The sequence below is a fragment of the Cydia pomonella genome, chromosome 26 (assembly GCF_033807575.1).
Source record: "Cydia pomonella isolate Wapato2018A chromosome 26, ilCydPomo1, whole genome shotgun sequence".
Classification (NCBI taxonomy): Eukaryota; Metazoa; Arthropoda; class Insecta; order Lepidoptera; family Tortricidae; genus Cydia; species Cydia pomonella.
The window spans coordinates 10129923-10418280 of record NC_084728.1 but is presented as its reverse complement, the minus strand read 5'-3'; the positions used below and the strand labels follow the sequence as shown (position 1 = coordinate 10418280).

General features: G+C 37.6%; 11 protein-coding genes, 1 long non-coding RNA gene and 1 other non-coding gene across 26 annotated transcripts in view; 8 read left to right on the top strand and 5 right to left on the bottom strand.

Moving 5' to 3' along the window:
- The window catches only part of LOC133532064 (protein prune homolog 2), a 37449-nt gene extending 32582 nt beyond the window's left edge, over window positions 1-4867 (top strand). For both annotated transcript variants that reach the window (XM_061870553.1, XM_061870554.1), the window contains exons 8-10: window positions 734-865; window positions 1859-1945; window positions 2656-4867. In XM_061870553.1, coding sequence (XP_061726537.1) covers window positions 734-865; window positions 1859-1945; window positions 2656-2776 — 340 coding nt within the window. In that variant the 3' untranslated portion in view covers window positions 2777-4867. The remainder of the gene's footprint in view (window positions 1-733; window positions 866-1858; window positions 1946-2655) is intronic.
- A 7035-nt stretch (window positions 4868-11902) lies between these two features.
- On the top strand, window positions 11903-11974 carry Trnat-cgu (transfer RNA threonine (anticodon CGU)). The gene has a single exon. It is a non-coding gene; the product is annotated as a tRNA-Thr (tRNA).
- A 3826-nt stretch (window positions 11975-15800) lies between these two features.
- Window positions 15801-27764, top strand: LOC133532065 (uncharacterized). Its single transcript, XM_061870555.1, has 8 exons — window positions 15801-15992; window positions 20279-20454; window positions 21052-21272; window positions 21674-21790; window positions 23895-24345; window positions 25099-25229; window positions 25706-25846; window positions 26492-27764. The coding sequence occupies exons 1-8, from the start codon at window positions 15949-15951 to the stop codon at window positions 26567-26569; spliced, it is 1359 nt and encodes a 452-aa protein (XP_061726539.1). The 5' UTR covers window positions 15801-15948; the 3' UTR covers window positions 26570-27764.
- A 2631-nt stretch (window positions 27765-30395) lies between these two features.
- LOC133532126 (protein quiver) lies at window positions 30396-56387 on the top strand. Of its 2 annotated transcripts, XM_061870658.1 has the most exons (6): window positions 30402-30735; window positions 33908-33982; window positions 39838-39897; window positions 41763-41810; window positions 49013-49159; window positions 49734-56387. In XM_061870658.1, exons 2-6 carry the CDS (start codon window positions 33958-33960, stop codon window positions 49925-49927), a joined length of 474 nt encoding a protein of 157 aa, XP_061726642.1. In that variant the 5' UTR covers window positions 30402-30735; window positions 33908-33957; the 3' UTR covers window positions 49928-56387. The 2 variants fall into 2 exon arrangements, with proteins under 2 accessions (XP_061726643.1, XP_061726642.1); XM_061870659.1 differs by lacking the exon at window positions 41763-41810 and having other exon boundaries at window positions 30396-30735.
- A 299-nt stretch (window positions 56388-56686) lies between these two features.
- On the bottom strand, window positions 56687-69920 carry LOC133532119 (aldo-keto reductase AKR2E4-like). 2 transcript variants are annotated; one of them, XM_061870646.1, is made up of 7 exons: window positions 69517-69920; window positions 65082-65174; window positions 63031-63210; window positions 60911-61027; window positions 59619-59786; window positions 58796-58987; window positions 56687-57552 (listed from the first exon to the last, which is right to left on the bottom strand). In XM_061870646.1, the coding sequence occupies exons 1-7, from the start codon at window positions 69550-69552 to the stop codon at window positions 57337-57339; spliced, it is 1002 nt and encodes a 333-aa protein (XP_061726630.1). In that variant the 5' UTR covers window positions 69553-69920; the 3' UTR covers window positions 56687-57336. The 2 variants fall into 2 exon arrangements, with proteins under 2 accessions (XP_061726630.1, XP_061726629.1); XM_061870645.1 differs by lacking the exon at window positions 69517-69920 and adding an exon at window positions 66778-66919.
- Window positions 69921-79229: 9309 nt separating this feature from the next.
- LOC133532111 (uncharacterized) lies at window positions 79230-102009 on the top strand. Of its 3 annotated transcripts, none has more exons than XM_061870630.1 (16): window positions 79230-79782; window positions 81813-81933; window positions 82360-82455; window positions 83116-83250; window positions 83775-83907; window positions 84711-84763; window positions 86026-86104; window positions 87026-87091; window positions 90054-90116; window positions 91994-92068; window positions 93968-94024; window positions 94718-94825; window positions 95350-95525; window positions 98047-98118; window positions 99268-99421; window positions 100506-102009. In XM_061870630.1, the coding sequence occupies exons 1-16, from the start codon at window positions 79704-79706 to the stop codon at window positions 100704-100706; spliced, it is 1668 nt and encodes a 555-aa protein (XP_061726614.1). In that variant the 5' UTR covers window positions 79230-79703; the 3' UTR covers window positions 100707-102009. The 3 variants fall into 3 exon arrangements, with proteins under 3 accessions (XP_061726614.1, XP_061726613.1, XP_061726612.1); XM_061870629.1 differs by having other exon boundaries at window positions 79237-79782; window positions 95365-95525; window positions 100475-102009; XM_061870628.1 differs by having other exon boundaries at window positions 79239-79782; window positions 100475-102009.
- Window positions 102010-105393: 3384 nt separating this feature from the next.
- On the bottom strand, window positions 105394-110092 carry LOC133532056 (LYR motif-containing protein 4B). Its single transcript, XM_061870547.1, has 3 exons — window positions 109921-110092; window positions 109404-109524; window positions 105394-107787 (listed from the first exon to the last, which is right to left on the bottom strand). Exons 1-3 carry the CDS (start codon window positions 110007-110009, stop codon window positions 107731-107733), a joined length of 267 nt encoding a protein of 88 aa, XP_061726531.1. The 5' UTR covers window positions 110010-110092; the 3' UTR covers window positions 105394-107730.
- Window positions 110093-116119: 6027 nt separating this feature from the next.
- Window positions 116120-178252, top strand: LOC133532112 (uncharacterized). Of its 2 annotated transcripts, XM_061870632.1 has the most exons (9): window positions 116120-116301; window positions 153860-153946; window positions 154832-154995; window positions 155869-156729; window positions 157531-157705; window positions 160194-160342; window positions 163635-163706; window positions 163761-163872; window positions 165475-178252. In XM_061870632.1, the coding sequence occupies exons 2-9, from the start codon at window positions 153861-153863 to the stop codon at window positions 165572-165574; spliced, it is 1719 nt and encodes a 572-aa protein (XP_061726616.1). In that variant the 5' UTR covers window positions 116120-116301; window position 153860; the 3' UTR covers window positions 165575-178252. The 2 variants fall into 2 exon arrangements, with proteins under 2 accessions (XP_061726616.1, XP_061726615.1); XM_061870631.1 differs by lacking the exons at window positions 163761-163872; window positions 165475-178252 and having other exon boundaries at window positions 163624-163702.
- Window positions 178253-179226: 974 nt separating this feature from the next.
- Window positions 179227-192762, bottom strand: LOC133532117 (uncharacterized). The gene is made up of 9 exons (XM_061870642.1): window positions 192327-192762; window positions 190153-190260; window positions 187461-187600; window positions 186494-186616; window positions 184779-184914; window positions 183648-183875; window positions 183096-183218; window positions 182565-182819; window positions 179227-179421 (listed from the first exon to the last, which is right to left on the bottom strand). The coding sequence occupies exons 1-9, from the start codon at window positions 192385-192387 to the stop codon at window positions 179333-179335; spliced, it is 1263 nt and encodes a 420-aa protein (XP_061726626.1). The 5' UTR covers window positions 192388-192762; the 3' UTR covers window positions 179227-179332.
- A 13774-nt stretch (window positions 192763-206536) lies between these two features.
- On the bottom strand, window positions 206537-240107 carry LOC133532109 (synaptic vesicle glycoprotein 2A-like). Of its 4 annotated transcripts, XM_061870619.1 has the most exons (13): window positions 239768-240107; window positions 234692-234837; window positions 231718-231851; window positions 230425-230572; window positions 229654-229816; window positions 227791-228009; window positions 225479-225599; window positions 222805-222930; window positions 216056-216148; window positions 211965-212245; window positions 210734-210966; window positions 209214-209373; window positions 206537-206686 (listed from the first exon to the last, which is right to left on the bottom strand). In XM_061870619.1, the coding sequence occupies exons 2-13, from the start codon at window positions 234807-234809 to the stop codon at window positions 206539-206541; spliced, it is 1944 nt and encodes a 647-aa protein (XP_061726603.1). In that variant the 5' UTR covers window positions 234810-234837; window positions 239768-240107; the 3' UTR covers window positions 206537-206538. The 4 variants fall into 4 exon arrangements, with proteins under 4 accessions (XP_061726603.1, XP_061726600.1, XP_061726601.1 ...); XM_061870616.1 differs by lacking the exons at window positions 234692-234837; window positions 239768-240107 and adding an exon at window positions 234409-234532; XM_061870617.1 differs by lacking the exons at window positions 234692-234837; window positions 239768-240107 and adding an exon at window positions 233971-234099.
- A 2039-nt stretch (window positions 240108-242146) lies between these two features.
- On the top strand, window positions 242147-261700 carry LOC133532113 (origin recognition complex subunit 4). 3 transcript variants are annotated; one of them, XM_061870634.1, is made up of 8 exons: window positions 242147-242770; window positions 246010-246135; window positions 248072-248291; window positions 248856-249053; window positions 251365-251585; window positions 257173-257381; window positions 260807-261117; window positions 261191-261700. In XM_061870634.1, the coding sequence occupies exons 1-7, from the start codon at window positions 242561-242563 to the stop codon at window positions 261069-261071; spliced, it is 1449 nt and encodes a 482-aa protein (XP_061726618.1). In that variant the 5' UTR covers window positions 242147-242560; the 3' UTR covers window positions 261072-261117; window positions 261191-261700. The 3 variants fall into 3 exon arrangements, with proteins under 3 accessions (XP_061726618.1, XP_061726620.1, XP_061726617.1); XM_061870636.1 differs by having other exon boundaries at window positions 251368-251585; window positions 260807-261700; XM_061870633.1 differs by having other exon boundaries at window positions 260807-261700.
- LOC133532121 (uncharacterized) lies at window positions 253665-256618 on the bottom strand. 2 transcript variants are annotated; one of them, XM_061870650.1, is made up of 3 exons: window positions 255536-256618; window positions 254295-254460; window positions 253719-253797 (listed from the first exon to the last, which is right to left on the bottom strand). In XM_061870650.1, exons 1-3 carry the CDS (start codon window positions 255690-255692, stop codon window positions 253752-253754), a joined length of 369 nt encoding a protein of 122 aa, XP_061726634.1. In that variant the 5' UTR covers window positions 255693-256618; the 3' UTR covers window positions 253719-253751. The 2 variants fall into 2 exon arrangements, with proteins under 2 accessions (XP_061726633.1, XP_061726634.1); XM_061870649.1 differs by having other exon boundaries at window positions 253665-254460.
- Window positions 261701-268502: 6802 nt separating the features above from the next.
- LOC133532106 (uncharacterized) lies at window positions 268503-270604 on the top strand. Of its 2 annotated transcripts, XR_009801646.1 has the most exons (3): window positions 268503-268917; window positions 269188-269362; window positions 269846-270604. It is a non-coding gene; the product is annotated as an uncharacterized LOC133532106 (long non-coding RNA). The 2 variants fall into 2 exon arrangements; XR_009801645.1 differs by having other exon boundaries at window positions 268503-269362.
- The last annotated feature ends 17754 nt before the right edge of the window (window positions 270605-288358 follow it).

Here is a 288358-nt window from a genome sequence, read left to right as displayed (position 1 = left end):
TTGCTTTTCAGACTTTTTTAACAAAAATATCTTGTATTCCAAACATCCCAATAGGACAAAAAATAAACATCTTCGTAGCTTCGATTATCTCATAATAATGGACACAAATCGCCTAAATAAATATTATCAAAGATAATTTGAAATAGAGGTGTATTGTCAAAAAAAACTTCGTAGCCACGTAAATTTACTGCCGTCTTTCGACACATGATTAAAACTTATAGAACGCCATTTGACTTTGATCCTTATTCTTTCACTGATATGTGTTAAATTTGTTAAATATCAAAAAGTGGCGCCATCTTACCGAGCACAACCTAATGGTTATGGCGCCATCGCTCGAATCGATGCTGCTCTACCTTTGGTCTATTAGATGGCGCCACTTTTTGATATTTAACAAATTTAACACATGCATGTATACACATTTATGAACTCGACTGTACTGGTACGCCTTATTAGGATACAGTCACGTCTAAAAATATCGATACGGACTAAGTGCCAAAAATATGTATACACGACCTTATTGCCCATATATTAACGTAGTGTATACATATTTTTGGCACTTTGTCCGTATCGATATTTTTAGACGTGACTGTACCGTAGCAAAAATACCAAATCAATTAACTTAATTTGTGGTAAATACTGTTTTTTTTTTATAGTTCAAAACTTGTAGCCAGGACCACCAGTAATATAAAGGATCTGGGGCCCTAGCTTTGCTAATATGATTAATTATTTTCAGATACGTAATATGGACGTTAGAACGACTAGTACCGGATAACTACATCTTGGTATACCTTTATGGCAGCGCGGGACCGAGGCGGCTGCCCACCATACATTGGTTGAGGGAATATTACAAGCTTGTAGACAGGCGGTAAGCAATAATAATCATATTTTATCTACAAACTGTGTAACTTTACATAATTAGTCATTAAAACACTGTGGTCCTTTTAAAAAACTCACATCGTTCGTTCCTCAAACTCACACTCGTATTTTAATGCCTTTCATTATGTAGCAGTCACATAAACTACTATAATAACATGACATTACAAGACAAGGCATGCGTTTTCGTGAATGGCACGATCTATATGAAAATATAAATTGTTTACAGTGTTTTTTATTAACCTGCAATATTTTAACGATATTAATGTATAGTTCATAGTGAGCAACTTTTACTATGGAAATAACACTGAAATCGCAGAAAAAAAAAATGCTGTCATAGAAAATATTTATATCAGACCAGTCACAATTATGAAACAGCCAATTTTTTTTTCGCGATTTCGGCCTCGGGCGAATTCGGACTCGGGCGAACTCGGACTCGGGCGAACTCGGCCTCGGGCGAACTCGGCCTCGGGCGAGGAGAACGCGCGCACCGCCTCGGTCGAGGCACGTCTACACTGGTCATATTGTGCGTGAGGAAGTTTCCTCGCGCGTATGCTAGCTCTATGTGGATCACTTTGTTGTCCGTCCGTCTGTCTGTCTGTCTGTCAAGACCCTTTTTGTCAGGAACGCGTGGAGCTGGAAGCCAGCCGATCAAGCTGGAATTTATACCAAATACTCAGGTCTACTGTCCCTTGGAGCTGTGAAAAATCAAACTTCTAAGCCAACGCAATCAAAAGATACAGCCGTTTATGCCGCAAATTTCCGCAAATTTTCGACACTCGCAAGGGAATCAAAACCTACAGGGTACTTCCCGTGAACTCAGAATCTTGAAATTTGGTACGAAGCAACGTCTTATAGCACAGATAAAGGAAAAATTGCGAAAACTGTAAATTTTGTACGGAACTCTCGGTGCGCGAGTCCGATTCGCACTTGGCTGCTTTTTTTCCTTTAATATAAAATTTTTGATGTATAAATTATTTGACAGGTTGCGAAAGAACTTGAAGCATCTATACCTGGTACATCCAACCTATGGACTGAAGATCTTCGTCGCATTCACTAAAGCCTTCGTCAGGTGAGTTCATGCTGTTCAACTACAGATACAGCGGCTAATGTGTTCAAAAACATCTCAACATGCACCCATGCTGCTTAGATTTGATCAACTGTGCGAAACAGAACCTTAGTTAAATTTCAATAAATGGTAAAGATCAAACGTTCATTTTCTACAGAAATATTGGTTCTCTGCCTTTTCGCCGAAAATTGTATTGCCGAATTTCACTTGCCAACCAACTTTTCGCAGAAATTTCATTTTGGCGAATTTCATAACCCAACTTTACATAATCCAACCTAACCTAAACTAACCTAGGACGCAATTTTCATTTCCTATCTATGTGGTTGAGAAATGAAATGGTTGCGAAATAATTATTTGGGAAAAGTTATTCTGTCAAATGAAATCTCTGCGAAAAGTTGGTTGGCAAGTGATATTCGGCAATACAATTTTCGGCGAAAAGGCGGGACACCGAAAGAAGGTAAGCGATATTGACGTCTTTTTATAAAATAAAAATAAAAAAAATTTGAAAAATAAATCACAGCAAGTAAGTTAGAATTATAAATCATATACGATTATTTACATTCTTTTACTTTCATAAGTAATATAAACTAATAAAAAAAGCGTTTTTTTATAATTTTCAATAAAAAAAACGAACCTTTTTTCTAAGTACTAACGAAGTATAAAAGTTAAACATTAAATACACTAAAAACTTCCTTATTTTATGACTTTTTCAGTTCAAAATTCTTCCGCAAACTGAGCTACGTTCGAAATCTAACAGAGCTAATGTCACTCGTCCCAGTCGAGCCCAACGCTATCCCTGAACTGGTGAAACAGTACGATGCAGGCAAGCGGTAGACTTTGGGAGAACTACAGTAGACTTTGGCAGAACTACAGTAGACTTTGGCAGAACTACAGTAGACTTTGGCAGAACCACAGTAGACTTTGGGAGAACTACAGTAGACTTTGGCAGAACCACAGTAGACTGGCAGAACTACAGTAGACTTTGGGAAACTAAAGTTATTTTTAAAATATCAGGGCAGAAATTTCCAACCACGAGATCGCGCAAAAATTGGTATAAAAAGGCTTGGAACTTCTGACCTGAGGTATAATTTTGCTGTTATTTTTGGACCCCAGGCAAAGGCATGTATGTATACATCGAAAGTTTACTTATTTAAATTTCGATATTTAATTTTTCACACCAATTTTATTCTTAAGAGGGAAGTCATAGTGTTTTGTTCCTGCCGGTAAGGTTGCCAAAGCTCAACGAGGGTGCGGAGTGTTAAGGTTGGCAACGCGCTTGTAACTCCTCTGGAGTCCTCCAACTTTTAATGCATAAAGTGTTAGAAATTTCACAGGTGCCGAGAAAATATCAAAATACTCCAAATTTTCTCTTAAATGTCCCATGACTGGTGCCGTTAACACATACGAAGAAAATTGTGTTATTTTTAATGAAATAATTAGTAATCTATTCATAGGCTACGGTAACTGCTTACCATCAGGCGGACCGTATGCTTGTTTGCAACCGACGTAGTAAAAAAAAAAAGAGGTATATTACGTGGCCGTCCATACAAAAAGAAAAAACGTTTTTCCACTTCAAAATATTTCCTATTCTCCATGTTTTTTGGTGTGTTATTGACACAATAAAAAACTAGGTATATAGGTTTTCCTTTTTCTCAAAATTTGCAATACAAAAAAATAATAATAAAAAGAAGCGAAGCCATCAAAATCAAAGTGATTTGTTAAGATTTATTGGAAAACGTTTTTTTCGTAGAAAAAGTACCGGTTTTTCGCAAAATCGCTAATCTATTCTTCCCTCTTAAAGAAAGAAATCTTTGATATTCGTATATTTCTGTACTTAATTTCATTTTTGGATTGCCATGTGTGCCGCCAGTGGAGTTCAACCTTTTGTCCATATTATAAAAAATAAAAAGTACATTATATTATAAACAGTGAAACTTGTATTTTTAGTGTAATTATAACTAGAAACAATTTGAAATTTTAATTTTAAGTTACGTTGTGTGATATCTTAAGGTGAAAATAAAAATATTTTGTTTTGAGAAACTTCAGTCATATGTAGTAGAGGTATATAGTTTAAGGAGAAGTTCGACAGGCGCAATAGATGGCGTCATATATTTTTTGGCAACATTTTTGTGTAAATGTTGCCAAAAATGTTGTTGTGTGAATTTCACCTTCCCATACAAACGGAGTATCGTTCTCATTTTCAAACTACATGCTGTATTGTAATGAAACTGCGCATACAATGAGGTATATCTATGTCTGTTATTAGTGTATATAACTCCAGCTTATAAAACAAATAAAAAAGAGCAAAAACAAGTTTTGTATGAAAAAGTTTAATTAGCTGTATTTTTTTTACTATGGTATCTGAAGCTACATAAACTAATTACAGACTTAGATATACCTTATCCTATTGTAAGTACAAAGTTTCAGAGCAATCTAGCTAGTCGTATTAAAATGAGAGCGTAAATACGTTTGTATGGAGACCCGAGCTTGCTGCGGACTCTAACAAACACATTTTTATAACTTAGACTTAATACCTCTGCTTCTAATAATAACTTTTAGAGAATCATAAGGTACAATCTTGCCGTTATTTGTTATTCTTCATATATTTATTTCTTGGAGGATTTAAAAACTCGAGACGCCTTGTCTGTAATTTTCTGTACAAAACAGTCTGCTGATTTTTGCTGCGGAGGGGCACACCAAACGTACAAATAGTCATGTCGGATAAACGTAAGTCCATACAATACATATGACCATTGGCCGAGCTTCTCGACAGAGGGGTAAGCTCTTAAAGGCGTCTCCAGTTGTTAAATCCTCCAAGATTAATTTAGATAAATTGTGCCATTTTTTCGAATATTAGAAAAAACGCATAGGTATTTTTTTTTTAATTTATTATTATAGAAAATTATGATTTGGCATTTAACGAATCATTCCTCGAAAGTATTATTTTTTGTAACGAATTTGACATTTAGTTTATAAAAAAATTTATATCAAGACATAGTTCGTGTCATGGACGATGACGCGCAGATTAGTCAAATCTAACCTTAAGTAATATGGTAATACGAGTCAAGACACGAGTCTTCATGAATGGCACGATCTATAAGTCTGCAAGAACTTTGATATCACACGCAGTCTGTTATTCGTCATAATGTCATAGAAGTTTGACGTTTAACCCTTATTAAATGCATGTTTTTTTTTGCCTCAAATTAATATATGTGTTATATAACTGTTTAGTGATTCTGCGGAAAAAAATCATTACAACATCGATTTTCACTGCTAAATCAGTGTGAGAATTTATATAGGCTAAATCATATTTATGTAAATATATAATTTTCAGTAAGATATATATGAAAAATCAATCATGTGTAAGTAATGCTCGTAATATCACAAATGAGATATCCCACGAACGCGTACTATGGCATAGGCTAGATTGACGCGCCGATTGAGTGGTCAGTTCAAGTCTATAGACAGTGCGCGTAATGTATAATGTCACTTGTGATAGTGTCATGTTTGTTTGCCAAGCCATCATTACTTTGTTATCTCGCTCGCACTCGTACTCAGTGCTCGCACGCTCTCGCTCTGCGATGCTTTCGGCTATCTTCGGATAGGTACATCCTAGAGTCACAAGAGTCCTGTAGATGCGCTGCGTAATGTAGGTGATAGCTGTAATGTGGCCATCTCCCGCGCCCGAGCGCTGTTCACGTTCGGGTTATGTTTCGAGTGATGAGTGATGTGATATCTCAGTGTAATATTACGTTTTCAAAAAAGTGATGTGATATCACATTACTTTTTGAACTGTTTCGCGCATGTCTACTAAAAATCACCAACATTTCCAGATTTTCCAAATTTTCCGCCATTTCGTCTTAAAACTAATGTATTTTTTTTAAACTAAACTACTGTGCAAATTTAAGTAAAACATCTGAAAGTGTATAAACTGACTAATTATTTTTATCTAATGATGCATAAAATTACGTTTTTCGTTGTGTAAACTGCATACATCACTATGCATTTAAGGGTTAAAATAATACTTGCACTGCGTGTGCTATCAAAATCGTTGCAGACTTGTCGTGGTCTGACTATCTGACATTCCATATCAGTAAATACGTATATGAATAATAAAATTAATGAATATTGGATAGTAAATAATTTTATGTACTTTTGCAATTGTACAAAATGTTAATGATAATTGTATAAAAACTGTATTCATAGCTCGGAAATCGGTTAAATTTCCAAACCGTTATGTACTTGGCGCAAAACCTTTTAATTTCGGTTTCGTTCGTAAAACTGTTATTTTTAAACGGGTTTTTAGGAGAACATTTCCACGAAGTTCTTGCCAGATTAACCGGTTCCGAACAATAAAAACCGGTTTCTTCCTATAGGTGTCTTTGTTTACGCGGCACACCACCAAGCCGGACGGCCGTCTCGTCGAATAGACCGGTTTATTAAGGTAACATTAAAGTTCTTAAAACGTTCGCGTTCTTATGAAAGTTCGGAATAAAACCGAAATAAACCGGTATTTACCGCTATTTTCAAAACCGGTTCCGAGTCTTGACTGTATTAAGTACTTGGTGACTATTAATTATTTTTATGAAAACATACAATAGGACCAATTAAAGCAATATTTAATAAATTCATAATAATACAATGTAAATTATACTTCACTACATATTAATCAAGAAATCATGCTATTCCTTTTTCTGCACAGCTTTAGAAAGAGATAAAAGCTCATATCTCAGTCTCGTATAACCTGTAGCGGCCCGCCATACAGTCGCCATCAGATATATCGGAGCGGCCGAACTGCTCAAAAATATCTGAACACGCACTCTAACGCCTCGACAATAGAGGCGTGCTCAGATATTTGTGAGCACCTCGGCCGCTCCGATATATTTGATGGCGACTGTACAAGTATCAATGAAATTAGATAATAGTATCGAATTTGTATTTTAAAATCGAATGAAACAAAACGCAACTGTTCCATTTAACCTTTTTGACGTCAATGACGGATATATCCGCACAGTGGGTCCAACGCCGAAGACGGATTAATCCGTCACGGACCACCGAGGCACATAAACCTACGTGCATATGCATAAAGTTCAATTTCAATCAATCAATTTTTCGTGTTATGGCTCCATCAAGGTGTTGATGATTCTGCCAATGTCGAGGTTGGATAAGACACGGCTATCAGTTTTGGCACTTCGGTGACGTGGCGTCCGAGTGACAGTTTTTGTGTTTGACACGGCGTCGAAAAGGTTAAAAATGGAGAAAAATCTGTTATGGAATCTCTTTAAAAAAGTTGTGATAGTCAGCTGTCAGCTGTAAATAATTATTCGAGATCTCTCCGGTGGCGCTAGGGTGGCACAAGGACATGACATGAACTTAGACTATATCATAATATAGAGGGACAACAAATAATCCGACCAAATTACGTAGGTTGTTTTTGGTATGTTGTCAGAAATGTTAAAACTTGTTTTTAATTTTGTCGCATTGCGAATATTCTGTCCCTCGGGTGCACGCGTATAGCACATCTATATAAATACACACAACACACCGAAATGTCATAGACTAGGTCTATGACATTTCGGTGTGTTGTGGCGCCACCTATTCAATGGTTTTTGATGGACACTTCATATATAGAGATTTTGAAACTTCTTATACACTGCATAGGTTAAGTAATGATTTAAATTTCATTGGACATAATTTGTACTACTATTAGTACAGTGGGTCGCTATAGGTTATGACACAATAGTTTTGTAAGTTTGTACTTTCCTGCCAATATTTTGAGCACAATAATTTCGCATATAAAACTTACTTCTCGTCTAGTACGTTCGGTGATACGGGTGGATCAACTTTTTTTTGTTGTTTTGTCCCGTAAGCCAGGCGACAATAGTAGCATAGTTTGTTAGAGGAAATGTTATTCACGGTGTTTTTTTTAACTCTGTTAACATCGGGGTAATAAGTACATTTATTTTAAGGAAACTGATTAGCATAGTTTTTTTTTTAATGTAATTAATAGCATTGTTATGACACGGATATTATATTTAAATCCACCAAACCATTGAACAATGACATATCATGCTATTTCCAATATCGATTGTCCGAGATAGTACTTGCGTTTAGTATAAACTCATACTAAGCACTAATCAATATGTAAACAAGCCCTAAGGCATGTGTTCACGCTCGTAGGCGCCTTATCAGATAGAAATAAATCATTATCTCCAAAATGGAGTTAATTAGAATACCTTTTTCTCTAAGAAACTTACTTAATTTAAGCTCAGCAATGCACCCCTGAAATTAACGGACTTAAAAAAAAAAACACCGTGTACTACGTTCTACTAATATGCTAACCCACAAAACTTTACGGGCCTGATTTAGTTAAATTATGTTTTATCTCTTTCTTACAAATACATAAATCAAAATGACAGATAAAGACAAACAATTCATAGCTAATTCAGGCCAGTAACACGTTCATGAATAACGCCATAAGTATGGAACTATGGAAAGGACTCATAACTGCCATATAAATGTATATTAATTATTTTTAATACCATTAAACTAGGATTGTAAAGCGACCCACTGATTACCAGTTCGCCGGACGATATCGGCCTGTTAGTTATTAACGATTGTCAGCTTTTGTGTATAACTGACAGGCCGATATCGTCCGGCGAACTGGTAATCAGTGGGTCCCGTAAGAGTGACCCAGGTGACCGTAACTTAGCGACAAGAAAAAGTTGAATTACCCAAATATAGATATTTTAATATAAAAGAAAGACGTACCTGTTATCTGGCCCTTACCTTTAATATATTTATATAAAATTATTAATTAAGATAATTTTAAATTACTACAACTTGGAATCTCCTTCCTGATATTTTACTACAAAAATACAAACTACTAATATTTAAAAAACGTTATTTCTTAGTTTAATCTGATATTTTTGTATACTAATGTTGTTGAAAGTATTAGTTCTCTCCTATGATTACGCGTAAATATTTTTATTAATTATATACTTTAAGAATATGCCATAAAAATAATAATTTAGCCATAATAATGTCTCATGAGAAAACGAGATCTACATTTCTAACAAAAATAGCGGGTATTCGTTTAGAAAACTGGAAGAAAACAATGTTGACGCAGAAAATAGTTATTTGTGTCCCAAGGGAGGAAAAGTAGGAAATTGCGTGCCGCGTTTATAATTGTTACCCGAGCCGAAGGCGAGGGTGGCAAACATGCGGGATGGAATGTCCTACGTTTCCTCCCGTGGTGCGTATACTATTTTTCTGCTCGACGGAGGCGGAAAGCGGCAACTTCGTTTAGCGCAGCAGGAGCAAAGTTGACGCTTTCCGCCGCAGAAAAAATATTTTTTCTATGGAGCAGGTCGTTTTAGTCGACCAACCCTCCATACTAAGTCCAAAAATTTTTCGCGTCAATAAAAGTTTCTTCTATTGTTTCCTAATCAAAGCACGACACCAAATATGCTCTTAAACGAATCCCCACTATTTCTGTTACATCTTGTATACAGGAGTTTGAATTTTGTACACACTTATATTAACTTCACTTAGGTAACTGGGTCAATTCTTTTCGTTGCCTTGTTTTATGCCCCCAAAAAATGTGACAGAGTGTAGCTTTTCGTATGAGATCAAATTTAATTTTTAATTTTCTCATGGTAAACGTAATCTACAGCTAAGAAGACATGCAATAGGGTATTTGACTGTATTTAAAATAAATTATTTTACATCATGCATGAAATAAAGCACCAGCAGATTAATAGAGAAACGTAGACAGCAGTTATTTTTAGACACAATTTCTATTTTAAAACCCGTACACAACTAATAAGAGTAGGTGATTTGATTGTGACGTCACATGCCAGTGTTCCATATAACTACTAGGGTAGCAAAATCGTTTTGACAGTTCGAAAAAAAAAACTGATTTTACTAGTAGTCAAATACTATGGAAGGTCTCTACTTTCCATAGTATTTGACTACTAGTAAAATCAGTTGTCTTGCCTCTGCAAGGAACAGAAACTCCTTAGGCAGAATTGTTGCAAAAGTGTCCAGCTGTCAGCTATAAATAATAGTTCCAAATCTCTCCAGAGTAGCGCTAGAGTAGCTAAGAACCTAGGCGTTATTGACGCAGTGAAGTGCGCTGTCTATGATTAGATTTTTTTCTCAAGTATCCTAGGTATTGTAGCGCCACCTATTTATGGTTTTTTGTCGGATACTTTTTGGTATATGGACATTTTGTTCCTTGCCTCTACCTTCCATATCAAATACCCTATAGCACTGGTCTTTTAATTTTGATAGAATACATAAATACAAGCGTGACAGAGTGGTTCAAAACAAGACAAGGAAAATAATTTCGACCCAATTGGTAGTTTTTTTATTTTATTTATTCATTTAGATTTTAGTGAACATTTAAATTATAAGCAAATATAACAACGAAATAGTCATAAATGTACAGAGGGCCTACCGCGAACCACGTTCGACGTGTTACCTCTCTATTGCATTTGTAAATTCGTAGCTAAGTGTGACAGGGAGGCAACACGTCGAACGTGGTTCGCGGTAGGCCCTCGGATAACTCGGATTACAAAATAATATGTACTGACTTGTAGTATTATAGAGTTCTGTACTATAATTCGTTTTTTTTTTACATTAGAAAAAAGATAAGCTATCTTGACGTGTATTTTTATTGAAAAACGCTTATTTAAATTTCCTCCCGCGGACGCTCCGGCTGTGGAATGAGCTCCCTTCCGAGGTTTTCCCGAGGGTCTACAGTTGAAGAGCTCCATTCTTCAAAAAAGGAGTGTACAGGTTTTTAAAGGGTCGGCAACGCGCATGTAACACCTCTAGAGTTGCAGGCGTCCATAGGCTGCGGTGACTGCTTACCATCAGGCGGGCCGTATGCTTGTTTGCCACGGTCGTGGTATAAAAAAAAATTAAATTAGCCACGGTAAATATGTAACAACTATAAATCATATACGATCATTTACATTATTATGCTTTCATAAGTAATAGTTACTGATTTTTAAAAACCGTTTTCGAATAAAAAGACATGTCAAGATTGCTTACCTTTTTTCTAATGCAAAAAAAAACTACGAAAACAAATCGCAGAGTGCACGAAGGGTCTTTGAGTCCATCTGAACTATAGTCTGTCAAGCCATTTCCGTCAGTAGAAAGAAGCGGCAAATTTAAAAAATGTAGGTACGAAGTTATCGTCCCAAAGAAAATTTGAATTTCGCGACTAATACAAGCTTTTATTTAACTTGCCCAGTAAGGCTATGATGGTCGGCTCTTTATCATTTGTCACCATGCCTGTCACGTTCTAACAGGTACGAAAGTGACGGGCATAGTGACAAGTGATAAAAATGGAACCATGATGTCAGCGCTGCGGTGGCAGTATGGTTCCATTTTTATTTATTTATTTTAAACTTTATTGCACAAAAGAAAAACTTAATGTACAAAAGGCGAACTTAATGCCATGAGGCATTCTCTACCAGTCAACCTTAGGGCAAAGCAGAGAAGATTGTAGGCGGTGCGCTTACACACTTCTTAGAACGTGACAGGCATGGTGACAAATGATAAAGAGCCGACTATCTTAGCCCTACTGTTAGTATGTAAGTTTGTTTCTGTGGGTCAAATCTTAGAAAGCTAAATTTGACCCACTTTACGATTTCCGATTGAGCTGAAAATTTGCATACATATGTAAGTCGGGTGATAATGCAATATTTTGGTACCATCAAGCTGATCTGATGATGGAGCCAGGAGGTGGCCATAGGAACTCTGTGATAAAACAACGCAACCTAATCGTGTTTGGGGTTTTTAGAATTAGCTCGATGAGTATTAGTTGCCTGTGGAAAGAAAAGTACAGTCAGCGATAAAAGCTTGTATGTATATTGTTGATTCTACTGACAAAGTTGTTTGACAGACTATATGCATCGACTTGGCGCAAATGTGTAACAATAACAATGTGGCCGGGTGGTCTAGTGGTCAGGAAGTTAGCCGCGTAAGCTAGAAACGCCGGTTCAATTCCGGCCTCGGTCTCCAGTGGCATGGACACTTTTTCTTTAGCTTAGGACTCTATCTCTGTAATCTCATTAGAAGTATTTTTGTACATAGTTTTATTTTGCATTTAAACGATTTATTTGATTTCTTTTGGTTTTTTTTTCTGACCTGATTGCCATAAAATAATAGGGCGCGTGCATAAACTGTAGGGGGCAGCACAGGAGACGTCAGATTTTTGGGGTGAGGTGTAAATGTGAAGTTTATTTTTCCTATGTAGCCCACAAGATGGCAGAACCTACTATGCACAAGAAAACGTACGAGAATTGTGGATGACAGCACTTGCTAAGGCGTGAAGTGTCAATGTACATGTTTATGTTTCCGATTCAGGTCACAAGATGGCATGGGATTCTGTAAAATAAGTATTTATCATCAGTTTTAAACACTGGCAACATTTTACCGTATACATAAGCCAGGGCGGCTACCGGGAAAATCGAAATTTGTCAATTGCGGGCATTTTTCTCTGTCACTCTGATTACGTCTTACGAAGAGTAAAAGAGAAAGATCCCCGCAATTTGCGAATTTCGGTTTTCGCGGTAGGCTCCCTGAGAGCTGCTTAAGTTTGATGTTTCATTGATTTTTCTTTGTTTTAAAATTAATGACGCCAGCATACATCCCATGACTGGAGCAAATAAAAACGTAGTTTTTTTTTGTTTATATTATTGAATCCAATTTCAGTATCTTGCATGAAATACATCGAACACATAAAGGACGGATAGAACATTAAACTTTTAATGCATAAAGTGTTAGAAATTTCACAGCTGCCGAGAAAATATCAAATATTCTCCAAATTTTCTCTTAAATGTCCCATGACTGGTGCCGTTAACATATACGAAGAAAATTGTGTTATTTTTAATAAAATAATTAGTAATCTATCCATAGGCTACGGCGACTGCTTACCATCAGGCAGGCCGTATGCTTGTTTGCAACCGACGTTTTATTAAAAAAAAATGTTCTTAGAGATTTTTTTAAATATATTTTTTAAATAATTATGTAATAAATATAATTTTGTTCAGGAGCCATAAATTTAAATGTAAGTACCTACTTACCGATGCAATACCTGCAATCACGCAAATAAAATATTTTTCGATATCACTCGTAGAAAATAGATTTAAATATAAGGAATATAGTGTTCAATGTCTATGTATGATATATTATAAGTGATGTATGATATATTATATAATTATATTGATATGTACAAATATTATGTATATGAAGGAATAGACCATGTCGGGTATTTTTTAAGACCTATAAATATAATTAGGAGTATATATCGTAGCCCTAAGGGATAAAATTGGCCACCCTTCAAAACCCTTATTGATATAATAAATTATTTTAAACGACATCCAAAGATTACCAGAAGCGGATTAATTTTGTACCCAATTTATTTGCTAGAATCATGGTTAGTAACACAGATTTTACATTGAAATATTGGTCCAGCACAAATCCGTCAACGTTTTTAATTTTTTTTTTTAATTTTTATGGGTGGGCAATGTTACCTATTAGGGCTATAATGTAATCTGAGTTTACACTTAAAAAAGATTATTTTAATTCGGAAACATTTTAAATAGAAATTTCTGAATATTTATACTCTTTAAAGTGCACCCACACACAAACTGAAATTATCAGGAGGTCCTGAATCTCTATGGCCTCGGAAGAATTTCATGTTTCACTCGGGGGCAAAGTTTGCTTAACCCTCGCAACGCCACAGAATAAATACTACCGTACAGAAATGACACTTCCTACAAAACCGAAGTTTGACAGCGATTCAGGGTCGAATTATGCTGTCCCTTTCTAATGTATGGCATTATCTCTTTCGGCCATTTAAGGCTGTCAAAATTCATTATCTGTGGTCGTGCACGTATAGAGACGTCAAGTAGTGCCAACCCTAACAATTGCTCGGAGCAATGCTGAACCGAGCGGAGCCGGAAAAAGCCGAAATGAGGAGTGTCGTCCCACTGGCAACGCTCAAGATGCCGTTTTTCGAACCACTTGCTACGCTCATGTTTCAATTTTGGAATCTTTCGCTTGCTCGGGTATCGATAACGGAATATAGGGTGTCGTGTTTCGGAGGTTGCGGCGCAAACTACCGAATCCGTTGAAAGAGCAGCCAATTCAACGGAGCCACGCCGTTTGACGCCTAAATACTGTTTAGTTTTAATTTTATAAAATGTGTATGTATGTTAGTCTGTAAGGTATTTGTAATATGGGCCATGTTGCCACAATTTTTTTTTTCATAAGTGTTAAAGAATGAAATCAATTCACAAATTATTTTCTGGCTGAAATTTAAAGTCCAAATTTGCCGTAATTAAAGCTGTCTCCATTAGATTTTGAGTGCGAAGATGGTGCACATGATGGTGGTGATTAAACTACAACTTTGCCCACTTGTGAAACAACTATTATTTAACGTATTAGGGTGTGAGGCGCAAAAAACTATATACTTAGTTGTTCTGTATTGTTTTCCTGTCCTGTATCTGTTTACTCTGTTAACAGTGTCCTAAAAAACGGTAGCCTACCTCATCAGGTACAGTCACGGACTTGAATTGTTGAGCCATCTAGGGTTCAAGCTAATTTGGTGGACAATACTAACGGTATGAAATGTCCAATGTAAACTGAACCCTAAATGGCTTAACTGACTGACTAAGAGATACACCACATAAACGATTAAGCATTATTATATTTTATGTTCTGAACGTGGACTTTGTACATGTAAACAATAAGAAATAATGAAAACGAGCACAATAAGAGGTAAGTAGAGAAATGCTTTAAATAAAGTAATTAAGAAATTGTGTAAATTTCGTTTTATTAAAATAGGATATTCCCGTGAGATTCAGACATGTTAAATAGATATTATACTTATTATAAATAAATAAATACAATAAAAAATACTATTTATTAAGGTATACACCCATTACATTCCAAATTAAGATTACAATTATTATTATGAATTATTAGATTATATTACACTAAACTAAGATTAAAAAGGTGTAAGTAGGTAGTAGTAGGTAAACCTTACTCCTACAATAGAATGTTTCATATACAGTCTTAACAATGCTCTACTCTACTCACTCTATACTTTGTCACAGCTACATTGTCTGTAGAAAAGGACACCGAATAAAAAAAAAGATATATTGCTGTAAGGCGGTGATCAATGCCACTGTGCAAGCGGGCAAGCAATACAATTACGCGCGTGGATCTTTCTTCAAATTCGCAAATTGCGGGGATCTTTCTCTTTTACTGTCACTAAGACGTAATTAGAGTGACAGAGAAAAATGCCCGCAATTGATGAATTTCGATTTTCCCGGTAGCCGCCCAGGTGGTGACTGGTGAGTCCATGTTCAAAATGTATCATGCTTATGGCTCAGTTTCATTGGTCGATAGGGCCGCGGGCGTGGTGCGGGAGATTTCAGTTTCATTAGTCGTTATATTACCTTACCGCCTGCGTGGAGCCACCCGCATGCTGTATATCGAAGGACTTTATATCGCCTGCGGGGAGTCCCCGCACGCTTTAAATCGACCAATGAAACTGAGCCATTACTTTAGTCACACTGGCCCACAAAGGTGAGGTGCCAAAGCCTTGCGCAGGCTGGGCTGTAAAAATCGCTGCCAGTGCCAACTTATCTTGGATTGACTTCTAGATTAATGAATGGCTCACATCTATTCTAAATGACAGATTGGCATAAGGGACTGATCAGGCTATAAAATACATGCAGATTTTACTATTCGTACTTGACCCTACTCAAACAGAGTTCATTACAAGGCAGTATGGCTTAGAGCTTTAGCCTGTCCAGATGGACGAAAAAAAAAATTATTTGTCAAAAGAAATGTCAATACTCAATAAATTGATTAAAAATGTTGCGTATTGTTCTAAATATATTGTAAATAATAAATTAAGTTTACATTTCTCTAGCTTTCTTTATCTGTTTATTACACACTCTATACTGCAATCGTGAGAAATGTCCGCCACAATGGAACCGGAGCAATACTGCACGGTACACAGGTTTGTTATTTGTTATTTTCTTAGTAGTTTTTATTCATAGACCAGGGACTGAAAAACCGCAAAAGACCGGTAACCTAAAATAAAGGTATCAATTGAATAGGTATCCAAAGCTAAGGGTACCCGAATAAAATCGCAAAAGACCGATACCTAAGATAAGGGTATCAATTGAATAGGTATCCAAAGCTAACGGTACCCGAATAAAATCGCACAAGACCGATACCTAAACTAAGGGTATCAATTGAAAAGCTATACAACTGTAACGGTACCCGAATAAAATCGCAAACGACCGATACCTACACAAAGGGTATCAATTGAATAGGTATCCAAAGCTAACGGTACCCGAATAAAATCGCACAAGACCGATACCTAAACTAAGGGTATCAATTGAAAAACTATACAACTGTAACGGTACCCGAATAAATAAAATGTAATAGGTACATTTTTCAAACGGTACCGCTACAGTTGAAAGGGTACCGTACGGTACCGTTTCAAGTAGACTTCCACTTTGGAATCCAAGATGGCGGCTGTGCACTCGTCATAAAAGTCGTCATGGATATCGTTTTGTAAGTTTTAGGGAGTGCAGATTTCGAAAATGGTGACCATTTTGGAATCAAACATGGCGGCCGTGCACTATGTCATTAAAGTCGTCATGGATATCGTTTTATAGGTTTTAGGGAGTGCAGATTTCGAAAATGATGACCATTTTGGAATCCAAGATGGCGGCCGTGCATTCTGTCATAAAAGTCGTCATGGATATCGTTTTATAGGTTTTAGGGAGTGCAGATTTCGAAAATGATGACCATTTTGGAATCCAAGATGGCGGCCGTGCACTCTGTCATAAAAGTCGTCATGGATATCGTTTTATAGGTTTTAGGGAGTGCAGATTTCGAAAATGATGACCATTTTGGAATCCAAGATGGCGGCCGTGCACTATGTCATAAAAGTCATCATGGATATCGTTTTATAGGTTTTAGGGAGTGCAGATTTCGAAAATGATGACCATTTTGGAATCCAAGATGGCGGCCGTGCACTCTGTCATAAAAGTCGTCATGGATATCGTTTTATAGGTTTTAGGGAGTGCAGATTTCGAAAATGATGACAATTTTGGAATCCAAGATGGCGGCCGTGCACTCTGTCATAAAAGTCGTCATGGATATCGTTTTATAGGTTTTAGGGAGTGCAGATTTCGAAAATGATGACCATTTTGGAATCCAAGATGGCGGCCGTGCACTAAATAAAAAATGGCGTGCGTTTTCTAAAAATTTGACCTCAGATACACAATAAAGGTCCTCTGGGATCCTCAGATATCGATTTTCATCTGAATCTGAGCTTAAATGCCAAAATTTAAAATGGCGTGCGTTTTCTTAAAATTTGACCGCGGAATCATAATAAAGGTCCTGTGGAATCCTCAGATATCGATTTTCATCTCAATCTGAGCTTAAATGCCGAAATCAAAAATGGCGTGCGTTTTCTAAAAATTTGACCTCAGATTCACAATAAAGGTCCTCTGGGATCCACAGATATCGATTTACATCTGAATCTGAGCATAAATGCCGAAATAAAAAATGGCGTGCGTTTTCTAAAAATTTGACCTCAGAATCATAATAAAGATCCTCTGGGATCCTCAGATATCGATTTTCATCTCAATCTGAGCTTAAATGCCGAAATTTAAAATGGCGTGCGTTTTCTAAAAATTTGACCTCAGAATCATAATAAAGATCCTCTGGGATCCTCAGATATCGATTTTCATCTCAATCTGAGCTTAAATGCCGAAATCAAAAATAGCGTGCGTTTTCTAAAAATTTGACCTCAGATTCACAATAAAGGAACTCTGGGATCCACAGATAATGATTTACATCTGAATCTGAGCATAAATGCCGAAATAAAAAATGGCGTGCGTTTTCTAAAAATTTGACCTCAGATTCACAATAAAGATCCTCTGGGATCCTCAGATATCGATTTTCATCTTAATCTGAGCTTAAATGCCGAAATTTAAAATGGCGTGCGTTTTCTAAAAATTTGACCTCAGAATCATAGTAAAGATCCTCTGGGATCCTCAGATATCGATTTTCATCTCAATCTGAGCTTAAATGCCGAAATCAAAAATAGCGTGCGTTTTCTACAAATTTGACCTCAGAATCATAATAAAGATCCTCTGGGATCCTCAAATATCGATTTTCATCTTAATCTGAGCTTAAATGCCAAAATTTAAAATAGCGTGCGTTTTCTAAAAATTTGACCTCGGAATCATAATAAAGGTCCTCTGGGATCCTCAGATATCGATTTTCATCTTAATCTGAGCTTAAATGCCAAAATTTAAAATGGCGTGCGTTTTCTAAAAATTTGACCTCGGAATCATAATAAAGGTCCTCTGGGATCCTCAGATATCGATTTTCATCTTAATCTGAGCTTAAATGCCAAAATTTAAAATGGCGTGCGTTTTCTAAAAATTTGACCTCGGAATCATAATAAAGGTCCTCTGGGATCCTCAGATATCGATTTTCATCTTAATCTGAGCTTAAATGCCGAAATTTAAAATGGCGTGCGTTTTCTTAAAATTTGACCTCGGAATCATAATAAAGGTCCTCTGTGATCCTCAGATATCGATTTTCATCTCAATCTGAGCTTAAATGCCGAAATCAAAAATGGCGTGCGTTTTCTAAAAATTTGACCTCAGATTCACAATAAAGGTCCTCTGGGATCCACAGATATCGATTTACATCTGAATCTGAGCATAAATGCCGAAATAAAAAATGGCGTGCGTTTTCTAAAAATTTGACCTCAGAATCATAATAAAGATCCTCTGGGATCCTCAGATATCGATTTTCATCTTAATCTAAGCTTAAATGCCCAAATCCAAGATGGCGGGCGATCATTCAAATTTGACCGGTTTGTATTGGGGTATCCGATCGCGTGGCAAGATACTTTTACTTAAGGGTACCGTTTGGACGGAAGCTTGTTTGGATACCCAAAGTATTGATATCGCTTCCGGAATGCTATTTTAACGGTCGGGTACCCTTTCAAAATTGTTTTAAAGTCTAAGGGTACCGTTTGGACGGAAGCTTGTTTGGATACCTAAAGTATTGATACCGCTTCCGTAAGGCTATTTCAACGGTCGGGTACCGTTTCAAAATTGTTTTAAAGGTACTTTTATTTAAGGGTACCGTTTGGACGGAAGCTTATTTGTATACCCAAAGCGTTGATATCGGTACCGAAATGCTAGTTTAACGGTCGGGTACCCTTTAAAAAGACCGGTCAAAACCGTTTTTAAGGGTACCTTTTCAGTCCCTGTCATAGACTTTATTATCCCTTGAATAGTATAGGAGAAGCTATTTTATCTAAAGACATTTGCCATACCAGTGGTAGTCATAGAAAGAAAATAGATATTGTCAAATAACAAGTACAAGAAAAGAAAATACTTCAATAACATAAAAGTTAGGTTAACTTTTATGTTAAGTATTGTATCTCTTGCTAGTACAGTGGATTTCGGATATAACGACGATGAAAGGACCACTGTAATTTCGTTGTTATATCTATTGTTATAGGCAAAAGCAAAGAAAAGAGATATAGACACATGAATAAATTTTACTCCGAAACATAGATCGTTTCGAATGAGTCTTCACGCTATCCCTACCTAGCTAATATCAACCTATAAACAAAAGGTCACCACAGTTGCTAAACATTTGTGGATGTAAACAAAAGATAAGAAAGTAAATATCTTTGTCCTTCGATGACCGGCTTGACTGGTCAGAATATCTGCATGGGATTTCTAAGAATTTGTTAAAAATGGTTCTTTAAAAACTGTCGCTACACCCAGATTTGGGGTTACACCCGAAGTCGATATATCCACATACTAAAGTGTGCTTTAAAGTCATGGGACTTGGATTTAACATCACTATATCTGAATGGTGCTACAATCAAGATCAGTGTCAGATGACAACCAAAACTCACTTATTACAAAAAAATAATTAAACAAAAATCAACCTTATTTTTGTAGTAATATGGTTCATTATGGCTATGGACTTGTGGTAATTAGTGAGTTTTGTTATCACCTGACGATATCAGAGCGACCAAGGTGTCACAAATATCTGAACATGCATCAATTTGCATAGATGTTTCGCAGTTATTATATACTTTTTTATTTTTAAGTGTAAATATATGTAATATAATTTTTATATTCAATTAGACCCATTGTAACCACAAAATATGTGTAAAAAACGTGAGAGTTTAAAGTTTTATATGTGATTTATTATAAAAAATAGTGCAACAACCCTATACTGTTACAGTTGTACCTGCGGTCCTCCTCCAAAGCGCCGTCGCATACGCAGAGTGAGCGTATTAGACTTGCTGAATGTGGACTTAGTCCGGAGCGCCATATTTGACTATGTGCCTTTGGGGGACCTGCTGCGCTCCGAGCGGGTTTGCCAGCGGTGGCGGAGTGCTGTACATCACTATTTGAGAGGTAATATGCATTAAATTGCTATTTTGGTTTGGACCCTGCAATTTAGTTACTTGGTAATACATCCACCCAGAGACAGGGAAAAGTGAAGAATAGACGAAGTTGTTACTGATATAGGGATAAATTATATATATTATAGCTATAAATTACAACAAACAAGCATACCGCCTGCCTGATCGTGAGCAGTCACAATAGCGTTCGTAACGTTCTCGACACTCCGCACCCTCTTTTGAGCTCTGGCAACCTTACTCACCAGCAGGAACACAACACTGAATAGGGTGTAGTGTTATTCGGCTGCGGTTTTCTGTAAGGTGGAGGTACTTCCCCAGTTGGGCTTCTAGATCTGGAATGACATTCGCTGTGCTGTGCCCTACCACACAAAGCGAGATGACATTTACAATGCCCATACCTCTCTTTTGGACGTAGTTTAAGGACGTACCCGGGTCCAAACGGACACTTCCTTTCTGACTTGTGTTTTAGCGACGTACGTATACAAATACGAGAGATCTTGCTCTATGATGGACTTTCCTGCAAATTTTACAAGCTGGTTTTGGTTTTCTCCACACTGACCTTACATCAGATACATTTTGAATGTTGCAGGCGCCCGCCGCATCCGCTCCAAGCTCCACATAACGTCCCCCTGGCACCCGCCGCCGCCCCGCCTGTGCCGCTGCCAGCGCCTGCTGCCGCTCGACGAGAGCCGCGAGCCCTGGTTCTCCAGCTCGCTGTACAAGTGGGGGATGGGGGTGGAGGCGGCGCCCTGCACGGCCGAGAGCTTCGGGGACATTGCGGGGCACTGCCCCAATATACGCGAGATTACGGTGAGTTGGCACGCAAAACAGATTGAGGTGTTACAAAATGGAAGTTTTAGTGTCGAAATTTTACAAATTGGGAAGTATTACACACAACGAAATCGTCACACAGTGGTAAGTTTTGTCACACAGTGTTGTAGTAAAGGTTCGCCACATAACGGAAAAACACGTTACCACATGAAAACGTCACAATATGGAAAGATTTGTCACACGGTGGAAAGTTTAATCAGAAAACGGAAACGCAGTACACCACATGTCACCAAGTGGAAAAGTTTGTCAAAAAATTGTTCTCAGTTTTCACAAAATGGAAAAGATGTCACAAAATTAGAGCATAGTTATGTAGATCCTCTATGCTTCATGCAAGCTCCACATACCCTCAACCTGGTCTTATTTGAACGGCCTTGTTTCAGTTTTACGGGTTTCCGGACCGGGAATTAGTAAGAGACAGCGTTAATATCGGAAGGCTGCGGAACCTGAAACGGGTCGCTTTCAGGAATCTCATCACGGAGGATGAGGACAGGGAACAGGTAATTATAACCCTTTACACACAGAAATATATTCGGACAAACAATTTTGTCCGTCGAAAATATACACCGTGTTTTTATGATTTCCGTTAATTTCAAGGGTGCATCCCTGCGCTTATATTAAGTAACTTTCTCAAAGACACCGGTATCCTAATTAACTTCATTTCGGAGATAATCAATAATTATTTTTTATATTATATAAGGCCCTTACGAGCGTGTACACTTGCCTTAGGGTCTGTCTACTTATTGATTAGTGTTTAGTACGACTTCATACATTTGCTACTAAACGTACGTACTATCTCGGACGATCGATGCTCGAAATGACATTGATATGTAACAGTTTTCAATTGTTTCAGTTTCACTTGTAGTTAAATGTAATTTGCCCGTGTTACAACAACGCGATATGCAAAATTTAATTGCAAATTATTTTTTATATTATTATATAATTTTTAAATGTTTTAAATGTAATTCATGTGTAAGTGTCTTGGTTCAGCACTGTATACTTGCATGTGGTTTTAAAATAAATAAATTACTTTTTATAAAAAAAAAAAAATTATGCCATTTAGTTTCCTTAAACGTACTTACCGTACCGATACCCCGAAATTAACGGGATTCCAATAAAAACACGGTGTATTACCCTTTGGACATAGAAATATACTCGGACAAACAATTTTGTTAGTCGAAAAAGGCGCGAAGAGTTTTTATGGAACAATAACTCTTCACGCCTACTTTTTTTTTAATACTACGTCGGTGGCAAACAAGCATACGGCCCGCATGATGGTAATCAGCCTCAGTAGCCTATCTCCTTCCTAGTGAGAGCCTGGGGGGTTAGGTTAGGTTAGCAGGCAGGCGTACATAGGCTACGAAGAGCAATACGGAGGCCGGCTCGTACAGTCAGCTACTTTGACTGCTACGAAGTATTTGACGCTGACTGTACCAGTGAGTTTTTCGGAACTTATGTACAGTCACGTCTGAAAATATCGATACGAAAAATGTGCCAAAAAAGTATGCATACACTACCTTAATATATGGGCAATAAAGTCTGTCATGTCATAATCTGTCAAACCATTTCCGTCAATAGAAAAATCGATAAATACCATACCTACTCATAGTGTTGTAAATAAGTAAAGAAATAAATAAATATTCTAGGACATTATAACACAAATTGACTAAGTCCCACAGTAAGCTCTATAAGGCTTGTGTTGAGGGTACTTAGACAACGATATATATAATATATAAATATTTATAAATACTTAAATACATAGAAAACACCCATGACTCAGGAACAAATATCCATGCTCATCACACGAATACATGCCCTTACCAGGATTTGAACCCGGGATCATCGGCTCCATAGGCAGGGTCACTATCCACTAGGCCAAACTGGTCGTCGACATTTTTAGGGTTCCGTAGCCAAATGGCAAAAAACGGAACCCTTATAGATTCGTCATGTCCGTCTGTTTGTCCGATTCTGTCACAGCCACTTTTTTCCTAAACTATAAAAGCTATACTGTTCAAACTTGGTAAGTAGATGTATTCTATGAACCGCATTAAGATTTTTACACAAAAATAGAAAAAAAAAAACAATAAATTTTGGGGGTTCCCCATACTTAGAACTGAAACTCAAAAAATCTTTTTTCATCAAACCCATACGTGTGGGGTATCTATGGATAGGTCTTTAATAATGATATTGAGGTTTCTAATATCATTTTTTTCTAAACTGAATAGTTTGCGCGAGAGACACTTCCAAAGTGAAAAAATGTGTCCCCCCCCCCTGTAACTTCTAAAATAACAGAATGAAAAATCAAAAAAAAATATATGATATACATTACCATGCAAACTTCCACCGAAAATTGGTTTGAACGAGATCTAGTAAGTAGTTTTTTTAATACGTCATAAATGGTACGGAACTCTCATGGGCGAGTCCGACTCGCACTTGGCCGCTTTTTATTGTTGTATAAAATCTACCGAGGATGCAGTATTGAGACAAACCTTCCTGGTTTAACGATACTTTTGTAATTATGTTTAGTATTCTGCTGTAATTACGTAAATAAATAAAATTAAAATTAATATTCTAAGCCGTCAATAATCGTGATTTGTATTTCAGGCCACCGACGAAGACGTCACAATCCTCCTACAAAGTAACCCAATCGAAGAACTTACTATAATTGGCAACGATCAAATCACTGGCGCGTTCCTAAAACACTTGAAAACAAATCTAACTTCACTACGTCTCAGAAACTGCCCTAACTTGGACTATAAACATTTACTATCGGTTATACATTATTTAAATCAAGTAACTGTATTAGATTTGTCAAGAAATTCCGCGGATATTTTAAAGAATGTCCATCTACTTCTTGATGTGATGCCAAAATTAGAACATTTGGAGCTATGTGGATATGAGAAGGTTGAATTGGACGGGCAGTTGAAAGTGCATGTTAGGTTGGAAAATTTGAAGCATTTGAATTTGAGGAGGAATAGGAATGTTAATGACGATTGGTTGGAAACTATAGCTAGAGGGAATAAGTTAATTACATTTGATGTGTCGTATTGTAAAGGTAAGTTTGTAGTCTATAATTTTCCTTTACGTTTTAGATTTATTTAATAAAAGATACTGCAATTGGTTTTAATGTTATTAAAAAATACAAAAAATGTTTTTTTGAAGTGAAGACTTGTTTAGCGGCGCTGTGCACTGTTTGTGATGGGGAAAAAATGTTAAACTCGCGTCAGGTCACGTGACCGACAGGTTCGACAGATTGAAAATTCGTAAGACGGACACGTGACCTGATCGAAAAACTGTTACAATGTAATTGAAGTCAGTAGACCGCAATAAATGAATATCGTATTTTACTACATAAATGATAGTACTTTTATACTGATAATTAAAGCAATTCGTGCAAAATTATTGCCTAACCATTCCAAATTTATATCAAAAAATGCAGAACGTTAATATTCAAGTTTTCACTTCTGCCGGCACTCCCGGATTGCAACCTCTGGTGTTGCAGGTGTCCATGGGCGGCGGTAATCGCTTACCATCAGGTGATCCGTCTGCTCGTTTGCCTCCTCTACCATAAAAAAAAAACCGTTGTTTTTTTTGCTCCAGTCATGGGCAGTATGACGCCAAACTTTATGGCTCTTGTTTATGGTAAAATGTTGCCAGTGTTTAAAAACTGATGAATTGATGATAAATACTTATTTTACTGTATTTGTCTATACCATCCCATTACTGGTTCCCCATTATAGGGGGGTGTTTATTATGTATAAAAACTTTGGACATTAATAAAAATGGCTAACAACACTTTTAATTCCAGGCGTAACAATGACAGGCTTAACCGAAGTGTGCGAGTCGTCGAAATCGATGAGCGAACTCGCTATAGCCGATAACGACGACATATCAGACGAGGACGTCGAGACCATCATACGGCTCCTTCCCTACCTCACGGTAAGTTGACGACAGCGTGTCGTGAAGTAAGATCGATGAGCTCGCTATAGGCGACAACGATGTGTCAGACGAGGACTTTGAGACCATCATACGGCTCCTTACGGTGAGGTACTGTTTTGGTTTTTCGTGTGATCGGACTGGGTGAGTGCCAACCTTACCGCGAGGTGCTATTTTTAGGGCAAAGTGTGTCACTTCTACTTCTAACCATACCTACGTAGAGATACTGTTTCTTGGGCGTGATCGAAGTGTGCGATTCCCAACCTGACGGCAAGATACTGGTCTTTTAGTACAACTGAGAATTATCTCTATTTGTCACCGTTTTGAACTTGTCGAGTAGACTAGGATGCCTTATTCAAAAGTTTAGAGAAATTACCAGTTTTTTTGATAAAAAACCCATTCGGTTAAATGAAAATCAGGCAAACATATTTCGAAGTTGCGATATGATTCCCTTGTTAAAAATAGATTTGTACACACAGATTCTTAACATCCAAAAATGCCGCGGCGTGACGTCCGATCTGGTGGTATACCTGGCCCGCATCATGCGGCGCCGCAACCGCTGGCGGCTGCCCGCACTGCGGTTGCGTTTGTACGGGACAGTTGTACCTGATGCCATGCCGGTAAGATTTATTAAAACAGACATACATACATATAATCACGCCTATTTCCCGGAGGAGTGGGCAGAGACCACGGATTTTCACTTGCTACGATCCTGACATACCTCTTTCGCTTCCTTCACTTTCATAACATATAACATACAGCTATGAGATATAAAATACAGCTCAATTAAGCTATAAGCACAAAAGAGCAATGAAGAGCGGACAGATAAGGAACTGCCGAGTTCACAAAATGGCCGCCGGGACAAGATGGCGGATCAACTGCCGCGGCGCAATAGTTCATGCGGTATCACCGCTCGTTATCTGCAGGACATTCATTGTGTCTTATTATAATATACAGGAATCGACAATCTGAATCTTAAAAACTCAACAATAGAGGCTATAGAACAGACTCTATCTCTATAACTACGTTTTTTTTTATTGAACACAAAGCAAGCTTACAGTTTCAGACCAAACTTATATGTTAGGAAAACTAAAATTATCATCAACAGTTAGGTAAAAATAACCATCAAAATAAATAAAATAAAATAAAACTAACTCTCGCTGTTTTACCCTCGTCTATTCTTATGTTGTAGCCAAAAAGATCTGTTCACTGCCGTTAATTATTTTATATTTTTTATTAATAGTGTATGTATGATCTTGTTTCAGATGGTATACTCGTTTATTCTGGACTTCGCGAAAGGCACGCAGCTCGATCCAAAACCTAGCCCGTACTTAGGTTTTTGATCCACTATATTAGTTCAAATATACAGGGTGAATTTCCAAACGTTAACCACATTGTGTTGGGATAATGAACATAATTCAGTCTACTAGTTCAAATATACAGGGTGAATTTGCAACCATTAACCACATTGTGTTGGGATAATTAACAAAATCACTCTACTAGTTTAAATATACAGGGTGAATTTGCAACCATTAACCACACTGTGTTGGGATAATTAACAAAATTCACTCTACTAGTTCAAATATACAGGGTGAATTTGCAACTATTAACCACACTGTGTTGGGATAATTAACAAAATTCAGTCTACTAGTTCAAATATACAGGGTGAATTTCCAACCGTTAACCACACTGTGCTAGGATAATGAACAAAATTCACTCTACTAGTTCAAATATACAGGGTGAATTTGCAACTATTAACCACACTGTGTTGGGATAATGAACAAAATCCACTACTACAATTGTGCAATCCCCTAAATGGTAAAAAAAATTGGCTGTCCCAAAGAAAATATTGATATCTAATCCGCCAATATGTATGAAATAGTAGTTTTGTTATGCAATTTTGGGCTGAGCCCATATATTTTTATTTTACAGATGAATTATTTACGTAAAACCATATTACGGAGTTACAACTAGTCATAAGTTACTGCATACTTTGTAGATTTAAATATTTATTTATTTAGGTACATATCATACTTTAACATGCTTATTACTTCGTCTAAAAACTTTCCCTTTGGGGTTGAATTCTTAAAAATCCTTTATTAACTCAACAGTATATATTTTGTAATGTACAGTATATATTTTGTAATGTAAAATAAATAAATGTATAATAAACGTTGTTTTTGTGTTTATACGGTGTAACATGAGGAAACCGAAAGATTTTAACAGTGTATTCCTGATCACAATTAGAGACTAAAATGTCGTATAAATTTTTCTGGTTTTCGCCTAGTTTCAGAGTAAAAAAAAATCTTATTGTAACTTAGTGCAAAACGCCTTTTTTGATGGCTATGATGCCATAATGGGGCGTAGTCTAAATATCCTTATTGATAGATGTCAAAAAGTGGCAAGTAACCTTTGCAAAAACTAAGTAAAAAAAAATCGTAAGTTCATTTTCAGCGCCAGTTTTACCATAACTTTTTATGTACAGAGAGAGGTAACCCCTGCATACAATCCGTGCCTCCGTACAAATACATTAAAAAATAAAAATTTTTTTTTTTTTTTTTGCCAAATTTACTTAAACTCATATAACATTTTTTGCTTCTTCTGGCATCAGAAGTGCGTGGTTAAAATCTTTTGGGTTCCTCGTGTTACACCGTGTATAGAGGGCAGGTGAATCAACAAACGTGAGAAATATCTCAAAACAACCACAGTGCTTGTTTTTTTATTGCGAGCCTTCTCAAAAAACTATTAAGTACATAAACGTGTACTAAAGTTGCGATGCCGCTAATAACCGTGACGTATTGGTATGATGGAAAGGGACAAACGATTATTAGCGGCATCGTAACTTTAGTACACGTTTATGAATAAGGGGGTAAGGGTATAAAAACAAATAAAAGGATAATGTAGTTTTAGATGTGACACAAGCATCATTGATTAATTTAAGACATATAATAATAATAATTACAGGCTGATTCTGTACGGAGCTAAGGACTGACCATAATCTGAGAATATACGAACATAAGAATGACCCTATTATATTTATATCCAAATGGACCCGGGTACGTCCTTAAACTACGTCCAAAAGAGAGGTATGGGCACTGTGAATGTCATCTCGCTTTGTGTGGTAGGGCACAGCCAGTGGATGTCATACCAGATCTAGAGCAGAGCCCAACTGGGGAAGTACCTCCACCTTACAGAAAACAGCAGCCAAATAACACTAGACCCTACTCATAGTGTTGTGTTCCTGCCAGTGAGTAAGGTTGCCAGAGCTCAACGAGGGGGGGGGGGGGGGCGCGAGTTTAGGGTCGGCAACGCGCATGTAACTCTGGAGTTGCAGGTGTACATAGGCTACGGAGACTGCTTACCATCAGGCGGACCGTATGCTTGTTTGCCACCGATGTAGTATAAAAAAATATATATTTAATTTTTATAAAAGTAAAAAAATGTTTTTTTTTTTTAATTAACTACTTATGCCATTTACGTTCCTTAAACGTACTTACCCATACCCTGGAGTTAACGAAATTGAATAAAAACACGGTGTATATACCTACTAAACAACTTTCGCTATCGGGCGCTAATCGTGAAAAATTGGCTATCCCAAAAAAATCGACATATTAGACGAAAGTTTTCAAACATATCAAAACAGTTAATTTTTTTTTTATTGATATGGTCTAAAGTATATTTAGTCTTCACATAATCACCCTGTATATCCTGAGGATACAAATTAAATTGTACTAATATATTCTTAAAATAGTGTTCAGTTATATGTGTAAATATTTTAGGTTACATCAGTAGTAATTTATCTTTAGTTAATTTAGAATTAACACATTAAATTATTTGAAGTAATACTTGTTGTTTTACCTCCAGCTTACTTTTAAGCGAAGACCCTTTGTAGACCGCGGGCCAGGAGCAAATTTCGTCAGTCGTCGGCTCCCGGCTGATACTTTGTCAGATGATAGTTTAGATGCTGTTTTAAACTAAAAAAACCGTCAGCCGGTTCAATCGCGGCGGAATGACCGTCAGCTGTATGTAAAAAATATGCGCAATGTCTAAATTTGTTGTGTGTTGATGGCTGTTCAGGCGTTTACGCCTGATGAAATGCTACATGCAAAGTTTTACGATTTGTTATTGCTGTCATAAAAGGTATAGCGCTTATTAATCTTATTTTTTACATATTCATACGGCCAGCTGATGTTCTTACCACCGCGATATAACCGGCTGACATTTTTTAAAATTAACAACAGCATCTGAACTATCATTTGACAAAAAACGGGGGGCGATGACATTTTTTTTTGTTTTACGCGTTTCGGTGGCTGCCATTCCTCAACCCACCAACGGAGCGGCAGCACCTAGCCGTTAACCACTACACGAGTTTTCAGCCGGGAGGCGATTGGTCATGGAAATTGTTCCTGGCTCGCGGTCGATTGGCTTGTGAGTTTTATCAAGTATACCGTACAGTCAAGGTATAAAATACAGATACGGCCAAAGTACCTACTAAAAAAATTACACACTACCTTAATTTATGGGCAATAAGGTCGTGTATACATATTTTTGGCACTTTATTCGCGTCGATGTTTAATATATTAACTGTATAAGCAAGTACATAGTTAAAAGAAATACATGAACTAAGAGATCCAGATAAAGAAATTTCTATTTTCGATGTTCGCGGCAGGCCCACCGGTGGTTTATTTTATTGTAGCGTATTAAGTGAGAGAGTTCAAAAAAAAAATTAAAAAATTATATCCGCGATGTCTGGTCAAATAAGAACCCATTCAAACCAATATAAGAATTAGAAAAAAAAAATTAGCGACGAATTGACAACCTGCTTTTTTAAATTCAGTCAAAATATAGTTGAAGTATCAGGTCCATCAAAGCCCATTATAAACCCACTGACGCTACTATCTCCTGAATATCAAAAACCAACAACTCCAGCAAGCTCATCTTTGTAGCGAAGTCATAGATAATTCACAAGAAGAATTCAAAACAATTTTGTTTACAGTCAAAATGAGGTACGTTTTTCCGCATAGCGGCAATCCGCCAGCCAATGACAGATCTTCATGAGTTGCCAGCCTAAAAAAATAACAGTAATATCATGTAAAATAAATTACTCAAAATATTTTTTGAGTGATATCTGCACTGTTTATAGTGCATACGTGTGTAAAAATACGTTTATTTATAGTTTTGACTGTTACTCGATAAATAATTTACCAATATGATTACAATATTTATTAATAAAAAAAGCGACATTTCTTCGAAAATGTTCACTGGCAACCTCGTCAGTTTGATAAATTGAGCGCGACGTGAACTCACGAATATTGTCCGCAATCCCTTAAAAATGGGCTCTAAATCGCTTTTAAACCCAAAAAACATGTTATAGAATGTATACAATAAATTATTTATAGCAAAATTATGTACGAGCCACGTTTATAACGTTCGTTTCATTGAATATTAACATAGCTAGTGTTTTTTTATGTTCACCGATGTTTTTCGGACTTTAAGATGTTACTGGCCGGTAAGAATCTGCAATTTTTATAAAAAGTAATAAAAAAAAACAAATTAAAAAAAGAAAATTCCTCAACCCGCCAAAATAGTGCTGTATTTTTGTGGTCTAAATCGGATTATATATTTTTTTAATGGTTTATTACTGCAGTGGCGTAAGGTATCGATCGGTAGACACAAAGTGTTGGTTAAATAATGTTTCTTGTGAAGGATATTGGTCCTATACTCGTTTTTATTGCAAGGACGACATTACCAGTGCTTTCGACTTAAAATCAATAATGTGCGCGCATTGAAACGCAGCACTACGCTAATGTTGCTTGATAGCGTATATCACTTTATTTCCATCTACTTCTATATTTAACTACTTATTATAACATTTCTTCATGTTTTATAATTTGTATATATGCATTTATATGTGTTTATGAACACATGACATAACCTTCTTTGTTCACATTAAATACTGTTAGGTAACAATCACAAAAAAAAACAAACACCTATTTTCGTATATATAACAAGATGACTAGATAAAAACGAGTGTAATCGTTAAAGAAAATATTCCGTCATAGTAATATAATTTATGGTCATTCTTGTTTTATGAACAAGTCGATAAAATTATGTCGTTTCGCGCCGTTAGCATGTCTAGACGAATATGCTCTCTATTTTATTATTATTTAAAAATAGTGATGTGACCAATATCAGCAATATCGATGTTTGTATTTTTTTTATTTTTTTATATTTATTTATGTAGCGCATTTTTGCCCGTTTAACAGTTTTACAATAGATACAGTATTTACGAGTAGTAATAAATAGGTACCATTTTTTTTATTAGTTATGTATTTCAGGGCGTTTCGAAAAAAATGCTGCTATCATCTCTCATTCAATGCATTTGGAACAAACTGTAAAAGATAAACGTCATATTTTCATATAAAGAAAGTCATTAGTCAGCACCAATTATTAAATCTATTATAAAATAGTTCTTATAATAGTCATGGTGTGTTTTCAAATTCATGAAACCAATAATAATTCATAATTCATGGTTGACTGGTAGAGAATGCCTTCTGGCATTAAGTCCGCCATTTGTACTCTTCATGTATTGTGCAATAAAGTTTAAATAAATAAAATAACTAATAAAATTAAATAAAAAATGAACACACGATACGCGATATACCTACTTCCCTCGATAAGCATTTAGTATATTTCAATTAAAGAGCAACATTAATATAATGATTAATAACGAAAGATCATGATCATATATCACTGCATTATCCATTTGAGCATTGATCATAAATCAATCAATAAGTATTGTAACATCTTCGGGAATCTCTATGAAATATGAATAATACTGTTGGAATGTTGGAATCTCAAAATCTAGCATTCTGTGTGAATTCGTGCTCATTTTGCCGCGTTGTACCTATTGGTACAGTCAGCATAAAATAGATAGTTGCAGCGAGACTGCCAGCAGCCAGTTGACCAAATGTATCGCAAAATGTTCTTGTTCCTACAGTAATAAAGGTTGAACTTCAAACTTCATATATGATTTATTCATATAGGACTACGCCAAGCTTTTTAGAATATTCCTTTACATATAAAGCCTGACCAGTAATATATGATCACGCGCCATATTGCGAAATTCATTAGAACTACATTTTTCATACTAAACTAAATTGGGCGCATAGCCAACATGCCAATCGTTAACGCTCCGTAGCGAACGAAACGCAACTGTCGCACTAATATGGAAGAATGATAGAGAGAGATGTCTACGTAACGCTACGGAGCGTTAATGATTGGCACGTTGGCTACGTGGCCTGAAGAATGACAATGAGAATAACAGCGCCCTCTTGACAATGATCATATATTTCTGGTTTTTACCTGGTTTATTTTTACCTGACTATATTTCTGGTTTTTTCTGGGCTTCACCTACATTGTTGCTACATATTTGGCTTTGCCTGTCATTATTTTCTGCTGTACCTAGTTAAAACTTTCATTAGGTGTGTGCCAGTATGTGGTGATCAAAAATTGTGGTTCAAAAATACTTTATTCTTTATTTAATTGTTACAGTAAGCTATTGCAAGTATAAATCGGTAGGTACATGACACCCTGTAAGGGCACACAATACTATTGTCCTTAAGACTAATATATATACCCACATTAACTAACTTATTTATTATTTAACTTATATTGAGAATACTAAAAACTCGTAAAAACTAGTGCCTACGCCAAATCTTGGGATTAGTTGTCAAGCGGACCCCAGGCTCCCATGAGCCGTGGCAAAATGCCGGGACAACGCGAGGAAGAAGAGATATTGAGAATACAACCCGTACCGTAACAGTGCGAGTTAAATTTATTTATTAAGTCAATGCCAGCATAGGAATCTCCTTAGTTGTGCTATACAGAGCCAAACAGAGCAGACAAAATTGTTCTCGAAAAAATTGCAAACTCGCGTCTATGGCACACGTTGCCAACTTGCCACTGCAAGTCATTGCAGCATGTTACGTATTTGGCATTGATTATTAGATGATTACGGATATTTCCAGTTATCAAAGCTTTCTGTTTCTAGAAAAATATGTAAGTATTCATTTATTGTGTAGTACCTACCAACAACCAGCTTTAAGGCTTTATTGGGACATGATACTTATGTCCAAGTCCAAATATTTAATATTTACCTAAGTAGGCGCGGTAAAACGAGCACGAAAGTACAAATGGTGATTACGGCCTGAGTGGCGTTCAGCGGAGCGGTTGACGTGGTGAGCAGCATGGCGACAAGCGGCAAAGAGCGCCCCGCCCGCTGCTCGTCTGACCGTCCACTCCAAAGACCTTTAATTCTAGCAGGATGTCTCATCAATTTCATTCGGTTGAAGCGCAAATTATGATCTTGAATGAATTCACATTGGAATTGCCGTTTCATTTTGCAAGTAGCTGAAAAGTGGTATTCCCGTAAAAGCTGCTGTTGAGCTCAAAAAAATCAAATCTGATGTCTTTCAAGGTCAAACTTGTTTTGCATTCGTCATTGACAGGTAAATTTGAGCCTCAATCAAATGTCATAGGCAGTAGACTGGACGCAAGCGCCGAGTCTGCTTGCGTTCAGTCCGCGCCCTAAAGGTCCGTAGTCCACTCTGATCGTACATAGATAGCGTGTATGTGTTATGTATAAGTGGTAATCGTTAATGGTGTACATGCTGTTGAAGCGGTGATGGCGCGCAGCTGAGTCCAGTTCGAGAGCACGCCAGCACGCAAGATGCGCTGGATATTTCCAGTACCAGGTCAGAATTGTTTTAATTATTTTATATTAAAATATACTCTCGCAAGACCTAATGTGAATTATTATGTGCACTATACTTCTCATGTCGAATGAGTAGCTCTATCGTAAAATGTTTGTAGACATTATACTTAGAAATGTAACATTTCATTAATGAAAATACAATAAAACATAATATGTCTTCAATTATTTTTAAAATTATGCCCAACCAAAGAGACTTGAAGGAACTATCATAAGGACCATCATTCGACACAAGAAGACATTACAATATAATTTTAAAATATCGTTCAATGAACAAAGGGTTGTTTTATTCCTTTAGTATATGAACAAAACAAATTAAACCTGATTTATCACAAAGTAATTTTTAACGTATGGTTGGTGTTATGGTTACGGGGGTATAGTTTTTGTTTAATTATTATTTTTGACGTATTTATTTATTAATTTGTTTTATTAGTTGTTTCGCGTATATTCATCGACGTTGTTTGTTCCATTACTTACCGTATACGTTTAGTGAGTTCTTTTATTGTGAAAAAAGTTATTTTTAAATATTTGTTTAATGTCAAAACTTCGATCATTAATGGACTATATTATACCTATTCTAAAACTTAGAGAACTAAAAGACTTAAGTATTTTTATTTTTATGATGCTGTCTTTATAATTTTTCTTTTAATGAATTACTCGCACTTGGCACTTATATTTTACAAGAAATAACTACGGATATTTTTTTTTTTACTTTTTGAACGTAAGGGGGTAAAGTTTTATTTTTTTCATAAAAAGATTTATGTGTATGTATATGTTTTAATAGTAAACTATCGATATCGATAGTGTCCCACTTTCGTCATATTTTAATGCTGTTAATGGGCTGTCATCGTGCCAAAACTGTGGCTCCCATTTTATTAAGTCCATTAAATGGGCCAAGTTTGAATTTAATTACTTTTTAATAGTATTAAGGACAAAGCTATTGACGTGGCCGAGTATATAGTGTGCCATATGTTTACATTTTCCTGTTCATTTATTGATTGTCTAAAGTAAAATCGTTACGATAGAAAAATATAATGTAAACAAATATGATAGAATTTCTTACTATTTGACATTTAACCTAAAAGGTTTCCGGTGGTGGTTTTCATAGAAATATTAAAAGTTAACTTATATTTTAACTAGTAATTGATATAAATAAAAGGTTTAAGTACATACACTGTTAATAAAATCATGATTGTCCACAAAGCATACGAGATTACGAAGAAAATTGGTTTCTTTATATTATTTGTAATTTTTATTGAATAAATTGAATATTGAATATTACTATCTGGTAATCGCTATCTGGTAAAACTAAATATATAAAATAAATACAATGTAATACATGTAGGAACTTATTTATTATTGTTAACTGATTTAAAACAGTGTTCTTCATTGAAATTTTTTTAACTTAATTTATGCATAATACATTCTCCAAATTTTAAAATTACCACAATTGATCTTCCATTAATTCCTATTATTTATCATAATACTCTTAAATATCAAACATTAAACAAAATCGTTACATTCATCACAACTGAAAGCCAAAACTAACACATAAGGATTTGATCACACACAAATCAATCGCCAATCAAAACGTCTGCATTGTTTACGCTAGTGTGGGCATTATATCGCGTAGTGACGAGAATAGATCGATATTGATACAATTTAGGCTGAGTATAAATAGATCGTCTGGAGATATGTCGACAATGTCGCGCTAAATTTGATTATCGAACAAGCAAAAAGTGAAAAACATAACCTGCCAACGTTCTTTCGTAAAATAACATATTTCATAGCTGCATACAATTATTTTTACCGTCTGCCAATGAAAGTAGAATTGTGCATTTCATTTTATTCTTCTTTGTCTGTCTTTCAATTAATTTCATTATTTCGTATTTTAAGTATGTCATAGTACATTACGATACAAGTGCGAAAAATAGGAAATTCGGAACGGGTGGCGATAAATTAAAACACGACCGAAGGGAGTGTTTTAAATCGACACAAGTTGCGAATTACCTATTCGCACATGTATCGTACAACGTTTTACAGTACATATGACCCTGTAAATTATCAACATAGTTACATAATGTGCTAATTTACGCACTAGTGCGGAAAAGTAGCACCATATGTACTGTAAATGTCTATTAAATTTGTTCTTTTTTCCCTACATAAATTCATTTATTTATTTATTTAACCTTTATTGCACAAAAGAAAATACAATAGTACAAAAGGCGGACTTAATGCTATAAGGTACATATTTCATTATGGAAATAATATCACTAACTTTCTATTTTAAGTTCTTCAAACATTTTTTTTATTATAAACTACGGTTGTATAATAAAATAAATTATAATCAGAACCAACTCCAGACGGCGTCGCGTAGTTATTATTAGGTATAATGTCACGTGATATTTTTGGGTCTAAAATTAGGTTGACCTGATTTAGTGTTAACGCGAACTTATCAAATTAATCTAATGGAATAGTTTTTTAATAAACTCGATTAGCCCTTCTATTTACATATGTTGCACTAGCCCAAATAAATATACTTTGTTATGTGAAACGTTCTTATTAGAATAACAAATAACCAACGAAGGAAGAAGACTATCCGTTCAGCTATTGTCACGATATTTCAAGGTTGAAATACCTAAACCTCGAAAAAAGTACAATAAAACACTTCTCTCCAACTCCTTCGTGCCAACATCTCATCTTCGATCTATCGCCCTAAGTTTACTATCGATATTCTTTCTTCATCGATTTCAAAAGCTTGAATGGATAGTTTAAATTATATCCTATAAAGTAACTGCAAGTGTATCACAGTTTCAAAATAATCAAAATAATGCCAATGCCGGGCAATAATGAACGACTAAATAAAGGAACATTATAGGTAAACAAAGCAATAAAGAACATTTTTATCACACTGCACCCTCTCCTTAGCAAATTTCTGTTGGCCCAGCAGTGGCTGACTGGTAAAGAATGCTTTAAAGCATTAAGTCCGCCTTTTGCACTTTTTACTTGTTTCCGTGCAATAAACTTTAAAATAAAGTAATAAAATACACTATCTATTCCGTCATGACGTCATATTCAGTCCAGTTCAAATATATTTATTTCTCTAAGATTATAAATCACTTAAACGATAAATAAACAACATTTTAGTAATAACATAAATTACAAGTAATCCTTAAACGAGCATAATATTTTCATTTAATAAAAATTTATGTCGGTATTTTTAAATTCAATTTCTATTACATATTTAAGTATAAACAAGAAAGGTTGTAATTGAAGACAAACAATAATTCATGCCCCATGCATACCCCGTTTTTTTAATGATTTTAATTTTTCTATCCTCAAAAGTGGTAGTAATTAACTTTTTATTTCGAAATACTAGGGTTCTATGATATATAATATTGCGGTACAATTATATGTAAACGACACTAATAGTGTGACACGGTAATTTAGTGCATAGTTACTCAGATTTCATTTTGGAGGAAAAACTCCACTACTTTCGAGGTTATAAAATTTCTAATATGAAAAAAAAAAATCTGGAAAGTCCTGTATGTGTCTATTTATAATGTGGCGTGTCGCAAGATTGTCGATATAAAACACTGCAAGTGGCGTGCAGAGCTTACATATTTTAATAATGCAATGCGAGGTTGAAACAGTAATAATGGGAAAGTCGATTCAAATTTGTGTTACTCAAGGAACTACACTCACTGTAGGTGTGCCAAACATACGTATTAATAAAACGCTACAAATGAAAGTTCTGTTTTTGAATTTCTGGTAAAAAATGATTTTATTAAATACATTCTGATTTTTTTTGTAGGAATTCCTTTGTTTTTTTTTTGTAGATGAAGTGTAAATATGTAGGATAATATGTCGGTCGCCACTATCACTGGTATTTGTTTAAATATTACTATTTAAAATAAATAAGTTTTATCTTTGCCACTCTCTGATAATAATGTTTTTTGACCTAATTGGCACCGGATAGTAAAAATTGATTATAAATTAAAAATATACTTACAAAGCATGATTAAATATTTTTCTATTTTAAAGGTGGATCTTCGAATGACCTCATTGAAGTCTGAGAGACAAGTTTTTGCTATTTTATTTAAGAGGCTTTAAGAGGCAACTCAAAATGAGTTGTTTATTCACATTGATTAGTAAAATGCTACATAACTAAAAATATTTGAGTCATACCAAACTAAATTAGCAGTGATTTTGATAGCCCAGTTTGTGCAAGTGTTAAGTAAACGTCATAATTTCATAGAAGTTTGACGTTATAATAACACTTGCACCACACATTCACGGTTTGGGCTGTTAAAATCGCTGCCAACTTATCTTGGCCGGACTCTAAATTATATTCGTTTTAACGAAATAGTTTCTTAATAGAGTTGGTGTGGTGAAAAAGTATGTAGCACTTGGCAGCAAAGATTGTTTGCCTCCCTTACTGCCTTGAAACCTTCGCAATGCATAAGATTCTACTTGAAATATCAATTTAGAAATTTTTCGCTTTATCAGGTCTTATAGCTACTTAAACAAAAATTTTGCTTCCTTGTGTATCCACTATCTATTTTTGATGGATGTAAATTGTCGAGAATCATACTAACATTAAATAAGTATTAAGTACGGTTTAATTCGTGTATTAGTCACTAGCGCATTAAACGCCACTTGCACCATCCCACTAACCCGAGGTTCACCGGTTAAACCTGGTCACCATGGTTACCAGTACAATTTGACACTCGATTATAACGTTTTAACTAGTTAACTCCGGGTTAGTGGAATAGTGCAAGTGGCGCTAAGAGTACTGAGAAGTACATACTTCACTTAGGCAGCACGTTTAGTGCTTGATTATGGACACTAAGACACTTGCACAATGCCACTAACCCGGATTTAAGAGGTTAAACTGTTAACCCAGTGCCAAATTGTACTGGTAACCATGGTAACTCCAAGTCTTAACTGGTTAACCCCTGGATAGTGCAATGGTGCAAGTGGCGCTAAGGCTACTAAGGCTCTTCGAAACTTGTCGCACGAGTGACCAAAAATACGTGATATAAATTAAATAAAAAATTACGTTTATAGCATATAGCTCGTTTTTATAAGCAGTAGAAAGACGCAAGCGAATAATATTTTTATAAAAAAAACTCTTTCGAAAAAGAAGTCACAGCAAATATGTAACAATTATAAATCATATGCGATTATTTATATGCATTTGTTTTCATAAGTGATACATTAACTTATTTTTAAAAAGTGTTATTCAATATTTTTTTTATAAAAAGACACTTGTCTCTCTTTTTCTAATGCAAAAAAAAACTTTAGCAATTACTTTAGATTAATTCATATGTTTAGGGGGTCTGTCGCGAATAAATTTAGTTTAAATGGTCGGCAACGCACATGTAAAACCTCTGGAGTTGCAGGCGTCCATAGGATACGGTGGCTGCTTACCATCAGGCGGGCCGTATGCTAGTTTGCCACCGTCGTGGTATAAAAAAATCCCAATAATAGCCTCAATGTTTTTTATATACTTTTCGTCGGGTTGTTACTAGTTACACAAATCTTGGTTTTGACACTAATTATCCGCGAACAAGACCAGTGTAACTGGCCTGGATACTTCGGTAATAAAAGTTAACAAAATTAATTCACTATTAACCCGCTAACAATTATCATTTAATATTATGTGTTCAAAACGCAAAAGTTTTAGACATAATAAAAAAAAACAACATGGCGAGAAATGGCAGTATTTACAAACAGTGTAACATGTTTACAGATAAACTTTAAATGTAGACTTAAAACTCTAAGAAAAAAATGTTTTTTTTTTATGAGTTACTTATGACTAATCCTCTTTTCCAGTTCTTCTGATGTCCTGGTTCGGAGTGGAGGAAGTAAAAGCGAACTCCTGCATCCGAACCGGTAATACCAAGCCCTGCCTGTTGTACGTGGATAGTATCGATAGTCAGTGTTGTGTTCGTAGCTGCAAACAACATCGACTGTGGTACCGCACTATGCGCTGAACCGAAAGTCTTCTACAGACTTTGCAACAAATCACATGCTGTTTTAAATTTATCTCTAATCGCATGCGATTTGTTGCAAGGTGAATAGGGGTCTCAACGCAGTTATCACATTGATGTGGATCTTCAAGCCGCTTTGGTGAGTGAGACAGCGCCATGCACGAATATAGCGATGTCCTGCTCTAACGGTGCGGCGTGCGGTCCTCATACAATATGAAGACCGCCTAATAGACGTAAAAGTACCAAAACATGACTTTGGTGCGGGTCGAGTTAAGAAAAGAATGGGTCTTCATACGTCTGATAATGGGTTAGAGCGAGAGAATGCACCAAGGTCGTGTTTCGGTACGTAGGTCTATTGATATCTAAAGGTTTTTGGCGTGGTAGTGGTGTGCTCTTTAGTGTTGCACTGAATTCAGGGTAAAATGGTTTGTGTGATTAGATAGTTATTTTATTTTAATAGGTGTTTTTCGAATTTATTCTTGTCTTTATGTGTTAAGTGTGTCTTCCCTAATAAATTTCCTTTCCATAATTTCATTATTTCTAATAAAATTGTGTTTTATGTTATACTTCTGTCACCTATATTGAAAATAAACATCTTCCTAAAAAAAAATTCTTAATGTCATGATTCCTAGGCAGCGACTAATAAAAAAACTTATCAATCCAATAAAACATTGAAAAACACCTATTTTTCTGACAAGTGTTGCCAGTGTATTATTAAAGAGCAATGTTGTAATTCTAAACATTTCTAGATGTGTTTGCAGCGCGGTTTGTCCACAGGAATGAATGTTGCCATGTTTCTACGAATGGGTAATTTTATGCATGCTCCAACTGTCAACTACCTTTTTTTGGGAATTGCCAGAATTGTAAAAAATAAATGGATGATACCTAGTTAATTGTTTTTTGTCACGTTATACTCAAGTACCTAAGTAAAAAATAATGTAAATAAAAAAAAAAGTACTCAATAACATCTATGAACAAAACTTTTGTTATGAAATAATTTACTTAGTTATATTACAATACAATACAATACAATACAAATCCTCTTTATTGCACAACCTCAGAACAAATGTACGTGGAAACTCATATAATACATGAAGATAGAGGTAAACAACAGACGGCCTTATCGCTACAGAGCGAATACTTAAGTTAATCACAATTTTTAGATAGCTTCAATAATCAGTTTTTTTTTTCTGTAAGTCCATAATTACCCCTATCGCATATTCGCCAGGGTCTTTGATAAATCATTTATTTTTTACAATTTCTGGCTTTTCCTAAACCTCGAAGGTATCCACGAACACTTACAAATATTACATATATATTAATTTCCTGTGAATAACTGAAGTCAATTTTTCAGGGATTTTTATTCACTACTTATACATCACTTGACCACGGTAGGTATGGTGACGAAACGTTTCGTGATTTTCTATCAATTTTGTCACAGTATTTAAATCCATAATATATTGTGTAGTGTTCTAAAAGAAAAAAATCCTCCGAAATCTCTTTACGGCATAATAGGTTAAACTATTTATAAAAAAAAAAGATTAAGTACATATAAATATTTATATTGGTATTGGCAAAAAATCGTACCACGAAATGTTACGTCAAAACAAATCTTAAATCTTCTAGTGTTGTTTTTATTTTCATAGCTTTAGAGCTCAGTCTACGGTATTTTTTTAATTCAGTTATTTACAGGACTCAGGGTTTCCTCACTTTTCAGTTTACTATTTACTATGTATTTTTTTAACTAATTGAAGCATGGATTTTCAGCGTTATGGGCTCTAAGCCTCAGTCCTCTGGCTTCGGCCGAATGTCAAAGTAAGTACTTATTTATATACGAAGCTTACCACAAGCTTGGCTTAAAAAAAGTTAACACTCGCTAGTAGAAAGCAAATAGCGGAAAAATAATAAATATTTGAATATTTTTATTGGATATATCTTGGAAAACAGCGAATATTCATATATTTAATTTAGACAACGACTTAAATGCCGTAGACTGAGTTGCCTTCTATATATATATTGTTTTTATTATATCTGCTTTTTTGTTTATAATATATTCCTGTATATTTATAGCTCTTCTACTCATTGTATTATTTATTGGGCGAATACATAACACACTAACAAACATTCGAACATATTTTATTTTCAAAAGGTAAGTGTTGTTGTTATGGGTTGTCAAGTTGTCATATTATGGAATGTGCATGTTGTCATCATTGTTTAGAATTTAGAATACAAAAAATATATTTTTAAAGGCTTTTAGAGTTATTGGCTTCTAATATTACATTTATCCATGGTAAAGCTATGATTGTAACTAAAATCCCCTTTTCATAAAATGACATGTTCTTCTATACAAAAGAAATCTTCATTACAATCCCCTAGAGTCTGTGCGGAAAGAGAACCAGAGTATCCCCTACAGGTATCCACAGTGTTATGAGCATATCATAAAATCATCCACACATCTTTAAAGTACATCTGCTCGTGCTTGTATGATATCAAAACAAATAACCGGCCAAGAGCATGTCGGGCCACGCTCAGTGAGGGTTCCGTAGTTACTCTTCCGTCACAATAAGCTAAACTGGAGCTTAAAGTGTAGTAAATGGTACCTTTCACCAGAGTTAAACAAATAGGCAAATTTGCATAATCAGTACCTAATTAAAGTAAGTCTTTTTACTATGAAGGGAAAACTTTTTGCGATAACTCAAAAATAGCTAAACTGATCATGTCCGCTATAGTTTTCATTTAATGTCTTTCTTAAGCTCTACTTCCACGATTTTTTTCATATTTTTTGGACCTATGGTTCAAAAGTTAGAGGGGGGGGGGGACACATTTTTTTTTTCGGAGCGATTATCTCCGAATATATTCACTTTATCAAAAAATGTTTCTTTAAAACCCCTATTAGTTTTGAAAGACCTTTCCAACGATATCCCACACTCTAGGGTTGAAGCGAAAAAAAAAATTCACCCCCACTTTACGTGTAGGGGAGGTACACTAAAAAAAATTAAATTTTTAGATTTTATTGTACGATTTTGTCGGCTTTATTTATTTATATATCCATGCCAAATTTCAGCTTTCTAGCACTAACGACCACGGAGCAAAGCCTCGGACAGACAGACAGACAGACGGACATGGCGAAACTATAAGGGTTCCGTTTTATGCCATTTGGCTACGGAACCCTAAAAAAGACTGCATATTTATCCTTGTACATTCAGGTAACAAAAATAGTGGGATTCATTTAAAAACATATTCGGTATCGTCTTCCGATTAGGATAAAGTAGAAGAAAACATTTTTGAGGCGAACATTTTTAGGCCTTTGTATAGAATGTGTGGGAAATCTCTTATGATAGAACTGTTACAAAAGTGTCCAGCTGTCAGCTATAAATAATAGTTCCAAATCTCTTCAGAGTTGCGCTATAGTAGCTAAGAACCTAGGCGTTATTGACGGAGTGAAGTGCGCTGTCTATGATTTGATTTTTTTGTTCAAGTACTTACGCTAGGTATTGTAGCGCCACCTATTTAAGGTTTTTTGATGACACTTTTTGGTATATGGAGATTTCTTTCCTTACCTCCACCTTCCATAGTATAGAGGATCGGGCGGCTTGGACGACCTGTCATATACATAGATTTTTTTTTCTACTTTTTCTAGTCGGGTCACGATACCGATTATGCCCTTAAGGTGGTTCGATTTCCATACAAAAAACAATTGCGTTTTATGAAGTGATAACACACTATTACTACATAAATATGTGCGCATCTATCTACTTTCGACTATTAGTTTGCGCTAAATTGATAGAAAAACTATATTTCATACAGAAATCACGCAAAAAACGTTATATTTTTCTATCAAAGTAACACCAAAATAACGTTTTTTGCGTGGTTTCTGTATGAAACATAGTTTTTCTATCAATTTAGCGCAAACTAATATTCGAAAGTAGATAGATGCGCACATATTTATGTAGTAATAGTGTGTAATGACTTCATAAAACGCAATCGTTTTTTGTATGGAAATCGAACCATCTTAAGCAGATCGCCACTATTTTTGTTGTACCCTGTATGATTGGTAAATTGTAATAATACCCGAAAAATGATACTTATACAAGGTGTTAAATCACAGCTAATTTTTCAAGCGCAACGAAGTTGGCGATGCAGCTTTTAGGTGTTTAGCTCTTCTACAGGGTGTTATTTAGTCACCTGCAATAATTTACGGGGTTAATATATTATTATAGGAACAACCCCGAAATCGCGGAAAAAAAGTGGCTTTTTCATACATTTTGACTGACCTTGACATTTACATAGGGTCGGCAACGCGCATGTAACACCTCTGGAGTTGCAAGCGTCCATAGGCTGCGGTGATTGCTTACCATCAGGCGGGCCGTATGCTTGTTTGCCACCGTCGTGGTATAAAAAAAAAACATTTTCTATGGGAGAGTAGAATTTTTTTTCACGATTTCTGGGTTGGTCGCATAGTAAAAGGTGCTCAGTATGACCTATATATTCACCCCGTATATTGTTGCAGGTGACTAAATAAACATCCTGTAAACAAACAATACTAAGAAAAAATAAAATAATAGTACTAGCTTTAATGCTAAATACTAGTAAAAGTTATTCTTTGGCTTAACAAATTATATTATGTAAAAAAAATGCCTAGAAAAAAATCTAAATGCTTTAATAACCATCCCCTTCTAAGGAAAAAAAAAAAACAATAAAATAGATAATAAGCCAGTATTTCAATTAATATACTTTACTTAAAACAGATCTTAGTTTTTTAAATAATCATTTTAATTTATTGTGTATTTCGATGAAATACATTATCGACCATTGACGTAAGATGTCATTAGAAGTATTATATCGATAATAATTCAATTAGCTACGTCACTATGGTATTGAATAGTATTCCTACGCTCCAAAACTCGAATATAGTATCAACCATACGCAACTGACATAAGACTCAAATTACAATGGTAGAACATGTAATATAGGATCTTTCTACGGTTACATCTTAGGCCGATTAGACGCCTGGGTTTAAACCAATTTACATCGATTCGCTAATCTCATTATAGCTGTCTCGTTCTAGATTTCTCGGTATAATTGCGTCTATTTTTGCAAATGCCTCAAGTTTTTATAGTTTAATTCCACTTAGAAAAAAATATACACAAAAAAGGTAAGGGCTTTTCTAAGCTGTCTGTTTTTGTCAAAGTACTTAGGCTCATAGTGTTGTGTTACCGGTGAGTAAGGTTGCCAGAGCTCAACGATGGTGCGGAGTGTTAGGGTCGGCAACGCGCTTATAACTCCTCTGGAGTTGCAGGCGTCCATAGGCTACGGAGACTGCTTAACATCAGGCGGGCCGTATGCTCGTTTGCCAGACATTAGAATAGAATAGAATAGAAATTACCGAGTCTGCTTCGTTTGTCCCGGCTTATTACCGCGGCTCATGGGAGCCTGGGGTCCGCTTGGCAACTAATCCCGAGAATCGCCGTAGGCACTAATTTTTACGAAAGTGACTGCCATCTGACCTTTCAACCCAGACGGTAAACTAGGCCTTATATGAATTTTTCGGAACTTATGTACGATATACGAGGAAACCAGACTAATCCCAATAAGCCTTAATAACTTATTGGGATTAGTCCGGTCTCCTCACGATGTTTTCCTTCACCAAAAAGCGACTCGTAAATATCAAATGATATATCGTATATAAGTTCCGAAAAACTCATTGGTACGAGCCGGGGCTTAAACCCGCGACCTCCGGATTGAAAGTCCCACGCTCTTACCGCTAGTCCACCAGCGCTTAAACATTAAATACCTAGTTTCTGCAAAAAAAAAACGCAATAAACACATACTTGTACATTAAATAGTGTGTTAATTAAAAACAAAAACCATGCACGTTCATTAAAACTGTAGCTCTACTTGGGTCAAGATTTAGGCTATTTTTAGCACCAGTTCTTGTGTCTCGTTTCGTTAGTATGTGAATGAGCGAGAAACAAACAATAACGCCGGCTTCTCTTGGCAACCACTTGCATGACCTTACCATAGACCTTTATGTATTAGACCTGCAGTTCAGTGAAAAACAGAACTATTTTATTACAGGCTTTTTTAAAGAAGAAGAAGAAGAAATGACATTTATTCCATAAAGCACACATACACAGGACAAGAAGATGAAAAAAATAAGATAGAAAGAACAACAAAACAAAAACAAAAAAAAAACAACAGATATAAAATTAAATTATGTACACATTAAAATCCGAAAATTACACACTTGGGTCCAGCAATGTGTGCAGTAGGGAAAAGGCCCTGTCTCAGCATATTGTTGCTATTCGCAAATGAGGCAAATTGCAACGCTGTTATTCTGCTTTAACTTGTCCTGTTAGTATGTATGGGACAAATCTTGCAAGTTAAATTTGACCCACTTCCCGGTTTCCGATGAAGCTGAAGATTTGCATACATGTGTAATTCGGGTGATAATTGATAATGCAATATTTGCGGGTGGTTTGACGACCGGTCTGGCCTAGTGGGTAGTGACCCTGCCTACGAAGCTGATGGTCCCGGGTTCAAATCCTGGTAAGGGCATGTATTCGTGTGATGAGCATGGATATTTGTTCCTGAGTTATGGGTGTTTTCTATGTATTTAAGTATTTATATATTATATATATCGTTGTCTAAGTACCCTCAACACAAGCCTTATTGAGCTTACTGTGGGACTTAGTCAATTTGTGTAATAAAGTCCTATAATATTTATTTATTTACTTATTTATTATTTTATTTATCAAGCTGATCTGATGATGGAGACAGGAGGTAGCCATAGCAACTCTGTGATAAAACAACGCAACATAATTGTGTTTGGGGTTTTCAGAATTGTCTCGATGAGTATTAGTTGCCTGTGGAAAAAAGTACAGTCAGCGATAAAAGCTTGTACCAAAAATGATTTTTTGTCAGCACTTATTCGTATGACATATAGATATCGTATGAATTGAAAAATAAATTATTATTATTATATATATTATATATATCGTTGTCTAAGTACCCACAACACAAGCCTTATTGAGCTTACTGTGGGACTTAGTCAATTTGTGTAATAATGTCCTATAATATAAAAAAAAAATTTGGCTGTCAATTCAATACTAACGGTATGAAATGTCCAATGTAAAGTGAACCCTAAATGGCTCAACAATCAAAGTCCGTGGCTGTACGAAAATGAAATACATTATTACAAGGGTTGCTTAGAATAAAAAATCATGGCAAAATTTTAAACTACGTCGGTGGCAAACAAGCATATGGCCCGCATGATGGTAAGCAGTCTCCGTAGACTATTAGAAAGAGTCTGCGAAAAGAGAAGAGTCGTAGAATGCATTGGTTTCCTTATATTCCACGACTCTTAAGGCTTATTAGGCAGACCTTAAAAGGACTTGATTTTGATTTGATTTTTTTTTGTTGTATTTTTTTAAATGTTGTTGCAATCAAAGACATCACTGAAAAAAGTAATGACACTTGGCGTAAAAAAATCAAAAATTAAAACTAAAGTTAAACAAACCGATTCATTATTACCATTGTAAGCTGGGGAAATGATAAACGCTATCATTAATTTCATAGTTTTTAAAATCGCTGAACAAATGTTGGTCAGTTTGAGAAGTATAGTCTACAGTTCATTTTTTTGCTCGTATAGGCCACACTCTGTATATGTATCCATTATGTATATATTTATTGTAAATAAAATGTATATTCCACAAAACTGACAAACAACTCGGGAGTCTAGTACACAAAGGTCGTTCGCTTATAGGTCGCTCGCGTGCCGAAGCCCGCTCAGCTTTGCCCTAGATTTAGCTAAACCTAGCATAAGGTTTCGTGGCAGCACGTCATTATGACAAGGTCGTTAATGGCTTGTGGACTTGCACGAACATTCGTGGTGGACACGAATGTTTCTTGTACCGTTAGCTTAGCGATATACGTACAGTGATGATATGATCTTTCCGGCCGATTTCGACCATGGCGACCACTTCGACTCCTAGTTAGCTCGGCGCTCATGCGCCCGAAGATGGCTGACATAGCCGATCTTCGAGTTGAACCCCCGTGCACATTGAGGACACAGTAAATAATATATTGTGCAACGAGGGGGGTGAGTGAAATTTTGCGAACGAGTTGGTAATATTCTCACCCCCGGATATAGTTTGTTGATGTATGTAGCATTTTTTGTAGATGGTATCAATTATGGTTACTAACAGAACTTTAGTGTATTCATTAAGTATGTAGTTTTGATAACACTCAATATTTATAATTATACCTACCTAAAATAGAACTTTGAAGTATTGGTAACACAGGCTAAAAATTAATATATTTATTTATAGATAGTGTAAGGTATTTTTCGAATAATCCGACGAGATAGTGTTGCATCGTTAGAAGATTATGACATGTAGATATCGATATTTTTAATGCCATTATGATTGGATTTATAGTAAAATAATCATTTCCACTAAGAATAAAAAACAATAAACAAAACGAATTGTTCATATTTATGTATTTCACGATATACATTTATGTGATATCTTAATTTCCGGCAGGCTTTAGGCATCCATAAAGGCGTTCTACTTCTTCAGAAGTTGAGGGCTTGATAAATAATGGAAATATCGTTTTTTATACCTAAAAACATACCACAAACAAATTCGTTCGTTCATCTTTTTGCGTCTTTATCACTCAAATAAGAAAGAGCGATAGAGAAGTAGATATCGATTTTCGATGTTTCCCGATAGTGGTGTATTCCTATTTGTTCCCGCCAGGCACATAAAAAATAGGTGCATATGAAATATTCCAATCAGTGCCCGCCTCATGGGCGGGGACAAATGGTAACACACCCGTTAAGCCCTGGGCACAATTAAATTAGGATTGCCAAGTGATAAAAAATAAATTGATGAAGGCCATTTACTTCTTCAAAAGTCGAGCCTTCTTAAACCATCACGCTTCGCCGTTTTGAGCATTCGATTCGCGTTAGGTCTCGTTTGACGACCTTGAAACTAAGTAATAAGTATAATTTCCAGCCCGCACGATCTACTGCTACGAGTGCGACAGCTGGACGGACCCGCGCTGCAAGGACCCGTTCAACTACACGGCGCTCCCGCGCGACCAGCCGCCGCTGCAGACCTGCAACGGCTGCTGCGTTAAGATGGTCCGCTACTCTAAGAGCCGTAAGTTCCCTGTTAATGTGTGTTTCCCAATAGTTATTACCAGTAATATAAATGCCTACTAAATGTAAAACACTAAAGTGAAAAAGTCCTGGCATAGAACCGCCGCATAACAAAATGGAAATCCATGAAAGAGGAATATGTTCAGCAGTGGACGTGAATATGCTGAGAAGAAAGTGGTTTGGTGGTAACTGGTGGTGGTGGAATTATTTTTATCAGTTATTTACACTGGAAACAGGTGAGAATAAAGTGACAGTTGTTACCACTGGTAACAACTTGGTGGTAACTAGTGGGAATAACCTGGCCGCGCCAGCCCCCGTCCTGCTTCTTCTCTTGTATCAGTTGTATCTTCCTCGTTTCCTCGCTGAGGGTCCTGAGATTAAAAAACGATTTTGCCCAAAAATGGGTATGGCACAAACGCATTCTCAGCCGACTACAGTGTTTATTTAAACATAAACTCAAGTGTTATCGATATCGATATTAAGCAATTTGTCCTCGCACTAATGAACCCAAAGCAAAATGGGCTATAATTATAAATATAAATCAGAATGATTGAACCATTTTAATTTATTTCCAGCCTACGAAGTGGTCCGGCGCACCTGCACATCCCAGCTACAAATCAACCTGTTCATGGTGGACCACGTTTGCATGATGGAAAGTACAGGCACGGGCCACATGTGTTTCTGCGAGGAGGACATGTGTAACGCGAGCGCCGGCGCGCGCGCAGCGGCGTGGTTGCTCGCGCTTGTGGTTGCATGTGCATGGAGGTGAAGCGTAGTGACGGGCGAGGTCGATTATCGATAAGCCTATTGGGTACTCGAATTTGAATGGTTATCGATAAAATCGTTAGCTTGGGTACTTGACATTTGACCATGATGGTCCGAGAGCTTGGAAATGTTCAGGTTTTGGCTAGATAATGAGTCGAAAAATTTAATTGTTATAGGGGTTTCGAAAATCGAGACGCCTATTAGGATGTATGATTTTTTTGAACCAGTCAGGTTCTAGATTCTTTATAAAAGTCGGTTGTGATGCTTTATTTGAAACTTACGAAGTTAACTTGTAAATGGCGCATTGGGTGTAGTAAAGCGCTCAAATTGATAAGTAACCGTAATTGAAAATTGAAACGTTTAAAATGATATCGAGCTATTTTGAAAGGTTAACGGTTACAACGAAAATCATTTAAAATGTAACCATTCGAGAACCAATAGGCACGGAATTTAAAACATCGATAAATACCTGCATTTGAATACTTTGAATCATAGTCAAAAATAACACTCAACTCAACTCAAGTTTACTACGATATCCAGTTACTTAACAGAAACAGAAAAAATATTTATAAACCTCAAATGCGCAAAAAGTGAAAATCGCATTAATGACACGACTAGAAAGTGCACGTATTTTTCGATGTCTCCGTAAATTTGAAAGAAGAAAAAACACTGGCTTGAGAAATGAAAATTGATCAGAATTTAAAATGTGGACTTAAATTGAGAGCTGTACCTTGTACATTAATCTTATCGATATCGATAACTTTACTGTGGAAGATGTGGTACAATTTTTGACTACAAAATTTAAAGCTATTTATTTTTTAATCGCAGGGGCACATTATAGCAATTTCGTCAGGTATCACAAAATTTAATTAACGTGACAAAAATATTTTTATTATGTCAAACCAGTGTTCCAACAACGATTGTTCGACTGAGCCCAAACTAGACTTTCGTCCAACGTAGTGTAGTCGAGCTTTTTCACATCACTATACGTCCCTCAGAACTCGTACCTGATATTTATGTACTGGTGTGGAAAACCTCCATCATTCGCTCTCACGATAACATTTTGCTCTAACCTAGGCGTAGTTACGAGAATTCCAAATGATTAGCTTGTAAATAGTGCGGCACGGACGTGCGTATCGATATCGATAAAGCTGACACACTCAATGCTTTCTTATTGGTCCAAATTTCTTAGACCAAGTTGAATTTGCTCATAGATGCACGTAAAATAGATGTGGGGCACTTTTAGATAGAAATTAAATTGTTTATAGACGAATTAGCTTGAACTGCCGTACAATACATAATGGAGTGTAATAGGATAGCTTGGTTACAGAGGGTTTGGATATTTTAAAACATTTTTACAACGATTGGCAGTCTGATTTTATTAAGGCTCTTGCACTTTAAAAATCTGCCAAGTTCTTTTACTTGTGGAAATTTAGTTAACCGTGTGAACTCTTCTCACCTATATAAAAAAAAAATGATAAAGGTCTGCAATACACCACTCTATTTTTATAGTGCAATTGAGTCCTTGCTTCTATCTAACGAAATTTTACTATAATGTATCAGTAAGCCACAATCAACGTCTTAAGATGTTTATCTTCTTTGTTCCCTAAAAATCTGTTTGGAAAAGGTAGAAAATTAAATTGCACTTAGATTTATTCTAAATTTTGGTTGTGTTTGTTTCTTTCATAGTTAGTGTTAAAAAAGGGGTAAGGCGCGAATATTTAAACTGATGATATAAGTAAAAAAGTACAGAGGAGACCAAAACGATCATGATCTATTAGAACAAGTTACCTATACATATATCTGCTCGTAAGTTACTTTTTTCAGTGGTTTTCAAACTATGGCCTGGTCTAGCCCGCGGAAAAGCGACACGGCCGAAAGGCCTGGCTATAAAAACTTTTGGTCCGCTATTTATCTAAGTGCACTGGCCCTTGGGTTCTAAACTTTGGAGACCCCTGACAATTATTCATGGTGGGCATGCTGCGTCATATACATAATATGATAACGGAAAGCCTTGTGGTTGAAATGACGACCTGTAAGTTAAATTCGGATGTTAGTTATTCCTTGGTGATTATAAAGGCAATTGAAAAAATTAACGAATTATAGATATTTTATTCCGCTTTTTTTGACGTTTCGTTTGACGGGCGTAGATATACGATGCTAGTGTTAGAAGAAGATGCAAACAAGGTGACCTCTTTAATAATAAATATAGTGCTAGAACTTGGCCGCGACACTCCCGTCCGGCCTTAGCTTAACTAATTTAGGAACATAAACACCAAATAATTTTTAATCGTTAAATAGCTAATAAATAATAATAATTTAGCGTTTGATAATGCGGCGATGATTTTTAGGTAGTTTTTATTTTAAACAAAGCACTAAATGTGCATAGAAGTGAGACATAAGGGCATTATAGTTATTTCATTAAAATTTGGGATCTACTCGTCGTTGGGTTGAATTATTTTTATTAAATTCAAACGAATGGCGAGACTTCCCCAAAGCACTGCTCTACAGTGAGATGTTTGTGAATAATAGCTTTATAAACCGTAGTTCCTTTTACTCAAATCGGAGCCACACTAGGTTATAGGCAATTTGATTTAATGCCATATCATCAGTAGGTTAGTTATCTAATTAAGGAATGCAAAGCCCTCACGAAAAACCGGTTATTCCGAAACCGATAAAAACTTAGTAATGGTTCAGCCTTAAATTCATACTACAAGAATGGAAAAAAAAATAAGTGTTACGCTTTAATACAATTAAAGAAAAAATCACTAGGCGATTCATTCTCATTGTACATGTAATTAATTGCAAAATATACTATACTTCCGGTAATACATGTCTAAAAAAAACCGGTTTAGAATACCGAAAAAACGATTGTTAAGTTTTCGTCGAAACGGATTTGCATTCCCTAGTTTTAATGTAAGTGCAAAGCATAATATAAGGAGATAAATATTGTATGTATATTAAAAATATAGTATGACTATATCTATGAATAGTTTACATAATCTTCCTTGTTAACTCTAGTTCTTAACTGACGTTTTTGAATTAAATAGATACTCCGATTATTTTAAATTTCTAGCTTTAGAGTAAGTTCGGTCTGACATGTCTCGACCCATCGCATGTGTCATAGATATACAAAATGTCGTCTAAGACTTGTTTAAAGAGTTTGGATACACCACAGCACAATAAAATCACCTTTTTCTGTCTTGTGGGCTGTCGGCCCAAGCCTCAGAGGACCTATTGGACCTCTAGGCGTCCAAGACATCAAAACTTGCCAAAATGTAATTATGATTTGTCAAAGTAAAGATTCAAAATAGAATGGAACGGGAGATCTTTTTATTGACCTCTGGGCGGATAAAGGATAAAATGGAGAGAAAAAATCCTCTTGTGATTAAAATACAAAAATTACACAAATAATACATCAAATAGTGACGGCCAAAGTAGGCAAGTAAATCGGAACACACCTTTGTTACCATCGACATAATGTGTACCGCTATATTTGGTAACTTTGGACATCACTATCCGTCGTAAATGGAGCATGTTGGAGCGTGTTGTGGAGCATCCAACTACCACCTTTACATACTCAGTTTCCATATTTGTTAATATTCAGGTATGTTCGGCAATTTAAATTGATTTTACCTATTTTAGTGTGATAAAGAAAAAAAAAATGTTTCTGTACAGACGATCCTTTCTCTTTCTTGTCTCCGCCTGAGAGCTAACTTTGCACCCTCTTGAATAGAACGTGCGGAGTGCCATCATATATCATAGACATTTGATATTAATTATGACATCACGACACTTTGTTATTGAAATTACCATGCAGGAAGCAGTGCAATAGTATTAAATTTATTGCTTGATCTAATTCAGGCTACCTACAATAGTAAATATGAGTTGTAATCGAGTATAGTGAGAGTATTCACAACTCCTAAAATGTTTAAAATGCCGAATGAACCATTTAACTTCAAGTATTGTTGTCTAGGGTTGTAGCATGTCACAGCACTGTAGCCCGGCTTCCCACTGGCCCGGACACCTCGGAATGCCATTCTTTAAGTTAGCTGCCACTTGGCTCGTGCACTACCCTACCTACCCTATGGTTAACTTTATCGATTCCATATTTGAATCAGATTTATTGTAAAAAATATTTTTTTCAACTTTTAGACTGAGACCAAGCTAACTTGGAGGCGATTTTAATAGCACAGACTGTGCAAGTGTTATTTTAAACATCAAACTTCTATGAAATTATGACGTTAAAAATAACACTTGCACAGTCTGTACTAACAAAATCGCTGTCGAGTCAGCTTGGTCTGACTCTGAGCAGTTTCTCGAATTAAAATAGTCGCTAAATATTTTTTTGCTTAATGAAATTATTAAAAAATGCATTTATTGCAACGTTTCAATAGAATATCTAATGAAAATGTTGTTGACTTTTCGATTCTATAATCTCTGACATCAAAATGGAAATTTAGTTTTATTCTGCTTCTTATTTTTTGGAATATTGTTAAAGTGTAATAGTGACGTCAGCTAACTTAAACCCTATATTATTACCTAGTTACTATGGAAGCTGATGATAAGACTAAGTAAAGTTTTACCTAAATCGCTTTAATTTTAATAACTAGTATTTACCTATTATAAGAATGCGATGTAGTGTTGGAATATATTTTTTTATTCAATGATGGAAGTCCAAAACTTGGCCATGTTTACTGAAAAATTAAATTGACTTAAAATACTAACGGTAAAAAATAAAGGGCATCGTTATATGAAACACACTTTTTATAAAAATGGTTTTAGAAAACATTGGACTTGAAACTTGTGTTATTAAATAAATAAAGAACTAGTGAAAACATTAATACCTGATAATCAGATGTTTTTTCTTATTAAAAAAGTATATTTCAACACATTTATTTATAAATCTTCTTCCTACACTTTATTACGGCATATCACGCATTAGACAACTAGCTCGGACCGTACTCATAGTCAATTAGACCTCTAAGATAACACTTGTTAACTTTAATTAACAAAAGCATGTATTATTTACATTAACAATATGCACGAAAAAATCCAATAAATCTGACAATTTTCATGGTATGGTATTTTTTCTTGTGTATTGTCGTAACATTTAAAACTATTTTTTTTAACTAATACCATCTATTAATTATGTTTCAATTGTCAGAAATATTTTTACGACGGCTGATAAAATATTTAAAAAGAAAATAACTAAAATATCGATAAAAAGCGAAACGTCACTAAGCCACTCAACTGTTCAAAAATATTTTTCAACATATATTATGGATGGTCTCTTTTTAAGTTATTTTTTCTAAATTGGTTATAACTTTTGCACTTCCTAAAGCTACGCTTGCGCGACTAACCGAAATCTGACCGCTCCGAGGCTGGGGTCTCTATTCACAGGACCACGGACACTGAGACACCATTATGACACTTAATAATATACTTTAATACAATTTGCTTAGTAATGACCCTTCAAAATGCAAATGTAAGCTTAAAACCACAAAAATAATAGGTTAAATGAAATCATATTTAAGATTAGAATTAATGTCTCAATCTCCATACCTTCAGAGGCTTCAGCCAACTCCAAACGCAATGTGGCCTGTCTGTTTAATTTTTCTCATGTTATTCTATGGTTCAACAATAAATGTGCAGTACACCTTAAATGTCAGGTTTAATAACCTATATTTACCAATAATAAGAGTATAAATACAAACAAACAAAAAAGGACCCTGAAATTATGATCTTTTACTTTAACATTCATTATGTTTGTGAGAGGTCCTTCTGCAAAATCATAATGTATAAAAACTTGTAACTTATTAATAATAAGAGTGCCATCGCATTTAGTCGCCTATAGAACGACTTGAGCCGATGACGATTAATTCGTTACAGGCCGATATTGGGTCTCGTCGTGAAGCGAATGTTTTTATAGATGTTATTCTTATTGGCTCAAGCCGATTTAGAGTGGACAAAAGCGGTGTCTCTTTAAATTGGTAAGTATTGGTATAAACAGCAGTGTGTCGATGTTAAATGTTTCTATTTTTCTTTTATTTTCTTTTTCTTCTAGAATGAGCAATGTGTACGTTTTCGTTGTATAATTGTAAATTTGTTGTATCTATTTAAAAATATCCAATCGATGTTATAACTCAATTGTTTAGTTGTATATGTCGCTTTGAAAAAATAAGAAAAGCTAAATAACTAAACTGTACTAATAATTTTGTCATTAATATGTAATTAGTGAAAAACAAAGTTACGGGTGCAGTTTTTCTTGAGCGATACAATAAACAAGAAATATGTAAGCTGGCGGTTTGGATTCGGAAAAAATGCTTTTATGCCGACAATAAATCAGTGCAGTATTATTTAATCGAATATTACCACAATCTACATTGGCTTCAAACCTAAGGTAAAAAAAATGTTTTTGTCAAATATTGAGAAGTGCCATAATTATAAAAATATTGTTATAATATTGCATTTTCACTTTATTCGCTCCTTTTATTCCTTCAATTTTAAGAGGTTCCGTTCCCAAAGGGTAAAAATGGGACCCTATTAATAAGACTCCACTGTCCGTCTGTCTGCCTGTCACCAGGCTGCACATCATGAACCTACCTGCTATAACAAATACTAAAAACAGAATAAAATACATATTTAAGTGGGGCTCCCACACAACAAACGTCATTTTTTGCCGTTTTTTGCGTAATGGTATGGAACCCTTCGTGCGCGAATCCGGCTCCCAATTGGTCGGTTATTTGAAAACAAACATCGGTACCGTAATAAAAAGCAATATAATTAGAATAATTTTAATGACAGCGCCATCTCTTAAGTATTATAAACACTAGAATTATCGAATTTATTATCGATAACTTACACATCCCTAAACGCAAAAAATTGATTGTTATGTTATATTTACCAGTGTTGACCGAATGTTAATGAGAATTGACCATTAATCATTACAAATTGAAACCGTAACGCGGCTACAGCTTACGGTTCAATTTGTTATGGCACAGATAACTATCGTACAGAAAGGAAACTTCCTACAAAACCGAAGTTTGACAGCGATTCAGGGCCGAATCATTTTGTCCCTTTCTAATGTATGGAACTTTCCCTTTCGGCTATTTTAGGGTTGTCAAAATTCATGTAATTATCTTATCTGTGGTTGTGCACGCAAAGTGACGTCAAGTTGTGCCAACCCTAATAATTGCTCGGAGCAATGCCGAGCCGAACGGAGGCGAGAAAGCCCGAACGCTCTAGTTTCCTACCCCTGGTCAATTCTAATTAACGTTCGGTCAACCAACACTGATATTTACCAGGCGCCAAAGACATAAACTGACATGCTACAGCCCAATACCAACCTTCATGCATTCCGATAAGGTTCAAAATGACGCGCCGCGTACGATAGGCGTGGCGTTCGGAGGGCTAACCAAAAGGACTAGGTATAGGATTATCAATCTTCTCGAACGGGTAATAAGGGTGGTTTTGCCAGAACGACGGCAGCGTGAATCTCGTGTTGGTGTTCAATGTGTTAATCTGTTGTATTTCTTCCTTTTCTAACTTGAAGTCGAAGATGTTGATGTTCTCTTCTAACCGCTTTGATTTTACGGTTTTTGGAATCGGCACTATGTTTCTATCCACCTGAAAATAATTAAAAGTAGTGTTATTGATTCATAGATTTTGTATAAAATTCTATAGAGTCTGTGCGGAAAGAGAAGAGTCGTGGAATGTATGGGGCGCAATACATTCTACGACTCTTCTCTTTCCGAACAGACTCTAACAAGGTACCAAAAAATGTCCCCGAGCTTACAGATTCTAAATTCAAAACTGTTGTTAAACAAACTCATTTCGCGAGCATTCTATAAAATAAGCGATTATATCATGGATGTTTGGCAATGATAACATTCTTTTTTTTTTTAATTCCATATTAATTTAAAACGTATTTTATGCATGTTAGTTATTTGATTTGAAAAGATGTGTCCCGCCGAGTTTCTTGCCGGTCCCATATTGAGATATCCTCCTACAATTTAGGAGGGTTTTAAATTTTCTCGGGTCAGAGGTGTAGGGTTAGAGCCGGCGTAGCTTTATTTGACGTTCATAAGTGCATTGTAATATGCCTATTTGAAAAATAAACTATCTTTATCTTAGGTTGCAATAGGCTATTAGCGGTAAAATTCGTGTAGAGTATTTTTTGCGCTCTAGTCAGACTTCTATATGTATTCCAGTTCGTCGGGCTTATGCTATCACTTACCAGCCACCTTAATACGACCTGAGCCTCCGTCTTCCCAAATTTCTGGGCTAGCTCCTGCAGAACGCTCTCCGTCTCCGGCGCGGGGGCTCCGAAGCGGGCCACGAGCGGCCCGAACGGGCTGTGGCCCATCACGGCCAGGCTTTAATGGTCATTCATTCATTCATATAGCCCATAACGACCAGGCCCCGGGCTTTGGCGTAGGATACTATAGCTAGCTAGTACATTATACTATAAGTACTTACTCGTATAATTCAAATGGGATCCGGGTATGTCTTTAAACTACGTCCAAAAGAGAGGTATGGGCACTGTGAATGACATTTCGCTTTGTGTGGCAGGGCACAGCACAGCGGATGTCATTCTAGATCTAGAGCAGAGCCCAAACGGAGAAGTAACTTCACCTTACAGAAAACCGCAGCCAAATAACACTAGACCCTACTCATAGTGTCGTGTTCCTGCCGGTGAGTAAAGTTGTCAGAGCTCAACGAGGGTGCGGAGTGTTAGGATCGGCAACGCGCATGTGGCTCCTCTGGAGTTGCAGGCGTTCATAGGCTAGGGAGACTACTCACCATCAGGCGGGCCGTATGCTTGTTTGCCACCGACGTAGTATTAAAAAATATATGTTTATGGACTCACCAGCCACCGCAATATGACCTGCGCCTCGGTCTTCCCATATTTCTTGGCCAGCTCCTGCAGAGCGCCCTCCGTCTTCGGCGCGGGGGCCCCGTAGCGCGCCACGAGCGCCCCGAGCGGGCTGTGGCCCATCACCACCAGCCCGCGGCCTTGCGCGTAGGATACTAGTGGGGTTTGGGGGAGCTGCGGGTGGACCTGGGACATACACACATAACATGTATTATGCCATTTAGGTTTATTATGTGTGCCAGGAGTGTCTGAGGTTCTGTGAGATATGGATGATAGGCTTTCCAGCACTTGCATTTGATTATTAATGAATATCTGTTTTTTATTTTATATATGTTTTGGATTTGTATAGTCTAATTATTCGGTGTATTGGCATATGCTGTAATGCCCTGTAAATATTTGAAAAATAAAATAAAATTATATACAGTAGAACTTCGATTATCCGAAACCTCAATTATTCGAACTTGATCCCAGTATTGTTTTTCTTATACGTAAGTAAGTTTGGAGGTAAACGAGCAGGCGAATCTGATGGAGCAATTATCATCCATATGAACCCACCCATGGACACCTGCAATAGTAGAGGGGAGTAGTTCCAAGTGTGTGGCCGGTCTTCAATATGGGAGTACCCTCTTTTCTTGAAGGTTTGAAAGTCGTATCGGTCTGGAAATACCGCGAGCGGCAGTTCCACACAGTTTAGCTGTGCGAGACAGGAAGTTTGGAGAAACGCACAGTTGAGGACTGCCAACAATCTAAGTGAAGATGAAAATGTCGCGTTCATGTTCTCCCCCATCATGTTAACTGTTTGTCATATCATGGTTACCTCAATCTGCAGCACGCTGGGCTTGATACTGCTCTCATTAAGCAGCCTTTCCAGCTGCCTCTGGTTGAAGTTGGAGACACCAATAGACTTCACCAGGCCCAGGCGTTGGGCGTCTTCCATTCCTCGCCAGGTCTCCATGAAGTCCACATCGGAGTAGCTGTAGTCCTCCTGAAATATATACCTTATAATAAGGTCCATCTGAACTATAGTCTGTCAAGGCATTTTCGTCAAAATCAAATTAAAAAAATGGACGCGCGAAGGGTTATCTGTCCATAGAAAATTATAATTTCGCGCCATTTACAAGCTTTTATTTAACTGACTTTTATGTTTGGGTCAAATTTTGGAAGCTAAATTTGCCCCACTTCCTGATTTCCGATTGGGCTGAAAATTTGCATACATATGTAAGTCGGGAGACAACGTAATATTATGGTACCATCAAGCTGATCTGATGATGGAGACAAGAGGTGGGCATAGGAACTCTGTGATGAAAAACCCCAATCACATTGTGTTTGGGGTTTTTAAAATTATTCTCTCGATGAGTAGTAAGTAAGAAAAGTACAGTCAGCCATAAAAGCTTGTACTAAAAATGATTTTTTTGTCAAACAAAATTGATAAGTTTAGGTTCAAAGTCAATAAAGTATAATTTTTAACTAAATCTATAGATTTAGACGTAGACTCCATCTAAATCGGTTCGGCGGTTATTGATTCCCCATACAAACATACACCTTCCTTTCCCTTTTAAGGGAAAACTTTTGGGACAAAAACTATCCTATCTTCTTTCCCGGGACTCAAACTATCTCTATACTAAATTTTATCTAAATCGGTTCAGCGGTTCTTGATTTTCCATACAAATTTCCACCTCCCTTTTCACACCCTTACGAGTAAAGGACGATTTTTGAGATTAAAACTATCCTATGTTCTTTCCCAGGACTCAAACTATTTTTATACAAAATTTTAACTAAATTGGTTAAGCGGTTTAAGCGTGAAGAGGAATTAAAAAAGTTTTTTTTTTCGTATTTTGTTTTTGCTTCGCAATGGTATCAATATGATATCATAAATAAATTCGACATCCTCGATAATTATTTATACGAGAAAGATATAGACAAGATAAAGTTGATAGCCCCATCCCTAAAAAAAACGCTTGGTTCAAAAATCTTGGTGGCTCCAATTATTAAATCCATCATTACCCAATGATGATCATTGGGTCCTAAGAACCAATCCTGCCAAATGAACGCCGTATTTCATGAGCTGCACATTCTATTATTATTGTGTAATCATCATTATTGACTCACATTCAATCCAATGGGCCAGTGCATGAGATAAAGGTCCACATAGTCGAGTCCTGATGCATTGAGGGACTGCTGTATGGCCGCTGCCACCTGCTCCCGTTTGTGCTGAGTGTTCCATAACTGTTCCAAAAAAATAATAATATTAAAACAAACATTAACTTATAGACCTCTCGAACCTTCATAGCTCCAACGTCGTAAAAAATTAAAAACTGAACCGAAAATACATTCCGGTCAAAACTGAAACGGAGACTTGCTTTGCTCGGTCAATTGCAGTCAAAGTAGAAATAAAGTGTGCTACGATATGGTGGTACTTCCACATTCTGTCAGTGTAGCTTGGTCCGAGGAGTTCTCGCATCTTCTACCAATAGGACTTCTATACCGGCCTAAAAAGTACCCTACCCTACGACTCTAAATCGTGTGCTTGCGGGGGAATTTTCGGTAGAATAAATTATTAACATATATTTATTAAATTAATTAACTCACAAGCTAACAGTATAATACATATAAAACTTAAAATCTAAATCTAAAAATAAATACAACTAATCTTAAAATAAATAATTAAAAACTATCCCCCTGCGGCATGGTGCCGTAGATGCTGGCAGCATTTCCTCGTTGTATCGCAATACTTATTCTCTGTGCGAGGAAGCTGCCAGCTCTACGATCACCGGTAGCGTTTTCTATTTTTTTGGCTAAATCCTTAAATAGTGTAGATGCATTCGGACCCCACGGGCCAAGGGTCTCGACGCCAAAAGGTACGAAATCGTATTCGGGGCCGAGACCCCTATATTTGATCTTTTTTAATTTTTCGGCCGCCTCTGCCGCCGCGCCGGGTTTTGCAGTTGTGCCGTGGAGATGAGACGGGGCTAGAGTGTCTACACATGTGGCGTCCCACACCAGCACCCGTCCCATCTTCCACGGAATTAGTGACATTCCGTCCGGTCTCTTACCATCGTCTCTTACAATACCAGCTGGCTCAAGAAGAGCTGGCACGTTCACGCTGGCAAGAGACCGGCGGAGAATATCGTTAAGAATAAATTCATTTCTTTATTCTTACCGCCAACCGCAGCACTGGCCAAGCAACCGGCAACCGCTAAAGACGTCAACTGACGGGCGCAGCTACAGAAAAAGGTGGTTTATTTATTTAATATTTATTGCAGATAAGAAAACACACTGTAGGCATTCTCTACCAGTGACGTGCCGCACACGGTAGGCGTGACGCCCAATGATTTATGATCTTATAGCTAAAGCGAATGGTAGAGAATGCTTAATGGCATTCAGTTCGCCTTTTGTACAGTGATAAGATAACCTTTGAGTCATTTTACCTTATGCGAAAAAAACCAACTGAGCCCCTTCTCAAATTTGAGAATTTTAGGTAGATTATCTCCATCGCGCTGACGGAGGCTTAGGCAAAACATCCTGCGTAAAAATCTCAGAAATCGTAGTTCTGTTCGCGCAATTTTTTCCTCAAAAACTTAACCAATCGTAACGAAATTTTGGAAACGGAATGAGAAAGAAATTATCTGTGTCTGGCCGTTTTGATTTTTGCGTTTATTGTTCCCGATTTTGTATGCTAGGCGACTGTTAACGGCGCATTTATTTGGCCGTTCTTAGCGTTTTTAGGGTTCCGTAGCCAAATGGCAAAAAACGGAACCCTTATAGATTCGTCATGTCCGTCTGTCTGTCCGATTATTATTATTTTTTTTTATTTTTTTTTTATTTATAAAAGAGAAGTTACATCGGCTATGATCGCTTATGTCACAGCCACTTTTTTTTAAGTAGGTTCTTTTAATCTTTTGACCTCCAAAGACGTCATATGACGTGCGCGGCTACAGCCAATATCAACCTTCATTCGTACCGACAAGGTTCACGATTACGCGCCGCGTACCTACGATAGGCGTGGCGTTCAAAAGGTTAAAACAAGAATATCAAAAAAATCTAAACGTCCAAATTTACTGTATAATTATTGCTGCAATACAGAATATTTACTTACTTACTGCTTACTAGCAATATTAAACTTATTTTTTTTTTAATCCAGAGAGGAAAATGTCCAGAATGAAACATTACCACTAATGTTTCGTCTTAACTGTCATATTAGTATTATCTAAGATATAAACAGAGTTTACCTTAGTGGTGACGAATATATCGCTCCTTCTCACTCCCTCTTTGAGCTTGGCTGCTATCCCCTCCCCCACCTCGCCCTCCGTGCCATACACGAACGCCGTGTCAAAATGGCGGTACCCCACGTCGATGGAACGGGAAATCACGTCGCGGAGCTGGTGGTTGTCAGAGCGGATTATGCCGTGCTGTGGAGCAAGTTGATGTAATTAAGTAAGGAGATGTCTTCCACGCGTTGTCCCGGCATTATGCCACGGCTCATGGCAGCCTGTGGTCCGCTTGACAATTAATCCCAAGATTTGGCGTAGGCACTAGGTTTTACGAAAGTTTTTACAATCTTACCTTACCCAGAGGCGAAACTAGGCCTTATTGTGATTAGTCCGGTTTCCTCGCGATGTTTTCCTTCACCGAAAAGCGACTAGTAAATATCAAATGATATTTCGTAATACATAAGTTCCGAATAACTCATTGGTACGAGCCGGAGTTTGAATCCGCGACCTCCGGATTGCAAGTCGCACGTTCTTACCGCCAGGCCACCAGCGAAAGAAGAAGTAAAATTGTTTAACTGGGACAGCATATTGGCATTACAAATATACCCTAGAGAGAGACACACACACACACAAACACACACACACACACACACACACACGTATATACATTATATATATATTGTTAAAACTTAAAGCCGCAATACGGACATCTTTTCTCAATCATTGCACCGCTATTTCTAGCTATCTGTTACCTATACACAAAAATAACGGTTCCTACCTATTTATTAGTATTGACATAGACATAGAAAAGTTTTATTTAACATCACAAATATCGCATTGGTACATTTGAACATAAAATCTTAAAACTACTACCTAAAACAATTTAATACTAAGATGCGTTGACTGACATATAAACAGCGTGATGTTAAAAAGGGGCTCGACTCAGCATAAAGTTGCAGTAAATGTACTGCAACGCTGGTTTTCAGTCGGTCCCTAGTAATAAAAACAAAACATAAGAAAACAAAAACATTAGGAAAAGGAAGAGAAGAAAAAGTTAGATGGGTGTGTATGTGTATGTGTATGTGTATTGCGATACAACGAGGAATTGCCGCCAGCATCCTTGGTACAATGCCCCAAGGGCCTATTTTAGATTATTTATTATTTACAGTAATCCTCTGTATATGTATATCCATTATGTATATTGTTATTGTAAATAAAGGTTTTATTATTATTAGTTATCTAACCCAATATACATATATCCACTTCGCACAAAAATGGCAAATGGTTAGGCAAATTCGACCAATAGAACAATTTGAAAAAAAGGCGTGTAACAATGTTGTATGTGGCGTTGAGTGGCGTCAGTGGAGTACGTACCTCGTTGAGATAGGTGCCGAGCGCTAACGCCGGTATTTCCCGGCCATCGTTCGCTTCACCCAGAACTTCAGAACCAATTCTACGTATCTGACGCCTCTATGTACGTGGCGTAAATGGCGTCAGTGGCGTACGTACCTCGTTGAAGCCGAGATAGGTGCCTAGCGCCAACGCCGGCATTTCCCGGCCATGGTTTGCTCCACTCATGGTTCTACTGGTAGCAGACAATTATCTATATACGTGGCGCCTGGCGCCATATGCGTGGCGTAAGATGCGTCCGTGATGTACGTACCTCGTTGCCAATAAGATAGGTGTCGAGCGCCAGCATTTCCCAGCCATCGTTCGTTTCACTCATGGTTCTACTGATTACTGACAATGGCGCCTGGCGCCATATGCGTGGCGTAAGAGGCGTTCGTGATGTACGTACCACATTGGAGCCGAGATAGGGGCCGAGCGCCAACGCCGGCATTTCCCGGCCATGGTTTGCTCCACTCATGGTTCTACTGGTAGCAGACAATAATCTATAAACGTGGCGCCAGGGGAGGCGTCCGTGATGTACGTACCTCGTTGAAGCCAAGATAGGTGTCGAGCGCCAGCATTTCCCAGCCATCGTTCATTTCACTCATGGTTCTACTGATAGCTGACAATGGCGCCTGGCGCCATATGCGTGGCGTAAGAGGCGTTCGTGATGTACGTACCTCGTTGAAGCCAAGATAGGTGCCGAGCGCCAGCGCCGGCATTTCCCGGCCATCGTTCAGCTTCACTTTAGGCAACTCCACGCTGGTAGCTAACTGATCAGAGGTAGCAGACTGAAAAATCAGATTAACCTGCCTATCGTGGTTGTAAAAAGGTAGACAAGTAGAAATAATAGATTGTGTTACAAAGGAGCCAAATGACATATTTACGGCCAGAGCGTACCAAGGCTCGGAACCGGTTTTTCCTTCATACAAAAAATACCGGTATTATTACGTTCTTTTTCGTTCTTTGATTTATTATTTCATTTTTAATGGGACTATCTAATAATGCGAAGTTGTAACCTAAATACATGATCCAGTCCTACGTGAAGAGAATAAAATAATTAAAAATATTGGGCTATTTCAGGATTTAAAAATAAACCGGTTCCGAGCCCTGGAGCGTACATTGAAACCTGAACGAATCGATGGATTCTATAATAGAATCCCGAAAGTCGCGAGAGATTGTAAAATTGAATCCTGAGCGTAGTGAGGAATTCAACGTTAACGCTTAACGCCCAAGAGGGAAATAATGTTGCTATCATGTGACACATATACTGCTTTCACATCACCTATGAGGAAATTGTTATGTTTCAAAATGTTATTTTAGCTAAAATAATAGTAAGGAAATAAAGATAAAAATAGTGCCCAACAGAAAAGTGACACTTTGAATACTCCTAGCACGGAAAAAAGCTCTTTTCCGAATAGGTAATGTGAAAATACATGTAATGTAATGGCGTACTTACAGCTCACCTCAACAACAAGGTGAAACAAGTGTTTGTGACACGATACGACCGAACATATGCAAGACATGTAGATGCAATAAAGCATTCGTGGAACTGGGCAATAGGGTTGTTTCCATCTACAAATCTTAGGGCAGAATTGTATCCCAAAAAATTCTTTTGGATTATAAGAACATGTTAAACTACTTTTAGGGGACCTGTAATGACCATATTTTACGGTACAAGTAAACGTCATAATTCATAGAAGTTTGACGTTTCAAATAACACTTGCACCGTCCGGGCTATCAAAATCGCTGCCAACTTAGCATAGTGTGACTTTTTTTAAATTAAAAAACTGATTGGCGATTGGATCTAGTCACACCTGATGGAAAGTGAAGACAGGGCCTAAGATGGAGCTCACCGGTTCAGTAGTAGCCTAGTCACTCTTGCTTTAAGAGGCTGTCAATACCTAAAGCGCGCACACTGTCTATTTCTATCGGAGTAAATGAGATAGCACTGTCGCATGTTACTGGGCCTGGGCAAGGGAATAATAAGAAAAATATTTAAATAAAAAAAAGTGGATTATTAGTGTAATATTTTACTCAACCACGGTTTAGATATAAATGTTTTGAAATTGTGATTTTAATTGCAGACCCATAAGTCAAAACAATAAAGACATAAAACCGTTTAATTGTGATTTTAAGACCAATCTTTGCAATTATTCTATCGAGCCGATTTCGTTCAATCATGTATCGAGTACAACCACGGTCTTTGAAATATAATTAATATGAACATATATTTTTCTTACTTGTCTAAAACAAATAGTCTTTCTTAAAAAACTGTTTAAGTAACATCAATTTCAAGGACATTGGGTGTTGACAGCCTCTTAAAGAGACCGAGGTCATATTTATCAGGGACTCTAAACTAGAAAACCGTTTTACCTTATTTTTTCCGCCACATCCACGTAAGCATTGTAAGCACTGCACATGATTACAATTTAAACTATTCGGAATTTTAAATATTTTCAAATACCTGTAGTAATTAAGGATCACTTTATTAAACTGCATTTAATTTCCGAAACAGCACAGTTCTCAGAACGAACGTCAACACTAACTGATTATTATTGAATATTATTGTTTATACCTAAATAAAGTTTAAAACTTTCAATTTAATCAGTTAAACTCAGATTTAGCCGATTTAGGTCACTAAATATAAACAAACGTAGAATGCTAATAACAACTGTCATAAAGATACCCGCACCCAACATGATAATTAAGTAAGTAAGTAGGTAATTATATTTACAGTACATATGGTGCTACTTTATAGCACTAGTGCGAAAATTAGCATATTACGTTACTGTGTCGAACATTTAAACGGCCATATGTACTGTAAAACGTTGTACGATACATGTGCGAATAGGTAATTCGCAACTCGTGTCGATTTAAAACACTCCCTTCGGTCGTGTTTTAATTTATCGCCACTCGTTTCGAATTTCCTATTTCTCGCACTTGTATCGTAATGTACTATTATTGTACAGTCGAAGAATACTTTATATTTATTGTACAGTCATAGTGTTGTGTTCCTGCCAGTGAGTAAGGTTGCCAGAGCTCAACGAGGGTGCGGAGTGTTAGGGTCGGCAACGCGCAAGTAACTCCTCTGGAGTTGCTGGCGTCCATAGGCTACGGAGACTGCTTACTATCAGGCGAGCCGTATGGTTGTTTGCCACCGGAGTAGTATAAAAAAAAGTAAAATAATTAAATTGAGTACCATTTTGTACCTTGTCGCAGTGACAATCTTTACGAATGTCGCTAGGGATCTCATTTGTGGTCACTACGACATAATGTGGCAATGCGGCAATGGCATCTATGTATATAGGTACTCATAAATACATATTATTTACTTATATACATACATATTACATATATATTATGTGACATGTTGTGACAAGGGGGAGGGGGAGTCACAAACTTTGTGACGTCACTTTAACTTCATCAGTATTTATTTAAAAAAAAATTATTCGCTGTACAATTAAATAACGAGTTTTTGGAACGATAATCGTTTTATGTGATAAATTTTCTTTCCTAATCGGTTTTGTATTATAATTACTAACATTTCTTTTGCCAAAAATATTTAGATAAAATATTAATAGATTAATAGTACCTAATTAGATTGGCAGATTTTGTTGAAAAAACTTGCCAAAAATGTGACGTCACACCTGGGGGGTATGGGTTTGCTAAATGTGACCAAGTGTGACAAGGAGGAGGGGGGGAGGAGGGGTCAAGAAACCTAGAATTTCGTGTGATGTAATTAATGGATTACCCCTAAATTATATACATCATATAAATACACTTACATATATAAATATAACACTAACAGACCGTGAGCCAAGAACAGATTTCCATGACATTTCGCCTCCCGGGTAATAATTCGTATAGTGGTTTAGATAGTGAAAAAAAAAAAACAATCGTCAGCCGGTTGTATCGCGGTGGAAAGACCGTCAGCCGGTCACATGAACATGTAGGTAATTAGTTATTTGTGTTACAAGGGAGCAAAGTTGTTTAACCGCTCGTGCTAATATTGATACCAAAGTAAGCGAAAGATTCCAAAATATAACCATGAGCGTAGCGAGTGATTTGAGAAGTGGAATCTCGAGCGTTGCGAGGGTTTCAAAGCACGACGGTTAACTTTGCCTCCGAGTGAAACACAAAATTTTTCATCACACCAATGCGAGGAAAATACTAACTGTAACACATTACGAATCTTATTTAAATGAACGGTAGTAAATATTTATCATTCATAACATAAGCATAACTTACAAGTCTAATATGCTGCTAGCCAACATGAGAACTTAAAATTTGCATCAACTATTTTTGTCACTCTTGTGGTTAAAATGCAACTTTCTAATGAGTTTTTGAAGAATAAAGAGTACTTTTACGACCATGGGCCCGTTTCTCAAAAGCTTGTATCTTGTAATACAAGCGGATGTCACTTTTTGACAGCTTTTGTTAGAAAGGGACTTTCACTTGTATTACAAGCTACAAAATCATTATAACGTGACTGCGATTTATGGGTACCAACCTAACAAAATCAAAACTAATGCAGTTTCAAACTAAGTGCATTGCTGCCAACTTACAAAATGTTCATTTGGTTGCATAGTAGAAACAATTGCTTCATACGTCAGAAACACGCATGTGATACCCGTAATATAGCAACACCCATAGACTACGAAGACCGCTTAGCGTTGCTTGTTAGTCTCCATAGGCTACTGTGGCCAAAGTCGAGAAAAAAACTGTCCAAAAATTTAATTTAGCAAAGAGCAAGTACCAGGGCCTCATGAGTTACGAGGAGGTGTCGCCGACGGGCGCGTAACAAGGTATATTCGCGTATCTTAGCTATATTATAAATATATATTATAGATATATTTAAAATTTGCATTAACTATTTTTGTCACTCTTGTGGTTAAAATGCAACTTTCTAATGAGTTTTTGAAGAATAAAGAGTACTTTTACGACCATGGGCCCGTTTCTCAAAAGCTTGTATCTTGTAATACAAGCGGATGTCACTTTTTGACAGCTTTTGTTAGAAAGGGACTTTCACTTGTATTACAAGCTACAAGCTTTTGAGAAACGGCCCCCTGGTGTAGGATGAACATTGGTAATTACAGTCGGTAGTGGACTCACCCGCCACGCGAGGAGCAAGATGGCGGCGCGCAGCATGGCGACAAGTGGGGGGGCTGGCTGCGCGGGAGTTCGTTTTGTTCCCGATTCGGGGATCCGCGGGCAGCGGTCAAATTCACCTCGGGCAGTAAAGCAAGAAATATCTCAGATCACTTGTTATTCTATGTATAATGTATTATTATTGATGCAATAATACAGGGTGGCCAAATAAGAAGTATACATTTTGTTTTTAAATTTTAACTGTATTAAGTTCAAAAATTATTAGGTATTGTTTTAAAAAAAAATTCTTCAGGGTTGGCAAATTCATGCGAAACATAATGTCTGACATATGTCCACCTCTAACAGCAGGCAAATGTAAGCCCTTATCATCCCAATGTTCAGCATTTATTCGCACATTTTTGGCATTATCTTAGTACATTTGTGTCGAATACTCGGTTTTAACTGTTTAAATTTCATCAGCTCGTTAGCATAGACACGTAATTTTAGATAGCCCCACAGAAATAAGTCAAGAGCTACAAAATTTGGAGAATTTGGGTGCCAATCACTGTCACTTTTTTTCAAAATTAATCTAGCAAACAACGTGTTTTAAACAACGGAAACATTTGAGATAAAATTGCTTGCTGCTAGTGGTATACATTTGGCAGAAATTATCTTCCGTATACAATTGCCAACCCTGAATAATATATTTATGAAAAAATATTTAGTAAAATTTCCACTTAATGTAATTAAAATTTAAAAACAAAGTGTATCATTCTTATTTGTCCACCCTGTAGTATATATATATATTTTTATGTGTTTAAAATTTTAGGCCCCGCAAAGTTCACGGGCGGCTGGATCCGTGAGGTCTGTGGGATGTTTTATATCTCTAATGAATTATGTGACACACTAATAATAGTATTTTATACAATTGTGATATAATAAAGAGCTTTTCAGTCGAGTCGCGTGTTTAGGCAACGAAGCTTGCTGAGTTGACTAAGTGAGTCTACCGAAGACAAAGACTAACGCCGGAAAACGTGCACCTATATGACATGTCATTACAGAGACCCTAAAGGACGATGCGGATATTGAAAGGGAACGCAGGGCACTGGCAGTAAGAGCTAATATGTTTGCGTGTTGTACAGTGGAGGTCAAGAAAACATTATTTATGTCGTATTGCCAATCATTCTACACGTGCAGCCTGTGGATCAATTATACGAAGCGCGCTTACAGTGCTCTGCGTGTCCAGTTCAATAACGGCTTCAGGATGCTGTTGGGGCTACCACGCTTTTGCAGTGCCTCAGGCATGTTTGCGCAAGCACGAATGGACGATTTTCATGCAATTATGAGAAAAAGAATCGCCTCTCAAATGCATCGCTTGCGGGGTAGCACCAACAGCTTGCTGGTAGATATAGCGGAGAGATGGGACTGTCCATTTTTTTGTCACTGGGCGTCAGCTCATCGTCCTGTGTACCAAGACCCCAAATGAAGCCGTGAGACATAGGTTAAGATGTACTAACACTAGTATTGTAAGTCTGTATATAACTAACAATCTATGGGCAAATTGACCTGAAATAAATAAAGAAATAAATTATATACAGAATGTGCGACCACTACAATAAGTCTCTTCTCGAGATCGATCTATTCACAAAATCCCGCGCCCAGTTCAAGTCAGCAGTCACAAATTTATATAGAAATAAGATCATATATACCTAGGTAACTTTTTCCTTCCTATTTAGTTACATATATACAAAGTCTAAGTAATTAGTTTATGTGCATACGTATATACACTAAGTCTCTCTAAACACTTGTAATGTTGTAAACCGCATGTTAGTCTTAAGTATTAAGTGGTATTAGGTATATGTTCTTCGTGAGATACGTATATTATGGAAGCATCTGTATGTAAGGACATTTATGCTATTTAAGAGCCCTTAATCCTTGGAGCGTTCTCCGATTTCACGAAATAACGCTCGATAGATGGCGTTGGCGCTCGGTACGCGAGCGCCGGCAACGCGACGCGCGTTTCAATGCAAACTAGAATAATCTTGATAGTTTTCAATATAATTTCAAGCAACATTAATTTTAGTGTCATATGATATCATATGGGCACTCTTTATTTTATTGTATATGCACAGTAGTTTTTTTTTTTATGTACACTACTACTAAGTGTACAGACTACAGAGTGTACTATAACCCTTGCTCTTTATTCTGTCTCTTTCACACCAATGGAAAATGAAGAAGTTACTAAATGACTGCAGGTATAAATAAAGTATATTAGTGCGATAGAGAGACAGATAGTGTTTCGTTGTCGTATCGTAAACGATTGGCATGTTGGCCACACACTTGCTTAGTGCCTAGCCAAAATACCAATCGTTTGCGTATATTAGTGCGATAGAGAGAGAGTAGTGTTTCGTTGTCGTATCGTAAACGATTGGCATGTTGGCTACGCACCCATGATACCTAGCCAAGAAGCCAATCGATTGCGCATATTAGTGCGATAGAGAGACAGATAGTGTTTCCTTGTCGTATCGTAAACGTTTGGCATGTTGGCTACGCACCCATGCTGCCCAGCCAAGATGCCAATCGTTTGTGCATATTAGTACGAGAGAGAGACAGATAGTGTTTCGTTGTCGTATCGATTGGCATGGTGGCTACGCACCCATGCTGCGTAGTCAAGATGCCAATCGTTTGCGCACATTAGTGCTATAGAGTTTCAGTGTTATTTGAAATCACGTTAGGGTTTGTATTATTATTTTTGACCCGAATGAAGTCCATCCAGGTTCTTATGATGGAGTCAGGAGTTGGTCACCAGAACTCCTAATCTACTCATTATAATTCCATCGTGCTTGGGCTCAAAAGATTTGCCCTGACGAACACCATCGATCTAGATGAGGTCCAGGGTCTCATGACGGAGTCAGGAGTTGGTCACCAGAACTCCCCAGAACTCCTAATCTACTCATCATAACTCCATCGAGTTTGGGCTCAATAGATTTACCCTGATGAGCACCATAAATCTAGATGAAGTCCAGGGTCTCATGATGGAGTCAGGAGTAGGTCACTAGAACTCCTAATCTACTCATTATAATTCCATCGTATTCGAGCTCAATAGATTTGCCCTGACGAGTACCATCGATCTAAATGAAGTCCAGGGTATCATGATGGAGTCAGGAGTTGGTCACCAGAACTCCTAATCTACTTATTATAATTCCATCGTGTTTGGGCTCAAAAGATTTGCCCTGACGAGTACCATCGATCTAGATGAAGTCCAGGGTCTCATGATGGAGTCAGGAGTTGGTCACCATAATTCCTAATCTACTCATCATAACTCCATCGTGTTTGGGCTCAATAGATTTGCCCTCACGAGCACCATCAATCTAGATGATGTTCAGGGTCTCATGATGGAGTCAGGAGTTGGTCACTAGAACTCCTAATCTACTCATTATAATTCCATCGTGTTTGGGCTCAAAAGATTTGCCCTGACGAGTACCATCGATCTAGATGAAGTCCAGGGTCTCATGATGGAGTCAGGAGTTGGTCACCAGAACTCCTAATCTACTCATTATAATTCCATCGTGTTTGGGCTCAAAAGATTTGCCCTGACGAGTACCATCGATCTAGATGAAGTCCAGGGTCTCATGATGGAGTCAGGAGTTGGTCACCATAATTCCTAATCTACTCATCATAACTCCATCGTATTTGGGCTCAATAGATTTGCCCTCACGAGCACCATCAATCTAGATGATGTTCAGGGTCTCATGATGGAGTCAGGAGTTGGTCACTAGAACTCCTAATCTACTCATTATAATTCCATCGTGTTTGGGCTCAAAAGATTTGCCCTGACGAGTACCATCGATCTAGATGAAGTCCAGGGTCTCATGATGGAGTCAGGAGTTGGTCACCAGAACTCGTAATCTATTTATCATAACTCCATCGTGTTTGGGCTCAATAGATTTACTCCGACAAGCACCATCAAATTACCATTATGATGAATAGATTAGGAGTTCTGGTGACCAATTACTGAGTCCATCATGAGACCCTCGACTTAATCTAGATCGATGGTACTCGTCAGGGCAAATCTTTTGAGCCAAAACACGATGGAGTTATGATGAATAGACTAGGAGTTCTGGTGATCAACTCCTGAGTCCATCATGAGACCCTGGACCTGATCTAGATTGATGGTGCTCGTCAGGGCAACTCTATTGAGCCCATACACGATGGAGTTATGATGAGTAGATTAGGAGTTCTGGTGACCAACTCCTGATTCCATCATGAGACCCTGGACCTCATCTAGATCGATGGTGCTCGTCAGGGCAAATCTTTTGAGCCCAAACACGTTGGAATTATAATGAGTAGATTAGGAGTTCTAGTGACCAACTCCTGACTCCATCATGAGACCCTGGACTTTATCTAGATTGATGATGCTCGTCAGGGTAAATCTATTAAGCCCAAACACGATGAGGTTATGATGAGTAGTTTAGGAGTTCTGGTGACCAACTCCTGACTCCATCATGAGACCCTGGACCTCATCTAGATCGATGGTGTTCATCAGGGCAAATCTATTGAGCCCAAACACGATGGAGTTATGATGAGTAGATTAGGAGTTCTGGTGACCAACTCCTGACTCCATCATGAGACCCTGGACCTCATCTAGATCGATGGTGCTCATCAGGGCAAATCTTTTGAGCCCAGACACGTTGGAATTATAATGAGTAGATTAGGAGTTCTAGTGACCAACTCCTGACTCCATCATGAGACCCTGGACTTTATCTAGATTGATGATGCTCGTCAGGGCAAATCTATTGAGCCCGAACACGACGAGGTTATGATGAGTAGATTAGGAGTTCTGGTGACCAACTCCTGACTCCATCATGAGACCCTGGGCCTCATCTAGATCGATGGTGTTCATCAGGGCAAATCTATTGAGCCCAAACACGATGGAGTTATGATGAGTAGATTAGGAGTTCTGGTAACCAGCTCCTGACTCCATCATGAGACCCTGGACCTCATCTAGATTGATGGTGCTCGTCAGGGCAACTCTATTGAACCCAAACACGATGGAGTTATGATGAGTAGATTAGGAGTTCTGGTGACCAGCTCCTGACTCCATCATGAGACCCTGGACCTCATCTAGATTGAAGGTGCTCATCAGGGCAACTCTGTTGAGCCCAAACACGATGGAATTATAATGAGTAGATTAGGAGTTCTAGTGACCAACTCCTGACTCCATCATGAGACCCTGGACCTCATCTAGATCGATGGTGTTCGTCAGGGCAAATCTTTTGAGCCCAAACACGATGGGATTATAATTAGTAGATTAGGAGTTCTAGTGACCAACTCCTGACTCCATCATGAGAACTTGCAGGACTTCATCCGGGTCAAAAATGATAATGCAAACCCTAACGTAATTTCAAGTGAAAATGCGTTTTTCAGAAAATCGCAGCCAAATAACACTAGACCTTACTCATAGTGTTGTGTTCCTGCCGGTGAGTAAGGTTGCCAGAGCTCAACGAGGGGTGGGAGGGGGTTAGGGTCGGCAACGCGCATGTAACTCCTCTGGAGTTGCAGGCGTACATATGCGGGCCGTATGCTTGTTTGCCACCGACTTAGTATTAAAAAAAAAGTAACACTGAAAATCCATCAATAAGCGAGTCTGTTAGGCATACTGTAAAAAATGAACTTTTATTAAGATTTTCTAATCGCAGTATATAGCACTTCTCGGAACTCCGTAGCTGATTACGATCGCAACGAATGCCTGACAATCGAGCACAGGTCCGTCCTCTAAGCGCGCTCCGCGCGGACTGAGAGCGGGGCGTCGCTGCTGCGTGATTTATACGTGTTTTAAAAAAATATAAATTTACGGCAATGTAGGTCCCATAGTTACGATTTTTTTTTTATAGGTTAACATAAAGTTACAGTTTGCTATAATATTATTTTTAAAGCAAAATATGCGTACAATTTGCGGAAATAAAATATAATAAAACCCTGTTTTCGCCAAAAAAATGAAGAAAACTCGGAAGGTATTTTATCAGTTTTTTCAAATGAATCTTCGATTGTTAATCATTCCAGCCCCTCGTACGAGATATGTTGAATCAAATTGTAGTCATTCATGTACCAAATGATTCTTGTTTATAGCAAAATTGAGAACCGAAACGCCACATCTCACTGCAAAATTTGGAAAAGACTCCCAAAAAACCTCATTAAAAAAGAGGTTTAAAAGAGAAAATGAAAATTTGAACTGTTGGAGCCCCTAGTTTAGGAAACGATTATTTAAGTACGTTATCAGTTTTTGAATAAATACTAATAGTTACGTCGTAATCTTGAATGAAAAAGGAAGCATTTTACAAAATACGCTCGTCTGTAGGAATAAGGACTCTTAAACAGGATTATAGTTAGTACACATTTGGAGTTAAGTATGTTATTTTTATCTTAAAGTCAAGGTTAACGCCTTTGATGCGACATTGGGAGGAAATACGCTGTGCGTAGTAGGTAAGTACGTACCTATCTATATACCTAACCTACCTAATAAATAAATAAATAATAAACATTATAGGATAATTTAACACTTATATAACACACACTAATATATTCGTATTTTTAATTTACTCTAATTAATATTTTAATTAAAATATGAGTCGTTGAAGATGACTGACGAACTAAGTACGAGTATATCCTAGTGATGATGTTCTACAATAGAGGGTCTGAAGCTGCGGGCCAGTTCCTTTTTCTTTCAACGTGGCTGGACACGCTACCGCGGGTCTAGATGGCAAGTTTTGTACTATATTGCTAAAAGTCAGTATTAAGGATCATAATAGATGATTTTACTTTATGCACTATAAAATATTTATGCACTATATAAAAACAACACTCCAGGGAGTGACGAAAGTGCGACTTTCCTCACTCCTGCATTTTTTTAACCTTTAATATGTTCTCACTACTGAAGTGAACAGTTGTATGTGTCACACGAGAGCAAAGTTATTTTACATCTCGTGTTTTTGAGGGTGTAAGTCCAACAGGGTTGTTGACTGTATATATTACTGTGTAACTTTCCTCTCTTGTAGCACAAATAACTATTACAGGATTTGTCTATACCATCCCATTACTGGTGCCAGTCCTATCATAGGGGTGTTTCTGTTTACTATATTGACGATCCTTTGTGGTGTTTGACGATCCTTTTGTGAAATTCTTATTATTAAGTTTACCATATCTATAATAATTCAATGTTTTTTTAGAACAATAATAACTGCATCAATAAATTGCTCTGATATTTAGATTAAGATGATATTTGTGAAATTTGACGATTTAAAAGTGCTTGTTGCTAGGCCTATTTGAATAAAGAATATATTGACTTGACTTGACTTGAGAATATTCTCATGAAAGTAACCAGAAATTTTGGAAATTTTGAGTATTGTTTGCAACTTACACATTGCTATTGCAGTGTAACGTTTTTCTTTTGATGTAAGTACTCAGGAAAAACGTTCATTTTAATAAAAAATATATCTCTTCCTTTTTTCAAAATCTCAGATTCCCATAACTATTGTCGCTGCTAATTCTTTCACCCTCGTCTTTATTGTCAAGGTATAAGGTGCTTTTTGCGTTGATCGTCGATTTAGTATGTTTGTAAGATCTCGTAGCTCCGGATACAATCTTTGTGTTCTGTTTGTAGGCAGCGTTTGTTTGCAAAACATAGTACAGTGGCAGTTGAAAGTGTTACATTTTAGAAAGTAAATGACACCTTAGGGAAATAATCAAAACATTTTATTAAATATTTTTTATGTGTGTTTTTAAATAGACACACTACATATCTATATATCAGAAATAATCAGCATATTATTATGAATATAAAGTTAAGACTACATTAAAATATAACTTAAAAATGGGGGGGGGGGGGGGGGGAGATTAAAACTAAGCCTTGTGGCAAGTTGCCTAGACTATTTTTAACCATAGAGACTATACATCTCTATTGTATTGTAGTAATTATTTATTTTAAAATTATTATAATGTAATGTTTACCCAGGTATTGGCTGTTGTATTTATAAATGTTGTTATGTATTTTTCATGTCACTATATCATGTTACTATAATGTTGTACTGACTTGTAAAAGACCCCTGGAGGCCTACTTGCAGAATAAATTTTTGAATTTTGAATTTTGACTGCCTAGAAGGCTAGCGGCATTGCCGCGCCTGGACGGTAATGCCAATGAGTTGCGCTAGGTAAGTGCCAGCCCTCCTGTTACCCGCCGCCTTCACGAGGCGCTTCGTCAGCTCTCTTAAAATGCTGTGGGCACCAGGTCCCCACAGCCCAAGGGTTTGCGCCACAAACGGCTCAAACATACAGCCAGAATCAATGGCTGCATTTTCATCCTCTAAATGATCCTATTCGGATGGGACCACCAGCCAAATAAAATAAAACAATTTTTCCAATAAAAAGGTACGTAACGGTCCAGATGTCTTCGAGAACTAAAAGAATATTCATTAAGAGGGAAGAATAGCTTTGCGATCTTAAGAACGAAAGAACGGTACTTTTACTTTACTATGAAGAAAATTATATGTATTTATTTACAATAACAATATACATAATGGATATATACCTACAGATGATTACTATAACTTAGTTTATATCTAAAATAGGCCCTTGAGGCATTGTACCAAGGATAATGGGCATTTCCTCGTTGTATCGCAATACTATACTTATACTTGCTCATATTCTTGCTCCTCCCTTATCTACTTCAAAATTTTATAATAGCTCTTTTACCTTCCGGGCTGTTCGGTTATGGAATGCTCTGCCAGTAGAATTAAGATTAGCTAAATCTCTCCCCATTTTCAAAAATCAGCTGAAACTATACTTTCTATCCCTACCTTAAGTTGCCATTTATATATTGTATATGTGTAAGTATATGTTTATTGAGTTTATTGAACGCATTATGTGAATATTTTTATATTATTATCTAGATGTTGGTATTAACTAAATTGTAATTTTGACATGTAATGTATGTGTACATTATTAATAATAAATATGAATATGAATATAAAAAAAAATATATATATATATATTGTATTATATTATATTGTATATTTATTAGTATATTAGGTATTGTTTTAATACTTATATAAGTAGTATGTGTGTTTGTATTTAATAGTCTCCATATTTAGCTCCTTGCACTACCTGTTGTCTTTTGTATGAGTTCGAAATTTCCTGCTACCTAAAGGTTGTCTGGAAGAGATCGCTTTTTAGCGATAAGACCGCCTGTTGTTACCTGGTTCTATTTTCCTTTAAAATTCATTTGTAGTTTTACATGTAGGTATGTAAAATGTATAATTGTTGGTGCAATAAAGAATATTTACTTACTTACTTACTTACTATACGTTGTGCGAGGAAGCCGCCAGCTCACCAGTTACGTCAACCAGACGTTTCGCGATTTCTCCAAAAAACTTGTGCGCGCTGGGACCTCATGGACCTAGAGTTTACTATTAAATTCCATTATGGGAGAAAACGGAACTAACTAAATCTTTTTTTTTTTTATCTACTTTGATTTTTATGTCGATCGCTTCAGCATAATATGTTCTAGGCTTATAGGTTACGCTAAATTTATTTTGCAAATTTTGAAAAAAGGAAAGACCTATAAACCTAGTTTTTCATTGTGTCAATAACATACTGGAGAATGGAAAATAATTAGAAACGGAAAATTGTTTTCTCTTCTTGTATTGATGATGATGTGGTATACTTCCCTCTTAACGGTAGTCACCGCTATAAAAAAGGTCCGGTCCGGGTCCGAGGCGTCCGACACTTCGTTTTCTATAGAGAGCATCAGGTGATCAGCGATCCCCATCGTAAAAACTTTGTTCAGGTGATCACCGATCACTCGTCATAAAAACGAACTGTCGGACGCATTGGCCCGGACCGTCCTAGCGTGAAACATCCCTAAGAAGCCAAAAAAGATCCCGGCGAAGACAAAACCTTCTTTTAGAAGTCTGTTAAACAACCCCCCTTAGTCAAAAAACGTGTACGTCCCTTTCTGACGTATTGGTATGATGGAAAGGGACAAACGATGATTAGAGGCATCGTAACTTTAGTACACGTTTATGAATAAGGGGGATAGTGCTTATCGATGCAACTGTACAAGTAACAACTAGGCCTCCTTCAGCTTAACGGCACGTTCAGTCTCTCGCCGCCATCCTGGCATGTCGAGCGAATAACTAACTGATAATATTTATAACATGTATATTATATATCTCGTCTGTTGTGTGGTGATGGTGTATGGCGAAGCGGTGCTGAAGGACAGCCAAAAGGATGAATGTAAGAATGTTCACTTACTTACTTCACTGGCTCAGTGACCCAAACAGGATCTTGGCCTGTGACACAAGAGAGCGCCACTCTGCCCTATCCTGCGCCACTTCGCGCCAGTTTGGGTATTCCGAGGGCGGACAGGTCTTGTAGGGCTTTGTCACTCCAGCAGTATCTAGGACGCCCAGACGGACGTTTTCCATCCGGGTGCCCCATATAAGCTCTTCTCACAGCACGACGAAGAACGTTCATATTACGTTTAATTATTATTTTTTTTTTATTTATTTAGGTAAACAAACAGTCACTACAAGAAAGGTTTAATTATAAAGTATTTTAAACACTGTTTACAGTATGTGTGACCAACACCGTTCACCCCTTATTAATTAGGTACAATTAGTTAGATTATTCGGAGATTTTTTTAGAACACTGGGGCTTAAGGCTTAAGGCTTATTATCGGCTCTAATTTGTAACCTAGTTCAAATCCCGGAAAGGGCAGTATTCAGTATTTATAGGTACTGTTATGAGCGTGGAGGGAAAACCGATACATGGACATACATTTTTGGGCCGAAATACATACATTTTTGGGCCAAAATATCTAAATATAAAAAGTTTTAGTGCCAGTAAGTAGTTTATATTACTTAAATTAAAATCCTACTGCTTAATATTCAAATCAGTTCGGCAATTTGGAGATAGTTAAGAAATTGATATACAGGACGTTTATTTAGACACAGAGCAAGTTTTACATTACACACAAAAAAAAATACTCTCCCATAGAAAATGTCAAGGTCAGACAGCCAAAATGTATGAAACATACAATTTTTTTTCGCAATTTCGGGTTTTCTTCTATTCTCACAGGGCCAAGGATCTTTCGAAATATTCTTATTTCTGCCACCAGGAGCTTATTTTCTTCTTTAAGTGTTAGTGTCCCGCCTCACGGCGTAAAGGAGCGTCCCCCAGCGTGGATGGGGGAGTGGTCGATAGCACAGCCTAGCTACGCTATCCGGTTAAGTCCGATGGACTCGCTGACCAACGTAGAATGTGGTCCTCCAGCATAGTAGGGGTTATGCGGCGGGTTAACACCCCTCCCATGGAAAAAAATACTCGTTACGATACCGACAAGATAAAGAAATCGATCTGATATTTTTCTTGCTTCCCCAAAACGGCAATTAACTATCGAATAGGCAGTTGTTTACTCTCTAATTTAAAGATACCAATAAATCATCTATAGTCTTTAAATTAACCTGTTTGTTGAAGGGGTTTCGTTTTAATGCACTCCATACAAGATCCAATATAACAAGTTCTTATTCGTCTTTCCTTTTTCAAGCGCTTAAAAAACTGTGTTCAGAGGTACGCAAGTGATATGTTCAGGCTAAATAATGATTCAAAGAAGCCGTTTAATGAGTTTTTTCCTGGTGGAGAGAGCTAGCAGCTGACGTTCACGAGGGTTCATTATACCAGGGATCGGAGACCGGTATTTTTTCGTTCTTTGCTAATTATTTAATTTCTAATTGGGCAATCTAATAATACACAACTGAGTTCTACATTTAAAGTATAAAATAAACCGAAATATATGGTTATACCTATTTCGAACTTTCTCGAAACTCGAGAAGCGCTGATGGCCTAGCGGTAAGAGCGTGCGACTTGCAAGCCGGAGGTGGCCGGAGGTCAAACCCGGGCTCGTACCAATGAGTTTTTCGGAACTTATGTACGAAATATCATTTGATATTTACCAGTCGCTTTTCGGTGAAGGAAAACATCGTGAGGAAACCGAACTAATCCCAACCAGGCCTAGTTTACCCTCTGGGTTGGAAGGTCAGATGGCAGTCGCTTTCGTAAGCCTGTAGCCTACGCCAAATCTTTGGATTAGTTGTCAAGCGGACCCCAGGCTCCCATGAGCCGTGGCAATATGCCGGAACAACGCGAGGAAGAAGGACCTATTTCGAACTTTTTCTAAAAACCGGTTCCGATCGATTCGATTACAATCGCCCTTAACCAGTTTTCTCTCAGGCTGCTATTACACGTTACCCTAATTTACCTTGCAGACTGCACGGATCCCCGCACAATGAGGAAGCACGCAGCATACACCGAATGGGCAGACGCGTACTCCTGCACGCGACACCGCTGCCAGCCTGGTGGACGGAACCTCGCTATATACACTGTCGGGTAAGCCTTACGTAGAAGTACCTCACCTCGTTTGAGGTAGTACACAGTACCACTACCAACTCATTCGAGGTAGGACACTCATTCTTGGAAATAATGGCCTCAACTACTCATCCAAACTCATTTTAAATTGATATCCTTACCCACGGAACCTCGCCAACAGTCGGGTAAGCATTACAACGGCAGCTACCTCATCTCATTTGAGGTAGGGTACTGTACTGTACCACTTCGTTCTTGGGAATGTCGTAATGTTTACACGCGCGGTTTGGACCATGGATATAGAAATGGAATAAGTCTTTCTGGATTCTACGATGAACTAACGTTCGCGCGATGTAGGATATTCGTCTGTCATAACAGCGCCATCTACCAAGATACTGGGTAAAACAATTGTGCTAAGGGTTTTGTACAATATAATTTACCTGCTTTCAGATGCAAGCGTGTGGAGGCTCCCGAATCCGCCATAGAATGCGAAGAAGTGGTCGAGGATACCAACATGCAGTTCCCCTACTGCTGCACCCGACTCAGGTGATTATTTAGTTAGGTCAACAAGAGAAACCCCTGGAATTGCCTTCCATAGGCTATGGTAACTGCTTATTATCAGACGAGCTGGGCTGTAATTTTCTTCATGTGAAATGAAACAACACAAACCTTTGGGTTTAGAGTTTGGGTTTGTTAGGATATAGAATTATTTGAAGCGCTGGTGGCCTAGCGGTAAGAGCGTGCGACTTGCAATCCGGAGGTCGCGGGTTCAAACCCCGGCTCGTACCAATGAGTTTTTCGGAACTTATGTACGAAATGTTATTTGATATTTACCAGTCGCTTTTCGGTAAAGGAAAACATCGTGAGGAAACCGGACTAATCCCAACAAGGCCTAATTTTACCCTCTGGGTTGGAAGGTCAGATGGCAGTCGCTTTCGTAAAAACTAGTGCCTTCGCCAAATCTTGGGATTAGTTGTCAAGCGGACCCCAGGCTCCCATGAGCCGTGGCAAAAATGCCGGGACAACGCGAGGAAGAAGAAAGAGAGGATATAGAATTATTTCGAAAGAAAAATACAGTCAGATGATAAAGACTATATCCCCTATTTTTGGTCTTCTAATTTGACCTTTTGATTTTAGTCCTTTCTGGAGCTATTCCTACAGATATATAAATTCCACCGTTTTAATTGATCAATTTTTCTGCCCTAGGTGCCTGGTGGTTGTCCGCGGCGAGGTCTGGACCCGTGTGTTAGGGCAGCCCTGGGAGACCCTGCCGGCGGCCCCCTGGAGCCACATGTACAAGATGAAGAAACCGCCCCCTGTTGACGGCAGCTTCTTACCAAAGTAAGTTGCATTGTTAACCGACTTCAAAGGAGAAGGCGAAGTATCAATTCGACCGTAATACCACGTAATGCTCTGGAGCGACTGTTTTTTTTTTAAGTATATAGTTCCATTATAGTGTCAAGACCCAGTTCTGATGATGGGATCCACGAGAAATTAAGGGAATTATTCAAATCTTGTACTTGTAACTATACATATAGCGATTATTGTATTTTTATAAAAAAGCAATTGCATTTAAAATAGTGAAATTTGGTCAAGTGAAACGGCTAATGAATACCAGAACGGAACTTTTCAACGACATGTATTTCATGTTTGGCGATTTGTCCTCTTCGTTATTCACTAAACAAGAACTTGCTTGCTAACGTTACAGTGCTGACTACTAATGTAAACTGCATTCGAAATGTTGATAAGATACCGCAATGTAATGAAAACAATTGCAAGTACTTGCTAATCTAAACCCCGCTTAAGGTTTTTGAGGGACATTTGTGTCAAGGTCCAGTTCTGATTTCGGGGACATATGTTTACAGAAGCGGTCCGGTCGCAGGGCCCGTGTACGAGCTATCGGAAGACAAGCCTGTGGACCGCAGAGCCATCGCTAATGACAAGGATTGCGACAAGCCAGTGAAGAGGGCGTCAGCGTCGCCTGGACCTGATATAGTGGTAGGATCACTTCTTCTTCTTCCTCGCGTTGTCCCGGCATTTTGCCACGGCTCATGGGAGCCGGGGGTCCGCTTGACAACTAATCCCAAGATTTGGCGTAGGCACTAGTTTTAACAAAAGCGACTGCCATCTGACCTTCCAACCCAGAGGGTAAACTAGGCCTTGTTGGGATTGGTCCGGTTTCCTCACGATGTTTTCCTTCACCGAAAAGCGACTAGTAAAATCAAAATGATATTTCGTACATAAGTTCCGAAAAACTAATTGGTACGAGCCGGGGTTTGAACCCGCGACCTCCGGATTGCAAGTCGCACGCTCTTACCGCTAGGCCACCAGCGCTTCTATATAGTGGTAGGATCACAAAATTGTATATTAATAGACAAATTGAAGAGTGGAAAACTTTACTGTCTTTGGTGAGACTTGAACTCACGACACTGGATCGCTAGCCCTTTGTCTGCCATCTGAGCTACCAAGACCTCACCCAAAGACAAAAAATATTTTACTTTGAAATTCCTGCCGGTGAGTAAGATTGCCAGAGCTCAACGAGGGCGCGGGGTGTTAGGATCGGCAACGCGCATGTTACACCTCGGGAGTTGCAGGCGTCCATAGGCTACGATAACCGTTTACCATCAGGCTGGCCGTAAACTTGTTTGCCACCGACGTATAGTATAAAAAAGTCACATAAAGTACTGTAAAGCCTTTTGGCATTAAGTCCGCCATTTGAACATTTGACTTTTTTTGTGCAATAAAGTTTAAATAAGTAAATAAAGTGTAACTGAAATAAAATATAATTTATATTGTTCTAGATTGCTCTGACGACCAACAATGAGAAGAAACCCACTGAAGCCGAAATACAAAGGTAATTAGTAAATACACATCGACAAGATATTCTACAAATTAACTGAGGACACCACTGAAATTCAATTCGACAGGCACCATCTCCTTCCTGCCACATGGCTGTCCCTGAGAATGTCGCTTACGTAAAGCCATTCTGAAAATGCTGAGAAAGCGATATTGAATATGGTAATATTTCATGGGGGGACGGCACGGTAGAATGGTCTCGCGACCCCGTGGCGTCCCCCAATAACGGTAGAGCGGGCAACGCCGCAGGGGATGTTAGTGGGTATTCTCTTCCCCACCCTCTGATTAACAGAGGGAGTACCGGGAGGAGCGAGTCCCACATACCACCCCCCAAGTTGGCCTCCCCAGCCAGGGGGTGAGATGCGTAAATGCATTTACCCCTGCGTGAAAAAAAAAAGGTAATATTTCATAACTTGCCTAACAAACTGGCAGTATTTTCTCGAGATGTATGGTTTGATTGAGGTAAATCATTTCGTATCAAAGAGAATTTGAATGTGTATTGTCAAAGAAAACTTTGTAGCCACATTTTACTGCCATCTTTCAACACATTATTAAAACTTTTAGAACGCCATTTGCCTTAGATCCTTATTCTTTCACTGATATGTGCTAAATTTGCTAAATATCAAGAAGTGGCGCCATCTAATAGATCAAAGGCCGTAACCTTTAGTTTGTGCCCGGTAAGTTGGCGCCACTTTAACACATATCAGTAAAAGAATAAGGATTAAAGTCAAATGGCGTTCTAAATTTTTTAATATTGTGCCGAAAGATTGCAGTAAATTATGTGGCTCCAAAGTTCTATTTCAAATTCTCTTTGTTTTGTATTAAGCAATTAATAGCATCGTTCGCAGACTTTTCTGCTTAATACAAATTAATTAAGTATGAGACAAGGCATCGTTACTGGTGAATTTCCAATAAGTAAGATTTGGAACTCAGGAAAGTCAGTGGCCATTTAATTACTCGTATAACACACTTACGGTAGATGTCGCTAGGGCCTCCCTAAGGCTCATATATGGTGGATTTCGCTGTATTGGGTATGTTCTTGGTAGCTCAAATGGCAGAGCACTAGAGCGTTAAGCGACATTCTCGTGGATCCCCCATTAGTGCATAGAAGACAAAAGCGTTACGTAAGCGACATTCTCGTGGAACCCCTCATTAGTGCATCCTTTACGTTTGTTGTTGGACATTTGGACGTAGTTTAGTGGAAAGGATCCATCCTCAAACAACGTTAAACCAATTTGGCTAATAGTATAATGTTTTCAGCAAGTTTCTGTCACGGGCGGACGATTCTGACCAGCCCAATGAGATAGAGGCCGAGGAAGCACACATAATTACTGAGAAGGTATTTCCAACTGTTCTATTTTATAGAATAGTAACTTCTAAACGGTAACCCTCCTTGTTCCTTATTACTTACAAGCTTTTATTTAACTTGCCCGGTTAGTATGTAACTCAAACTGTAACTCGTGCCTTGAAACCCTCGTAACGTTTAAGATTCCATTTCTTCTTTCATTCGCTTGCTCGGGTATCAATATTAGCACGAGAGGTTAAACAACAACTTTGCCCCCTTGTCAAGCAAACTATTTGACACCCTCGCAACGCTTAAGATTCCATTTCTTCTTTCATTCGCTTGCTCGGGTATCAATATTAGTACGAGAGGTTAAACAACAACTTTGCCCCCTTGTCAAGCAAACTATTTGAAACCCTCGCAACGCTTAAGATTCCATTTCTTCTTTCATTCGCTTGCTCGGGTATCAATATTAGTACGAGAGGTTAAACAACAACTTTGCCCCTTGTCAAGCAAACTATTTGAAACCCTCGCAACGCTTAAGATTCCATTTCTTCTTTCATTCGCTTGCTCGGGTATCAATATTAGTACGAGAGGTTAAACAACAACTTTGCCCCCTTGTCAAGCAAACTATTTAAAATGTACTTATCCGACAAGCAGCAAGTAAGTAAGTAAGTAAATATTCTTTATAAAATAATTATTTTTATTGTATTTATTTTAGTAAATTCGTATTGTACGAAGGGTCGGCCTGAAAACCAGCGTTGTAGTAGGTAAGCCTGCTGCAACACATGCTGAGGTTCGCTCCTTTGTAGCATCATAATTTTAAAAGTTTTTTATATCTACATGTTAACATAAATTTGTGCCTAATTAAGTTTCATTTTAAGGCTTGTAATGTTTTGTAGCATTGCCTGTAAACATGTTTCAATGTGGTGTTAAATAAAAAAAATCTATGTCTATGTCTTATTGTGAATATTGTAGGTTCCGGAGATAATTTCGGAGGAGCGAATGTTTTCTCCAGAGAAGAAAACATCGAGAGACCGCAAAGTAAGAACAAATACCATCATTCATCGTTTATAATATTAGCTGTAGCCTGCGACTTTGTCTGCATATGACGACTAGCCTAGTGGTTAGTGAGCCTGCCTATGAAGCCGATGGTCCCGGGTTCGAAACCCGGTAAACAGGGCATTTATTTGTGTGTGTTGATGCTCTCAAAATCTGCTACTTGTTCCCCCTCCTTCCTCTTCAAAATTCTACAACAACTCTTTCAGTTTCCGTGCTGTCCGGCTGTGGAATAATCTACCCATTGATATTAGACGTGCTAAATCACTTCCCATTTTTAAAAACCTATTAAAAGAACATTATTTGTCTATTTCATGAAGGTCCTATACTCGTATTCTTTTAAACTCGTTGTCGTTGTTATGGCTTCCTTTGTCATTTATATATGTATATGTATATATATATATATATATATATATATATATGTATATATTTTTTGTATATAGTAATAATGTAGTCTATCTTAACTTTATATGTGTAGTATATGTATTATATTGTATTTTTACTACTTTTTTTCTTTATTTTTATTTTTTTGCACCACCCGTTAACTTCGTTCGCCATCTCACTATCTGAAGGTTGTCTGGAAGAGATCGCTGTTTAGCGATAAGTCCGCCTGTTGTTACCTACCAATGTGTATATGTAATCAATTTCTGTATCTGTTTTTTATGTAGTGTGCAATAAAGAATTTTATTATTATTATTATTATTTATCTATATACGTGTGTATATCGTCGCCTAGTACCCATAGTACAAGCTTTGATTAGTTTGGGGCTAAGTCGATCTACGTGAGATTGTCCCCAAATATTTATTTATACAATGATAATTTCCAGGATAAATAGAAATAAATAAATATTATAGGACATTATTACACAATCCCCAATCCGCATTGGGCTAGCGTGGGGACTATAGCCCGAGCCCTCTCGCACATGAGAGGAGGCCTGTGCCCAGCAGTGGGACGCATATAGGCTGAATTATTATTTTATTATTATTATTACACAAATTGACTAAGTCCCACAGTAAGCTCAATAAGGCTTGTGTTGAGGGTACTTAGACAACGATATGTATAATATATAAATATTTATAAATCCTTAAATACATAGAAAACACCCATGACTTGTTTTTTTTTTTTTTGTAAAAATGGACATGTAAAAGTGCCCCTGTGGCCTATTTGCTGAATAAATGTTTGATATTTGTTTGATATTTGACTTAGGAACAAATATCCATGCTCATCACACGAATAAATGCCCTTACCAGGATTTGAACCCGGGACCATCAGCTTCGTAGGCACGGTCACTACCCACTAGGTCAAACCGGTCGTCAAGGATAAAAACTATCCTTTGTCCTTTCCCGGGATTCAAACTACTAGACATCTCCATAACATTTCATCTAAATTTATTTAGAGTGAAAATATAACAGACACAGAGTTATTTCACATTTCTAACATTAGTTGGGCTAAAATTAGTGAAAACAACACGTAACTAGTGAAAACATTGTTATGGCAGGTGTCCGGACATCTTTGCAATAACCCAGTCTCATTGTCCACCCAAACTTCAATCCATAGACTGTTCACTTTTTCTACAATAGTCTCAATGCCTGTTGGGTGTCTATTATTGCGCCTGTGAACGGGTTCCAGCAGGCGTTCGACATGACATTAAAGCTCTCCAAGGGGCCTCTACGTGTTGGATCTCTATCCCCATGCAAGCCTATCAAAAGACCGGGATTTATAGGCCCGTAAAATCCAAGGGGATAAAATTTGTTACCTACTCATAATATTAAAATATAAATGTCGATTTTCTGTCTTAAATTTTTTTCATCTATATGTCACTGTTAAATTTTTCGCAAACGTAATACTCATATGTATTAAATTTTCCGTGGAGAGCTGCTGGAATTATATATACCGGTTTTTATTGTAATAACCGCATAGATATACTTTTCAGATAGATGTGTAAATGTACGAAAATAATATATTTCTACTTTTCCTTTTTAAACCATATTTTACAAATTCAATTGTTTTTTCAATCTATTTTTGTTATTTGTTTTTAATGACGAGCTGTCTGGCCTAGTGGGTAATAGTGACCCTGCCTGTGAAGCCGATGGTCCCGGGTTCAAGTCCTGGTAAGGGCATCGATTTGTGTTATTCGCACGAATATATTTTATTCCTGAGTCATGAATGTTTTCTATATTTATAATTTTTTATTATTATTTAAGTATTTATAAATATTTATATATTATGTATATCGTTGTCTAAGTACTCACAACCAGGGATTGTACAACCGGTTTTATTTAATACCTGTAAATAAATTGTAAAACTATTACCGCTATAAAAAGAATACATATATTCCTATTAGAGGTATTGTTTTGATTTCGCTTTTGTTTTTACCGCTATATATAGACTATTTACAATATTAAATACCTCTATTAAATACCGCTATTCATTGCACTGATAAGATGTCAATCAGACACTACTACTAAATCACAACAAATAGGTGTAATATAACGAATGGTGTAACGATGTCCTTCATTTTATTCGAAAAGAAAAAGTCTAGCTCAAAGTACATACTAAGTCTGAAATATACTGACAATTTAGCAATACGGCAAAGCACAACATATTCGAAGAAACAAATAAAGGAGTGTATTGACATTGACATGTATGTATTACCGGTATTGGGTATTAAGGGCAGTATGTCAAATATAGGTATTGTTGTCCAATGGCAAAATCACTAATAGAGATGAATACCGTTATTGATTATACCTGTAATTAAATCTTTAGTGATATAAATAGCGAAATACAAATAAAACCGGTTATACCTAATTTAAAACCGGTAGTTAGAATACCGGTAACGATCCCTGCTCACAACACAAGCTTTATTGAGCTTACTGTGGGACTTAGTCTGTTTGTGTAATAATGTCCTATAATACTTATTTATTTAATAAATTACTCCATGTTCCAGTATCCGGAGACATCAGACGATGAGATGAACTACAAAGGAATAAAAGAATCCAGACCACACAAGGTAAGGGTTATCTACAGGTCGTTTTTAGCATTTAGAAAGGACTCCATAGAAGTAAGCGTTTTTTCGGGCACTTATTGCATAAAAATGAGCTAATCCTCATTAGCACGATTATTATTTATCACAGAATTTTTCAAATAAGCGTTTTGAACACATATCAAAATATTTACCTATTTAAAACCAGGTTTATCGCCAATTTATTTTATTACCTCACGACGAACTCGATCAATGAAACCTCCGGGTTCGAAATGTCGGAAATAAAGGTATTCCTATGACCACCTCCTGTCTCCATCATCAGATCAGCTCGATGGTACCATAATAATGCATTGTCACCCGGCTTCATCGGAAACCGGGAAGTGGGTCAAATTTAACTTGCAAGATTTGACCGGTACATTGCAAGTTTTAACTTAAAAGCTTGTAATAAAGTAAATTCGCCATAGGCTTGGTTTTGAAATATTTCTTTTTACAAAATAAATTAGAAAAACTTGCTTAGGCAATTGTGCGGACCTATTTATAATCCTAAAACAAACCCAGTATAAGGCTGCGTTTCCACTATACTCTGCATGTTTAGGTACCTATCTAAATAAAAGTAAACAAAATCTACCCTCAAATGATAAAAAAAACATTACATGATCAAATAATGTACGTTAAACTCAGGTCCTTCAGTGACAGATCCAGGCGGTATTTTATTTGGTTGGTTAACCAATAAATGTTATAACTATCCGAAAATGTACAAATTGTTTGTTTACTTTTATTTAAATACCTAAAGATACAGAGTACAGAGATGTGCGAGGTACGTAGCGAGAGATGTGTTTTTTAAAAACCAATAGAATCACTTCATTTATGTTCCTAGATCAGCCTGTTCAGCGTGTGTAGATAGATAGATAAATCATTTATTTGGCAGCTGCAAAAACACACAATATAAAGTTTAAATCATCATAAAGAACACAAATTATTCCAGGAACAAAATAAAAATGGCACAAAACAAAATTGAGACAACAAAATAGGAATAATTAATAAACAATAAAATAAAATAAAAGTACCTACCTACATACTGTTTGCGTTGCAGAACGACAAAAGGGTCACGGCCTCACGGCTCAGTGATACTCTTCACTATTTCGAGTAAAGCACTGGTTTTCTGTGGGAACCCAGGTCACAACACAAGTACATTAAATAAAATGAGGGTATGTGTGTGTTACATGTTTTAATTAATAAATATATATATATATATATAATACTGAGATAATAGATAAGTCGGCAAGGGTGTGAACAGTGTGTAGGCCCCCTAGTGTGTTGTGGCGTGTGTGTGTATTCTATTGGTTCTTAACGAACACATCCCTCACTACGCATCCTCGCACATCTCTGGTGTAAACGCAGCCTTAAAGTGCTCTCTTATTCTCGTTTGCTAATTTATAGAATATACATACCTTTTATTTATAGAATGTATTTATGAATAATGTATGGCATTAGCTAAAGTACTTTTAAACAGGATATTTATTTAGTCACCTGTAATAATTTACGGGGTAGATCATACTGAGCAACTTTTACTATGGGACCCCGAAATCGCGTACGTACGATAATATGATAATTCAAAGTAGGTAAGATAATTTTGAGACTTAAATAATATGATAATTCACTTTCGTTTACCTGGCAACCCTGATACGAGTAGTACAATTCGTATATGACGTCTCCGTCTCGCCATTTCTTTGGTCTGCCTCTGAGGGCTTACCGCGAATACCAAAGTTCGCATATTGCGGGAATGTTTCTCTGCAATTCTAACTATGCCTTATTTGCGAACTTCGGTATTCGCGGTAGGCCCTCAGTGTTGCCATTCTTCGACTATTCAATTTTATTTAAATATTAATAATTACCTTTTACAGACATCTCTATTCGCCCCGGGGGCGTCATCTGATGAGCAGTATACCAATATGAACAAAAGAGGAAAAAAACAAAAGGTAGATATATTCATAATTTCAAGTTTGACGTTGAAAAATAACGCAAGTGTTTTCTAAGTAAAGCGCTGGTGGCTTAGCGGTAAGAGCGTGCGACTTGCAATCCGGAGGTCACGGGTTCAGACCCCGGCTCGTACAGTCGCCATCAGATATATCGGAGCGGCCGAGATGCTCAAAAATATCTGAACACGCACTCTAACGCCTTGAATGGCGACTGTACCAATGAGTTTTTCGGAACTTAAATATATGTACAAAATAACATTTGTTATTTACCAGTCGCTTCTCGGTGAAGGAAAACATCGTGAGGAAACCGGACTAATCCAAATAAGACCTAGTTTACCCTCTGAGTTGGAAGGCCAGATGGCAGTCGCTTACGTAAAAACTAGTGCCAACGCCAATTCTCGGGATTAGTTGCCAAGCGGACCCCAAGCTCCTATGAGCCGTGGCAAAATGCCGGGACAACGCGAGGAAGACGAAGTGTTATTGTCTACAGACTGTGCTATCCAAATCGGTGCCAAATTATCTTGGTCTGATTCTAAGCGCGTTTTTATTGTCCGGTCCGGTATCGGATGTAAGATCCTACTTCGGGCCGCGGGGTGTACTGAGGGCCTACCGCGAACACCGAAGCTCGCAAAATGCGGGCATCTTTCTCTGTCTTCATTTGAGTAAAAGAGAAAGATCCTCGCAATTTGCGAATTTCGGTATTCGCGCCCTCTGGGGCGCCGTATGCTTCAGCGGCACACTACAACAAACATAATGCCTACACATATACTCACACAAACGAAAAGTATCGACCCGACAGCTAACGGGGGGCTCCGATATGTCTGAAAGTATCGGATGTCGCATGGCCCCTATGACAAAGAAAATTGTTAGAGACTCCTCTGGCATAAAGTCCGCTTTTTTGCGTCAGCTATCATTTTTTAGGGTTCCGTACCCAAAGGGTAAAACGGGGACCTATTATTAAGACTCCGCTGTCCGTCTATCTGTCTGTCCGTCTGTCACCAGGCTGTATCTCATGAACCGTGATAGTTAGACAGTTGAAATGTTTACAGATGATGTATATCTGTTGCCGCTATAACAACAAATACTAAAAAAACAGACTAATAAATGTTTAAGGGGGCTCCCATACAACAAACGTGATTTTTTTGCCATTTTTATAGATAACGGTACGGAACACTTCGTGCGCGAGTCCGACTCGCACTTGGCCGGTTTTTAATAAATACTTAAATAAATGCAGAAAAACACATACTTTTTACATTTCACTTCCATGCGACATCCGATATCGGATCGGGTAATGTCAAAATCGCGATGATCTTCTATTATGAATAATTTAATTTATCGTTATAGGAACTCACTAATGGTGCTCCCACACAGGCTGTTACAAGTGTTATTTAACATTATAAAACATTTGTTATATAACATTGTATAACAAATGTTATACATTGTTATCGTGTTATGTAACATATAAAATGCTTTTGTTATAAAGTTATATAACATTGTTATAAAACATTTTTTTTGTTTTAGGTGTTATATAACATTTTTATATCAATGTGGGAGCGTTTACAAGATCTAACAAGTTGTAACAAAAGTTATAAAGTGTTTAACAATGTTATCGTGTTTTATAACGTTATTTAACACTTGTAACAGTCTGTGTGGGAGCACCATAATCCTTGTCACTTTGACATAAAGTGCCCATGTCGAGTACTAGTGCATAAATCATATATTTATTTGTAAACATAGGTTTTCACAGATCATACAAATGTAAATAAGAAAGTATCACTATGCTTAGCCATTAGGCATACAAATATTGTCCAGATGGTGCATGCATATCTATCTGCAGCGTCGAGCACTAGTACTTTTACCTTACAATGATACGATGTTTGATTATAATTATTTTTTTAGGTTGACGCAGTATCTGAGGAACGTTTCTTTACGAATCCCGAGAAAAAAGCTCCAAGAGTAAGTATATAATTATTTTTTCATCACACTTGCTCGAAAAAGATCTTATTTCATGCAGGTGTACTGAAGGACAAATGCCTATATTGTTCCCGCGGGAGTTATAGGTTTTTTTTATTATATCACTTATTCATACAAACCAAGTAGCATAAATGACTTTTACTTTTAAAATACTGACGTTTATAATTAAATATTTTTATGTTTAAAATTATTTGATTTCATTAATTTAACAGCCGTTTAAAATATTTTACATAATTTTCAGTCGCGGCTGAATGCCTTCGATGCCTAACCTGTCAAGAAATTACAAAATGGCGGACGGATGTTCGTTATATCACCGTATTTAAGAATTAATTCGCTTAAAATCTAGTTTTTTCTTCGCAAGTGTGATGGAAAACATTGTGTGTAACTCCGGGGGTAATAATATTTCAAACTCGGGTCTTTTATTACACAATTATACTTACCCCCCCCGTTGCACAGTGTACTATTATTTTCCATGCTCTGAAAGAGGGTTATTGTTGTTCTAAATTATGATGTTGTGGTTAAGAGTAAATTAAAATTTTATTTTAGAATCATTTCATACCACAAAAAGCTACGCCTCGTTTGTGGTTACATCAAAAATACACGCAGTATATTTTGTATTGAGCTGCGCACTACTCTTTGTATTTGTACTGTATTATATTGTACTTTTATTTCCAGTCCTGGGCTCGGATTCCTCAAGAGCAGTGGAACGCGAGTCCAAACACGCGCGCGCAGGCGCAACCCGACGCACGTGACTACGAGAAAGAACATGAAAACCAAGTAAAGGTAATATTATTTACATAATATACACTGGGGTTTTAGTGTTCCGCACAAAACTTTGTTCACGGAACACTTTGGTCTTGCAAATCGGCTAAGGATATTTAAGGAAACTGAATGGCAGATCAGAATCAGAACATTTATTTGCTTTCACGTATAAATACATGCAAATAAAATTATAAAATATACTCTAAAGTACTTACATGCTAAAACTGATTATTCTAAGTTTAGGTATGTATGGGAGTTATGCATTTTAAAATTAAGGGGTACGTACATGTCATTAAATAGGACTAAGTAAAAATAATAATAAATCATGATAATGTGAGGAGTAGGTAATTAGTCAAGTGAATTCGCGAAATATTCATTAATTGTGTGATACGGCCTATTAATAAAAGAAGTCTTTTACTTTTTTGTCAAATAATCTTAAATCTTTACAATCCTTAATGTCTTGGTTTAACTTATTAAATGTTTTGATTGCCATGTTAAATATTAAAACTATTAAGTATAATAATTTAATTTTTTTGAAAAATTAGGTACAATTGTTCAAGGCGGAGCAGCCCTCCAACGGCGAATCAGAGGAGAAGCAGGAAGACAAGCCAGCGTCGCTCCAACACCTAGTTAATGCTATCGGGACGCGCATGCGCGATATTGAAAACGTGGTCCAACAGATGAGCGAGAAGGTGCAGCCTCCGATAGAAAGCGTCGAAAGGTGAGATTTTAACCATTCATTCCTCCATTCGCTCATTCGTAATTCGTTCATTCATTCATTCAATCGTAAGAGGAACAGGAAGACAAGGCGGCGTCGCTCCAACATTTAGTTAACGCTACCGGAACGCGTATGCGCTATATATAGAATGTTGTACAGCAGGTGAGCGAAAAGGTGCAGCCTCCGATAGAAAGCGTCGAAAGGTGAGATTTTAACCATTAATTCATCTTTTATTTATTTATCAATCATTCATTCATTCATTAATTGAACACCTTCAACCGTAAGATAAGCAGGAAGATAAGCCCGCGTCACTCCAGCACTTAGTTAATGCTATCGGAACGTGCAAGCGCTATATTTAGATTGTTGCGCAGCAGATGACCAAGAAGGTGCAGCCTACGTTAGAAAGTGTCGAAACCTGAAACGGACCTAGTACGCGAGGTGGTGTGGGCGGTGCTGAGGGCGCGCGAGGCAGACCAGCAGGCGGCCGTGTTGTGCTGCGACCTCTCGCGCGCCTTCGACACCGCGGACCACAGTCTCGTCGAGGCCAAGCTGGATCACTACGGTTTCCGCGGACCCGCGCTCAGTATACTAGTGTCCTTCATGAGGAACAGAACCCAAACCGTAGTCGGGGATCGAGGAAGAGTACGGTCTGCAGAACAAAGCAGCATAATGGGGGTCCCGCAGGGCTCCTGTTTATCTAATACACTGTTCACAGTATTGCTCAACGATTTACCGGGGGCCCTCGACGGGGCCGAAGTATTTATGTATGCTGACGATGTGACCGTAGTGATCACAGCTACGAACGAACAACTGCTCGAAGAGGCTCTAAATGACACCGTAAATCGATTGCACATTTGGTTTACGCAAAACGGTCTAGCGCTTAACACGGGAAAGACCTGCTTCCTACGAGTCAGTCTAAATGGCCACCCTAGCACTAACCTCAAGATCCACGCGGGGTGCACAAAAATTGAACAAGTAGCGACAACCAAACTCCTCGGCTTTGTGCTGGACAACTCTTTGTCTTGGCGGGAACACATCGATGCTGTATGTGGACGACTAGGTCAAGCATGCTACGCACTGCGACGCCTTGCATCGACGGCTAGCAGGGATACAGTCAGATCATGCTATTTCGCTACCATTCATTCCATACTATCATATGGCACTGAGCTATGGGGCCGAGCATCGGATTGTGACCGTGCCTTTCGAATGCAGAAGCGCGCAGTGCGGAGCATCATAGGTATCCGCAGTGATGAATCAGTCCGCGACCACTTCAAAAACCTACGCATTCTAACACTACCAAGCATGGTAATCTTTCAAATTGCTACCTTTACCTACACAAATATAAGTAAGTTTAAACGTAAAGGCATAGTGACCTCACATAACTTACGAAGCAATGCACATCGAGACCGCCTGGTTGCACCGCTTCACAAACTCACAAGGTCAGAACAGTCGGTGTACGTCACAGGCCCCGCGATATACAACCGCCTCCCAGAAAATATAAGAGATGCAACATCTCACCAATCTTTTAAAAGAAATTTGGAATCGTGGCTACTCACAAAAAACTTTTATACTTTTAATGAAATGATGGAATTGCCACTGACTATATAATATTGTTATTTTATTTTATTAAGGATAACTGACATTACTAATATTTCGTACGAAATAAGTATCCTGTAATGTGGAATTTGTATGTTTGTTGTACAAAATTGTTTTTTGACTTGTACCAGTACGCTACCAATAAAGATTATCTTATCTTATCTTATCTTATCTGAGATTTTAACCATTCATTCATTCATTCATCATTCGTCCAATAATCATTCAACACTTTTAACCGTAAGAGAAACAGGAAGACAAACCGGCGTCACTCCAACACTTAGTTAATGCTATCGGAACGCGCATGCGCGATATTGAGAACGTTATGCTGCAGATGAGCGAGTAAGTGCAGCCTCAGATAGCAAGCGTCGAATGGTGAGATTTACTCTATCCACTCATTCGTAATTCGTTTATTAATCATTCATGCATTCATTCATCCGTAAGAGAAACAGGAAGACAAGCCGGCGTCGCTCCAACTTAGTTAATGTTATTTGAAACGCGCATTTGAGAACGTGGTCCAACAGATGAGCGAGAAGCAGCCTAATACAAAGCGTCGAAAGGTGAGATTTTAACCATTCATTCCTCCATTCACTCATTCATTCATTTTTAATTTATTTGTCAATCATTCATTCTTTCATTCAACACCTTCAACCGTAAGGGCAACAGGAAGACAGGAAGAAAGGTGAAATTTTAACCATTCATTCCTCCATTCTTTTAATTTATCTATCATGCCTCGGCCGAGGCGGCGCGCGCGTTTTCCTCGTCCGAGCGCGAATGAAAAATATCAATAACTTGCTTTTGGTAGTTCGGTCATCTGAACTACCAGAAGCACGCGAAAGACTTACCTACAGTTTGAGGATATATTGGGTATCTAAACTATTGTAAGATAGTCCCAATTCTTACATGCTATTTTAATAAATGTGATTTACAGAATGAGAGGGGAACGAGCGAAGAAAGAGGCTGAGCCGAAAGCGAAACAGGCTAATTCTGACAACTATAACAGGTATGTAAATAAATAAATAACTACTATAGGGACATTCTTACTAGAGATGTAACGAAAAATCGGCCATTATTTGGTATTCGGCCTATTCCGCCACAAATTCAATATTCGGCCGAATACCGAATAGTACGTTAACACGTAGATAACGGCAAACGAGGGGTAAAAAAGTAACAAACTACAAGTAATCAATAGGTAGGTATAGGTAAATCTTTCAGACTACGTTTATATTCATAGATAGTACAAAATCATGACAAAAAAATAATACTAATTTTTTTTACACACACGACGAAATCTAACGCACCGCAATGTCCGCAATTCAATACACACTGCGTGCAGAATAAGCGCAATTTCTACCAAAGACTGCCTACAGCGAGAAATAAGTATCAACTTGCAAAGCGCACGCCGAATATTCGGCTATTCGGCCGATGGCTCCGCCGAATATTCGGTATTCGGCCAAGCCACTATTCGTTGCATCTCTAATTCTTACACAAATTGACTAAGTCCCACGGTAAGCCAAGAAGGCTTGTGTTGTGGGTACTCAGACACCGATATATATATATATATATATTTTATACTACGTCGGTGGCAAACAAGCATACGGCCCGCCTGATGGTAAGCAGTCTCCGTAGTTTATGTACGCCTGCGACTCTAGAGGAGATACATGCGCGTTGCCGACCCTAAACCCACCCCCCCTCGTTGAATAATGTAATATAATATAATATACAAATACTTAAATACATAGAGAACATCCATGACTCAGGAACAAATACCTATTTGTGCTCATCACACAAATAAATGCCTTTACCAGGATTTGAACCCGGGACCGTCGACCGTCTATTATTGGATACAAAATATAAGGTTTAATTTGTGAATTATGTTGATACCGATTGAAGTATATTTCTTTAGCCCATTGACCGCCAAAGACGTCAACTGACGCGCGCAGCCCAATATCATTCCTCTTGCATTTCAATAAGGTTCACAATGTCGCGTCGCGCACGATAGGCGTGGCGTTCAAAGGGTAGTTCGAATAGGACATTCAACTTTTAACACGCTCGCACGCAATAATACTCAAAAAGTTTTTCTCTTAAAAGTACGAGCGTAATTTTTTGAGTTTAAGTCGCGTAATTTCGGTTACTCAATTTTTTTCCCCAGGTTCCCTCCACAAGAAGGATCCAGCAAATATCTCCGCGCCGTGGCAGACACCACCACCGAGGTCCCACTGTTCGTCGGAGACAACCTGAACGGCTACTTCAGTGACCCCAGTAACAACCTGCTGCGGAGGTCCATGAACAACAAGGGCCCTAAGGTCTGTTATCCTGACAAAGCAAATATCTCCGCACCGTGGTAGACACCACCACTGGGGTCCCACTGTTCATTGGAGACGACCTCAACGGCTACTTCGGCGACCACAGTAACAACCTGCTTCGGAGGTCCAAGAACAAGGGCCCTAAGGTCTGTTATCCTCAGCAAATATCTCCGTGCTGTGGCAGACGCCACTACCAAGGTCCCACTGTTCATAGGAGACAACCTGAAAGGCTACTTAAGTGTCCCCAGTCAACCTGCTTCGGAGGTCCAAGAACAAGGGCTCTAAGGTCTGTTATCCTGACAAAGCAAATATCTCCGCGCCGTGCTAGACACCACCACCGAGATCCCACTGTTCATCGGAGACAACCCCAAAGGATACAGAAAAGGGAATGCACCATGTGTCACAGCGCATGCTGAGTGCTACCCTTCATTTCAATTAATTTCACTAAATTTTGCCTTCAACAGGGACCGGAACCGGTATTGAAATACCTGTTAATATCGTTGAATTTTGTTCCCTCTTCTTACCGGTTTTAGTTTGCGTTCCATCAATTAACCGGATTTGAATTAATGAAATAATTTAACGGTTTTGTAACGGTATTTACCAGGTATATCAATATCGGCTCCGAGCTCTGTAAACGAGTATAACAAGGACGCTGACCTTGACCTCCTAACTCCATAACCTTTTGGATAAATCTTTAAGAAATATTGCCTAAGATTTACATCACCTACGCTTTTACCATTACAGTAAAGTACACTAAAGTTTAAATGTAAAAGTGGAAAAATTACTGACTTGGGTGACACAGAGGCCGTGAGTTAATGTCTCATCCAAGGCAGTAATTTTTCCATTTTTAAATTTATTCTAAGCTTAATAGAATCGTTCGTTGACGTTTTTGCTTCTTAAAAATTAATTTACACTAAAGTTTATCACGAAATTAATTGACTTTTGCCATTAGCTCCTCTCACTCGATCGATTATGCGAATTGGATTAGCTTAGATCATACGTTGTCCAACTGGTTTTCAATTCCCTTTAGATTGAAAGTTAAACTGTTTACAGGAACCCCATGAAACCTACATGGTACCTATAGATACAGACCATGCGGACCACAAGAAACCATCGCCGGACTCGGCGGAACCAGATTTCAAACACAAGAAGCGAAGCCACAAGAAGAAGAAATCTAAACACGGAAGAAGGAAGCACAGAAGAGAAGAGAAGAAGTTCAGCAGAATCCCAGAGGGAAATGCTGTGTCGATTGAAGACAGCAATGACTTTGGTAAGGCATGACTAGTACGGAGGTACCTTACTGGCGAAATCGGTAGGATCTTGGATACTAATCCGGTTACAGTGGAAACGGCCACGTTTTATTGGAAATAAATAGAGTAAAAGATAAATATTAAAAAATAAACAGAACTATAGTAGGTACGAGTCAAAAAGTTCGGGAAAACCGGCATCTTTTCTGTGGACATTACAAAAGTCTTATAGTCACGGACGGCCGATGACCTCCGAAATTTGAAGATCGGCAACGATCGTCCCAGTATATAACGTCCGTCGACAGCAGCCAATGGCAATCCTTAAAAAGACATTGAGTGACAAGTCGTACTGTAATTTGATCCTTATTTAGAAAAATAAATCCTTTTACAAAAGTTTTTAATAATAATAACAAATCTTCATTGATGATCCGCTTAGGCATCCCTGCTCTATTTAGAACGGACCTCTAGGCCTCAGCAATTTGTATAGTAAGACATTCTTCAAACAACATAACGTAAAGCTAAAATATGAAAGTTATGCCTTAATAACAGTCTTTTTTATAATGCCCACAGGAAAGTCTCATAATCTTGAATCGTACTAAAAAGTTTTTCACCCGAACACAATAGGCGGAATTGTCGCTAAAAGCGATGTCTTTCCAAATAGTGTTATAGCGAAAATAAATCAGTTTTAAAATAGTACAATAAGTTTAAAATGTGAGTGACTTGAATAAGCTAGCGAATAGCCTTAGTCTGAAAAACCGGTTTGAATAAAAACCGGTAAAAATACAAGTACTAATATAACAGCCTGAAAAACCGATTTGGAGTCTGGCCTATGGTTACCAAATTCGGGACACGTATTTTTTTTACCAGTTGTCCCAAATTGTATCGCTAACTTTACGGGACGAGGCATTTTTTTTAAAGAATCAGGACATGACACTGGTCCCATGTCTGATATATAAAAAAAAAGACAGTTCAGTCTGGTAGAGCCAGACAGACGAAGTTTGACGTTTCAAATAACACTTGCACTGTATGGGCTACTAAAATCACTGGCAACTTATCTTGGTCTGACTATAAAGATATTTTTGTAAGGTGCATTGGGGTAACTAAAAGCGCTTATTTAAGGAAAAATCCCGACGGCTTTCGCTAGTTTATTATAAAAATTCTCTCTATTTTTCCGTAGTCATGTAAGGCGTAGTCGTCTAAGTTTAAGGCCTGAGTGGACGTTTGAGTTGGGGCGTGCGGCGTGCATGTTAAACAAATGCAAACGTATAGGAGCGGCCTTAGTGCACGCTGCTCATAGCGCTTGTGAGCCCGATGCCACGCTGTACGCCCCGCCGAACGCTCCGCTTGCAGCGTCCACTCAGGCCTTAAATTAAACCTTTTTTAAGCTGTTGTCTAGTTTAGTGTTAATTTAACGTAAAATTAAACCCTCTTACATTGAGTTAACCTAAAATTTGCTTCATAGACTTCCCGTTTAATATAAATTATGAAATTTACTAGAATCTGTTAACTTTTAATTGTAAATGCCAAATTTCTATTTTAATAAAATTCTGAGTAAGAATAAATTGTTTTTCTACATTCACAAATTCCCTATAAGGTATACTTCGGTAATTCCGAAAAGTTCAGAATATCGGATAATTCCAAAAATCGACTCCAATATGATCGTTTTATGGGTTATTTTCGGAATTTGCTGACATTTTGAAGTGAGGTTAATGTGGGGAAGATCGGTATATAAAATTGTTAGTTTGAAAGACGGTCACAGGGCAAGAACTCGTATTTGTATACGTACATAGCTCAGACAGTCAGAAAAAAGATAAGTCGATTTGTGTACAAACACAATTAGAAGCGACGAAAGAGCATGTAAACGCTCTTATCTGATAGACGGTCTTCTCCATATTGACCTTAAGTCGGAATTATCCGAATACGCCTTACATTGTCCCGATAAGAACTCTTCACTAGGTACCAATAACGGGGCAAGCGAAGTGGAACTCCAACCTCAGCGGGCTGAACCTCGGTACCGGCGTTGCTACCCAGCTCGACCAATCAGCTACCGGTTAATGGCGCATCCACCAATCGCAGCTCAGCGATTAAACTATCGACCAATAGCGCATCACCGACGTGCCATGCATCTTAAGTTTGCAATCCCTTGTCGCAGAACTCCGATAGTAAATTATATGCCTTATGGAGATCGATATAGTTATAGAGTTTTGTGAGCTTTCAAGTATTTATCAAAATTGAGTACATAATAGCAGTCTAGTACATAAAAAATATTGCCAACCCCCATACAACACGCGAAACGTCAATGTTGTAGATGACATTCAATATTAGGTATTTTGAAACTTTAGTTCTTAGTATCTTCTTATGACATTAGATATATAACGTATCTTAATATGACATGAAATATTAAGTATTTTTAAATTTTAGGCGGCGCGCTCGGGCGAGTAAAACGCCGCGCCGCTTCGGCGGAGGCACGCCTACACTGGCCGTTTTGTGCGCGAGGAAATTGCCTTGCGCGTATGCTCGTTCTGTGTGGACCCTATTTGCGTATGCCACCCTACTGCTATTTATTTATTTATTTAAACTTAATCGCACAAAAGAAAACTTATCGTACAAAAGGCGGACTTAATGCCAAAAGGCATACTAATATATTATTTATGATTGCAAATAGGGATTGCAAACCGGATTGATTTTCAATCCGGCCGGATCCGGCCGGATTTTGGCCCTATTCCGGCCGGATCCGGTTTGGTATAGGGATATTGAAGTTAATTAAATGTCATATTTTTCTAGTTTTTTGCGTTATACGTATTCGTAAATCTATAATTTGAAGTTAATAAATAACTTCTTAACAATAAAATAGAACTTGGTAGTAAAAACACTAAAAAGTGTTACAATGTCTATATCAGTTTAATAACAAAATATGAAATCGGTCATTTATTATATTTAACCATTCAGAAGTGCTCAAATTTTCGATTACAATTATAAATTTGATTAGTTTCCAAGCCCGATGATGGGATGTGGGGTGGGAATTGGAACTCCTTGAAAGGACATGTTTTTGTTACTGTTCTTTGATTGAATTCTTTGTAACGTTGACATCCATTCTAGTAAGAAAGGAAGATAGTTTACTTTTAACCAAAATGATATTAAATGTGCTCCAGTATCATCTTGCTTTAATTTTTTGTCCGAGAATGTAGCAGACTCTATGATTAAGAAAAAAGAACTTTTTTTTAATTTACAGGAAAGTATATTGATCAAATTATAGGGAACAAAACACGACACGACGATCTCATGCGAAAAATAATAGAGTATAAGATTGAAAACCATCGCGGAAAGGGACTCCCTACGAAAAGTTACTTGGATGAACTAAAGAATTGGCTACACGTAGAGTAGCATGTACCAGGAGATAAAGGAAATCGCATAAGATTGAATGAGATTGTAAAGAATCAATATTTTATCTTAATTATATATATATATATATAATCGAAGTAAACTAAATATTGATGAGTCCAACTCTAGTCGTTAGAGTACGGCCGACTTAATCCTGCTCATTTGTTTACTATTATAAATCTCCTATCACAACATTAACTTTCTCTTTAGCATAAATTACAAATGCCTTCCATGTCATCTGCATCCTTTAATTTTTCCTTCTATTACAGTATTTATGTAATCGTCATATCGTGCCACCAACACGAAAGAAGAAGAAATCCTCTTCTGTTCCCATTTATCGTCATAATAAATATATATATATAAATATCTTACTAAATTCAAACTTTTCATTCGTTTTTTGTTCTGTTTAACTTCATACTTCTCACCCGTCGCCTTTTCCTCATCTAAAATGCACAGCGCGTGCTGTATTTAAGCGTTTTTTTATTTTACCGGATCCGGTAGCTCTTGAAAAGTGCCGGATCCGGCCGGATTACCGGATCCGCCGGACCGGATTGCAATCCCTAATTGCAAAACGTAAAATTGGCCTTGACTAACTGCAGTTAAAATCACAAAATTAGATTTAAAGCATAAGCATAAATAAAGCATTTAGCCGTTAAAAAAGGATTTCAAATCTCTAAACTAGATGGCGCTATTCAGCCTTTAATACAGAGGTAATTCATTTCCATGATTTTGCACTTGTCGCAAAATGACCCATATGCCGTATAAAGAGTGAATTAAGAATATGCTTAAAATGTTTTATTGTGCTTTAATTGTACTTTTGTGCATATGAGAGCGAGCCTAGATAGTCTGATTGTACGTTTAGGTCATAAAACAAAGGTGGCAGATTTTATACGTTTATACATATATAGCTAAAATTGAAAAATATTGAAACACGCGAGGCACGAGGTGTTGTATGGAGGTTGTTCGTCTTGAACATTTACTAGTCTGTGATAACAGGTATGATATATACTCTGTATCTTTAGGTATTTAAATAAAATTAAACAAAATCTACCCTCAAATGGCTTCTTAAGCCAGTTGAGGGTAGATGAAAATATTACATGATCAAATAATGTAGGTTAAAATCAGGTCTTTCAGTGACAGATCCAGGCGGTTTTGTATTTGGTTGGTTAACCAATAAATGTTATAACTACCTGAAAATATACAAATTGTTTGTTTACTTATATTTAAGTACCTAATGATACAGAGTATAGCAAAAAACTTATAACAGGAATTCTATAAATATATCTTTACGTATGGGGTTATTGAGAGGAGACAACTAAGTCAAGAATAAGAAAAAAACTAGTATCAAAACATTACTTCTCATATATTTATATTTAAATATCAACTTAAATTAAACGTCACTAATTACAAAAATGCAATAATTAATACAGTGTCTTTTTAAATACGTCCTGGAGGCAAATAAAACAAAGATAAGTGGCGTGTGTCCAAACAATCAAATTATCTGCTTATTTTGAGGCAAATTAGGTTTTTTACATGTGGTTTGGATAAAAAAGAAGTCAACTCCGGCTTGCCTCCGAGTCTACCGTTGTTAATTTAGGTTAGTTACATATATAAAAAAAATTAAAATCAGAGGCGAATCATGAAAGGTAAATGAGGTAGCAATGTTTATAGAGTAATTGTCATTTTTGAAGAATTATTTTGTTATTTTGTCCCCTCAGCAAATAGACAAGTGTAACAACTTGTTACAAGAAATGTTGTAAGATTTTACGTTAACATTGTAGATAGTTAAAACCGGTTTTCTTTGGTTTCGCTCTGAACAACTTGAGTACGCGAGTGTGTTGTGCAATATGTCTTAACAGGTTAAAACCGGTTTTCTTCGGTTTCGCCCTGAACAACTTGAGAACGCGAAAGTGTTTCTTCGGTTTCCCTCTGAACAACTTGAGAACGAGAAAGTGTTGTGCAATATGTCTTAACCGGTTAAAACCGGTTTTCTTCGGTTTCACTCTGAACAACTTGAGAACGCGAAAGTGTTGTGCAATTTGTCTTAACCGGGAAATTAAAATTAAGAACTTTGCAGTCAGTCTCGGATGGTATTATTCGTTTTTAACCAACATTTAAGGTACTTACTTAAACAGTTAAACACAAAAAACTCCTTCAAAAATCGAATTCAAAAGACGGTTCTCGTCGTTCTCGATTTGAAAATGAAATGTAAAGGTTTTACGTTAAATATATGTATAATACAGGATTTAAAATTCATAAGCGCATTGTAAAATGCCTACTTGAATATTAAACTATCTTTATCTTTAATTGAAGCAATAGGTATCCAAACTTTGCTTTAGTCCATAATGAGATGGGGTTATATCAGTGGTCAGCAAACCTCGGCTCGCGAGCCGCCTACGGCTTTTTCTCTTCTTTCTTCAGATTACTCAAAATATTAACACAAGAGTTCTAAGACAATTTTTACGGCTCTATTCGATTCCTAAAACTGGTGATTTTATTGTGGTTGGTTTATCTCAAAACTTTGTCGACTCGTGGGTAAATCCCATAAAATGAGATTTAAACAATAATATGCTTCTCAAGTCTACCTTTTGCCTAATCCCAAAAATATACAATATTTTCATTCTTACTTAACGAACTATAAGGTACCTTGTTTGACTAACAAATATTTTCTACAGACCTTTAAAACGCTTCTGATATGTTTCAATATTAGGCGAGTCCACACAGAGCGAGCGAGCGTGCCTCGGCCGAGGCGGCGCATTCGGGCGAGGAAAACGTACGCGCCGCCTTGGCCGAGGCACGTCTACACTAACCGGTTTGTGCGTGAGGAAATTGCCTCGCGCGTATGCTCGCTCTGTGTGGACCCGGTTATTAAGTAAGAATGAAAATATTGTTTATTTTTGGGATTAGGCAAAAGGTAGAGAAAAGAAGCATATTTTTTTTAAATCGCAGATCGCAGATTTTTTATTAAGATAAATACCTATTGATTCATTTTTATGTCTGATATAATTAGAAACTTGTAATTATACTAGGATTTATAAATTTAATTTATCCATTGATTTATTCCTTTGCTAGATTGCAGAAATCTATTCCAATAAGTCCCATTTGAAAACAAGTCACATTTTGCAAAAGTCCAGTCTAATTTGAACCTTAAATTAGACTGCTAAGGTTAATATTGTCTCGACATGTATGAGGTTAATAAATCATACTCTGCCCACATTTATCAAAAAAAGACTGTGAAAATTGAATTTTAAGATACAGAATTTAAAGTATATGTCCCATTCAGAGATACCGATTTTAATTAGAGATACGGGGTGAATAGAGACAGCTGGGGTGAATAGGAACAAAACTTTAAAAGTGATTTATCTGATAATTTCTTAGAAAATACCCACATAAATTGCATCATACAAAATCTACTATTATTTTCAATCGAAGGATATAATCTGTGTAAGTATTTTTTTAATTGTCAGGTATATCACATTTTAAGTTTTGTCCATATTCGACCTAGCCGTCCCTATTCACCCCGGTTGACGGTACCTCCGATTGCCTTAGCAGGGCAGAACTGTGCCTGGAAAAGGGGTAATTTAACTTGACTGACTTACTTAACTTCTCATACAACTTGTGATTTCTATGTTTTCAATAACTAACTATATTCTCCGTTGTTATAACTTGGTACAACTTGTTTTACCGGATGTTCTCGATAACTAGTTTCTCTGTCTGGTACATATCTCCAATTGCTGCCTGAAATAACAAGAAATAGACTTTATTAATTATTAACTCTTTAATTTGCAATGTTAACTCTTTTCCAGTCATAGTAGGTTTTATCGACCACATACACGCCATTAGAATTTCAACTTTAGCATTCCGATTTAAGGTTCAAATTAGATTACACTTTCAGGAAATGTTACTTGTCTTCAAATGAATCATCAAAGCTGGATTAATTGGAATATATTTGGCTTTTTTGGGAAAACCTTGTAGATTGGTCTGGCCTGGAAAAGGATTAATATAATGATTACATATTTTAGCCAGAATCAATAGGGATTTTGCGCTTTAAAGGGTTAATGGTAAATACCATTACATATGTCGGGTCGTTGGGTTGACGACATTCGAAAGATTGTGGGTCACTACTGGATGAGATTAGCTCAGGACCGGGACAAGTGGCGTACTGGAAGAGAGGCCTATGCCCAGTAGTGGGCGATAAAGGGCTGATATGATGACTATTACATTATATTTATTATTTAATAAGCAGGCAGGTAGGAATGATAACTGATATGACCTGTATCCAGTAATCATAAATATAGTTATCATGAAAGTAGTAGATAAAATATGTTTGTCTAATTTATTTTTAAACTGGTTCAAATTTTGTGCTGTAATCATGTCTTCTGGAAGTTTGTTCCAAGCCCTCACTCTACTCAGTTGCTGTGAAAGTGCAAATGCAGAAATATAATTTGATCCACTTTTGAACTCCATAAAAAAGGTTCTTTATAAAAGGAGTGTACAGATTTTTAAAGGGTCGCGCATGTAACACCTCTGGAGCTGCAGGCGTCCATAGGCTACGGTGACTGCTTACCATCAGGCGGGCCGTATGCTTGCTTGCCACCATTGTGGTATTAAAAAAAAAACAATATTTTGTTAAATATAAAAAAAACAATGGAAACTATTTACTGGTGGGGGGTGGCTGTTGGGTAGACAGTGTGGTACACAACACAAGTGGCTACACAACTTTAACACCCATCTGTTATTTTCAGTTACCTATGAACAAGATGCATGTAACTGCATTGAAATGAACTCGAAAATAATACAAAAGGTAATCACAATCAATAACTTGGTTAAAAAAGTCTAGAGAAAATACACATGAATCATTCAAAACTGTTATATGTGAACAATTTCTGTTAGGTCAACAACTGCATGGGGTTAGTATGGGAACTACAACCTATTATTTTACTATGAGAAGACCCATTCCCAGCAGTGTAGCATATCTAGGTTGGGCGTAACAGAGTCATATGTGGCTCTTCATAATGTAGCTTCGATATGACAATCATTGTCTCGATACTCATTTTAGTGAATGGTTTCATAGTGAAGTCTTGAACAACACCTTGACAGACTCTCACGAGGTGGTTGGATCAAGGGTCAGATGCAGAAGGCATCTTGGACACGGCACGGACCAACCTAGGTTAGGTTTTTTATAATATGTGGAAATGTTTTTGTACAAGTTTTTGTATTTTACTTTTATATTCATGTTATAAACAACCTAACTTAAGAAGAGAAATAAATATAAGGAATAATAATAAATAACTACTTTCCATTATAACTAGTCACATTTCTAAATTATTAAAATTGAAAAAAAGTGTTCTTACTTGGCGTCTGATGATAGCAAGATTTTCCTTAGCAAATTGGTATTCTTTCTGGATCTGCTTGGGGTCTGACAACGTCTTATTGGCTTTAAAGGCATCTCTGACTCTACGTAGCGCGTACGATCTGAAAATTAATGATGATAAGGATTTAAACTGAGTATACTTACAGACTAGAATAAAATGATATAAAATAAACTGTCCTTATACAACATTTTAGTGTTAATACGCTTTTAATAGTGGTAAGTACGCATTTGCCTATAAAAAGTTAGCGAAGACAACTAAAAATGGCTTCAAGTTGTTTATTTAAACATGTAAATATTAAAGGCAGCAAAACAAACACCAACGAACTAATCAGATAAAACTGAGAATATATATTTATAAATTGCTTATAATTAATTAATTAGCCGAGTTTTAGGATTTCGAATAAATCTACGTACAAAAGTCAAAATTCTGAAATAAATTGTAAAAATTGATTGATTGAATATAGGTTATGTAATTTAGGATACCGATTGTGAAATACCTGAAGTTATAGTTAGCGAATTTCTGCGACTCCCTCATCAGATTTTTGTACATAGATAGGACTTGCATTTTTGTAACACCCGTGGCCATTCTCTGTTTGCACAAGAATTTACTGATTTTAACACTTATCAAGGCAAATCGAAAAATAAATGAATGAAAATGTAAATAAAGTTATAGTGTTTCATTTCACGAAGTGCTAACAGCTGCTAAAAATGGTTCCCTTTAATATCTTTAACGTACTATTTAAATGCTTCTATTGAAACTAACAATTTATTAAATTGTCGTTATTTATAAAAGATGAAGAATAGGTAATATTTAATAATTAAATAAATTATACAAAATTGACTACCATTCAATATAAGTACGTGATTCGGAACGATAAATTATGTTGCCATTTTGAGGTTGAATACCTATTTCAAGGGTAACTTACGATACTTAGTTAATTAAGATATATTTTTATCTGTAATAATCATTACATTTATACCTGAAACTATGTTGAGTAATGTATTGAAAGCATATTAATGAAACTTAATTTTGCTGTTGTCATACATTAAAACAATAGGTTTTGAATTGAAAATTATTTGTGAAGTATGAAGAATACATACACTATGATGGCAACATAGCATGCAGCACCCATCATACGACTGAAAACGCTGCCGATGAAAAAAGCGCGGGAAACGTGAAACGCGGCGGTCCAGTTTTAGGTTTCTTGTAAATTTAATTTCCATTTTAATATTATAGATCAGGGAATCAGTAATTTGTATATAATTTTTCACATAGTTTGTATATATTGTTGTATTTGTATATATAATTAGTGTAATTTCGTCGTAGTTGGTAAGTTTTTTCGTATATATGTAATGGGGGATGACGATCCTCCCGACCCTGGAGGTGATAACCTCCAGGTCGGAAGTAATGTTATTATCGATTCAGCAATGGACACGGACTCTTCTGTGGGGAGCAGAAGTGAATTGAAAAGAAATAAGAGTCACAAAAGATGCAAAACATGTAATAAAAAAAGAAGGAAAAATAATGGCGGGGACTATTCGTGCGATTGTCAGAACATCATACAAGAAACCCAAGCTCCTTCAAACTCTAACATTCAGGTTACCAAAAACTCTTCGGATAACTTAAATACAAAAAATGACTCTTCTAATACCAAGGTTGGCAGGAATTTATTTTCATCTTCCGATGTTGCTCCCTTCACGGTGCACGTACAAATGAAACAAACAGATGCAAAATCATCTCTGCACCCGGTGTCCTTTGGGAAATTTTTACTAAAAAAAGGCTTCAGAAACATTATAAATGGAAGTGTTAAGCGCATTGGTAGGACACGTATAGCGATGTCGTTTTCAAATTACGTTGACGCAAACTTATTTGTTACTGATACGTGTCTTGAATCAGAAAATCTTACCGCATACATTCCGTCGTTTTCTGTGACCCGTATGGGCTTGGTTCGAGGTATTCCAGCACAGTGGTCGGAGGAGGAAATAGTTTCCAACATTTCCGTGCCCATGGGGTGTGGAAAAGTATTAAAAGTACGACGTTTGAACCACAGAGTTGTGGTTAACGGTTCTGTTACCTGGCAACCCTCAGAGACAGTTGTATTGACATTTGACGGTCAAGTATTACCGAAACGAGTCTTTTCATGCTACAACTCTCTTGCCGTTGAATTGTACATTTTTCCTACCATTCAATGCTTTTTATGCTGTAAATTTGGACATACCAAAAATAACTGTCGTTCGAAGCCTAAATGTTTCAAGTGCGGGGAAATGCATCCTGGAAATACCTGTGCAGTGGAGGAGGAGGATGCCATTTGCTGTTTATGCAATGGCTTTCACTTTGCCACAAACAGGTCATGCCCAGAACATGTAAGGCAAAAAGAAATTAAAGTCAGTATGGCAAATAACTGCATCTCCTATGGAGAAGCCGTTAAACTGCACCCAGCTATATCGAAATCGTTTGCTGATATGGTTAAGTCACAACCACATATACAATCAAATTTACCACATAATAGTGCTCAAAATTCAGTTACAAACCCTAGTTCGAATATGCGCCCTCCTAGCCATAGCAGCAGAAAAACTATTTTGTTGAAACCTCGTCCTTCTGTTAAAAAGACTACCCATGGCTATGATGTGGCTGCACATCGGGCCATAATAAGTGAATACTCCATCCCTTCTCCTGCAAACGGTTGTGCTCTACGTCAGGAAACAGAAAAGGAAGAACGACTAGTAATCGCTGAGTCTATTGAGGCCTTAAGAACTCTTTTGTCCAAGCCAAACCTTACTTTACCGTCCCACGTTGCCCCTATGATTGACTCTCTTACATTTGCAATTAAAAACAATGGACAATATAATACAATGGAATTGCAGAAGCATAATCAATAAAAAACATGATTTCATTCATTTACTAAATAAATTTAAACCTTGTGTTTTTGCCCTATCTGAGACATGGCTCAAGCCTGGAGCTCTTCTAAGAGCTACTGGCTATTCATGCCTCAGAGAGGACCGTCCTGACGGGTGGGGTGGAGTAGCTTTACTCGTCAGGAATTCTGAATCATTTTCATCTCTTCATCTCCCATCTCATAGTGATGATTTTTCAATTATTGCTGCCATTGTAAATAACATCTGCATCCTCTCTGTATATATTCCTCATCAATCATCTTCTATTTTTAATGAATTAGAACAAATAATTTCCTCTCTACCTAGGCCCTTGTTGATTCTAGGAGATTTCAATTCACACCATCAGTTTTGGGGCAGTTCAGTATCCAACTATAATGGACATCGTGTTTTAAAAATCTTAGATGATCACAATCTTTGTGTCCTAAATACTGGCTCTCCAACTCGCCGTACAGCGCCTACAGAATCACCCAGCGCTGTTGATCTATCCATTTGCTCTGCTGAACTGGCATCTTCTTTCACCTGGCAAACTCTAGATTCTACATTTGGTAGTGATCATTTTCCAATTATAGTCTCATTTCCTTCATCTACACGACCATCTCCGAAACCTAGCCCTAGGCTTAAATACAATCTATGTAATGCTGACTGGAAAAACTTTAAATGCTGTGTAGAGAAGAAATTATTGTTTTTGCCTAGTTTAGATGATACTGACGTAGTTGGTTGCTCGGTTGCTTTGGCCCGGGTGATTACAGAAGCAGCTGATGATGTATTTCCTGTAAAAAATACTGTAATTAATAAAATCCCCTCTCCTCCTTGGTGGGATCAGGATTGTTCCCAAGCCATTAAACAACGAAAGGAGGCTGAAAAACTTTATCGTCATTTTATGACTACTGAAAACTTTGAGTCTTACATGCAGGTCGCACGTGATACTAAAAAATTGTTACGTAGGAAGAAATATGAAGGTTGGAGACGATTCTGTGCGTCTCTCAATCCTAATGTAAAACCTTCCATAGTTTGGAACAACATCAAAAGGTTCAGACATGCATTCAATGAACCCTCAAGGCGTACACTGCCTCCTAATCTTGCACAACAATTTATAGACAGACTAGCACCTTCATCTGTTCCTGAAGAGTTTGTGTTCCAACCTGCAACCTTTTTATATGATCCTTCCTTAGACTCCACTTTTAATTGCCCTTTTAAAATGGAGGAACTAAAAGGTGTTTTAAGCAATTTAAAAGATAGTGCTCCTGGTGAAGATGGTGTGCCTTACTCATTTTTAGTAAATGCCAGTGATGGCATACTTACTTATTATCTGAGCATAATAAATTCGGTTATCCAATCCGGTATAGTCCCAGATTCATGGAGATCCCAGATAGTTATTCCTATTTTAAAACCCAATAAACCAGCATCAGATGTTTCTTCCTATCGCCCTATTGCCCTTTCCTCAGTATTTGCAAAAGTAGCTGAACACTTAATTAAAAACAGGCTAGAATTTTTTGTTGAAAAGAACCATTTATTATCTCATAGTCAGTTTGGATTCCGTAAAGGTAGATCTACTTATGATAGTTTGTCAATATTAATTGCAGATATACGACTGGCATTTTCTAAAAATGAGTCAGTAGTAGCTGCTTTTCTGGATATAAGTGCTGCTTATGATAATGTATTAGTTTCAGTGTTACAGGAAAAGCTTTTCAAGTTAGGCATTCCACAAATGTTAAGTCATTTTGTAATAAACCTTTTATCTGAACGGTCCATCAGTCTTATAAATGACAACAATAGAATTTCTCGTTTAGTGTGGAGAGGTCTACCACAAGGGTCTGTATTAAGTCCATTATTATACAATATCTATACATCTGATTTAGAGTCATCTCTAAATGGTACTGTTAGGGTCTTACAGTATGCCGATGATTTATTACTTTATTCATCAAATCTTTCTCCTGAACAGGCTAGTAGATCAGTCACTTGTTCCTTATGTTTCTTGAGGTCATGGTTAGATTCTAATGGTTTAGAACTTTCTGTTCCTAAAAGTGTTGTAGTTTTATTTACTAGAAAACTATTTCCTCCTCCAATCAATGTGCAATTTGATAACTACTCCATTTCAGTAAAAGATAAAACTAAATTCCTTGGTGTCATTTTAGATAGTAAATTAACAGGCCTCCCACATTGTGAGTACATAGTTTCTAAATGTGAAAAAAATATTAATATCCTTAGGTGTGTTTCTGGAGTATGGTGGGGTTCCCATCCTTTTTGTATGAAACTAATGTACAATGCCTTAATAAGAAGCATTTTAGATTATGGGACATTTTTGTTAGAGCCTGGATATGTCGTTGGCTTCCAAAAACTAGATCATATTCAATCTAAAGCCTTGAGAATAATTTGTGGTGCCATGAAATCAAGCCCTATAAATGCTATGCAAGTTGAGTGTTGTGAGCCTCCGCTCCATTTACGACGCCAATATCTTTGTGATAGATTTATTTTCCGTTGCTCCCAATTCTCTAATCACCAACTCTGGATTATCTTGTCTAACCTTCTACTTCAAATAAGTACATCCAACTATTGGAAACACAAGAGCCCTCCTTGCTTAATCAAAAGTTTTCAAAAACTTAAATCTATTTCAGCTCCCACTGTTAGCTCTTCATCACTTCCCATTTTTCAGCATGAATATGAGTCTCTTATACTAGTTCCACCAGTTCTCCTGGATATAGGTATATCAAAGAATGATATAGATCAAAATCAACAATTTCTGAGTTTTATTGATACTGATTATCAGGGTGCTAACCATATGTATACAGATGCTTCTAAGATGTCCATCAATGGTTGTGTCGGTATTGGTGTGCTTCACATTCAATCTAATATTTACCAAAAGATAAAATTGCCTCCAGAATCCTCTGTGTATAGTGGTGAGTGCTTTGGAATCCTTAAAGCATTAGAGTTTATCATCATAATGCATCTTAAAAAAACAGTCATTTTTTCAGACTCTTTAAGTTCTCTTCAATCAATATCTAAATTTCCTTTCAAATCTAAATCTAATAACCCAATTATTTATCAAATCCGTAGTCTACTGCAAAAATGTCATCTTAAAGGTTACTCGGTTTCCATTGCCTGGATCCCTGGACACAGAGGGATTAAAGGTAATGAAAGGGTGGATGACTTAGCTCGTGATGCCATTAGTTCTGGAGACATGTTTCCATTTAAGAATGTTGCTGAAGACCTGTTGGCACTGCCTAAAATATACCTAAGAAAGGAATGGACAAAATTATGGGCATCTGGTGCGGGTGCCGCTGCGTTACATTATCGGAGCATACAAAGATCAATTCCTGCCAAACCTTGGTTTGCTAAAATCTCTTTGCCAAAGCCTGCAACCAGTATGTTAATTCGAATGAGATTGGGTCACGTATGTACACCGGAACACCTGAAACTACAAAATCGCGTGGCCAGTTCCGCATGTATTTGTGGAGCTGATCCCGCTGATCTTAATCATATATTCTTTTCAGGTAATTGTAACCTGTATGACCGTTCTATATTATTAAGACAGCTGTCAGATTTAAAAGTTCCGTTTCCCACATCTATTAGAACACTCTTGTATATTAATAATTCTTCTCCATATATATTTAAATCATTGTATTCATTCCTCTCACGTCATAATATAAAATTATAATATATTACCATTCCCTGATCCTTATCCAAATTCCGACATATCCGTTATAATGTAATCCTTTAATTCCGTTTCCCCGTTTTACTCGTTTGGCTGAATGCGCCAGGAGCGCGATGCCATAAAAAAAAAAAAAAAAAAAAAAAAAAAACGCTGCCGATGCGACTCAAGTCAAGTCAAGCGACCTGTCAAAAAAACGTCAGGTTTATTGAACGACGGTCTACTTAGCAGCCCGTTTAAATTAATTATAAGCTTAAAACTAACGCTAAAGTGATGAAGTAACACCGCATCGAACAAAACCAGAACAAACTCAACATCTTCACTTTTAAAAACTGTAAGTACTATCGAGATTTTATTTATTATTTTAAGAATTAATTTTATACCGTTTTACGAGATAGAAAATACCCAGAAGCATCTTAAGATGATTTATTGACTTTATGAGTCGATTGATGACAAAAGACAAGGATTTTTACCGTCAGTGGATAATTAAGATGCGATAATGTGTGGATGTATCGCGCGATGTTGTAACACCGGATTTCTAAAGTGTTTACAGACTCGTATTTATAACTATGACCCCTTTGCTAAATAATGGTCACGGTCTGCTTAAAGGTGTTGTAAAGTGTTAAACATTCTGATTTGTTTAATTATTTGGTGAACATTAGAAATATGTGTGGGTTTTTTTTATAGTTTTGAAACTATTTACTTATTCTTAAGATCCTGAAAAACAGAGGAATTAATGAAAGTATGTGGCTATCTTCAGGCTATCAGGCTATCACAGAAGGACTTTCTTAAAAACTTCATTCAAAATTTATTTTAAACAGTAATTGGTTAATTTAGTCACCACAGTTAATGTCTAAATTGATAATTTTAACAAGTAAAAAAAAACTAGGGTCTAATATCAAGTCAATTAATATCTTTGAATTTGCCATACCTTATTTATTTTAGCATTAGAAAGAACGTAAGCAATATTGATGTCTTTTTATCAAAAAAAACACTTTTGAATACTTAGACTTTCATAAATAATATAACTATTAAAAAAAATCGTTTACCATAATTTGTCAATTAAAAGACATGTCAAGATTGTTTACCTTTTTTTCTAATGCAAAAAAAAGTATATTAACCTTTTAACCGCCTTAGTCTGATATATAAGACACACAATATCCAGCTCATTTCACCGCAGTCTAATTAATAAGACTTTATGAACTTCGTACCGGCAGTAACACAATGAAAAACTCTAAGTGGTAAAAGGTAAATATTGAGGCTCCCTCGGGAACAAACATGTTTATTTATTTAACCTCTATTGCTCTAAACCAGTGGTGGGCAAAGTACGGCCCGCAGGCCAGCTCCGACCCGCGAAAGGCTTTTATCCGGCCCGATGCCGGTCCTATGAAATAATTAGTATTTAACAAATCAAAATACAATTTTGCTGCAATTCTGGCCCTCCTCTTAAATTTCTTAAACTTTCTGGTCCCCCATGAAGAAAGTTTGCCCACCACTGCTCTAAACTTTATTATTATTCCCTTTATTTCATTTTATTATTATTATTTAGTAAGCAGGCAAGCAGTTTGACAACTGATATGACCTGTATCCAATATTCATAAAGATAGTTATCATGAACAAGTAGCAGATATAATATGCTTGTCTAATTTATTTTTAAACTGGTTCACATTTGATAGAGGTAAATTTTATATTTTTTCCTCAGTCAAGGTTCGAAACGTTAGGATGTATTGTGTTCTTGGTCAAAGCGTCACTGAGAAAAAAATATTGTCATTTTGATAGAGGTAAATATACATTGTTTTCCTCTGTCGTTGAGGATGAACACTATACAAGCCACAAGGTTCGAAACGTTGGGATGTATTGCGTTCGTGGTCAAAGGGTGACTGAAGAAAAATAATTGTTATTTTGATAGAGGTAAAGCGTTCGAAAAGTTGGAACGTATTATAAATACATTATCTTCTTCGTCCTAGCTTTATTCCATTTACTTGGGGTCAGTTCTCCTTATATGGCGTCGCCAGGCGTATCTGTCCTGGGTCGTCTGGGGTATTAGTTGTGCTTCTTTGAGGTTCTTTTGGACAAGCCCTATCCATGTTGTCTTGGGTCTACCGCGTCCCCTAGACTTTTCACTCATCTCCAGTAACTTTCTTGTCATGTGGTCTGGTGGTCGCCTCATGACGTGGCCATACCATCGAAGTCGATTTTCTTGAATTGGCCTCACTCTAAAACTGCCTAAAAATTATAAATACATTATACGTGATATAACTCGTTTCCATGGTTTCATTTCATTTCTTAAGATTGTTAGAAACACATACTTAATCATAAAAAATCTTGAGGTAAAGTGAAATTAATAAAAACCATTGATAATTGTAATTTCCATTAGATACACAAGTCATAAATTATTTTAATAAAATAAGTATTCGAATTTAAAAGCACGGCGAAGCATGGCCGGTCGTGAACACTGTTCGCACTGTTAGTCCTTGATAAAGAACCTAATCCTTGATAAAGAACCTAGTCCTTGATAAAGAACCTAGTCCTTGAGAAAGAACCTAGTTACATTATATTACATAGTAGAAGAGTATTAAATTTTTAGGAGTATTCTATTGATAGATAGCCTAGAAATAGTGTCCTGTACGAAACGTACTTTTCGAACTAGTGCTCACGCTATATCCCTACCTAGCTAATTTCTACCTATAAACAAAATGTCACCACATGACCACAGTTGCTAAACATCTGTGAATGTAGACAAAACATTTTTTTTTTATCTTTATTTAACGAGCTTAGCCTAAAAGACGATGCCGCTCAATAGTACACATCGAGAAGTGTTCTTACACTAAAACATTTAAAACCTAAACAGATCATTATTTTCGTCTTCGGATGCCCACCATCACCATACTGAACAGAGCTCTAGCCTCCCTTGATTGAGGGAAAGCTAAAATCCTGTTACAGCCGTCCAACTCCTTAATATTAATACCTTGGAGCAAAAGATCATTCCTTCTGTCCTCGTTCCGAACACACTCCATCATGATATGATAGACATCTTCTAATTTACCACACTCTGAACATTCCGTTGACTGCACTTTTCTCATTAAAAATGCAAATTTATTGAGTGGTATGTGCCCGGAGCGAAGTCTGAAAGCAGTTACAAGTTGAGATCTACATAGGTCACTACTATCAAACCACGGGGTTTTCCATGGCTCGGGTTGAATGGTTTTATACCATATTCCCCTTTCCACCGACCTTTGATCAAAATGCTCTTTCCATAATATATGACAGTTTGTCTTCACTAAATGTATGTACTCTGTGAAGTATGGTTGAACTGTTATAGGCACTCCATCAAATGATGCTTCTTTAGCTAGATTGTCCACTATCTCATTTCCTGAGATGCCTATGTGTGATGGTATCCACTGAAGGACCACAAGTTTTGATTTATCACGTAGTTTAAATATAGCGTCAATAATAGCATATGCTGTTGGACTTCCTCTAACATCAACTGCACATTTTAGTAAATGCTGGAGAGAGCTTCGAGAGTCAGTGAAAATCACAAATCTTTCATATTCTACTGATTCTATATAGCCAATGGCCTCTAAAATAGCAATAAGTTCGATGTTCATTATTGATAATTCCCCATCAAAACTAAATTTCAATTAGACAAAACATAAGGTACTCTTCGTCCCTTGACGTCCAACTCCGGTCGCAATAACTGCATGGGATTTCTAAGAATTTGTTACAAAAGGGTTCGTTAAACCGTCGCTACACCCGAATTCCAAATTCAACCTTTACAGTCTCCAAGACGTCATTAAAGAAAGTATATTGACCTTATTTTGCAAACTATCCAGCACCGTAATCAACAGTCAGCCAGTAAACTTCACGGGGACTGGACCCAAAATTTTTAACGCATAATAATAATAAAAACACCGGAATTCGGCGTTACACCCGAAGTCGTTATATCCACACGAATCTTGTACTAATAAAGTATGCTTTAAATTCATTTGGATTTGGATTTAACGTTATCCAAATGGTCGCTACAATACAACCAAGGTCATAATAAATGATATCCACTGTCTATATGACTCCATCATTTCAAAATGGTTCCCGAATACAACGTATCTTTTGTAATCGTATCATGATAATGAAATATTAATACGAATTAGTGTTATTGACCTTTTACAGGCTACGTTTGAGACAATGAACACATGGTCTCCTTAAACTTGGACGACGTTTAGAAAACGACTTTATGTACTTATACATAGAGTATAAAACTGTATGAGTTATGTTTATGTTACGTTTTGCGAATAAACACAAATGATGTCATCGGTAACAAGAACTAGAGTAATGTTATTCCAAGCTTTCATTGAATTTGCCTTGTTAAATGGTATGTTAATATGTTTATGTGTTAACAAATCTTAATTAAAGAGTTAAATTAGGACCATTACCGGACATTTAATTTTGATCAATTGTTTTATTTGTTGATGATCGTTTTTCGTTAGATTTTGATAACATTTGGTAAGTTTGAAAAACTCCTCATTCTAAACACAAATAAACATGGATTTCCAATTTGGGACACCAAAAATGTAGGTATGTAATTTTAATTTTCCGTACGTTACTGTACGTTATCGTAACTCAAAAGAAGATTTTGTAGGACATACGGCGAAATAGCGCTTATATTGAACAGAATCGAGAACTTAGTAAAATCGGACAACAAGAAAAACTACAATAGTTGTTGTTGTCCTAAAGCACCCCAGAGGTGCAAAGGGCCTTCACAAGCTCGCGCCACGCCTTCCTATCTTCAGCTCGTCCTCTGGCCTCGCTCCAGCTCAACCTGACCGCTCGTAACTCTCTTTGGACGGACCGTTGCCAAGAGTGTACAGGACGCCCGGAGCCACGGCTTCCGTCCGGCGGTTTCCACGCGAAAGCTATGGTAGCATTATTCGTTTCCCCTCTTCGAATAGTATGTCCTATCCATCTCCTTTTCCGTGTCGCAATTTCTTCGTCAATGGGTGTTTGCCGGCATATACTCCATAGGTCTTCATTTCGAATGGTTTTTGGCCAGAAAACGCGAAGGATCGACCTGAGGGACTTGTTGACGAAGACCTGAAGTTTATTAGTTAGGCCTTTAGTCACTCTCCACGTTTCGCAGCCAAAAAGCAACACAGATTTCAAAGTGGATATAAAAAAAAAAAAAAAAAAAACCTTTACAGTACATATGGTACGCGTGCTGGAATGAGCACTTTCCGTGCATATGTCGAAACTTTAAAGAACCATATGTACTGTAAAACGTACGATACACGTGCGAATAAGTAATTCACAACTCGTGTCTATTTATAACACTCCCTTCGGTTGTGTTTTAATTTATCACCATTCGTCGCGAATTTCTTCGTTTTTCGTTGGTGCACTTGTATCGTAAATAACTATTTTTTATTATTCTTTATAGTTGATATACTTATGAAAGTGCAATATGATGACAACGAACTGATCAAATGATTGAGATCAAAAACTAACATAAAATAAATAACTAAATATTATAGGACATTATTACACAAATTGACTAAGTCCCACAGTAAGCTCAATAAGGCTTGTGTTGAGGGTACTTAGACAACGATATATATATATATATAAATATTTATAAATACTTAAATACATAGAAAACACCCATGAGTCAAGAACAAATACCCATGCTCATCACACGAATAAATGCCCTTACCAGGATTTGAACCCGGGACCATCAGCTTCGTAGGCAGGGTCACTAGGTCACTACCCACTAGGCCAAACCGGGCGTCAAAACATAAACAAACAAATTATAAACAAATTCAATAATATATAAATAAATATTAGGGGACATCTTACACAGATCGTTTTAGCCCCAAACTAAGCAAAGCTTGCATGGGTACTAAAAAAAATGGGTACGAAAAACGACGATTTTAGGCGACGATATACATATGTTGAGGCCAGAGCATAGAATTTGATCATTTGATGATATGCCATCTCTAAAACCAAAGATTTTAAAAGTAAAGATAGGCACATCTTGAAACTGTTATATTCCATATTAATTTCTAAAAAAAACAATACAATACAAATTCTCTTGATTGCATAACCTCAGCATAAATGTACATACATTTACTTTGTTTATTTTGTCGTACCTATCATACCCAATCATCTAGAACTAATTATGATTCGAAAAACTAGGTCAATTGACAACGGGCAGTTCTAATGCAACATACATATAAAAATATATGTGAATAGGGTGATAGGGTGACCATATGTCCCGTATTTTACGGGTCGTCCCGTATTTTAGGCACGAATTTTTCATTGCCCCGTAATTTGGCAAAACCAATACCCCTTTACGGCCGGGAAAAATATTTTGCAAAGATTCATAAAAAATGCATGTGAACCGTTTTTAATTGTTATAAAATACGCGTATAAAATGTTTTAAAAAATCCTAGTGTCCTTTATCATAAAAAAAATCGCGTGCACGAAAGTGACGTTCAGGAACTATCTGGAAATGCACAAACGTGCAAATTCATTGAGTTTTGTAAAATAATATGACTAAAACGCAACATTTTACAGAACAATGCATGTGTATGCTGCACATACATAGCATATGAAGTAATCAGTATTCAATTTAGCATAATTATCACAATCTTCTTTATCTTAACGATTAAAGAATGATTAAAAACAATAATCAACAATTGTAAAGTACTCTCAATTCAACTACATCTAAAGGAAAAGCTTGAAAAAAATATTTTGACGTGTAACGAACACGTTGCATTTAATACAACGAGTAATAGCCCTGCTGAAGCAGTCTGAAGCAGTCTGAAATTGGCGGGCTCTTGGAGATTTGGTATCGTCAAATTGAAGCATCATCTGAAACATCACTCAGACGCCTCAGACGTCGTTTTCTTGGTGGTTTAACCAACATTTCTAAGATTATGAAGCGAAAATCGAGTAAATCCAGTATTTCGCACCTAGGACGGCCTATGGCATCACAATCAAGCGAATATCCATAAAATGAATACTGATTCATTCACATGTAAAAAGAAAGAAAGAATTTAGTTTCAGTGTCCATCTCCTTGTTTAAAAAAAGGTCTCCCATGGGTTTATTAGTTCATAACTTTTTCTGAAGCTGTAACATACACGTATGACCGAATCTTTATCTCTCATCTCTTGACAACCTTAATGCTGATCGTTCCCGAGCAGTTAGACAGTAGGAAAACATATTTGTTGTCTTTCCTCCGAACTAGTGACACTGGGTCTGTCACCATCAGCAGATCTTTAGGTACATCTCATCGTATTCGTCGTTGATTCTTTGATTTCGTTTTCAATTCATTCAAAAAGCGAATAAGGGAATTCTTCGAGGTCATTGTATAATTCCTCAACATGTGATATACTCGTATCATTATTGTACAAAATTTCAAGGAATTTTTTGCCTCTTAATGGACGCTTAAAAAAAACACAAATCTAACATTACAAAACGAAAAGTATTATAAAACTATCAAACATATGACTATTTCTTTTGATTTGATTTTCTGCGCAGAAGCCGGATAGACAAAAACTTGCAAATAGTTATGACCATCGATTTACGGGCTACGGCCGAACCCACAAATTCGTGCACTTTTTTTTTTTACGAGCATGTAGTTTCCCCTTAATAACTTATTGTTACTCTAATTTGTGATAAATAAATACACATAACTCTTTTACTGTAATAATTAAGTATTAAATAACAAGTTTGATACCAAAATTATACAAAATTAAGAACTTACGTGTGCCACTGCTCCAATCAAAAAATGCCACCATCTTCAAAGCAGTCTCGCGACGGACTGATCCTACTGACCTGCGGTATTTAGTACTGAAACGTGTCGCTAATGTCTGCAGATTCGATCGGAATAGGTCTGAGCTCGAAAAGACAATTTACTTGCGGGCAGGATTTTTTAAAAGTAATTTGCAGAATTATATCGAACCGGTCGTAAAGGGATACGGGACAGTACATTGTCCTGTAATTTTATGATTCAATGGCATTTATGAAAAATATATAAACACCTATTTTGATTATTGCACATTTTCCTTTCCAGATAATATAAATAAATTTTGGCAAAAATTGAATTTTTGGTACAAGCTTTTATCGCTGAATGTACTTTTCTTTCCACAGGCAACTAATACTCATCGAGCAAATTCTAAACACCCCAAACACAATTAGGTTGCGTTGTTTGATCACAGAGTTCCTATGTCCACCTCTTGTCTCCATCATCAGATCAGCTCGATGGTACCATAATATTGCATTGTCACCTGACTTACATATATATGCAAATTTTCAGCTCAATCGGAAACCGGGACACTTCCCGATCAAATTTAACTTTCAAGATTTGATTATAAACAGACAACGGTCAGGTGAAAGTAAATAAAAGCTTGTAAAATAGTCGTGTTTTATAATATTTCAATCTTATATTAAGAAATGTATCAATTGTATGAAGGGGCTCCCCGCGGTTTACATCGACTTTTGACTAGTTTTGAGTCGTTACTCCTATATTTGCACTATAGATAGAATTATAAGACAAACGGCTATCGGTTCTTTAATCTTTTATCTCCATTCTGGTCTGCCGGATTTTGAAAGAAATGAACACTTATTTTTTTAATATATTTTTTAAACATTGTCTAAAAAACACTTTTTTCCTTACTCGATTGCTGTGAAGGATTTTACATGTACGAAATCTACACATTTGAGTTCGTCTTCGACGTCTCTAAAAACTGGTCAGAGAGTTTAATTTTAAACTAATTAACATTAAAGTTATGGCCAGTAAACCAGTTTTTTGGCCTAAAATTGTTCAACTTTGATGCCAAATATCTCGAAGACAGTGAACTTTGAAGTAAATATGTGACACTACACTGCTTACAGCCGTTGCTGTTAATATGATAAGCTACAAAAACATTAGAAAACTAAGGGATTCAGATCGAAGGTCATTGCCGTTAGGGAGCCCCTTAAGTCAGACCAACTCAAGACAAAGACAAGTCTGCAACAATTTTGATAGTACACGCAGTGCAACTGTTATTTTAAACGTCAAACTTCTATGAATTCAATTATGACGTAAAATAACACTTGCACTGCGTGTGCTATCAAAATCGTTGCAGACTTAGCTTGGTGTAACCCTAGGTTATTTAATTCATTATGCCAAAATTTAATAACATTTTTTTTTTTTTTTTAATAAAAAACGGCCTATCCCGTATTTTAACCTGAATCCCGTATTTTCAATGCAGTTGTCCCGTAAAATCGTGAATCAGATCTGGTCACCCTATATGTGGCTCATTGTAAACCATTTGGGAATTAAAACCCATTACTCTAGTGCCCATTACTTATTACATTAGTGGTCATTAGCAGGGATCGGAAACCGGTATTTTTTGTATGGGAACGAAAACGGTATTTTTTCGTTCTTTGTTAATTATTTCCTTTCTAATTGGGCAATCTAATAATACGAAGTGGTTATCTAAAAACACAACCGAGTCCTATATTTAGAGTATAAAATAAACCGAAATATATGTTTATTTCAAAGTTTTTCCAAAAAACCGGTTCCGATCCCTGGTCATTAGTGACTTAATGTTTTAGGGTCATTATGTTTTTCTTTATGACGGATATATCCGCACCGTAGATACAATGCCGAAAACGGATTAATCCGGCATAAACCACACAGCAACATAGACCTACGTGCATATGCTTAAAGTTCAATTTCAGTTTTGACACTTCTGTGATGTGGCGTCGGAGTGACAGCTTTTGTGTTTAACACGGCGTCGAAAACGTTCATCTTTCTCGGGTTATCCCGGCATTTTGCCACGGTTCATGGAAGCCTGGGGTCCGCTTGACAACTAATCCCAAGATTTGGCGTAGGCAGTTTTTACGTAAACTAGGCCTTGTTGGGATTAGTCCGGTTTCCTCACGATGTTTTCCTCTTCACCGAAAAGCGACTGGTAAATATCAAATGATATTTCATACATAAGTTCCGAAAAGCTCATTGGTCCGAGCCGGGGACCTCCGGATTGCAGGTCGCACGCTCTTACCGCTAGGCCACCAGCGCGCCTAACGAAAACGTCACTGACATCCAAACCATATCGTATCTTTAGGAATTTTTTCTTAACATTTCTAAGTATTGATAACACGATAAAAATAAAGGAAAACTCACTACATTTTAGCTACTCAAAACAGCAAAATATACTGTCTTTCCGGAACAGTAAAATATACTGTCTTTTCGGAACAGTAAAATATAGTCTTTTCGGAACAGTAAAATTTACTGTTTTGTTCGATAAGCTCATATAGAACTGTTTAAATCATTGAACGTTAAGAGGAAAGGGGATGACCGCTTCCCCGTACAAACGTAGTCCCCATTTTCCTCTCTGGATAATGACATTATGGATTTTTTTTTACATATATTGATGTATATTAACAATAGCTATGCCACTACGTTTGACTTTTTTAGATTTTTGATTATTGTAAAAATTACGAGCATATAATAGTTTACATACGAATTTTTAAATAATAATTAAAAATTCGAAATAAATACAACGTAGGATACATCAAATTGTGTCAAAATATTTTCCATAATGTGAATATCCAGAGTGGAAAATGAGGACTATTTTGTCCAATTTCGTCTTAATGCAATTTCATTAGTTTTAAATGGTTTTTTTTTCTCAGTACAGGGACAGGCAGGTCAATGAACGAAACTTCTAGTGCTAATCGTCCTTTCTATATATAACTATTTTAATTATTCTTGTATCCATTAATTATTAAACCCATTAAAATTATCATTACACTTCGATAATGTTTTATGCTCGTTATTTTCACCATGGCTCAATAGTATGTACTTCGAATTTGTGAGGTGTTATTGTACACTTTTTCAAGCTTAAAAAATTGTATAAATATTTATTTAGGACATTGTTATTGTAAGATTGTAATCATATGGTTTATACAAGTTTTGCCGGGTAAGTAGCTTTATTTTTTTATGTGTTTTAAGATAGGAATCTCACTCCGGTTCTAAACATGTGTATTTTTTTTATTTTTATTCATACGTGAGCTGCGCTGGAAGCGCTGGTGGCCTAGCGGTAAGAGCGTGCGACTTGCAATCCGGAGGTCGCGGGTTCAAACCCCGGCTCGTACCAATGAGTTTTTCGGAACTTATGATATTTGGACCAGATAAGAGCCAGCCCGGGGGTCGCAGCCCCTGTCCCTTAGCCGACGCCCAATCTCCCTAACCAGCTTCTTGGCCTCGGTGCACCATGGCCCAGCCGTCTCGACAGAACCGGAACAAAGTCTTACACCATCTAAAATCAAATAATAAATTTATGTCATTTATTATGGGTAATCAAATATACTGTGACTGTCTGTTCTCCGGGGGCCCCTGAGGATGGGGGCCCTGCGCACGGGCCCCGTGTGCCCTTATGGTAAATACGGTATTCGCTCCGATATATCTGATAGCGGCATGTACAGAATGAAACATCCTAAAGCAGGTGTCTCCAAACCCCGGCCCGCGAGGCGTTCCAATCCGGCCCGCCGACAGCCAACGCGACGCGACAGCCTACGGTTCGGCCCGTAGGAGGTTGCCAAACGGATCCCAGGCTCCAGGGGCTAACATTCATTGAGAGTGGAACTGTTCCTAACAGGAGTTAACTAGACGCCCCCGGCGCAAAAACCGATGGTGGCCCGCGAGAAAGTTTTTGAGGTGCAATATGGCCCTCAGGTTAAAAACTTTAGAGACCTCTGTCCTAAAGGGTTGTATCCTATTAAATCATTTCACAACCTTGAAATGAAATTAACAAAAATATTATGTTGAAGGAAACAAAATAAAAAATGTTTTCCGCTATCAGTTATTCTTAAACCAACACATTAAAAGAAGGTGGATTCATATAATCTTGCCGAAGGATGTCGTGTTACGGAGGCTCTGGGGAAAACTGCCGAATCGGACACAAGAGCAGCCGATTCAACGGAGCCACGCCGTTTTGTCGCCTAAATAGTGTTTAATTGAACGTGTACACCTACCTCCTACGTGTACACGTTCAACGCAGCTGGTCAACTTTATTGTCACGCGTGCAATAGAGTATTTAAGAGCAAGTTCGGCCTGGCCAGCCACATTAGGGCTCACGCTAGACAACGTCCATAATGTGTTTATTTGGGGTCGCCGTCATCGAAAACGATGACGAATGACGAATGATGAGGTGTTTAATTGTTTATAAAATGTATGTCTGTTAGTCTGTAAGGTATTTGTAAAATGGGCCATGTTGCCTGAATCAAATTTTAAATAAATAAATAAAAATATAATGCATTCATCATGAGAGCGTGCGACTTGCAATAGTTGCAATTCGGAGGTCGTGGGCTCAAACCCCGGCTATACCAATTAATTTTTCGGAATTTATGTACGTTTTTTTTTATATTCACCAGTCGCTTTTTCGGTGAAGGAAAACAGCGTGAGGAAACCGGACTAATCCCAAAAAGGGCTAGTTTACCCTCTGGGTTGGAATATCAGATGGCTGTCGCTTTCATAAAAAACTAGTGCATACGCCAATTCTAGGGATTAGTTGCCAAGCGGACCCCAGGCTTCCACGAGGCGTGGCAAAATGCCGGGACAACGCGACAAAGAAGAATGACGAGTAGTTACCTGAGTTGATGAGTGTTAGTACACTACTCTATTATGATGACCCAATCTTTTTTTAGGGTTCCGTACCCAAAGGGTAAAACGGGACTCTATTAGCAAGACTCCGCTGTCCGTCCGTCCGTCCGTCCGTCTGTCACCAGGCTGTATCTCATGAACTGTGATAGCTAGAAAGTTGAAATTTTCACAGATGATGTATTTCTGTTGCCACTATAACAACAAATACTAAAAAGTACGGAACCCTCGGTGGGCGAGCCCGACTCGCACTTGTCTGGTTTTTTAATTGAGGTTGTGAGTCAAGCGTTAAACACATTAATTGACTTGACTGGTGTTAATAACAATTAATTAATTTGATTTCTGACCACAGTACGCTTTTTTGCAATTATCGCCTGATGAAGAAAATCTTTATATTTAACAATCGACGAATGTTGATAAAATTTAAACCTTTGTAGAGTTGGATCAAGCTAATTTGGCAGAGATTTTGATGGCCCAGACGGTGCAAGTGTTATTTTAAACGTCAAACTTCTATGAGACTTATGAGGGTCTAATTCTACCTTCTATTCTGGACCAGGTAAAACGTACTGATATTTTTGATACTATCTGAAAATACGATATTAGTATACCTATCCATTTAAAAGCGCTGGTGGCCTAGCGGTAAGAGCGTGGGACTTACAATCCGGAGGTCGCGGGTTCAAACCCTGGCTCGTACCAATGAGTTTTTCGGAACTTACGTACGAAATATCATTTGATATTTACCAGTCGCTTTTCGGTGAAGGAAAACATCGTGAGGAAACCGGACTAATCCCAACAAGGCCTAGTTTACCCCTCTGGGTTGGAAGGTCAGATGGCAGTCGCTTTCGTAAAAACTAGTGCCTACGCCAAATCTTGGGATTAGTTGTCAAGCGGACCCCAGGCTCCCATGAGCCGTGGCAAAATGCCGGGACAACGCGAGGAAGAAGAAGAAGTATACCTATCCATTTTTTTGTTTCTTTCAATTGAATCGTAAAAGAGAGGCTTGAGTCGTATTTTTATTTGTTTACTCTCAAATATTTGTCTCAAGTCAATATTCAAAGGGCCTGCTGTAACAAACTTAAAGACAAAATGTGTCTACCGATTTTAGATGCAAAAGTCAGAAGTGACTGCCGAGCAAGGCTTGGAAACCGGTTTTTCTAAACCTATCATGTACTTAGCGCAAAACTTTTTAATTTCGGTTACCCTCGAAAACCCGTTATTTTTAAACCGGTTTGATGAGAACAGTTCTTGTCATATTTACCGGTTAAGAGCAATAAAAACCGGTTTCTTTCTATGTCGGTATCTATGTTTACATGGCAGACCACCTTTTCGCCTGTCGGTTAAACCGGTTTTTTTAGGTTACAATAAAGTTCTTAAAACGTTCCCGTTCTTATAAAACTTTGTAGGAAAATCGAAATAAACCGGTATTTACCGGTATTTCATAAACCGGTTCCGACACTTGTTGCCGACCACAAAAATGAAATACTTTAGGAGCAAAACTAAGGATAAGACGGATGTGCAGTAAGGGTCAAACGTCAAACTTTTATGAAATTATGACGTTTACTTAACACTTGCACAGGCTGCGCTATCCAAATCGCTGCCAACTTATCTTGGTCTGACTTTAATGTTTTCTGCCTCACGAAAATATAGAATTTTTTACATCCGACCTTATTAACTGTCTGTATCTCGGGAACTAAAAATGATAGAAACATCAAAGTTTATTTGTTATAAAAATAATGCGCTATTTATTACCGTTTGTTAAAATGTAATTTCGGTCGGTTGTTCATATCCGACGTTATGGAATTCGAGACTTAAGTCCTACAGTTATTTAGTTCAAGATTACGGTCACGGCGGAAATACATAATCGCATCTTGCATACTACTTAGTGACTAGGTTATCTGATTATGAATAATAATGTAGCATTATCGCTCGTGGCATAAAGGTGCGACCAGACCGCAGCTTAAAAAACGGTCACGATACGGAATCGCAGTGACGCGTCGTATGCGTACCGTTTTTGACGCATGCTCCCCACACCGCTGCTTAAAATACGCTGACGCACCGTAAATTGATCTGCGTAAAAATCGCAAAAAATATTACACGGAGATCTTATGGCAGACACCACACCGATGACGTAAAAGACGCAACTGTTTTGTAAACAAAAAAGATTCGCGTGAAGCACGTCACTGCGATTCCGTACCGTCACCGTTTTTTAAGTAGCGGTCTGGTCGCATCTTTATACAGTAAAGTCAATCTGGGTGCCGCTGAGAGGAAGAGCTCTGTCCCACTAACGTCCCGTTTTTTGCGGGTACTGCAGGATCAGAGGACCTACCGCGAATCACGTTCGACGTGTTGCCTCTCTGTCGCACTTGTGAATTCGTACGTAAGTGTGACAGGGAGGCAACACGTCGAACGTGGTTCGCGGTAGGCCCTCTGAATGCTCGTGTGAACGTTACAATATTAGCACGTATACTACTAAAACGGGATCCTGCAGAGTGGGAAAGGCAGTCGTGCTAAGGCTCAGTAGCCTTTATCTCTTTACATTCTTTGCGTTTGTGAATCAAAGCCAAACGATAATATTTCGAAAGTAGTAATACGTTTTAATTTAGTTAAATAATTTAAGTTTTAATTTTAAATGACATTTTGTATAAATGTTCTGTCCGAGTGTTTCTTGGCTGTAATAATTTATTTTCATCGCCAGACAATTTTATCAGCTAAAAGCACATTTCCATAGAAGCCTCATTACCCTTTGTATTACCACAATAGGATCGATATAATTTCCTTTCAATAGCCGTTAACGTGACAAAAAGCCAAGGTGAAACGACAATGACTAACGTCAGGGCAAATTAACTTTTTTATAGTCGGCTAATTATGTACGAGTCTGTGCAATCATAGTTTCCGGGATTTGTACCCGTTAGCTAGAGTAGTATTAGAGAAGAAAATACCATAAATCATGAAATAAAGGATTTGATATACTTGGTCAAGCAAATCTTGCCAGTAGCAAAAGGCGGCAAATTTGAAAAATGAGGGGAATAGCAACACTGTTTTCGAATAATTCCAAAATCATGAAATAAAGGATTTGATATACTTGGTCAAGCAAATCTTGCCAGTAGCAAAAGGCGGCAAATTTGAAAAATGAGGGGAATAGCAACACTGTTTTCGAATAATTCCAAAATCGCGTGTCATCTGTGTTTTATCTGTGGAATGCGGAAAGTGAATGACAGCCATCATGTTTGTTTACATTCTGAATCTTTGCTATTTCAAGATAATTTTCTCCAGTCAGCATTAAATATTAATATATTAAATAAGCTTGTGCATTAACTTGAGCAAAGTCAATATACAATCACGGTCGTTGATCGTAAATATTTGTAAAATTTGAGGTTATGATGATTACATGTTTTGGTTCGATGTAAAGCCTGACAACAGTTTATTTATTATAACATTTAAAATTTTCGCGTTTTGAACAGATTTTAAAACATGGCAACCCTACCCATAGTAAAAGTTATTTAGTTAAGTTATATTCAGTTGGACTTTTGATATTCACCTTCTTCTTCCTCGCGTTGTCCCGGCATTTTGCCACGGCTCATGGGAGCCTGGGGTCCGCTTGACAACTAATCCCAAGATTTGGCGTAGGCACTAGTTTTTACGAAAGCGACTGCCATCTGACCTTCCAACCCAGAGGGTAAACTAGGCCTTGTTGGGATTAGTCCGGTTTCCTCACGATGTTTTCCTTCACCGAAAAGCGACTGGTAAATATCGAATGATATTTCGTACATAAGTTCCGAAAAACTCATTGGTACGAGCCGGGGCTTGAACCCGCGACCTCCGGATTGCAAGTCGCACGCTCTTACCGCTAGGCCACCAGCGCTTACTTTTGATATTCACCACGGCGAGATAACCACTATAACACTCTGTCGCTTTTCAAGTCGGTGCATTTGATATCCACCACGGTGAGATAACCACTATAACACTCTGTCGCTTTTCAAGTCGGTGCATTTGATATTCACCACGGTGAGATAACCACTATAACACTCTGTCGCTTTTCAAGTCGGTGCATTTGATATTCACCACGGTGAGATAACCACTATAACACTGTCGCTTTTCAAGTCGGTGCATTTGATATTCACCACGGTGAGATAACCACTATAACACTGTCGCTTTTCAAGTCGGTGCATTTAGCTAAGATGGATTTTATTATCTATTCTGCGCTCTTAGTGCGACCTCCAACGGTGTAAGGAAATATCCAATCAAGCTAGCGCTTCACTTTGCTTACAGACAAATAGGATATTTTCAATTATATTTATGTAATTCTAACTGGTGTCCAATATCTATACGGTGCCGCCCTAGGCCCGGGCCTACTGGACCCAATGCCGGATTTAGAGGTCTGGAGGCCTCGGGCAATAAAGGAGTGGAGGCCCCCTGGCCCCAAATTTTTTCCAAATAAAATGTTAAATTTACCGAATTCTCTATTGTGGGGGGCCCCTCTTTTGTGGAGGCCCGGGGCAGTAGCCCCGGTTGCCCTCCCCTAAATCCGGACCTGACTGGACCTGTCCTTATATAAACTACGTCCAAAAGAGAGGTATGGGCACTGTGAATGTCATCTCGCTTTGTGTGATAGGTCACAGCACGGCGGATGTCATTCCAAATCTAGAGCAGAGCCCAACTGGGGAAGTACCTCCACCTTACAGAAAACCGCAGCCAAATAACACTAGACCCTACTCATAGTGTTGTGTTCCTGCCGGTGAGTAAGGCCAGAGCTCAACGAGGGTGCGGAGTGTTAGCGTCGTCATAGGCTACGGAGACTGCTTACCATCAGACGGGCCGTATACTTGTTTGCCACCGACGTAGTATTAAAAAAAACTTAGGGCAAATCCGCCACTAAAAAGAGAAAATCACTAAATTACTGTATTTTACCGTGGGATATTATGTCACGAGTGATAATAATGCAACAACATTATTAAAATTATATACTATTAGATAACCTATAGTCACTGTATGTATGTAAGTTACTATTATTATTTCTGCTCGTTTTCCGCTACAACCGTAATATTAAGTAAACAAACAGTAGCCGTACCACGAGTTGACACTTGACGTTTACGTTACCGACTGCGTAGCTCGATCGCAGTCCGTCTCGCTCGCACTGATGTATTGGTGCTGTATGAGTATAATTAACAAGCTTATAGGTATAATAGTTCAATATTTTATTCTTCTACTCGTCGAGTAATGGTGAATTAAGATTTCGTATACCAAACTATAATTGCGCATTTTGCATGTATGGGCTCCCACTCAACTATAAGATTCATTTCGATACGCTATAGTCAATTATAAAAAAAATTACTAATCACGTGCCGCCGTGCTCATAGAAAAGACTAGGCGCGGAGTATTTTGTACTACATTTTTGTCTACCAATTTTCATTCATTATTTAGTCTGTATAGTAAAAAAAGTATTATTTTAGATGACTCGTAGAAAAAGTATTGTATACAATTGTGTATTCGTACCTTACTTAGGCAACTCGGCAAGCTTCGTTGCCTAATCACGGTACTCGACTGAAAAGCTCTCTAATTATATCACGATTGTATATAATACTATTATATGTATTAATTACCTTCCTTCCTTCTACAGTGTGTATTTTTAATATAACCGCAAACTTAACTAGACGTAGGTTTTAGTGCTATAATACAATTCTGAAAGACATTTTTATTTAGTCTTAATTAATAATAAATAATAATAACGAGATAACCGCCATGTGGGATGTTGATTCGACGATCATTGTCCCGATAGTCGTGTCAGCGAACGGTCTCATAGCGAAGAGTCTCGACCAACACCTAGAGAGACTCTCGCTAGGTGGCTGGATCAAGGGTCAGATGCAGAAGGCAGTAATTTTGGACACGGCGCGTATAGTACGTCGGTTCCTCTCTCTGCGGCCCTGACCACCGGCAGCTTGGGCCTTGCCCCGCTGCTGGCGGCACCCTAGGTTAGGTTTTTTATAATGTGTTTATATCTTTTGTATTGTTTTGTAAGTGTTTTTATATTTTACTTTTATATCCATATTAAAAAAAAACCTAACCTAAGATATTGAATGAATAAAGAGAATAATAATAATAATAAAGCCATTTATTCCATATTTCTCATATAGATATACATTTAAATTTTGTGAGTTGGTTGTAGTAGAAAGAAAAAAAAGGACATAAATTAATTTGTTATAGTCTTAATGCTAATGAAATATGGACCCCTTCTGGGTAAAGGCCTCATCCATCCTCTTCCATGCCTCCCTGTCCTTGCCCAGCTTAATCCAGTCGGCTCCTGTCACTAGTGTGATATCATCAGCCCACCGCCTTATTGGTCGATAAACATTTCTTTTTCCCATTGGTCCCTTCCAACGCGTGGTTTCTATGGTCCATCTTCTGTCAAAATCACCGATGCTCTCAGGCACGCGCTCTCACTTAAGTGGAGATGGGCTGGATATATCTCACGATTTGTCTTAATTACCAGAGCATAATTAATTTTTGTTTTTTTTTTCGAGCGGCCATATATTTTGTACATCATGGTCACTTGTGACAGTTGTGACGTCGCGTCATTAATCATCATCATCATTTTTATTCAATAACAATATTACATTGTGTTTGAAAAATCTTAAATCTAGGCACATGCATACAAAAAATATTTCAAAAATATAATAATAATAATAATTCAGCCTATTTACGTCCCACTGCTGGGCACAGGCCTCCTCTCATGCGCGAGAGGGCTCGGGCTATAGTCCTCACGCTAGCCTAATGCGGATTGGGGACTTCACATACACCTTTGAATTTCTTCGCAGATGTATGCAGGTTTTCTCACGATGTTTTCCTTCACCGAATTTCAAAAATAAACATCATAAAAATAAATATTAAAACTAATTCAAATAAATCGCCCGCTCAAATAAAACATGAATAGTAATTAAAAAAAATTGTCAGTAAAAAATTAAAAATACGAGAAAAAAAAACTAAAAATGTCAACAAGTAAGAAGAAAAATTAATCAAATAATATCATGATCAATATTAATGAGACGTATTGAGTTAAAACAAAGTAGTGATATAGGTAAAAACCTTAGTAAGTCACCTGTTGTATGTAGTTGTGACGTGTTCGAATAGACAATACATGTTTAAAAGACACACACAAACAAAACAAGTGTCTATTCGAACACGTCACAACTACATACAACAGTACCCCTAGTGTAAATTTGATCGACATCATAACGTGACGAACGCGTTTGCGTTAAGTCTCATTTTGTATAGGATTTTGAGTTTCCAAAACGTCCCGCTTGGCGCGTTCTTTCTAAATCCAATACAAAATGAGACTAAACGCAAACGCGTACGTCACGTTTCGAAATCGAATTTATTTACACTAGGGGGTACAGTACCCCTAGTGTAAATATTTTCGACAGCGAAACGTGACGTACGCGTTTGCGTTAAGTGTCATTTTGTATGAGATTTTTGACTTTCCAAAACGTCCCGCTTGGCGCGCTGTTCAAAAACCCATACAAAATGAGACTTAACGCAAACGCGTACGTCACGTTTCGCTATCGACTAAAATTACACTAGGGGTACTGGTGACTTAAGTTTTTTACCTATACATTGCTTGCTGAATTATTCCATATGGAAAAATAAAAGTCGACGATTTTTTTTTATAAAATCTATAAATGTGTGTTCATTAAACCTTAAACTGCTACTAGGTTTTGCGCCTAGACTGTTCAAGTTTCAAAGCCTGGATCTGAATCCATCAAGGTTTGAGGAGTTTCCTCAATTTCTCATGAATGACATCATCAGAATTTAATTTCATAGAAACGGGACCAACCTTGAACTATGTATAGGTACTTTTTTGAAGTCGGTAAAAAAAAAAACCTTTTCATTATTAGTGTACAAAATAAAATAAAAGTTATCTCGATTTCTCCTGGACTTCATCAATAGACGACCGATCTGGCCTAGTGGGTAGTGACTCTGCCTATGAAGCCGATGGTTCCGGGTTCAAATCCTGGTAAGGGCATTTATTCGTGTGATGAGCATGGATATTTTGTTCCTGAGTCATGGGTGTTTTCTATGTATTTAAATATTTATAAATATGTATGTATATATTATATAGTACCTGGGCGACCGAGCTTTGCTCGGTTATAACTATTTATTGTAATATGGTGGTGTATCTTAACTACATTTTTTACTAAATTAAACTTGTCTAAATATAAAAAAAAAAAAACAAAAGTTAGTCACCGGGCGAGATTCGAACCCGTAACACTCGTTTAGCAGTCCGCGTCTTAACCCGCTGGACCAGACGGACAGTGGCCGGCAACACGAAATTAGCGACGATATTCTGCGTCGAAAGAAAAACGCATGAAAACTCGAAAACACGCGTTTTCCCAAACATAAGACTAATCTAGATCGATTGTTTATCCCCAAAAACCCCCATATACCAAATTTCAGCAAAATCGTTAGAGCCGTTTCCGAGATCCCGGAAATATTATATATATACAAGAATTGCTCGTTTAAAGGTATTAGATATCGTTGTCTAGGTACCCTCAACACAAGGCTTATTGAGCTTACTGTGGGACTTAGTCAATTTGTGTAATAAAATCCTATACTTAATAAAAAAAAATGATCCTGGCCTGGCTGTTTGTAAAAAAGCAAAGATATGATATTTAAGAAACTCCTTTCTGAATTCGGTATTTCTTGTTTTTTAATTATTTATATAAGAATTCAAGTCTTGGAGACTTTTTACATCTCTAAGGATAATGTTTGTTCGTTTTTAGGGTTCCGTACCCAACGGGACCCCATTACTAAGACTCCGCTGTCCGTCCGTCCGTCCGTCCGTCACCAGGCTGTATCTCATGAACCGTGATAGCTAGACAGTTGAAATTTTCACAGACGATGTATTTCTGTTGCCGCTATAACAACAACTAGTAAAAAGTACGGAACCCTCGGTGAGCGAGTCCGACTCGCACTTGCCCGGTTTTTTTATTATATTTTATCTCTGACTTTTACATCTCTAAAGAATTTTAGTATTTGTTTGTTGTATTTTTTTATCATAGTTTTGTGTGTATTTCGACATTTAGAGACTGTATACATCTCTAATAGAGTAAGTATCTGATATTTAATTGGTTCCATATTTGTAATTGTATTTCGTTATTTTGTTTGTAAAAAATTGACATATAAAGTGCCCCTGTGGCCTATTTGCTGAATAAATGTTTGAGGTTTGATGTTTGGTAACAAAAAATTGGCGCCAAGCTCCGACAAAAAGAATGTGAAGTGTAACTGGCGCGGCTTCTGCTAACTCGAGAGTTCCTCGGGGCGTTTAGGTGTCCTACTTCCGAGCTAGATTCACACTTGGATAAGAGCTTATACTAGTGTTGGTAGGAATTGAAGTTTTTGAGTCTAATATTTAATTAAATAACTCGACCCGTTTTTACGAAACTGCGCTAATTGGGTACATTTTATATCTCCAAATGATGCACCTCTGTTAGTTTTTTTTGTTAGTTTACTAGTAGTAAACTTACTTGTAGAATAGAATTGCAATTTAGCAATAATCGATGATGATAATGCGATATCGGTGAGGTTTGTAGAAGAGAAATAGAAATATTTTCAGATAAGCCCTATTCGTTAAGGTACAGCCAGCAGTATTTGTTATGGTACCTACGCACAGGATGAATCAAAGCCAGTACGACAGGAATAGATGCAAATGCCAAATGATGTCATCGCATTGTACGCGCGACCGTTCCTAAAAGGCCTATACGCCGTGTGAAAATACTGCCATTTTAAACTTTATTACAAATGTATAACGCCCACCCAATGGTCTGTTATCTTCGTATGGCTCACCTTAGTATTAAATTCGAAATTTAAATCATATTCAATCGAAATAGAGCTGCATTTGTTTTATTTCGTGTAATTTTCACCCAAACCAAAATCAATTCTATTTTCTACACCATAGGTTCAAATTTCATTGGCAAATTTTGGATTCAGTTGTATGGTTAGGAGGTTAGTGCTGTTAGTGCAATGGTTCACACTGTTAAGTTACTGTAAACCTTATATTGAAGTCATAGGGTCCATTATTGTTCGGTTAAGTTAATGTTAGTAAATATACAATGTAACATGCTTAGCGTAAATGACGCAGGGTAATGAACTTGAATACTAGTTTGGCATTTGATTTGATAATCAATCAGTGATCGGTACCCCTAGTGTATATATTTTCGACAGCGAAACGTGACGTAGGTACGCGTTTGCGTTAAGTGTCATTTTGTATGAGATTTTTGACTTTCCAAAACGTCCCGCTTGGCGCGCTGTTCAAAAACCCATACAAAATGAGACTTAACGCAAACGCGTACGTCACGTTTCGCTATCGACTAAAATTACACTAGGGGTACGGAACTATGGGAGTAAAACTTTAACAAAACTTGTTAAGCGGACATAAAATAGTGCATACAGCCCTAAAAATATTCATGTCCATAGGGATAGGAATAGTATAATACTTACAGCCATAAAAATATTTACATTCATAGATATTCGAATATTTTTAAGGCTATAAGCACTCTTTTTACGTCCGCTTGATAAGTTTTGTTAAAGTTTTACTCCCATAGTTCCGATCACTGTTGATAATTGACACTAATTTCACCAAAGATTTGAAAAGTAAAGATAGGGCGTTATAATTCCGAGCGAACATGTGCAAATGCGATTTTATGCACCCGTCGAACTGGCCCGTCGTACTTCGTAGTGCAGTGCCCGTTAGGCCCGTCTTTACGAAGTAATATTTCAATTTGTAATACCTCGTCCTGGTTGCGGTCTTCGTTCCTCTCGGAGTGTTAAACTCCCTATTCCTCTAGGTTTCATGTCCAACTCTTTCGCCCTCCAGGCAATTCGTTTCTGGAACGATCTTCCTCTCCCAATACGACAAGCACAGAGCAAATGTTCCTTAAAACGCCAATTACGTAAATACTTTTCGGACGTATACCAACATTGTAAGACTATATGACGGTTTTAAATGGGTACAATATCTCAAATATGTATACATATATATAATATACACATATATACACACAATATATATAATATACACCGTGTTTTTATTAAATTTCGTTAACTTCGGGATATCGGTAAGTACGTTTAAGAAAAGTAAATGGCATAGTTAATTTAAAAAAAAAAACTTGTTTTTTTTTTTTACTATTTTTATTTTTATAAAATGTAACTAAATGTTGCATATATCGTTGTTGTAACACGGGCATTACATTTAACTCAACCAAACAATTAAAAAATGTGACATATCAATGTCATTTCTAATATCGATCGTCCGAGATAGTACGTACGTTTAGTAGCAAATGTATGAACTCGCACTAAACAATAAGTAAACGGGCCCTAAGGCAAGTGTACACGCTCGTAAGGGCCTTATAATATAAAAAATTATGATTGATTATATTTATGCATGTTTATTTATAATAGTAGTGTTTAGATAGTGACTTTTATCTCTCTGTACTGATTTTCTTTTCCGCACCAATTGTAAGTTTCTGTTTGGCCCAATGGTTGACTGGTAGAGAATGCCTTAATACATTAAGTACGCCATTTGTACTTTTTTTGTATTGTGCAATAAAGGTTAAATAAATAAAATAATATACAAGGTGTTTATTTAGTCACCTGCAATAATTTACGGGGTGAATATATAGGTCATACTGAGCAACTTTTATTATGGGACCAACCCCGAAATAGCGAAAAAAATTATCGCGATCGCGAATTACTATTGACCTCGAGCTGTTATCGCATATTTAACCGCATCCGTTTAAGATAAAGATAATTTATTCGTAAATATAAAATAATTAGCCACATAAATACAAACATCCATCCACATGAACATTTACATTTTGTATTATACTTATTCTATTTATAGAATTACATTGCATTATATTTATGAGTAACACGCTTAGTTTAACTAAGTCGTAGGAGGTATTATATTTTACATGCATAACATATTATAATTTATTACCTACATTTGACGTCCGAATTTGCTACAATAAACTTTCAATATATATTTTTTGATTATAAAATCCATAAAATTTTATTTACAATGACATTAATATATATATATGTAATAAATATATATAAATACTTTAAAAAAAAAAGATTTTTTGTAATTTTGTAATATAATGTACCTTTAAGTAATTACGGTTGTGGAAGAGCGGGACGTCTCAACACAGGCCTTGTACGCCTAAAGAGAGGCCTAGCAAATGTTTACTATGTCTGTAAATACATAATAAAGAGTTTTCATTTTTTTTCCTTTTTTTTCATACATAATGGATATGGGTGGGGCCTGTAACAGGAGCAAAAAAATAAATTTTAGGCTGTACTCCTCAAACTGGCCGGCATCTGTTCAGCTTTTTAAAAATAAATTGTACGAGTAGTTTGATTTTTAACTAAAAAAAAAAACTTAAAAAATTTATTGAAGGTACACAAATATGTTTACAGGGGTGTTAAGATTAACCTAATTACATACAATTGATAAGATGTAGGTACCTTGGCTCGGAAGTATACTAGTCAGTTTGCTCTGGATCCTACACTAGGCTCAGCCCGTCTCGTAGGTAACCCAGTCTCAAAATTCAAAAAATTATTCTGCAAGTAGGCCTCAAGGGCTCTTTTACAAGTCAATACAACATTAACAACATTTATAAATACAACAGCCAATACCTGGGTAAACATTACATTATAATAATCTTAAAATAAATAATTATTACAATATAATAGAGATGTATAGTCTCTATGGTTAAAAACACATTAAATCTGGAGATGTAAAAGGTCCCCAATGTCAGAGTACTAATACTAATAAGATTTGGAGGTGTAAAGTCTCTCCAAGTGTCAAAATAAAATTTATACTGAATAAATAAATCGCGTCTGGTCTGGAATGTTAAGCACTCAAATGAGTACTAGTAGTTTGAGTAACTAAAACTACGCTTTAAAGTTTTTTTCTTAATTTATTTGAATCAAATGAAGATTACAAAAAGCCTTAAATTACTAATCTGCCAAACTGCAGTACAGATTGTTGGCAGAAACAACTAAATCTAAGGCGTTCCGAATTTTGTTACGTTAAAGGCGTGCGTAGATTGAAGATAATATTTAATTTGTATGAATAATAGGACCTATAAAGCGTCACCGCTTGAGGAGTACAATTTATGTTTTAATTATTTGTTCGTGTCACAGGCTCACAGGGCACACCCTGTATCACTTACTTGACTTATTGTCCTATGTCCCCTAGATGGGGCAGAGGGCGTCCACAATGCGCCGCCATCTGGATCGGTCTTGAGCTTCGTGCTTGAGTTCGCTCCAAGTCTTCCTAATAGCCTTCGCCTCTGCAATTATAGTCCGGCGCCAGGTCTGCTTGGGACGGCAACGTTTCCTTTTTCCTTGGGGATTCCAGTCTAGGGCTTGCCTCGGTATGTGTTTAGGATCCCTTCGGAGTGTATGCCCAATCCAACTCCATTTCCGGCGCTTGATCTGCTGGTCGATCGGGGTTTCATTGCAGCATCTCCAGAGGCTGGCATTAGAGATTTTCTCGGGCCAGTATATACCGAGAATGCGGCGGAGGCAGCGGTTAACACAGACTTGTAGCTGTCGCGAGATGTCTTGTGTCACCCTGTGTACCGAGGTATTACTATAACTAGCTTAAATCTAAAATAGGCCCTTGAGGCATTGTACCAAGGATGCTGGCGGCATTTTTGTATTGCAATGCTGATACGTTGTGCGAGGAAGCCGCCAGCTCTTCGGTCACCAGTTACGTCAACCAGACGCTTTCTACAAAAAAACATTAAGTATATATATTTATAATTTAGATATTACTGATTGATACAAAAGGATTCAATTCTAAAAGGATTACCAGATTTCAAATACATTTGCACTCAAAAAATATATTGGACATGCATTTACCCAAAAACTATTTATTTAAATTTAATTGCAGAAAATACGACAATGTACAAATGGCGGACTTCAATTATTCTGTTGTTATTTATTGTATGGTGACCTACATATATATGGCTTACCATCAGAGAAAGGTTTCCCATGTTTCATGTGAAATATTTCTATCACAATTTCTGTTGGAATTTCTTCTGGTAAGTTCTTATTGCACACGAAGCATAAGGACCCTCTATGATGGAAAGCCCATAGTATGTAAGTACAGTCAAACAAAATATTTCCTCTATAAAGCGACTGTTCTATATAAAGGAAATGATGTAACAAATCACATGCAATTGCAACGTGTGCAGTCTAAATGAAACGTAATTGCGTTCCTGGAATATACACACGCCTATAAACTATGAGAATGACAGCGGCGCCTGACTGGCGACCATCTCCGCCACGTTTATCGCATATGACCAATCTTAGTGCTTTCCTGGTTGAAATCTAAGGAATTTGCGTAGGCATTCGTTTTTTGTACCGTTAAAACTACCCAACTAAGTCTAATAGCTCTAAACTATTGAGAGGTCCATCTCATTCCAAGGTTCCCAACCGAATGCCCTACTTATTCTACACCCGCCCAATCTACCCCCTCACTCGATTCATAGTTCATGCTCGTATTGAAAAAGTCACGTGACTTGCCCAAAGAGTCAATTGACTATCCCTAAATGATTATAAATTACTGATTATAATCTATATGTCGGCGGCCGAAAGAAAGTTCAGGCAGATCGTGAAATTGTTTAGTGATTCAGAAATGGTTTTACTTACCACAAAAAAGTTTTACTGCTTTATTTTATTAAAAAATAACTAACTAACCGACTAACTGCTTTGGCTCAGCGATCCAAAAAGAATCTTGGCCTCCGAAACGAGAGAACGCCACCTGTCCCGATCCAGTGCGATTTCCTGCCATGAATTGGCATTCAGCCGACGCAGGTCCGCCTCCACGATATCACACCAGCGGTACCTGGGGCGCCCGACCGGCGGAAAAAATAATCATATGAAAATAATATGTCTATGTCATGTAAATGTATGCCATCAGGCAGGGTGTAGTGATACAAATATTTATTAAACCACTGTAATCAGTTTGAAAAACCTATACTTACGAATAAAAACACTTTGAACTTTGAAACAATGAATCACATTTCCAAAGTCTGCAAGAAAAGAGAAGAGTCGTGGAATGTAAGGGTGCTCATACATTCTACGACTCTTCTCTTTCCGCACAGACTCTAACTCTTACTGTAGATAAATCTTATACCTTTAAACGAGCAATTCTTGTATATATATATATGACGGATCAATATCTTCAGACATTGGGCGTTGCTGGGTAATTCGAGTATTGAGACAATGATGGAAATCAAATGGTTCTTTATTTATTGGATACACAATTATCGAGCACTAAGTAACACAATGTAGCGAGGACAGTTCCGTGGTAGGACCAAGGTGTTCACTCTAGCGCAGTCAGTCGGAGAATGAATCACGTCTTGGCCTGCCCGACTCCATCCTAGCGCACGAAGTGGGGCTAGCTGGTTCGATGTGACGTCAGCTACCCGATCGACCAATCATAGCTGTTCGCGCGCTGCGCTACAATTGAGCGTCCGTACTAATAGCCGATCTGTCTCCGACACGGCCATCCTGTGCCGACACACGGCCCCGTGTGTCTATTCTGTAACAATAAAACAACAGCAAAGTACACCGTTCGGTCACTCCTGACGTCATCTAAAAAAAAACTCCGATATTGACATCCACCATTTTAATAAAAATCAAAAATAAAGGTAAACAAGCTTACATTTAATAGGATTAGCTTAAAGGACCCTAATCATCGCAGATCATTTTATTTTAACTGACTTAAGAAATGCAAGAACAGCCATGTACCATTGTTTAGCTGGCTTCATAGCCACACACTATACAAAACTTTAAATCAACAAAAAAAGGCATCTCATTCCCGGCCTAACGGGTATCACATACCCAAACATACTACGTGCATCCCTGCGGGATCACCGAGCCAACCCTATGACTCTACGGTCTCCACGAGACCCGGCCTCCGCCAGAGCTCACCGCGCACCGCGTACCCACGGACTACTCAAAGCAGACACCGACTTCTAACGGGCTACGGCTACGGTGAAGCCTCTGGTACGGCCTGAGCCGCTGAACTGAGATCCTCATCCTCACTTGCATACTCGCTTTCATCTACTTCAATTGGTACCTGGCTTTCTGGCATTTTTCTTAACCTATCGTGCGCGTATTTATAGGTGCGTTTCGAATTTAACCCTGTCAAAACGTATCTATCACCATCTAATACTTCTGTTATCCTAAACGGGCCTCTAAATTTAGCGTCTAACTTGGTCTGATTACGCTCTTCGTTCTCTATCAGTACGTACTCTCCTACAGAGAATTTTTTTAACTGCGCTTTTGTGCTATCAAACCGTGTCTTGTCATACTGAGCTGATTTTTCGATTTGTTGCGCGGCGCGTTCCCTGACTTCTAAAATATCTACTTCAGGGACATCATCACCAGTCATTAGTTCTAAAGGGCGCGATACCTTGCCAATCAATAGTTCAAGCGGACTTGCCTGCGTTACTCTATTAACGGTACAGTTCAAAGCAAGCTGCACGTCATCTAATGCGTCTTGCCATGATCTATCGTCACTCGTCTCTACTGCTGTCAGCATAGACTTAAGGGTGCTCATAACCCTTTCAACCTGTCCGTTCGCTCGCGATGAACCGGTAGCTATCAAATGTAAATCAATTTGTTTACTATCGCAAAACTCCCTAAACTCGCGACCCGCAAAACAACGACCCTGGTCCGCGATGAGTCTTACTGGAGCACCGAAAAGAGATACACACTTTCTAACCGCTCTAATGCTACTCTTGGTGTCGATGTTTTTTGTGTGACAAAGACAAACAAATTTTGTAAAAGCATCAATCAGGACGAAAACATACTCTTTCTTATCGCTTTTCCCGCTGAGCTTTCCTGTCGCGTCAATGTGCACCGTATGCCAAGGAATGGTCACTTTTGGTATAGGGTGTAGCTCCGCTTGTATTTTACCTGAATGACTTTTTGCGACTTTGCATGTTACACAGTTGTCTACTAGTTTACGAACATAGCGAGCCATTCCCTCGAACCAATAGTGATCATAAAGCTTCTCTAAGGTTTTTTCCCAACCCAAATGAACAATTGTGTCATGCACGTTGGTAACGACAGAAAACCTCAGGGCCCTAGGTACTATAGGTAAGCACTTAGTACGACCGTTGCGCTGAATTTTACGGTAAAGAACGCCCTTACGAACCTCGTATGTTTTTGCAATATCGTCTGACATTAGACCGTCGTTAAATGCCGTCTTAAGTTTTTGAATGTCCTCGTCTCGCTGCTGTTCTGCTAGCAGCCAATTTTCAGAGAGTTCCGTCAAGTTAACATGTTTATCAGCTACTTTTGAAATCTGTTGTTTTGTTACTCTAGGCAAAGGGTTGCGCGAAAGAAAATCAACGTGACCCATATGTTTCCCGGCTCTATAAACGACATCGAAATCAAAAGATTGTAAATAGCACCACCAACGGTGCACGCGAGGAGTTAAGTCGGCTTTATCGCGCGAAGACTTGAGGGCGTTGCAGTCGGTTACTACCGTAAACTTTCTCCCATGTAAATATGACCGAAAATGCTTTACTCCGTTTACTACGGCTAGGGTCTCCAGCTCGTACGAATGGTACCTTGTCTCTGCCGGGGAGGTGCGTTTACTGTAATAACCTACCACGCGTCTCTTACCATCGATATTTTGCAACAAAATCGCACCATACCCGTCCGCGCTAGCGTCAGTATGAAGCTCCGCCGGATAGCGAGGGTCGAAAATAGTTAAAACCGGCTCGTTAGTTAAAATCGATATTATCTGCTGACGTATCTGTTCGTGATTTCCTTTCCAGATGAAAGGGCACTTACCCGACGTAAGCCTGTGTAACGGAGCCATAATACGTGAAAAATTGGGCACAAATTGGCGAAAATACGAGGCCAGACCAATAAACTGTCTAAGTTGGGTAACTGACTCTGGCGGTGGTAATGCAGACAATGCCTCAAATTTTCGCTTGTTAGGCTTGATTTCCCCTGCTTCTACTTCATAACCTAGGAACTGCACACGTTTTTTGAGAAATGAACATTTTTTTAGATTTAGAGAAAACCCTGCCTTCGTTAATGTGTTCAACACTATACGCAACCTCTCCAGGCCTTGCTGCTCTGTCTCGGACACAATCAAAATATCGTCAACATAAACGATGACGTAAGTATGCGCTAACTCACCCAAGGCCTGTACAATCGCCCTCTGAAAGACCGAAATCGCATTACGTAAGCCGAACGGCATAGATAGGTACGAAAATTGACCAAAATTCGTAACAAATGATACGCGATCAACTGACTCCTCACTCATAGGTATCTGATGGAATCCACTTGCACAATCTAGCTTTGAAAAGAATTTAGCACCATACAAGCGAGAAATTTGGTCTGAAATTAACGGTAGCGGGTATCTATCCGGAACAGTGTTTTTATTTAAGTCGCGATAATCTACGCACATACGTTTACTACCATCTGGTTTTTCAACTAAAAGCGCGGGACTGGCGAATGGAGATTGACTAGGCTTTATTATGTTTGCTGCTAACAGTTCATTCAAACGTTCACGCATTAATTCACTCTCAGCAGGCGAACATCTGTACGGTCGTTTTTGCACCGTGCGATTTGGGTCTATCAAACGTATTTCGCATTTACCAGTTGTTACGCGGGTAGTTGGAAACCCATGAGTAAAATGATCACAGTAATCACTCAATAACTCCACAAGAGCGGGCCTACTTTCGGAAGAACAGTCCGTATCTACCTGCTCAAAACTAATTACTTGTTTGTTTTCATTTGTTTTCTCGCAAGTATTTACTTCACATTGACATTTCTTCGATAGCGAAAACAAATTTTCTCCTATCGTTACGATAAAACCTTTACCTAAGATTTCGCGGCCTACTAACATATCGCTGCTCAAGTACGCATCAGGTAGAACATGAAATAATATTTCCATTGGAAAGTCACAAACCTCAGCTAGGCAAGCAATTTGCTCGGTGCTATTTACTTTGTTGTTACCAATACCGATTAAAGACACTAATTTTTCGTCACGTTTGCCAGCCATTTTACTAGCAAGGCTCTCTTTAACTAAGGAACACTCAGAGCCTGTATCAAAGTGAAATGTAAACTGCTTACCGAGTTGAGACAGTGATCCAGTTGGCGGTGCAATGGCACACACGTTGACGCGTCGCTCGGTCGCCGCTTGGCTCGTTGAGCTGGTGGCACTGGTGCAGCGACTCGCGATGTGGCCTTGAGTGCCGCACTTGAAGCATACGACGGATGTACTGGTAGACGGCTTGGGTGTTGCGTGAGATGCGACCGCTTTCTTTGTTTTCATTCGACATTCGGCTTGTTTGTGACCTATTTTACCACAACCGAAGCATTTGAGTTGTGTAGTAGACAGTCTCGGGCGTTTGATGTTATCATCCTTACTTTTATCTTCATGAGTTGGTGCTTTTCTCTTCAAATAAGAAAAAGCCTGTAATTCCTTTTGTAATTCATCTCGCGAAGTAACCTCAGTAGTAAAAGCCAGGCGTTGAAGTCTCGTATCCATATGTGCTAAGTGTGCAAGCACGATTGATAGCATTACACGTTCGGTGTCGACGTTTTTAAAACGATTCATGAGGGACGACATAACACGGCTTGCGTATGCACCATACGTTTCCTTTTCCCCGGGTTTATCAGTAGCAAGGTTAATTAGTGTGGCTGCTAAAGTTTCACTTGGGGCAAACCTTGCAATGAATAGTTCCTTGAACTTTTGCCACGTAATACCAGGGTAAATGATCCGTGACAGCCACGTCGACGCTGCTCCTTTCAATGCCTTGCTGATGGCAACAACAAGCTGACCGCCTTCTAATGGAGTATCGGTCATACACACGTCGGCAGTAGTAGCCCAAGACAGTGCATCGTTGTCTTGCTTATCGGGATCGAAGTCTGGAAAAACCACACGCGAAGTGTTGGTTATCGCTGCTGGGCTTCGCAGCGCTTCGATAAGCGCGCGCATTTGCTGGTTTTGAGCCTCGAGGATTTGCTGCCATGGTACGTCAGTTCCGGTGCCACTAATACGTGTCTCATTTGCTCGATTAGATCCCACTTCTGATGACGGATCAATATCTTCAGACATTGGGCGTTGCTGGGTAATTCGAGTATTGAGACAATGATGGAAATCAAATGGTTCTTTATTTATTGGATACACAATTATCGAGCACTAAGTAACACAATGTAGCGAGGACAGTTCCGTGGTAGGACCAAGGTGTTCACTCTAGCGCAGTCAGTCGGAGAATGAATCACGTCTTGGCCTGCCCGACTCCATCCTAGCGCACGAAGTGGGGCTAGCTGGTTCGATGTGACGTCAGCTACCCGATCGACCAATCATAGCTGTTCGCGCGCTGCGCTACAATTGAGCGTCCGTACTAATAGCCGATCTGTCTCCGACATATATATTTCTGTGATCTCAGAAACGGTTCTAACGATTTCGCTGAAATTTGGTATATGGGGGTTTTTGGGGGTATACAATCGATCTAGATTAGTCTTATGTTTGGGAAAACGCGTGTTTTCGAGTTTTGATGCGTTATTCTTTCGACGCAGAATATGGTCGCTAATTTCGTGTTGCCAGCCTCTGTCCGTCTGGTCCAGCGGGTTAAGACGCGGACGGCTAGAAACGAGTGTTACAGGTTCGAATCTCGCCCGGTGACTAACTTTTGTTTTTTTTTATGTTCAAGTTTATATATAATTTTTTAATTTTTATTGTTTTAGACAAGTTTAATTTAGTAAAAAATTGTAGTTAAGATTATCACCTATACACCACCATATTACAATAAATAGTTATAACCGAGCAAAGCTCGGTCGCCCAGGTACGGTAGGGTTTAGGGTCGGCAACGCGCATGTAACTCCTCTCGAGTTGCAGGCGTACGTAGGCTACGGAGACTTAAATCTGATACATTACGGAATAATCGCATGTAAACAAACCGATTACACCCCGTATGTACATTGGCTGCTCCTAAAATAAACCGAGAATCGCATTACATAACGCGTTGTTAACTAGAAGAATCTTATTACGCTTATATTATTACAAGTACATAGATTACAGATTACATGGCTCCCGTATTACGAGTATATCTGTAACCTGCATATATTATATCTGTACGGTGTGTATTTTTATACCACGATGGCAAATAAATACATTCGGATAACTGCATTACTGTTCGTTACTGATGTAATGTTATAGTACAGCCAGCAAACGAGCAGACGAGCCGTCTGATGGAAAGCGGTCATCGTCGCCCATGGACATAAGCAACATCATAGGAGCCACTTAAGCGTTACCGACCCTCGAGAACTCTAAATACCCGCGTCTTGAAGAATCCCATGTCGTAGCGCAAAGGAAATACCTCAGGAGGCAACTCATTCCACATTCTGCACGTTCTAGGAAGAAGCGAGCGAGATGTCTGCACAATTATACTAATAGTATACTTCTGGTCAGAAGTGTTTCATGAGAAAATTGAAAGTTTGTACGGAACCCTCGGTGCGCGAGGTAAACGAACTCGCACTTGACCGGTTTTTTTTTAGTTTTAACAACGATCCACATTCCGAGCATGAGAAAAAAGCTCATAAATAACTCCACGTGTATTGTACCGCGAGAGAATGTGTCCGAGTTATGTATGATTTCTCGGTCATTCGCGAAAAATATGCCTGCGGTTTAAATTCCCATTCGAACCATACAAAATGTTTGAAAAGAGTTGTGGCAATTAAGTACATATTCACAGAGAATGACCCTCATGTCATGTATTACCTAAGTTTAAGGGGGTCCCTAACGCCAATGACCTTCAATCTGAATCCCTTAGTTTTCTAATGTTTTTAATGCTAATCATATTAACAGCAACGGCTGTAAGCAATATAGTATCCCATATTTACTTCAAAGTTCATTATCTTCAAGATATTAGGCATCAAAGTTGAAGAATTTTAGGCCAAAAAACTGGTTTTCTGGCCATAACTTTTTTGTTAATTAATTTAAAATTAAACTCTCTGACAATTTTTTAGAGACGTCAAAGACGAATCCAAATATGTAGATCTCATATATGTTTATCCTTCATAGCAATCTAGTTACGAAAATAGTGTTTGTTTAGACAATGTTTATAAAAATCATAAAAAAAGAAGTATTAATTTCTTTCAAAATCCGGCAGACAAAAATGGAGATAAAAGATTAAAGAACCGATAGCCGTTTGTCTTATAATTCTATCTGTAGTGCAAAAAAAGGAGTAACGACTCAAAACTCGCCAAAAATTGATGAATACCGCGGGGAGCCCCTTAAGCGTTTTCTGAATAAATTTCTTCTATTCTATTCTAATCTTTCCTGTAATCGTAATAACCCCTCTGGTGTTGCGGGTATCCATGAGCGGCGGTAATCGCTTACCATCAGGTGATCCGTCTGCTCGTTTGCCTCCTCTAACATAAAAAAAAGTACTAAACACAATTTTAGGAAATGCTTTTGGCATTCATTCCGTCTTTTGTACGATAAGTTTTTCTTTGCATAAAATAATCTTCAACCTCGACCCTTATTTTTAGAATGACCCTTATTTCATAAAACTGTGCTTCAATTCCTAAAAAAATAAGCCTTAATCCCACCTAAGTTCCTACCTTACCAAGCTTTCGTCGGTATAGTTAGTGCGGGGCAAGTCGTGTTGCTAGACGGACCTGTGCTGCGTTGCGCGCGTGGCCAACCGAAGTTCTATTTCAAACGCATACTTCTGCCTGCTCGATCTTTTGCAGCGGGTGGAGCGGTGAGTGGTATGAGTTGCGCCCAAACGCGCGGGGCCGTTGGCGTTGGGTGCAGCCTTAAATTTTCATGCTCCCTCTTTGTGTAAAATTGTTAAATACATTTACTAACTTGAGATCTTTATCTATCCTCGGCCACCCCTTTAAATCGATGAATTTCACTCGATAGATAAAAAACCTAAAAGTGGGTCACCTTGTATAATTCTTACGTTACTCTACTAGTAAACAGGCCTACATGAATTAATGATGTGACATTACTTGATTTACATACAAATAAACGTCATAGATGGCGTCAGATATATCTGAATACTGATAGTATAGCAATCACGTGTATCTTTAAACCAATGATTTATAACTCAATATAGGTTATAGGTGTTCCAAAACTGTAGCGCTTACCTTGTGACAAAATGTACAAGTTGCCTTTAGTCGCGTCTAGGCAAGCGAGAAATGTTCACGTGCTAACGCGGTCACCGAAGAAAGAGGCAAGCTTATGTTTAACAACGAGTATGACAAAGATGAATGCAATGCGAAAATTAATCAAAAATAACAGATTTCTTCGTAGGTATAGAAATAAACATGGAAGTATTTTTTGTGCTCCTTATGTATGAGTATAAACTATCTACATTTATACACGGTGCCCGTGAGCAGTGCGAGAGATTTTAACACAGTGGTTCCTAACCTTTTCAGTTCTATCACCCCTAAGACTAACTAGGGATCCTGATTTTACCCCTCCTCTCAATAATCATCAATAGTTTTTCTTATAGGTACAATCTTTGTTATGTTTAATTAAGCTTATTACCCCCGTGAAATACCAGTTTTACCCCCAGGTTAGGAACAGCTATTTCAGTATATCCCTGATCATATTTAAAGACTAAAATGTCCTATAAACTTTTTTGGAACTCGCCTGATTTCAGAGTTAAAGCTACTTACAAAAAAAAAATCGTTTATCGTTACTTAGTGCAAAACGCCTTTTTGATGGCAATGTTTCCACTATCCACTCACGTGCTTCATATTTTTCAGTGACTTCTATTTTTTTTTTTAATAGCCTACATTGTGTCCCACTGCTGGGCAAAGGCCTCCCCTGTTTTCCGGCACTCGTCACGGCTTTGTGCATACTCCCGCCAGTCGCCACGAAATGAGGTCGTCTCGCCATCTCGTTTTTGGTCTTCCTCTGCCTCGGGGGATCTGTGGTGTGGTGACTTCTATTATTATAATAAAATAAGGGTGACAGCTGGTAACCACAGTTACCAAAAGCACGTGAGTGGCTATGGGACCTAGTCCAAATATCCTTATTGATAGATGTCAAAAAGTGACAAGTAACACTTTGCAGAAAATAGGTTCAACAAAAAAAAAAGTTCAAATTGTTTATGAATTTTAGGACCCGGGTACGTCCTTAAACTACGTCCAAAAGAGAGGTATGGGCATTGTGAATTTCATCTCGCTTTGTGTGGTAGGGCATAGCACAGCGGATGTCATTCCAGATCTAGAGCAGAGCCCAACTGGGGAAGTACCTCCACCTTACAGAAAACCGCAGCCAAATAACACTAGACCCTACTCATAGTGTTGTGTTCCTGCCGGTGAGTAAGGTTGCCAGAGCCAATGAGGGGGGGCGGGTTTAGGGTCGGCAACGGGCATGTAACTCCTCTGGAGTACATAGGCTACGGAGACTGCTTACCATCAGGCGGGCCGTATGATTGTTTGCCACCGACGTAGTATAAAAAAAAAACAGTTTTACAAAGTACAAAAAAATAAAAAAATAAAACTTTTTCTTGTGCAATTGACCTATACTTATATACTAAACATTTTTTCCTTCTTATGGCGTCAGAAATGCATGGTTAAAATCCCTCGGGTTCCTCGTGGGCACTTTGTAGTTATATAATATCATAGATTTAAACTAAAAATAAACGAAGTTTTACTTTAAAAATGCGTACTCCCATCTTAAGGAAATTTTACTTCGTGCCTCGCACAGCTATACTCTGTATCTTTAGGTATTTAAATAAAAGTGTACAAACAATTAGTAAATTTTCGGGTAGTTATAACATTTATTGGTTAACCTACCAAATACAAAACCGCCTGGCTCTGTCACTGAACGACCTGACTTTAACCTACATTGTTTGATCATGTAACGTTTTCATCTACCCTTAACTGGCTTAAGGAGCTATTTGAGGGTAGATTTTGTTTATTTTTATTGAAATACCTAAAGATACAGAGTATAAACTGTGGAATGAACTGTGTGAACTGTGTGTGCCTGCGGTAGTTCCGGACCGATGAGACCTTCAAGAGGACTTACCCCCATGTTAAACGCCGGCACGCACTTGTTACCCATCAGGTGTTTCAGGTGTCCATTTTGCAGGTAGTGGCACGCACCGTTTTAGTTAACAATAGACAAAGGATAAGCCGTTGGGGGCCAGCTACAAATCTAACGACTATAACATGTATGTCTGTCTGTTCTAGCATGGCACATGCGCATGACGAGGACTACGAAGACAGGTACTACTCGTCGGGCCGTGACAGCGATGACAGCCCCATCTTGTATAACAGGTAATGTATAAAATAAGGAAAAAAATGTTGCTGAAGCCCAGGATCCCGCAGTATATCCATACTAACACAATGATTGAGGTTTATTCATTCCTAGTAACAAATAAAACGCCGATCACTGAATATAATACCTATACCATCCTGTATGTTATTTTATGATATACAGTGTGTCCCTAGCCATTGGACAAAGCCGAAAGGTACATATGCATTAGGGTATTTAGAACCAGTGTACAAAGTATCATAACAACCGGTATAGCGGTTTCGAAGAAATTAACAAATTACCAATTTTTACTTTGGAGCAGCCTGTATGTGTTAGTGGCTCCTAAGGTAATATCCTCAAAGAATAGTATGGAACCTTTTTGATTTTCTTTTTTATTTATGACACTAATAAGCTTCTGACTTTTAAAAAATGTCGTCATTATCATATATTTCTAACAAATTGTCATTAACAGAGTTAGCCAAGGCTCTTCAAAAAGTCCTTATTAGTGAATTAGTGATGCTAAAATTGATGAAAATACAGTAGCTACTTAGAGGTCCACTAAAGGTAGTTTAACATGTTCTTATAATCCATAAGAATTTATTGGCATACTATTCTGCCCTAAGATTTGTAGATGGAAACAACCCTATTATTTCAATCCAAACGACATAGTACATTACGATACAAGTAAAAATAGGAAATTCGAAGCGAGTGGCGATAAATTAAAACACGACCAAAGGGAGTGTTTTAAATCGACACGAGTTGCGAATTACCTATTCGCACATGTATCGTACAACGTTTTACAGTACATATGGCCCTTTAAATGTTCGACACAGTAACGTAATATGCTACTTCTCGCACTAGTGCTATAAAGTAGCCCCATATGTACTGTAAAATATGTTTACGCACAGGTATGCAACCCGCAGCGCGCGCTCTGAGTCGCCGGAGCCGCGCACGCGCCGGTCGACGGTCACCGCCCTGGCCAAGTTCTTCCTGTTCTGCACGGCCATGATCATGTTCTGTGTTCTGCTGTACATACCCGTCTATAATAAGGCCAATGATCAAATGTTTAAAGGTCAGTCTTGGCAACCCCTAACTATCCACCGTAACTATAACCACCCACCATCCTAACTAACTATGTACATTATGCGCTGTTGAGGTTTTCTCAAGACCAGTAACTTATTGTTACTAAAAAAGTTTTTAAGTTTTGCGGGGAAAAAATATAATGCAACCATTTCACCAAAAAAAATTAGGAACATTCGGAAGGTATTTTATCCATTTTTTTAATGAATCCTTGATTTTCAATCATTTCAGCCCCTTGTACAAAATATGGTGAGTTGAATTGTAATCATTCATAGCCCAAATGATTCTTGTTTACTGCATAGTTGAAAACCGAAACGACATGTGTCACTGCAAAATTTGAAAAATGCTCCCAAGGAAACTCATTTATTTTATGTTTAAAAAGAGAAAATAAAAAAATTAACCCATTTCAGCCCCTAGTTTTAGAAATGTATTTTTAATTACATTATCAGTTTTTGAATAAATGCTAAAAGTTGCGTCGTAATCTTGAATGAGACAAGAAGTATTTTGCAAAATACGCTCGTCTCTCCTACAGACGATAAGGGCTCTTAATTAGGTGTTGATTATGCAAATTTGCCCTATTTTTTTAACTCGGGTGAAAGGTACCATTCCATCCCATGGTTAACAATCTACTATACTAATAGCTTCTGTTTAGCCTGTTGCGGCGGAAGGGTAACTACGGAACCCTACATGAGCATGGCCCGACATGCTCTTGGCCAGTTTCATTTTCAACTATCTTTAGTCATAAGAAGTAGTTTTTCATTATTCAGTAATAAAATTCATGAATGAATTAAGTAGGTATACTTTATCTTTACAATGCTATAAATACTATTTTGGAAGTTTTTCTGTATTTTTAATGCTTTTTCAGGTGCTGCTGTCGCTGGCTGGTCCATTAATACAAACCGCGACACTAAAATATACGTTCAACCGAACAACGTGACCACCATACACGAACCCAAACACATCTGCTCCCCACACACTAGAGACAAAAAGAACAACTTATTCCTTCTCATAATAGTATGCTCCTCCACCACACACTTCGACAGAAGAGTAGCCATAAGAGAAACCTGGGGGCATTATAAAACATATTTACAATTATCTAAAATTTATAACGAAACTAGGGAAAAGTATAAAGATTATAATTATACTTACGATTTATATCCATTAGATAGTCATATTAATAGTAGTGAGAAAACTAAAAGAGATATCAGCAGCTTCAAACATTTGCTGCCAGAGTTAGCTAAGGCTCTTCAAAATGATCTTAATGGTAATCAAATTGAAGAGAAAACAGAAGTACCTGAGGAAAAGAGATTCGAAGATGATGTTATGCTACCTGAATTTGATATGAATAAAGAATTAGGTGAAGATAACGATTATAATTACGATTACGAGAGCAACGTTATGAAAATACCTCCAAAAGGTTACGAAGATAATACCAATTTAGATAAGGTTCTTAGTATGTTAAGGAAAGATAAGCATTTTCTTAAAGAAGATGATATTCAAGTTAAAGAAGAAACATTTAAATTAGAAGGAGAACCAGATTTCAAACTCTTGTTCCTTCTTGGTTTGCCGAGTAATGAGAATGATACAGAAGTACAGAGTAAGATAGAAGAAGAAGTGCAGAAGTACGGAGATGTTTTGCAGGAGGGTTTCATTGATTCTTATAACAATCTTACTTTGAAATCTATTATGATGTTGAAGTGGGTTACGAATAAGTGCAATGAGAGCGGTAAGTAAATAATATCCCACTTTTTTACAGTCCAACCGAATAAATATATTTCAGTATTATCTATTAAATAAGAATTTATTTATTTGAAGTTCGATATGTTCGTCCGTCTGTTCGCGGCTAAGCTCAGAGGATCATAGTACAGAAAATAAAAAAAACTATTTTAGAAATATAAAAACTACATAATCAATCTTATACGGGTTTCGTTTTGAGGTATGGAACCCGAAAGATCTCACATCTTTCACATCACTGAATAGTACATTACGATACAAGTGCGAAAAATAGGAAATTCGAAACGAGTGGCGATAAATTAAAACACGACCGAAGGGAGTGTTTTAAATCGACACGAGTTGCGAATTACCTATTCGCACATGTATCGTACAACGTTTTACAGTACATACCCTTTAAATGTTCGACACAGTAACATAATATGCTACTTCTCGCACTAGTGCTATAAAGTAGCCCCATATGTACTGTAATAGAATTTATCAAAACGATTGTAATGCGTCTTTGTTAGTTTTTAATTTAACTTTGTGTCTCAGTATCTCACATAGATACGTGCGGGTCAAATCTAAGCTAAACTAAAACCGATTCCTGACTTTCAATTGGACTCAAATTTGCTGTACCCGTGAATGACGGTAATATCAAGCTGATCTGACTATGGAGACCGAAGGCTATAGTAACTAGATGATAAAAAGTGACCTCATTGAGTTAAGTTTTGTTAAAATCTTGATGAAAGAATGAAAATACAGGCGAAGATAAAATTAAAAAAAGGTTTTATCTCATAAAACATTTCTTTCCCAGTCCGCTACATCCTAAAAACAGACGACGATATGTACATCAACGTGCCTGCGCTGGTCACGAACCTGCGAAACCGTTCGCGCGACCACGATCTCAAGCACCCGAACAGCAAGGAGTACCTGCTTATTGGGGATCTTATATGTGGCGCTAGGCCGGTCGCTGATAAGCATAATAAGTGGTAAGTTGACAGTTTTATACATAAGGTTAATGTGGAAGAAACCGGCATACAACATTTTTGGTTGGGGAAAACTGTCATGGAGCCAGGGATCGGAAACCGGTATTTTTTGTATGGGAACGAAAACGGTATATTTTCGTTCCTTGTTAATTATTTCATTCCTAATCGGGCAATCTAATAATACGAAGTCGTTATCTAAAAACACAACTGAGTTCTACATTTTGAGTATAAAATAAACCGAAATATATGGTTATTTCGATGTGTTTGCAAAAAACCAGTTCCGATCCCTGCATGGAGCAAAAACTATCTTAGACTAATGTAAGTGGAGTATTTATACAAACACTAGGGTTAAAAGCGACGAAAGTCTTCTCCACATTGACCTTACTAGTTTCTTCACACATCAAGATTAAGATCACCTCAAACGGTTATATCTATGCACGGTACGAGAGGCAATATACTCGTCAACGAAAAGTGATCCTCGTCAATCTTAGGGCTAGAGAATAGAGACCTAAACTTAAAAACCCGAATAGCAAAGAGTTCTTATAGGGGACCTCATATGTGGCGCTAGGCCCGACGCTTATAATATAATAATTATACAAAAGTTCTTTATATAGATAACTAGGATCCACATATTGTTAGCATTATTGTTATAAGCATAAGCAAAATAAATAAGTGGTGACTACTACTAATACTACTATTTTCTCACGAATGTGAACTCCAACCCGAGCATTAAGGTTTTTTTTTTAAGTGACGCTAACGACCTGACTCATTGCACAGTACGTAACTTAGTTGTAAAGTTGCCCCAAAGCATAATTCCGTATAGAAGGACAAATGCGACATAGCCGTGGTCTGGGCAGTTGTTTCTTTTGTTAAGGCAAAAGTAAATACATTTGTAAAGTAAATATTGTTATGAATGTTTGTTACTCACTGTTTCAATTGAAATAACAATCAATGTGTCCAGAAAATTCATACAATCACAACTATTTATGAATTGTGTTTTACAGCGAATAGTTAGCGGGCCCGTTAACTGTAACCAATTAGTCTTTTCGCAGTAATTATTAATCAACAGATTATAAATATGAATTATTCAATCCGGTTTCAATTTGCGGATATTCATATCAGCTAACACAACAATATTGTTTGTGTTAAATATAAATTGCATTAATATTGTTTTATCAAAGTTGCAAATGGCGTAGGTAGTTATGAATTATCGTCAAAAAGTTGGATGCCAAATGGATGTCAATGAAAATAATATCGTTATTCTTTGTAACTCATATTTGAAATGGAAATTAATATGCTAAGGAATTAAACTAAGTCATAACCGGTTAGTCCCTAAAAGAAAGATTAAAATAAAAAACCAGAAAGTACCTGAATTATGTCCAGATAATTTTTACTTAAGTAGGTATTAAAAATTCTACTACTTACATAAAAATGATTTTCATTCATAATTATATTCTATTAAACGACAAAAATGTTTGAAACTTAAAACTATCCACATTTTTGTACCCTTCCCCCCCCCCCCCCCTTTTGCTTTTTTTCCCTTGTGTCCCTGTGTGTATGAGTACTAGTCGACGATATACATACTTATATATACTTATTTGCATAGAAAACATCCATAACTCAAGAAAAAAATCGTGATATCCAACAAATTAATTCCTCTAAAGGGATTCGAACCCGATATCCCCTGCTGTAGGCAAGGTCACAACCGACTAGCCTAGAAGTCTGTAGAAGTGATATAACCAAAGCCCGGGTGAAATTATGTGTTGACGTCTCAATAGTGCGAGGACACACATTTTATAAGTCGATGTCGATAAAAAAGCACGATGTACTGGACCACCTTTATGAAATTCAAAAATATTATAATTGTAAACAAAATTAAAATTAACTGTTTGTATTTTTTTAATATTTTATGTAATTTTCATAATATACAATTAACATTTTTTCTAAATTTTCCGATTTTAAACTCCTTCGCCATTCCATTTCAGCCAACTAAAGGATCGTTATAAATGTACTGTAGTAATCGGGGCAAATTTAAATAATTCATAACAATTATGAATTACTTCTAGTACGTAGGTCCACTTCTTTACCAGATATCAAATTATTTAAGATTTTTAAAGTTTTTTTTTCAACACATTCGGATATTTATTGTGAATAACTTTACCTTGATGATGTAAACGTAATCTTGACAAGTGTACTTTCAACTTTTGGCCGATATTTAAACTGGCTTCCAGGCTTAAATTTTGGTTTTGTAATTGTTCTATGGTACTATTATTGACACATTATTGTTTATCCATTTGAGATCGCTCAATATATTTATATCGTTCATTGCACGTTTTTAGTTTTCATCAATAAATTTCTGATTCAAAAATTGTTCGTATGGATGTCGATAGAATAGTCGATATTTAATTAAGCACTAGGAAAAGTGCATTTTTGCTACCGTCATCCGGGTTTTGGATATAACTTAACCAAAAAACGAATCCAACATTTACAGGTACAGCCCCCGCTACATGTACTCCGGACGCGTGTACCCTCGCTACCTGTCGGGTACCGGTTACGCGTTGTCCGCACCCACAGCCTCAGCGCTATACCGAGCCGCCTTGCACCAGACCTACTTCCATTTAGAAGATATCTACATTACTGGTGAGTACCTACGTGTCCACAGAAGGTGACGTATGGGAAACGAAACGAGATATTATACAATCTGCGATAAAAGATATCAATAGTACAGTAAGCTGCAGAGATAACTGACCTCCCCTGCAAATAAATGTCTATTCAGGGGGAGTCAGTTTTCTTTGCTGCTTACTATACATTGTACTTACATTAAGAGAGGTATGGCACATTATCAATAAAGCTCATTGCTCATGGTTCAAGTTTCCCAACTGTGCACGTCTCTCGGACTTCCCCTATCATTTGTGTAGTTTGTAAGAGACTTTTAAAGATTAAAGATGTTTTATCAGTAATGATTTTTTTACCATCATTTCACGCAGCATAATACCTTTAACAACCTAGAGCGGACATTAACGCAGGACATGGTTACACTAGCAAGGTATTTCAAAGCATGGCGCCTCACACCTAGCACAAGTAAGACCGAAACATGCTGTTTTCACCTACACAACAAATTGGCAAACCGCGAGCTCAAAGTTTCTCTCAACGGTTCGACCCTGAGACACAATTCTACTCCAAAATACCTCGGGGTCACCCTTGACCGCTCTCTGACCTTCAAAGAACATCTCACTTGTACGGGACGTAAACTACAAACACGCAACAACATCATTCACAAATTAACTGGTACATCCTGGGGAGCAAATGCTAACACTTTGCGTACATCTGCCTTATCGCTGGTATATTCCTCAGCTGAGTATTGCGCGCCAGTCTGGCTGGGCAGCGTTCACACCAACAAAGTCGATACGGAGCTAAATAAAACTATGCGACTCATATCCGGCACACTGTGTTCTACCCCATGCCACTGGCTCCCAGTTCTTTGTGGAATCCTGCCACCTGATTTGCGTAGAAAGGATGCGCTTATGAAAGAGACTTGCAAAATTAGAGGTAACCCAATTCTACCAATACACAGAGAATTCACGCACCCTGTAAATAGTCGCCTGAAGTCCAGGAACCCTTCCTACAGTATTGCGTCAACTCTTTCACAAGGAGACTACAACGCTAACCGGGAGTGGATGCAACTTTGGAGTACTGCAATGGATGGAAGGTTTGGATCGGGGATTATTCCGGGTAAGAAAATAGATGGGTTCGAGCTGCCGAGGCGGACATGGTGTAACCTTAATAGATTGCGGACCGGCCACGGTCGCTGTGCCCTATATAAATATCGTTGCGGGTGGGTGGAGTCTCCCGCCTGTCACTGTGGTGCCGAGGAGCAGAGTATCCGACATATTTTCCAAGAGTGTCCATCTACTCGATATACTGGAGGTCCCCCGGAAGACCTGATCAAACTGAACGACGAAGCTATCAAGTGGATTAATTCTTTGGAGGTCGACTTATGATTTCTCTGTATCTGTATAACATGCCATACGATTAAATAAAAAATACCATCATTTTGGATCGTATCAGGTCATTTATATAATAGAAACAAAAATGGGCCTAAAATTAATCCCTGGGGCACTCCTAGTATAATAACAGCTGGTTTTGACTGGGTGTCGTTTATCACTACAGTTTGAGTTTTTTTACTTATATTATTAGAAATTAGGTTAATAATAATTTTAGACATCCTGTTTTATTTATGTTTCGTTTTTAAAGTCAGGTGCTCAACACATTCAAACGCATTTGATCAGTCACAACGATTCCTAGATACTTTCTATATGTTATTAAAATACCTCTATGAGATTTACTCCCGGTTGCAGTTTAAATTATAGTGAATCCTGATCGATCACTCGCTTTGTGTTGCAGCATAGATATAGTATATTTTCTATAGATGTGAAATACGCGTGTGCCTGTGAGGGATAGACCATACGCAATGCGACAACATTAAAAACAATATTTAACATTCCTGACAACATACTAAAAACAATATATGTAATTTTGTTGGGTCCATTGTTGCTCGCCATAAAAAACGGTGGGTAAAAAAAACAATGTGGTGGGTAGACAATTAGGACTTTTTAGAAGTAGGCAGAAAGGAAAAGTGTGACTATGATATATTTGTATTTGTATTTGTATTTATTTATTGTATACATGTACAGTAATGCATCAGGATACATGGTGTTAAATATAATTTCTTAGGAATAGTACATGCTACCCTGTGAGGGCATTACAATGTCTTACTTCTATACTTATACCTATGTTATGTTCTGTCCATCTTATGTTAATAATACTAATATTTAATGATATAACTTATACAATTTAATTACATACATTTAAATTTATTCTCATTTAGCACATTTAAAAGTATTTATCACATTTAATTGAATATATAGAAAAACAATAATAGCGCTTTCCCCTCACTCATGTCAGATCCATTATATTATAGTTTGGTATACTGTATTTGCCTTACGCTATACTCTGTATCTTCAGATATTTAAATAAATAAATCTAGTGTGTATTTTGTAATTATATATATACAGTTTCTATTTGCGAGTTCCTGTAATTGGCTCTGTACTACTATCTAAAAAGTTTAATGTATTGTTATAGCTGTTGGAATTCATAGTATAAATAAATAAATAAACGTAAACAAACAATTTGTACATTTTCGGGTAGTTATAACATTTATTGGTTACAACCAAATAAAAAACCACTTGGATTTGTTACTGAACGACCTGACTTTAACCTGTATTATTTGACAGGTGTTAATGATTCACGGTTAGTTTCACTAGACTTAATAATCACGGTTTATATCCCGGTCGATTTAAGTCTACTGCATTATTTGATCATGTAATGTTTTTATCTACCCTCAACTGTCTTAACGAGCCATTTGAGGGTAGATTTTGTTTATTTTTATTTAAATGCCTAAAGATACAGATAATAGCACCCGAAAGAACGGGACGAGTATAACTTTACTATTTCTTATTACTGAGTGACAAGTGGTGTTTGGCAGAGTATATACAGGGTGATTTCGGGCTTGTGATCCAGAACCACTTTTTCTGAATCTATAAATGATTTACATTATCATACGGTAGTATTTGATTGAAAGATAATTAGTTTGATATTTATTATTTTTCAAGTAAAATTAATCTTATACGAAGTAATCATGGTCACCCTATGACTTTTGACATACGCTGTATGGAAAGCGACAAGACGTCACATTGAGTAGGGTGACCAAACTGTATGCAAACATGTTTTTTTCTACTCATCTGAAAAATAATCATAATTATGGGTGATAATAAATAATGAGCAACATCATTAGACTCATCTTTGAATTCTGTGTGATGTCTTGTTCTCTTGCTCCACGACCCCGAAATCACCCTGTATAGTTGTATTGCAGGCATGTGCGCGCTGCGCGCGTCGCCAGTGATCCCGCCGCGCGACGACGCCATGTTCTCGTACCAGCTGCTGGGCGCGGGGGCGGGGGCGGCCGGGGGGCGCGCGGGGGCGGGGGCGGGGGCGCGAGCCGGGGCGGGCGCCGCCTGCGCCGCGCACGCGCGCGTCACGGCGCACCACGTGGCGCCCGCCAACTTGTATAGTATAGGGCGGCGGCTGCGAAACCCCAGCAAGGTTGATCAGTGAGTCACGTATTATTATTTTATTTATTTATTTTAACTTGTGTGTAAAAAAAATACAAATCGCGGACTTAGTAATAATTTATAATTTTTATGATAAAAATAATTTATTAACAGGGTCATTGAACATTTTAAATTTAATATATATATACACTAACTTATTAAAACGCATAAAATACAAAAAATAATATAACTACTGTGTATAGGATATGTTTCTTTACTGTGTAAGTATACACCGTGTTTTCTTTTTCCGTTAATTTCAAGGGTGCATCCCTGAGCTTAAATTAAGTAATTTTCTTAGAGATACCGGTATTCTAATTAACTCCATTTCGGAGATAATCAATATTTAATTTTTATCTTGTACTTAAGGCTCTTATGAGCGTCTAAACTTGGCTTAGCGCCTGTTTACATACTGATTACTGTTAAGTATGAGTTAATACATTTGCTACTAAACGTAAATACTATTTCGGACGATTGATGTTAAAATGGACATTGATATGTCACAGTTTTCAATTGTTTCGTTGAGTTAAATGTAATGCCCGTATTACATTAAGAGGCTGTCAATACCTAAAGCGCGCACACTGTCTATTTGTATCGGAGTAAATGAGATAGCACTGTCGCATGTTACTGGGCCTGGGCAAGGGAATAATAAGAAAAATATTTAAATAATAAAAAGTGGATTATTAGTGTAATATTTAACTCGACCACGGTTTAGATATAAATGTTTTGAAATTTTGATTTTAATTGCAGACCCATAAGTCAAAACAATAAAGACATAAAACCGTTTAATTGTGATTTTAAGACCAATCTTTGCAATTATTTTCTATCGAGCCGATTTCGTTAAATCGTGTATCGAGTACGACCACGGTCTTTGAAATATAATTAATATGAACATATATTTTTCTTACTTGACTAAAACAAATAGTCTTTCTTAAAAAACTGTTTAAGTAACATAAATTTCAAGGACATTGGGTGTTGACAGCCTCTTAACGCTATAAGCAACATTTAATTAATTTTTATAAAAATAAAAAAAAAATAAAAAAAGTTTTTATTATGAAAATATACTATGCCTTAAAGTTTCCTTAAACGTAGGTACTTACCGATACCCCGAAGTAAACGGAATTCAATAAAAACACGGTGTATATATTATATATATATATATATAATTATCACTTAATTTTCCCTGAATATACATGGTGTTTTTTTAGCGCCGTTAACTTCGGGGTATGGCTAAGTACATTTAGGGAAACTGAATGGCATCGTTAATTTTCAATGTATTTTTTTTTAAACATGATTTTGCTACTAAACGTAAGTACTATCTCGGACGATCGATGTTCGAAATTAAATGTATATGTCACAGTCTTTAAATGTTTGACTGAATTAAATGTAATGCCACGTAATTACTTATTAAAAAAAAATGCCAATGCCATATCTATGTATAATAATTCAATGTTTTTTTTAGAACAATAATAACTGCATCAATAAATTGCTCTGATATTTAGATTAAGATATTTGTAAAATTTGACGATTTAAAAGTGCTTGTTGCTAGGCCTACTTGAATAAAGAATATATTGACTTGACTTGACTTGAGTACGTTTGTTTCAGATGTGAACGCTTGCGACTAACGCAGGTAAGGAGGGACCGAATGCGGCCGAAAACGCGCCCTAAGGGCAAGAGACTAATAAAAATACCCCCTAGGTTATAAGGACTAACCATGTTGGGGACGTCACTACGGTGGCGGGGCGTCAATAAGTCGACTAGTGAGGGTTTCGAATGTCGAAACGTTGTCTGCATCTCTATCGCTCTTGCATATGAAGATAGAGGCAAACAACGAATTATTACAAGCTTTTATTTAACTTGCCCTGTTAGTATGTATGGGACAAATCTTGCAAGTTAAATTTGATCCGGTTTCCGATTGAGCTGAAAATTTGCATACACATGTAAGTCGGGTGGCAATGCAATATTATGGTACCATCGAGCTGATCTGATGATGGAGACAAGACGTGGCCATAGGAACTCTGTGATAAAACAACGCAACCTTGTGTTTGGGATTTTTAGAATTGGCTCGATGAGTATTAGTTGCCTGTGGAAAGAAAAGTACAGTCAGCGATTAAAGCTTGTACCAAAAATGAATTTTTTGCCAAAAACTTATAATTTTTGTGTTTAAAATAAAAAAGTAAGCAATGAGTTCTCATCAAGTATAGTATTGCTCATTTTTAGAAATTATTTTCATATGTTTAGCTTCTGTGCAAAGTTTATTATGATTTTTTTTAAATGCATTTTAAACCGCAGCCAAATAACACTTGACCCTACTCATAGTGTTGTGTTCCTGTCGGTGAGTAAGGTTGCCAGAGCTCAACGAGGGGGGTGGGGTTAGGGTCGGCATCGCGCATGTAACTCCTCTGGAGTTGCAGGTGTACATAGGCTACGGAGACTGCTTAACATCAGGCAGGCCGTATGCTTGTTTGCCACCGACGTAGTATAAAAAAAGACTATTTTTCTATCGAGGGAAAGTCAACACAGGCAAAAAGATTCGAATCGCTGAAGTCCCTGGGGAAAGGCCTCAAGAATGCTTATTAATTTTAAGGAAGTCGAATCGTGTACCAAAAAAACGCTACATATTTTAATCCGTTTTTTGAAGTAGCACCTTAATATGACACCGCCTTAATGATAAGATTGAAAAACGAAAATGAAATTATATTATATGCATATCGCTCTTGCATATTCGAGCGATAGAGGGGCAGATAAAGGAAAGGAAAAGGATAACAGTTGCTACGAATTGTCACGCGACTATACTCTGTATCTTTAGGTATTTAAATAAAAGTAAACAAAATCTACCCTCAAATGGCTCCTTAAGCCAGTACATGAAAACATTACATGATCAAATAATGTAGGTTAAAGTCAGGCCGTTCAGTGATAGATCCAGGCGGTTTTTATTTGGTTGGTTAAACAATAAATGTTGTAACTACCCGAAAATGTACAAAATGTTTGTTTACTTTTATTTAAATGCCTAAAGATGCAGAGTATAGAGTCAGACAAGATGGTGCACGTGTTATTTTAAAAACAAAACTTCTATGAAATTATGACGTTTACTGTTTACTTAACACTTACACCGTCTGGGCTATCAGAATCGCTGCCAACTTAGCTTGGTCTGACTATGTCCATACATTACATAATTTTGATCGGCGTTTTTATCAGTGATTGACAGATATGTTCTATCATCGAAAGTTAGACGCCCCGCCATCAAAAATACATTTTAAATTTTGTTTTATAAAACTATTTCAAAAATGTGATCAAATCAGGAAGAAACAGTTTTATAGAAACGACGTAAGGGACAAGATCGTAAAATTGGTGGAAAGAATTGAAAATGTTGCCTTAAATAAGTTAGGACTAACGATTTTTGTCCCTTAAACATTAAAAGTATTTTGTAGTGACTTCTAATTTAAGGAAAAAGGGCCTTTTTGTAAAAAGATATGGTAAAGGTTTTCAATTTATTATTAAGTATATTTAATTGTGGTATTAGTATGTCAAGTTGCCAAAATATTGGTTCTGTAATAAATTATTTTCATTGGGCCATTTTATATTTATATATTTTTTAAACGGTACAATTTGAATTAAAAAGGTACAATTATTGTTAACCACTTTTGCATGATATTTAATTCGATTTATTTTACATTTATCATGTTTAAATTAAAGTGTGTCATAAAAAGGTTAGGTTGTACATTTTAAGGTAAGGGCATTTATTTGTGTGATGAGCACAGATATTTGTTCCTGAGTCATGGATGTTTTCTATGTATTTAAGTATTTGTATATTATATATATCGTTGTCTGATTACCCACAACACAAGCCTTCTTGGCTTACCGCGGGACTTAATCAATTTGGGTAAGAATGTCACTAATATTCATTTATTTATTTTCATATATCTAGATTCAAATCGCGTAAGTAAATCAAATTGATAGACCCTTATAACCTATAGGGCTTTATTCCAAACATAAGACTTAAAACATTGACCAAATGATATCAAAATATATAATGTATGTTTTCGTAGGCTAGCATGCATATTTTAAAAATAGGGCAATTGACAGCTAAATATGGGAGGATACTTTGGCAGCTGTTTGCAACTACCCCACGAAGCAGATTTTATCCAGTAACTGTAATTTTGAATAAGTTTTTTTTATTGAATACAATGCATGTTACACATTTTCCCGATATATCGTCTTCCTTTATGTTTCTTGTAGAAGTATCAGTAGCCATTTTGTTTGTACAGAATGCCTTTTTTAATTAATCTGAAGCGTTTGTTAATAAAGAGTTAAAACTCTAATTACTCAATGCTTCTGGGGATTTTTTTGAGGAAATCTCGCAATATAAAAATCTCATGAACCCGAGTTTACGCAATTCATTTAGTAGATAGGTTCTCTAGTGTAGACTTAGATAGGCAACTAAATGTCATTGACAAAAAACTTTTTTAACGCCTTTAAAGGCAGTCTTGGTCGCAGTGCTTCTTGGTAAGATGCTAATATTTATTAATAACAGTTGGTACAGTTAAATAATAAAATTAATTCTCGACTCGATATTCATAGTACATATATCATAATGTAAGTCGCATTGGATGTTTGTCTGTCTTTAGTGTTGAATCAAACTGTTTTAATGGATAATAATGATCTATCAGTTTCAAAAAAAAGTAAATCCTAAAAGGGTGTTTAAAAAAAAAAACGCATGTTGTTTAGTTTATTTAAAAATGTAGTGTCATATCTACTTAAAATAAGTATATTCAAAAAGTATGCAATATAACGAACAAATGTTTAATCAAGAAAAGCGTGAAAAAAAAAGTAAAAAAGTACATTATTTCTGATATAACCCCGATAAAGATTTCTTTGTAGAAGTAGGTGTTTTTCCTTTTCAATCAATTTCAAAAGTCAATATATACTCTGGTCTGGTACACCAGCTTTGTAAGTAGAAAGTGGCGGCAAATAAAAATACGAGGGTTGATTTTTCATACAAATTTTGAATTTAACGCCTTTATCTACTGACATAATGGCTTGCCAGAGTTTAATTATGAAATTCTCTCCGTAAGTATAAGATCAAACTCCGTCTCGTAATAATTATAAATCTTAATATAAAAACATACACGTATAAATATGGCCAATAGAAATATAGGAATGGAAAAGCTGTACATAAATAAAAAGAATGATGCATGTTGTGTATATTCACTAGAGATAGTAACATATTATTTACTTTTGCAAATATGAACTATAAGATTAAAACGCTTTTCTAATGAAACTTTAATTTGTGTAATTTTAAGTAGAAACACTAAATATATATTATTAACTTAATAGTGTTTCAGTTAAATAACAAAGCGGGCCCTGATAGTCAACTTTTTATCAATAAATAAAGTAATTACTTCATTATTTATTATAAATAAATAAATCTATTATGATAGCCAATACATTTTCCGTAATTTTGAAATTTAAAAAATATGCGATATTATTATTTTTATTTCAAAATTATATTCTTATTTTCCGACCAATTCTATGCTAAATAAATCGGGGGCTTTTGGAACCCGCAGTAAATGATAAACTGAAATAATAATTGTCATATGTGAAAGAAGAAGTACCAGAGACTTCCAGAACCAAAGCAGACTTTTTTAATTCATTTTTTAAGTAATAGTGTTTCTACTTTAAAACACAAAACAAGATATTGAATAAAAATACATGTATGTATTTATTTCAAATCAAAAAAATAAGAAAACGATAGTTCGCGATCGGTTAAATAAAATAATTTAGTTGACGGGAATGTTTTATGTGGGTTAGATTTTATGTAAATTAATTAAATATTTCCTTAGAAGCACCCACTTCTGCATAATAAACAGTTTTTGTCATATCTATTTGCAAGAGTGAAATAATATTTATCTAGTTATTTTGCTCTAATATGATCTGTTGTATAATACTGTTGTTTGATTAGTTATTTGCAAGCATGCTCATTTTCTCATTGTATATTTACTTTCATTTTATATATTTGTCATTTCTTAATTATTTTCTCCCTTTCAGATGAAAGAGCCCCAACATAAACTATATGTGTTGTACAAGTACATCAAAATGCTGGTTTCTCCCGAATGCTAATGGCGTAGCTAAGTTACAACACAAACTTAAAACCACAGTTTTCATCGATGGATTATGGATAAATACGTATCGGCTATTACTTAAATACGTACCTTAAATAGTAATAAATGTGACAAAAATAATTTTACATATCATGACTGTGTCTCTCAAGTAAAACCGTAATGTAAAAAGTATTATATTTGTACTGACTGACGAACAAATATTATAATAGAATTATTTGAATCCTTTTGTTCTTTGAGAGTTGTAGAAAAATGTCCCTATTTGCTAAAATGTATAAGTTATTCGAATGTAAAGTAAGCTAGCTACGCCATTTCTACAGGTTGACTTGAAAATTATAAAAAAAAGTTATTCTAATTCATTACTACTGGTGCTCAATTATTAGAAAAAAACATGAAATTCAAAAAGAATTATCTGTAATTTTATTCAGCGTGTATTTTTATTGCCGTTTTGAGTCAACCTGTATAAATACCACTTTTAACCTCTACACCCTTGCGGCAATCGGGGCTTATGCACAACTATAGAAAATTTAAATTAAATATTCCTTAGAAACAATGAAATTTTAAGAATTAAACAAAATTCTAATATACTGAAATAGTACATTACGATACAAGTGCGAAAAATAGAAAATTCGAAACGAGTGGCGATAAATTAAAACACGACCGAAGGGAGTGTTTTAAATCGACACGAGTTGCGAATTACCTATTCGCACATGTATCGTACAACGTTTTACAGTACATATGGCCCTTTAAATGTTCGACACAGTAACATAATATGCTACTTCTCGCACTAGTGCTATAAAGTAGCCCCATATGTACTGTAAAATCTTTTATCTACAAAGGTTGTAGGTGCCAATTGTCGTAAGAGCCGTGATAATCTCGAGTGACTCGAATTTTTGCTCATATTTAATTTTTTTGTACTAAACATAGCATAAAATTTCATGTAAGTTTAAATTTATGGATCTACCATTGCACGGTCGAGGAAATTGGTTCTTTAGCAATTTGCGGTTTAAGTAAATTTGGTTGTACATACTTAGGCTAAGATCTGTCCAATGTAAGGTGAACCGTAAACTGCTAAAGAATCACATTTACTCGACCGTACATAGGCGGTTGGTGTCTTAGCAGTTTTGCGATGTTTTCTACCTTCTAGTGAAGTGTAGTAATGTCATCATTAATGACAATTACTATGGAAATGTGACGATAACGACACTCCCTCACGTTGTTCTGTTGTAGTCGGTGCAAAATAAGAGGGGTTCTACCCAGCCAATCCGTCTACCGGTCAGCCAAAATAACTTCTTACCAACCTGAGTTAACCCAATTCCAGGCATAGTGCGATTTATTTATTATACGCGCCAATAGAATTTCAACTTTAGCATTCCGATTTAAGGTTCAAATTAGATTGCTTTTTCGGAATAGGTGACGTCTTCAAATGAATTCAAAGCTGTATTCATATTTCGATTTTTTTGGGAAAACTTCAAGATTGGTGCGGCTTGAAAAAGGGTTAAGAGTAGACCTGTAAGAGTAGAAATTAGCTATCAATTTCCTTTATTTTATTTACGCGTTAGATTACTATTTTTAGTACACAAAATCTATTAATTATTTAATTTATATTGAGATTATTTTTTCTAATTTTTGTTGGATACATATTTTTATACTTAATATTCCACTATCAATATTCTGTGTTTGGAGTATTTTTACGATTTTTACTTTATACGTAGATTTGCTAAGTAGTCGTAGATATTAGTGAAAATGATGAAATTGTGAATACATTAGAATATAAGTAGAATTGAATTTGTTGGGACCCGCGCTCACACGCGCAGTTATGTAAATACAGGATTTCAATCACAATTTCCATAATATGACTTAATGACGTAAAAGACAATTACTAAACAATACTTTTGCGTTTTACATTTCGAATCTTATGTCTTTTTTTTAGCTCTAAATCCAAGCGAATCTTAAACTAAAATAATAAGATCAAAAGTGTGAAATTGACGATTACTTTAAAATTGAATAGATTCCGACATTTTCATATCATATATTTTTGTTAGTTATTAAAAATTTAACCATCCTTAAACCGTTTGATTTAATATAATCGAAGAGAAGTTTCTGTTTGTAACCACGTAAATTTACTGCCATCTTTCGACACGTTATTAAAACTTTTAGAACCCCATTTGACTTTGATCCTTATTCTTTCACTGGTATTTGTTAAATTTGTTAAATATCAAAAAGTGGCGCCATCTAATAGATCAAAGGCCAAAGGTATAACCTTTAGTTTGTGCCCGGTAAGATGGCGCCACTATTTTGATATTTAACAAATTTAACACATATCAGTGAAAGAATAAGCATCAAAGTCAAATGGCGTTCTAAAAGTTTTAATCATGTGTTGAAAGATGGCAGTAAATTTACTTGGCTACAAAGTTTTCTTTCACAATACAGCTCTATTTCACATTCTCTTTGATATAATGTAACTTAATATAATTGTATTCGTACGTCAAGTCATCCTTAAAATTCGTTATTAATATTTATACCTATTCTGCAATGAAAGTGCAAAGATTTAAACATTTAGTAAACAATCCTTGAGCATTGTGTGGCGCGGGTATTAGATTTTTATCAAAGTGATGTTAGTGCCTTTTGTACCGTGTATTTTGTTTATAAATCATTGTTTAATATTATATATAAATATTAATCATAATCACCGTGCTATGTGATTTAACAAGTCTTTTTTTTTCGCTTCTTTCATATATGAGCATGCTGTGTTTTGTGGCTTTATTTTATTAACATAAATTGTCGTAAAAACACAGCCAATGTGTCTATAACTTACTGTAGTCTTCAATTTATCTACATTATATTTTATCTGTACTTCGAATTCACGAACAAATATTTCTTGGTATGTCTGAAATAATGACGTAAGGGACAATTAGATACTTAACTTTCATATACACCAAAATTTAATTGTCCTTTACATCGATTTTTTTGCTTGAATGTTTTTTGTATGTCGCGTCGATATTTTCTACTGGCCAAATTATAAGTGTTATAGATATAGTTACTGTTACTCCGAGCTTTATATCTAACAGAATCTCTAATAAAAAAAGTCCCGTTTTTTCAATCTAAAATATGCCTGTAACAAAATAGAACTACTTGAAAATTCCTGTCTCTTTCACTACTTATGATGAGTGAAAGAGATGTGAGAATATAATTGTGTCAACATTAAATATATCTTGTCCTCTTTCACTAAAATATTAGTTTAACTTTAGTAAAACATAGTAATATATAACTATAATAACCAGCCAACTTTAGTCTCTCCATTCTCTACTCTTTAATTAAGTCCTCCATTTTACCTCATACGGTTACAGTCAAAAATGTTTATACAAAGTCGTCAAAAATATGTGACCATAAATTTTTAATTTTGACCTTTGCTGTATTTTTTAATATTTTTATTTGTATACTTTTGATCCAAATAATTTTAGCTTACTTTCTTTGTATACAATGTTTATGAAATAATCTATTTGAATTTAGCATATTTTTTCATTTTGTCAAATCATTGTTAATGTAGAAACGTGTGTATCAAAAGAAAGCCGATAAAAACATAGTTTATTTACTGTAATAATTTGTAATTGAGATTCAGGAATTGGTTTAATCAATATCTGGAAAACCGAGCTTCGCTCGGAAAACATATAATAACTCAAAACTGGGCGTTTTCCCATAAGACCTGGCTAGATCGATTTTTCGCCCCCAAAAACCCCCATATAGCAAATTTCATCGCAATCGTTAGAGCCATTTCTGAGATCCCCAAAATATATAAATAAATATATACAAGCATTGCTCGTTTAAAGGTATAAATAATATAAGAATATCCAGTTTTCTTAGCATTACGGACTAAAATTATATATTATATATACACGGTTTTTTTTAAAGTCCGTTAATTACAAGAGTGCATTCCTAAGCTTAAGTAAATATCTCAAAGAAACCGTTATTCTAATGAACTTAATTTCGGAGATAATCAAAGATTTATTTTTATCTTTAAGGTCCCTACGAGTGAGTACACTTGCCTTAAGGCCTGTTTAGATATTGATTAGTGTTCAGTATGAGTTATACATTTGCTACTAAACGCAAGTACTATCTCGGACGATCGGTATTCGAAAGGTCATTGATATGTCATAGTTTTCAATTGTTTGGTGGATTGCATTATAATGTACGTGTTACATCAACGCTATTAATAACTTTTTACGAAAAAAAAAATAAACCATTCAGTTTCTGTAAATGTACTTTGCAATACCCTTAAGTTAACGGAATTAAAAAAAAAAAACACCGTGTATCTATGTTTTTGTATAAGTATTTTTTATAATTTCCTATCGCGTTCTAAATTCTAATTCGTGCTCAAATAATATAGATGGTTTTTAATGTTGTAGAACAAAAAGACATTGTATTATAAAATATTAACTTCAAAAACCCATTAAGTACCTACTTACAGAAGACAAAGATGGAGAAAATTATATCCTATAAAAATTTGTTCCTTGTTTTTAGTGAAATATTTTGGGAATCATCGTCAAGGTTTTTTTTTGCATATTTGTCAAATAAATTGGTTAAGGTCTTATTTTGTTAATCACGTTGAGTAAGCTAACAAAATAAAATTTGCATATTTGTTAAAATTTGGGCCTTATTTTTGTGTTATAGGTTTTCATATGGACAAACCTTGATGCGGCATGTTGTGTTAGACCTTCAGCAGATATACTTATAATATTATAAAACAAATAAATATAATTGCAAAATATTATAATTACTTTTTGTTGAGAAAATAAATCATTTAAATTATTATTTAAAACCCTCTCAACAAATGTTTTCTGAAGCTATTTTAAGTAATATAAAAATATGTTTATTATATTTTAGGTGGATATGTTATTGGAATAATCTCAATGAAATGTCTTCGATCTAATAAAACATCCTATGGTCTCGTAAATAGTAGAAAAGCAAATCTTTAAATATTACCGACAGCTTACGTTTGTAACAACATAACAAAAATTGTTTAGTTTTATAGCAAGTAAGAAGGAATGATTGAAATTGTTGTTAAGATACTCTGGTCTCTTTATAGTATTTTATGCAACAGTGGTATAAGAAGGGTCAAAAAAGGCGAGTGGCGTGAGTTACAATGTGAGCCGGAGCCGAAGGCGTAGGCGAACATTGTAAAGGAATACGCCACGAGAATTTTTTGACCTACTTATACAACGTTGCATACAATATTTTTCCTACGAGTCAACAAAAATAAATCTTAATTTAGGTAAACAAATTACAGCAAAAGTATATAGCCAAGACGCGCGAGCATACCTTGTTACGCGCCCGGCCCGCCCCGGGCCGCGGCCGGCCGGTCAGCGACACCTCCTCGTAACTCATGAGGCCCTGGTACTTGCTACTTGCTAAATTAATTTTTTGGACAGTTTTTTCTCAATTTTGGCCACCGTAGCCTACGGAGACTAACAAGCAACGCTAAGCGGTCTTCGTAGTCTATGGGTGTTGCTATATTACGGGTGTCACATGCGTGTTTCTGACTTACGAAGTAATTATTTTTACTATGCAACCAAATGAATATTTTGTACGTTGGCAGCAATACACTTAGTTTAAAACTGTATTCGTTTTGGTTTTGTTAGGTTGGTAGCCATTAATCGCAGTAACATTATAGCTTATAAAAGCACAAGAGCTTTTATGAGGAATAGACAATATAGACTTTTCTTGAAATCTTTTATGTATGTTCTTATATTCGTGTTAATGAATGCATAAATGACAGATAACAGTAGAGGAGTAGGAAAAGTACATAATGTTGTTAACATAACATAATGTTGTACATAATGTTCGTACCTACAACTGAAAAGTTATTAACACCTAGACTCATCTTTTTTGTTTTATAAATATAGGAAACTATATACATACTTATCACCATATTGTTTTCTATTTAGTAATCATAACTGTTAAATCTAAAAAAAACCTTTTTACTCTACATATGAATTTCTATTTTATTCATGTATTGCCTTTCATTTTATTTTCTGTAGTTATTTCACTTTTCGGATTTAAACTGTCGTGAGACATACTAACATTAAAATAATTCTACGGATTACACTCAAGTATTTTTAGTCACTCGCGCGACATGTCGCATTGTTAGTGTTTGAGAAAGGAGACCTCCGAAACATGTCGCGCGAATGACTAAAAATACGTGAGTGTAATCCGTAGAATTATTTTAATATTTCACTTTTTTTATTAATTAGGTATTTTTATTTTTGACTCCCTTTAAATTGAATTCTTATGATTTTATATCGTTGCGATCCACAATACAATTTTTTTTGATATATTTTATATTCGTTTTTTTGCAATAGGAAAAAAGGAAAGCAATCTTGACGTGTATTTTTATTGAAATTTATTAATAACCGCTTTTTAAAAATCATTACTTATGAAAGTAAAATAATGTAAATGATTTATAATTGTTACATATTTGCTGTGACTTATTTTTCAAATATCTTTATAAATAAAAGTACACGTAAAGATCACTTACCTTCTTTCTAATGCAAAAAAAACGAACTTATGATAGATGTAAGCAAGTTTGTAAATAAATTGAGTTTGTAAAAAATACATTTTGACAGTTTTACATATGCCGTTGCTCCAACCGTCGCCATGATTAGTGTATTAAATTGTAAAACTGTACAAATGTCGAATAGAGTCTATAGATTATTGATGAAAGCCATGTTACATTTAGAGTTATTGTAAAAAAGGCAATGTCCCAGAGATTTGAATACATTTTGAACCTTGAAAAGCTTGGCCTCGTGATATTTTCCTTTTATAAATTCAAGGTGTCCACGGTCGGGCATTCTTAGCACCCCTATTTCTGGTGACGAATCATCAGTAACTGGCCAGAAATAGTACAATAACGGGAGCTGTGGAGACAGCGGGGAAAGGCCTTCGCCTAGCAGTGGGACACTAACGGGCTAGCTATAAAAAAAACATTGATACATAAGGGGATTTAACAATACAGTTTTACAGTTCATGTATCTAGCTTGCATGCAAGCGTGCAAATTTATAATCAGTAAAATTATAAAAAATAAATTTAAATTTATATATTTAATGTCAAATCGAAATTTCAGTTCTTTTTAAATAAATAACTATTATTATTAAACTATATATTAGTATGCACTTATTTCAACAGTTTTCGATTACTTAATTCTATACCGAAAGCGTGACAAGCAATGTCAATTATACTCCTTCTTCCTTCTCAGCATATATGCGTCCACTGCTGAACATATGCCTCTTTCATGGATTTCCATATTGTTCTGTATGCGGCGGTTCTATGCCAGGACTCTGCCGTCTTTCTGATATCGTCCGACCATCTGGCTCGTGGTTTTCCGTCACTTCGGCTTCCCAGTCGAGGTCTCCAGAACAGTACTCGCTGGCCCCATCGGTCATCATCTCTGCGACAGATATGGCCGGCCCATTCCTAATTTCACTGTTGACAGCGTACATTGAATATAATATCTAATTTGTATGAAAAATATGAATACTAAAGCCTTCTTTGTTTAGGTTATTTATGTGTGTTACAGGCCCCAACTACACGGTACGTTATATATTCCCACAAAATCATAAAAAGTGGTTACAGCTAAGCTTTTCATTAAAGCGCTCGTTTTTAGAGTCAAACCAAGTTGGCAGCTATTTTGATCACCCAGACTGTGCACGGGGTATTTTAAACGTCAAACTTCTATAATCTCAGGTGCTGCAGGCGCCCATAGGCTACGGTGAATGCCTACCGTCAGGCTGGCCGTATGCTTGTTAGCCACCGACGTGGTATAAAAAAGAAGGAAAAAATATGACGTTTATGAGACTTGCACCGTCTGATCTATCAAAAGATATGACGTTTATGAGACTCACCGTCTGGTCTATCAAAAAATATGACGTTTATGAGACTTGCACCGTCTGGTCTATCAAAAGATATGACGTTTATGAGACTTGCACCGTCTGGTCTATCAAAAACTATGACGTTTATGAGACTTGCACCGTCTGGTCTATCAAAATCGCTGCCAACTTATTTATGTTTTACTCTGTCATTTGAAATGAAATGGATTTGTTTTAAGGTTCAAAATGTGTTATCTCAGCGCCTGATACTTGTAAAATAGTTATTTTTCATACTTGTAAAGTGTTGCAGAATCATTTTATGATTAGCTTTGCCTTTAAAGAGTCCCTGACGCATAGTGTTCCGAATGTGATGACTTTTTTAATAAATCAAATGAAATATTCTACGTATTTTATTTATCTCTTTGGAATAAGTTTTAGCAAAAAAAAGAACCTACGTCAAAAAATTGCATGCTAGAGGATTTCTCAAAAAAGCTTATTAAAAAAACTGAATTGATGTTATCCGAAATCGTGATAAAAAAAAGGCTCCCCCATACAAGATATCCACATCAGCCAACCAAAATGTGAGAGTAATTTTTTTTTAAGTGAAAACTTCTTTAGCTGCACAGGCACCAAAGAATACAATACTCACTGGGAGCTGTGCACTTTTTGTGATGGGGAAAAAATGTTAAACTCGCGTCAGTTCACGTGACCGACGGATTGAAAATTCGTAAGGCGGACACGTGACATGATGGTGACGTGCAAATTGAATGTCATCGAAGCCTGGTTACTTTTGAACAATCGTATCTCATTCAAGTGTGACATTTTATTTTCTTCATAATCAAAGTGCTGTCATAACAAAGTGGTTTAATCTTTGTTAATTGTGTTGTATTGTATTGTTGTTGGGTGTCCATGATTGTAGATACTCAAATTTTTCTTTACTAAAAAGTTAAATAACAAAAAAGAAGCGTGATTGTTTTACTTAATATGATGGTGAACGATGCATTAACATTTACTGATCGTCTCATGAATTACTCTGTATATGTTATATATTAACACTAAAATTCGCATTTCAAAATATCTTCCACACTCAAATTTATTTACGTAGATATAATAGACAATTATCTCTTTTTATAAAACTGCTACTCAATTTCTCTAAAATATCAACAATGCACAACGTTAATATTCAACTTTTCACTTCTGCCGGCACTCCCGGAGTGCAACCCGTTGTTTTTTTTTGCGATATCGAGGTTGGTCCCATAGTAAAAGTTTCTCAGTATGACCTATACAACGTGTACTCACCCCACTTTCAGTGTCTAGTGTAACATGTTGTATCTATATGTAATAAATTTTATCAACAAAATAAATAAATCGAATATAAATATCAATTTGATTTTAATAATTATAGAAAATGAAACAAATTGATACTGCGGTTATAGTCGAGGTGTCGCCAGTGTCGCCATGTCATGCGAACTGTTTGGTCATCACGTCAAGAAGGTCGATATCACCGCAACTACCACCATCCCCGGCCACATGGACACGCGTTGTCCCACCGAGCACTCGGGAACTGTAACTGTTGAACAAATCAATTTATTATTAATTGGGTACTTGACACATGTTGAATAATATAACAAAATTTAGCTAAATGGATAGAAACAGGACCATTCATTATAAAAAAAGCGGCCAAGTGCGAGTCGGACTCGCCCATGAAGGGTTCCGTACCATTTATGACGTATTAAAAAAACTACTTACTAGATCTGGTTCAAACCAATTTTCGTTGGAAGTTTGCATGGTAATGCAAATATATTTTTCATATATTTTTTTTAGATTTTTCATTCCGTTATTTTAGAAGTTACAGGGGGGGGACACACTTTTTTTCACTTTGGAAGTGTCTCTCGCGCAAACTATTCAGTTTAGAAAAAAATGATATTAGAAACCTCAATATCATTTTTAAAGACCTATCCATAGATACCCCACACGTATGGGTTTGATGAAAAAAGATTTTTTGAGTTTCAGTTTTAAGTATGGGGAACCCCCAAAATTTATTGTTTTTTTTCTATTTTTGTGTAAACATCATAATGCGGTTCATAGAATACATCTACTTACCAAGTTTGAACAGTATAGCTTTTATAGTTTCGGAAAAAAGTGGCTGTGACAGAATCGGACAGACAGACGGACATGACGAATCTATAAGGGTTCCGTTTTTTGCCATTTGGCTACGGAACCCTAAAAAGTGTAATTTAAAAAGACATATTGCGATTATAAAAAAATACAAGGGTTCAATTTTTTTTTTTAACTTAGAAATATAAAAATTATACCATTCGATTCCTTAAATGTTATTTAAAAATAAATTGTATAACAACTATATACGTTTACGCAATATTTCAGGGTCCAAATAGCAATTTTCTTGATCTTCCCTACATTTAGGACACACTAATTATGTGACGTCACATTACATTATCATTTTGTTAGAGGCGTTTCAATCGTCTAGTGCGAGCGTCAGACTTTAACTCTCATTTACAGTACATATGGGGCTACTTTATAGCACTAGTGCGAGAAGTAGCATATTATGTTACTGTGTCGAACATTTAAAGGGCCATATGTACTGTAAAACGTTGTACGATACATGTGCGAATAGGTAATTCGCAACTCGTGTCGATTTAAAACACTCCCTTCGGTCGTGTTTTAATTTATCGCCACTCGTTTCGAATTTCCTATTTTTCGCACTTGTATCGTAATGTACTATTCTGACCTTTGTGTCGCTTAAACGCCATGAGTCCTATATAGACATTTGATCCTCAGGAAAATCAAGATCGATTGACATTATTTACAAAAAACCGTCAAGCAGCCAATTGATGCCGAAATGGGCAAGCCGATGGTCTTTTATGATATATAAAAGATAATTTATTAATAACCTTTATTATTAATCTTCACAATAAATTAATGTATATTTTTTATATAATAAAGAAATAACCTTTAATAACAAAACTTCTGTGATTTCCGTATTTTAAGTCGATAAAACGCTTGTCAGAATAAGTTTCAGCTACAATTAAGCATATGCTATTGAGTTGGTGCATAAATCATTGGACACTTTTATTTCATAAAAAAAAAATTCTAGGTTTCAATTCGGTTACACGCTAGAATAATCTATTATTCTACAGAATGTTCTAGGAGCTTTACGCCAAGGGGTATAAAAGAGCGCGCGCGTTCCTAGTTGTTCAATTTAGTTCAAAATGGAACCGCGTCAACTACGAGCGATCATGCTTTACGAGCATAATCTAGGGACGAGTGCAAGGCAAACGGCCGAGAAAATTAACACTGCGTTCGGACAAGGCACTATTGCTCATTCCACAGTGAGTTATTGGTTTAAGTCTTTTGATAAGGGGGACACGAGTTGTGAAGACAAACCTCGCTCCGGTCGGCCAGTTGTCTTCGACGAAGACCTTCTACGCTCACATTTGGAAAGACATCCGGATGCGACTACCAGGGACTTGGAGAAGGAACTTGGGTACGACCATTCCACCATAATTCGGCACCTGCATGCAATGGGCTACCACAAAATAATGAGTCGGTGGACACCCCACGCTTTGACAGACAGCGAGCGCGCAGCACGCGTGACCATATGCGAAAGTCTCCTCCTGCAACCACACAGACAAGACTTTCTCAGGTCCATTGTCACCGTCGATGAATCCTGGGTTCACTACAACAACAAAACGCGGCAGGCCTATTGGGTTCTACGCGGAGAAAGGGCGCCAACGGAACCAAAGTCAGATCGTCATGGACGAAAGATAATGTTATCAGTTTTCTGGGACTGGCAGGGCATATTGGGAACTGTTGAACGAGAAGCAGACTATTAACGCTACTATTTATGGAGAGCAACTGGAAAAGTTAGCCCCAGAAATAGCGACTAAGCGTCCAAAAAGGCTGTCTGTATCACTTCTTCAGGACAACGCTCGACCACATACTGCGGAGTCTGTCCGCCACATTCTGGAAAAGCTGAACTGGACAGTGGTACCTCACCCGGCATACAGTCCTGATATTGCGCCGTCGGACTATTGTCTGTTTCGGGCTCTAAAGTTACATCTAAGAAAGAAGAAGTTTGAAAACTATGAACAACTCTCAAGACGATATTGCCGATTTTTTTTGACCACCAGCCTCCTGCTTTTTGGGAACACGGCATAATGTCTTTGCCAGAGAGATGGTTACATGTTGTTGAACATGTAGCCATCTCTCTGGCTATGGTCATTATATTGTGGATTAATAAAAAATATTTTTAATAAATGTGTTTGAGTGTCCAAGAACTTATGCACCAACCCAATATAATGCTTAAATAATGGATTTTGTTAAAGAAGACTAGGAAGATAAAAAAACTTGGCGCCGTTCCGTCGAGCATCGAGTTGGGTGTATTTGGAATGGGGTGGGAGGAGCAGAGGCGGCGCTAGGCGCGGGCGACCGCCTACGGCCTCGCGGTCCGAGGGCCTCGCGCTTCAAATACGTATAACTCAGAAGTCTCAGAACGTAAAAAAATATTAGTTATTTCTTGCGCCACCAGAGGGCCTCGCTAAATGTATCTGGCCCACACCAAATTTTGGCCTTACCCCGCCACTGGGGAGGAAGTTGCCCAAGCTGCCCACGACCGGAGTCAGTGGAATAATATGATAAGAGCCCTATACCTCAGCAGAGGTTATCAAGATGAAAAGAAGATGAAAAACTAACCGTTTCTATTATCTTCTATAGGTATTCTAACATTTTCTCTCTTCATAATAAGAGTAATGTCCTCTGACTTGACTATGTCGCCGTAATTCTTAATTATCGTCGTACCATTATGTTGGATAGAATATTGGTACCCTTGAGCACAGAACAACTGGTTTAAGTCATAAGACTCGTCCAGGGATAATTCTAAGTCGTTGGTGTTGGTGATCGGGTCGTAATTTTGGTTTTCAAGGCTTATGGGGTCCCGGTAACTGCGGTCTGGAAAAAAGTTAAAAAAAATAGTATTTTTTTTATATACTACGTCGGTGGCAAACAAGCATACGGCCCGCCTGTTGGTAAGCAGTCTCCGTAGCCTAACCAGAGTCAGGTCGGCCAACCCTCCATAGAAAGTCCAAAAAAATTCTCGTTAAAAGAAATTCTTCTATTTTTTCCTACTCCGAGCACTATTTATATTACACCTTTTACAACCTTACTGCAAAATCTCGTAAAATACTAATAACACGAACGTATTAAATTAAGCAAGTAAAATATTACCTTTTCTGAACCATCTCAAAATCCTGCCGTCTACGGGCGCGCTGCCGCTGCAAGTGAACTTCTGCGAGCTGTTCACATCGAATTCTATCCGAGTCTCTGGCCCCACCTTCACGTACAGCTCCTCTGTAACACCAAAGTAGGATTTAAGAGGCTATTGTAGTTGAAAAATGGCAGATTTTTTCTCCGTGTAACTGCCGTGTCAGCGCGAAATCGGATTGTCGCCTAGCCTTTCAAAGATTGCATATACCCCGAGAATTTGAGTCGAGTAACACCTTGGCCGGGTGGCTTAGAGGTCCACGCAGTTAGCCGCATAAGCTGAAAACGGATCGAATCCGGCCCCCGCCACTGGAGGGCTTTGTTAGGTACTTTCCATCATACTGATACGTCGGAAAGGGTCGTCATACGTACAAACGATTATTAGCGGCTTGTTAACTTTAGTAGACGTTTATGAATAACGGGGTTTGTCTTTAGTATATGACATCTATTCCAGTGTGTGAAATGGAGTAATTTTCTATAGTACGACATACAACAACTAATCAAATCAATAATTACCCGACGGTATAACCTCGGTCTGAATTGCCAAGTTTGTCCATCTGGACTCCGCTCCCCGTGACAATTTTCCATCAGCGAGCATTCTATGCTTGGCGCAATACACCGTCGTATCGTTGTCGATGCTCCTTCGGGTTCTGTTTAGGACGAGTTCCATTGGGTTCAAAAGTTCTTCACTGGGGTTTTGAATCATATCTAGCAATATATCATCATCACCCATCCAAGAATATCCTGAGAATAAAAAATATTTGATTGAGTGTTTATGGCTTTAAATTATGCCTTCGATGTGACACTTAACGCCATCTAGTGTCGGTGGTCGGAAACAGCGCATATTCAGTGACGCCATCTAGTGAAGGTTATATTTTAGGCGGTCGCACTTTAATATACAGGAAAGGAGGCTGATGTGATGTACCATTAATTTCCAATAACCGGTCTGCGTTTTGCGTTTCACGAAATATCAGAAAATCGTTTTTATTAATTTAATTTTAATTGCTTACATGATTCATTACGTTTATATTAAATAAAAGGGGGATGTCGCCAGCAAATAATATACTTTTGGCAGTTTACCTTTGGGAGATCATTAATAATATAGATTAGAAATAATATACACCCAAGGACACTTCTACGTCTCTTTATATTTTTGCCGAGTGAATCCATTCATATTCATTGGTGTTCTTCTTGTACTGATTAATTACTACCTTCTGGGTACGATCAATAGGTAATGCATTAATAATATTTAAAATATATATTTAGCCTCGATTTTTTGGGAGATAAAGAATAATATCTTCTTCTCCGGAACTCAAACTATCTCTATAACAAATTTTAAATAAATTGGTTCAGCGGTTTAATAATTACGTCACTCACTAGCGTCTATTTCATGTCATAGAAATCAAAACTCACTGTAAGATGGTTTGGCAATAAATCTGCAGAAAAAATACCAAGAACATTTCATGGATACTTTGAAATTTTTGAAAATTCACTGTGCAAGATTGTAAATCAATGTAATAAGCACTTATTACTTAGGTTGTATAACCGGTTAAAGTGACCGGTTGCAGGTAGTGGCACGCGCGGTTTTAGTTAACAATAGACAAAGAATTAGCCGCTCTGGGCCAGCTACAGATCTAACGACTATACCTTCTATCTTCCAGTGGCCTGTGGAGCCCCCGCCGGAGGCGACGCTGAAGTGGCTCGCAGTAAACTTTACGGTGCTCTTCCACGTTATGAAGGGGCTGGTCTCACCCTCAAACCCGGCCGACACGAGGTCACCATCCTTAAGATAAACGTTTTTCAAGTAGGTGTATTACAAATTGGAACGTCAAATAAAAATACATCACCAGCTCTAACCCTACTAAGCCAATTAAATTAGATCCAATATAAAACATTTATTCAGCAAATAGGCCACAGGGGCACTTTTACATGTCATTTTTTACAAACAATAGAAATTGCAAAATACAATTACAAATATAGAATCGATGAAATAATATATACTTTATTAGTATCAAATAACCCAAAAAAAACTATGACGAAAAATTATAACCAATAAATACTAAAATTCTATAGAGATGTATACATCTCTAAGTGACAGAGATAAAAAAAAAACATTAAATTACCCTTAGAGATGTAAAGGGTCTCCAAGACTTGAATTCTTATATCAATAATTAAAAGACAAGAAATTAAATCAAACAAACAGACAAGAACCGAAGGAAGTGTCTCACGTTAATGCCACTCAAAAGTAAAGTTACATACTTATAACATATGTATCATGTAGCCCCGTAAGCTTGAACAGGCCGGTCTCCGCGAACAAAATAGTGGAGCGGTAACTCGCTACCCAACCCGGCGCTTATGGCGCTTGACAGAGGCGGTGCTAGGCGTGGGCGACGTGGCCGACGTGAGCCATAGCCTACGGCCTCGCGGTCCGAGGGGCCTCGCGCCTCAAATACATATAACTGGGAAGAGTGGGAAGCAACGTAAAAAGTTATTCGTTATATCTTGCACCACCAGAGGGCCTCGCTAATTGTACCTTGCCCACACCAAATTTTTGTCTTGCCCCGCCACTAGCGCTTGAACCATCGGCTAGACGCGCGGACACAAAGGAGCACCGCATACGTCACACGCCCCGCACGCCGCGCATCACTCGCCATCGGCATCGCCTCGAGGGCCGGTTCTTCACTACATCTGAACTGAACCCACCATTCGCTCTCCGACCGCTTAGGTATCATCCGGCAAGGTGGTATGGGATGGTGCAACCATTCATCGGCGGCAAGACTCCGCAGAGGGGCCTACATTGCTGCCCCCCCCTCCCCCTATAGAGGTCTCCATAGAGCTGGAAAAGGTAATCTTAAAGCATCGCCAGGTAACTTGTTATAAAAATGCAATTGCACATACATACATACTACGAGCTGTCCAATTTAAAGTGAAGCGTAAACTGCTAAAGAAAGAATATTCTCGACTCGCCAATTTCCTCGACTGTACTTTGCCTTGCGTGACTAGAACCCGCGAAATTCCTCAACTTTACCCTGCGCACCCAGAACCCGCGAATTTCCTCTACTGTACTTTACCTTGCGCGCTCAGAACCCGCGAATTTCCTCGACTATACTTTACCTTGCGCGCCCAGAACCCGCGAATTTCCTTGACTGTACTTTGCGCGCCCAAAACCCACGAATATCCTCGACTGCACTTTACCTTGCGCGCCCAGAACCCGCGAATTTCCTCGACTATACTTTACCTTGCGCGCCCAGAACTTGCGAATTTCCTTGACTGTACTTTGCGCGCACAAAACCCACGAATATCCTCGACTGTACTTTACCTTGCGCGCCCAGAACCCGCGAATTTCCTCGACTATACTTTACCTTGCGTGCCCAGAACCCGCGAAATTCGCAATCGTTGACAATATGGTCGACATCAGCGTAAATTTGATGAAATCTGTTCAATGTTATGGAGTTCTTTGTCTTGGCCCATCCTCCCAAAACCACCTAAAAAATTTTTGGGACATATTTATATGCCATAAATTGTATGTTAACGATGGTACGATTTTATAACATGTTGTTGGTCTCAATACAGTTTTACAAGATCGGAGTAGTATAATTTAAAATATAATACCTATTTACAATAATAAACTAGCATGCGATACATTTTATTTACATTTATAAAGTGCTCGTTAAGGCTATACAGACACATTCAATTTATTTCAGAATTTTGACGTTCCAAAGTCATAGTAAAATGTACCTCGCGTCTCGAACGTGTTTCAAATTTGAATGTCATTGTCATTACCAAATCGGTTTTGATGTAGTTGTGAAGCAATTACAACATTATCACAGATAACAAATTTGTTGTAACAAAACAGTTTATCGTAACGTTGGCCATTATTTACGGATTTTGAAAGCATCATAGAGGGTTTATGATATGTGTTTAGATAAAGAATATTTACTTACCTACTTACTTACTTTTTGCTGTTATTTAACGAAGCCTATTGAGAGGAATACAGTAAAAATATTATTTCCTTCGCATTTGGATACCTACTTCCTCATTCACTGTAAATACCCAGCAGTGGCGGCGCGTCACAAATATTCGTAGGGAACCCGGTGCTAATTTTGCTTTCCTTTTCTCCATGAACTGATCGTGAAAGTACTGATCGGGCTGATATCAGACAAGCCGGTGGGAATCGAGTTCTTGGAACGATCCGCCACTGATACCCAGAAACTGTAACTATAGCGGTGAAATTATTTTTTTCGAGAAATAAAAAATATTCGAATATTAGAAAACTAAGCGGCCGAATATTCGAATATCAAAAATTGCAAGCCCCTAATTTCTACGTACATCTATCCAAGGTGCCACGAGTCTGGGTGCGGACAGAAAACCAAAGTAAGCGTCATTGGCCGCGCGCACTTTAAAGTGCACCGTGTCGTTCACCAGCGGGAAGAACTTCCTGTATCTTAGGTCGCGGTCCGTCCATGTAACTGAAAACAGGCACCTGGGTCATTGCCCTGGCTATATCTATTCGCAAATTCCTAGGAGATTCCGCTAAGCAGTTACGGTCGTAGACGTTGACATGTATCTTAAGGACGGGCCTTACGGGCACTAAGAATGGTGCTAGTTCAGTGGTATCACTCACGAATTCGAGCCAGTCGTGCAGTCGAACACAACTACATTTTTTTTTTATTCATATTAATTAACACAGCATACAGTTAAAACTAAAGCACTGTGAAATTACATATTAAAACTTGACATATACATTGACATATACATATACATTAAGAATGTGTTAAAACTAAACATTAGTCGCTTAATGACATAATCCGTCGATCTCTTGCCACCATCAATGTGCCTGCTCTTCTTGAGCCGACTGGCATTATCAGGGATGATGGTAAGAGGCCTGATGGGGTGTCCTTGGTTCCTTGGAGCTTGGGACGGATGTTAGTGTGGGATGCTACCTGCGTAGACACACTGGCACCGTCCCACCTCCAACGGACTAATGTAAAAGCGGGCGCAGCGGCGGAAAGCGCCGAAATTTTGAAACGTAATAAATATAAAAGCCTCGGTAGAGACTACCATTTTGTACCATTTGGCGTTGAAACTCTAGGTCTATGGGGTCCCAGCGCCCACAAGTTTTTTGGAGAAATCACGAAACGTCTGGTTGACGTAACTGGTGACCGAAGAGCTGGCAGCTTCCTCGCAACAACGTATCAGTATTGCGATACAACGAGGAAATGCCGCCAGCATCCTTGGTACAATGCCTCAAGGGCCTATTTTAGATATAAGCTAGTTATAGTAATCATCTGTATATATCCATTATGTATATTGTTGTTGTCAATAAATATTTAATCAACATTAGTAATAACAGTATTACTGGTGACACATGTCAAACAGATAAGAGGAGGGACGAACATCTATCTTCTGGCTGAATCTCAGACATTCATCACAAATTACCACCCATCTCTCAAACACATCACAGTGGGGCGCTGATGCGAGAAGTGTATTCAAGCTGTGTAAAGCTCGAACAATAGAAGAGTTCCTGCGCGACTAAGCTCGAGAAGTTGGCACCGACAGAAAACGGCGATCACGAGGCCAAAACTCAAATCTTGTAGGCGTTGGGACAAACAGATGCACTACTTGTGTTGTTAACTCGTCACAGTCGGAGTCGCCGCGCAAGATGTTACAAATTGTATTGAGAAGTGCAGAACTGCGTCTTACCTCTAGAGAGTTAAATCCCACTCCCAACTAAAATTTGGTGGGATAAAGAAATGGGTAATACATGATCTGTGGTAATACCTACCCGTACAGTTTATTGTATAGAAACCGCAAGAACACTTACTGTACTCTCTCTAGAAGTAAGACGTAAGTTACCTCGTATCACCAAACGACAGAGGCCGTCTCAAGCTTATTCTCACGAAGGCATTGTAGAGCAGTTTTTTTGTTCTTGAGTCAGAAAAATCCCTGGCATTTCATATTACATAGTTGCGAAAAATCACGCGCGTGATGCGATCTCATCAACCAATCGCGAATCGCGTTGTGACGTTAGACTGCACGATTGACACGAATTCGTGTGCGTAACACCGCTGTCCTGGCCCTATTATTATTGCCCGTAAGGCCCGTCCTTAGATATATGTCAATGATTATAGATGGAACTTGGCACAGGTTACACAGTCACCAAAAATGAGACGCTAAAAAAAGTGGGATCTCCTGGGAATTTGCGAATAGGTATGGCCAGGAAAATGAGATTTTTCAGGAAAGACAAATTAAAACAAAAAAAGAAGAGAAAAAGAAACATTTTTAAAACCTCCCCTAACCGATTCTCTAAGCGCACGCGTAGCGTGCGACGCGGCGCCGAACAGTACGCGAAGCACGGCCGTCGTGAACTTTGCTCGCACTGTTAGTGCTTGAGAAAGGAGACCTAATAGATCGCGCGAGTGACTAAAACACGTGCTTTACGAGACCTAATTTTTTTATTGGTCCCTACAGACCTGGAATATAATTAATTGGAAATAAAAATCATTCTGATCAATAGACTTTATCATTGTATACTACAGTTGCCGTCGCCCGCGAATATGTATAAAATTCCAAAAGATATAGGCATTTTTAAAACCCTTAATTTTACGGGAATATACTTCCCTTGCCGCACAGGCCGTATATAACACTAGTGATGGGATAGTAAAGAATCGATAACGACTTTTGTAATCGACAAAATATTTATTATAGTCATCGTGTACGTGTCAGATCAAAACAAATATTATCCATTTTCATATAATTATAAACATGCCCCGCATTTATAGAGTAAGTAATTTAGACTTTGTCGCATTAATAAAATGTCGCATCGACGGGGAAACGTGAACATTGCGCAGCGCTATGACCAATCTGAGGGCTATGCACCCGCCTTTACCTAGGTGCGGTACGGGGTGATGGCGGACTGACAAATAGTACCGGTGCCGCACCAAAAAAATACTTTTCAGTACGTTACGCAAAAGTACTTCCATACAAACTCAGGAGCATTCCCTAATTATGACATACTTACGTTTCGTTTGCCACCAAGCCAGCATTTCTCCCGGCGCCAATTTAGCGCTACAAGTAAATTGGATGGTCGGATCTCCGCTGTCAGTCGTTGGTTCCACTTTTGGGGCGGCTGTAATGTACCAGTAATTTTATTAACCTTTTGAACGCCAAGAACATCTAAAGTCGTCGTTACTAGAGTCAAAAGTCTGCAACGATTTGATTTTGATTCGATTAAGTAACACTTGCACACGCAGTGCAAGAGTTATTTAAGTGTTGTTTATACGTCATGATTTTATAGAAGTTTGGTCTGTTTAAGCTTACACGGGCTACATGTTGTATGTAATTTTACCTTTGAGTGGAATTTAAATTGAGACAATTCATTTGGTTCTTGTCTTGTCTGATTGAATTTCTTGTCTTTTAATTATTTATATGAGAATTCAAATTTTGGAGACACTTTACATCTCTAAGGATAATTTTTTTTTAATTCTTTCTTTTATCTCTGACACTTAGAGACATATAGAGAGACATATCTAAAGAATTTTAGTATTTGTTGTTTGTATTTTTTTTTTGTGTAATTCAACATTTAGAGACGGTATACATCTCTAATAAAGTATCTAATATTTCATTGATTCCATGTTTGTAATTGTATTATGTAATTTTTCACCACAACAAAAGGCCTTCTTGATTGTTCAAAAACGAATGAGAAAGTTGCATTTTATCCACATGTGGGGCAAAGTAATCAGATGAAAATTTTGCGTTGTTTCCTTATGCTAGCTAGTAGAATTGACTTTTAAATGATGATTTTGAATAGTTATTTTATTTATTAATAATATGAACCAAAAGTACATAAAATGGATAAACAAAATGTAGATAAAATTTAATAACTTAAAACGAAACCTTAATACCAAAGTAACTAAACTAAAACTACGACTACCACTAAATATAAAATACCTCCCCCAAATCCCCTGCTTCCGGCTTAGACCCTAAAACACTGGCGGCGTTGCCTCTTTGCACCGCCAGACTCAACCTCTGAGCAAAGAAGGAACCCGCTCTGTGATCCCCCAAGACCCCTTATTAGGCGTTTTAGGACCCCACGGCAGAGAGGCCCGAAGGCTCCAGAGTCGCAGGAAGAGAGGCGGTGGAAAGAGCACGTCTAATGAGATCGTTTATAGTAGCATGTCTGTAAAGCCGCCTCGAACTCTGTTGACAGTGCAGGCCATGCCTCTCCAGAGTATCCACGGGATTTCCGCAGCGACTGCAAGCGTGTGGCGTGTGCAATACGCATCGCAGAGGGGTTCAGTACCAATCCAATGTTTCGCGAAGGCAGCGCATGTAACCAATGACCCGATTCAGGCTCGGATACAGCCAGCAGCCGGGCACGTTCAAATACATTTAGCGAGCTCTGAATTTAATACTCATGTTGTGTTTTGACGGTTGCGGAATCCCAGGCTGCTTGGTTAGCTTTTTCCGTAGGCAATTGTTCGCCGGGGTGGTTTGTCGTCATGCCGATTCAGCGTCCGCCAGGCAAGCCACCGGGACATCAGCGGTTGAAGGTAAACGTAAAATACCGCCAATGAGGGTGAGAGTGCTGTGGACTGACGACAGAAAGACAGGGAGCGCCAACCCGCCCGTCGAGCGGATACTGAGACCGCCGTATTTTATTGGAAGAATTGCCTGCGACCAACTGGAAGGTGTGAACGTAATGAATGGTTTTGAATGGTTATTTTTTATTACGTTCATATGCAGGAATTGATTTCATTTGAATTTTTTGGTATTTCATAGTTAGTAATTTCCTCGTGTTGGTGTGGTGAAAAATTTTGTGTTTCACTCGGAGGCAAAGTTTGTTTAACCCTCGCAACGCTCAAGATTCCACTTCTCGAACCACTCGCTACGCTCGTGGTTCAATTTTGGAATCTTTCGCTTCCTCGGGTATCAATATTAGCACGAGCGGTTAAAAAACAACTTTGCCCCCTTGTAAAACAAATAACTATTTTGTTATTTTTATTGCTTGTAAAAATTTGTGTCCTTGTGGCCTATTTGCTGAATAAATGTATGGTGTTTAAAATAACACTTGCACTTCGTGTGTTATCAAAATCGTTGCAGATTTGTCTTGGTCTCACTATGATCTGGGAGTAGAATACACCTTTTTTAGCTTTATGAATTAAAATAACTGTTTAAATTGTAAATAATACTTACAGTAAACCTCATTACAATATAAAAGTAGAGTAGTTAAAATGTTGAAAGTAATCTTAATCATGATGTTCCGAATTTTGTTTGTGTGTTTGAAAATGGCGCCTTTCGGCGCGGCATCGCCTATATATGCGAGTGGATGGTGTTATAAGGCTCTGTTACACTTGTGGACAAGGTAAGAAAACGCAGAACAAGCTAATTACTTGCGTTTGTATATTTCATTTCCCTTTTAGACCGCGGGCCAGTAGGGCTAAGATGGTCGGCTCTTTATCATTTGTCACCATGCCTGCCACGTTGTAACAAGTATGTAAGTGCGAAAGTGACGGGCATAGTGACAAGTGATAAAACTGATAAAAATGGAACCATGCTGCCACTGCAGGAGCATATAAATGTGGCTTTCCGATACTTTGGTTACGACTTCCTAGTTCCATTGAGTAGGTACTTCTACTTTTTTTAATTTCCTTTACTTTTCTGGTTAGAATTCATATCTTTTTATATTATATCTTGAACATTTATTTATTTTGTATTTATGTTATATTTATATATGTATGGATTATTTTATGGTTATTTTTCTATTTATGTATACTTGTATCAATGTGTATTCAAAACTTGAATTTCATTAATTTCATTGTACACTTTTGTTTGTGTTTGTCATTCATTCAGCGTAACTTCTGTTCTATTCATTTCCTCAAAGGTTAACTGGAAGAGATCCCATACAGGGATAGGTTCGCCTTTGTTGTATTTAATTTACTCTGTAACTGTGTTTTTCGTGTTTTTATTTTTATGTACAATAAAGTATATACATACATACATACATATCGTCGGTCATCGCCCCCCGGCTGAAACTTTGTCAGATGATAGGTTCTAACATAATTAAAAAAATAGTCAGCCGGTTGTATCGCAGTGGATAGACCGTCAGTTGATGACATTAACATGCAAAAAAAAAAATATAGTCATCGCCTCCCGCCTCTTACAAAATATCACTATATTTTGTCAGATGATATGCTACACTATTTTAAATAAAGTACCTGGGCGACCGAGCGTTGCTCGGTTATAACTATTTATTGTAATATGGTGGTGTATAGGTGATAATCTTAACTACATTTTTTTACTAAATTAAACTTGTCCAAAACAATAAAAATTAAAAAAATATATATATATATACTTGAACATATATTAAAAAAAAACAAAAGTTAGTCACCGGGCGAGATTCGAACCCGTAACACTCGTTTCTAGCAGTCCGCGTCTTAACCCGCTGGGCCAGACGGACAGTGGCCGGCAACACGAAATTAGCGACCATATTCTGCGTCGAAGGAAAAACGCATGAAAACTCGAAAACACGCGTTTTCCTAAGCGCGTTAACATAAGACTAATCTAGATCGATTGTATACCCCCAAAAAACCCCATATACCAAATTTCAGCGAAATCGTTAGAGCCGTTTTCGAGATCACAGAAATATATTTATATATATACAATAATTGCTCGTTTAAAGGTATAAGATAAAACCGTCCGCCGGTTGTATCGCAGTGGAAAGACCGTCAGCTGGTCCATAAATTTAGACTACCTACTTCAAGTTGATACCTAGTTAATGATACACCCTAACTTTACATATCTTCCTACATTTTCCATCAGAGTTCAATGAGATATCAGTGCATACTGTAATTGAATTTCCAGTAAATGAACTATCTTGAACCAAATGAGCGTACAGATATTTACGTGGTTCAATCAAAAAGTAATTGCCATACTTAACAGCTTGGTAACCGACTTCATTACCGATTAAACTTAGAGACTTTGCTATCAGCCTATAAGTACATCTCTGTTATAGATAAATAGAATACTCTTTATTTGGCACACCTTAGTACAAAGATACAAGAAAAGAAACAATTGATTAAATGTAGAGGCAGACAACAGGCGGTCTTAACGCTAAAGAGCGATCTCTTCCAAACAACCTTTGGGTAGCGGAAACAGAAGTTAATCGAAAAAGTAGGTGTCGCTAAAAACGTTATGAAGCCTACATTCACACACACAATTACCAGGGCCGGATTTAGGGGAGGGCAACCGGGACTACTGCCCTGGGCCTCCACAATAGAGAATTCGGTAAATTTACCATTTTATTTGGAAAAAATTTCGGGCCAGGAGCCCTCCACTCCTTTATTGCCCGAGGCCTCCAGACCTCTAAATCCGGCATTGACAATTACAGTGAATAAACATACACATGACTTTAAGAAATATGAATATACATACATAAAAATACATATAAGTATATATAAAAAAAACCTGTTATATTATAGTTACTGATTTTTAAGATTATTGTAGAGATCCCACGAATAGTGGTTTTAGCCGAATACGGAAGATTTGGCAAAGTAGCCGAATAGGCGGAATACCGAACAAATGCCGAATATTCGTGGCATTGGTCCGAGAGCTGGTAAAAATTTTAGAGTAGGTAATCACAGTATGTAGGTAGGTAAAATAAATGTACCTACCTACATACTGTGTGTGTTGCAGCAGGACAAAAGGGGCACGGCTCAGTGATACTCTTCACTCTTTCGAGTAAAGCACTGGTTTTCTGCCGGAACCCGAGGTGACAACAGATGTACTTTCAATAAAATGAGGGTATGTGTGTGTTACATGTTTTATTTAATAAATATACATATATATAATACTGAGAGAATAGACAAGTCGGCAAAACCTCGTGACTGCCATCTCCACCATGTTAGATTCTGAAATCTGCGACCAAAAAGCCATATTGAACACCAGCGGTTTGCTTTTCGAGTAGAATCTTTTTAAAACTATATTTAAATGATTTTTTGGATTTCAGCTCTCTCAAAGGCGGGGGTATATCATTCCAGTATTTGGTCGCAAGATAACGGAAACAACCGGTAAAGGCAATATTGCACTTGTCCCATAACTCAGCACTGCAGGGCTGGATGCTGGATAGCGGGGCTAAATCAACCCTTAGATTTTAAGTTTATTTATTTATTTGCACATTAATTGTTTTTGAGGCAATCTGTAATTTATTATAAGTTAATAAAATAGCCTATCTAAAGAGTACTAGACTTATATCGACCAGGATATTGATCATGATTAAATTTTCGATGATATTATATGTCATTATTATACAAATTGACTAAGTCCCACAGTAAGCTCAAGAAGGCTTGTATTGACGGTATTCAGACGATAGGTAATATAATATGCAAAATATTGAAATACATAGAAAATACTCATGACTCATGAACAAATATCTGTGCTCATAACACAGATAAATACCCTTATCGGGATTCGAACCCAGGATCATGGGCTTCATAGGTAAAGTCACTACCCACTAGGCCAGACCGGTCGTGAATAAATCTTCCACTGAAATTTCATGCTGAATTTTGTATTAGTTTTGGAAATTGAGTGACATGTATGGATGAAACTAACACAATTTTCACCACAGTACGCGGTACAGTCGACGCGAAGGAGGGTAAACAAAGTGTGGCATACTGGTACAACTTTTAACCCTTTTCCAGGCATAGTACGATTTATCGACCACATACGCGCCATTAGAATTTCAACTTTAGCATTCCGATTTAAGGTTCAAATTAGATTACACTTTCAGGAAATGTTGCTTGTCTTCAAATGAATCATCAAAGCTGGATTAATTGGAATATATTTGGATTTTTTGGGAAATCCTAGTAGATTGGTACGGCCCGGAAAAGGGTTAAATGTTTTGATAATTTATACAGGATGTTTATTTAGTTACCTGCAATAATTTACGGGGTGAATATATAGGTCACACTGAGCAACTTTTACTATAGGACCAACCACGAAATCGCAAAAAATAAATTGTCTGTTTCATACATTTTGGCTGTCTGACCTTGACATTTTCTATGAAAGATTTACATGTTTTTTTTTTTTGCGATTTCGGGATTGGTCCCATAGCAAAAGTTGCTTAATATGACCTATATATTCAGCCTGTAAATTATTGCAGTAGACAAAATAAATACCCTATAGAATAAATAAAACATAGTGTTATGTTGCAAAGACAAATTTATTTAACTTAGATATATTTACAAATAGCAATATCCAAACATTTATCAGTCCATACTACATCTCTCGATCTCAGACGACAATATTTATATAAAAATAATATATTTTCGATATTAAACTTTAGATGCTCATGAAAAAGTAACAAATTTGTTTTTTTGTTTAAGGTCAGAGCACACCGAATGCGTGCGCAAAAATTGTGGAGCCGTGCACGCATACGTCACGCAAGCGGTGTGCCGTCTCTCATAAGGATATACACGGTGCCCGTGAGAATTACGAGATTTTAACAGTATTTATATTCCTGATCATATTTAAAGATTAATGTCCTATATTTTTTTTTGGAATTCGCCTAGTTTCAGAGTTAAAGCCACTTACAAAAAACATAGTTTTATTGTTACTTAGTGCAAAACGCCTTTTTGATGGCGATGTTGCCACTATGGGACCTAGTCCAAATATTCTTATTGATAGATGTTAAAAAGTGACAAGTAACACTTTGCGTTTACATTTTATGTACAAATACATACAAAAAAAAATAGAAAATAAAATATAATCATTTTTTTTTATTGACCTAAATTTATGTAACTTTTTTTCCTTAAATGCGTGGTGAAAATCTCTCGGAAATTCCTCGGGCACTTTGTATAACGACGCGCACTTGCACATCTACGCATCTGGTGTGCGCAGGCCTATAAATATCCGATGATTTCTGACATATCGAAGCTTTTATATAATTATATAAATATTGTCATTTTACACTTCATTCACTTTCTCTATAATAAATAATAATGATCATTAAATATTTCTTTATAAAACTAAAATATTATTGCTGTTTTTCACATAACAATAAAGAAAGAACTACTTTTGAATGTATTATTATAATTAATTACTTACAAAATAATTTATATTCAGTCGAATTTAAAAGGATATGTAATTAAAGGTACTAAGTGATTACGAAATCAAATATTTTCAAAACTAGTACTTAACTACGTGCAATTTCGTTGATAATTAATATACCGACCAAGAGCTGCACATATGCTAATGTAACTAAAATTAATTAAAATTCATATTAACTAAAGATATGTGAAAACAATGCACGATATAATACAAAACAGAAGTTACATTTGTCAACAAGTTAAAATGTTTCTCCAAGATCGAATAGTATCGTGAAACGACTCCATTTTGCCCAGCAGGCCAACTTTGCACCAATGGCTAAAGTTTGCATCGACAGCTTAGTTAGTTAGTGCTTCTGGGCATTTTCCGCAAATCGACAACCATTGTGCCTATTTTGCGTGAAAGGAGGGAGCCTACTCTCACCACCCCAGCTCCTCCACGAAGAAGAGAAGTTTTCAAGCTTGCTAAAATCGACATCGACAGCCTAACTTTGGCCTTAAGAGTCCCCAGCAAGCTCGGCTGATTTTTACCTTCCCATACAAACGGAGTTTCGTTCTCATTTTAAAAATACGTGTTGGATTATAATGCAACTTTGCACACACAATGATATGAGCTATATCTAGTCCTGTAATTAGTTTTTATAGCTCCAGTTTATAAATTAAACGAAATAGAGCAAAAACAAGTTTTGTATGATTTTTTTTAATTCGCTGTATTTTTTAACTATGGTAGCTGAAGCTACATAAACTGATTACAGAACTAGATATACCTTATCCTCTTGTAAGCACAAAGTTTCAGAGCAGCTTTATACATACACGTCGTTAGGCTATATAGATACACAAGATAGGCTATAAAAAGAAATCGAAAATGCTCGTTGAGTCAGAGTGGAAATATTATAAAAAAACCCCAATTCTAACGCAACAATAGAAATGCCCATTTACAGATGTTTAGAAAATAATCGCTATTACATGCCAGGCAAAGTTAGGCATGGTAGGCAATGTTGAGCAAGTTAACGTTACGTAAATATTTTTAAACGGTATTTATTTTACGACAACATCAATTATCAATTTTTCAAATGTAACCTCTGTATTATATCATATAATTTTAAATATAATGTTTAATCACTAAGAGGGAAATGGCTTTTGACTAGGCATATGGCTAAATATTTACCAAATCAGTCACAAATGAGGAATGCTTTATATACAAATAAAGGCATGAGCACACTGGCTGTGCGTACACGTGCACGCATGTCACGCAAGCGGTGTGCCGTCTCCCATAAAGGTCTGTATATTACAACGTGCACGTTTACACACTCGCATCCGGTGTGCACAGGCCTTAAATGGGAAATGTACATATACATATAAATAAAATTAATGTCTTTTCTAAAACTATGAAATAAACAGTCTACGACGTAGACTCTACGTAATGCTTAAGGATATGGCAATCATAAAGCGATATTTTACGAGAAAATAAGGAAATTTCAGCTAATCTTTAGGTGACAACTAGTGTTCGTAGGAACTCGAGTCTCTCGAGTCTAAATTTAAAGAACTCGACTCGTTTTTACGAGGATCGCTTAAAGAGCTTCCGAGTCGTTTAAGTCCCGATTTGAGTTGTTTGTGGAGTATTTAAGCTCAACTAAAAAGGACTCCAGCTTCCGAATAAATATCCCGTCAACAATTTTGTGAGTTTTGTCTAAATACTAAACTAGTACCGTGATGCCCAAGCGCTCACAAATTAATTAGACAACATTCACAAAAATTATTGATGTCACCGAGGACCGTCATAATAGGGCTGGCTCGTTCCTCACCCAACGGATCGGCATAGCGATCCAAGGGAGGAACACAGCCAGCCTTATGGGAACCCTTCCGCAGGGATCGGACCTGAGCTAATCTAGCTTATAGGTAAATAAACAAATTGGGTTAGGCCACCCATGTTTTTTTATAGATATTAGTTTAAGTTGTGTAGGTAGTTTTAATTTTAGGTTAAATTTTATTCTAAGTTATTATTTAAGTATTTTTTCGGTTTTAATTTAAAAAAAATACCAGTATTAGTAAAGAAAATAAGCCTTATTGCATGGTATACCTAACCCATGAATTTTACTTAAATCCTATTAAAACAAATTAAAAAAAAACATATATAAAAATAATTCACTACAAAAGACTCGGGTCTCAGTTGAAAAGAACTCGAGTTTCGACTTTTAAACGAGTCTGAAAGCCGAGTCGAGTCTTAAAACAGACGACTCAACTCGAATCTGAGCCAACACTAGCTAACATCTGACAACCAAAATTCACTACTTACTTCCACAAGTTCATAGCCATAGTGAACCGTACTAATAATGAAACAAGATTGATTTTTGTTTACTTATTTCTTGCAATTAGTAAGTATTGGTTGACACCTGACAACATTGACATATATCTAAGGATTACGGGCACTAAGAATAGTGCTAGTTCAGCGGTGTCACGCACACGAATTCGAGCTAATCGTGCCTAACGCCACGACGATTGGTTGGTGAGTTCGCATCACGCACGCGATTGGTCGCAACTATTTGCGTGAGACTGCATGATTGGCTCGAATTCGTAAGTGACACCACTGAATTAGCACCATTCTTAATGCCCGTAAGTCGTTAGATATAATGTCAAAGCCTGATAATATCTTAAAGAAACTTAGGTCTTTAAAATATTACCGCCTAGGTTGCATGAGGCGTTGAGAAAGAGAATTCTCTCACACTTTAAATGGTGTATTCCCATTTATGACTACCGCCATGCATGAGGCAGGGACGGATGGGAATAATTTAATACATGCACCTGTTCCCATCTGTGCCCGGCGGGGACAAATAGGAATACACACATTTAATAACTAGCGTACGTAATCTGATTTCAGGCAAAAATACACTCGCGTTCACAAATTGTTGGCATATTACAATCAAATTCACTTGGGGATCTTTTACATCTCTAAACTTAATGTATTACCTATGTAGATTATTGACATTAAAATGCCACGGATAATATTTTTTCCCTGTCTTTCACTTTGATATTTATGTTCGTTAGAAAGAGACAAGGGTTCATTCACATATTACGTCACAGCAACAGGAGTGGGTTTACCCAGGTATCTCTTTCCTAATAAAAAGTGTGAACCTACGGGGGTCTAAATATCGAAATTGTGTGATGAAATTAATGGATGACCCCCAACATTTAGCACAGATTTTCTAAACAATATAAGGCTGCTTTTCATCTGAGGCGAAAATTAGCGGAAATGAAAGCACACGTGCAGAAATAGGGTAGTTGACATTTTTTTTATTAATGGTATCAATCGATCGGGTTTGTTTTGAGGATCAAATTTCTATATGGGACCCATTGCGTTAAAGCAGTGCAAAAGTCACAAATGATAGTCAAAGTCTTACAATCGCACTTTACTGACGAAACGCTTCTGTAAGAAAAGTAAATGGCGATTTTGTCGGTGAAATATGTGAATAGTAGCTATACAATATTTTTTTAAATAAAATGTAAGAAATCGAATGATACCATTACTTTTTCATTTTTGTATGTTTCTCTGTTATATTATAAAATATTGACATATCGGATACATACTCGTACTAGTTATGTATTCTATAGCACTAATTTATAAGACTGTTTGCATAAGTCTCCTGACGAGAAACATTTCATATGGATTCATAATAACGCTTGGAGATCTTTAACACCTCCAAATCTTTTTTTTTCTGACATTGGAAATCTTTTACATTACTTTAAAATTATCTTTCTTACCTGTGTATCGCTAATACAAATCTATATTTCATTCCCTTCTAAATTTAAAAATCTAGAACTATAATATAACAATATATACACATCTCTCTCCATGCCCATTCAATGATATTTAAATTATTGCTACATCCAAGAATATTAAAAGACGTCTAATACTCGGTGTTTATTTAGTTACCTGCAATAATTTACGGGCTGAATATATAGGTCATATTGAGCAACTTTATAAGACCAATCCCGAAATCGCGAATAAAATAAATAAGTTTTTGGCAAAAATTTCATTTTTGGTACAAGCTTTTATCGCTGACTGTACTTTTCTTTCCACAGGCAACTAATACTCATCGAGCAAATTCTAAAAACCCCAAACACAATTAGGTTGCGTTGTTTTATCACAGAGTTCCTATGTCCACCATCAGATCAGCTCGATGGTACCATAATATTGTTGTCACCCGACTTACATATGTATGCAAATTTTCAGCTCAATCGGAAACCGGGAAGTGGATCAAATTTAACTTGCAAGATTTGATTACAAACAGACAACGGTCAGGTGAAAGTAAATAAAAGCTTGTAAAATTACTCCATAGAAAAAGACAATGTCAAAATGTATGTATGTATGTATGTATGTATATACTTTATTGTACATAGAAATAAAAACACGAAAAACACAGTTACAGAGTAAATTAAATACAACAAAGGCGAACTTATCCCTGTATGGGATCTCTTCCAGTTAACCTTTGAGGAAATGAGTAAAACTAAAAAAAAAAAATTAAAAAAAAATGTCAAGCCAAAATGTATGAAACAGCTAATATTTTAGCGATTTCGGGATTGCTCCCATAGTAAAAGATGCTCAGTATGACCTATATATTCACCCCGTAAATTATTGCACGTGACTAAATAAATAATATAATGTATAAATTTTACATTTCCATTGACATACAGATTTTCACATCGGATAGCCACAAGCACTTTTGAGTATCATAGTATCAGTCATATAACTTTGGTTTTCGTCAAAAATGGCAAGTCCGAACTATTTCCATCACAACAGTTTTTTTTTTAAATACCACGACGGTGGCAAACAAGCATACGGCCCGCCTGATGGTAAGCAGTCACCGTAGCCTATGGACGCCAACACCAGAGGCATTACATGCGCGTTGCCGACCCTTTAAAAACCTGTACACTCCTAAACACTGCTAAAGAATGTTAAATTAGCATTACTAGAGCCCTTATAGACTTTGACGTGAAAAAGTGTGGAGGTGCTACAATTATAAACGTTATGTTTCATAAAAAATACGTTTAATCTTACACTCCCTCACTTTATCATTTAAAGTTTGTGTAGAGTTGGTCTATTGTCGTATATTTGAAATGTTTACAGTACACCTAGATATATAATTGGTACTATTATTAAAGACGATAGTAAAAAAATATTTCAACACAAATCTTACGCGAATCGAATTTATAAACCCTCTTATGAGTAGAATTCATGTTAACTTTACAGACAGAGGCAGGGTCGCTAAGACAAAACTATGACTTCATGCCAAGCCGATTTCGCATACACACACACACACACACACACACACACACACACACACACACACACACACACACACACACACGCACACACACGCACGCACGCACGCACGCACGCACGCACGCACGCACGCACGCACGCACGCACGCACGCACGCACATCAATCTATTTTTCGCTCCTAGTTTTTCCAATAATAAGAAAATTAAAAAAAATAATCAAACGTAGGAGCATAGCTATTGTTAAAATACATCAAATTACGTAAAAATATTTCCCATAATGTCAATATCCAGAGGAAAATGGGGACTACTTTTGTATGGAAAAGCGTCCGTCCCCTTTACTCTTAAAAACGTTCACCTTACGTTACAAAACACGATAAAATCGGCTTGCTATGAATATGTCAATGTGGTCTTTTTCATTTTGTTGGTTAGATAACATGTTTTCTATTTGTCTACATAATTACTGGATATCATAGTAACAAATATCGGTCTATGTACATACAAATATGAAGAATGTCATTTCGTGTTACGTTGCGTCCTGTCTGAAAGTCGGTGACATCTGCAAAAAAAAAAGTTTTAGTTTAATACTTTGATTGGGCAAATTTTGCAAACGGTTAATTCATTTTAATCTTATTACTTTTAAGAGTATAAAAAGCTTGGGAAAATGTGCTTTCGTCGGCCGTATTTATCAAATTCTCATTAAATATTGTGAGGTTCATTAATTATGTAAATTTCTTGTCGATTGGTTTTTCTTTCAAGATGGCGGGACATGTACTGTAGTACTTCTATCTGACGCGGGCCGCGCTGGCGGTGGCGGCGACAGCACAGACGGCGGGACATGTACTGTAGTACCTCTATCTGACGCGGGCCGCGCTGGCGGCGGCGGCGACAGCACAGACGGCGGGACATGTACTGCAGTACCTCTATCTGACGCGGGCCGCGCTGGCGGTGGCGGCGACAGTACAGACGGCGGGACATGTACTGCAGTACCTCTATCTGACGCGGGCCGCGCTGGCGGCGGCGGCGACAGCACAGACGGCGGGACATGTACTGTAGTACCTCTATCTGACGCGGGCCGCGCTGGCGGCGGCGGCGACAGCACAGCCGGCGGGACATGTACTGTAGTACCTCTATCTGACGCGGGCCGCGCTGGCGGCGGCGGCGACAGCACAGACGGCGGGACATGTACTGCAGTACCTCTATCTGACGCGGGCCGCGCTGGCGGCGGCGGCGACAGCACAGACGGCGGGACATGTACTGCAGTACCTCTATCTGACGCGGGCCGCGCTGGCGGCGGCGGCGACAGCACAGACGGCGGGACATGTACTGCAGTACCTCTATCTGACGCGAGCCGCGCTGGCGGCGGCGGCGACAGCACAGACGGCGGGACATGTACTGCAGTACCTCTATCTGACGCGGGCCACGCTGGCGGCGGCGGCGACAGCACAGACGGCGGGACATGTACTGCAGTACCTCTATCTGACGCGGGCCGCGCTGGCGGCGGCGGCGACAGCACAGACGGCGGGACATGTACTGCAGTACCTCTATCTGACGCGGGCCGCGCTGGCGGCGGCGGCGACAGCACAGACGGCGGGACATGTACTGCAGTACCTCTATCTGACGCGGGCCGCGCTGGCGGCGGCGGCGACAGCACAGACGGCGGGACATGTACTGCAGTACCTCTATCTGACGCGGGCCGCGCTGGAGGCGGCGGCGACAGCACAGACGGCGGGACATGTACTGCAGTACCTCTATCTGACGCGGGCCGCGCTGGCGGCGGCGGCGACAGCACAGACGGCGGGACATGTACTGCAGTACCTCTATCTGACGCGGGCCGCGCTGGCGGCGGCGGCGACAGCACAGACGGCGGGACATGTACTGCAGTACCTCTATCTGACGCGGGCCGCGCTGGCGGCGGCGGCGACAGCACAGACGGCGGGACATGTACTGCAGTACCTCTATCTGACGCGGGCCGCGCTGGCGGCGGCGGCGACAGCACAGACGGCGGGACATGTACTGCAGTACCTCTATCTGACGCGGGCCGCGCTGGCGGCGGCGGCGACAGCACAGACGGCGGGACATGTACTGCAGTACCTCTATCTGACGCGGGCCGCGCTGGCGGCGGCGGCGACAGCACAGACGGCGGGACATGTACTGCAGTACCTCTATCTGACGCGGGCCGCGCTGGCGGCGGCGGCGACAGCACAGACGGCGGGACATGTACTGCAGTACCTCTATCTGACGCGGGCCGCGCTGGCGGCGGCGGCGACAGCACAGACGGCGGGACATGTACTGCAGTACCTCTATCTGACGCGGGCCGCGCTGGCGGCGGCGGCGACAGCACAGACGGCGGGACATGTACTGCAGTACCTCTATCTGACGCGGGCCGCGCTGGCGGCGGCGGCGACAGCACAGACGGCGGGACATGTACTGCAGTACCTCTATCTGACGCGGGCCGCGCTGGCGGCGGCGGCGACAGCACAGACGGCGGGACATGTACTGCAGTACCTCTATCTGACGCGGGCCGCGCTGGCGGCGGCGGCGACAGCACAGACGGCGGGACATGTACTGCAGTACCTCTATCTGACGCGGGCCGCGCTGGAGGCGGCGGCGACAGCACAGACGGCGGGACATGTACTGCAGTACCTCTATCTGACGCGGGCCGCGCTGGCGGCGGCGGCGACAGCACAGACGGCGGGACATGTACTGCAGTACCTCTATCTGACGCGGGCCGCGCTGGCGGCGGCGGCGACAGCACAGACGGCGGGACATGTACTGCAGTACCTCTATCTGACGCGGGCCGCGCTGGCGGCGGCGGCGACAGCACAGACGGCGGGACATGTACTGCAGTACCTCTATCTGACGCGGGCCGCGCTGGCGGCGGCGGCGACAGCACAGACGGCGGGACATGTACTGCAGTACCTCTATCTGACGCGGGCCGCGCTGGCGGCGGCGGCGACAGCACAGACGGCGGGACATGTACTGCAGTACCTCTATCTGACGCGGGCCGCGCTGGCGGCGGCGGCGACAGCACAGACGGCGGGACATGTACTGCAGTACCTCTATCTGACGCGGGCCGCGCTGGCGGCGGCGGCGACAGCACAGACGGCGGGACATGTACTGCAGTACCTCTATCTGACGCGGGCCGCGCTGGCGGCGGCGGCGACAGCACAGACGGCGGGACATGTACTGCAGTACCTCTATCTGACGCGGGCCGCGCTGGCGGCGGCGGCGACAGCACAGACGGCGGGACATGTACTGCAGTACCTCTATCTGACGCGGGCCGCGCTGGCGGCGGCGGCGACAGCACAGACGGCGGGACATGTACTGCAGTACCTCTATCTGACGCGGGCCGCGCTGGCGGCGGCGGCGACAGCACAGACGGCGGGACATGTACTGCAGTACCTCTATCTGACGCGGGCCGCGCTGGCGGCGGCGGCGACAGCACAGACGGCGGGACATGTACTGCAGTACCTCTATCTGACGCGGGCCGCGCTGGCGGCGGCGGCGACAGCACAGACGGCGGGACATGTACTGCAGTACCTCTATCTGACGCGGGCCGCGCTGGCGGCGGCGGCGACAGCACAGACGGCGGGACATGTACTGCAGTACCTCTATCTGACGCGGGCCGCGCTGGCGGCGGCGGCGACAGCACAGACGGCGGGACATGTACTGCAGTACCTCTATCTGACGCGGGCCGCGCTGGCGGCGGCGGCGACAGCACAGACGGCGGGACATGTACTGCAGTACCTCTATCTGACGCGGGCCGCGCTGGCGGCGGCGGCGACAGCACAGACGGCGGGACATGTACTGCAGTACCTCTATCTGACGCGGGCCGCGCTGGCGGCGGCGGCGACAGCACAGACGGCGGGACATGTACTGCAGTACCTCTATCTGACGCGGGCCGCGCTGGCGGCGGCGGCGACAGCACAGACGGCGGGACATGTACTGCAGTACCTCTATCTGACGCGGGCCGCGCTGGCGGCGGCGGCGACAGCACAGACGGCGGGACATGTACTGCAGTACCTCTATCTGACGCGGGCCGCGCTGGCGGCGGCGGCGACAGCACAGACGGCGCACAAGACGGCGGCGGCGGCGGGCGGCGCGGCCCACAGCCCCCGCACTATTGCTCCGCCCATGTACGCCACCGACATTATTAGCCCGTGGGCTGTGCATCTGAAACAACACATTTAACTTGATTTTATTTTGAATTTGAACCATATAAATAGGATGGTAAAATTGGATTTTAAACGGTTTGTTCCCGTTTACTTCAGACGGGATTTTCGACAGTAGCAGAAGTACTCGCTGCATAAAGGAAACAATTCCTTTTTACTTGTCCACTGTTTTTTTTTTTTATACTACGTCGGTGGCAAACAAGCATACGGCCTGCCTAATGGTAAGCAGTATCCGTAGCCTATGTACGCCTGCAACTCCAGAGGAGTTACATGCGCGTTGCCGACCCTAACCCCCTCCCACCCTCGTTGACTGTAATGGTTGAATTAAGATTTCGTGTACCAAACTATAATTGCGCACTTTTTATGTATGGGCTCCCACTCAACTATAATATTAATTTCGATACGCTGTAGTCAACTATAAAAAAAATAACCAATCACGAGCCGCCACGCTCCCATACAATGGACTAAACTGGCGCGGGGCGGCACTACATAGTCGCGCGTATGTCTTTTGTACTACATTTTTGTTGAGCTACTTATCAATTTTCATTACTTATTTAGGTTTTATAATACAAAAAGTATTATTTTAGATGATTGTATACAATAGTAATATAATCAAGCTTTTCAATCTCGTACTTAGGCACCTGAGCATACTCGACTGAAAAGCTCCCTATTATATCTCGATTGTATAAATAAAACACTATTTCATCACACTTGCGGAGAAAAACTAAATTTTAAGCGAAATAATTCTTAAACGGTGACATATCAAACATTCGTCCGCCATATTGTCATTTGTTGACAGGTGAGGCATCGAAGGCACAGACCTGTTCGGCATTCAGCCATGATTGAAAATTATGTAAAAATATTTTAAACGGCTGTTAAATTCTGTTTTTTTTTTTTTTTCCTCCTATGATTCAGGGAGTTTACTATAGAGGACGGGAAACGATGGGTTGCAGGCCAAGTAGATATTGACGGCCGAGCGTAGCGAGGTCGGATAGGGATACGCGGCCGGCAACCCCGTTTCTCGCCGAGATTTGTATAGTGCTTTTCTCAAACTTGCAATAAAATAATTAAAAAAATAGGATGATGATGATAATGATGATTGTTATTATTACTTTCAGGTTATTGGTAGGGGAACGAAAATTTGATTATTTTTACGCTACGACGCACGATTCAGGAGATACAGCCCTATAAAGATATCTGCATGACTGAAAATAAATACTTTATGGGGCTGTATTTCCTAAACCGTGCGTCGTAGCGCAAAAATAATGAAATTTTTGTTCCCCTTTGAATCCCCGAAACAATATTTAACAAACACAAAAAAGAAAAAAAAACACAAAAAGACAAGAAAAAAAAAACATAATGGCAGAATTTTGCTTCTAGGTTTTTTATGGTTGAATGCCAAGACGTGCCATAATTTGATGTTTAAAAACAAAAGAAGGTTGTATGAAATTCCTTTACATATCATCTTAACTCATCGCACCAGATATGAAGTATTTCCGAACCTAATTTGAAGTAAGTCATGTCAACATTTCATTACAAGTTTGAGAAATAGTACATTACTATAGAGGACGGGAAACGAAGGGTTGCAGGCCAAGTAGATATAGACGGCCGAGCGTAGCGAGGCGGTATGGATACGCGGCCGACAACCCCGTTCCTCGCCGAGATTTGTATAGTGTTTTTCTCAAACTTGCAATGAAATAATAATAAAAAAAATAGGATGATGATGATGATGATTATGAACTCCGGGTGTAAGAATATTGCAAACTTCTTTCTTTCTATCTTTAATAATTACTACCCTCATTTCCAAAGTTTCAAATATTTATATATCGTTGTCTAAGTACCCTCAACACAAGCCTTATTGACCTTACTGTGGGACTTAGTCAATTTGTGTAATAATGTCCTATAATATTTATTTATTTATGGTTGCAACGAATTAATAATTATAATTATTATTAATAACAATAATAATTCAGCCTATATACGTCCCACTGCTGGGCACAGGCCTCCTCTCATGCGAGAGGGCTCGGGCTATAGTCCCCACGCTAGCCCAATGCGGATTGGGGACTTCACATACACCTTTAAATTTCTTCGCAGATGTATGCAGGTTTCCTCACGTTTTCCTTCACCGAAAAGCGACTGGTAAATTTCAAATGATATTTCGTAGATAAGTTCCGAAAAACTCATTGGTACAGTCAGCATCAAAAGTAGCAGATCAAACAAGTTTTCAAAAGTATCTACCATTCTGTAACAGCTTAACAAAAGTTGATGGTTCTATATGTAGATAGTTTAGACTGTTAAAGATATACTTTTGAAGGTGATTCTTAGAGAATTATCTATATTTGGAAATGTTATCCGGAATATCAGATACTTTTGGCGCGTTGTTTCATCCGCTACTATTGATGCTGACTGTACGAGCCGAGATTTGAACCCGCGACCTCCGGACTGAAAATCGGACGCTCTTACCGCTAGGCCACCGGCACTTCAACGCAACGAATTAATGGTTATGGCAATTATGATTATTAATTTACCTCAAATTAGCAGGATATGAGTCCACGATCCCCACGCAAGCTATGTAGAACACCAGAGTCAGGAACACCCTGTATACGGCCTCCACCACGTATAGCGCTGTCTCGCTCTGCACCACGTATATAGAGGGAGACAGCAAGACACATATCGCGCAAAGGATCACTGTAAAAAAAAATATAGGACATTATTACACAAATTGACTAAGTCCCACAGTAAGCTCAATAAGGCCTGTGTTGAGGGTACTTAGACAACGATATTTAACCTCTTAAGGCCCAGCCATAGAAATGAAAAATCCAAAATTTGCCACTGGAATTTGAACCTATAGTGCACGGAATACAGTAGATTTTATTTTGTTTGAAAATTGCACGAAACAAAACAAATGCAACTCTGTCCTAATTGAATATGATTTAAATTTCATCGAACTGAATAAGTCCTATAGGTAGGACCTTGGGCCTTACGAGGATATAATATATAAATATTTATAAATACTTAAATACATAGAAAACACCCATGACTCAGGAACAAATATCCATGCTCATCACACGAATAAATGCCCTTACCAGGATTTGAACCCGGGACCATCAGCTTCATAGGCAGGGTCATTAGTGTCATTACCCACTAGGCCAGACTGGTCGTCAATAAAATTTCATCAATTTTATGCTTTCGTTTTTTAGGGTTCCGTACCCAAAGGGTAAAACGGGACCCTATTACTAAGACTCCGCTGTCCGTCTGTCACCAGGCTGTATCTCATGAACCGTGAAATTTTCACAGATGACGTATTTCTGTTACCGCTATAACAACAAATACTAAAAAAGGAATAGAATAAATATTTCAGTGGGGCTCCCATACAAGAAACATGATTTTTTCCGTTTTTATAAATAGTGGTAATAATGGAACCCTGTGTGCGCGAGTCCAACTCGCACTTGGCCGATTTTTAATTTAGAGCAAGTATTTTAAAATAATCTGCTGTTGAAGAATCTAGAGCATGACGAATCTATGGTTTGATAATAATTTTAAACGGAGCGAGGGAAGCTGTAGAATCAGAGCATAGCGAGGGTTTAGAGTGAAAACTGAGCACAGTGAAGGTTTCAAAAGTCTTACCTTTTGGTGAAAATTTCCCGCTTAAAGCCAGCGTAGGAGCAAATATAGCGGCAAATAACCCAGCTAATATAGTAGCTAGCGCCGAGTGCGCTTGTTGACTTAATGCCTCGGCTAGTCGCCTCGTTAGATGCGCCTCGTGGAGGCAGGCGAGGCGCATGCCTCGTATTATGAAGTTGTGCTCAAACCAGGCATTTACAGTAAATAGCTATTATAGGAATTTGGAAGAACGAGGGACGTTGAAGAATTCAGGCGTAGCTAGGCTTTTACGCCCATTTAAAACTAAGCGAGACGTTGAAGAATTCAGAGCGTAGCTAAGGTTTTATGACATTTTCTGACGGAGCGAGGGAAGCTGTAGAATTCAGAGCGTAGCGAGGATTTTTAGTGAAAACTGTGTGCAGTGAAGGTTAAAAAAAAAACTTACCTTTAGGTGAAAATTTCCCGCTTAAAGCCAGCGTAGGGGCAAAAATAGCGGCAAATAAGCCAGCTAATATAGTAGCTAGCGCCGCGTGGGCCTGTTCCCTCAGCGCGCCGGCGAGGCGCCACGTGAGCGGCGCCTCGCGCAGGCAGGCGAGGCGCATGCCGCGCACGGTGGAGTGGCGCAGCTCGGACCACGCGTCGATCTCGCGCCCCACTGTTATGTCTGTGTCAATTATGCTGGAAAAAATACAATTGTGGTTTCATAAACGTCTTGTCTAATAGGAGTCGTCCATTAATTACATCACACGAATTTCTAGGTTTTTTTACCCCTCCCAGACTGGCAAGCAAGCATACGGCCCGCCTGATGGTAAGCAGTCACCGCAGCCCATGGACGCCTGCAACTCCAGAGGTGTTACATGCGCGTCGCCGACCCTTTAAAAATCTGTACACTCCTTTTCTGAAGAACCTCATACTGTAGACCCTCGGGAAAACCTCGGCAGGTAGCTCATTCCACAACCGGAGCGTGCGCGGGAGGAAGTTCCTCTTAATAACAAAAATACTTACGTAGTATTAACAAACAGCGACCCAGTGAAGTACGCATAAGAGGTCTTGATATTAGAAAACGCCACATCGTAAAAGGAACAGTTCCTAAACGCCACGTGTGACAGCATCATATCTCTGAACGTGCATTTATTGAACGTCACGTTCCGATATTGTCGACGTTAAAACACGTGACTGAGCAGTTTCAATATATTTAATATGATAATTAATAATAACTAAAATACTTACGTAGTATTAACAAACAGCGACCCAGTGAAGTACGCATAAGAGGTCTTGATATTAGAAAACGCCACATCGTAAAAACAACAGTTCCTAAACGCCACGTGTGATAGCATCATATCTCTGAACGTGAATTTATGGAACGTCACGTTTCGATATTGTCGATGTTAAAACACGTGACTGAGCAGTTTCAATATATTTAATATGATTTTTTTTTATACCACGACGGTGGCAAGCAAGCATACGGCCCGCCTGATGGTAAGCAGTCACCGCAGCCCATGGACGCCTGCAACTCCAGAGGTGTTAAATGCGCGTTGCCGACCCTTTAAAAATCTGTACACTCCTTTTTTGAAGAACCTCATACTGTAGACCCTCGGGAAAACCTCGGCAGGTAGCTCATTCCACAACCGGAGCGTGCGCGGGAGGAAGTTCCTCTTAATAACAAAAATACTTACGTAGTATTAACAAACAGCGAGCCAGTGAAGTACGCATAAGAGGTCTTGATATTAGAAAACGCCACATCGAAGAACGAACAGTTCCTAAACGCCACGTGTGATAGCATCATATCTCTGAACGTGCATTTATTGAACGTCACGTTCCGATATTCGACGTTTTCGAGCGTCTCGTTGAAGTGCCGGTTCTCGTATGTCGTGTTTTCGATTATTACTTTCGACGCTTCGAATTCTTGGTTCTCGATGGACAGGACGGCTGAAGGTATGTGTGAGGCTAGGAAGAACTGGAAAGGAAAAAAAATAGTAATTAAAAGTTGAATAATAGTACATAGTTTGACGACCAGTCTGGCCTAGTGGGTAGTGACCCTGCCTACGAAGCTGATGGTCCCGGGTTCAAATCCTGGTAAGGGCATTTATTCGTGTGATGAGCATGGATATTTGTTCCTGGGTCATGGGTGTTTCCTATGTATTTAAGTATTTATAAATATTTATATATTATATATATCGTTGTCTAAGTACCCTCAACACAAGCCTTATTGAGCTTACTGTGGGACTTAGTCAATTTGTGTAATAATGTCCTATAATATTTATTTATTTATTTATTTATTTATTTATTTATTTATTACTATAGAGGCCGGGAAACGTATGGTTGCAGGCCAAGTAGATATATACGGCTGAGCGTAGCAAAGCCGGATAATGATACGCGGCCGGCAACCCCGTTTCTCGCCAAGATATGTATAGTGCTTTTCTCAAACTTGCAATTAAAACAAAAAAAAATAGTCAATTTGTTTTGTGGCGACCTACTCGGCTCGCCACTCTACCAGCGGTGTACAGCCTTACGCGCGTAAGTCCGCGCGCCTGCGCGATGCGCCACCGCCGTTGCTTAGCAACGAATATGCACAACAAATCACCGTACCAAGCTAACTGAAGCTAGTTGATGGTTGGTTGCCAAGACGTTGTGTCACAATTTGACGTTAAAAAACAAAAGAAGGTTGCTTTACAGTCCTAGGTGTGTAAGGCTGTATGAAATTCCTTTACATATCATGTTCACTCATGCCGCCTGATATGTAGTATTTCCGGACCTAATTTGACGTAAGTCATGTCAACATTTCATAGCAAGTTTGAGAAATAGTATATTATATAATATAATCGTGATATAACAGAGAGCTTTTCAGTTGAGTTGCCTAAGTGAGGTACAAAATTGAAAAGCTTGTTTATATCACTATTGTATTTGACGACCGGTCTGGCCTAGTGGGAAGTGACCCTGCCTATGAAGCCAATGGTCCCGGGTTCAAATCCCGGTAAAGGCATTTATTTGTGTGATGAGCATGGACATTTGTTCCTGAGTCATGGGTGTTTCCTATGTATTTTAAGTATTTATAAATATTAATTTATTATATATATGTAAATGAAGCCTTCTCCTTCATTCAATGTATATTTTATCTGTGACACTTGTGTTTGAACTGACGTATAGTTTGACGTGTCAAATCTCAAAGGAGTCGTTGAATAAATAACGTTACATGAAGAATAAACTAAAATATAAAGATATACGTGGAATATTAGCCTTAAATGTTGTTTCTCTTTTCAGGTAAGAGTTATAATTAAGTTTTTGTCCAATGAAACATGCATTTCATGCATACATTGTACCTTTGCTCTTAATAAAAATGTACTCTCTTTTCAGAGCAATACAAATTGGTTTTTTATTTCGCCGTGTCTCAACTGACACAATAAGATATTATATATATCGTTGTCCAATTACCCTCAACACAAGCCTTATTGAGCTTACTGTGGGACTTAGTCAATTTGTGTAATAATGTCCTATAATACTTATTTATTGTTTATTTATTGTATACAATACTTTTTCTACGAGTCATCTAAAATAATACTTTTTTACTATAAACCCAAAAAAATGAAAAATTGGTAGGTATCTCAGTAGACAAAAATGTAGTACAAAAGATATAAACGCGTGACTATTTAGTCCCGCCCCACGCCCGTTTTGTCTTCTATATGACCTATATAACCTATAATATATTATGATGAAGCGGTCGACATCAAAATCAAAGTGATCTGTTAAGATTTAGTTAGTGGAAAATGTTTTCTCACGAAATGGAATTTCATAGATAAATCGGCCAAGAGCATATCGGGCCATGCTCAGAGTAGGGTTCCGTAGCAATACGCGTATGCGTAGCGTAGGGCTCTTCCGTCACAATAAGTTAAACTGGAGCTTAAAGTATAGTAGATTGTTAACCAAGGGATGAACTGTGGGTGTACGTCTTTTTACTATGAAGGGGAAACTTTTTGCGATAACTCAAAAACAGCTAAACTGATCATATCCGCTATAGTTTTCATTTAATGTCTTTCTTAAGCTTTACTTCCACGATTTATTTGACGTATGGTTCAAAAGATAGAGGGGGGGACCCATTTTTTTTTCTTTCGGAGCGATTATCTCCGAATATATTCAGTTTATCAAAAAATGTTTGTTGAAGACCCCTATTAGTTTTGAAAGACCTTTCAAATGAAATCCCACACTGTAGGATTGAAGCAAAAAAAAAATTTCGCCCCCACTTTACGTGAAGGGAGGTACCCTAAAAAATGTTTTAGATTTTATTCTACGATTTTGTCGGCTTTATTGATTTATATGACCATGCCAACCGACCACGGAGCAAAGCCTCGGACAGACAGACAGACAGACAGACGGACATGCATGGCGAAACTATAAGGGTTCCTAGTTGACTACGGAACCCTAAAAAAGTATAATAAATAAATAAATAAATATTATAGGACATTATTACACAAATTGACTAAGTCCCACAGTAAGCTCAATAAGGCTTGTGTTGGGGGTACTTAGACAACGATATATACATAATATATAAATATTTATAAATACTTAAATACATAGAAAACACCCATGAATCAGGAACAAATATCCATGCTCATCACACAAATACATGCCCTTACCAGGAGTATCGTTATTTCGTTAGGATCTCAAAGCTATTTCCCTTTTAACCACCTAAACGCCCCGATGATCGTGCGCGGCGCGTAATAGTGAACCTTGTCGTAATGCACCAAGGTTGAAATTGGTCAGAGGGTTAATAATAGAAATAGAAATATATTTATTTGCCATTAAATGTGGTACAAAAAGGTGGTTTATTTTTATTTGAGCCATACACATTTAGACTTTAAAAAGCCATGCAAAATGTTTTATACAAAATTTAAGCGAATAATGTAAGCGATCAATCCGGAGGTCGCGGGTTCAAATCCTGGCTCGTACCAATGAGTTTTTCGGAACTTATGTACGAAATATCATTTGATATTTACCACTAGCTTTTCGGTGAAGGAAAACATCGTGAGGAAACCTGCATACATCTGCGAAGAAATTCAAAGGTGTATGTGAAGTGTAAGATTCATTGTTAAAAGCTCATGGAATTTCTTGTCTAGAAGTATGAATCTTGCATGTTTTGTCAATCAATTGTATATTACTAATATTATATTCGAGTAACAACCAACTTATTACAGCATTATTGTTACCAATGTGAAAACAACCTTAATGTCATAGAAATAGAGATCAATGTTTTCTTAGCCAAATTTCAATATCCTGGCATAGGTAAATGATGGTTTACTAAAAAAAAAGTTACAATGGAAAATATTTAATTGATTGGATAAATAAGATTGATATAAATATCAGAACGTTCAATATATTGTTAATAATATTATTACAGATTTAAATTTTATTATAAGTTTGTTATTTATTTAGGCAATTTATTTGCCAGCGAGAACTGCTTTAGTTTTTTTTAAAAGGTTTGCTTTGGCGCCAATTTCGATGTTTTAAAAAAGTAGCGCTGATGATTTTCATTATTGATTGTCGAATTTTCATGTTTAATGTATCGATACATATTGGATGAGAATTAAATTATTTTAAGTAATACAAACTGAAGTCTTTCAATGAAATTTGTTTCAGAAGTCCCCAATCCGCATTGGGCTAGCGTGGGGACTATAGCCCGAGCCCTCTCGCACATGAGAGGAGGCCTGTGCCCAGCAGTGGGACGTATATAGGCTGAATTATTATTATTATTAATGTAAGCGAAGGTACATACCTGAATAGCCATGGAGAAGAGCATCACCCCGCCGAGAGAAAACGTAGTGTTTCTGTACGCACTCGAAAACAGCTGGAAGTAGGCTTGCCAGAACTGCGAACAAAATATAGCATTACTGTGTGTACTGTAATAGTACATTACGATACAAGTGCGAAAAAAGCGCTGGTGGCCTAGCGGTAAGAGCGTGCGACTTGCAATCCGGAGGTCGCGGGTTCAAACCCCGGCTCGTACCAATGAGTTTTTCGGAACTTATGTACGAAATGTTATTTGATATTTACCAGTCGCTTTTCGGTGAAGGAAAACATCGTGAGGAAACCGGACTAATCCCAACAAGGCGTAGTTTTACCCTCTGGGTTGGAAGGTCATATGGCAGTCGCTTTCGTAAAAACTAGTGCCTACGCCAAATCTTGGGTTTAGTTGTCAAAGCGGACCCCAGGCTCCCTTGAGCCGTGGCAATATGCCGGGACAACGCTAGGAAGATATAAAAAAAGTGCGAAAAATAGGAAATTCGAAACGAGTGGCGAAGGGAGTGTTTTAAATCGACACGAGTTGCGAATTACCTATGCGCACATGTATCGTACAACTTTTTACAGTACATATGGCTCTTTAAATGTTCGACACAGTAACGTAATATGCTAATTTTCGCACTAGTGCTATAAAGTAGCACCATATGTACTGTAAAATTAAAAACAGTTCGGGTTTCGGCATTTCAGGGTTATTATTGCTAATTATTGATGAAATACCAGCTGCCTGCAGAAGATTAGCATAGGTTTAATTTAATTTTTAATTTAAATAAGAAACAATTTATTTATTTTTTGCATTTTTAATGTCTTTAATTTTGTGCCAGCCTGTAATATGCCTACCTTTGTATCCTGTCTGTGGAAACCTGTAATTGGCTTCTCTGATACATATTTATGTTAACCTAGTTTTAGTTTACTCAAGCTGTTGGTTTTCCGAATAAAATAAAATAAATAAATAAATAAGTGGCATGGTCTTAATTTATTCTTGAGTTTTAAGGTTACATGAAAATGACCGTTATACATGTAGACAGATAGATAATCCGTTTATTTGTTTGCCACAATCAATACACACAGAAAATACAAATAATAAAATGACAAAAAAAACACAAAATACAAAATCAAACAAAATAAACACAGATTTTTTACAAAATAAAAGTAGAAAGAAAAAGCATTGAAATACCGTTCCATATATACACCGTGTTTTTTTTTTCCGTTAATTTCAAGGGTGCATCCCTGAGGGCCTACCGCGAACCACGTTCGACGTGTTGCCTTCCTGTCATGCTTACGTACGAATTTACAAGTGCGACAGAGAGGCAACACGTCGAACGTGGTTCGCGGTAGGCCCTCTGAGCTTAAATTGAGTAACTTTCTAAAAGACACCGATATTCTAAGTAACTCCATTTCGGAGATAATCAATAATTTAGGCCCTTACGAGCGTGTACACTAGCCTTAGGGCCTGTTTATATATTGATTACTGTTTAGTAAGAGTTCATACATTTGCTACTAAACGTAAGTACTATCTCGGACGATCGATGTTCGAAATGACATCGATGTCACAGTTTTCAATTGCTTGGTTGAGTTAAATGTTATGCTCGTGTTACAACAACGCTATATGCAGCATTTAAGGTGGTTCGACTAGGTTACCCAAAGCTTAAACCTCACTAGATGGCGCCACAATTGCAAATTTTGAGTTTTAATTTTTTTGTGGAGTAGTCTTGGTATTTCTATACTGTAAATTATGTTTAGCGCACTCTTTAAATAAATATTGAACTATTACAACAAACATTGAACACTTCATTGTACAAAAACTACCCCTTAATGTCGACAGAATGTTTCTTGACTCTATTTCTAAGTATCACTCACACATTCAAACAGTCTTACTGGGATCCTTGTAGTAGACAATTTGGCACAGCGTGAGTAGGCTTCAATAGCGTTGCGGTATGTACGTGGAAATACATGCAAGAGGATGTGGGTTCGAGACTCATTAATTTATTTTTGTTATCAGTATTATCAAGTACCTATTATTAATAAATTATTTTATGAGAAATATGAGCGTTTTCCATAAAAATATTAAAAATCTGATTCTCACACATCATGATATTTTTGGGTTCTTCCAACTCAGAATCACTAGCATAATCAATCCTCGTGCTAAAAAAACCCGAAAATTTGTATTGAAATTTTAGTTTTACACTGAAATTTCTTTCACACTAAAATGTGACGTAATGCTATGGATATTTTAGGATATCTTTTTTTAATGCTAGGGTGGAGAAGATTCTAAGTAGAATGAACCTAAGAAAGTCCAAATTTGTAAGTCAGATTTTCCGGTATTTTTTTCAAAAAAAAAAACGCTGTTTTGTTCTAAAATTAAAGCAATCACTTACTGCCCAGCCTTTAAAAAAGTAGGTACTATTTTACAGTAGAATTAAAACATTTTTTTACCATTTAATTAAATAAATTACAGTGAGTTACAAAATTGCATGGCCTTCTATTTATAACCATTATAAAAAGAAATGAGATATTTACCATGTTTGTTTATATTATTGATTTCCCGATATTTTGACACAACTAGAAGTTTCACACAATGCCTAGAGATAGAAAATTATTTATTTATTTTATTTATTGTCAATTTCATTCAACGGATCACATCATATCCAATTTAAGTGTTTATTTATGTATTGCATTGTTTTCTACCTAGTTGGTTATTAAATTCTGTTACTGCAATAATCTTTATCTACATAAAATATACCAACGAAAGTTTAATAAAGTATATATTAAAATGAAGTACACAAAATCAGGAATTACATATGACAATATCATTCAAAATCGCCTCCCCTGGCTTTGACACAGGCCCTCAAACGACGAGGCCAGTCATCAATAGCGGCACGCACGATTGTCATGTCTAATTCCGTCACTGTCTTAACTATGGCCCGCTTGAGGGAGTTAAGATTTGTGTGGGGTTTAGCACAGGCTTTCTCCTCAATAACCTGCTATATGGCATAATCCAGGGGAGGTCCGGGCTGGAGGACGGCCAGTCTTCGTGGGCAATAAAGTCAATTTTGTTCCTTCGAAACCAGGCTTGACTTGTTCTTGCCTTATGTGCAGGAGCTGAGTCCTGTTCAAAGATCCATGGCTGGTTTTGAAATAGGGTGTGTCTTAAGGGCTTCACTATTGGTTCGAGAACGGTTTCCAGTTTCCGGTTTTCACACCTTTTTCACAGAAATGAATCTGTGTTAGCCCTGAGTATGACACACCCAAAATCATAGGGCATAATTGTATCCCAATAAATTCTTTTGGATTATAAGAACATGTTAAACTACTTTTAGGGGACCTGTAATGACCATATTTTTGTAAATATTGAATTTAAAATATCTTTTGGCACACGTCACGTGACCAAACTCGTAACGTCATTGAAGATTCTGATGACGTCACAACTCTCGGATTGACACTGTTGACAGTTAGGCGATTAACAACAAATGATAAATATCAGTTGACAGTTCGTATCTTCTACGTGTGTATGTAGTTATGTGTCAAACCATAAACTGTGACGTCACACAATTTTCAAAGAGCGTTTTGGGCGCGAAAGCATCTGTCAAAATATATTTTGTTAATTTAACATATTTATAGCCGTTTTTAGTATAAAAGCTGAATTTTAAGGCAACTTTTAGTTAATATAGAAAGTAATACAAGCGTTTCAAAAAATTGGAATACGATTCTCTTTTAGGCCCCAATTCATTATAGACACGACGAGATAAGCGTTATGTGTGGTATATAATTATAGCTCACAAATCCACCACATTATGTCATTTTTTATTTTTTCGGTAGCATTTGTTTTAACGGAAATAAAGAGGTTGCAAATCGAGTAACAGAACTTCAGAACAGATATCATTTGATATTTACCAGTCGCTTTTCGGTGAAGGAAAACATCGTGAGGAAACTGGACTAATCCCAACAAGGCTTAGTTTTACCCTCTGGGTTGGAAGGTCAGATGGCAGTGGCTTTCGTAAAAACTAGTGCCTACGCCAAATCTTGGGATTAGTTGTCAAAGCGGACCCCAAGCTCCATTGAGCCGTGGCAATATGCTGGGACAACGCTAGGAAGAAAGAAAGAAATCGAGTAACAGAACTTAGTAACCAACTAGGTATAATAGTTATGATGTAAATGTCCATATCATGTTGGAGTCATATATGTATTAGCCAACTAATTATTCAAGATCAATACACTTAGCTCCCTTAGGTATTCGCCTAAGTACAATCTCGGGCAAAATTGAGTTTTATAAAAGTGAACTAGTTTCTAGGTCATATTTTCTATGAATTGGTCATTTTTGTAGACTCCAATTACAGTTACACTTTTCTTGGTTTTTCGCGGACCAGAATATCGATGATTTTTGTAACTTGATTTAGACGTTGCTATCATTTTCAAACCAAAAACACATAAAATCACAATTCAGAACATGCGGCAGCGTTGTTTTCTATCAAGTACCTCAAGCACCAGGGCGGCTACCGGGAAAATCGAAATTCGTCAATTTCGGGCATTTTTCTCTGTCACTCTAATTACGTCTTAGTGAGAATAAAAGAGAAAGATCCCCGCAATTTGCGAATTTCGGTTTTCGCGGTAGGCCCCAGGTCCTGTCAAGTTTCAGCAGTGTTGCCAGGTGAGCGGAAGAGAATTATCGTATTTGAGTGTCAATATTATTGTACCGTTGAAAAAAATATCGTACGCCAATCAAAAAGGCAGCCCCTAAAAATGTCTAGCAAAATAAGCTTAAATTTCGAAATAATAATAAAAAAATACAATTTTCGTCTAAATTGCGCAAAAAATCTGTTTATGTTTGTGTATTTTTGGGATAGACTCAAACGGTATACAGGAAATTGTGATATTTTAAACTTTAAACTTACACCAAGGAGCCGAACACCCAAAAGATACTAATTTTAGCCTATATCTGACAGAAAGTGTCATATTTTGCTTCAAGTTACTAGACTTTTAAGGTGGCATCATACAAGGGCTGAAATTATAGTACTTTAGTGTACGATAATGCTCTTTGGAACATTACGTCATACCGGGGCCCAAATTATCGTACATGTACGACAATTATCGTACGCCTGGTCACACTGAGTGTCAGTGTCGACAGAGTCAGCTAAAAACGCGTCAAACATTGCAACGTCGCGCCGATGGCCGCCCGAGGCATGGAGTGGCAACGTCGCAATGTATTTGTACACGACATTTGTCACACACACATGAGTAAAATTTATAAAAATATACAGTTGATTATTGCATGATTTCTGTATGAAACAAAGTTTTTCTATTAATTTAGCGCAAATGAATATTCGAAAGTAGATAGATGCGCAACTATTTATGTAGTAATATTGTGTAATTAATTAAAAAATAGCGATTGTTTTTTGTATGAAAATCGAACCACCTTAATTACTTTTTATAAAAAATATATTTTTTTAAATTAACTATGCAATTTAGTTTACTTAAACGTATTTACCGATACCCCGAAGTTAACGGAATTCAATAAAAACACGGTGTATATAAAATGTTGTGTGTGTCGCAGCAAAACAAAAGGGTTCTGGCTCATTACACTTCACCCTATTAACCAAGATACAGTGTAATAGTATTTTATGCAACAGTTGTATAAGAAGGGTCAAAAAAGACGAGTGGCGTGAGTTACAATGTGAGCCGGAGCCGAAGGCGTGGGAAACACAAAAAAAAAAGGAATACGCCACGAGCATTTTTTGACCTACTTATACAACGTTGCATACAATACTTTTCCTACAAGTCAAAAAAATAAATCTTAATTTAGGTAAACAAAGCAAAAGTATATAGCCAAGACGCGCGAGCATACCTTGTTACGCGCCCGGCCCGCCCCGGGCCGCGGCCGGCCGGTCGGCGACACCTCCTCGTAACTCATGAGGCCCTGGTACTTGCTACTTGCTAAATTAAATTTTTGGACAGTTTTTTCTCGATTTTGGCCACCGTAGCCTACGGAGACTAACAAGCAACGCTAAGCGGTCTTCGTAGTCTATGGGTGTTGCTATATTACGGGTGTCACATGCGTGTTTCTGACTTATGAAGTAATTGTTTTTACTATGCAACCAAATGAATATAAGTAAGTAAGTTGGCAGCAATGCACTTAGTTTAAAACTGTATTCGTTTTGGTTTTGTTAGGTTGGTAGCCATTAATCGCAGTAACGTTATAGTGATTAAAAGCACACGAGCTTTTATGAGGAATAGACAATATAGACTTTTCTTGAAACCTTTTATGTATGTTCTTATATTCGTGTTAATGAATGCATAAATGACAGATAACAGTAGAGGAGTAGGAAATAGTACATTACGATACAAGTGCGAAAAATAGGAAATTCGAAACGAGTGGCGATAAATTAAAACACGACCGAAGGGAGTGTTTTAAATCGACACGAGTTGCGAATTACCTATTCGCACATGTATCGTACAACGTTTTACAGTACATATGGCCCTTTAAATGTTCGACACAGTAATGTAATATGCTACTTCTCGCACTAGTGCTATAAAGTAGCCCCATATGTACTGTAAAAGCTTTTTCCTACTCCTCTACTGTTATCTGTAAGATACAAGACGTTGTATAAGTAGGTCAAAAAATTCTCGTGGCGTATTCCTTTACAATGTTCGCCTATGCCTTCGGCTCCGGCTCACATTGTGCTTATACAACTGTTGCATAAAATACTATAATAATAATAATGTGGTTACCATCTTGACGGTGTGGCGCACGTAGTGAAGCGCGGCGGGTCGTTTCGGAGGCAGCTGCAGCGCCCCGGGCCGGCACTCCGCCGCGCCCGACACGCACCAGCCCGCCTGGTTGCTGCTGTGGATGCTCTGCAATTATACAGCGCCTATGAAGCCGACGGTCCCGGCTTCGAATCCCGGTAAATGTGTAATTAACCGGCCAAGAGCATGTCGGGCCACGCTCAGTGTAGGGTTCCGTAGTTACTCTTCCGTCACAATAAGCTAAACTGGAGCTTAAAGTATAGTAAATTGTTAACCAAGGGATGAAACGGTACCTTTCACCTGAGTTAAACAAATAGGCAAATTTGCATAATCAGTACCTAATTAAAATAAGTCTTTTTACTATGAAGGAAAAACTTTTTGCGATAACTCAAAAACAGCTAAACTGATCATGTCCGCTATAGTTTTCATTTAATATCTTTCTTAAGCTCTACTTCCACGATTTTTTCATATTTTTTGGACCTATGGTTCAAAAGTTAGAGGGGGGGACACATTTTTTTTTTCTTTCGGAGCGATTATCTCCGAATATATTCACTTTATCAAAAAATGTTTCTTGAAAACCCCTATTAGTTTTGAAAGACCTTTCCAACGATACCCCACACTCTAGAGTTGAAGCGAAAAAAAAAATTCACCCCCACTTTACGTGTTGGGGAGGTACCCTAAAAAAAATTAAATTTTTAGATTTTTATTGTACGACTTTGTTGGCTTTATTAATTTATATATCCATGCCAAATTTCAGCTTTCTAGCACTAACGACCACGGAGCAAAGCCTCGGACAGATAGACAGACAGACAGACAGACGGACATGGCGAAACTATAAGGGTTCCGTTTTATGCCATTTGGCTACGGAACCCTAAAAATGCAGTGTCGTGGAACACTCGGTTGGAACTAACAAGGAAGGGTACCCAACTGTCCGACTCCGATTTGATTCATTTTGATATATGTTATAGAGTAGTCTAAAATAACGGACACGTATTTTTTTTAGCTGCCCAAACTCAACCTGTTAGGAGAAAATGGCCTTCAAAGTACTAAAAAGTTACTAAATCTTCTAACTCCTATAGAAAGTGATGCTCAAGCAACTTGCTAGTTAATGGCTGGTTTGAGTATATGTTTGAAAGCAGCAAAAAATAATGTACACGTGTTTTGTTATATCGGCTAAAACTCAAGTTTTCCTAAAAAAAACACCCGTCTTTATGTGTAACTTTAGCGATAAGATATTATAAAACTTCGGATGTCGATTTTTTTAGGAAAAAATGAGTCTTAGCCGATATAACAAAACACGTGCTTTAGTACTTTGAAGGCCATTTTCTCGTAACAGGTTGAGTTTGGGCAGCTAAAAAATAATACGTCTCCGTTATTTTAGACTACTCTATAACATATATCAAAATGAATCAAATCGGAGTCGGACAGTTGGGTACCCTTCCTTGTAAGTATATTATTATTGATAAACGTAGTAAATTTTTGTACATTTGCTCGAGCTTTGCACTCGCTCAGTCAATCAAAAATTTGAAATTCGAGTGCAAAAAAATATACAAAGTAATATCTGTAATTCTGCATACACGTCCGGGGGTCGAACCCGGATCGTCGCTGTTACCACCTGTTTCGAAGCGGCTATTTGCCAACTGCGCCACTATGGGATATACATATATACGTAAGTCGGTGAAATTAGGCTACTTATTCTCGAAAAAGAATTTAAACGAAAGAGGGACATGACGGATTATTTTTGGGAACATCGTTCCAAAAAAAAATGTATTTCATAAATAATATGAGTAGAATAGAAAGGTATTTGTTAAAGCTCTTGAACTCCGAATAAGGGGTAACTATGAAAATTATGCCTCCTCAATTTCAAGACACAATCTTACCAAAAAAAAAAAATTCAAATAAAAAAAAAAAAACTAAAATTTATTCTGCAAGTAGGCCTCAAGGGCTCTTTTACAATTCAGTACAACATTTATAGTAACATCATATAGTGACATGAAAAATACATAACAACATTTTATAAATACAACAGCCAATACCTAGGTAAACATTACATTATAATAATCTTAAAATAAATAATTACTACAATACAATAGAGATGTATAATCCAGATTTAATGTGTTTTTAACATTAAATCTGGAGATGTAAAAGGTCCCCAATTCTCTATCATTAAGGCGCTTAATGATCTGGTATTTTTATTCAAAGTAATTAATAATCTTGTAGATGCTCCTGAACAGAAGTTGTATGTAGAAACATAATATAGGTTTTCGAGTGTCTCGTAGAACAGAACGTAGCTGTCGGAGTAAAATGCTGTTCAGTGTTGGAATATGTCGAACTAAATATGCACAGCAATCATACATTGGACGCGCATGAACGCGGAATATATTTGGCAGTTCGTTAGAGTTATTTAAGAAAAAGGTTTATTCTTTATTAAATGAGTGTGAAAATTAGGTTTTAGCTATCACATTATTTGTTATCTTTTATAGTTGTTATACTCGGATAGCAATTCATAGTATTAAGTTTATTATAAAATGTTTTACATATAGGAAACTATAGGTCTGTATCATAAGAAATTCTAGCTGTAGCTTATTTACTTATATGTTTTATAAGACTGTTTGTTTCTAAATAAAATAAAAATATGTGTTTTATTATAAGTTACCTGATAAACGAGCATGGCGTCAACTTCCCTGCCGACATCGAGCAAGTACCGCGGCGATTCTTGCGCCCATATCAGAGACACGAGCGATGCGAGGATTGGCAACGTACACAACAGCAAATACCTAAAAAAACATAATTATTGACCGAGCGAAATAACTTTTTAGGACTAGACATATTTTTTATGGTCCATGTATGTTATTTATATCCAATATTCATGAAATTATTATAGGGAGCGTGCATGAACTGTAGGAGTCAGGACAGGAGCCGTCAGATTTTTGGCGCGAGGCGTAAATGTAATGTTTTTTGTTCCGATGTAGCCCACAAGATGGCAGAACCTACTATGCACAAGAAAACACGTGACGTGTAAATGTGCATGTTTATGGTTCCGATTCAGGCCACAAGATGGCAGACCCTCCAACGCGCACGGTCCATATAGCACAATTCTACGCAAATTGACCTACTCCCACAGTAAGCTCAATGAGGCTTATATACAATAATTATGAATACTTATATATACATAGAAAACGCGGTTGCCAGAGCTCAGGGAGGGGGGAGGGAATGCTAGGGGCAACGCGCATGTGACTCCTCTGGAGTTGCGGGCGTACATAGGCTACGGAGACTGCTTACCATCAGGCGGGCCGTATGCTTGTTTGCCACCGACGTAGTATTAAAAAAACAAAACATCCATAACTCAAGTAACGGATAGACAAACTGCTATTCAAGCTTATCATAGCTACGTTTTCTCGATACTTAGATACGGGATTTTGATATGGGGTAACTCGGTGCATATAAATAGACTTTTTATCGCACAAAAACAATGCATACGCCGTATCTGTGACGTACGACAACATGTATCTTGTAAACCTTTATTCAAAGAGCTTAAACTATTAACAGTGCCATCACTGTATATATTCGAAATGTGTGTTTTAGTAAAGACAAATCCAAACCTATTTAAAAAATGCGGCCAAGTGCGATTCGGACTCGCCCATGAAGGGTTCCGTACCATTTATGACGTATTAAAAAAACTACTTACTAGATCTGGTTCAAACCAATTTTCGTTGGAAGTTTGTATGGTAATGTATATCATATATTTTTTTTAGATTTTTCATTCCGTTATTTTAGAAGTTACAGGGGGGGGGGGACACACTTTTTTTCACTTTGGAAGTGTCTCTCGCGCAAACTATTCAGTTTAGAAAAAAATGATATTAGAAACCTAAATATCATTTTTGAAGACCTATCCTTAGATACCCCACACGTATGGGTTTGATGAAAAAAAATTTTTTTTTGAATTTTTATGACGTATTAAAAAAAAAACTACTTACTAGATCTCGTTCGAACCAATTTTCGGTGGAAGTTTGCATGGCAATGTATATCATATATTTTTTTTAGATTTTTCATTCTGTTATTTTAGAAGTTACGGGGGAGGGACACACTTTTTACCACTTTGGAAGTGTCTCTCGCGCAAACTATTCAGTTTAGAAAAAAATGATATTAGAAACCTCAATATCATTTTTAAAGACCTATCCATAGATACCCCACACGTATGGGTTTGATGAAAAAAGATTTTTTGAGTTTCAGTTCTAAGTATGGGGAACCCCCAAAATTTATTGTTTTTTTTTTCTATTTTTGTGTAAACATCATAATGCGGTTCATAGAATACATCTACTTACCAAGTTTGAACAGTATAGCTTTTATAGTTTCGGAAAAAAAGTGGCTGTGACAGAATCGGACAGACAGACGGACATGACGAATCTATAAGGGTTCCGTTTTTTGCCATTTGGCTACGGAACCCTAAAAAGTGAGTGATATGTGGAGTTTCAACACCCGTTACCCAAATAACTTGTACATGCCTAAAATAAAAACAAAATTATTTAAAAACAGTTGCTATCCGATGGCCGTCAGATTATTTAATGCTCTTCAGAGTAGTTTCAAAAACTTGTCCTTAAGGGAACTGAAAAGGAAACTTTCACAATGGTTGCTAGAGGAATGTTTTAAGCAAATAAAATTTCTGATTTTTGATGAACATATTCGTGATAAACACACAAATACCCTTACCAGGATTCGAATCTGGGAACTCCTGCGTCGTAGACAGGGTCACTATTAACTAGGCTAGTTAGTTTCAAGTTAAAATGTGAAAGGAAAGGACCTGGAGGTTGGACTTCAAGCGACCACAGTGCGGTGGAAACACTTACCATCAGTAGGAGTATGATATCGGTACTAGCTCACCTAGGCCAATGCCTGAGCAGAATCTATTGCTTACCGTAGCAGTAGGCGTAGAATGTCCGTACTAGCTTAAAATGTAGTATTGTTCACCTGTGCCACGCAGAGAAATGCTCCTTATCGTCTAACAAAGCATCAGCTCCAGTCGGTGGTAGCACAGCATGTGCGAGGGCAGCCGCCAGCAGGGCGCCCACGCCGTGCGCCGCCACCAGCGCGGCCAGCAGGCGGCGGCGCGGCGGCCGCGGGGACAGCTCGTGGCAGTAGGCGTAGCACGTCGGCACCAGCCCCCCTGAACCAATGGCCGAGCAGAATCTGGAAGTGTTTTTCGTTAAGACAAAATATCAAGTCAAGTCAAGTCAAGTCAAAATATTCTTTATTCAAATAGGCCTAGCAACAAGCAATTTTAAATCGTCAAATTTTACAAACAGCATCTTAATCTAAATATCAGAGCAATTTATTGATGCAGTTATTATTGTTCTAAAAAAACATTGAACTATTATAGATGTGGTAAATTTAATAATAAGAAATTCAGAAAAGGAACGTCAAACATCAAAATTGTATAAAAATACTAGTCTAGAACCTTTCTAGAATAAAATCTAAATGTCAAAAAATACGGTATATTATATATATATATATATCATTTATTCAAAACTCTGCAGAGGACTAATCTCAACGAGGGTGGGAGGGGGTTAGGGTCGGCAACGCGCATGTAACTCCTCTGGAGTTGCAGGCGTACATAGGCTACGGATACTGCTTACCATCAGGCGGGCCGTATGCTTGTTTGCCACCGACGTAGTATAAAAAAAATCTTGCTACGATAGTGGGGTAGAACCACTAAGAATAAAAACATCTTACATAGGACTTCGAAGACCTGTCCCGTAAAAAAAAACAGCGTAAAATTTTAATTTACTTTTTCCTAGTCTGAACCTATTTTTTAACCGACTCATAGTGTTGTGTTCCTGCCGGTGAGTAAGGTTGCCAGAGCTAAACGAGGGGTGGGAGGGGGTTAGGGTCGGCAACGCGCATGTAACTCCTCTGGAGTTACATGCGCCAATTCGATGTGTAAGTTTTTTTAATGTTTGTTATTTCATAACTCCGTCATTTCTGAACCGATTTTGAAAATTATTTTTTTGCTTGAATCTATATATATACAGATTGGTCCCGTTTTTGTAAAACTGAGTTCTGATGATGGAGTCCATGAGGAATCGAGGGAAATCTTCAAATGTGAAGAGCATACATATAGTGATGTTTGTATTTTCATCAACAAATCAAGCATTTACATTTGAAAAGTGACATTTGATGAAGTGGAATTGCTGATGATGATCAGAATGGAACTCTTTAACGACGCATAGTTCACGTTTGGCGATTTGTCCTCTTCGCTGTGTTTGTGAAGCAAATTAGATTTTTAAGACAATTTTTTGTCAAGTTTGGGTTCTGACGATGGGGTCCATGGGGCATCGAGGGAACTCCTCAAATGTTAAAGGCATATATATAGTGATCTTAGTATTTTCATCATCAAATCAAGCATTTACATTTGTAGAAGTGACATTTGATGAAGCGGAACTGCTGATGATGAACAGAATGGAACTCTTCAACGCTACACAGTTCACGTTTGGCAATTTGTTCTCTTCGCATGTTTGTGAAGCAGTTCGGTTTTCAAGGTATATTTTTGTCAAGCTTGAGATTTGATGGTGGATTCCATGAGGAATTGAGGGTACTTCTCAACTCTTTTAAGCAAATTTATAACCATTTTTAATATTATTTCATGCATGGTGTGAAAAAATGTATTTTAAATATAGTCGAATACCCTATTGCGGGTATTTTACCGGTCTTTTTAATTTAATTGTATGAGATCCAAAATCAACAATAATTTTTCTTTCACCGGTCTCCCTCATTGAAGTCGGTTTTTTTTTCTTAAAAATGATGTTACACCTGGTATAACGGTTCCATACGTACCGGGCCATCATGAAGGTGCCGTAGGTGGGCATGAAGGCGGCCACGGCGGCGAACACGGCGTTGACGGCCAGCGCCGACAGCAGCGCGCGGCGCCGGCCCAGCCGCCCGCCCAGCGCGCCCCAGCCCGCGCCGCCCAGCGACCCGCCCACCAGGCTGATCAGCACTGCGGAGGGCGTTCCATAACTTAGCCTTAACTTTATCCTTATATATATATATTTATACTACGTCGGTGGCAAACAAGCATACGGCCCGCCTGATGGTAAGCGGTCTCCGCAGCCTATGTACGCCTGCAACTCCTAGATTTCGTTTAATATATTGCGAGAGGTTGACTGTATGCTATTACCTGGTACAATGTCTCAGTGCCATAAATACCCAGCAGCATGCATAAATAGCAGTTTCCTAACCCTAGCAATGACCTGGTCAAGGTGAGAGTACCAGTTTCAGTGCTCGTCTACATTTACTAATAATGATACTCACACATCACAAATTATGATATAAGAAACTTAAAACAAAACGTTATTTAGTCTCGCCATCCAGGTCAGGGTTAAGCAGAAAACAAAACTAAAAATCTGACAATTATTTTTTATTAAATACTTACTTATAAGATATTTATACCTAGTTAATTCGTTTAAATTAGTAACAAAAAAAAAGCTATAACTCCCTAGGGAGACTTTTACAATCCGTAACTCCCGCGGGATCAACTTCCCTTTGTCCTTCAGTACAGCATGAAATAAAATCTTTTTCGAGCAATTGTGATGAAAAGTAACTCACCAAGCCAATTCTTCTCGTGTGGCAGTATGCACAGCTCGATCTCACACGAGGGTAGCACGAAGGGCACCGCCGAAAGTTCCAAGGTCGCGCCGGCGAGCGCGAGGCTGCATGCTAGATACACCTTCAGTTGGGCTATACCGCAGCCGGCCTGAAAAGAAAAACTTCACATAACAGTTTAAAATTATTATTGTTTAATAGGGTTGTTTCCAATTTTTTGAAACGCCTATATTACGTTCTATATTAACTAAAATTTGCCCTAAAATTCAACTTTTATACTAAAAACGGCTTTAAATATGTTAAATTAACAAAATATATTTTGACAAATGCTTTCGCGCCTAAAACGCTCTTTGAAAATTGTGTGACGTCACAGTCTACAGTTTGACACATAACTACATACACATGTAGAAGATACGAGCTGTCAACTGACATTTGTCATTAGTTGTTTATCGCCTAACTGTCAACTGTGTCAATCCGAGAGTTAAATTGTGACGTCATCACAATCTTCAATGACGTTTCGAGTTTGGTCACGTGACGTGTGCCAAAAGATATTTTAAATTCAATATTTACAAAAATATGGTCATTACAGGTCCCCTAATAGTACATTACGATACAAGTGCGAAAAATAGGAAATTCGAAACGAGTGGCGATAAATTAAAACACGACCGAAGGGAGTGTTTTAAATCGACACGAGTTGCGAATTACCTATTCGCACATGTATCGTACAACGTTTTACAGTACATATGGCCCTTTAAATGTTCGACACAGTAACGTAATATGCTACTTCTCGCACTAGTGCTATAAAGTAGCCCCATATGTACTGTAATAGTACATTACGATACAAGTGCGAAAAATAGGAAATTCGAAACGAGTGGCGATAAATTAAAACACGACCGAAGGGAGTGTTTTAAATCGACACGAGTTGCGAATTACCTATTCGCACATGTATCGTACAACGTTTTACAGTACATATGGCCCTTTAAATGTTCGACACAGTAACGTAATATGCTACTTCTCGCACTAGTGCTATAAAGTAGCCCCATATGTACTGTAAAAGTAGTTTAACATGTTCTTATAATCCAAAAGAATTTATTGGGATACAATTCTGCTCTAAGATTTGTAGATGGAAACAACCCTATTAAAATGAGTGTTATACATCTCATCCCAAGATTACAAGGAACCGAATATAGTGTTTAATTACGAAGTTTGTAGATTAATTTCTGATCTTCACCAGATTAACAGATTCCCAGGATCCCATCTACATGCATGTCCCATATATGGGACACGGGGCCTCACCTGTCGCAGCGCGTCCTCGTGGAACTGGTCTAAGGCGCTGGTGTCGCTGTAGTCTATGAGCTCTCCACTCTCATTGTCCATGGGTTCTGGTGGATTGACAGTCATGCTGACTGCACCCGGCTCACCTGATCCGTCTGTCAAAAAAAAAATGCAAATAAGTATAACTATATTTTTTCTATTCGAAAAAGGTAAGATCAATTCGAAGGAAACCTGCTTACGTCATAGCGCAAGAACTCTCGTATTTGTATACGTACAATCAGCAGCAGAGATAACTGACCCCCCCTGCACAGAAACTTGTTTGCAGGGGGGGGTTAGGGTACTTTTGTCACTCTCGATGTGCGTGCTCGGGATCGCAGATATCATGTTTTTTTAATTTTTTTTTTGCGTGTTTTAATAATAAAATTTCTTTAAAGTACATTTTAGACCTACAATTTTTTTCTATCGAGCAAAAATCAAAAACTCAGTATTTTTAAATCGCTGAAGTCTCTAGAGAAAGGCCTCATGATTGCAAAATAAAATTTTGGAAACCGTAGTGATATAAAAAAAGCTAAAATTCTGTTCTACCCTACTGCACCTTTCATAAAAACTGGCAAGTGCGAGTCGGACTCGCCCACCGAGGGTTCCGTACTTTTTAGTATTTGTTGTTATAGCGGCAACAGAACAGAACTATCACGGTTCATGAGATACAGCCTGGTGACAGACGGACGGATGGACAGCGGAGTCTTAGTAATAGGGTCCCGTTTTCTCCTTTGGGTACGGAACCCTAAAAAGTGGTCCCCTGTGTAGGCCATAGTTCGAGCGATGGGCACAAAGGTCTGGGTCGAGTCGTGTACCAAAAAAAAGACAGCCAAGTTTAACATTTACTTATTTACGTTACTCGACCGTCTACCTCGTGAACCTCGTCACGTAAAATAGGCACAATGGTTGTCGATTTTCGGAAAAGGCCCCGCATAACTAAAGCTAGAGACTCGAGTCTTTTTGGCAATCAAACATACGGCCTGCCTGATGGCAAGCAGTCTCCGTAGCCTATGTACGCCTGCAACTCCAGGGGAGTTTCATGCGCGTTGCCGACCCTAACACTCCGCACCCTAGTTGAGCTCTGAGGGCCTACCGCGAACCACGTTCAACGTGTTGCCTCTCTGTCGCACTCTTAAATCGTATCGGTTTTCTGTAAGGTGGAGGTACTTCCCCAGATGGGCTCTGCTCTAAATCTGGAATGACATCCGCTGTGCTGTGCCCTACCACACAAAACACAAAGCGAGATGACATTCACAGTGCCCATACCTCTCTTTTGGACGTAGTTTAAGGACGTATCCGGGTCCGAATTTGAAGAACTCGACTCGTTTTTACAAAACTCGGCGCTTAGCTTATAAAACTTCTGAGTCTTTTAAGTCTTGAAGCGAGTCCTTTATTAAGTATTTTACAGTACATATGGGGCTACTTTATAGCACTAGTGCGAGAAGTAGCATATTACGTTACTGTGTCGAACATTTAAAGGGCCATATGTACTGTAAAACGTTGTACGATACATGTGCGAATAGGTAATTCACAACTCGTGTCGATTTAAAACACTCCCTTCGGTCGTGTTTTAATTTATCGCCACTCGTTTCGAATTTCCTATTTTTCGCACTTGTATCGTAATGTACTATTTTAAGCGCAACACAAAACGACTAGAGCCTCCGAATAAATACTCCGTCAATATTTTTGTAGGTTTTACCTAAATACCTTTGCCATGTTTATACATTAGGGATGTATGTGTTTTTATCAAGTCCCATCCAGAATACTTCCTTAAACGGAGTGAAGTATTATTATGTACTCATCAACGTATGCAATATGTTCTCCATTTATCTCTATCTTACGTGGTGTGCTGTTAGTCATAAGCTTGGTCTTTGAATCTCGAGGCTTGCGGTGCTTAGTTCTTCAAGCGAGCGCCACTATGTGTTAAATATAGGACATACCGGTCAGTCTGTCCTCTCTGTAGGCCATGGTGCAAGCTATGGACCCGAAGCTCTTGGGCGAGTCGGAGTCAGAGCAAGCGCGCGAGGCACGCCTGTTTCTTCGCCATGCTTCTCACTCTGTAATGTGCTACATACAGGACTTACCAGTCAGTCTGTCCTCTGTGTAAGCCATGGTCCGAGCTATGGACCCGAAGCTCTTGGGCGAGTCGGAGTCAGAGCGAGCGCGCACGGCACGAGGCACGCCTATTTCTCCGCCATGCTTCTCACTCTGTAATGTGCTACATACAGGACTTACCAGTCAGTCTGTCCTCTGTGTAAGCCATGGTGCGAGCTATGGACCCGAAGCTCTTGGGCGAGTCGGAGTCAGAGCGAGCGCGCACGAGGCACGCCTGTTTCTCCGCCATGCTTCTCGCTCTGTAATGTGCTACATACAGGACTTACCAGTCAGTCTGTCCTCTGTGTAAGCTATGGTGCGAGCTATGGACCCAAAGCTCTTGGGCGAGTCGGAGTCAGAGCGAGCGCGCACGAGGCACGCCTGTTTCTCCGCCATGCTTCTCGCTCTGTAATGTGCTACATACAGGACTTACCAGTCAGTCTGTCCTCTGTGTAAGCCATGGTGCGAGCTATGGACCCGAAGCTCTTGGGCGAGTCAGAGTCAGAGCGAGCGCGCACGAGGCACGCCTGTTTCTCCGCCATGCTTCTCACTCTGTAATGTGCTACATACAGGACTTACCAGTCAGTCTGTCCTCTGTGTAAGCCATGGTGCGAGCTATGGACCCAAAGCTCTTGGGCGAGTCGGAGTCAGAGCGAGCGCGCACGAGGCACGCCTGTTTCTCCGCCATGCTTCTCGCTCTGTAATGTGCTACATACAGGACTTACCAGTCAGTCTGTCCTCTGTGTAAGCCATGGTGCGAGCTATGGACCCAAAGCTCTTGGGCGAGTCGGAGTCAGAGCGAGCGCGCACGAGGCACGCCTATTTCTCCGCCATGCTTCTCACTCTGTAATGTGCTACATACAGGACTTACCAGTCAGTCTGTCCTCTGTGTAAGCCATGGTGCGAGCTATGGACCCAAAGCTCTTGGGCGAGTCGGAGTCAGAGCGAGCGCGCACGAGGCACGCCTGTTCCTCCGCCATGCTTCTCGCTCGCTGTTATGTGACACATCTGGAATAGATCAGTACATCAAGGTTTAGTCTTTAACCACTTACGGGTGTACTAAAATAGACGACATTTTTTGAGATTTTTTTAGTTGCAGATACAGTGTAAAATCCATAAAGCATCACTCGATACAATGATTCACTCCTTATATCGGCGACATTTATTAGTTTAAATTGGGTAACTTTAGTATTTAAAATCTCTAATTACTATCTAAACGCGTGTTTAAGTTGCCTGATCCGAGGGTTAACACTGCTTTTGGGAGACGTTTTGGCGACGTCCTCTGCTCTTCGATTTACACGGCCGTAAAGTTCCAGAGCGAATTAATTAATTGCACAATAGGTCAGTCTCGGTAACTTAGTTGGTTGGTTGGCTGGACTGGTATCCCGGAGCCGCGAATGCGCGTCTCACCAGAGACAGTGAATTTATCCACTTTTCCTGTATTTCTAAGCATTTCTGGTGTTAATATAGAAATTAAAAGTTGTCCAACTTACCCAAACCTATATAGGAAATACATGGAGGATTAAAGATATAGTTTATTTTCCAAGTAGGCACATTACAATGCACTTAAGAACGTCCAATAAAACTACGCCAGCTCTAACCCTACACCTCTGACCCGAGAAGATTTAAATCCCTCCTAAATTGTAGCAGGGCATCCCAATATGGGACGCAACAAACATCAAACTCGGCGGGAGTATCTTTCTAATGATTTGAATAGGGACTGATGGAAGCTACCAGATCTTGCGCTGCTCCATCAAAATGTTTAAAAGATCTTCTAACTTTTTAATTAGTGATTATTGACTTTTAAAGATTTTGAGAGAAAAAAATTGCCAAACAATTACATTACCAAGCAAGTTAACTTTTAAACGTTTGCTTTATAACCACCTGCTAAGGTAGGCGTAGTGGGAATTAGTCGGTAAGTAACCCATAACGCACGTGCAATTGTATGTATATGTATCTATCCTTGTTTATCCATATATATGTATATATTTATGTACTCATAGTCATAAGGTATAATGAAACATACTATAGTTTTTATTTAGAAATTTAATTTCGCTTAAAATTTACGGTTTTTTTTTTGTTTAATTCTCACTGCACCCACCTTGAAGTTCTCTGTTTTGCCTTATGGTTGACTGGTAGAGAATGCCTATTGGCATTAAGTCCGCCTGTTGTACTCTTTTTTTATGTGCAATAAAGTTTAAAATAATAAAATAATAATACATTTCTACAGTTTGTGACATCCACAATGATGCGGAGATTTGTGTCTAACCGATAATAACATGACAATACGATACCTAAAGCCAAAAGTTATTTACAGACCTACCCAGGTTAAGGCACCCAAAACCCACTGCTCTCAGTGTCTGCCCCTTAAAAAGTCTTTCCGTATTGCAGATCCCTATTATTTGGACCCCTATTAGGGTATAAATTCTGTTATAAAACGTATCGTATCATATATTGACGACCGGTTTGGCCTAGTGGGTAGTGACCCTGCCTACGAAGCTGATGGTCCCGGGTTCAAATCCTGGTTAGGGCATGTATTTGTGTGATGAGCATGGATATTTGTTCCTGAGTCATGGGTGTTTTCTATGTATTTAAGTATTTATAATATATTTATATATTATATATATCGTTGTCTAAGTACCCTCAACACAAGCCTTATTGAGCTTACTGTGGGACTTAGTCAATTTGTGTAATAATGTCCTATAATATTTATTTATTTATTATTTATATATAACTAACCTGTGTGCCAAATTTTACAGATATCTGTTAAGCCGTAAAAGGTGTTGTTTTTGTTTGATCTTGTCCCAAAAAACCCATGTTTTAACCATGTGAACTTTAGAGTATCCAAAGTAGTCTTGGTTTTAATTCATAATAAAAATAATAATTCAGCCTATATACGTCCCACTGCTGGGCACAGGCCTCCTCTCATGTGCGAGAGGGCTCGGGCTATAGTCCCCATGCTAGCCCAATGCGGATTGGAGATTTCACATACACCTTTGAATTTCTTCGCAGATGTATGCAGGTTTCCTCACGATCATTGTTGTGGTTTTAATTCGTTTGGATAATTGAGGTTCTAATTTAGATGTGTTTTTCTATTTATTATATTTCATATTATATTTCTGTACACAACTAAGTACATGCAAAACAAGCTTAGTTAAGAGGGAAGTATACTTACCATACTGTCCATATAAAGAGAGAAAACATTTTTCCACTTCTGAATATTTTCCATTTTCCATGCCTTTTTATTATGTTATTGACACAATAAAAAACTACGTTTATAGGTTTTTCTTTTTTTAACATTTGCAAAAGAAATTTTTTTTTTAAACCGAAACCTATAAACCTAGAATATACTGACGCAATCAACATTAAAATCAATTTTTAAGATTTAGTTAGTGGAAAACGCTTTCTCCCGAAATGGAATTTCATATAAAAATACTGTTATTTCCCTAGGATCACAAAGCTATTCTTCCCTCTTAAGACATTCACTGCCAGACAAAAACCTTTTATACTCTTCCGAGACGTGGTGCGTGTACCGTCATCACATTCGTACCTTAGACAGGTTCCACCTCATATGCTTGCGTAAGATCATGAACATCAGATGGTCTGATCGAGTACGGAATACCGAAGTTCTGCGACGAGCCAAGGTCGGTGGAATAGAGGCTTACATAATGCGTCGACAGCTTCGGTGGTGCGGTCACGTATCGGGTATGCCGGAGGAGAGAGTGGCGAAGCGCATCTTTTATTCTGAACTAGAGGAGGGTAAGCGGAAAGTTGGCGGACAACTCCTCCGATACAAAGATGTTCAGAAAAGACACATGAAAAGATGCAACATTGAAGCCTCTCGGTGGGAAGGTTTGGCAGCACATCGTCCTGAGTGGCGCAGGCTGGTGCAGGGCAATGTGCGCGATTTCGAGGAGCAACTTAAAGCTGACCTCGACGCTAAACGCGACGAGCTGAAAACGCGCCAGCCTGCGTCCATTCACTACCACTACCTAGCTGGTGTCCTCACGTGCCCTCAATGTGCGCGGGGGTTCACCTCAAAGATCGGCTATGTCAGCCATCTTCGGGCGCATGAGCGCCGAGCTAACTAGGAGTCGAAGTGGTCGCCATGGTCGAAATCGGCCGGAAAGATCATCATCATAGCTGCGTACAAAATAACCCGCCCAGCGGGTTGTCCGGCATCTGAACAAAGTTCACAAGCGCCCACCAGGTGGGTTCCTGGCAGTGAATGTGTTAAGGTATTGACCTATAATCTAAGTTAATTAACTGTATCCATACCATGAAAATTGTAACACTTCTCAGTGAATAAACTAATATATATATATAATAAGTATTAATTTTGTTATCATTATCAGGCCCAAATGTATATAAGCGAGAACTAGTAATCTTATCAATATGAAATATGTACAAACAAGTAAAGCATTGTTATCAATAAAATACATATACAGCATATACTGGAGTGATTAGAAGTATTTATTACAATAATACGCAAAACTTGGTCGAATTTACTGAAGTGTGAAATATTTTTAGTACAACATTAGTTTTTGTTTAGAGTAAGTAAATAAATGCACTTACTTTGGCAATAAACTTTCACTATTATGTGTTTTATCAACAATAATATTTAACAAACGATTCAGCTATAACTCAAGTGTTATACTGTTGGTGACATATTCAGGAAAGTCCGGTGGGCGTTAGAATCGCATTTAACCAATTTAGGAGTCGTAGGGGAGCACAAACCTACGCCATTTACGACTCTTTATGTACTTGATAAAAGAATTGTTCACTTTAATGAAATATAAATTGATTATGACCGCTGCTGAACATCATATTTAAGAAATATGAATGTATAAAAAAAAGAAAAACTTTTTAAATAGCTACACTCTACACTGGACTACAGCACATGAACACACACACAAAACAACTGTCACTTGATTTTTTTTGCTATTTAGAGTTTCTTTATATTCAATAAAGTAAACAAATGGCAATGTATTTTCGTTTCTTTTAGAAAAAATAAACAATGACTCTTTCGTATATATGCCTTCTAAACTGACTGATAAATTGATAGATAATAACTATATATTACCCGTATAATTTTAGAAGAAGGTCTTTATTCACTTGTTAGTTGTCAAGATAAAAAGGAATAGGCATGTTTAGGTGACGTTTAATTTAGCTGCATTATTTTTGAGTGAATGATGGATTTTTAAACAAGTAGTGCTGCGCTAAGTATCGATTCAAGCAAAGCATAACCTTTTTATGTATAGATAATATTACAATCGGAAAATATTTCCCACTGTTTATTTATTATTTACTGACACAACAAAAATATGTATACATTTATTTACTAGCTTCCGCGGGCAATTTTTTTCGGCATAATAATTGTTAGTAACTTTTAATCCAATTTCAAGAATGTTTCAACTCATGACACACATTTGCAATTACCTAAAATTTTACAAATGAAGTAGTTAATAGATAACATTAAAATTAAAACATCAGCGCCGTTTTGCATCTAAATTAGCTATACATCGATGGGACTAGGAGAATGCAACTAATACAACTTCCTGAATTATTATATCGTAGAGGTAGGTACTTTATGCTTTAGTATGAACTATGAAGGTCAAGTTAAATATAATAATCTATATTGAGTACTTAGATATAAGTTGTACCACTTTTGTAAACAGAAAGCATACATGGCAAATAAAAATGATGGATAAAAGCACAATTTTGTTTCAATATATGTTATATAATTTCCGGGTTGTCCTAAAATATGTTATGGTCACAGTTATAGTACATTACATATACGAACGAATAATAAAGTCAAAATAGTCGTTGAAAATAGCAGACAAAACATTGCTTTCTACAGATACTAAATTAATTTTAAAGGATTTTATAAGGGTTCAAGGATATAATTAAATTGGATTTATTTCTATCGATAACTTACAATTTGAAGCATTTACTAAGCAAGTTTAGCTTCTTTCGTTATTTAACACTGAAAGCGGTGCTACGCTGTTTTATATGTATATACATTTATTACATTGTGATTTTAGAATCGCTCGTGTCGTGTGCAGAATTGCAGATTTGCAATAATTTAATTGAACTTAGGACCTGATGCGCTTTTTATCAAAACACATTTTCACTCGTTCACAATCACAAAACATAGTTAAAACCAAGTCTTACAATCAACACAATTCACATTATTCAGTGAAACAGTTTTAATGTATTCACCAATTTTTGCAACACTGATAGAACAAGGAACTGTGAAACTGTGCCACTAACTAGACATGACATGAATGAAGTAAAAATAATATATTTTTTAAGCGGGTTATTAAATTAATATCGTCGTAACATTTAACTTTATATAAAATATTTACATACAGTTTGTTTTAGCCAAAAAATACTGAATAAAGCGAAATAAAACAATAAACTGAGAATTCTATACTGAGGTCTGTATGTCAATCTAGTCTGTCCACGAATTTATCTCATGTGTAGCAGTAGAAAACATAGAGTTTAAGGTCAAGAGAGGGACAAAATATGTAGGTTAGTGAAGGCATGAAAGAGAAGGGCTGAAGATCAAGGCAACGTGAGTTGATATTTCGATCTCTGGATGGCATAACAGATATAACAGTAATATGTTAATATGCCGAACCTCACTTCTAGGTTTATTGTGTTATATGGTTGCGTCACTTCTTATCTATGGGATTCAAAATATCTCTACACCAAATTACACCTAAATCGGTTCAGCGGCTTAAACGTGAAGAAAAGTTAAAAAAAGTATTTGTTTAAAGTTAATATATATTTTTACTACGAAATGGTCTCAATGTGATACCATAAATGAATTTGAGATTTCCGATTTATACAAATACGATACGAAACATGGCCTAGTAGCTTCACTGATATAAGATATTAAGACAAAATTGAGAGCCCTAAATAAAATTTCAAGAGTAGATATCTTGATATTGAAAAACTTGACGAAATAAAACTTGTAACAAATTATTTCAACTGTCATTCTGTAAAAGTGGCCATGTCGCTAAGACGCATAATTTCCGAGATATACTCAAAAACCAAAATATGGGACCTTCAAACCCTCCCTCTCCCCACCCGACTTTTGATGTTCACCTGCTAACTAGTCCAAATAAAGTTACGTAGTTAAAAATTATGTTCCAAGCATTTCCCCTCTATAACTTTTTTGGAGCATTCATTGCCGGGCGTAATTGCTTTGGTATCACAGCTAACCTACTTACTAGGCCATATTACTTGGCACTGGCAGCACCCACATACTCTCTTTGGTAAACAATGCTGATTTGGCGCCGGTTCTCTTTTCTCTTCGAAAGAGAAGTTATTCTCTATGTATCGCAAGTGAAGAACCTGGGGCTAATAATCGACAGTGGGCTTACATGGGAACCTCAGGCGTCCAAAGTTATTTGTAGATTGTAGAGTTATTAACTTTTTGACGACCGGTCTGGCCTAGTGGGTAGTGACCCTGCCTATGAAGCCGATGGTCCCGGGTTCAAATCCTGGTAAGGGCATTTATTCGTGTGATGAGCATGGATATTTGTTCCTGAATCATGGGTGTTTTCTATGTATTTATAAATATTTATGTATTATATAATATATATCGTTGTCTAAGTACCCTCAACACAAGCCTTATTGAGCTTACTGTGGGACTTAGTCAATTTGTGTAATAATGTCCTATTTTTTTTTAACTCGTTAAGAACACTCTATCGCCGCTTTAAACATTTTCTCCCGGTCAGCACAAAAACTCTCCTCGTCCAAGCTCTTGTACTGCCGTCTTTGATTATACCAGGGATCGGAACCGGATTAACTTAGAACGAAAAAATACCGTTTTCGTTCCCATACAAAAAATACCGGTTTCCGATCTCTGGATTATACTGATGTTTGTACACTAATCTTACCCAAGATTTGTTGAATAAAATTTACCGGTTACTAAATAATAGCTGCATTCGGTTCATGTATGGTCTTCGAAAGTATGACCTCCTGAAGTATCTCCTCTTTCTGTAGTAAACTTATTTGGCTCCCTATACGAGAACGTAGGTTTCTCCATTCTATGTACTCTCTACTTAATCTTGTTTGACCCGTCCGCCCCAGATTATCTCCGTTCGAAATTCAAATTTTTTTATACTAGGTACATATGTAAAAATATGTGAATGTATGTCTAGTATCATTAAGTATATATATATATGTGTCAGTTTATCAATATACTTTTAAATTCATCTTTGAGTCTTGGTTAAAATTTCATCAAAAGTAAAAATTGACCAACCATAACAAACAAAATTGATATCTTGAATTCATATCCTATGATCACTACATCATGTGTAGCAGTTTACATATTGACCAGTTATGTCTACGCATTGCGCAGGTAGGAGTGTTAGCACATGCGCAGAAGGGTTACGGTGTATTAGCAAGAGTTTCATCAACTATCAATCAAATTTTATATATCCAGTAATTTTGAGAACAATCAGAAAAGCGTGTGGAAAAATTTAAAATCAAATATGCTTAGCCTGAAAATGACTTACTCATCTGCAATCGATAGCTTCATGCAAGTTTATCGATTTCTTTAATCCATTCAATTTTTAGCACTAGCCACATCCTTAGAAATGTCAAACTAGAGATCTATTCTATTGTCAATTGTCAAAAAACCGGCGGGAATGGCTGTGTAACGTCAATAGGTTATGTATTTGTATGCGTCCGTGTTTATTTCAAGAATTAACTAAAAATGTGTGAGCTCAATTCAGCAAACTTTACTTCTAAGCAAATAAAGCTAATAAGAAAGTATTTAAAGCTCAGAATAACGGAGGATAACGTTACATTTCGCGGCCACGAACAAGAATGGAACCATGTTTACGATCTTATGAAGAGAACAGTTTTACAGGGAGAATCTCACTCCGCTTTATTAATTGGGCCTAGAGGCAGTGGAAAGACTACCGTAAGTATTCCATTTTGTAATTTTAAAGCTTGTATAAACCAAATTTTCCTTTAAAATGGTTATTTAAAAATGTATCTTCAACGGTCGAATTCACTTACATGCCAAAGATCCAAAAGTATATTTACACGACCTTACAGTCAATGTATTACGGCCCGGCCACGACTTCGCGCGGCGGCGGCAGCGGTGAGCGGCGGCCATAAGTGGGAACGAAAGGTCGGATCGCTGCGTCTCGCTCCAACCTATGCTCGCCGCTCGCCGCCGTGACTGCCGCGCGATGTCGTGGCCAGGGCGTTAGAGGCATGCATGTATATTTTCATGGATCATAAGAGAGGTGTTGGGCAAAATTCTGGTCACTAAAAGAAATAATGAGAAGTAAGGACCTAGGTACCTATACAAAGAGAAAGACTTTCAATACATGCATCCTCCCATGCATGACATATGGATGCAAACCTGGTCATGAACACCAGAACATAGAGACAAACTCATCAAATGCCAACAAGCTATGGAGAGAAGTATGCTTGGTACAAAACTAAGGGACAGCATGGAGGCAGAGGAGATGCCTTTGCACATCCTCGCAGAGTGCCCTTGCCTAATGCGCACTCGTGACTCAATCCTGGGCAGACACACATGAGGATCCTGCAGCTGTTTGAAGTTGCAGGTTTGCATCAAGAGTTGTAGTAGGTGGCGATCACAATAGAGCGTTACATAGCCCCTAATAAAGAAGAAGAAGAAGGGACAGAATCCGGAACGAGGAAATAAGGCAAAGAACAAAGTAAACATACTCAGCATATCAACAAACAAAAGTGGAGGTGGACAGGTCACACGCTGTGTGACAACAAAGAAAAATGGAGCAAGCAAGTCACCCACTGGTACCCACTCGGCTGCAAGTTCAAAAAAGGTCAACAAATAACCAGATGGGAAGATGAAATCTAATTTACTCTAGGACCCCGCAGAGTTGCTTTGGACAGTCAGCATTGGAAGTTGAAGAGTTGGAAGAGGCCTATGCCGACAGGCACACCACACTAAGAGACATTTAATAATAAGACAACTTAATAGGATAGGTTGTCTGGAAGAGATCGCTTTTTAGCGACAAGACCGCCTGTTGTTACCTGGTTCTATTTTCCTTTAAAATCTATTTGTAGTTTTACATGTATGTAAAATGTATAATTGTTGGTGCAATAAATAATATTTACTTACTTAGTATTTGTATTTACAAGTGATTCATATGTGGATTAAAGGCTTATTTAATTTAATTTACTTGTTTAAGTATTTTATTTTGATTTTCCTATTAGATGACCAAAATTTCATCTACATTTTCTACTGCTACATTTTGAACTCATAGGTACAGTCAACCAATTTGAATCCTAGGCCACTATAGAACCTTGTCGCTTTAACTAGTCTATACATGACATGCATCACTCAATAAGCACTGTCGTAGAAGTCATTATGACATGGTTCTATAGTGGCCTAGGAACCAAATTGGTTGACCGTACATACAAATGTCACTTCTGTTATTGTTTATTACTCATAACCTTTCAGTACTGTCATATTGTTGTTGCTCCCGCTATAATGATGTACGGTGAGAGTCAGAATGGCAGGTGTACCTAAATAAAATTAAATGAAAACCATACCATATTTTTGTACCTTATTTGTACTATTTAGTACCTCCTTTAAAAAAAATTGTACCTCACGGTACTTAAAGTTATCACCAAAAAACAGTACACCCGCCATCCTGACAGATAGAATGGCGGGTGTACTTTATTACGCTATGTTCCCGTGGTTATTGATAAATTCTATAATAGCCAAATTTTTGTTCCTTTTTTGTACCTTCATATTCAATTATAATATGAGCCATTTTATTTGTGGTTTCCAAGTTTTACCCATTTATATTTTGCTTGCTATTACACTTTTGCAGGCGTTATAATTTTTCAATGTATCGATCTCATTTTTAAGAAAAAACGCTAAAGTACAATTATTTTTATTACGCCAGGAATTAAGTACCTTTAATGTTTATTCTGTTAAGATCAAATAACTCAGTAAATCACGTCTTAAAAAAGGCTAGGCGCCAATTCAAAGAAATCTTCCTAAGAAAAATATTTTTTAAGGGAGCCTGGGGTCCGCTTGACAACTAATCCCAAGATTTGGCGTAGGCACTAGTTTTTATGAAAGCGACTGCCATCTGACCTTCCAATCCAGAGGGTAAACTAGGCCTGGTTGGGATTAGTCCGGTTTCCTCACGATGTTTTCCTTCACCGAAAAGCGACTGGTAAATATCAAATGATATTTTGTACATAACTTCCGATAAACTCATTGGTACGAGCCGGGGTTTGAACCCGCGACCTCTGGATTGCAAGTCGCACGCTCTTGCCGCTAGGCCACCAGCGCACATAATAACAACCAATTTACAATAAATTTTCCAAGACGTCTTCACTATAGCTTGTCCGTACTCGAACTGGCCGTTACTGTCTTTTTATAACAATTCAAAATGGCGGAAACCAGTGACAAGTAAGAGTCAATTGATACTCTTTTATAATCATAAATTCAACATGGTTGGTAATCATAGATAAAAGTAAGAATAGTCTTTTTTTTATGGAGAATAGGCAGGCGTTTGACCACGATCACACCGTGGTAAGTGATGATGCGGTCTACGGTGGAGCACGCTTACCTATGAGATACCTATTTACTCTACCCTTGAAGAGATTCAGATTGTACTCATACGGAAACACAGACTCGGGCAGGGCATTCCACTCCTTGGCAGTTCGCATAAGGAATGTTTTGGCGACCGGTTTGGCCTAGTGGGTAGTAACCCTGCCTACGAAGCTGATGGTCCCGGGTTCAAATCCTGGTAAGGGCATTTATTCGTGTGATGAGCATGGATATTTGTTCCTGAGTCATGGGTGTTTTCTATGTATTTAAGTATTTATAAATATTTATATATTATATATATCGTTGTCTAAGTACCCTCAACACAAGCCTTATTGAGCTCACTGTGGGACTTAGTCAATTTGTGTAATAATGTTCTATAATATTTATTTTATTTAATATTTATTTATTTATTTTAATGTTGAAGCGAAACGCTTCGTGCGTATTTGTGGAATACCTACCATTACCATGAAGCGATGCCAAAGTGCCGATTGTCTGGTAGTCCGATGGTGAAATGGGTACGGAGGAAAATCATCATTATTTATAAGCTGTTTATAAATAATGATCCTTACAGTATAAATAATGTCTTGTTTCAGTTAGTCAATTCAGTTCTCCACCGGCTTGGAAAGGAAGCAGACCTGGCTAGCGACGCCATCATTGTGAAGCTGAACGGGCACTTACACCATGATGATAAGGTGGCGCTGAAGTCTATTACAGCTCAGGTAAGGCCATTATAATTACGGCAATGTTGAAGGCAGAAGACCTATGGGCCCTCACCCATTGACAAATATCTAAGGATGGGCCTTGTGGGCACTAAGAATGGTGCTAGTTCAGTGGTGTCTAGGGTTTCTAGTTTCTCGTCCTTTTTTATTTCTCGAGGCGCGGGAATACTCGACTAGGATTTCTAGAGTTTCACGAGTATCTCGAAAAATGTTGAAAGTTTCAAAAAACACCATGATATTTTTCTTTGGTTTGTTACAAATTAGATTCATACGAGTCGTAGGTGAGATCAATAATCAAACAAATGGTACATTTTTATTACCATAAATTACACTTAATTATAAAAAAAAACAATAATAATAAAAATTAACTGTGTGTGAGCTATGTGTGATAGTGTATAATATTTATTTAGGTAATTAACAAAATGTAAACAAACCACAATATGGTAAATTAATAGGCAAGAATATTCAATACTATTAGAAGTATTAGAACAAATTAAATCATTTTCAGAAAATACTTTAATTTGTTTATATTTGAGCCTGGGGCACTGGAGGCCTTGGTCACTTTTTCTTAAATAAATAAATAAATATTATAGGACTTTATTACACAAATTGACTAAGTCCCACAGTAAGCTCAATAAGGCTTGTGTTGAGGGGTACTTAGACAACGATATATATAATATATAAATATTTATAAATACTTAAATACATAGAAAACACCCATGACTCAGGAACAAATATCCATGCTCAGCTCATCACACGAATACATGCCCTTACTAGGATTTGAACCCGGGACCATCAGCTTCGTAGGCAGGGTCACTACCCACTAGGCCAGACCGGTCGGTCGGTTTCTTAGTATATGACATTTATTATCAGTTTAAGAATATTCAAGTCAACTTACAGAAGTTTTACTACGTAATATTACTTAATACTTACTCAACGTAACAATGAAGCTGCTAAAATTCTGCTATTTTGCTAATTGGGACCGTGCGAAGTGCGTGGTGGGGGTAAGTAAAGCGATCCCAGCGCATAAGGTGGTAAAAATTTGAACTAACTGCGGATAGCGTCTTTAACATTTCGTACAATTATATGGCTCGAAATGAAACTTTGATTTACGATTACTCCTGAAATATTCATTTAAATTGTATGGTGTAAGGGACCGTTGTAATCTGTATGAAATGCTTAATATAACTAATGTATTTATTTTGATAATTGTTAATAATGTATCCATGTAAATAGCTTTGCAAATGCCACATATTACGTGATCTTTTTCTAGAAGTTAAGAATGGATATAGTAAGTTATCCTTAAAAGATAGACATTTCACATCGCGGACTTTTTTGTAGACCTATGAATGAGAAACAACCCCACCATACATTGTGTTGTTATAGCTCAAACGGATTAGGCAGCGTTTTCGATTAAAGCTCCTAGCCAGCGTGATTTTTTCCGACAACATCGTTATATTTCAAACAATTTACACAAAACCTTAACAAGTTATATACTTAAGCCTTCCTCAAGAATCACTCTATTGATAGATGAAAGTCGTATGAAAATCCGTTCAGTAGTTTTTAGTTTTGGAGTAGTTTTATAAGATGTAGTGAATTGACGTTTTCCCCTAGAATTGCGGACACTAGGTTGCGTGACAGTCGTGCACGCTCCCAATAGGAATGTATTGGGATGATTTTATTTATTAACAGTAATTTAGTTTTATAATGTTTGTTACTACATGGCCCTATAATTCGTTTTTGTATTAGAAAGAAGATAAGCAATCTTGACGTGTCAATTAGAGATGCAACGAATAGTGGCTTGGCCGAATACCGAATATTCGGCGGCGCCATCGGCCGAATAGCCGAATATTCGGCCGCCGAACGCCGGTCCTCCATTTTGCTGTTTCGATGGTTCCTTTTGTCAGTATAGCGTGATTTGTGGTATTCTTTTCAGATGCAACTAGAGAACTCAGTGGGTGACCGTGTCTTCGGCACGTTCGCGGAGAACCTCTCCTTTCTCCTGTCCTGCTTGAAGAGTGCTGATAGTCACAGCAAGAGCATGATCTTCCTGCTTGAGGAGTTCCACGCGTTCTGCCATTCGGCGCGTACGCAGACACTGTTGTACAACTTGTTTGATATAACGCACGCAAGGCAGGCGCCTATGTGTGTTTTAGGTGAGTTCGAAAATACACACAAATTTTTTTTATTTTTTTATTTAATTTATTAAGGATCACCAACAGACAATACAACAGAGAAAAAATTATCTGTAGCTTACATAAAATTAAGGGTAGATGTTTGTCCAATTATAGGTAACCACAGCTTATTCCAGTATCTTAGGATAAACAATATAAGTACAGTAAGACATTTAGACTTAAGCTATTAATAAATAAAAAATAAAATTTAACTAAAATTTAACAAACTTCAAAAGAATACTTAGCAGGAAATTATGTTAATTGAATTAATTAATCTGCATTTTGCGACAGAAAGTGACAAATTAACATATCATTAAAAACGAAAATACGAAGGAGATGAAAATACAATACAATATAAATGTAAAGGTTGCAGTCTAACCTAGCATGCACATTACCGTCTCTCTTCATATCCCGAATACTACTCGCAACCCTCAGTACTCCGCCATTTTGAAAAATGTCCACCGCCATTTTGTTTTTACCCGACTGCCAAAGTAGGGTTATGGTGTTGAAGTAGTTGTTTTTCCTGAAAATATATTTAATTTTCAGGCATAACCAACCGCCTAGACGTAATGGAAACTCTAGAGAAACGCGTCAAATCTCGTTTCTCTCACCGTCACATATTTATATTCCCCGGTGAAGGCTCCAACCCGCACGCGAGGCTCTTGGACGAGCTGGTGGAACTGCTATCGGTGCCACTGGAGAAGGCGGAGAAAGTGAAGAAACGAGCGAGGAAGAAGAGCGTGGGTGAGATATTTTACTTGTAACACTAATTACTTCAAAAGTAGAGTGGGATTGTTTTTTATTGCTATTTTTCGTGATCATTATCATCATTTATTTATTGACAGATAACAATTGTCCACACAATACACTCCACATATTACGTACACACTATTAAATGTTATTCTTATAAAAAATGAGGGGGGGATGGTATTTATTTTCACTACGAAAAAAAAGATAAAAAAAATTTTTGAATGTTTAATTTGAGCTGTTTCAAATGATACCCCACTTGACCTAGTCACTGGAGTTTGGCCTCCTCTTAATTTTGGGCATAGTTAATCAAAATAAAATATAAAAAAAAAACTTTCGGATTGTCTGGGTTAGCGTTTTTCATAACTATTTCAAATTTCAAATCCATAGCTTAAATGCTTCTCGAGATATTCAGCGATGTGACAGACAGAAAGACAGACGGACGGACGGACAGAGTCGCGCCATAAGGGTTCCTTTTGTACCTTTTTGGTATGGAATCCTAAAAAGATGCAAACTGACCTATAGTAAATTCCGATGACTGAGCCTGACTGACTGTCCTTTGATTGAACAAACGTAAAAAATAAACGGGATAAACATATTAGACTGCGTTCCCACCAGAGATTTGCGAGAATGCGTAGCGAGTTATGTTAAGATCCAATAGAATCACTACATACATGCTGAGCTAGAAAATTGTATTTTATAATAGAGAGCTTTTCAGTCAACGCAAGCAAGCAACGAAGCTTAAATTAAAATTTTTAAAGTAAAATAAAAATAAAAATTAATAATAATTTTACTAAGAGTCAACAAAAATAAAACTTTAAACTAATAACATCTTATAGGTAAACAAATCAAAAGTATACGGCTATTTAAGATACGCGAGCAGCCGCGATACCTTCATATCATACTCGTACGCGCCCCGGCCGCCGGGGCCCGGCGGGGTGGTCAACGACACCTTCTCGTAACTCATGAGGCCCTGGTACTTGCTCTGCGCTAAATTACATTTTTAGACAGCTTTTTTCTCAATTTTTGCCACCGTAGTCTATGGAGACTAACAAGCAACGGTAAGCGGTTTTCCGTAGTCTATGGATGTCGCTATATTAAGGGTGTCACATGTGCGTTTATGACTTATGAAGCAATTGTTTTAACTATACAATTTAAAAATAAATAATTAATTTGAGCTATCGTTTATTTTCCTCCTCTAGACCGCGGCGAGCTGTGATTGGTCAATTTCATTATAGTTGACTAAACCGTTTCGAAATGAATATTATAGTTGATTTGGGAGCCCATACATGAAAAGAAGATTACAGTTTGTTATAAGAAATCTTAATTCAACCATTAGACCATTACAGTCGACAAGTAGAAAAACAAATTGATTCTATGGGCATAAACATTTTATTTACAATAACAATATACATAATGGATATATACAGAAGTATTACTACAACTAGCTTAAATCTAAAATAGGCCCTTGAGGCATTATAACAAGGGTGCTGGCGGCATTTTATCGTTGTATCACAATGCGACGTTATGCGAGGAAGCCTTCGGTCAACAGTTACGTCAACCAAGCGCTTCGCGATTTCTGCAAAAACTTGTGCGCGCTGTGACCCCTTGGACCTAGAGCCAACCATTCTATTGGTTTTCAAACAACGCTACGCATCCTCGCTTAACTCTGGTTGAAACGCAACCTTAAACTATATATTAAATAGGGAGTATTACTGAAATGTTCTGCCGCCAGAGTGCAGCACTAGCACCTTTCGTAAACCATGGAGTAACTTATACATACTGTGCCTTAAACTGTTTTTTGACAAGTTTTCACAGATAATAAAATATGTCATTGATGCATCAAGGCGGTTTGTTTATAAAGGGCCTACCGGGAAACGCGAAAATCAAAAAAAAAATTAGTTATCTGCCTCTTTATCGCTCGAATATGCAAGAGTGATAGAGAGGTTAGATAACGAAATTTCGATTTTTTTGTTTCGTAGACCCTCAGATTGTGATGACTTGTGGTAGGGGCGCCCTCTACGCAGAGTTTCGCGTAATATTCCCTATTTATGCTCTGTATCTTTAGGTATTTAAATAAAAGTAAACAAAATCTACCCGCAAATGGCTCCTTAAGCCAATTGAGGGTAGGAAAAGACATTACATGATCAAATAATGTAGGTTAAAGTCAGGTTCAGTGACACAGCCAGGCGGTTTTGTATTTGGTTGGTTAACCAATAAATGTTATAACTACCCGAAAATGTACAAATTGTTTGTTTATTTTTATTTAAATACCTAAAGATACAGAGTAAAAATCGTTTTTTTTTAGCAGCTGAGCCAATGGACACTGACAGCCAAAGCAACTCTATTCCTATAGAAATATTAAACCGTTGCAAAGTAGACCCAAAGGAGTTTTCGAACCTAGACCCAGGTTTTGTGGAGGACTGGAACGCACATGTGCTAGCTTTGAGGGGGGAGGAGAGGGTGGTGGACGCGTTTGAAAAGTTGTGCTATTATACCAATAATGAGCAGATTTTTAAGGATATTTTGGTAAGTAGAATGCTATTAAATTATATTCGGATCATTTCGAATACTTCTGAGTGTCGGGTAATTCGGAAAAGAATCCAAAATCAAAGCAAATTTGAGTATTTTCATGTTGATTATCACCTACTGTTGACGACTAGTCTGGCCTAGTGGGTAGTGTGTTCAAATCCTGGTAAGGGCATTTATTCGTGTGGTGAGCATGGATATTTGTTCCTGAGTCATGGGTGTTTTCTATGTATTTAAGAATTTATAAATATTTATATATTATATATATCGTTGTCTAAGTCTAAAAACAGTAGAACAAAATAGTACATTACGATACAAGTGCGAAAAATATATTCCTATTCGCACATGTATCGTACAACGTTTTACAGTACATATGGCCCAAATGTTCAGCACAGTAACGTAATGTGCTAATTTTCGCACTAGTGCGATAAAATAGCACCATATGTACTGTAAACTATATTCATCCCTCTTTTCGGGGTTAAGTATTGATAGGTCCTGGTACGGGCATTTATTCGTGTGATGAGCATTGATATTTGTTCCTGAGTCATGGGTGTTTTCTATGTATTTAAGTATTTATAAATATTTATATATTATATATATCGTTGTCTAAGTACCCTCAACACAAGCCTTATTGAGCTTACTGTGGGACTTAGTCAATTTGTGTAATAATGTCCTATAATATTTATTTATTTATTATTTATACTGTTACTGTTGGCTTGGACAGTTTCACTTTAAATATTACTTTGTTTAACTAATAATATATATGTATATTATTTTGCAACCAACGGATAACTGTTATTGGCATAATACTATGTAAAAATACCTACGTAAATTGTATATATCATAAAATAAAATAATAAATAAGTATTTTATGGAATTAAAATGACAAAGTAAAGTATTCGAAATTACCCTAACTTATCAAATTTTAATTCTTTGATAACAATAACTTATACATAAACTTAAAAATAATAATAAAAACTATAAATAAACTTAAAATAAATTTCCTATTGTAACTTGTGGTCATTTTCAGCTCGATGTGATAATATTGCAATTGATATCGTAATTAAAAGACAATTTATGTACTTACGTATTTTAATGTTATAGATATCTAAATCAAATTGACATAAGTAATTCTAAATCGTTGATTTAAATAAAGACCGATTGTTCTCGTACTGAATAAGAACATAAACTTTAGTAACGGAACCGTCCAGCGCCATCTACTGTCAAATTCCAAATACGATTCTATCACATATAAATATCATCTTTCTTTTTCCTTGCACCATTTTTACACGTCGCTGTTTAGTGCGATGGTTGACTGGTAGAGAATGCCATTAGGCATTAAGTCCGCCATTTGTATTTTGTGCAATAAAGTTTAAATAAATGAAGATTTAATGAATCTTGGCTTATAAGAATGATGTTGACGTGGGTGTGACTTCTTAAAAATATGATGGCGGTGAAAAGGTTAATTTCTAACTATCGCGAACCTCTCCTATGTCCTTAAACTACGTCCAAATGACCCGGGTATGTCCTTAAACTACGTCCAAAGGACCCGGGTATGTCCTTAAACTACGTCCAAAGGACCCGAGTATGTCCTTAAACTACGTCTAAAGGACCCGGGTATGTCCTTAAACTACGTCCAAAGGACCCGGGTATGTCCTTAAACTACGTCTAAAGGACCCGGGTATGTCCTTAAACTACGTCCAAAGGACCCGGGTATGTCCTTAAACTACGTCTAAAGGACCCGGGTATGTCCTTAAACTACGTCCAAAGGACCCGGGTATGTCCTTAAACTACTTCCAAAGGACCCGGGTATGTCCTTAAACTACGTCCAAAGGACCCGGGTATGTCCATAAACTGCGTCCAAAAGAGAGGTATGGGCACTGTGAATGTCATCTCGCTTTGTGTGGTAGGGCACAGCACAGCGGATGACATTCCAGATCTAGAGCAGAGCCCAACTGGAGAAGTACCTCCACCTTACAGAAACCCGCAGCCAAATAACACCAGACCCTACTCATAGTGTTGTGTTAAGGTTGCCATAGCTCAACGAGGGTGCGGAGTGTTAGGATCGGTAATGCGCAATTGCGCATATAATTACATAGTCTACGGAGACTGCTTACCATAACGCGGGCTTTATGTAAAATCTACACATTATGCGAACATTTCTTCTCAATATTCACTAATCTTATAGAACTTAATATTTTCACTGCCGGCTCTAAAAAATCACCAAACATTTCTGCCAATGGTTTTAAAGCATCCCTTACACTTCTCCCCACATTACCAGCGAAAACTAAAGGCGGTTGTATTATAGAATTAAATACTAACGCCAAAACTGGCTTTAAAAAACTATCCGACAATATCTGAACGCTTCCTACTATAATATTTCTAAGCGTAATAAAAATAAATCGCTCCAAATTTAACAATATAGCCACTGGTATATTCGCAATAATTTGAGGTATAGAAAATATTTCCGCTAAGATTCTATTAGGTATTCTAGACATTTGAAAAGCAAGTCTTTCAGTATAAGTATACATTCCTGATGTCGCTAAATAATCTCCTGTAGTTTTTTCAAAGTAATATAAATCTACTTTATCAGGTGAAGTTTCGTTAGTATTTTCTATAAATTTCGACCAAAATGAACGACTAGGCTCTTTAATGGTTGATAACTTCTTTTTCTCATGTTTCTCATGGTTTTGGGTATTATAAACTAACATATGATGAGGTAGGACGTATAAAGGATGGTCCCCGGAACCATTCCTGATGGTTTTGATGGGGCTGGACGCGACGGGTAGTCGAGGGGATGTCTGGGTCGCGGCGGTTGTTGGCTCTTTTTTCTTATGCTTTTGAACTACGACTTGTAGGTATGAACCGGTGTCCGCTGAAAAAATAAAACGACGTAAAACTGACGTATACCGCATAGATGAATCGAAAAAACAAAGGGAGGTCTTTTCCCAGCTGTGAGACGCTAAGTTAGGCTAATAAAAATGGGGGTAGGCTGTAACGGGGACTCAGCCGCAATGGTTTACGTGAAACGTGGCGTGGAAAGTTATTTATTTTACCGTTTAGAGCCGAAGGCTCGAAGCTTACGGGGGCTTATAGCCTTAACACAACAGTAAAACACTGTGAAGTACAGAGCGCTGCATGTGCCCTGAATGTAAGATCGCGCGCTGTGAATTGCCCTATACGCGGTAAAGGGCGCCGCTGGCGCCCTGCACGTCGGAGCGCGCAAAGCTCATAATGTAAAAGGCGCGGTATGTAAATAAGCGCGCGGAGCGCGCTCTGAATGTCGGGCTCGAGCCCGACCTTACCGTGTGAAGGGCGCCGTGAATGTCAGAGCGCGCGAAGCGCACCTATAGTATTAAGGGCACCGCAGGCGCCCTCGATGTAAGAGCGCGCCAAGCTTACAGTGCAAATAGCGGAGCGCCGCAGGCGCCCTGTGTGTAAGAGCGCGCGATGCCTGCTATCTTCGCTTACAAATACAAATACTCTTCACTAAACACCTTAATAGAAGGAAATAACACAGAAAGAAAACAGCAACACAAGTAGAGGTAAACATCAGGCGGTTTTATCGCCAAAAATATAATAAACTAATAAATGGTCTTGTTATCGTTGATAACTATATCTATCAGCACGCGTACGACATGGCCTCTTTTCTCATCATGACGTCTCGCCGGCAGACTAGATGGCGTTGATCGCCGCCCTTTCGCCGCCGCAAAGCCGCGTTCAGTTTTATACCGTGTCGTACAGCTGCGTTCGTGACCCACAAATGGTCTCGCCGGAAAATCAGCGCTGACTTTTGAGTTAGCATTAATGCTGAGGCGGGACTATTTCGTGGTAAACTATTTATTTATTCTATGTTTGTTTCTTTTGTTATGTTGTTATACTTTTGTATGTCATAGTTTATCACGAATAAATGCTATGATTTCTGATTTCTGAAAAAAGTCGCCGCTCACCTGACGCTGGCGAGCGTATCTCGACATCCGTACTCTCTTGGTACTGAGACGAAGTATCCAGTTGTATGTTGCCTATCTCTACCTCCTTAGCTTCTACACCTCGATTCGTTGTCGAGCTTGTGTATGTAGACACGTATTTTTTTGGGGATTGTGTCATTTTACTATTAAAAGAATAGTTTTAAAGCTGTTACTATTTTATTTTGGTAAGTTCACAATTAAAATTGTAGTAAATATTTTATTTTGGTAAATAAACAATGATGACAGTTGTGGAACGAAGTTGATTGACATATATTTCTTTTGTGTTAACTGACACATTTGAAGTTTTCATATTAAATCATAGTTAAAACCTTCCAATGAGGTGTCACATCATTACAAGCTTTTATTTAACTTGCCCTGTTTGTTTGTTTTGATTTTTCTTTACATCTAAATTTATTATCGTTCCTACATTCTCATTTGGATTAGCAACCTTGTGTTTGATAAAAATTTGCGCCCCCGATATACGATAGGGAGCGTGCATGAACTGTAGGAGGCAGCACAGGAGCCGTCAGATTTTTGGCGCGAGGCGTAAATGTGATGTTTATTGTTCCGATGTAGCCCACAAGATGGCAGAACCTACTATGCACAAGAAAACACGTGACGTGTACATGTGCATGTTTATGGTTCCGATTCAGGCCACAAGATGGCAGACCCTCCAACGCGCACGGTCCCTATTATTGTTTTCATAAATAAATCGACATGACACTGGCAATCAACTGTAAGCCACATAAAAAAAAAAACTTGCCCTGTTATGAGTAGTATGTACAGTTGTGTGCAATATAATAGCAGTACATAAGAAAATGTAAATTAAGGGAAAACTATAACTTTAGATCAATAATTTTGTATATTTTTATATAATTATTCTGCATTACTTGATATTGTTTCAAAATTCAATGTAACCTTTACTTAAATGATATTGGAAGTAAAAAAAAAATATCATGAAAATCGGCTGTTTTTACTAAGTTGCGAAAATTCCTATAAAAACGTAAAACCCTACGAAAAAAAATACAATTGTGTACTGTAATTGTAATTTAGAATATGTCCTATTATTTCCTATTATTTAAAGCACTATACAAATCTCGGCGAGAAACGGGTTTGCAGGCCGCGTATCGCTACAGACCTCGCTACGCTCGGCCGTCTATATCTAATAGGCCTGCAACCCTTCGTTTTCCGTCCTCTATTAATGTACTCTTCTTCTTCTTCCTCGCGGTGTCCCGGCATTTTGCCACGGCTCATGGGAGCCTGGGGTCCGCTTGACAACTAATCCCAAGATGTGGCGTAGGCACTAGTTTTTACGAAAGCGACTGCCATCTGACCTTCCAACCCAGAGGATAAACTAGGCCTTGTTGGGATTAGTCCGGTTTCCTCACGATGTTTTCCTTCACCGAAGAGCGACTGGTAAATATCAAATGATATTTCGTACATAAATTCCGAAAAACTCATTGGTACGAGCCGGGGTTTGAACACTTTGAACCCGCGACCTCCGGATTGCAAGTCGCACGCTCTTACCGCTAGGCCACCAGCGTTAATGCACCTCTATTAATGTACTAATTTTCCTAAAAATATAATAATGTATTATTATTATATTATTAATTTTCCAGTTTCAAATAGTCTGCACCTTATCTCCAAGCAAGCCGTTCATAGAAGCGTTAGACATAATATCAACCATAGACAGAACTGTGGCTCCGGAGCATAAAGTAAAACTATTACAGTCTCTGTCTATCTTGGAGTTGTCTCTGGTCATCGCTATGAAGCATGGAATGGATATATTCGACGGGCAGCCTATGAACTTCGAGATGGTGTTACATAGGTAAGTCGCATTTAAGATGCTGCCAATACCTATACTCTGTATCTTTAGGTATTTAACCTTTTGAACACCACGCGGCGTGTAATCGTGAACCTTGTCAATACGCATGAAGGTTGATATTGGGCTGTTGCCGCGCGCGTCATATGACGTCTTTGGCGGTCAAAAGGTTAAATAAAAGTAAACAAAATCTACCCTCAAATGGCTCCTTAAGCCAGTGGAGGGTAGATGAAAACATTACATGATCAAATAATGTAGGTTAAAGTCAGGTCGTTCAATGATCGGGGGGGTGCAGAGGTGACATGCTAGCGAGCCCCCTGCACCCCCCTTAACGGCATGGACGGAAACGCCGCAGGGGAGATTAGTGGGTATTCTCCTCCTCTCCCTCTGAATAGCAGAGGGGGTTACGGAAGGAGCGAGTCCCACATACCGCCCCCCCAATGGGCTTCCCTCGCCCGGGGGGCCATGATGCGTAAATGCATTCACCCCTGCGACAACAAAAAAAAAAAAAAAGGTCGTTCAATGATAGATCCAAGCGGTTTTGTCTTTGGTTGGTTAACCAATAAATGTTATAACTACCCGAAAATGTACAAATTGATTGTTTACTTTTATTTAAATACCTATAGATACAGAGTATAAAGCGCGCACACTGTCTATTTGTATAGGAGTGAGTGAGATAGCTCTGTCGCATGTTATTGCACCTGGGTGACTAATAACCATTGACAAAAACATTAGATTATTTGTGTAATAGTACTCGTTAGCTTTTGTTTAGAGTACATCCATTTTTAGACCTCCGGCATCAAAATTAGTGGAACCCTCATACAAATTTTCATCCCCTTGTTTAAGGGGTTGATGAATAAAAGTTTAGATAATTTTTTTGTTGTTTGTGTACTAATACTATCCTGCATACCAAATTTCAGCTTCCTAGGACTTCAGGAAGTACCATAAAGGTTTTGATGATCATCAGTGAGTCAGTGAAGAAATCGGTTTTTTTAGATATCATTAAAATCGAAAGTAAAGAGCTATGCAATTCAAACTTTTTATGTTTAGTAGGTCCAATATTGTTATCATATGCCGGGAATCTTGTTTATTAGCTCAAGAAAATAAATCAAACCGAATATGCGAAATCAGGGGAAATCACAGATAATTCGTGTAGTTTTGTAATTTGGTACAACTATACCTTGTCAACAACATCCAGATAAACATACTGAAAATCCTCGAGGGTGGCGTTATGCTGAGGGTGTGTGTGTGTGTGGGGGAGGGGGAGGGGGAGGGGGCTTGAATATCTGTACTAACTGAGCACGGGTCGACATGCTCTTGGTCGGTTTTTTATATTTCGTCGGCAGTTTTACAGATATTTATGATATGAGCAAAAATCTGAAAAAAGTACCTTCAACTAACCAACCACCAACCAACAAACCAACCAAAGGTTTTGACGACCAGTTTGGCCTAGTGGGTAGTGAACCTGCCTACGATGGTGTGATGGTGTGATGAGCATGGATATTTGTTCCTGAGTCATGGGTGTTTTCTATGTATTTAAGTATTTATAAATATTTGTATATTATATATATCATTGTCTAAGTACCGTCAACACAAGCCTTATTGAGCTTACTGTGGGACTTAGTCAATTTGTGTAATAATGTCCTATAATATTTATTATATATATATATATATATATTTATTTATTTAACCAACCGCCTGTCGGCCTGGTGGTGTGCCACGTAAATGTAGAGTTAGACACGGACATAGGAATATACCGGTTTTTATTGTTCTAAACCGGTTAATTTGACAAGAACTGTTTAAAAGTAACGGTTTTTCGATAGAAACCGAAACTAAAAGGTTTGGAAATTTAACCGGTTTGTGAGCCTTGGATATGACGTCCGACTTTCAATCCGGAGGTCGCGGCTTCAAATCCTGGCTCGTACAGTCAGCGTCAAATACTTCGTAGCAGTCAAAGTGGCCAAATAGTTCGGTACACCATACTAAATATATGGTGTACCGAACTATTTGGTTACTTTGGTTGCTACAAAGTATTTGACGCTGACTGTACCAATGAGTTTTCGGAATTTATGTACGAAATATCATTTGATATTTAGCACTAGCTTTTTGGTGAAGGAAAACATCGCGAGTAGACATGCGCGAAACAGTGCTTCAAAAAGTAATGCTATATCACATCACTTTTTCGAAAACGTAATGTTACACTGAGATATCACATCACTTATCACTCGAAACGAAACATTTACCCGAACGAATACAGCGCGCGCGTGATGGCAACATCACACTCATCACAGTCATCACAGTACCAACTACATTACGCAGCGAGTGTTAGGACTCTAGGGCGTATCATATCGGCGCGTCGATCTATTACGCATTGCGTTTTGTCACCGCCATGTGATAGATCGTTTTTGTTAATGTTTTTATTTTTATAGTCGTAAAATATGCATCATAGATAAAAAATAAAAGAAAATATCTGTTAATGAATGAGATAACGCATCGCATCGAGAGTCACTAGGTAGTATTTTTATTTGGGTATATCAATAAAATTATGATATGATACTGATACGAGAATGTACTGTAAACACTAGCTCACTATTAAATTAAAGATAAATAAGTAACTTCACTCGTGCTTAATTTAGTTTGCCGCGAAAGTCAACCAAACCAAACATTTCACAACAATAATAAACAGTAAAAGTAAATACGTTTTTGTTCGTCAAATTCAAACTCGCAAGCGAATTATCATTTAGCCGCATCCTTATAGGTAAAATACTAAAAACATTGTAAGCTCTATGGTAACGCATTACAGTTTTAAATCGATTGCAGGTGCAAAAATCCGTTATCGTATCAATTTAATGAAATTTGCAATAACTCAAATGCGACTGCTACCGACCGGCCGAGCGGACCGATCCGAAGTGTTCCGAAAGCATTGCGGAATGAGAGCGAGCGAGCAGTGAGTGCGGGTGCGAGCGGGATAGCAAAGTAATGATAGCATGGCAAACAAACATCACACATCACACCATCACGTCTCATTGCTCATTATACATTACGCGGATTGTACTTGAACGGACCTTTCGTACCGACTACCGGCGCGTCAATCTATATTGATGCTTTACGAGTTTACGCGCGCTTCGGCCAGTCATATGCTCGAGTGATGTTAGAAGTAATGCTTGGTTTCTCGGAGTGATGCGTAATGCAACATTACGCGTTTGAGTGATATCTCATTTGTGATGTTACGCGCATTACTTACACATGTCTAATCGCGAGGAAACCTGCATACATCTGCGAAATTCAAAGGTGTATGTGAAGTCCCCAATCCGCATTGGGCTAGCGTGGGGACTATAGCCCGAGCCCTCTGGTGCATGAGAGGAAGCCTGTGCCCAGCAGTGGGACGTATTATAGGCTGAATTATTATAATTTCTTATTATCTATTTCAGATACACAAAATTTGCCGCATCCAACTCGTCAACACAGACTGTGCCGAGACCCGTAATTTTAAAGGCCTTCGAGCACCTCCAGGCTTTAGAACTCCTCGTCCCCGTTCGTAGTTCCGATTACGCCTCGAACGAAACTACTGCTAGTAGAGTTCAGAAAGAATACCAGCTGTTTACGTTGTCAGCAGAAGGGTTAAACGAGGCTGTGGCAGGGTTTAAGGCGTTGCCGACAGAGATTAGCCATTGGCTTAATAGTGGGGATCTGTAATAGCCATCCCTACGCTCGAGATTCTATTTCGTTGGCTCTGTTCAAGGTACATAATAGTTTGAATCTGTAATAGTATTACTCGCTACGCTCGAGATTCTATTTCGTTGGCTATGTTCAAGATACATAATAGTGGGAATCTGTAAAAACGATACTCGCTACGCTCAAGTTTCCATTTCGTTTCTCACTGTTCAAGATACATAATAGTTTGAATCTGTAATAGTGTTACTCGCTACGCTCGAGATTCTATTTCTTCCCTCACTCAACATACGAGTATGTCATAAATGTCGCCTGCGGTATTTCCGGACCGATACGACCTTCAAACCTTCAAGAAAAGAGCGTACTCCCATCTTAAAGGCCGGCAACGCACTTACAACCCCCCTGGTGTTGCAGGTGTCCATGGGCGGCGGTAATCGCTTACCATCAGGTGATCCGTCTGCTCGTTTGCCTCCTCTACCATAAAAAAAAATGTCATAAAAAATTGTTTAATAAAATCTTCATTAGGGTTAGGATTCTATTTAATATAGTATATTTTTGCTATGATTATTGTATTGTTTTATTTATTTTAACTATTTATTCTGGCTATTATATGTTTTGTGCTATATGAAATAAAGTATGATCAAACACACAAACATCCTTTTATTTAATATACAGGTTGTTTATTGAATATATAGGTTATACTTAGTTGGCCATAAGTTCTGTCATAAAGGAACTGATGAAGTACTGTGCAACTTTTACTATGCGACAAACTCGGAAATCGTAAAAAAAGGCTTTTTCATACATTTTGGCTGTCTGCTTGACATTTTCTATGGGAGAGTAAATTTTTTTTTCGCGATTTCGCGGTTGGTTCCATAGTGAAAGTTACTCAGTGTGATCTATATATTCAGCCCGTAAATTATTGCAGGTGACTACATAAGCACCCTGTATAATTTATTCCTTGATTAGATACTCAAAGAGAATTTGAAATAGAGGAGTCAAAGTAAACTTGTAGCTACAGTAAATTTACCGCCATCTTTCGACGCATGATTAAATCTTTAAGATCGCCATTTGACTTTGATCCTTATTTTTTCACTGATATTACAATTATTTTCAAACTACATATTACAATTATTTTCAAACTACATATTACAATTATTTCGTTACATTCCGATGTTTATACTGATTTTAAATGTAACCTAACCTAACGATTAGAATAATATGCGGGGTAAATTGGCGCACATCTGCGAGGACCTACTTTGTGAAGCTTGAGGTAATGACGGTCATATCATTGTTTATATACAACTCTGTGTTGGAAATTCACAAGAATGCAAGCACTTTACTTAAGCGTTCGGATTGTCACAATTATAATACAAGGAACAGTAGTAAACTAATACTTCCATCACTTAGATTAAAAAAGTGTCAAAAACAGGGAATTTTCATAAAAATAAAGCTATTTAATAAACTGCCCACAAATGTCACAGATTTACCTTATAATGTATTCAAAAACACGGTCAAGACTTTTTTTCAAAACCATGCCTTCTATTCGATTACTGAATATTTATCATTACAAAATATTTTAATTGAAGCAAATTGTAAATAGATTTTTAATATTATTAATCGTATTTACTTCGTATAGTAAATTCATAGTGTAGAATATTGTGAAATACTGACTTACCATGTAATGATCATGTTACATTATGGTTAATAAATAAACTAAACTAAACTAAACTAAACTTCAACTTAACCTACCCTAAGTATCCAAATCGCTGACTCATTTTGTGATATGTGTTAAATGTTATTAAATATCAAAAAGTGGCGCCATCTAATAGAGCATAGGCCATAGGTATGACGGCATCTTTTCAAGCGATAGCGCAATAACCATTGTATGTCTATGCATTTAGTCTAGAATGAGCCGCCATCTCACGGAAAAACAAGGCATCACAAGTAGAACTTTGAATAAGTCGCCATCTAGCGGAAATTTAAGGAATTATAAACAGAACTTGTAATTTGAAGTAGTTACGCTACTTGCCACTAGGTAGCGTGTATAGCGTCTCAGAGCACGTTGCTACTCAACAATAGATGCCGCGTAGATGTATGAAGCTTTATCTGAGAAAGATGTTTGATAATAAAGTAGTAGCCGTAGTAGGTAGTAAAATACTATATTGCACAAAGAAGTACATAACAAAGAGTGAATACAATAATAGTGTAGAAAAGCAGATTTATCTAAGAAAAAATTGTTACAAATATTAAGTAATTGATGATTAAGCATTTTAGACATATGTTCGTGTTTTTTTCTATCAAGGGAAAGCGGTTTAATCAGGTTTCGAATCATTGAAATTAAAGAAAGTTATCAAAATTGGTATTCATACTTTTTGGCCACCATATTATGATTTCAAAGACGCTACGAGTTTTCAAAAACTGCGGCTGTACCCAGTGTACCTTAAAACGATTTCCCGCTCCCAACATCTCACAGCAACCCCCCGGAACCCCCTAGCCCGTGGGGGGAGCTAGATTATATTTTAATGCAATATTTCTACGTGATCATACAGCGTTTACGATGCGATGCGCGGTGCACGAGGTACTCAGTTTGGAGACGGGTCTTAAGATAGTACAAAAATTGTAATTTGATTTACAAGGGGGCAAAGTTTTGTTTCACTCGGTAGCAATGTTTGTTTAATCCTCGTGCCTTGAAACCTTCATCAGACCTAGATACATCCATACTTTTGTACCGAGTGAAACACAAAAAATTTCACCATTCCTTGGAATTAACTAGCTGTAAAACAGTACAAATCAAATTCAAATGAATTATTAAATATTTATCATTCAAAATCATGATTTAACAGTCAATCCTACCATTTAACATGAAGAAATAACTCACTATTTTAATCAACATACTTTGCAATTCTGGTAGATAATTTATATTTCATATTTTTTGTAGAAGGGGAGCCGAAGGCGATATGAGTCAACAAAATAAATAAATAAATATAAATAAATATTATAGGACATTATTACACAAATTGACTAAGTCCCACAGTATGCTCAATAAGGCTTGTGTTGAGGGTACTTAGACAACGATATATATAATATACAAATATTTATAAATACTTAAATACATAGAAAACACCCATGACTCAGGAACAAATATCCATGCTCATCACACAAATACATGCCCTTACCAGGATTTGAACCCGGGACCATCAGCTTCGTAGGCAGGGTCACTACCCACTAGGCCAAACCGGTCGTCAATAATAATACTTTAAACAAAAATAATACTTTAAACTAGTAGAATCATATAGGTAATCAAACCAAAAGCATACAAATAAGATACGCGGGCAACCTTCTTACGCGCCCGGCCCGCCGCGGCCCGCCTGGTCAGCGACACCTTCTTGTAACACATGCTCCTTTCTAAATAAAATTTTTGGACAGTTTCTTCTCAATTTTGGCCACAGTAGTCTATGGAGACTAACAAGCAACGCTAAGCGGCCTTCTTAGTCTATGGGTGTTGCTATATTACGGGTGTCACATGCGCGTTTCTGACTTAAGAAGCAATTGCTTCTACTATGCAACCAAATCAATTTTTTTTATGTTAGCAGCAATGTACTTAATTTGAAACTGTACGTTTGATTTTTCTTAGGTTGGTAGCCATTAATCATAGTAACGTTATAGCGATTTTAAAGCACAAGTGCTGTTATGAGGAATAGACAATATAGACTTTTCTTCAAACCTTTTATGTATGTTTTTATATTCGTGTTCATGAATGTATAATTGACAGATAACAGTAGAGGATTAGGAAAGTACAGTTCCTACGAATATTTTTCTAATACTAAATAATAAGAGTTTTGTACATTTTTCCCTCGATATCTTGAGACGTGTTTAACGTGTGCTGCGGTGTGTAGCAGTCGTTTCATCGGGTAGATTAAATTTGCCCAAATTCAGGCGGAGTTCATAGCGACGTACCCTGGGCTACACAGGTTTTGGCAGTGTATTTAAATCAATACATTTAAACTTTTACGGAGTTCCGGTTCGAGCGCCATCTTGACAGTCACGCCTCGTCATTAACGCCTCGCCTTCTAGTAGTTCTGAAATAAAAATATTTTATTTTATTTTATTTTTATTTTATTTATTAATTCCTTTGTTTTTTGCTCATTAATATTATTTAAAGCGTCATATCGATAGCTTATCATACAGTAAACTAATGTGGTAATGTTCAGTGAATGGAGAATAGGGTTGTTTCCAATTTTTTGAAACGCTTGTATTACGTTCTATTGTTCTAGTATTTAAATAAGTAATTAAGTTTTAACTTTAAAAGCACTTATTATAATAATTTACTAGTTCATGAGCCTTTTAGTTATAGAGTCAGACCAAGCTAAGTTGGCAGCGATTTTGACAGCGTGTGCAAGTGTTAAGTAAACGTCATAATTTCATAGAAGTTTGACGTTTAAAATAACACTTGCACTGTCTAGGCAGTCAAAATTGCTGCCAAGTTATCTTGGTCTGACTCTAGCCTCGCCTCAACAGCCGACTTCGCCTGCTAATAGGCTTGTTTCCAATTTTTTGAAACGCTTCTATTACGTTCTATATTAACTAAAAGTTGCCCTAAAATTCAACTTTTATACTAAAAACGGCTATAAATATGTTAAATTAACAAAATATATTTTGACAGATGCTTTTGCGCCCAAAACGCTCTTTGAAAATTGTGTGACGTCACAGTTTACGGTTTGACACATAACTACATACACACGTAGAAGATACGAACTGTCAACTGACATTTGTCATTTGTTGTTTATCGCGTAACTGTCAACTGTGTCAATCCGAGAGTTGTGACGTCATCACAATCTTCAATGACGTTTCGAGTTTGGTCACGTGACGTGTGCCAAAAGATATTTTAAATTCAATATTTACAAAAATATGGTCATTACAGGTCCCCTAAAAGTAGTTTAACATGTTTTTATAATCTAAAAGAATTTATTGGGATACAATTCTGCCCTAAGATTTGTAGATGGAACCCTATTGCACCCCTACAAAGTACATATACTCTAGCAAACCCACGTTGAGGCACGTTGTCAGTAGAAAAGGCGTCAAAAACCCTTCGCTCCTATATTTCTCCACTGATGGAAATGGCTTTCCCAACTATAGATACCTAAGTTAAATAGCGCAACACAAAAACATGACAAAAGTGTCCACATTTGTTGTGTGTTTGTCAAATTTATTTGACCCTAGTACTTTAAACAAATTAAATTGCCGGTTTTTAATATTTTAGTGTTATCAACTAGTTTAACATGTTCTTATAATCCAAAAGAATTTATTGGGATACAATTCTGCCCTAAGATTTGTAGATGGAAACAACCCTATTAATCTCGATAAGAGTTTAACTACCATTTTGGAGTCAGCGGCCGGTAGTCCAAGTGCTTGTAAAGTCCAGCTATCGCTTAGCAAGAGCTGATAAAATCACCATACACTGCCTTGTACTAACCGTACAATTTTACTCGTATTTAAAGCTCCTAATACCTTGATACTGGAAAAATAGTCCCACTGGACTGTAGCCATAATTTAAAAATAATGAATGAAACTTTTACAGTTTAACTCACGTATTTTTAATGACTTGCGCGACATGTTTTGAAGGGCCGATTCTGATTTGATATGTTACGGCGGTCAACTGGTTTTGATACGCCCGCGGGAGCACCATCTTTAGCAGTCACGCACACTACAACAAACATTATGCCTACACATACGCACACGAACAAATACGTACTCACACACTTTCCCTGCAGCGTAACCGGCACGCAATAATACCTAGTCAGATCATAAGTTATGTAATAAACATTTTTACCGATAAAAAGGATATAAGTAGACCCTTATTATTCATACATATATATGGGTTGAAAGCTAATTTAATACTGAAGTACTTGCAATACAGTTATTGTCATTTGCCGTCTCACTTTTGCTTAATTATATGTAATATCCAGTTGAAGAGATTTATTTCTATCAAGCAACATTTTAAAGTTTTGGTTAGAGTCTGCTCTTGCCAATATAGGCTAGTTTCCATAGAGTAAAGGTCCAATAGGTCCATGCTAGTTTCCCGGATTGTTTTAGTGTGAGTCATCCTTGAGTCGGACACTACTTATAATATAAATGACCATATTAGCTAAAAATCGTAATAATAGTACCTACATTATTCTTCTATCTATCTATCTATCTATTATTGCAGAGGCCGGGAAATGACAAGTCGAGAATGAGTATAGATTTTGTCGGACGATGAGTAGTAGAGTCCAACAAAGAAGACGAATACACGAAACGATTCCTGCCGAGGTACATATAGTGCTTTTCTCCAAACATGTGAGGAATTTAGGTAAACTAATAATTATTGAAGCATCAAGCGTTCACATCAAAAACGTCATAAACAATTTCCCTCTTTCATTATTTTTTAAAAGTTGAAGGCACAACTTATACTGTCATTCAGTACCATTCAATATTCGTACAATTTTATTTTAACGTGTTTTCATTTCCAAACTTAATGTATTAACCGTGGAGACTATACGTCTCTGTCATATTGTATAATATACTTGACTTGGTACATACTAGTTATGTACAGAATGTAGCGTTAGTTTATGAGACTGCTAGTTTAACAGTCCAGACGCGGTTTATTTATTTAGTATAAATTTTATTTTGACACTTGGAGAGACTTTACACCTCCAAATTTTATTAGTATTAGTACTCTGACATTGGGGACCTTTTACATCTCCAGATTTAATGTGTTTTTAACCATAGAGACTATACATCTCTATTGTATTGTATTAATTATTTATTTTAAGATTATTATAATGTAATGTTTACCCAGGTATTGGCTGTTGTATTTATAAATGTTGTTATGTATTTTTCATGTCACTATATGATGTTACTATAAATGTTGTATTGACTAGTAAAAGAGCCCTTGAGGCCTACTTGCAGAAAAAATTTTTGAATTATGAATTTTGAATTTTTTCGCCTAAACTTGCGTGGCCGTCCGTACCTCGCTGTAGAATAATGCTCAATTATTAAACAATAATGCTCTGCGCGTCGCAGGCTCCTCTACCGCATCCGAAACGGTTTAGCAGGAAAAGTGTCATTTTTTGTATGTATATAATGTTTAGAAGTATAATAAAATAGAAAATCTGCTGTCTCGGGCAAGATTCGCGATCCTATAGATGTGCCCCGTGAGGAACAGAACATACGCAATGCGACAAAATCAAAAACACGTTTTAACATTCCTGACAACATACCAAAAACAACCTACGTAATTTGGTCGGGTTATTTGTTAACCACAATAAACCATACTAAATTTACGGTGGGGGATAAAAAAATGTGAGACTGAAAATGACAAACAATAATAACTTTTTCTCTGCTATTACTGAAAGATATATAAGACTATCCCGTTCTGTCAGTTCCCCCAACCACGCATGCCCAATCCATACTCGATTCATGACAAGGGCCTGACACTCTTTGATAGAGAAAGATAGTCTTATTGCGATTCCTATAAGAGGAAAGAGAAAATAGTGCAATGCTTTGTCTTTATCACCGACCGGGTTTTTTTTCATGGTCGGGTTATGGCAGCTTAGGAAGGAGGGTGATGGCGATATACAGAAATTTATAAGAGTGAAAGAGACAAAATCCCGCAAGATGCCATACATTAAACTGTCAATCATATTGTCAAGAGTGCTAGTAAACAACGTGGTTTTCTTATTGTAGAAGTTTTATAAAGTGAATGATTGTGTTTATTAAGTATTTAATGGAGGTGTAAGAAGTTTTTACGTACAATTAACATGGTGGGGTGTTCAGTGGTTGCCTACAAAAGCAATAACTTGCGAAAATTAGCGGGTGTAACATTTCATGCGTAAGTACAAGTTTTTCGTATTTTGATCATGTATTTCTTTCTCAAATCTCACAGGAACCAAGTTACTGAGTTACATCATTACTTGGATTATGAAAAACTTGATAAAATAGGAGATATCAGTAAATTATTGCTAAAAACAAAACAGAAAGTTTGGTTATGTAATCCAGTCAAATTCAGTAGTATTTTATTTAGGGTTGCAAACAAATAGAAAAAAAAGTCCCCTGCAATTACCCCATATTTCGGGAGTTTCAAGCTATTTAATATTTCCAGCTCTCCGACGGAGGATGAAATTGTTAAAGAATGGATTGCGGGAACTGGAAAATCAAATTGGATGCCTCACAAATACTCGCGTATTTGTTCCAAACATTTTGAACAACATTGTGTCCGCAAACTGGGCAAACGAACTTTCATCGAAAAGTTTTCTTTTCCAACCTTGTTCATACACGTAAGTTGGCTGTTATTAAATAAGTAATAGTAACTAGTGGGAATAACCCGTAACACTATACACTATTAGAGTTGGTACATCTTAACATAGGTCTCACAGTGTTTTGAAGTATTTATTTGGGTTCTTTGTACACGGGTCGTCTACGGGTTTTAATGGTATTTAACTCTAACAAATTATTGGGGGTAATTTCTGGGAATTAAAAATCCTACCTATTACCAGTGGGAATTTTATTTCCCAGTAGTTACCAGTGGTAAAAGGTGGGAATAAAATTAGTGTAACTACCTGTGGTAAAAGCTGGACAAAAGTTCCTAGTAGTTACCACTAGTAACAACTTGGTGGTAACTAGCAGGAATAACCCTATATAAGACCACAGACTTAAATTTTTAAATTGTTTCTTGGAGGCTTGGTACATGGGATTACGGATTATATGAGTATTAAACTCTAAAATAATGTATTTATTAAAATTGATTAATTGCCCCGCAGGAGAGGAGAGAGAAAATTCTTTTCTTCATCATGTCATGGAAATCGTCCATTCGTGCACGTCGTCGTCGTGGCAGTCTCAACAGCATTCTGAAGCTATTATTGAACTTCATATAATTGATCCACAGGTTACAAGTGTATGTGTAAATAAAGTTTTCTTGACCCCCACAATATGTACAACGCGCAACACGTAAGATTTTTTATTTAAACATAAATATTCGGTTTTAAGTAACAGTTTTAATGTAAATGACCATGTCAACTTAAAATCATATACTGCGAATCAATATTATAGCTATAAATGTCAGTGCGCTGTGTTCCTTTTCAATATCCGCATCGTCCTTTAGATTTTTAGTAATTATATGTCCTAGGTATTAAAAAATGAACACTCTGCTCAAGGCAAAACCACCGAGTGTCACCGGTTCAACTATCGGTAGGATTACCTGCTCGGAAGATGAGTATCTTACGTTTTTAGTAATATTGATGAGCCAATGAGAATCTGCATACGTGTCATACACCTTTCAATCAATCAATTTTTTCAAAAATTCAATTTATTTGTGTTGTTCTCAAGTAAAAGGTACCGCATTGTCGCTTATCATAAGGACGCTCTTACAGGTTATTCGTATAGAGAGCAAGCAAATTGTATCCTTATGGTAAGCGACTATGTGGTACCTTTTACTTGAGAACGACACATTTAATTATTATTTCTAGTAAGTACAGTTATAATAATATAAGTTTTGAATAAAGAAATTACCTCTTTTGATAGTTTATCCTTTTTATTCCAACAATCACCTAATCTTATATCAACTCAAAACTTCATATTGGTAAGTAAGGCTTACTTACAAATTACTACAAAAACAAATAAACCGACTACTAGTTGCGATTATGTTCGTTATTTCTCTTGTGATACTTCGCAAGTTAGGGAGTCAAAATGGCGACTCGCTCATTACGTAATTTAAGTACTTGTTGCATCATTTTCCTATTACATTTTAGGGTAATTTTTTGCGACCATGGTAACCCCATATTATGATGTCATGATGACGTCATATATGTCTTTCTCTTACCCCTGGTCGCTCGACTTCTTGTCTAGTTATATTGTATGTCTATGATTCATGATAATAAATGACTGATATTCTATATACATATTTGACCTGGTAGCCGTGTTGCCAATGCTCCAAATAAATTAAAAAAAGTATGTTTTTTTTTTTCTAAACAAATCATTATTAGCAAACGTCTCTGATTATTGATTAATAATGGAACACCATATTGAATTTTTTTCTTGTAAACAGAATTTTTGGACTATAGATTGAGGTTTGAATTTATGATTTTTTTTCAGTCTTGCCCGTTTAAGTGTTAAAAAAAACTTTGCTATTGAGTCAAACACGCATTATTACAAACCAACGCGTGCCAAATACTGTAAAACGTTTTTAATCAACTATCATATCCAAAAAGAACGCTATTAAATCATTATTATTAATTCTATCAGGCGACATGAGTAATTATAAAATAATATAATCTAATAATCCAGCCTGTATACGTCCCACTGTTGGGCACAGGCCTCCTCTCATGTTCGAGAGGGTTTGGGCTATAGTCCCCCACTCTGGCCCAATGCAGCTTGGAGACTTCACATACACCTTTGAATTTCTTAGCGGATGTACGCAGGTTTCCTCACGATGTTTTCCTTCACCGAATAGCTAGTGGTGAATATCAAATGATATTCCGTTCATAAGTTCCGAAAAAACTCATTGGTACGGGCCAGGATTTGAACCCGCAACCTCCGGATTGAAAGTCTTATGTCACCAGGCCACAACCGCCTTTTAGTGAGTAATAATTAACTTAAAATCATCAACTCACTTTGCCAATCTTGTGGATAAATTACAACTTTATCATCTGTTTTTGTAGGATAAAGAAACTCTTTATAACATGGTGCATGGGTGCAAAAGGCGTATACAATAGGGTTGTTTCCATCTACAAATCTTAGGGCAGAATTGTATCTCAATAAATTCTTTTGGATTATAAGAACATGTTAAACTACTTTTAGCGGACCTGTAATGACCATATTTTTGTAAATATTGAATTTAAAATAACTTTTGGCACACGTCACGTGACCAAACTCGAAACGTCTTTGAAGATTCTGATGACGTCACAACTCTCGGATTGACACTGTTGACAGTTAGGCGATAAAGAACAAATGACAAATGTCAGTTGACAGTTCGTATCTTCTACGTGTGTATGTAGTGTGTGAAACCGTAAACTGTGACGTCACACAATTTTCAAAGAGCGTTTTGGGCGCGAACGCATCTGTCAAAATATATTTTGTTAATTTAACATATTTAAAGCCGTTTTTAGTATAAAAGTTGAATTTTAGGGCAACTTTTAGTTAATATAGAACGTAATAGAAGCGTTTCAAAAAATTGGAAACAACCCTATTAGCAGGCGAAGTCGGCTGTTGAGGCGAGGCTAGAGTCAGACCAAGATAACTTGGCAGCAATTTTGACTGCCTAGACAGTGCAAGTGTTATTTTAAACGTCAAACTTCTATGAAATTATGACGTTTACTTAACACTTGCACACGCTGTCAAAATCGCTGCCAACTTAGCTTGGTCTGACTCTATAACTAAAAGGCTCATGAACTAGTAAATTATTATAATAAGGTCTTTTAAAGTTAAAACTTAATTACTTATTTAAATACTAATTGAAAAGTACATTACTCAAGATTTATTTGCAAACTCATTTATTCTTTAATTTATTTGAAGGAGTAATTACAAAAAACACCATTCAAATTACATGTTTATGGTTTAGGGCAGAACGTTGAAAGTTGCTCAAGCAGTTTTTGGCCGATGGATCGTCAAATCATTTTAAGTACAACTTGTGTTGTTTGTGACTTATATAGTTACAGTCAAGGTTTTAAATACCGATACGGACAAAGTGCCAAAAATATGTACACACGACCTTAATGTATGGGCAATAAGGGCGTGCATACATATTTTTGGCACTTTGTCCGTGCCGATATTTAACGTCTTGACTGTACAACTAAGTTTTTTGCATTGAGCAGATATTAATATAAGTACGAATGAAGTGACAAGTGGGGTATTCTACTTTTTTTGATCATACAATTTTTCACACATTTGCCTAAAATGCATATATGTAGTTATTTTGTCGACACATCAGCTCGTACAAACTCTCTTTGTTATTAAAAAAAGCGGCCAAGTGCGAGTCGGACTCGCCCATGAAGGGTTCCGTACCTGACGTATTAAAAAAAAGTACTTACTAGATCTCGTTCAAACCAATTTTGAGAAGTTTGCATGGTAATGTACATCATATATTTTTTTTTAGTTTTATCATTTTCTTATTTTAGAAGTTACAGACGGGGGGGGACGACGACACACATTTTACCACTTTAAAAGTGTCTCTCGCGCAAACTATTCAGTTAAGAAAAAAAATATATTAGAAACGTCAATATCATTTTTGAAGACCTATACCCAATTCCCCAGGGGACCCCCAAGATTTAGTTTTTTTTTTCTATTTTTGTGTGAAAATCTTAATGCGGTTCACAGAATACATCTACTTACCAAGTTTCAACTATACGTTCTTATAGTTTCGGAAAAAAGTGGCTGTGACATACGGACGTACAGACAGACAGGCAGACATGACGAATCCATAAGGGTTCCGTTTTTTGCCATTTGGCTACGGAACCCTAATGATCAGAAAGTTCCACAAGAGTGGCAATTTTGATGAAAATTTTGCGTTCTCATGTTGACTAGTGGAATTGACTTTTAATTATTATATATAGTAGCGTCAATTTGGATTGGATTTGTGACATTTTAAAATTAGTTAAATTCGACGACCGGTTTGGCCTAGTGGGTAGTGACCCTGCCTACGAAGCTGATGGGCAGATTGAACCAATAATGAGCAGATTTTTAAGGATATTTTGGTAAGTAGAATGCTATTAAAATATATACGGATCATTTCGAATACTTCTGAGTGTCGGACAATTTCGAAAATAATCCAAAATCAAAGCAAATTAGAGTATTTTCATGTTGATTATCACCTACTGTTGACGACTAGTCTGGCCTAGTGGGTAGTGACCCTGCCTACGAAGCTGATGGTCCCGGGTTCAAATCCTGGTAAGGGCATTTATTCGTGTGATGAGCATGGATATTTGTTCCTGAGTCATGGGTGTTTTCTATGTATTTAAGTATTTATAAATATTTATATATTATATATATCGTTGTCTAAGTATCCTCAACACAAGCCTTATTGAGCTTACTGTGGGACTTAGTCAATTTGTGTAATAATGTCCTATAATATTTATTTATTTATTTAGTATTTTACTCGGGTCGGGAAGAGTAGAATGACCCAATGATTCAAACTAAGGTGTAGTTAATAATATTAACGAGTCTGCTAATAGGTGCTCGACTTTGTAAAACTATAATTTAAAAACATAAAAGAACTAGTTGTTTTGTGAAACAGTTCAAATTTACGAGATTACCTTTTTCAACATTTTGTCTATGGAAGGTGGAGGTAAGGAGTGAAATCTCCATGTACCAAAAAGTGTAATCAAAAAACCTTAAATAGGTGGCGCTACAATACCTAGAATACTTGAAAAAAAAAAACAAATCATAGACAGAGCACTTCACTCCGTAAATAACGCTTAGGTTCTTAGCTACTCTAGCGCTACTCTGGAGAGATTTGGAACTATTATTTATAGCTGACAGCTGGACACTTTTGCAACAGGTCTACCATAAGTGATTTCACTCCTATTTTGTGTCAGGAATGTCAGGATGACAGGACCATGATAGATATTTATAGCGAGAATATCTCTAAGTATGTTGGCTAGAATCAAACCAAGATAAGTTTTCGTTTATTTTTACAACTTTTGCAACGATTTTGATAGCCCAGCCTGTGCAAGTGTTGAGACGAAAGGGGACGACCGCCCCAAAACCGACTTTTCATACAAACGTAGTCCCCATTTTCCTCTACGGATATTTATCATTATTGAAAATATTTTTACACATATTGATGTGTTTTAATCATAGCTATGCTTCGCTCCTAAACATTATAGTAATAAAAAAACGAAAAGAATCAAACGGTCTGGCATAGCTATAAAATACCTACATAAAATTCTGTAAAAATATTTTACAGTACATATGGTGCTACTTTATAGCACTAGTGCGAAAATTGGCATATTACGTTACTGTGTCGAACATTTAAAGGGCCATATGTACTGTAAAACGTTGTACGATACATGTGCGAATAGGTAATTCGCAACTCGTGTCGATTTAAAACACTCCCTTCGGTCGTGTTTTAATTTATCGCCACTCGTTCCGAATTTCCTATTTTTCGCACTTGTATCGTAATGTACTATTCTATATTGTCAATATCCAGTAAGGAAAATGAGGACTACGTTTGTATGGAGAATCAATCGTCTTCTTTCCTCTTAAGTAAATTTCATAGAAGATTGATTTTTAAAATAACACTTACACTGTGTGGGCTGTCAAAACCTCTGCTAACTTATCTTGTACTGATTCTATCCACATTTTATCAAAATTTGAGAAAAATTACAACAAAAAAAGAAGCCCACTAGCCGGTCAAATAAGTTTGTCAGTAGAAAAGGGCGCGAGTTTAAAATGTTCTATGAGATGATAACCCTTCGCGCCTACATTTTTAAAATTTTACCGCTTTTTTTCTACTGACGGAAATGGCTTGACAGACTATACTTAATTGTTTATGTGTGTTCGGAAATAAAATACTTTTCATCATTCTTCTTCTTAACCTGAAAACGTTCACCGCATTTAAACTTCATTATGAACAATATTTCACCAACACTAATTTAGAAAATTCATCCTAACAAGTTATCAAAACAGCATCAAAGGAATTTCCTACAGATAAGTGCATGCTTAAATTAAAATTAACCATTAAAAAAAAAACATACCATAGACTACTTTAAGTTTTTAAACGACAAGGATATTGCATTATGCTCCCCTATTCTAAATAGTTACAAAATTACATTTGCGGACGACAGCGGCGCTTGTTTCAATACTTTCAGCTATCAATGTTTGAAATGGTGTAGTTTTATATTTGGCCACTTAAGGAGATAAGTTTGTCAAGTTATATTTTGAATTTCGAACACTAATTGTGGTTTTATTGGCTGATACTTTTAACTGTGACATATTAAGAGTGTTTAACTTTTTTTGAGTGCCATAATAGGAAGAGGGGAACTTTTTTAATTCAATGGGCGGGAAAATCAGTCTATAGTTGGGAATGTTGGGATGGCATTTAATTACTTAGACAAAGCATGGAAGTGCCACAGCTAACGTCATATTTTCATAGAACTTTTAACTCTGTGCAGAATTGGGTACTTGACACATGTTGAATATTATAACAAAATTTAGTTAAATGGATAGAAAATGAGCCATCCATTATAAAAAAGTGTAATTTAAAAAATTATATTGAGATTATAAAAAAATACAAGGCTCCAAAGTCTCAAAAAATTTTTTTCCATTGACTTTCAAAAATAGAAAAGAAAATGGTACCATTCGATTCCTTACATTTAACTGAAAAATAAATTGAATGACAACTATACACATAAACGCAATATTTCAGGGTCAAAATGGCAATTTCCTTGATCTTCCATACATTTAGGACAGACTTATATTATATGATGTGACGTCACATCACCTTATCATTTTGTTAGAGGCGTTTCAATCGTCGAGTGCGAGCGTCAGACTTTAACTCTCATTTCGGACCTTTGTGTTGCTTAAATGCCATGAGTCCCATATAGACATTTGATCCTTAGGAAAATCGAGATCGTTTGACATTATTTATAAAAAACAGTCAAGTAGCCAATTACATTGCTCGGAATCTATCATTTTTGTATATGGAATATGATCATTTTTAAGAAAAAAAAAACCGACTTCAATGTGCTCGTAGTAACCACTAGTCAAAACAATAACTTACTCTAGGGTAAGTTAATATTCTTTATTGTGCAGCATACAGTTAAAAATTGACAAGAAATGAAAAAAAACACTTAAAAGTTAGGTAACAACAGGCGATCTCATCCAGGCAACCTTAGGGTAGCAGGAAACTATGAACTTACAATATTGGTAGTGACCCTACAGTATAAGAAAGGCAAAAGCACTGCATACCGGCACAAACAATAAACACAACCAAACTCAATCATGTCCCCCTCCATATATCCCCCAAAAAACGGTCGCAGGTGGCGCCGCGGCAATCTGACAGACTATTAATCCGGATTTAACCGGTCTTAACCGGATTAGGGTGGATCCGTGCGGATTGGAGGTGTCCGTGTTGTGTTTATTTGGCGGTGGATTAGTGACAATGACAATTAGGGGGTCAATTGTTTATTATCAGATGGCCTTGATGTCAGAGAATAGATATAAAAGGCCTCCTGGCCTAGTCGGTAGTGACCCGTACAACGAAGCAAGAGCTTTCGATTCCAATCTCGGTCAGGGGATTTCAAAAAAAAAAATCAAAAATTCAAAATTTCAAAAATTTATTCTGCAAGTAGGCCTCAAGGGCTCTTTTACAAGTCAATACAACATTTATAGTGACATGAAAAATACATAACAACATTTTATAAATACAACAGCCAATACCTGGGTAAACATTACATTATAATAATCTTAAAATAAATAATTACTACAATACAATAGAGATGTATAGTCTCTATGGTTAAAAACACATTAAATCTGGAGATGTAAAAGGTCCCCAATGTCAGAGTACTAATACTAATAAAATTTGGAGGTGTAAAGTCTCTCCAAGTGTCAAAATAAAATTTATACTAAATAAATAAACCGCGTCTGGACTTTCTTTTTTTCGTTCGTAGTAAATACATATTTATCTATTTAAGTATGTTTATCGTCGCCTAGTACCCGTAGAAGCTTTGCTTTATTATTATTATTTATTTATTTTATGAAGCATTAGGTACCTATAGTAAACACCCCTATAATGGAACAGGCACTTGTAATGGGATGGTATGGACAAATCCTGTAAAACAAGTATTTACCAACCGTTTTTAAACGTTGACAACATTTTACCATAAACAAGAGCCAAAGAGCTGCTAAGTTTGATTTTTCATTGATATTTGTTAGTTTGAAAATTAATGACGCCATACATCCATGATTGGAGCAAAAAACAAGTTTTAATTGGTTAATAGAGTCTGGCTACTTACACACATTTTTGGCGGGAAATTCAAAAAATCTTGGGCTGGTCACACTTTGTGTAGTAATTATAGTTTTGATACTAGAAAATATTTTTGATTTTCTGTGCACAAAGTACAAAGGCATATATGTATAGACATGTTTCGCCAAGATATTTTTATATCAAATTACTACTGACCAGTCACTCCACAGATTTCTTCTAAATATTAGTTTTCAGTAACTCGTTACGTTCCAATGTTTTGATTTTATTGATATTTTCCAGAACTTCTAGTTTATCCGTTTCTTTACATACTTGTCCTGTTCATGAGATTCAGGTATTAAGAAATTCACGTACTTAATCAAAGTTATAGGCAAATGTTAGAACTAGTACTTAAAGTATCATATATTATATGAATAGAGCACCAACCTACTAAATTGTTTACGACTTGTAAACATTGCAGTTTTTCGTTATACAACGCTTCACGTCGACTTCGCACATTGTCGTAATTATTTACGAGGTTAAATAATAGTTTGCGGACCTCACTCGGTATAGTCATTATTAATATTATTTAAAATAAACTGAAATAAACCCCTTATAAACCGCGAACAATTTAAATGAATGACATAAATTGACAACAGACTTTTAGCTTTTTTTTAAATCATAGACAATTGGTGATACAACAAGGAAATATCTGTCAACAATATTTGGTTAGCCAGATTCTAATATTGAAACCAATTGCAGTAGTTTTCATTCAATACATAGAACACATAAAGGACGAATTGGACATCCAACTTTTAAAGCATAAAGCAGTAGAAATTTTACAGATGTCGGTGAAAAATAAAAAAAATACTCCAATTTTTCTCTTAAATGTCCTATTATTGGTGCCGTTAACATAGGCAGGTATAGGATAAATATGTATGTAGACCATGAAGCTTTGTTTAAATTTTCCAGATACTTCAATACAGGAGGCGATCAGTTGAGAAGGAAGCTGGTTCAACTGAACTCGACTGGAAAGAGCTGGAAGTAGCCGCTTAAGATCGCGACAAATGGAAAATTCTTCTCCGAGCCTTATGTCCCTGAGGGATAACAGGATTACATCAACATCATCAGATACTTAAATTTGAATTTGATTGCTTAACTTACTACGTATAGTTCGTGTCATGTCAACGATGAGGCGCAGATTTTTCAAACGTCTATAAAATTATGACGTATAAATAACACTTGTATACTGCGTGTCCTATCAAAATCGCTGCAGACTTGTCTTGGTCCGGCTATACATAGCTACTTTACTAAATTTGACATGACATTTTTTTTTACTTAACCAAAAATTAGAATAATAACTTCGTTATGACGCGACATAAAAATATATTACGTGTTTAACGCAAAACCCAAAACCCGACCACAGACTATTTAAAAAGTTACAACTTTCTTTACTAACCAATTAGAGACGCGAAAAAAACCTTTCACGATACCGATTTGTAAGCGTAGGGCTGCGCGATTCAAAGAACGGAAAATATTTTGTCACCGCCTTTGTATGGTTTTAAAACGCGTGACCGTTGTCTATGACTGCCGCCATTTTACTCAAGGCCGTCCTTTCCAATTTTATTATTTTACAGTAGTATTTATTGGTATATTGCGACCGTATCTTCATTACGGACTACCGCAATTCTGAGGGCAATAAAAGTTACTTTTCAATTGTCTATCGTGTTATTTTGAAAGGAGGATTTGAGTATTGTCTTTAAAGGTTTGTCGGGCGCTTTGACGGTCAAATTTGGCGTCGTATTTCATAATTTAGCCAGTTTGCGGTTAATGGTCGTAATAAATTTCTAAGTCTTTCCATTTGTGGCTAGATAGGATGGTGACGGTTTTTTTTCTAATATTACTAAGGCGAAGGTTACAACTGTAAAAACATATAATACAACTTCAGGTCCTTAAAAGCTTATAATTTATTTAACCCTTTTTTAGGCAGCGTAGCTTACAACATACATGTATACTTTTACACACTCTTTTTGTATTTTTTCCGTAGAGCATTTTTTTGTTCTATCATGCACATGTTTTTTTTTATTTGTCAAGAAAACAGTTAATAATTAGATGATACTGAATAGCAATGCTAACAGGTAGATAATTCAATGTCTGCCAATGTTGTACGATAAGATTTCCTTGTGTTCTTAAGGATAAATAATAATTTACAGTTGATAACACTAAAATATTAAAAACCGGCAATTTCATTTGTTTAAAGTACTAGGGTCAAATGAATTTGACAAACACACAACAAATGTGGACACTTTTGTCATGTTTTTGTGTTGCGCTATTTAACTTAGGTATCTATAGTTGGGAAAGCCATTTCCATCAGTGGAGAAATATAGGAGCGAAGGGTTTTTGACGCCTTTTCTACTGACAACGTGCCTCAACGTGGGTTTGCCAGAGTATATGTACTTTGTAGGGGTGCAATAGGGTTGTTTCCATCTACAAATCTTAGGGCAGAATTGTATCCCAATAAATTCTTTTAGATTATAAAAACATGTTAAACTACTTTTAGTGGACCTGTAATGACCATATTTTTGTAAATATTGAATTTAAAATATCTTTTGGCACACGTCACGTGACCAAACTCGAAACGTCTTTGAAGATTCTGATGACGTCACAACTCTCGGATTGACACTGTTGACAGTTAGGCGATAAACAACAAATGACAAATGTCAGTTGACAGCTCGTATCTTCTACGCGTGTATGTAGTTATGTGTCAAACCGTAAACTGTGACGTCACACAATTTTCAAAGAGCGTTTTGGGCGCGAAAGCATCCGTCAAATTATATTTTGTTAATTTAACATATTTAAAGCAGTTTTTAGTATAAAAGTCGAATTTTAGGGCAACAATATAGAACGCAATACAAGCGTTTAAAAAAATTGGAAACAACCCTATTTATAATGGTTTGTATATCTTTGAATCCTATACACAAAATGAAATCCACAAAACATGAAGCACTCATTTTCATATGAGAGTCCAGTGTCTGATTATTTTTTAATACGCTTTATATCTGTTTATTACGTATTACAACCGAAAACTTGATTCCCATTTATCCTCCTCACAATCCGTATTATATTTACCTCTGGCAACCCAAGCGCTGTCGCTATAAAAAAAGAAAAGGATTGTCTTTGATTCCAATTTTGAATTCAATCTAGGAGGGCCGGCTCCATGATTTTATTTTCATGACTGTTTGGGGAGTGTGCCGCGAATTGGTTGCCTTAGCGCGGGCTAGATTTTTCGGCTTTGATCATACTAGTGTAAGATGATCTTTAGTAGCTTTGTCTGCGTGAGATGATGATGATGATTATTAATAAAAGCTACCCATGTCCTTCCTACTATCTCATAAAAAAATTCATATACAGTGTGTAAAATTTATAATTGCTGTTGAACAACGTAACATTGACATAATAGCTATCAATGAATCCTGGCTTCATGAGGGGGAGGAGGGGAAGGCGCCGGTGGTACCTAACTATCGCCTGCGTCACATCCCACGGCCGCGGTCCGTGCGCTCGCGCGGTGGCGGCGTCGGTTTCTATGTGAGGAACGGCGTTACTGCTCGGCGTTGTCCCCACCCCCCTGACTTGGGCATAGAACAAATGTGGCTTAAGTTACCAATTAACGGTTTGATTTTGTTGATAGGCACAGCGTACCGGCCGCCTTGGTTAAGTATTGATATTTTTATAGATGCAATGACCGACACTATTTCTTCATTTTCTAATTACGATGATATTTTGTTAATGGGAGACTTTAATATAAATTTATTAAATAACGACAGGAACTCCTCCAAACTCATACAATTTTTAACCTATTTTAATTTGAAACAACATGTTGACGCGCCCACGCATTTTACTAACAATAGTGGTACTTTAATAGACGTTATATGTAGTAACATCCCTGTTTTAAATACTGTAGTGGATTATATTCCTACCCTGAGTCATCACGCGCTCTTATCTTGCGAATTAAATGTTAAAAAAAGTAAACCTGTGCCGCAGAAGATAACTTTTAGACCAATTAAGGATATTGATCTAGTTTTATTCAATCGATCAGCCGAGACTATCAAATGGGAAAATATATCCTCCTTATTAACCATCAACGATATGGTCAATGCCTTAAATTGTATAGTTTTAAATTTATTCGACGTGTATGCGCCTCAAAAAGAGATCGTTATTAGTGAGAAAAGCTATCCATGGATAACTCATACGATTAAAGAAATGATGCGTTTACGCGACGAAGCACATAGTAAATATAAAGCTTCGGGTCTAGACGAACATAAAAAGTATTATCTTGACCTGAAGGGCTGCGTCAATAAAGCCTTATTTAATGAAACCCGGGCATATTTTAATCAAAATATTAATCGCAATGTCAGCAACTCTCGGGCTCTCTGGAACAACCTTAAACGTACTGTCAGGATAACCGATAACTCGCATAAATCAGAAATACCTGCCAATTTGTGTGATCCTGATTCAATTAATGCACATTTTCTAGAAGTTGGAGGCACCACAGTAGCATCACAAGCATATCTCGCTAAATTTGAAACTGATCGTTTCCATGCCTCGTCATTTAGATTAGAGCCAGTGGGAGAAAACCTTATACTTAAAATAATAAAGTCATTAAAGTCTGCTGCTCTGGGACATGACGGTATCTCTTTGGACATGTTGCTACTTACCCTTCCCCATTCTCTAGGTGCCATAACCACCATAATAAATAAATCTATTTCATCCTCGGTTTTCCCTGATGCTTGGAAGATGGCATTGGTCACGCCACTTCCTAAAAAAAGTAATGTTACTAACCTTAAAGATTTGAGGCCTATAAGTATTCTTCCGTGTTTATCCAAAATACTAGAACGGGTGGTATATATGCAACTGTCAGCTTTTCTTGAAAAGAGCAAAATACTTCCTGTCCAGCAATCAGGTTTCCGTAAATCCCGCAGCACCACAACAGCACTTTTGGATGTGATTGACAACATCTTATCTGCACAAAATATGGGTCAAGGCACGATAATGACTCTCCTTGACTTTTCTCGTGCTTTTGATGCTATTAACACTCAATTGTTATTGTCCAAAATGAAATACTACGGTTTCGAGTCACAGACACTTGCATGGTTTGCCAGTTATCTTAGTGGTCGGTCTCAGATCGTTAAACTTCAAAATGATACAGGGTCATGTGTAAAGTCAAAGCCATCTACTGTCTCCAGAGGAGTACCACAGGGCTCCATCTTGGGTCCACTGCTTTTTATTCTCTACACCGCAGATGTCCGTAACTCCATTAAGCATTGTAATATCCACCTTTACGCTGATGACATTCAAATCTACATCTCATTTAATCCAAATAATACAGGACACGCTGTTGCCAAACTAAATGAAGATCTAGAAACTATTACAGCCTGGTCAGAGTCCAACTGCTTGGTGTTAAATCCAAGTAAATCTAAAGTTATGGTATTTGGCTCTAAACATCAAATTAAGAGGATCGAACGCCATAAACCAGCAGTTATTATCGCGGGAAATGAAGTCGAACGTGTATCGGAGGCACGCAATCTGGGATTACTAATGGATCAGTCATTGCGTTTCGAGGGGTATATTGCGGAAATTACAAGAAATGCATTTTATAGACTCAAAATACTTTATCGAATCCGGAATTTTCTCAGCGTCGATCTGCGAATCAAACTTTGTAATTCTTTGGTACTTTCTAAATTCGATTATGCAGACATAGTCTATGGTCCACGTCTACTAGCCCGCACTGACCGTGTAGTACAGAGAGTGCAGAATGCATGTGCTCGTTATTGTTTCGGAATTCCACCGCGAGAGCATGTGACACCTTATTTAAACTCAGCGGGTATTCTCAAAATGGCACTTCGTAGAGAACTACACCTGTCATCTTTATTGTTTGGAGTTTTTAAAACCTCCGAGCCAGAGTATCTGTATGATAAGTTCACATGGCGCGCTAGCAGGTCGAGCTTGTATGGCATCAGATCTGTTTGTAGCGAATTGGTATTACCACGTCAACATACTGCTGCATTTCGAGGTAGCTTCAAATATACAGCAACGAAATGCTGGAATAATATACCTCCACCCCTCAAAAACTTAAATACTGTAAGTAGTTTTAAATTGCGAATTAAGCAACATCTTATAGCAATACAAATCACGCTACCTCCTGGTACTAGAGCCACGCCGTCATATTTATAATGATAATATTTATGCACCTTATGTCTTTATTTATTTATTTATTTTTACCTTTTTAAGTATATTTGCACGCATGTATATCTTACATTATGTTATCTTTCTCGTATCAATCTTATAAGTTAATATACTTTACTTTTCATTTTAGCTCACACCACATTAGCACTTGTTTTGTCCAAATTATAATACATATAGTGTACACTCAAACATAATAACATAACTCTAAGCCATTTAGTTTCTGACTAACAGCGAGTAAGGGATAATATATCAAGGGTCTGCCTGAAAACCAGCGTTGTAGTAAATACACTGCAACACTATGCTGAGGCAAGCTCCTTTTTAACACTCATGAATATTTCTCCCTCATATATACAACTCAATTTCTTAGTTTTTAAGTCTGAATTTAAGGCTTATTTGTATTAAATGTCACTGTCTGTTAACTCTGCCATTTCATGTGATGTTGAATAAAAATTTTCTATGTCTATGTCTATGTCTAAATCTAATTCGGCCAATAAATCAAACCAGACACACTGAAAGAAATGGTTTGCATAACTGTAACAAAATTTTGGTTACTGTTTACACAAAAATTGGGACTTGCGAACTATGTGTTATATGTTACAAAACCGTGTTTGGCTATCAGTGTTCAGGTACTGGGTATACACTACAAAATAAGTTTGTAAATTTATGCAAAGTTTATTTTCTTATAACCGTAGTTTAGTTATTTTGTAAAGTTACAAAACCAGTTCGGCTATCTATTTTTTTCAGTGCATTAATAAAAACCTATTGCTCTGTTGTCGATTTTTTTAAATCAGATTTTGATACAATGTGGTACGTTTGAAGAGCTCCGCATTCTGGACCGAATGAGAGCTTTTTAGTCGAGTACCGTGTTTAGGCAACGAAGCTTGCTGAGTTGCCTAAGAAAGGTACGACTTTGAAAAACTTGATTATATCACTATTGTATAAAACACCTTTTCTACGAGTCATCTAAAATAATACTTTTTTACTCTAAAACCTAAATAATTAATGAAAATTGGTAAGTATCTCAGTAGACGAAAATGTAGTACAAAAGACATAAAGGCAATTTTTATAGTCTAATCTATTTATCGTAATTGTTATTGCATGCAATTTAATTAAATTTAATAGTATAGTTATTTTCAGTCTAACACATTGTATTGGACTAAAAATTACTGTACAATAAAATTTGCGCATCGTTTAATTACGATAGAAAACTGTACAATATTCTACAAGAACATCCTGTAACTATAATTAAGTATTCTTGCAAATAAATGATATTGATTGATTGATTGATACCCCACACGTATGGGTTTGATGAAAAAAAAAAAAAATTAACGCGCGACTCTCGTTTAGTCTTTTCTATGGGAGCGCGGCGGACACGTAATTGGTATTTTTTATGGTTGACTACTGCGGATCGAAATGAATATTATAGTTGAGTTAGGAGCCCATACATGAAAAGCACGCAATTACAGTTTAGTATACGAAATCTTAATTCAACCATTGCAGTCGACGAGTAGAAAAAAATGTTTTTGACTAGCTGTTAGAGTACTTGCTAACTCTAACATTTACTTGATAGATATCTTGATAGTAATGTGAAACACGAAAGACGTATTCTTGATATAAACTTGCTTTATTATAACTTGATAGGTGTGCACACTTATATAGTAGCGAACGTGATTATTTAATGAATAAAAAAGGTTACTTATTGACTAATCATAACACTTTTATATAAACTAAATGCTGATGGGGCAAATGATGAATATGATGCATGTGCAATTTACTTGTACACTAGCCTTCACTCGGCTAGCGATTGTAACACGGGATGTGACGAATATTTAAATAATAAATGAGGTAACAATCTTGTTATTATATTAGCGAATAAGCAGGGATCATGCTCCGTTATTATTTTAGGGGTGAGAGTTAGGGGCGTTCCGTTATTAGATTTGTTATGGACTCGTGTTAAAGGGTTAAAGTCGGATAATTTTCAAGTCAAACAAATAGAAAACGGGGTTTTAAAAAAAATAGGGAATTGTTCTTAGCCTTTACGTACCTAAAAACCGGCCAAGTGCGAGGACTCGCGCGCGATGGGTTCCGTACCATTACGCAAAACACGCCAATTAATAGGAGCCCCACTAATATTTATTTTATTCTGTTTTTAGAATTTGTTGTTATAGCGGCATCAGAAATACATCATCGTGTCTCGGCAAATTATGTGAGCAAGTACTATTTTTTTTGTACAGTCGCCATCTAATCACGCACTCTAATGCCTTGATAATAGAGACGTGTTCAGATATTTATGAGCACCTCGGCCGCTCCTATATATCTGATGGCGACTGTACATCCAGTTTTAGTATATTCTTCAAAATGGCGGATTCATACGTTAACATAGATGGTAGGATCACATAGATGTATTATACGCGTGCGCCCGTGAGGGACAGAGCATACGCAATGCGACAAAATTAAAAACACGTATTAACATTCCTGACAACATACCAAAAGCAAACTACGTAATTTGGTCGGGTTATTTGTTGTCCGCCATAAACCATGCTAAAATTTACGGTGGGGATTTTTAATTCCCCGCCGCTTTTCTACTAGTTCTACTGAAAGTTCCATAATGTTCAGTCATCTGCCGGCTCTAACATTTCATATCTATACTTATTGGAGAAATCGCGAAACGTCTGGTTGACGTAACTGGTGACCGAAGAGCTGGCGGCTTCCTCGCACAACGTATCAGTATTGCGATACAACGAGGAAATGCCGCCAGCATCCTTGGTACAATGCCTCAAGGGCCTATTTTAGATATAAGCTAGTTATAGTAATCATCTGTATATATCCATTATGTATATTGTTATTGTCAATAAATAGATTATATCTTTGTGTTACTTTAGTATTGAGTTGTGTTAATATAGATTTATTATTGTTTACTTATTGTACCTCCATGTACGTTAACAAAGCTCAGCAAAGCTACAAAAATCCAGCAAATTTAATATTAAACAAACACACTCCTATTAGCACCTAGAACCACATAATTCTGTCCTTTCCACCCCCAATATATTCCGCCATAAATAAATAATCCGACGTCACCGGCAGGTATAAAACCCGGGTTATTTTTTAATCCGGGTCGCTCGTAAATACCCGGCCCGGATCACGGATATTCCGGGCAATCATCCCACTATCTCCACTATTTTTTCCCGGGAAAATGTAGCAGTGGGCCCTGGGGACGTGCCTAATATATGTTTTATTTCGGAGGCACGGGTTAGGAGTGTTCAAAGCCGTTTCAAGAATTGTGTCTTTCTATCTCTAGGAAGAATATAGACAAGTTACTTATTTTAAAACTATGTATATTGAAAAAGCGCTGGTGGCCTAACGGTAAGAACGTGCGACTTGCAAACCGGAGGTCGCGGGTTCAAACCCCGGCTCGTACCAATGAGTTTTTCGGAACTTATGTACGAAATATCATTTGATATTTACCAGTCGCTTTTCGGTGAAGGAAAATATCGTGAGGAAACCGGACTAATCCCAACAAAGCCTAGTTTACCCTCTGGGTTGGAAGGTCAGATGGCAGTCGCTTTCGTAAAAACTAGTGCCTACGCCAAATCTTGGGATTAGTTGTGAAACGGACCCCAGGCTCCCATGAGCCCTGGCAAATGCCGGGACAACGCGAGGAAGAAGAAGAAGATGTATATTGAAAAAAGTGAGCATAGTTGTTGTTTAACCCCTCGAAAGATTAAACAAATTTTGCCTCCGAGTGACATACAAAATTATACCCCACACCAACCCGAAGAACATATTAACTGTAAGATATTAAACATAATCAAACCAAATGATATCCAAATGAACGTCATTGAATATTTAAAAGTCAATTCCACTAGCTAACATAAGGAAACAACTCAAAATTTGCATCTGATTACTTTGCCCCACATGTGGATAAAATGCAACTTTCTCATCAGTTTTTGAACAATCAAGAGAACCTTTACCAGCTTGTGTGGTGAAAATACTTTTTTCACCTCAGCAGTTCGGACAAGCCTACTTTCGTCACTCCAGGGAGTGAGGCAAACACGGCTTTTCTCTTAAACGTGTTCCACACGGACCACACGCGGTACAGGACCCCTAGTGTAAATTTATTCGATGGCGTAACGTG

Coding starts and splice junctions, on each gene's coding strand:
- LOC133532065 (XM_061870555.1), top strand. CDS start 15,949: ATGTCCGCCACAATGGAACCGGAGCAATACTGCACGGTACACAG. Junction 21,791..23,894: donor AGGATGAGGACAGGGAACAG/GTAATTATAACC, acceptor TTTGTATTTCAG/GCCACCGACGAAGACGTCAC. Junction 25,847..26,491: donor TTGTACCTGATGCCATGCCG/GTAAGATTTATT, acceptor ATCTTGTTTCAG/ATGGTATACTCGTTTATTCT.
- LOC133532126 (XM_061870658.1), top strand. CDS start 33,958: ATGCGCTGGATATTTCCAGTACCAG. Junction 39,898..41,762: donor GAACTCCTGCATCCGAACCG/GTAATACCAAGC, acceptor ATGGATTTTCAG/CGTTATGGGCTCTAAGCCTC. Junction 49,160..49,733: donor GGTCCGCTACTCTAAGAGCC/GTAAGTTCCCTG, acceptor ATTTATTTCCAG/CCTACGAAGTGGTCCGGCGC.
- LOC133532119 (XM_061870645.1), bottom strand. CDS start 66,903: ATGCAGTTTAATAAAGTGATCCTTAATTACTACAGGTATTTGAAAATA. Junction 63,211..65,081: donor CCTATCTTGGCTTCAACGAG/GTACGTACATCA, acceptor CTTGCTCCACAG/CACGGCATAATCCGCTCTGA. Junction 61,028..63,030: donor ATATATTCGTCACCACTAAG/GTAAACTCTGTT, acceptor TTTTTGGAACAG/TTATGGAACACTCAGCACAA.
- LOC133532111 (XM_061870628.1), top strand. CDS start 79,704: ATGTATATTATATATCTCGTCTGTTGTGTGGTGATGGTGTATGGCGAA. Junction 84,764..86,025: donor ACTGAAGCCGAAATACAAAG/GTAATTAGTAAA, acceptor TAATGTTTTCAG/CAAGTTTCTGTCACGGGCGG. Junction 86,105..87,025: donor CACACATAATTACTGAGAAG/GTATTTCCAACT, acceptor TGAATATTGTAG/GTTCCGGAGATAATTTCGGA.
- LOC133532056 (XM_061870547.1), bottom strand. CDS start 110,009: ATGGCCACGGGTGTTACAAAAATGCAAGTCCTATCTATGTACAAAAAT. Junction 109,525..109,920: donor TTCGCTAACTATAACTTCAG/GTATTTCACAAT, acceptor ATTAATTTTCAG/ATCGTACGCGCTACGTAGAG. Junction 107,788..109,403: donor TTGCTATCATCAGACGCCAA/GTAAGAACACTT, acceptor TTGTTATTTCAG/GCAGCAATTGGAGATATGTA.
- LOC133532112 (XM_061870632.1), top strand. CDS start 153,861: ATGGCACATGCGCATGACGAGGACTACGAAGACAGGTACTACTCGTCG. Junction 160,343..163,634: donor AGAAGATATCTACATTACTG/GTGAGTACCTAC, acceptor GTTGTATTGCAG/GCATGTGCGCGCTGCGCGCG. Junction 163,873..165,474: donor AACCCCAGCAAGGTTGATCA/GTGAGTCACGTA, acceptor CGTTTGTTTCAG/ATGTGAACGCTTGCGACTAA.
- LOC133532117 (XM_061870642.1), bottom strand. CDS start 192,387: ATGATTAAGATTACTTTCAACATTTTAACTACTCTACTTTTATATTGT. Junction 187,601..190,152: donor GGCTTGGTGGCAAACGAAAC/GTAAGTATGTCA, acceptor GCCTGTTTTCAG/TTACATGGACGGACCGCGAC. Junction 184,915..186,493: donor GCGGGTTCTGGGCACGCAAG/GTAAAGTATAGT, acceptor GTTTATCTTAAG/GATGGTGACCTCGTGTCGGC.
- LOC133532109 (XM_061870619.1), bottom strand. CDS start 234,809: ATGGCGGAGGAACAGGCGTGCCTCGTGCGCGCTCGCTCTGACTCCGAC. Junction 225,600..227,790: donor CATTTCTCTGCGTGGCACAG/GTGAACAATACT, acceptor ATGTTTTTTTAG/GTATTTGCTGTTGTGTACGT. Junction 210,967..211,964: donor TCGCTGTTTGTTAATACTAC/GTAAGTATTTTT, acceptor TATTTTTTCCAG/CATAATTGACACAGACATAA.
- LOC133532113 (XM_061870634.1), top strand. CDS start 242,561: ATGTGTGAGCTCAATTCAGCAAACTTTACTTCTAAGCAAATAAAGCTA. Junction 246,136..248,071: donor TGAAGTCTATTACAGCTCAG/GTAAGGCCATTA, acceptor TATTCTTTTCAG/ATGCAACTAGAGAACTCAGT. Junction 257,382..260,806: donor TTCGAGATGGTGTTACATAG/GTAAGTCGCATT, acceptor TATCTATTTCAG/ATACACAAAATTTGCCGCAT.
- LOC133532121 (XM_061870649.1), bottom strand. CDS start 255,692: ATGACACAATCCCCAAAAAAATACGTGTCTACATACACAAGCTCGACA. Junction 254,461..255,535: donor GATACGCTCGCCAGCGTCAG/GTGAGCGGCGAC, acceptor TTATTTTTTCAG/CGGACACCGGTTCATACCTA.